Raw genomic sequence first — 288358 nt, forward strand, 5'->3', positions numbered from 1 at the left:
TTATTTCAATAATTATATCATGAACTGGTTAAAATTCTATTACGTGGTTGCTAATCAAAAGCTTCATCTTTAGAATGAATAACACTCTGAATATATAAGCCTTCAAATATGGAGGCTGTGAAATTTTAACTGTTATTTATAATTGTATAAATAAGTTTAGCGCAACACACTCAATGCTTACCGTAATAAAAATCTCGTGAGAGTTCAATAGAAAAAAATTCATTCTAAAATATTGTACAAATTATTGTCATCTCAGATCTCTTGATTTAATATTTAAAAAAGTCTAAATAGCTACAAATACAAAGTGTATTTTTGTCTGATCCAAATACTTATACTTTCTAAACTATTTGTCAGATTGTCTCATGATAAATCTAATTCCTTTCAGAGTAAAATAAAATAAGTCAGGAACAATATTTTACTTGACAGAATAAATAATATTTAGTTCCTCCCATTTCTCCTCTAAAAAAGGATGAAGCATATATAAATTCGGTAGTTTTCAACCAATATTTGTTCTGACACAACAAATCTTTATGTGAATTGAAAATTTTGCATAATAATTTTTCTGATGAAAAATTTTTTGCTATAATTGCAGGATTATTACGGAAATAAGAGTTGTGAATTCACGTTGGGTAATTCATGGATTTGCATTTAATTCACAATGGGTCCTATCACCTTAATGGATTTCTATCCTCCGGTTATTATTTCTGGCCAGAAGTATCTTGACACCCACTTAATACATTAATTGGTTGTACTTTTCATAGTTTGTCCCATAGCTCATTGCTTTTGTTGGTATCTTACAATGGGTCCTATCACCTTAGCTGATTTCTGTCTTCCAGTTATTATTTCTGGCAAGAAGTATCTTGACACCCACTTAATACATTAATTGGTTGTACTTTTCATAGTTTGTCCCATAGCTCATTGCTTTTGTTGGTATCTTACAATGGGTCCTATCACCTTAGCGGATTTCTGTCTCCCAGTTATTATTTCTGGCAAGAAGTATCTTGACACCCACTTAATACATTAATTGGTTGTACTTTTTATAGTTTGTCCCATAGCTCATTGCTTTTGTTGGTATCTTACAATGGGTCCTATCACCTTAGCTGATTTCTGTCTTCCAGTTATTATTTCTGGCAAGAAGTATCTTGACACCCACTTAATACATTAATTGGTTGTACTTTTCATAGTTTGTCCCATAGCTCATTGCTTTTGTTGGTATCTTACAATGGGTCCTATCACCTTAGCTGATTTCTGTCTTCCAGTTATTATTTCTGGCAAGAAGTATCTTGACACCCACTTAATACATTAATTGGTTGTACTTTTCATAGTTTGTCCCATAGCTCATTGCTTTTGTTGGTATCTTACAATGGGTCCTATCACCTTAGCTGATTTCTGTCTTCCAGTTATTATTTCTGGCAAGAAGTATCTTGACACCCACTTAATACATTAATTGGTTGTACTTTTCATAGTTTGTCCCATAGCTCATTGCTTTTGTTGGTATCTTACAATGGGTCCTTATCTTACAATGGGTCCTATCACCTTAGCGGATTTCTGTCTCCCAGTTATTATTTCTGGTCCGAAGTATCTGGACACCAACCTAATACATTAATTGGTTGCACTCTTCATTGTTTGCCCTATGACTCTTTAATTTTGTTGATATCTTTGTGACTCAACATATTTAACGTGCATCCGTCATTATTTACTACGCGAGGAGTCATCAGACCGACGGGGATCGAACCCATGAACTCTTGGACATTTGGCCGAGTGCCTTACCAACCAGGCTATCCCAGCCTGCAGCCATGGTTTGGCGAAATAGGTGTTAACTGGAGTGGCCTTTTTTAGAGAGCCCCAATTTAACTCATATATGGCACCTTTCGGATTAAATCGAATGCATATTTCGTGTTCATCTAAATTGACCATCACCAAAGTCAGTGCTGACTTCAGCTGTGATAGATGTTTGGAAGTTAGTAAAATTTTTTATTTTCGATACTGCCTCCGAACTGCATAACGCTGGAACAAAGTAATAGTTTACACCCCCCCCCCTCATTGAAAACATGCAAACTTCGAAAAAAAATAAAATCGGTGCTGCCCTTCTCGAGTTATTAGCCAACATACATTCAAACAGACTTTAGGTTTATATACAGATATATATGCCACAGGATTATTCGTGTCCATGCCACCAGGTGTATCTGGTATTTTGGCCATATAGCACCTTCTTCCAATCTGAAATGAAAGCGAGAGATAATAGGTACAGATCGTTCAACATTATTTTTTAATCAAGATTTTTTAGAAATCTATGTTTTTTGACACTTTGATAATTCTGAAACTGTAATTCGAAACAGCATGATTTTATTGCAGGATAACGAACCTCCTCAATTTCTCTTTATCACCATGGAAAGACCCAAAAAAGCATTACTTTCTGATTTTGCTGGACAGTCTTTTATTTCAGCATCTCTGAACTTTGACATACGTTAAGAATCTTGTGTTCAGTGAAAAACATACTGTTATTAACCATCTAAAAGTCAAATCTTAGCCACAACTGAAATTTATCTCTAGTTCATCACTTTGATATCTTTCAATCGACTAGTAGTGTGCTGTGCGCAAAATAAAAAAAAACGGACCGCAATATGGAAAAAAATGGTGAAATGGTGGTGGTCAAAAATTTCTTGATGAAAAATCAAATTTAAGCATTTAAAATTCAATTTCCCATAAACTATTCAACCGATTTCGCTCAAATTTTGTATTTCACTAACTGAATAAGTATTTAATATTCATAAAATCTTTTATCCAAATCTTAAATACTGATTAAAACTTTAACAACTACAATTACAATATAATTGTAACAGAAATTATAAAATGTTAAAAAGACAATGTATGTTGACAATCATTTCTATTATTTTATTACATTTCATTTTTTTTTCTTTTCAGGGAATTTTTTCTTCCTTCACCTTTATAAAAGAAGTGTAAACTGCATATTATAAATATAATTCAGTTTGAAAAGTTTTATATCTAAGGTGGAGGAAACGTTTACGATATTTAAGAGCCCTTATTTTAACGTATGTAGTGCTCCATTTGCTTTATTTGAATATTTACATTGCTTAAAATGAAATCCAAAAATACAATCTGATATCGATAATTCAAGATCCAGGTGTTAAGAAGTGGAAATTTTAAATTAATTTAATCAATTGAATTGATTTTGAATTTCTAAATTGTACTTTGAACAATTGAAATCCAATTATTTTATCGACTTCCTGAAAGAAGAAATGTAATATTGGACTTCGAAATATGTCATTGGAAAACCTTTTCGGATATTTTGTATTTTCTATGATATTTTTCCCTTTGGACTAATGGATTTCCTGACAACACTTCATAAACGAGAAAACCAATAAATGTTTTCCGATGCGCCATTGGATTTTTTATTTCTGCAATGTCTCAGCCTTATAGCGTCGCATTTCCATTTCCTGCTTTTAAGGGAGGAAAAAAAGCTGTAGGCATATGTAATAATACTAAATAGGATAAAGATAAATTAATATTTCAGTAAATATTCATTTATATGAAGTAGTACTAAATAACGTTGGAAAAATAATTTTGTTTGATGTAGTATGTATTTTAGCATGTCAAAATAATACAATTTTTGCCAATTTGAAAACTAGTGAGACACTTAAAGTGAAATTTTCTTTAAATTTCTGAAACTCAACTTAAATATAATGCTAAAATATACGATTGTCAATTAGTTATATGTAGCGCAGAAGAAAGTAAACCCATAAATGAGATAAGATATTTTGTGAATAATTTTACTCAATTATTTTTTTATTATTTTTCAATTATCTCTCTATACTAAGGAAAAAAACAGGACTTGCACTGTTTTCGGTATTCAATTTAACATTGCATTTTGTTTTGGTATATTTAGAAACTTGAAATTGTTAAAGTGTATAGAAATAATTTTAAGAATTACGATAAAATAAAAAGAATTGAGTTTAGTTAATTTTTTCGTGAATTATCAATGGAATACCTGCGAGTGACGTACAGTAAGTATTTCGATCCTCATTGATTGTTGAAACGTGGCATTTATTTGCGTTAGCAACTATTCCATCCATTCTATTTCGAGAAATCAAAGCCCGTCAGGTTTCAATTCTCTTAGATGACGCATTCTATATTTTTACACAAAGATTATTTCTCAAATTATTTTCTTACATATTTCGTACTTAACGACAGGCGTGAAGCAATATGGAATATAAACAAATTAATTATGCATCGAAGTTGCCAGATAGACAAAACAAAAATAAATCACTGTTGTTTATTTCAATTATATTTCAACAAATTCTGTGCACGACACGGTGCAGTATTTAAATAACTTCACTTTAATCAATATTCCAACGTATGAGGAGCAACTTAGCTCAATTTAAACACGCCATTTTGGTTAGAAATAATTAGTATAAGCTGACTTCATTGGTCACAAGTGTAGATATCTGTGATATTCTTCTTCTTGAAGTGCTAGTACACAGTTGTTAAATTTGTTGGGGAAAAGAAAACGCGGCAAATACCACAGGAAGGCAACTACAGAATTGAAGTTTGGCTTGTTAGAGGGCCCGTGTTTGTTAATTAAGTTAACATTAGCTTTTTCTCAAAATTTCAATTTGCAATTTGGAGGATTCTTATTTTATTTGATTTTTCTTATTTATTTTTTGTTTTAAGTTATATTTTGTATTTCTAACCAAACCCTATAAGAAATATAGGTCTGAAATGAAGATAAATGGAAAAATGTGCAAAAAGTTAAATACATAATTTTAAAAAAAGACATATGATTTGATTTTCGGTCCGAGAACAATTCGATGGTTTCCTCGACAACTGTTAAACGTGTAGTAAAAAAAACATGTTGGCTTAAATACTTCCCACTGAAATACAAACACAAAGATTGAAATTTGTTATGCTAAAAGGACCACTTTAAATTCAAATTTAAGAAGACGTTTTTTTTTTTTTTTTTTTTTTTTTCCCATCGAAATTCCAATTATTTTAAAAGTTATTCGCGATCGCAACGAACTATAGGGGGCGTTGTTGTAGGAGACTAATACCTGCGATTTCTATATGAACAGTCATTCAGTTACTCTAGAGACGTCGTTAATGTAGCACGTAGCATTGCAACGTTCCTTCTTTATTGTGGCTAATTAAATTTAAAAAAGAAAAATGTTTGATATTCTTTCTTATGCAAACGAAAACAAAATGGTATCTCTTTTTTTTTTATTAGAGAAGGAATATCCAAAACACATCGGAAAAATATTCGTACATTAACAGAAAAAAATATGTATATTCTTATAAGAGTTAAAACCTAATGCCCGAGAAATAGTTGTACTAAATTTAATGATATAACATGAAAGGCCCATTTAAACTTTACATTCCATAGTTTTAAGAATCATATTACTTCAAAAATTAAAATGAACAAAAAGTATACATAAGCCTCATAATTTTATGAAATTTAATTTTGTAAACAAAGTTTTTTGACAACAATTTTTATCAAAAAATTTCAAGTTTCAATAAAAATCACTATTTAGAAACTAAGAAACATAAAATAAAGAATGCTGACGAAACAAAAAAAAAAAACAATTCTTTTTTGTCGCCATTTTCAGTGCTACGAAAATTCGTCTTTGGGATTTGCCAAAAACAAAACAAGATGCAATTTTATTTTTTTAGGAGGGAAATATTTTACCGAAAAAACGAAAATGTACCAATTCCCACAACATAAAACTTCATCTTGGTAAACGTACGTTTTGGAAATGTTATTTCATTTGGAATCTTATTTAACAGAGTTCATATGGCGATATGATTGTTTTGAATCTATGCTAAACTCTATATCGGCTCATTTTCCACCGAAATCCAATTGACTATTTTGATTTTAAATAAAGTGTTTTATTTTATGAATTGTCGCAAAAATTTTAAGTGTAGATTGGCGGCACTTAAAAACCGCCAAATCTGTAGCGGCGGTGGCGTTAATACGTAAGTACAGAATTTTTATTCCATACTTTTCTGAATCATATTACTTCAAACATTGGAATATACAAGAAGTATACATAAACACATAATGTTATACCATTTAATTTTTCAAAAAAAGTATTTTGAGAACAATTTTTATCAAAAAATTATAAACTAAAAAACGGAAAATAAAGAATTCTTAGGATAAAAAAACGATTTTAAGAATTCTTTACATTGAAATAAAAACTTTCATATTGTTTCTTTTTTTATTATTCTTATAGTTCTTAATCAGACGTAAAAAACCATTCTGTAGAGAACCATCATCAAATAAAAAAAAAAATTTGCAAGCAAATTTTTTATTGTAAAAATCATTGCACTTACCTGATTTATAATTCCCGGAGAATTCCAAAAAGATAAGTTCCTTGTTTGAAAACTTTATTCTCAAATAATAGATACATAGTTTATCCCTTCATTACTTTTAGATAACATACTACACAGCAAAATTTTATAATTGATATGAATTTAAATATGTAGCTAAAAACAGAATAGCTGAATTCTAGTTGAACTTATTCTTTCAAAACTAAAAAGTACTTACCAAGAAAACGATTAAAATGAATTAAGAATCAGCACAAATGGCACTATTTCAAGTAACTTGGATAATTTTTTATTGTTGTTTTCCGAATTATATGGATACAGAAATATATACTATTCTATAACGAAGAAGAATATGTTATAACTATTACAATTCTGTATGTTCTGAATTCATATTTATTCACTGGAATGACGAAAGCAATGTTGACATCACTTTAATTCGTAATGAATTGAAGACAGAAGAAACGCATTTTACCTTAATACACACATCTGTAACAGTATCCGAAATAGGAAGTCATCAGTTGCAAGTTTGTTGATAATAGAAATTAAAAATTATTGAGGAATTTTTCTTCAAATGTTTGGCGTGTTCTGTTCCTGAAAGATTTACTAATATTCTGGAGATTTTTCTCAAGTTCTTCGGCCTTTTCCTTAGGGAAATTTTGTTTCTTATTTGCTGCTAAAAATGGCGTCTGATTCTGTCAATGACTTCGATGGAACTAAATGAAAACGTGATAAATTAATGTCTGATATTTACAGGCTCCCGCTAGACGGCGTACTCGAGAGTTGCGATCGCGAATTGTAATTTTGATTGCTTTTGTGTGATTTTGTTTTCTTGAATTGTTTGCTTTTATATTTATCGAATGTTATCAAACAATATATCTTTCTCGAGATCATTTTAGTAGCTCGTGATTCGCTCCATGTCAAAAATAATTTAAAAAAATTTAAGAAATAAAATGAAGTGATCAGCTGTTGCTAACGCAAATCAACGAATTTATATAGATTTTTTAGAAATATAAATGCCTCAAGAGAGGCAATATATTGTTAACAAGTATTATTTTGGATTTATTTATTTATTATTTTTGATTTACTGCTTCTTATAGCGTCATTTATTCTACAATCCAGAGTTCAAATATAGATACTTTTTTTTTAAATAGCACAGTTGATTTTTTTCCAACTCCAAGTAATCGCTCATTTTGTTACTATTAAAGTATTAACAAAATGTCCTAACGTCAAATTATAAAAATTATTTATTTTCTTAAAAAATATAATATTTTAGCCTTGTTCATTTTTTTAAAAAAAATATTTATACTTGGTAATCTAATAGCCATACATTTTTGTTGCTAAGATGCACTCTCAAACTGGTTGTTAAATGTACTTCTATAATAACTTCATTGCCATTTAGAAATGGTTAAGATTTATTGAAATAAATTATTAATTGCTTTTAATTTATAATTTAAGCACTTTCCTAAATTTTGACAGTGAAAAGACAACTCTAATATGATTCCAAAATTTTAAGTTTAGTTACGCATTTCAAAATAAGGGTATGACTGATAGTTTCAGAATACTTTACATGTAGTGAACAAGCTGATCTGTCTCCAGTTTAAAATTAAATTCTCTTTGACAATTTGGATCAATTTAAAACAAAATGCTACAAATAAAAAACAATTTCTAAAATTTAGCACAGATTTTAAAGTTCTTATTATTGAAAAATTCTTAAGAAAAGTTATTGTTCTATCTACTGGTCATAATAAACAAAAATATCGGGTATAATTAGCATATCGACCTATAGAGCAAAATTATTGTTCTTATTTAGTATTGGAATTGTATTTCTTAAGCGGTCAGAAAAATTACAGAGCTGGAAAGTAAATTTTACCGAATATAATTATTTTTATGTCATGCTCAAAAGTATCATGATAAAATTACCAAATTATTGGCCATTTACTATATTTTAACTGTACGAAACCGTTTTTTATAGTTAATTGTACTTAATTCGTTACCAAAGCTCTTCAGTAAAAATTTTCGATCTTTTTTTGTGTTCCCATAACGTCAGCAGCACGTTTAATTTCTCTATATCCTGGTAGTTTTGACCATACATTTTTTCTCAGAGTAAAATGTCCAAAATCCCAAAATGAATTTTTGCTGCTTTATCAACAATAGCTCTTTCAGTAATTTTTTCTCCTTCCTCACTAACTGTAAAATGTAAATTGTAACTTTCTTCATCTCCAAAAAAAGGTCAAAAACATCAGTTGGTTAATTTTCAAATTTTTCACTAAAAATAATGTAATTATTATCTGTATCACATTCATTTTCTCATAAGGCCTTTAACATTTATTGGCAGTAATTGCCACTTCCCAACAAATTTTAGAGAAATATTAAAAAAAAAATAAACACCACTTCTTGTGCCTACAAAAATATAATTTCTTGCATTAACAATTAAGATGCATAAAAACTTTAATAAAAATAATCTATAATACGTTAATATTAGATATTAGCATATTTTAAATATATAACCAAATAAAATATTGTTTATAACAAGCTTAGAAGCTAATTTAAAAAGAAAAAATCAATGAATGATATTTAATTAATATATCACAATATAAATCTTACATGGTGCTATATTACGGCCACTCTTAATATAATTTTTTTTTAAAAAAATCAATGTAAAATATGAAATAAATACGAAAATAGAAATTTTATATATCACAAAATATTTTACATGCAAGACAAAACAAACCCGCATGTGGATTCTGATCAATCAATAATGATGTCATTAAGAACAAATCCAAGTTTAAAATCATTTAACAATCTGTATAATTGAGTTTAGAGTTTAACGAGTGTTTCTAACAAAAAACAAATGCATTCCTGTACAAAATTAAGTTAATTAAATTTGCTAATGAAGTTTAAGAAAATGTAATTCATTTATATATTTTAAGAACTGAATCAGCTGATTAATAGTTTTTATTTTTAGACTCGTAATTACATACCCGGTGGATCGTTAAAAAAATAGAGATATGCTGTTTTGGCACTAAGTAAAGTGCCTTTTAATGAAAACTTTGTCAATTGTAGTAACTGGTTTAGGAAAACCTCTTTCACAAACCTGATTTGAACAATTCTAAAGCGGAGCTTCGAATACCAAAATAACACACAGTTACGTAGAGCGTTCCCTGCCTCCCACTCAAAAAACTAAATAAATTATATTTTCATGCGGGGAGTATTGTAGCGACATCTTATAATGCGAGAAAAGATGGCAACTTAGTTTGGAAAAAGAGCGTAGTTTTATGCTGATGAGAAATGAGGGGTACTGCTTAATCTCTTGACGCATACTCATTTCAAATACCATAAATATTTCAACAAAAATTTTCGTTTAATTTTATCTACTTATCCACATTGTTACAGAAACACATGGATTTTATTGATATACAATGGAAGACCTTCTTTCCTGAAAGTAAACAAAAAAATTCCCTTTTCTAAACTAAGAAATATGCTGGAATATTTTAACTCCAAAATCACCGTTGAGAACCTTTTCTTGCCCTTCATAAATATTTTATAGATAGAAAACATTTGTCGATAGTAGAGCAAAACCAATCTCCTTGTTCAAATTCCTAAAAACAATCATTTGCATGCAACTCGTCTGTAGGGAAATGTGCCTGAAAATATTTTCACATTCTTTATTTTTCTCCTGAATACGGAAACAGAAGATTGAGGAAAACAAACGCTCATAAACAAAAACAATATTGTGAAAAAAAATTTAATCAAGGAATATTTCGAAGAAATATTGTTTCTACCACTTCCAGAAAATATTTTAATCGGCCTGAAGGAAAGACAGACGTATATAATTCTGACTTTTTTTTCCCCTTTTGCTCACCACAAAAAGCTGTGATGAAATGTCTCGGAATATAATGTTAATCAACCTTAAAATGTGTATGAGTCAACACTTCTTATATAATCAGCATGAAATAGAGTGCCCATATACATTTTAAAACCGTCATTGAACAGCCGACCCAATTTTGGGTTTACGACTATCAATGTTCAACTCTGTAGCGTTGTTATTTCTAACCCAACATAGAAGACAAGGAACTCCAGGATCGAGTATTAGGATAAATTTGCCTTCGTGGAGGACTTAAAGATGACATTTGGGACGTTGCTGCCATGTGCACGTGTCGTATAAGTGGGGCCACAGGAACACTGGTCCAAGGAAAAAAGGTAAAGAGTCATGGATTCTTCACAGCTAGTCATTTATTTGTCACCATTCAACAAAAACATCTTCATTGGAAAAAGGAGCACTGGATTACCTCGTGTTTTTCCTATCCGAGAACACGTGTCTCCTTCTCTGCATGCTCGGCTGGTTATATCTCAAAAATAAATATATATAAAATTTGTTATATCCTAATTACTAGATTCGCATAAAATGAGCGACCTTAGTAATTTGCAGACAATCATAAAATTCAGAAAAACGACACGCAGAGAAGGAAAGAGAATCTTACAAAATTTCTCGATCACCAACACAGAGCGTAAACACACTTCAAATGCTTGAATGATAGCGTCCATCCGGGGAACCGGCTTGGCGCAACTCCCGGTTGTAGTTAAGATAAACTAGGTGCAAGGCACCGTTAAAATTAATGCTTTTAAATTTAGAGATCAGCCAGACTGTATCAAATTTGGGTGGATTGTGATAGCATCATCACAACTTTAACTCATGATCTGTCTACCGCTGAGGATATTTTATGTCAGCATTGTGGTCGGTGCGAGTCGGGAGCGAAAATCGTATCGACCTGCCATTCAGATGTTTAAAACCCGGGAAACATCATTGGAATTCGAACGCTTTATCCCCTAAACCAACAGGGTTCTATATTGTTTATTGATGCCTCGTCCCGCCCTATTCAGGGCACACGAAAGTAGAACAAACATTCTACAGACAAAACATACATAAAACACAAAAAATTACTTTAGCAGCAAGTATAAATGACATATAAAGAAAAAATTAAAGTATGAAAATATTTACAACATTAAATACAAAGGCATAGTGAAATGCCTCAAACAAATGCATATTTTAGAATTTTGAAAGTATAAATGCACAAGTCAGCATTGCGACATCGAGATATGCATAAGAATTTTGATACACTTGTTAAGTACAAGAAAGTAAATGTAGATTAGTAACTGGAAAACATAAGTAGATTATTTTGACAGCTGTCGAAAGTGTAAGGCTCTCCAGGAGGCTGGATAGCAGAATTTTGAAAGGACATATTAAATAAATAAAAAAAAAATAAAAAATAAGAGTCAGCTACAACAGGGTTCTATATATCTTATCTAATCATAGGCAACTTAAATCAAAACACTAAAATGGAAAAGATATCACTAAAATGTTGCTTATTCACACAATTCGTGCACTCCGCTTTATATCTAGAACAAATGTTTGTCTTTACAAAATGTATTATGTTTTCAGTTGCTTATTAAGGATAATTGTATTTTGATATTTAAATCTTAGTAAATTGTGTTCAAATTTTTTTTTCAATATTTAATTTTTACCGACTACAATTCCGATTAATATTAGTCAAATTAGTTCTATTTTTCTATCATGGCTATGACTATATTTGATTTGCATGCTAGCTTCATTTTAGCGAGTGTCTTCACCCTTACGGTTCTCTATTTAAATCGTATAGTCGAAAATATTTTACTGACCCTTAAATGCATTCTATCTTATCGTTATTATAATTTTATAGTATTACTCTGCTTCAAAAACGGGGAGACGCATCTTCGTTACATTTTAAACGGAAAGATAACATTATTAATGCTTCACTACACCAAACACCCAGAAAGTATCTCCGGTGTTGTAGCACTTCAGTAGTTGCTCCTGAATTTTTTACAGTGTTCAAATAAAGTTACCCATCTATGGCCACTATGTCAAATGACAATTGCTCTTTTTGAAAACAAAAATATATTGAGATGATTCAGAGATATTTAGTTTGACTATATGCATGTAAAAAAAAAACTACCTTTTTAATTATTACAATTTGTTTCCGAAAAAGAAACTTTGCTTACAAACGGTAGGTAAACATAAGAACATGATGATTCTTGACCGAAGATAAAAAAAAATCTCCCACGATGTTCAACGTCAGATGTTTAGAAAATGCCTAAAGTACTTCCTGTAAAAAAGAAGTCTAGCAGTGATAAGGGGGACCTAGGGGGACCAAAAAATCCTCTTACAAAGACAAGACCGTCATAGTCCGAGCTAGTTCTTAAAGTCTCTAATTAACTTTAGAAGAACTCTATCCTTCTGAAAGCATATGTCTTGGATGCAGTGGTCATGGTACGCATCTGAATTGGAAATCGGAAATCGTTGTCAAGAATACTGAAATAGCGTTCAGGATTCAAACGTTGAAGAGTGAAGGAACTGAAAAGCTCTCTTTATCATGTGAAACTCTATGTAGACTAAAAACAAGTATCGTGTAGAATGGAGATGAATAAAACAGTCCTTCCGATTCCACAAGTTGATTTTAGAATCTTCCAAAAAGTATAGCAATTTCTAGCACTCAAATACAGCACAAATGTTAGTGTAACACGCGAAACACAGGCTTCACAATCTCAGATGGGTCAATGAACACATCAGATGCTAGCAGATCAGAACAATATTGAAATCACAAATAGACTAATGCTCTACAACTCTTCTCTACGAAGCACACGCCTATTTATATAGGCTTGGCGACGAAGCCTCGGAATTTTCGACATAATTCTTGACGATTCTCGCATTCTCCGCTATGATTACGAGGCTTTTCTTTATAAATCTTCTAATTAAACTGCTTGAATTGGGTCCGTCAGAGATATTTAGCCTAATAACAAAATAATATTTTCAAAAAAAATTATACACGTTTTTACAAATTCGTAACTATCTCTCTCTGTATATATATATATATATATATATATATATATATATATATATATATATATATATATATATATATATATATATATATATATACATATATATATATATATATATATATATATATATATATATATATATATATATATATATATATATATATATATATATATATATATATATATATATATATATATATATATATATATATATATATATGTTAAACGATTTTAGTTATGGCTCGAAAGTTGCGTGAGCAAGTAATACAGCACGCAAGGGAAGTAATGGAGCATTTGGATTAGTATTAATTTCTATCTTCTCTCACAACACAGAAGGAAATTAATTTTAATACTTCTGCGTACTATTGTGAAATATCCCAAACTCATACTTATAGCTGACTGAGTGTTTTAACTGCTCCCGGATATATTTTAAATTATTACTAAAATTCGATACATAAAGAGCTTTGATAGTATAGTGGAAATCTCTTGAATATAGTTAAATTTGAAGGAAAAAATTTTCCGTGCGTGCAAATCCGTCGACAACTCGTCTGTGAAGAAATTTAGCATATATATCGCCTAAAATTAATTAAAGTGTTAAGATTAGAAAAACTTTTGAGGAACTAAAATATGTGGATGCAGTTGTGCTCGGTTTTCTGCCTAGTTTCCATAAAAGCTTATTTGTTGAACAGGATAGTTTTGGAAGGGTACCAAGATGGTTCCAGAGGTGGCTAGTTCAATTTATAATCCATCAGACACATCATCAAGGTAATTAACATAGATTTCTTTTTCAAATGTCATCATATGTGGCACTAAAAATATCAATTGTGAACTTACATCTATATATATGAACATGTAAGAGACAAATATTAAGTTCACTCCTAAGAATACAAGTTAATTATACTTACACTTTGTCTTGATTTTTAACTTTGCGATTTGATATACTTGAAATTCTACTTTTTTAAAAAATGCGAACCTGCTCGTCGCTGGGCGATGCTAGTACTTCAAATATTTTAAATGCACAAAAATTATTTATTAACTGTGTATTGTCGGTTGCGACTGAGTGTAAAAATATGTAATCGGTCATACAGAGTAGATTTAATTTAAGTATAACGTCTAAATAGATCAGAATTCATTAGGATTAACTACATTTGGTTCTCGGTTTGGCTGTATTGCCCGGTATACCCTACACAGATGTTTCTTAAGGTCCAGTGCAATTTTCCGGTATACATTTGCCCGGTATACCCTACACTGATGTTTTTGCAAGGTGCAGTGCCACTGCCCTGTATGCATTTAACCGGTACTCCGAACACTGAAGCTTCTATTAATCTGTCCTCAGCAGATATAAAAATATAAAATAAATGTAATAATATCAACGGATATATAAATATTAAGTCGGATAGAACAAATATTTCGGACATTCACCAAAGTGACTATGTGATTGTGGACATTCACCGGAGAAAGTCGACTCGACTTTTCTTGACGAAAGTCGACTTTTCTTGATTTCGGTCATTCGCGGTAACAGTAACATAACCAATTTCAAAAGGAGAATTCTAGAAAAATTATCTATCTCTAATTTCGCCTCAACCTTTCGGAGTAGTAGAATATGTTTTTAACGAATATCTCCCCTACATACTACCATAGGCTTAAGACTTTGAAAACAAAAATTACCTAGCCGTTGTATATTTCAAGATGATGATTTTAAAAGATTTTTTTTTAAAAAAAAGAACACGTGTAATCCTACATATACAGTACACAAATAAAGCACTAAAAAGATTCTCTGAACGTCACATACAAAATTGGCCAAAACTGAAATCGTTATAATATACGCCGAAGAGTCATTATGACCACACTCCATCTATAACAATGGGCTCGCCCAGGTTTTCATAACAATGTTTTCACGGGGCATATTAGGATCTATAATCCTCATAGAATAATCCCGGATGTCTGTAATCTACTTGAACATAGTCAGGGGTTTGTCCAGGCCGAATTTACTACCGTTTAGCGGTACCTTCACAAATTCAATTTTAGGTAAAACGGTAGTTTCACAAATTCAACTTTAGGAAAAACGGTAGTTTCACAAAATACTTTTTCTTGACATTTTATTTTTGTATCCCTTAAGAAACGATAAATCTATATTTTAACCATGTTTTTGTATTGATTTTTTAATATAATTTTTAATTTTTCACACATTATGTCTAAATTTTCACAAAATAGGTACCTTTCACAAGAACCTTGACAGACCCCTGATAGTTGCAGACCAGGTTCACCCATTCATGGCAACAGTTTTTCCTGTGGTGGATGATGTTTACCAACAGGATAATGCGCCATGTCATAAGGGTCGAATCGTCATGAATTAGTTTGAAGAGCATTCCAATGACTTTCAAGTCATGCCTTGGCTCCCAAATACATTAGAGCATTTGTGGTTCTACTTGGAAGACCAAATTCGTGCTCTCACACTACCCCTTCGCAATATGAGGGAATTGCAGGACCAGTTGGTGAGCGCTTGGTACCAGATACCTCAGACTACCAATCAGCACCTTGTGGAATCAATGCCACGGCGGGTGCTTGTATTTTTGAGGGCTAAAGGTGGTCCTATACATGTTATTAGCCTTGTGGTCATAATGTAATGGCTCTTCGATGTACTTATATACCTTGAAATGAATAACACTTAGACTCTAAATGGTCCTTAATTTTATTATAGCCCTTAACTAATTTTCCTATTAAAAAATTTCGATACAAATGACTTTTTATTTATATTTATAAACAAAAAAGATGCTTAAGAATATTCCCTCGAAAAATTGCAGCTCTTATTTTTTCGAATTTTATAGATTTCTCGCTTTCTGATGAAAAAAAAAAAGCGTTGAGTAGACGTCAATACAAACTTGAAGTAAACAACATTTTTAGCTCAGACTATCCTCCCATACCTTAAGAGTAATATTTATTTTGTTTATTTCGATATTTCTAACGGGAAAGTGGGGGGGGGGCAGCAAAAACCTATAACGGTAGAAGGAAATTGATGAAACCGGCTCGGATATTTCGATATACAGATTTTGTTGCAACGATTTTTTTTGTTGATTCCTTCCAGATTTACCGGCAGCGACGTTTCACATTTTTTCTATCAGTGACATTCCAAAAATAGCAATTTGGTTTTTTATTCAGTGAGTCAAAATAACGTGCGTAATATCTTTTGTTTGAAAAATATTTTCCATGTAGTTACAAATAATGTGAATTTTTAAGTGCGTAAACTATTTATTAGATAATTATAAATGCTGCACTGGAAGAAGTTTATAAGTAAACTCTTTTTACGTTTATAATGAAATTGAAGAAGTTATTAAAAATAGTAAATTATGCAAAATATTCTAATTTGAAAATGGCTGATTTAAAAAAAAAATGTGAGATGTCAAAAATATATATGTCCTTGGTTCTGCGGATTTTCACTCTCTATTTAGTAACATTCTAAATTACACAAAAAAAAAATCAAATAAGTAATTTTTTTTTATATAAAAATAAACGTTGTCTCAAAAGGAAATTTAAATTTAATAGTAATTTTTATTTAAAGTAATGAATTTATAGGGCTTCTCTAAAAGAAAAACAAATACATGAATATCTCTTGCACAGTTAATTTTAAAAATATATAATTTAAAAAAAAGACGTGAGAGTCAGCAAAGATGTCCATTGTGCTGCGCATTATTTTAGCAGACCTTGTTGCAAAATCTAACTTAATTTAACTTAACTTAATTTAACTTAATTTAACTTAACTTAATTTAATATACTAAAAACAAATTAGATTTAAAAATTCCGAATATTGAAAATTCAGTGATTTTGAGATATAAAATTTAAAATTAAAAATTTTTATTGTTTTTTGAAACATTTTAAATCGTAACATTAATAAATGTAACTTCAAATGACGATATTTAAACGGATGCATGTAAATTATCAAATCAAACATTTCAAAATTATTATTTTGCATCTTAAAACATGCAATTTGAAATTTTATTCAAGTGCAATCTTTTGGAAGAATCTTTTTCAGTTCTTGAAGAAACTTTTTAACATTATTCTTTATCGAAATCTTCATGATAAAATATAGTATTTTATGCATTTGCCAATCATTCTGTTGTTCTCTGTATTCTGTGAAATAAAATAAAAATTATACACTAATTATTTTTCAAAGGCTTCAAGCTTTATCTTGTGTAACAAATCAGAAATTTGATACTCTTTTTAACCTTGAGAAAAAGGATCTACCTCAATATACTAAAATAACAATTACTTGCGTTTTTCAAAGCAAATTTATAAAAAAATAATAAAAAAGTATTTTTTTCGTGGCTTTTATTTTAATTACTTCCAAACAATTTCTGCACTATTCCTTTTTAGTGAGGGAAATAATAAGGGATCACGATAATTTATAGATTTTATTATTTTCATACATTTTAATTTTGGTTTCAAATAGTGAAAAAAAAAAGTATAGAATAGCAGCTAAAAATCTGTGTAAGTCTTATAACAAGCTGTTCGAAGAAACTTTCAATAATCATTTCTTTAATGCACGCCAAAACTATAAATCCTGAAAAAAAAAAAAACTGCGTATGTAAAACTAAAAGAAAATAAATATGAAAATGAGAACATACATATTTACTCTGAGAAAAAAAATATGGTCAATGATAAAATTTGCCATGCTTCTGGAACTTTGAGAAGATCCTAAAGCTTGGTAATTTAGACCGATGCGCTTTGGTAATAATTTGTAAAATTAGTAATGAAATATGTTCTTATATTATGAGCTAAAATTTGTTAATTTTATCATGATACCTTAGAGCATGGCATAAAATGTACTTATTCGGTTGAATTTACTATTCAGTTTTCTTTTATTTTTTTTACTATATATATGTTAAGAATAACTATAATTTTGAAAGTTTTTTCCTTGTAAACTGTTAACTCATTATCGGAAAAACAACCAAATGATAAAATACCATGTGTTTTAGCTATTTTTTTATTTTGCAGGAAATGTTATTAGAGTGTGTAGGACTCGTAGTGTAATAAAAATTTTTTTAAAAAATGTATCCTCGTAGTACGAAAATAAAATGTTTTTTTCATTTTATGCTCACCACCACACTTATTTTTCCAAATAAACTTATCCAATAACATAAATCACAGTTTTTGTAGGGTAGTTTCACCACAATTTTCTTTTCTCAGACAAGACATATTACTTTCTTATTAATTTTTCTTTATAAATAAGTATTAATAAAAGGAAAAATGTCTGAATTCAATTTTGCAATTGTTCTTGTTTTTAATTACAAAACAACACATACCACTTAAAATGCCAAAAAAATATTAAGCAAATTATCTATTCGTTAAACTACTATGTTATTCCATCCTGTTCTTGATAAATGTAGTTCTTACTATAGTTTTCCTAGTAATATTGGCATAAGAATACAAATCGATTCTATTTTCAGAAATTCAGTTTTCATATAAATGTTTTTACAGAAAATTTGAAAACCGTTTCATGCTGTATTATTGTTTTCTTTTTATAAATTGACGTTATTAATTTCTCATAATTTTTTGCTTCCAACAGAAGAGTATTCACTTGCTCAGCTATTTACTAGCCAAGGCAAGAATTTAACTCTTTCTTGGCGATGTTTACAAACATTAACGGTTACACTTCGATTTTCTTTTTCAAGCAGTGAGGATGTGCACTGTTTGAAATCCAGCTTCAGTCGATTGCACACTAATTCACATATTCTAAACTCATCGTTTTCTTTAAGAAAAAAGTGCCAAAGATGAGTACATTGTGTACATAACAATAAAGTGCCATTTTATTGTGTCTGGATCAACAGAAATTACAACTTTAAATAAGATTTCAAATCTATTGCGACCCTCTTAACTTTTTAATTATTTTATATTTCAATATCTAATTCGCATATGCTTAACTTCATCAGAACACAAAAAAAGAAAAAAAAATGGAACCATACTGATTTTTGCTTCTGTTGTATTGCAAAACGAAAATTAAAGTAATTTTTTTTAAAAAAAATTAATAATTCTCAAAAATGTCTTTTCCACTTTATCAAGAGCAAATCTTTCTTTCTCTTAAAGGCTTTCAGATATGTATGGAATATTTCATGGAAGTATATAATATTTCTTTCAGTAGGATAACTACTCTATTTAAACATCAACCATGGTTTGACAAAATGTGTGTTCAATATTTTCTTGATTGGTCTTTCAGAGGCTTGATTTAAATCCCGAAGGAAAGAAACCATTCCGACGAGATGAAATGCGTATTTAATCGATCATACTTACTGATACCATTCTCTTCAGATGTGATTGACGCATGGAGCACAACTCTTAGGGACACCAATCGAAAATCGGCGGTAAATTTCTCCAGACATTCTTCTTCTAGCATCTTTGCAAAATATTGACCAAATTCGTATTAATATGAGCTAATGGAAACTTTTGATCTGATCCTGTTGATAATATCAACTTTACCCAGTTGTTTAACTTTACACAGGGCTCTAGAATAGAATTCAGAACTGTCCCTGTATAGGCTACGAGACGAGTCGTAAATACGCGTTATTTTCTTTCATGCGAGTTATTTAGTAATTTATGCATCGCAGTTTTGATATAAGATTAAAATGAATTACAAAAACCATGAACGCACGATTGCATGAGGATATATGGAAACACGTTTAGTAAAATAAAATTTTCAAGGGTTTATCTGTTATTGCAAAAAAGAATGATAACGATTTACTAGAATGTGCAGCTTAAAGTTAAGAGAACATAGTCTTTTTTCCAAATATATTTATTTGATACACATAAAAAAGAAAAGAACATATTATTATATGTTTATATATATATATATCACATCCTAACTTAAAGATAAACTTTGGCAGGGGATAATGTGAGCAAATTTTTATAAACATTCATATAACTGTTTCTCGCAATGGTAATGTACAAAGTGATGTCAATGATATATCTTCTTCATTAAGAGGTGACAGGCTTTGTCATCGAATTGGCTTGTGACCACTACCTGCTTTATAGCGCCATCTGTCAGAACTGTTTGAGTCTACGTTTCCACAGTTTTCTTGAGTGTCAGCTATCTGCTGATTGTTCTCTGAACCTATTTTGAAATTGAAAAAAATATTATGTTTTATCTTTATTTTAAGCAATATATATATATATATATATATATATATATATATATATATATATATATATATATATATATATATATAAGGGAAATATCTAGGACATGCAAAAAATGGAAACGTGGCGTAAAGAACCAATAGTTTTCTTCTCTTTATTTTTTTCCCGACACGTTCAAAAAGTTATGTCGAAAAGCAGTGCAAGAGGGATGTCTAGTACTTAAACTGTACTAAGCATCCTTCTTTCGCTAGTTAAAATTTACTTCATTTCAGGCGTTGATAACAGAAAGGAATATTGGTTATGCTTATTTCAGACGGTGAGTTTTAAATTATCATGACTGGCTTAAAACAGCCCAAACCTGGTTCTAAAATCCTCTCGCAATAGAATTTTTTTCTATTAAAGTAAATGCAAGAAATAACATTGCGAGACTTTAAACTCGTGATTTTCATATAAAACTTTTGAATAAGTACATTTCATGTAAATATATCTCTTCAAATGTAAATAGTCCTATGGGTGAGTCAGACATTAAACTCCAGCACCGTATTTTAAGATTCGCTCGCAAACTTTTCTGACTTTAATTGCGGCCAGACAGACTGATAACAGGAACTGATTTTTAGTTTAATTACTTAATAGAATTAAGTTCAACTTTTCATTTTTCTTGCTGATTCATCATGTAAACCAATTACTTCAGGCATTTCCCCTCATGAGGCAATATCAAATTTTCTACAGGGGATAAGCACCCAGGTGCAGATACCCCGAAAAACAATGCAGTTCCAGTTCCAAGTTCACTTTTATCTTCCTAACATTGACTCTTTTGTAGAGTTTACTGAAATGACAAGAACCTTTTTTTTAAAACAATGAAATTAAAATATTCTATAATAGAATATTTCCTATGATTTAAAATTAATAAACTTATGACTCAATATTTTTTTCTCTTTTGTGACGTAATGTACCTGATAACAGCTTTTACGAAAAAGGTAAAGGGGTAAAGACTTAAAACACGTTTTTGCATTTATTTAAAAATCTGAACAGAATTACAAAAATTGATTTATATTTTGTTAGCGAAGTTCTTTATCAATGTGCCGTAAATAGTTTGAAATAAAAGACAAGTTTGAAAAAAATTCCGAGCTACGGGTTGTTACTAAAATGTGAGACCATTTTTAAGATCAATAAATAATAAGGGATTGCTTTATTCAGCTTAGAGAAAAACGATACTTTTTTAAGAAATTCAAGGCAAAAGATGGCGCTGCTAACTTAAGAAATGAAATAATAAAACAAAATTCTTGCTGTAAGTTAGATCCTCTATGACTAAAATATTGGTAAGCTTGCTTGCTAATCTTGCACACAAATTGTACCAGAAGGTTTACACAAATGATGAATATTTTTGAAACCATTGTTTTACAGTTTTGTTTATTTTTTCATTTGGCAGCAACATCTGTTAAAATGGATTGCAAGTAATTTCAAATTTTAGCTGGATGGTAAAAAATTATTTCCTGAGAACAACATAGAAAATTATGCAATTCTATCCTCTTCCGTTTTCGTTTCATTTATTTTATTAAGCTTCTATCTTCTGTCGTTCTTTAGATGATTTAAGCATTTTCAACATTTTAATAAAATAAACTGTTTATTCCTTTGATTTCAAAAACGGATAAAATATTTTGTTTTTCATCAGCACATTTCTTATATCTTTTTAGTTTAATTTTTTTATGTTGAATTTAAAAATTAACCTTACTTTAATTTAATTTAATTTAACCCTTTCGCTACCACCAGGACATACATGTCCGTAGGCAGTTTCAAATAACCCTATGGGCTAAATATGCTTTGTATTATTATGAATGCATGTCCCACTGGTATTCCTTGATATCACTGACAATTCAGTAATTTTTTTCCCTTTTTTGGAATTTTATCGATATTTGCATTGTAACTGATATATTAATTTACTTATTTCATTTTTTTATCAGAAAGAAAAATTGGTAGTGAAAGGGTTAAAAGATTTAGTTTTCATTGAATATAGTTAAGAGGATACCATTAAAAGAGTTACTTTATTATTTGGACTTACTTCCTCAATATTTGAACTTACTCGAATTCACATTCCCATTTTTACAATATTTGAATTTAACTATTCAAATTTTGTCGTGGAGGTTGTTAATTGAAAAATGTAATATTATAAAGACAAATTAGGGGTATTTTTCATTCACTCGATATTTAGATTACTTATCATGTTTCGAGACAGGTTGACTTACTAATTGCGTAACTAGTTATGTTACTAATTGAATTAATCCACTAAAGTTAATAGCAGAACAATCTGTCATTTTCTACGTTAACGAGCCAAAAATAATCAGACTATATTCGCAGCAAATGTTTTCTGGAAACTTATTTAACTTCGGTTGAGAAACATAGTTTAGTCAAGCAATAACTTCTACTAGAGGTGAGTTAATGATTAGTTTTGGTTTTACTGGAATACAGCTACACTATAAAAAATAGTTCCATAAAATTGAGCAAAAATGCGTCCAAATAACTTTAAAACAAACAATACTCGAATTTGAAAACTCCGTGTATTCAAAATTGAAAAATCATATAGTCATTTTTGTGCAAATAGCAAAGTCACAGAAATGACATAAGGCAAGAAATGTTCGCTAGAAACCCGCAAGATTCGAACCAAGGACCATAATTATACTATAAACACCATAATAATTGAACTATAAGCATCATGAGTGTACAAACTAGTCTAAGGAGAGTAAGAAAGCTTTATGTGTTCCACTGCTTTAAAAAAAATTTAAAGTTCAACGAAATGTGCAAAAATTATCGATCTCTTGTTAAGGCTATTAGGAACAACCTTTTACTAAAATTTTGCAACCTTGGTATCATTGGAATTAGAAATAAGTACGTAAAAATGAGTAATTGAGGTTGCAACTATATAAAGCTTTCTACTTCTCCACGAAGTGAGTTGCACAACTATCATGGCTAGAGCATCCTACTACGAACTAGGAGGTGCTCGGTTCGAATCCTGTCAGCAGACATCTAACCCAAATTTCTCCCGGCACATCACTTTTAAGATTAGACATATTGCTTAAAACTGGGTACATGCTATTTCAATTTTGAATACATGATGTTTTGTTGAAATTAGACTATTATTGATGTCGGAGCTATTATGTGACATTTTTGCATAATTTTGAGAAACCCTGTTTTACACTGTAGATGACACAAAAATGATTTAATCAATTCATTAATTTATTGGTAAATACATACGTGATACATTAAATCTGATATTTTACTTCCGTGTATTTTTTTTTATATTTGTTAATAAATAAAAATCTGTAGAAAATTCGAAATTACATTAACTGAAGTAGCTACATTTAAAAAAAATTATAAATACGAATTTTCGGATTTAAAATTTATATATATCATTGTGGTGCCTAATAAGAAATTAATCAAACTGAATAGTTGAAGTAACCCAAATTCTGTTATATTTATCCCTTCAAAAATATATAAAATAAATAAATAAAATAAATAAATGTATAAGAAATGTTTTAAGATTAATGAAAGTATAACAAGACTATTGTAAACATTTAAAATTTTAATGATACCAAGCATTTAGGAGCCTATAGGGTTATACTTATATTATTTTACCTGATTTATATGCATTAGATGTATATATTGGACGTGTTGGACACCTCTTTATCGTAGCGAAAAGTCCATCCCCAGTTCCCTAAAAAAAGTTATATTACAGATAATTTATTAAAGTAATTAAAGAACAACTATCAGGAATAATAATATTAAAAAATCACTATTTTAAGACCTAATTACTTTAAACTGAAAATAAAAGAGACAATTTGATGTACCAAAAATTTTAACACTTAAAAATTATCATTTGTTTCATTTCATTTAATAAACTAATTTGAAAAGTAGAAAAAAACTATTCCCGAAAAAATTTAATTCGAAATAATATTAACTATGATAGTAAAGCTTTCAAATCAAATTCTTTATGCGTTTTTTCTTAATAAAAATTAATGCAGGCTTTTTAGAAATTATACGAAATGTTTTACCTGAATGCAAAAATCTCATGATATGCACATAAAAAGAATCAAACAATAATTAATAATCTGCTAATGTCTAATTTAGGGAAAACTTGCAGGTAACATGACTGAAAGTCATTTTTTTACAAGTCACTTACTCTACTTTCGAAATTTTTTGATTGTAATTCCATATTTATTTTAACTAGGCCTAACAAGTTTTTGCTTTTTACTTACTTGCTTGGGTGGTAGCAAATCATTGCAGTAAGGTTCTGCATAATCCCCTTTATTCACTGAAAGCAAAACTTCGAATTAGAAAAATACAAGAAAACATTGAATTTTCTTACTTTGAATTAAAAAACACACAAATATTTACAATAATTCGAATATTAATATTTGTTTAATGCATTCAATTGATGTCTAAAACAAAGATCTGCCAGAATTTTTCTAAGGAACACAAATTGACTTCAATCTATTTTTTTCATGTGTTTTTTTGAAATTTGAGTAGGAAATTCCTTTTACTCTACTTTTTTCTTAGTCGTAATTTCACAATCGTCAATTTTATTTTTTTAATGTCATATAACGTGTTTAACATTGAATTGAAATAATTCCACCTTCCTTTTACAACATAACCTCTTTTAAACTCATTGCTTATATATATATATATATATATATATATATATATATATATATATATAAATAAACTAAAAAGTCTACTAAAAAGGTTACACTGCTCTTTTACAGCCTTCTTTAAGAACTATTATCTGTCGGTGACTGATGTGCCCTTCCTTATTTCACTTTCAAGGTTTTGTGGCTGCCGATAGAAAAAAAAATTACATCGTTAAATTGTGATCAAAATAAAATTTCGGAATTTTTTTCTGCTCAATTTTCTCACAACTTTCAATGAGAAAATGAATTTCTAGTTCTTTAACGTTCGATTGCTTCCAGAAAGATTCCAAACTTTATTTTTGTAGATCATTGGTTTCATCCTTAAATTTAAGTGTTTCTCTGGTCTGGTCAGCAAGCCTGTTGACCAGAGAAGCAATCAAATAGTGCTTCCAAACTTAGCTCATTGTCAATATTAATAACCTTAATTATATATAAAAAAATAATTACTGGAAAACGCGCTAAGATTTTTATAATACATGATTCTATTTTTGAGTCATGGAGCAACTGAAAATGTCTGAGCATTAGCAAATGTATTTAAGCCAGTTTCACTTTAACAAAAAATAAAACGTTTTAATTTATTTTTGTGTAAATGACGAATATCATATTTTTCTAAAAACGAAAATTACAGTTTTCTTCAAGGTTACTGATAAACACTTAACAATTAACGTTTAAAGAATAAAAATTTGCCTAGTTATTAGTAATAATTGAACAATCCTATAGCTTTATAAAAAAATGATTTTCATTAAAAGTACAAACCTACCTGCGGGGCAAGAATAATGCGATGGTTTTGACGATTTGGTGGGTGCCTCTTTCCCAAGATCAGTCATCATTAGCGAATCACTGCAGGGTTTTCTCATTTCGTAATCTGTAAGAACGAAGCATTAGTGTTAATGCTATAAACATTGAAAATGCTAACCTTATATCTTCGCTTGAAAAATTAAATTAGAAATTCGCAATTTTTAGAAACAATTATAAAATAGAGAGTATTCAATGCCTCAATTTAACTTCAAAATATCAAGGCATAAATTTTGTTTTTTTCTTATAGGGTTTCGTACCTGACTGCAAAACCAGTGGCTGCGGGTTTGAATCCCTCTCAGGGTGCGGATGTTTCCCTTTGTGTGTAGTCCGCTGTAGTGTGTGATGTGTGGATGTGGTCAACACTATGAATATACATCTGTGGCAGTGCAGCGTGAGTAATGTTGCTCACCTCCGTTACTTTGGTCACATGATGCTCACAAGGCAACGCAAAATGAGCAAGACTTCCGGCACCTTCCTCGGCAAGAACGATAAGTTCAGTGCATGCCGTTCAAAAAATCTTAGAGGGTATCCAAAAAAAGACTCCACTTTTTTTTCCTTCATTTTTTTTAACTTTAAAGTGTAATAGCATATCATTTTATCTGACAGCTTTCATTATATTGGAAGCTATTTTTCGTGCAAAAGATGGTTGAATTGCTTTTCACCATTGATGTTGGTCTTTGAAGACAAAATTAACCTATTTAAATTTAAAATTTTCGGTTCCTCCAGTTATGATACCTTTTCTATACAGAGTACAAATGCCTCAAAATCAACTTCTGTATATTTTAGGACCTCGTGTGAAAGAAAAGGATGCGTCAAGATAATTTTTCTTAACCTGAAATTCCTTCTTATTAATATGCAAATTATTTTAAACAGAGAAACAAAATACAGATTCCGGTAGACCCGAAATATCCTTTTTCATGTGATCGAAATCATTATGTAAAAAAAACATTTAATGACATTTGCAATAATAAAATTTTAAAAAAAAGTGAGAATTTAGTTGCGAACACTTAACTTTTACTAAAACAGTTAAATAAATCAAATTCTTTAGGGAATTCAATTTCCTTGCTTCATGCAAAAATTAAGTTTCAAAAATCGTTGTTAAATTTTTCAAAACTTTTTATCGATAAATTATAAAACTAAATAAATATATAATAATTTAATCATTAACCAAAATGAGGTATCATGACAACATATGATATAAAACGTCAAGCATATTCGAGCTTACACTAGTGTTTTTTAAACTGTCTAATTTTGGAATTTACAGAAATAATTTCTATTTAACAATACAATAATTTCCAAGGTAATATAATTTCAATAGAAGCAATTGCAATTTGAAAAAGTGACCAAGTTTCTATTTCTTATTAATAATTGGAGGCTGAAAATGTGTATGAATGATGTCCGTTTCTCACTTCTCTGTATTTATACCAGATGTAAATAAAAAAATGTCTTCTGTTTCATCATTTTTCGCATAATTTTGCCCTATAAAAAAAGGAGAAAATGTATTCCACTCAAACTTCTTTGTCGCAATGGAATAATAAATTTTAACTCTTTATTTTATAACCATCGATTAACAGCTGACAAAATTTTGGGTTTACGACTGTTAGTGAGCAACTCCTTGTAATTTTGAACCCATTCCATGTAATTGAGAACTTCTGGATCAAGTATTGGGACAAATTTTCCTTCTGGGAGGACTTTTGGATAGAACCAACCTGCATCTGCGTTACATTTAGAACAAAACCATGAAGGCCTTCTACGGTCAGTCTGATGGCAATGGGACTCTAATCCATGATACGTCCGCCACTGAGGATATTTTAAAAAAGCACTGTAGTCGGTGCGAGCTGAGTGTGGGATTCGTATAGATCAGCCATCTCCGGGATTCGAAACGGGTTGACTTTATTGTAAGGCGAACGTTCTATCCCCTTAGTCATCGCAGCTCAAAATTCATTATAAACATAAATTTGTTGTAACTTCAATATTGGGATTTTGGCGGTGACTTTGAAACTTGGCATGATAACGGACGTCTCATAATAAGTCGCAATCGTATTATTGAGGTTTTACTGTCCTTAATCAAACTAAACGCATAAAAAATATTTAAAATAAAATGTTTTAAATTATGCGCTCTAGTGTAAAATGACAATTAGGAAATATATACTAGAGAAATTAGTATTAGCACGCCCTGGAAACTAAATGTGATTAGTATTTGTCCTGGTAATACTTTGTTTCATAGCGATTTGGGTGATATTGTATTCCCATAGGTCTCATTGACAAAACGACGTTCCATTAGTGTCTCGTTAATCTGTATTGCTTTTGACGTTGATAAATGCTCGAATCAAAGATCGATGTTGGAAGATTGTGTACTGATTCGAACAGATGAGATCTATTCGTAGGTCTCTCACCATCTCATACTGAATTTTAACAGATCACTTGAATTTTAAGTCCCTGAATCTTTAGTTTGAATGCAAAGGATTTTTTTTCAAATAATTTTCTTATTCCCATTCACTTGGAGACAAAATGTGTGGTAAAAACTACCAAAATATGGTAAAATGTACCGTGTTTCTGGCTCTACGGGAATTTGAAAATGCTTGGTAATTTTGAATGAAGCACTTTCTAAATGATTTTGGTAAAATTGGAAAAAATGTTGTTTTATAATGTGTGATAAAATTTAGTAAATGTGGTAAAATTATGTGATTTTTTTTTCATGATACTTTAAAGCACGGTATAAAATCATTTATACATTTAGATTTACTTTTCAGTTTCATACCTTATATTAAATGAGTGGTAATAGGAACGATAATAAGTTCATATCTATCTATCTATCTATATATATATATATATATATATATATATATATATATATATATATATATATATATATATATTGTATATATATTGTATATATATATTTTACGGTAAAAAGTAACTGTATTTTTTGCCATAATTTGTATCGGAAGTTATTTCAGCGTACTCTGGAGCTTGTTTATTGGGACAGATCAATAATAGTAAACTGGCTGATATTTTCATAATCTCTTACGCTCATAACTAAAAAAAAACATTTAAATGAGACTTATTGAAATTTTGCCCACTTCCAGAGAATTGTATCAGAAATATTCAGGTATTAAAATGCTATTCATGGGGTAATTAGTTTTTTAGTTGTTTTCAAATTTTAAATTTTTTAAGCTCTACATAATTTAGTTTTGTGAAAAAACTCGTAAACTCGTAATTTCGTAAAAAAAAAGGGGGGGGGGTAAATGTTTTGCAGCTACGTACTCATGTTTTTTTTTTGAGTGAGAAAATTCTCACTTTGTTTAAATTAAATATGTTGAAATACTCTTCTTATTTTTTTAACGTAACTAGGTTACCTCACACATACTAAAGGATAATCGATCTTACCTGGACTTATGGGTTACCTACCAAAATACTTTATGGATTACTCTGGCTCCTCTCTCTATATATGCTACAATTAGGCTAACACGGGATTATTAAATACGGACTTAAATGGGATCAAGTTATGAAAAGAAAAAAATACAAAATACTTTACGTAAGTTTTTTATTTTTTTGAATTACAGAGCAACAAAAAACGAGAGGAACCGAAAGGCTCTTTCGATCTCTCTAATGTTAAGAAATTTTTCCTTTTTATACATCAAATAATCAATTAGCTTTACTTCTTTTAATTGACTAATACGTTTAATTAGCTCTACCAATAAATGAGAGTAAAATATATAATAGTACCTCTTCTATCTTGAGAGTGCTTTCGAATGCAGACAGCAACAATAAAAACCACCATGATGAGCACAAGAGACGACACAACAACAGGAATGACCAGTGCTACGTTTTTGTAAAAAGGAATATCAGTTTCACGTTTGCCAAATACTGGTATAGAGTTTGAATCTGAAACAGTTCCATAATTATCGAGCTTCTACCACCATACAATATAAATATTTTTTTCTATGCTATTGTTGACTTATAGAACACATTTTAATTAATAGCTTCGATGTTTAAAATTTAATAACGAACTTTTATCTAACAATAAAGTTTAGCAAATACGCAAAATAGGTGTTACAAGTTGATGTTTAAGCAAGAAAAGTAATTTTTTTTCAAAACCTGAAGGAAAATGACACTAAAATTCTAGAAGCCAGTTTAATTGCTAAGTGAAATTTGTAGTCATTTCTCCAAATTGCCGTTCACCTTCTATGAAATGTTTTATGCAATCAATTAGGTTTTGTGGTTTTTAATATCACTTTTGTTTGCATGATTTTGAGGTTTCGACTGCAGCTTCTTCCTAAATCATTCATTTGTGGGCTCCAATGGCATTGATTTAATTTTTTAACAAAAAATAAGTAAAAGAAAAAATAAATTAAAAACAAAAACATGCGGAATCTTTTACGTTTGCAGGCCCATCTGGATGAGATATCATTTTATTTCATAACAGTCATTGAACAGCAGACCCAAATTTTTGTTTTATGGATACTAATGGTCAACTCCATGGCCTTATAATATTTACCCCCAATCTAGAAGACAAGGAAGCTCTTAAATCAAGTATTAGGAGGATTTCACCATCGTGGAGGACTTTTTGATAGAACTTACCCCACATTTTCGTTACATGGTGTGGAAAACAACAAAACCCTCAGACAGTTAAACAGACGGCAAGGGAACTTTAACCTACGATCCGTCTACCCCTGAGTATAGGTTACGTCAGCAATGAGGTGGGTGCGAACCGGGTGCAGAATTCGTATCGACCGACCAATCACTTGAATTCGAAAATGGTTCACCTCATTGGAAAACGAACGCCCTATATCTGGATGAGATAGAGTATTTAAAAACCAGTTTGATTGACAAATGAATTTCGAAGTATTTTCCCTAAATCGAATATTATTTTCAAAGAATTATGTTCTGCAGTTAGATGAATTATGGCATTTTTAATATCTAATTTTTTTTTGTATGACTTGTCACGCTTTGATAACGGTTTCTTTGTTAAACTTTCATATGATGTGCAGCTTTTTTAGCCAAAAACTTTAAAAAAAAGCTTAATAGACAATGACTTCAAAAATATCTGCATAAGCGAAAGAAAAAAATTTAAAGATTCACGTTTACAGCATTTAAAACTTAAGAATGTGCAGATTATCCTAACACTTGAATAAGGTAAGGAAAATCAAAGGTTTTTTTCCCTTTAAAGCATGCAACCAATGAGTACTCTACACTATTGCAATTTAAAATAGATACAACACTTTCAATGTATTCCTGTTCCATTATACATTTGAAAGTGCATCATCTTAGAAGTAAATATGAAAAGATATGTGAGGGTTGTACAATTTGCATTTATCGACTAAAAAGGTAATAAAACTTTGAATGTTCTGAAGATTACTACTTTACATCCATAGCAAATAAAATAAAGTCTCCTTAAAAGCATTTATCCCAAGAAAAAATAATAATAGTATTTTTCAGATATTACAGCATTTTAAATTCTTTTCACAAATAAATACACTTTCTAAAACGTTTGAATAAATGTGTATGGTAAATATTAAATTCTTCAGACCGCTATAGAGACGCGTTTGAGTTTGTTTTCATTTTAGTCAGCATTTGTATGCTTTTTCCTGTTTCTGTTTATTACCAACAAAACGGAAATGTGATTTTTATTAGCGCATAAAAATAAATTATGTTTTAAAATTCTGATACAAAAAATAAGTAAGATAGAAAAAATGCGAAGTTCCACTTTTCCGTTTTCTTTTCTTTTTTTTCACGATAAGGAATATTAAATATTATTCAGTAAAAAGTATTAGCTATCGATTAACGTTAGTGAATTTCAGCTGTAATTAAAATAATTTAAAATTAATGAAGCAAATAAAAATCAATTACAGTTTGATTTAAATATCCCAAATATTCTTTTCTTCTAAATCATAATGATTTTTGTATTCTTTAAAGCTAATCTTATAATAAACTAAAAAAACGACTCTTATCCAGAATGATAATTATTATTACTTTCGTAATATGAAGTTTGATGAGTTCGTAAATTCGACAATAAAGGCAATTATTCAGAGTATGATATAATGAGGCACTAACACTTTTGTTTAAGAAAATACAGTTACAGTTATATTTATATAGATTAAGTTGTAAATGCTATTTGGTAACTTTTTTTACTCCGACATTTTTCATTGTTCTAAAAAAGTAAGGATGTAATTGACAATGATAAATGAATTTTCTTTATTTTTTCGATATTAAAATTTAACTCTTTAATGCATAGATACAAAATATGGTCTTAATATGTGGTAGTGCATATCATTATATTATGCTTATATTTGTTTATGAGATTCGCTACTTTATCTCCAATAAAACACTGAACTTTGATTTGCACTGAAAATCCAAGTATAATTCAAATGTAATGCTAATATTATGTATTATTTTATTATTATATTATGAAAAACATAATTATTTTGTTTGTGTAGAATAATTCCCAATAATAAATCACTTATGTAGCAAATTTTCTTTCTGCTTTCAAAGGGAACTGTCTATCTTAAAAAAGCTGGACACAAATAGTAATAAAGGTTTCATAAAAAGATAAAATATTTCTCTTAAATTATGAATTTATAATACTACGTAATTAAATTTATTAAATAAAATAAAGGTGTTTAATCAGATTTTAATTCCACTTATATATTTTACATCAAAAAATATAATCCATTTCTTAAAGTGTCCTTCTCATACAAATGAGGTATTATTAAAATTTAAAATAAATAAATAAACTGCGTGTAATATAAAATACATTTGCTGAGTGATAAAACGTTCAATAAATCAGTTTATATCAGTTTATACGATGATGAAATGTGTTAGTTTTACGATTATCATATATTAAAACGTCACTATTTATAACAAACTCAACAAATGTCACAAACAGTCGTATAATTCGAGGAATCATTCACGCACTAGTGGAAGATTCGAACAAATTATCGAAACAATCCCCAGAGCGTTAATCTTCTACTCATTTAACATTCATTTTATTTCCCCGCATTTGTCGTGTAGCAATCAAACACTCTATCTTTGGTATTACCTGCTTGAGATGCATGGAGTGTTCGAAAACTGTACTCTGCTTGCGTGAGGCCAGCGTCGCTGTGGGCAATGACCATAATGACGTAATCTCTCTCCGGTGCCAGATGTCGTAGTGCGTAATTATCTCTTGACATTTCTAATTTTTCGCTCACCGTCGTCCACTGATTCTGATACTTGGGTTTGTACTGGACGACGAAATGTTTGATGGGACAGCCATTGCTCTGCCAGGCACTTAGATTCAAGGACGCAGAAGTGGCGTTCACGCTCAGAAAGGAAGACGCTTGGGGTGAGACTGGCGCTACAAAAATTTACAAAGATAAAAAATTTATTAATGTATGATTATTTTACGTATTACTATAATTTACACAATTCACTCTACAAGTTCCTGGTACTATCAAGCAAAATTAAAAGTTCAATATTATATTCTGATTATTCTAATTTCATATTATTCTAATATCAAATTAACTGTAAATATTATTCTAATAACAAATTAAACTGTGATTATTATTCTAATTTCATACTTTGGCTTAGTTTCTGGAAAATTTATATTAATTTCAAATTCATTATAAACTGTTTCCAAAGTATTACTTAAACCTAAGGAAATCTTATTGTTGAACGAGCACTCTTCTTAAAATTTTATTTTAATTTTGCTCTTTGTTTAGAAATGGTAAGATAGATAGTTGAACTTGAACAAAAATATGGTTCAATTGCAGCAAAATCTCACAGAATTCCTTTGCCATATAGGGATAACGCATATCAACTCATCAATGTCGAACCTAGCCCGAAGTTACGGAAAACCGGTGGATAATGAATTTTCAAGACTATCTATAAGCAAGAACGTCTAAAAAAATAGTAAAAACAAGTTACCATAAATTGAAGATTGATGAGCAAAATGTTAACTAAATAAAGTCTACGATTTCAATTTTACGAGACATTTTCTATACATGACTTCGTAGTTCCATGCAGTACATTAAATACGAGCCCAAAACAAAGGAGTAGGGAAACTAATTTACACCATTACACACTATATATATATATATATATATATATATATATATATATATATATATATATATATATATATATATATATATATATATATATATATATATATATATATATATATATCAAAAGAATGTTTGATTACAATGAATCCGAATGGTGAAACGTACATTTATGAGGAAATGGAAATATAGTGCAACATAAAGAAATAAATTTATTTAATTTACTGAAATTCACGAATAATAAAAAATGTAAATGAAACATTTATTCAGTGATATTTTATGTTTTTGACAGTTTTTTTAAAAAAAAGTATTACCTAAGCATTATAAAACATTCCATTTCACCTGAGGCTATAGTCGTGCATACACTAGAAAAGTTTATTTTTGCGACAGTAAAAATGTCTTTTTTTCACTTTTCATGAAAAATGAGCCACACATATAAAAATATTATTACTTCTCTTTTCAAAATATATGATTTCAATGCTTGTCTAATATTTTTTCAAATGCATGTCATTTTTTTTTAAAAAAAAGATAGAGAAAGAAGAAAAAAAATGCATGCATCAGTTTTTTTTTCTTCCTTCTATCTAGTTAAGAAAATATAAGACAATTCTTTGAAACAAACTTAGCTATGGTATGCTTAATTTCTGCTTTCTGAACAACCGGAAACTTTTTTTTAGTCTACTAAATGGTTTGCTTTTTATTTAACAATTTTCTTTGAGCATGCTTGGATTAGTTTTTACTGCGATAACCTGTCGAGAGATGTAATCATCTTGAATTTTTGAAAATGAAGCATAAGTTATCCGAAACAATTGAAATCGTCGTTGATATCTGTAAACCGTAAGAAAAATCCACCAAACAGATGAAAAAAATGGGTAAAACAATAGTTTTCTTTTACGTACTTGACATACAAAGACCAAATTTTACATTTTTATTATTTTTCAATTTTTTATTAACCTCAATTATTTTATAGTATAAACCTTCTGCGGTTTACAGACTGATTTAATAAAACCGCATACACATACAAAAAAATATGTTTTAAGAATAAGTGGAACTTAAAACTCATTTTTTGTTACTCGAATTCCTGGAAAAGTATAAATTTGTTCCTACAGTGTAGAAAGTTATTTTCTCTATCCCTCATCCTCGGTAACACTTTCATAGCTGTAGTTCCCAGCCTTTTTGCCCAACCCTCTGCCTTAAAAGTTCACCCACTATGTTGAAATTGAAGCAAAACTCAAATTTCTTTAAAACGTTAAATGTGTGAACAAATTACTTTACGTAAAAAAATAATTATTATTGCAGTTAATAATAATAATCACAATAATGACATATTTATGTATGTAATAACAAATAAAGAAAAATAAAAATAAAATGAAATATCAATAATAAAACAAGACTAATAAATTAAAAAAACAGATAAAAAATAAAATATAAAAAACACAAATCTTAAATATTTCATAAATTAGAATGTATTAAAAGAACTAAATTCGTCAAAGAAGGGTACCTCAGAAAATAAGGAGGTATCATCTTGTAAAAATGTTATAAAGAAAAGAAAAATAAGGACTGGAATGCACTGAAATGGTGACAAATTAGTCATTTTATACGCTGCAACAGCACATAAAGTCTTGCGTAGAGGACGGATATTTCTGGAAGACGAGTTGTCTCGTCCGTCACAATGAAATAGTTAAAAGACAGAAGAACAAAGACAAGTAATGAGTAAGAAGAACCCTCTTCCAAAGAAAGCCATGGACAAAAAATTCACTTAACTCCTTTATCAAATGTGCCATAAGTTATAAAAAATGGTCAAATGTATGGCTAAATAAATATAAAATTGACTTGTTACAAAAGAAAAGATAATTTTTTTATTGTAGTGTTGGCGTTGATCTAAAAAGGCGCTGATCTAGGAAGGAACTGATAGGAAATATAGTTCATATAGGGAATGAAAGTACAAATACTAAGTCGAAGTAGTTTAATTGGATATAACAATTCTTTATTTTTACGCAACTTTATAGAACATCCAAAAAGAAATGCACGGTAGACTGGAGTCGATACAGAAATATCATCCGGATGTAAATTTTCATGGCTATTTACAGACGAACTAATTATATAGTGCTTTTTAGCAATGAAAAAAAGGCTTAGAAACCTGCAGCATTTTTCAAAAAGTAAGGAAGGATCCACCTAATTGGTTGAACGGACGATTATTCCTGAAATTCCGGATAAATTCTGCATAAGACAGCCAACATGACAAGAAATAAGTTGCCATCGGAAAATTCTAGACGATTATATCAAAAAAAAAAAAAAAAAAAAAAAAAAAAACATTAAATTGGGTGAAAATTTTTTTAGTACAAGAAAGCAGCAGAAGGTTTTTTAAAATGCATGTTTCTCTTCTTCTATACGTTAGGAATAGTTAAAGATAAGGCAAAGTATTTTTAAGTGTTTACTTCACAAGGATCATCATCGTAATGAATTTTTCCATTGGGTCAAATCTTATATAAAGGAAGTTTCTTTCTGATCGCTAGCTTTCAGAACGGCTGAATATATATGAAGCAAAAATATTTAATTTGGTGATCTTAGGCTCCATTCGCACAGAAACTCAGCTAAATTTTCTTTCAACTCCACAACTTTACTTTTGCCGCGAGTAGATCAAATAAAGCAGCTTGCAGTTGTGCTCGAATTCTTGAAATTCCGAAGTGGAGCAAGAATAAAAGAACGAGAGAATAGATACAAATTGAAATGCGTTAATCCGTGTTGCTCGATCACATTATGAGAAAATGGCGATGGATTTTTGTGAAGAATACAATTTTGCAAAAAAGTACGATTCTCAATTATTGGGTAATTCAGTTAATTGATGTCAGGATGATAAACACTTGCAAAAGCAACTGATATTTTCTTTCCGCCAAGCGAAAAAAATAATGCATATCTTCCAAAAATGTATCAGCTTGCCCTTTAAAGAAATCTGTTTTTTTTTTTGTGTTTTTGTCCTTTTCTTTCATTAGTCATCTATTTTTTTAAATTTTTTATTTATTTTTATTTTATTTACAATTATTTTATTTATAATTAAAACAACTCGTAAACAAATTATCTTTCGTGTTATAATAAGCAAGATAAAGGAAATGAAACACTTCAATAATTTTCATCTAGTGATCAGATTTTCATGAAATATTAATATCTTCCTAGAAACTTACCTTAATTTGCCAATAATTTATGCAGATGGTATTATATAACAAAATCCATCAGAAAGAACTACTTTCAAAATTAGAATTTCAAAACAGCGCTCTTTAAATATTTACATCTTTCTAAACTAAGTAATAAAAATAACAATTACTCGGATATGTAATAAGAATAACGCATACGAAGGAGAGAAGAACTTTTAAGCAATAAAAATCAGAAAAATTGGTCATCTTAAAATTTTGCTTTGTAAAGAATTATTTGACATATTGAGTTAAATTTTTAGATTTCGGATTTTACATTATTAACTTGAAATGGGGTAAAAAAAGTCTGCTCCTCGGAAATAAAAAAAATTTCAGTATTAAATCAAATTATAAAATTTTTTAAATTATTATAAAAAAAATTACTTGAAATTATTAGATAAACGAGTTTTACAAACGTGTTTTTTTAATTTTCTTTACCGATTCCAGGAATTTGAAGAAAAAAAGAACGCAAAATGCTAAGTAGATATTAAAGACACACTTTCGACCGCTTTTATTGGTATCATAAAACTACATCCTTTAAGTTAGAGAGAGTCAAAATTCAAATCATTAGAGAATAAATATTATTTATTCGGAGAAAATATATTTTTTTGCTTCATTTTGTAGCTCCAATTAATTTTCATATTTCATATTAGAGCTCATAATATTTGTACGCTTAATTTTGAATATTCGTACATAATAATACAAATATTAGATGAAAAGTTATATTGATTTTCCTTTTTTTTCTTGCACTGTTCGTAAAATGCATTAATATGTGTAAAAACACTAATGTCAAAAGTAAATCCAATGTATACAACGAATATTCATCAGCTTACCTGCACCTTTAGTTCGGGATGTAACTTCTTTGCTGGGCTCCCCTGTACCTAAACTATTCGAGGCGGTCATGTATAAATGGTACTTCGTTCCACATTTCAAGTTACTTAAAACGAATTGATCATCATCCCTGCTTAATTTCTCTTGTTTCCTATTGCTATCATCAGTTCTGTAGTGTAGGGTATATTCTAAAAAATAATCAAGCTATTAACAATCCATATAAAGTTCAATTACTAAAAGATTATGCAATTAAAAATAAGATCCTCTCCATCTTTTTACACGTACTAATTTAATACTCTTTGTACAAATACTGACTTGCTTTTTGTTTCTTTTTTTATTTCTTGGTGCAGTCAAGGGTATTGTTATTTGCGGTAATTTACCATAAACAGCAGAAACTGCTCCTGCTCTGGCAGAGCGATAATGCCTCCCGATGAAGCCGCCATGTATGTCAGTCCCTCTACTTTAATTTCTGTTTCAGTGTTTTTCCTTTTTGATTTTTAGAATACTATTTCCTGTAACAAACTTCTCGACTTTTTTCTGTAGAGATATTCCCAAGGTGATATTTAGTATGTTATTCTCCGTTACTGCTTTTTGGATTTTTCCTTTTCTGGTAATCGTTTCAGTTTCATGTGAGGTACAATTTACAATTGCGATTACTCGCATTATTATTTTATAAAAGATCTCTAGATATTCTATATATTATCTCGATATACCTTGTAAAAGAATTCTAGAGCAGCGCCAACGATTCTGCATTTTCTAGCTTCTGCGTATGGAATTGTTCTAGATAATTTATATCATTATTCAAATTTTTATTGATATTATAAAGTTATAAGACATTATAAGTCTTTTTTTATAATCAATAACAAATTAATTATTTTGTTTCTTTATAATATGATTCTAGAAGAATGTCATATGCTTTATAAGAGGTTTCTTGAATATATTCTAGGCGGGATTTCAAGAAATGTACTTAAGACTGAATGTTACCAGATATTTTGCATGGTATAATTTTACAAAATTTATACCATTATTCAAATAGCTAGTTAAGTAAATCTTTACAATTAATAACTACTTAATAACTTGTATTGTTACTTCGTAAAATAATTCAAGTATAATACAATATATTGCAGATAGAAATATTCTTGAATATTACTGTGATTCCAGATTTCTTTAAATTATTCAACATAGTTAATACCATAATTCGGTTTCTTATTTATGTATATTAACTATTAACTAAATGCTTTTTACGATCGATAACTAGTTAATTACTCATACCGTAGCAGCATTAGGAATAAAGTTTCAGCATTAAATCTGTAGTGGTATGTTTAGTTTTATCGCTTGTCGTCACATTCCTAAATGATATAACTCCGATGTCGATACTTTCAAGAATAAATAATTGTTACTGTCCCGAAATGTCCCTCGTGCTTTATCTTAGTTTCACGTATTGACGAGTCCCACCCAAGGGAACTTCTTTGGAAGGAGAATAAATAGAATTACAACTTTCTGATCGTTAACAATAAAGAGCTTTGCATTAGATACGATTCAATGGGGACTATTTCTACAACAAAACTCTCTCAACATTTACTCATTTCTTCATGTGAAGTATTCACGTCCTATCACGTTGCATTTAATTTTGTAAGTACCCCGAACTCTAAAATTCAAATGTTACTTGAAGAGTATTAAAGTACGAGTACCTCATTAGTATATCAGATTAACTAAATATGAATATTGCAGTATCGCTTACCGCATAAGTATTATGTATATAACATTTTAATGCATAAATTAGGAATGATTTGCAACATTAATACTGTATTATTTTAAAATTTAACTTAAGAATTTTTTAATAAGGCAGTATTGAAAGTTTAATTATAAGTTGTTTTAATTAATTGGAACTGATTTGCCTTTGATATAATTCATTTACTGTTTCTTTCATGTAATTTATGTGATCAATCTTTAGTAATTATTTTCAATTATTACTTCTTAATTACTGTACAGGTATTTTGTTTAATTATACAATGTTTATTAATTATTTTAATTCATAATACTATTACAAATTTTAAGAATTGATGCTTACTAAAATTAATTACAACTTCGTCTATATAATTTAGTTGTCCAATTTTATTCCACACACTTTCATTCCATTTTATAAATTGTAAATCTTAAAGTTAAGTTTTTTATTCATCTTTTCCTTCCGTTTCTACATATATATAGTTCATGGAATTTCTATATTTATATTTTAGAACCGGAGTTGAACAACCAACCCAATTCTGAGTTTATAATTATCGATGTTCAGCTCCGTAACCTTGTAATTTTGAACGCCATCCAGAAAACAAGGGAACTCCAGGATCAAGTATTGGGGCAAACAAGCTTTCATGGATGACTTCTTGATGCAATTAATCCAAATTTGCGTTACATGTAGAGAAAAATTGCGAAAAACACCCACGAGTAGCTCAGCAGCAAAAGGATTCTAACCCATGAGTCTGCCACTGAGGATAATTTGCGTCAGCACTGTGGTCGATGTGAGCCGGCAGCAAAATTCGTATCACCGAACCATCTTTGGGATTCAAACCTGAGTCACCTCATTTAAAGAGTAACGAACTATCCCTTAAGCCACCTTGACTCACGTTAATAGAATTAGTCTTAAGTGTGTGAAAGTCAGTGCTCACATTGTTATTCACTGTATGCAAAATTCTTTTTATGAAGTCTTTTGTTAAAAATGCTAAGACCCTTTTCATATCATGTAGGCCCTGGCCCACTGAAAGAGTTTGTATCTTACCCTTATTTGTGGCAATTTTGAACGTATTGGTTTTGCCAGGGGAGAATTTTCTTTGATTCTAATGATGACTGTTCCAAACCAACCACAAAGGCGAAGTTTGTTTGATATGAAATTTGTATCTCATACTTAAAACTTAGCCTCTGCAGTTGTAGTTGCAGTGTCTAATTTTATCTGTTGTTACAGTTTTTTTGGCAAAACATTATATATTACATTATATGTTTTGGCCACACATTACTATGTTTTCATTTTGAAAAGAAAGGAAAGAAAAAAAGGAAACTAAATTGCGATTTTCTTGATTGTTTCAGAATTCTATATGTATATCAATAAAAAGAAATAAATAATGTCAACCAAATGTTCATTTTTTAATGCCTGCCCTTCTAGTTTTATTGATGTAATAAAGGTGGCTGAGCTCTAATAATTTTTTTTTTGTTTGCAATTATAAGCTTTTTTTTCGAAAGTGGCATCTTCAAATCTGAAATTTTTCTGTAATCAATATTCATTATTAACAGCTACATACATTTAAAAGTTAAGGAACGTAACATTGATTTCGTTAACTTGTTCAAGCATTTTATGGGTTATAACTTAAGTCTAATTTTTTTCCATCTTGATACATATCTCATTAACTTTTAAAATATGCTTGTTTTCATAAAAAAATTTTTGTAACAAATCGCTTATTGTCAAATATAAGAATTAATACCTTATTTGTTATTGTTCTTTCAGATTTCGTATAAACATAAAATAAAACATAATTTATTTTGTAAAATTCGCATTAACCAGTTGTACTAAGCTTATAACTCATAGCATGAAACAGTTCACAATGAAATTTCTGGCCGGGATAGCCTGGAAGGTAGGGCGCTGGGCCCATGTCCGAGAGTTCGTGGGTTCGAACTCCGCCGGCCGAAGACTCCCCGTTTAGTTGGTTACTGATGCACGCTAAAGTTCTGTCGAGTCGCAAAGTCCTCCATGTTCCCATAACAAATTAAAACCCCTGGGGGTACTGGATTGGAAACCGATCGTTCTCTGATTCAGGTCAAAATTACGATCGGTGGATGAATGAATGGGTCCGCCTTATAAACAGGTGTGACTTTTGATGTGGCAGAAGTCGAATTCTTGGCCATAGATGGCGCCACTGAGAAACAAGAATCACACACTCTACCTTAAATTTGCTCGGTTTCACCAAGCGGGCTTGCCCGTGTGGCAAGTGGCATTAGCACCAACCAACCATAAAATTTCTTTATGGGCAAACATTGGCGTATTACTTCTAAACGTTTGAAATTTTTCTATCTGATTTTCTATGCACTTCCGTCATATGAAATAGCACGTTTTAGTGAATATTGTGCAATTTTTGATTTATCTGGTAAATATTTTTTATCAATTTACATACCAACTTATCTATTGTTATTTTTAGCCAGTCTCTATAATACATAAAAAATACCCCAAAATGTTGTTATCAAGAAAACCGCAGTTTTGTGAAGATAAAAAAAATATATTTGCAATATTTCTTTTTAATATTTTGGTTTATGCAACTTCTGGATATATATACAATTTTGCAATATTTCGCAGCGTACACAATATAAAACTAATAAAATTGTTTAGCGGCTACATCGTGCAAAATTTATTTTTCCGACGTTTCCTTTGGAATAAAGTCGCATTTTTAAGTTGGTAAATGAATAAAAAGCAAATATTCTTATTAAAGAAATTTTGTTTTGCCACAATATTTTTTTATGTTATTGATAATATTGTGGTTACTATTGATTGAAAAAAATAAGTGTTACCTGTTATGGCTGACTTGTCTTTGATATCTTTTTCCCATTTAATTTCAATGGATGTCTTTGTTGATCCAATAACTGTAACTGCAGGGGAAGTTGGTGGAGCTGAAAAGAAATCAACATTGAAATAGTCATTAGTTCTAAAATTTCCATAAAATTCATACAGAAGTGTTTGATTTCTCTCCAATTAAATGAATTAGAAAAAACAATCTTTATTATTATTGCTGTGCACAGTTATGATTCATCCCTGAGATAAATTGTAGTTTTAAAACAATCAAGTTCATAAAATAAATAGATAAAAAACTGATATTCAACGTCTGATATCTAAATGGTTTTACAGTTTTATGAAAGCAATATTTTTGGGTGCCCTTATTTTTTTTGCTCTACTTCAATTTTCCAATTTTCTGATTTATTTTTTTTCATTTTGCAGGAATCACTTTTAGATGGAAATTTTACCGAATTTTAAAAAAAAAAGAAAAAAAACTTATTAGAATTACTTTTTAGAATCATTAGATTCCCTTTTTATAAGCATTATGTCACCAAACGTCACTACAATTGTTTTTATAAGTTTATAAGCTTACAGGACCTAAAGTGAACTGTTTTCAGATATTAAATTTTATGGAAAATTATGGCTCATAGGATAGAGCACTCACTTCCCAATGAGGTGATCCAGGTTTGAATCCCAGCGATGGTTGGTCGATATGAATTCTGCCCCCTGCTCTCACAGACCACAGTACTGACTTAAAATATACCCAGCAGTAGAAAAATTTGTCAGAGTCTCCTTGCCTTGAGCTAACTAATCATTTTTCCCTCCATGTAACACAAATACATGATTGATCCATTGAAAAGTCCTTCACGAAAGCAGGTTTCTCATAAGGCTTTATCCAGGAGTTCCTTTGTCTTCCTAGTCCGGTTCAAACTTACAAGGCTGTGGAATTGAATATCGGTAGTCGAAAACTCAGAATTAGGTAGATTTTCCAACACCGGTAATAAATATAAATATCTTTATACACAATTTACTTCGTATTAAGAAAAAAAAATACGTAAACGTTACACATTAGCGAGAGGAATGGAAAATTGTTTTAATTAAAAATATTTTTACATTGTATTTTAAATTAGCAAAAGCTTGTGTATTTTTAATTACCTGTTTCCAGGGTCTTGCCAACGATTTTAGCTGACTTTGGTCCTGTACCTGCAGAATTAAAGGCTTTCATCACGATATCATACTTGGTAAATGGTTGCAGTCCAGTGATGTAGGTGGATTGAGTTTGATCATCGTCAGTTGTTCTCTCTACCTGCTTAAATGTGTAGGATTCAGGTGACCCTGAAATTCTATAGCCGATGTAATAGCCTCGTATGTATCCATGTGACGACTCTTCAGGGGGTGGCTGTAAAAGTTTTGGAATGTATATCAATATGCTGCTCAGCTCAGTTTTAATAATTGTGTAATTAATTATTAAAAAAACTACTCGATATTGTATTTGTTAATTTTTAATTATAATATAAAAATAAGAAGTTTCTTTTGTTAATTTTCATTTATCGTTTTAAACTAATTCTAGCATTAATATGTAATTCTTTCTTTACGCAATTCCCCTTAATTCAATTTCAATTTCATATGATTGAATTTCCAATTGGCTATGTTGGCTGCTCCCTGCTATTTTTGTTGGCCGCAGTTAGAAGACGCCAGAGGGAGACTGCTCTTGGGTGTCTTCTAACTACAACGATTGCCCCCTCATCAAACGATAGTGTACCCGATTTCCTTTTGTCGCAATATGCTAATGGTAATATAATTTCCTCGTGCTCTTTTATCAATATTTTTTATCTTGTTTCGAGTTGTCTCTTCTCTGGATCATTCAGTACTTCACTCTCTTCTGCAACAATTCCATCCTTAAATCAATATTAACCTGCTATTTGACCATGAAGAATTTCAAGGGGTGTTTTTCCGAGAGTTTTGACCACTGTGTTGTTGAAATCTCTTTCTACTTTCTTAATCACGTTGTCGCAATCCTTTTGCTCGGTTTTCTTTGATCGATGTTACAATGCGGACAATATCGTTATATTTGTTCTTTCAACCATTCCATTTGTTTGTGGATGGGAAGTAGAACTCAATATGTGTAAGATGACATTTTCATTTCATTGCGAAACCTCTAAAAATCACGTGAAGTGAAACAGAAACCCCTATCTGATAAAAAGTGATTCGGTAATCTAAAATCCGTAACGAAATTCTTCACTGATTTCAAAACATTCTCTGACGAGGTGTTTTTCACGGTATCGGGGCGTACAAATCTTGTCATCTTATCAATAATGATAAGTAAGTCTTCATTCATTTTGGAATTGTTTACAAAGGTACCTAAATGATCAAGATGTACTGTCGCAAATGGCATTTTTTTCTGAAGAAAAAGCGGAAGACCTTTTTTCTTCCCACTTGGAACTTTATTGACCAAAAATTCGAAGCACGTCGATATATGGCCGTGAAAATATCTCTTCATAGCAGGAAACCAATACAGCTCCTTGATTTTAGACATAGCCTTGTCTACAGCAAAGTGTCCCAGAAGGTCGTGAAACAGTACAACTGTGCTTTTTCTCATACCTTTTTTCATGACGAATAAAAGCTTTTCGTTAGTGACGCGAAACAGTCTGTTTTCTTTCAAAACATAATTCTGGATCTTTTGGTAAAACCATCTAAATATGTTCAAATTTGTCGTGTTTCTGTTTGTATAGGAAGATGCAAGAGCTCGGTTATTTTTACAGACCAGCCTTGGTAATGATTCGGGTAAAATTAATAGTAGAATATGGTTTTATAATATGTGATAAATTTTGTTAAATGGGGTAAAATTTGGTTATTTTATTATGATACATTAGAGCATGGGATAAAAACCATTTGTTCGGTTAGTTCGGTTATGTTTTCCTTCTTCTGTCCTGTTTCCTACATATTTCTTGATAATTCTAATTAATTCCTTCTAAGTATAATCTGTATGCTGTATCATAAGTAGTTGTTCTTCAATGTTAGCCAAACTTCTAACTTATTTTTTACCATAGAACCTAGCATTTTTGGAATTGATACTGAAAGTTAGTATAAAACATTTCAGCATGTGAAAATCCGATTCCACTGTAAAAATCAACTAAAAATTCTATAGAAAAAAAAAACATATTTTTCTCAGAAAAATACTCTTAACAATAAATATAATTTTTTTCATCATTACCCAAGTGCTACATAAATTGCTCCTTTTTATTAATAAATTTTTTTACAGATTTTCGCTGTACATTTAAGAGATCAAAGTTGTTTCTAACAAAACAATTTTCATCCGTTTTTCACCCTTGTAACAAGTGGATTAAAACTGTAGATTCAAATTCAAGTTTTTGCTTTACAGTTTAGCTTAGCGTAAAATTGCTTTATCCGTCTTGCAATTCATTTTCCGATTATTTACTATACTTGCTCTTTTTCTGAATTCATGTTTCTGAACTTCATATAAGTAAAAATACGGTAAGACTCCATTACCGACTGGATACTCTACCTGATTACTACCTGTCTTTAGATACAATTCTTTGATTAGTTAATTTGCCAGACAATTTTATAAAGGGGTGTCAATAAAGTTTATATGTTTTAATACTTAAATATGATTTAAATAAGTAAGGTTTTTAACATAAAAATATATTAAGATTCCTGCTTATAACCAAACACTAGAGTTGCCGTGGTTCAGATGGCAGTGCACTTGCCTCCAAATTAGGTGATCTGATTCAAATCCTGTTGTTGTCTGGTCATGCGAATTTTTTTTCCGGCATCGCATCTACCACTATATTGCCGTGGTTATTCCATAGAGAGTTTTGGCACAATAACAGAGTTCTTATGTTAAAATAAACAAGTTTGATGGAATAACAGTACTTATCTGCATAAAAAAACGCCCGTTTGCAAATAACAGTATATTTTTGTGTGAAATAAACGGTTTTATATTTGCACAGCTGGTAGTTTTTTTTCTGTAAATTTAGCATATTTTTTTACAGCTTTTAAGATTCGGTTTGTATAATTATCTTTGAAGATACATAGCAAATGTAACTTAAATCTTTCCATTGTTTTAACAATAGAAACGGTGGAACAAACGAATAACTACTAGCAACTATTGTATATAATATACTTTTCAATGATCAGTGAAAAAAGAAATTTAGCAAACTTAACGTTAATAATGAATGTAAACTAAGTTTATTCTTTATGTATTTTCCTTCTCCGAAGAAAATTTTATTATTTTTTTCTCTAGAGATGATGCTTGACAGGTAATTTCATAGATCTTATTCATAGATTTCTTAAGAATATAAATATAAATTGATATATGAATACTTAGTTCCTTCGAACTGAAAGATAAGAAAACAACAAGAATTGTTTCAATTTACCTTTCAACATATATCTTACATCTAATTCATAGTAGAAAAAGAAATGTATTGAATCTCAAGTGAATTGTTTTATGCTTGAAAACATTTTAAATATTCATTGAAAGCATCGAATAAACATATTTAATTCTCAACATTAATAGAATTGTATTTAGAATTATTTCGTCGAATTTTGAGTAAGCAACAATTGTTTTTAATATCCAAGAAAATCTTCTACAAACACTTTGAATTATTTTACTTAGGTCCATTTATTGAAAGACTAAATTAATCCGCCATTTTGGAGCTAACTATTCTTAATGGCCTCTTCCATTTGGTGAGTGCTTGTAAAAATCGCCATTTTCTCCAAATTCTTGTAACTCTAAATTGATCTGTAATATATATTCTACAGATTTAACTTATATGCCTAACAATAATACAAGGATAATTAAAATGCTTACAAACAATAAAAAAATGATGAATAAAAATTAGAAATCAATTAATGAGGAATCTAAATGAAAAAATGTCTGAAAATTTAAAATTGGCTTGTTGAAACAAATGGTTGACATATTTTTGGATTTTGAAATGCTTAATTTCATTATAGATAACAGTTATATTACCTGTTATTTCAAAATGTCACACAAACCTTGTTTTTAGAAATAATAGATCGCAATATCTGCATCGCTTGTCGCTTTTGTAATTTGCGCTAATTTCTTTCTAAGTTTGGAAATAATGATTATTTCAATAGTTTAAGTCATACAGAGCAGTTTGAAGATGATTAACTTTACCGCTTGTTTGCAACAAAGTAAACTTGGGAAATTTTAAACCATTTTTTTTTGACATAAACTTGGATGAGATTGTTCTATTTTTTTTATTTCTGTTAATTAGCAGCTAATATTAAGCATTTTATGAATAATGTAGTTTTTACTTTTGTAAGTGCTTAGTTTGCAGCAGTGCTTAATTATTATAATTTTTATTTAATCTTGATAATTGCTGTCTTTGAGACTATTGTTTTTACTTCTTCAAGATGCAAATTTGTAAGTGTGCATAGAAAAGTTTTATTTAATATTCAGTTACTTTCACTGCTTTAGCACAAATATATACAAAATATTCCTTGCATTTTAATTGGAGGGTATTTTGCTCTATTTACCTAATAATATATGATTCTTTATTAAAATATTTTGTTTAAAAAAACATTACGTTTATATTTGTTCTGTCAGTCATTTGTATTATTATTTGTCAATAAGTTCTTTTATAGTCAGAAAAATGCTATTAACTGTTTATTCTTAGTGATAATATGCATTCTAAAGCCATCCTTAAATGTATGCTAAATTTCAGTGCACTTTGATTTTTAGAGAAAATTTCAAGAATGATATTGGAGAATGGAGAAACTTTCCCCCAAAATGGCGGAGGAAGAAGTATGGAATTTTGATATTTCTAGGTTTTGTTTATCAAAATATTACTTCAATATGGAGCATCTCAAATTTCGACACATATCAAACGATATAAGCTATAACAACAATGGGGTGTAGTTTGTTCATTCATGCTTGGGCTTTTGAAATGCAATAATCTTTTTAATTACGTAACATATTCTTAAGTGGCTCAAATGAGACCTTTGATTTCTCCATCGGTGGAAAATGAACTTAGATTATTGTTTGAAGTTGAACAATGAGCGAGTATAGTTACGTCGTGTTGAGAAATAGGATTGCATAAACGAGTTGCAATTTAATTATCTCTAATAATTTCGTACTTTGAAGAAGCTCTATTTTCATGATTTTTTATTATCATTTTCACTAAACTTTACTGTTAATTTATTACTTTTAAGAATTTAAATATTCCTGAAAGAAAAATCAATATTAGGGATATAGTACGTATTTTTCTTTCAAAGGTTTAACAGAACGAAAAAAAAAAAGGAATTCTATTAAATCTAGTTTTTTTAATGGAATTCCTTTTTTTTTCTATGACAAATAACGAGCCGTGGTGGATCAGGGGATGAGGTGAAGCGAGTTCGAATCCCAGCGATGGCTGTTCGATACGAATTCCGCACCAAGCTCACACCGCCCGCAGTGATGACGTTAAATATCCTCAGTGATCAACGGATCATGGATTGAAGTCCCCTTGCTCTCAGACTTACAAAGAGGTTTTGGTGATTTTCCTTTCCATGTAACTCAAACACGGGTTAGCCTTACAAAAAATCCTCCACGAAGGCAAATTTTCCCCAATGCGTAAGCCAGGAGTTTCCTTGTTTTCCGGATCGGGATCGAAATTACAAAGCTATGGAGATAACATTATTAGTCGTAACCAAAAATTGGGCAGGATGTTCAATGGTGGGTACATTATATTATTACGACAAGAGAAAGATCACTACACCATTTCCGTTGAAAAATCAGTTTATCAAAATTTTCACTTCCTTATTAATGATATTATGGATGTGACAAGTCAAAAAATCAATTAAAAACGTATAGAGATAGCAATGCATGGTTTTCTGCGTTCTGCTTAACAAATGAGAGATTTGTTCTCACGGCAATTTTAAAATTATTTTCGAAATTTGTAAATGAAAAAGCAAATAAACATCGTTTTCAAAGTTATTACAGTTTGCAGTGACACAGTGAATTAATATAAACGAGATTAAGTGCTGCCCTATAAATATTCCAGTTAGAATGGTTTGAAATACAGAAAAAAAAATCAATTGTTTGATAGTTTTTTCATTCAGCAGCATCACATGCTGGTAAATTTTTAGTTTACACTCTTTAACTTATTAAAGGTCTAAGAAAATATTCTTTATTAAATACAAAAAAAAAAAAAAACATGTTAATTATAAGACTTTTTAGAAGGAGTTTAAGAGTAGTATAGGAAGAATTTCTTGCGCATTTCCGATCGATTCTTCGAAGAATCGGTGTAATCCAAAATAAGAATCAGTGCTATTAAAAACAATATTATTTTGCACAATAACTTAAATATGTCTTATAAAGGTAATCTTTGGAAATTAAAAGCTGAAAACATTTACCTTCCATGAGACTTTCATTGATTGAGCTCCCGTAGAATGAACTTGCACTTCTCTTGGTGTTCCAGACGGTGCTAAATTAGCGTAAAATATTATGAGTAAAGTCTAATAAATTTAAAAGCATATAAAATTAAATTTATGTATAGAATATAGTCTAATTTATCTAAAATAATACATTTGTGCTTTTAATAAAGGTTACAATTAGAAAATATAAATCATTTGATCAAACATACAGCATAATACAAAATACGTGTATCTAAATATTGAACTAATTTTTTGTAAAAATTTTATTTTTAAAGTTGTTTAAATAAGTATGCTAAATGCTATTTCATGATTTTGCACCAAAATAAATTTGATTTTTTTACTGATCTTTGACTAAATTATCTTTTGCAGAACTTTTCAAAATCTAATTCGAAACAAACGATACAAAGTTTTTATCAACGAAAGTTAGATGTTTTTAATAGTTTAAGTTAAGCTTTATAGTTGACCTTTATATTTATGTTAGTTAGTTAACTTTTATATTCATGATCATCATTTTGTATGAAAGTATTTCAATTTGGATGTAAGGTCGGATGAGTTTTTTTTCATTCATTTATAATGTTATACTAAATTTACAACTTGTAAATATGTAGAAGCGTTATGTTCAACATCTTAACTTAATGTTAAGCATTTTCATTAGGTTAAACGGAAAGTCTTTCACTTTAGTACATCCCCCTTAGCAGATAAAAAAAAAAATGCAGATTTAAAGCACTTATCTGTCCCATTTTGAATTTTTTACATTTTCTTTTAGGCAAATTTATTTTAATAGTTAAAAAAATCTTTCTGTGGATTTTTTTCGTAAATTACTTAATAAGTAAATTGCTTCAATATAAAGTTATAAATTAATTGTTTTGAAAATGTTTTGTAATAAATTGTGTTTCATATTGGGCACAAACATCGTATAGACACATGATTTTTTTTAGCACTAAACTACTAAAAAAAATTGCAAAATTTAAAAGTTGTCAAAGCATGGAACTTGCCTTCTTCAGCAGTAGTAACATTAATGGTGTCACTAGGGTCACTTTGTCCCAACGCATTCTGAGCCACTATTCTTATGAAATACAGCGTGACTGGGGAAAGGGCCCTTAAGGTGGCACTTGTATCTGAACCAGATACTATAAGTTGTGATGTTTGTCCATTCCAACTGCTGTCTAGGTAGAAGAAACAAAATACAAGGGCAATACATTAGACTCACATAAATTGATTTAGTTACATTTTTTAAAGATTAAAAAAAATCAATTAATCTAAAAGTACATTCGAGATCCAGGGTGAAGAAAATTTTAAATATTTCAGTATGTTTCTCCATATATATACGTTAAATCTGTCGAGTCGCGAAAGTTCTCCATGTTCCCAGAACATATCAATACCTCTGGGGATACTGGATTGGAGATCGATCGTTCTCTGATCCAGGTCAAAATTACGATCTGTGGATGAGGAATCGATGTATGAATGGGTCCGCTCTGTAAACGGGTGAGACGTTTGGAGTGGCAGAAGTCGAATTCGTGGCCATAGATGGCGCCACTGGAAAGCAAGAACAATCGCACCCCTCTGCCTAAATAGGCATACGTCAACATCATATATATACAACAATAGGCATATATATATATATATATATATATATATATATATATATATATATATATATATATATATATATATATATATATATATATATATATATATATATATATATATATATATATATATATATATATATATATATAATATATAAATAATGTTGTAAGCGCATTTTTATGAGAAATATGTTGAATATAAAAAAAGGAAAATGCAAAATGCGTGTATTTTTGTTCAAAATTAAAATTGAATATTTCATGTTCATCGGGATAGATTACTTAATTTTAAAGAACTAATTTGTTTCATTTTTAAATGGAAGCATAACCTCTTATCTATCAAATAAAAATGAATAAAATTGAAATTCTGAAGCTCACAAAATATGAACCGATTTTTTCTCCGTCCACATAAAGTGCCATTAAAGTCCTACTTAACTAAGTGAAAACAGTGGAATGGTATGAACAATCTTGCAAAGGTTAATATAGGTTGCAGGTAGTTACCCTTACTGTAAGTTGCAGTTACGGCTTATGTATGTTTTATGAAGCAAAAACAGTCAACCGAGACGATTCTATTTCCAAAAAGGGGAGATACGTTGAAATGTGATCTTTCTGAAGCCGTTCTGCTCAATCTTAAGTGCGTTTAGACGTGACGCACTTAATTGAGAACAACCCGTTTTCTTTTCGTTTATCTCAAAGTTATTTTGATGACTTTGAAGCAGGCCCGAAGCATGCGCAAAGGAGCAGAAGATCTTCGGATAAAAGAAATGGAAGATCCATACACAAAATGCAGTTAAGTTTGCAAGCTTATTTTTGACACAGGTTGCTTATGAGTTATGCGTACGCAAAATTTAAAAAAAAAATAATTGATATTTATTAAATACATTTCTTTTTCATTTCTTCTTCATGTGCAAACATTTGTACATCTCAACAACTTTTAAACGTAAGTTGTTTACATATTTAATGTGTAATCTGGAATAATAGTGAAATTTTTTTCTACGTAAAAATAGTAGCATTGACGGATATTTAGAGAAAAAAAACTAATCAAACTATAGTTAAAAACATGTTATCACTGTTAATAATTGTTAAATATATGCTATTTATATACTTTATTTCTAAACTATATTAACTATTAGTATTATATTAACTATTGGTTAATATATATTAACTATTGGTTAATATATATTAACCATTAACAAAAGTGAGAAAATGAATATTTTTTTCACTGCATACATATTTTGTCGAAAGGAACGTATTATAGATATATAATTCTAAAAACTTCAGTGTAAAAAGTATAAACTGTGTAAAAAGTATATCCATGACAAAAAAGATGCATGCAGCAATTCGTAATTTATTAATAAAACTTCCTTTCGAACTTTTTTAATTATTATTATTTTTATGTATAACTTATTAATATATAACTTATTTTCGAATTTAACACATTTTTGATGGAATTAGTTAAAATTATGCACCTTCTCCATATTAAAATTTTTTAAAATGAGAGTTTTGAAGGCTTTATGTGTATTTTTAAATCATGAATTGTAATTTGAAATGAGTTAAGAGAAACATATACTTACCAGAAATTTGCTGATACTGAACAATACTTCCGGTAATATGACTGTTACCGTTATGAGTTACCTCCCACTGAAGGGTTACAGATCTGCTGGTGATGTTTAGTATTGTGATATTGTTAGGAGAATCAGGCCGACCTTTTGAAGCAAGAGATACATTGTTAGAAATACAAAATTTTGTGGATAGTATATATTATATAATTCTTTAAAAAAACAAGAAAAAACAATTGAGAAAATTACAGAGTATCAAATATTTTGTAATAAGGAGATTCCTGACAATTGTTTATCTCTTTAAAATAGTTTTCAAAAAGAAATTATCTCTATAAAGGGAACATTACTGCATTACAAAACGAGAAATGTCGGGTCAAAATGGCGTACTACATGGTGAGAAAAAAATTACCTTAAAAACCTCTTGATTTTATCGTAGGATTTTCCCCTTTAGCGATGTAATCTGAAATCGAATCTGAAATCTGAAAGATTGGCTTTAACTACGTCAATAAATTAGTTCAGACGATTATCTAAGTTCAAATAGTGCCCGAGAAATAAAACTTCAATTTAAGATTTGTCTTATTTCGTCCTGGTAGATAAGGTGACATTTTTTCATATACTTTCTGTACTATTTAGTTTTAAAATGTGAAATGTGTTAAAATATGTGTATTTAGAAAAATATGCGTATTTTCTACTCATTCTACTTATATAATTCCTATGATATATTTTCATTAGCATATGTTTCATTATTTCTCTTCCAATATTCTACTGATTTTATTTTTTTTCAATTTCCTATAAAATAATTGCATGATGACCTGAGTCAACATGCAATGTCTTATAGAATTTTAATGTATTGTTAAATGTTATATTGTTCTAAAACAAGACACTAGCTTTCCAACAATAAAAAAATTTTATAGCGCAAATGACATTATAAACGAATTTTAATATAACTTTTTTAATACGTACATTAAAGACTGCTATTTAAAATTCAGCTGTTAAACCTTTATGAAATGCCTCATAAATATTGCACGAGTACTTCAGATGATTTTAAGTGCTAGTATTTAAAAAAATGCAATGCACTATATTAAATGGATATCATGATATATTGAAGAAAGAAACTGAACGAACATCGAACAATAATAGACTAAATGATAAATATACTGAGACTAAGCTTTCTATCGTTAAATTTTATGTTGAATGTTTCCAATTAACATATATGTTGACGTAGTACTGGTTCGCTATCTTTTGCTCAGCCAAACTTTTCCACTTTGTACTATATATACTGCTAAACAATGTTTTGTAATTGTTTCTCCATCATGCGAGAGTAAATATGTCATACATATGAGACATAACAATACGATGCCTAAAATTTACCTTAAATATTACAATTAATGCGCAACTATGTCGAAGCTATATATATATATATATATATATATATATATATATATATATATATATATATATATATATATATACAGAATATTTGCAGAATATTTGCATCTAACTAATTTAAAAATAAGTTTTTCAATTATTGCTGATTAAATTTAACTGGCTCTCACATGACTTACCCTGAACTATGTATTGGATGGTCGCTTCATCGGAGCCAATGTCACTGACAGCAGAACAGCTGTATGACCCTGAATCATTTCTGTGAGTTTTCAATATCTGAAGTTCAGACATGGTCTGTCGAGAGTCAGCAATGTCTCGAATAGAAAATCTGTAATTAAAAATATTACATACTGTAACACTTATTGAAAAAGTGATACTGCCTTTTTTTACAACTGTTAACAACAGTTAACAAACATTTCTATACTTACATTCGCCAAGCATTCCCTACTTTATATGTTTCTTTTGTTCCTAAGAGGGGCATTGCAGGGTAATAATGCATGATGTACACGGGAAATTACTTGGGTAATGTACAAGTGAATTGTAAAGAAAGTTCTGGTATATATATATATATATATATATATATATATATATATATATATATATATATATATATATATATATATATATATATATATATATATATATATATATATATATATATATATATATATATATATATATATATATATATATATATATATATATATATATATATATATATATAACCACTTTGTGTATTGAGCTACAATTTGTTACATCACAAAGGTCACATTGGTTAGACTGCCTCCTTCGACTGCCATTTCTCAGAAAGCGTACCATAGAAGAGCAATTATATTTTATTTTATAGTGCTCTGTTCTGGACCAATGTTTCTTCTTTCTTATTATTCAATATTATATATATATATATATATATATAGAAGAGAAATGTACTCTGATAAAACGACATATGAAATAGACAGTTAGTGCTTTACACTATTCCCAAACATATTTCAACGATTTTATTTAATACCAAGCTTGAAGTACATATATAAAACAAGTTTTTTAAAACAAATGAAAAAAAAATCTTTAGGAAGAAAAACCGGAGACATATTTTATACTATTTTTTTTCTATAGATTCTGCAAGATTTTGTAACATTTCATGTTTATTAATTTAACGGCAACAAAATGAATACTCTTTTTGAACATTATTTGACCGCAAATTAATTTAACACGCGTACGTCATATATTTTCGAATTAATGTCTATAAATTTGATAAGAAATCTAAAAATAATTACTTGTAGCTTAAAGGATAATTTTAAATAAATTATGAATGAAGAAGAGAGGACAGTTGACACGAAATGCTTTATTTACAATTTAATCTATATTTTAAAACACAGATTCAATATCTGTCTTTACACTTTTAATTGAAAAAGCCACCAAAAAGAAAGAAGCCGCTTTAAGCATGTTTTCAATTTGAGTATTTCTAGAACAATGTAAAGCTTAAATTATTTACTCTAAAACTAACAATGAACTAACTTAAAAAAACTGAAATAAAAGAGTCCCCCTAACTTAAATGTTAAAACTCTCTTGTCAGATAGCAAACATTCTCATTTCATTTTGTTCCATTACTACACAAATTCATTGCTAAATTATTCGTACAAAAATAAAATTTTAAGCGTGAAAAAATCAATATTTTAAAAATTTGTAATAAATAAAATTTTAATACGCTTAGTGCATAGATGCATAAAAAATAGAATTTATATCTTTTTATTGTATTATATGATTGAAACAAATGGGAAATAATATTTTAATAAGAAAATACCTTTTGTTTATATATTTTTTCATTACTATAATTTTACATATCTGATCTGTTTTTTGTCGTAGAATTTTTTTATCTTATGAAAGAATAGAATTTGATACTGTCAGAACATTTGGAAAAAAAATGTAACTATCTTAATTGTGCTGCATAATTTTTCCCAAACAACAATTTAGAGATTTTTGTTTTAAATTTTAATGAGACGTCTATCTGTATATGAAAACAGGGATATATTATGAAATAAGAATTTTTTTTTAATGTTTTGCTATTTTTTTTAAAAACATTTGAGATTATGATTAATTATAAATCATTAATTTATTTATTTTTAAATATAAATGTAGTTACATACATGCACCACTTTTTTTAAAATTAAGAATTCTTTATTCGTTTTATTTTTTTTTATATCGTGCAAGATATTTATTTACTTATGCGTGCAGATTTTTCACCAGAGGTTTTAAATGATTCATGCATTTTAATACGTAACATTTAAAAAATTCACGAGGATTTTTTTTTATTTGCAGAGTACATAATTCTTGCAATCGAAACGAAGCATAACATCTTATTTATTCAACTCAAACAGCCCTATAAACACATCAAGATTTTTTAAATGAGGAACTTTGTGTGTTAACTAAATGAAAGATAAGGAATTTACAAAATCAATTTCTTTCTATATTAAAGTTATACTTTTATAAAATCAGAATAGTATGATAGATGCATTTTCTCACCACTTTCAATTTGTTTCATCAAACAGTTATACTTCGTTAGTTATAGTTTTATAAATTGCATTGTATTAAATAACGATTCGGCTTCAGCCTATACTCTTTAAGACGACAGCAGAAAAGGCAGACGGTTTTCATGGCCCACAGTTCATGACGTCATAGCTACTGCGCTAATCATATGTTAAGCCTTCTTTCCTGAGGTGTTGACGAAGCCCTCTCTTCATTGGTTTTTTTCCATCTGTTTTTTGAATTTATCAACCAACATGACGACCCAAATGATTCATTAATTCTCATTATTCATTATTCTCATTATTCATTATTCTCATTATTCATTATTCTCATTAATATTTAAAATTAGCGAACTTGTTGATATGTATTCTCTCCCCGGTTTTATAAAGAGGAAATCCTTAACATATTCATTCCTCTTGCTTATTCACAATTAAAATCTAAGTAACCACTTATTGCTGAAATCCAAGAGTAGTTTTTCAATAAACAAAATTTAAGTCCCTTGTCATTATTAAATATTGATAACAATTAATATTGATAATAACAAGAAATTTTATTTTTTAAATTTCTCTTATTTATCGAGTATTAAAATTTCATTTTGTGTTCACTACATACACTTATGGAATAACAATTCCATTGTACCATACCTATTGTATCCACTACATACAAATGTGAAATACTAATTTCACTTCACCTTACCTATTTATTTGTTGGTAATTTTTAATTTCTGGTGGTTAAGACTTACCAATTCAACTTTTAAAAATTTTATGACATATTGTGTAGCAATAAAGAATGCATTCAATCAACTTATTCATTCACTATTAGAATCAAATGAATCGTTCACTGCGAATTTTACTCAAACATAACTACTATTGAAATTTCAACTTCAATGGTACAAACTAATTTTTTCGTTAACAATTTTTAAATGAGTCTTTGTAAGAGCTTGTGAACATATGTACTTTTTAATTAATGGAATTTTTATTTTTTTATTTTTTATAAATACCTCTTCAAAATGTTTAAAGAACTCACGATAATCTAATTCTTAACGGTAAAACGGTCAGTGGAAGGTCAAAGATGGTTAATTCATTCAACATGCAAGGATAATGGCTGATAAGCCTCTGAGCAAATTTTTGTTCTGTGATCGAAATTAAATTTTAAATATTTATGTAGGAAAACGCTGTAGATAGGTTAGTATCCAATTAGTAGATTCGTTGGAACGATACTGACGAACTTTTTTTTCTGATATAAAATATTAATTGGAAGAATTTTAAACATATTAAATGAGAGATTATACTTTTTCGTTAATTGGAGAAAAACTCAAGTTGCTGAAAAGAAAAACTAATCATGTGAATAGAAAAAAAAATTTCAAAAATGCTTTTTAATTAAAGTGTATTTAGAACACATGTTTAAATTTAAAGTATAAAATAAAAAGTTAATAACTCGTTTTGACTAAAAATGTTATTTCCTACGATCTAAAAACGTACCAAAATGAAAGAAACTATTCAAAATGTAATAAGTAAATGAATAAATAAAAAATCCACAGAAGTACGATACTCATGAAAAAAAAACCTGTAGTTTAATTTGAATAGTATGAATATTTAAAAGTTTTCTTTTTTGAAGTAGGAGTTATTTGTTTTCATTGATCAAATTTCAAATTAACGAATTTGCAATGAAAAAAAATATTAATTATTGCTTTAACAAGTTGTTATCATTATTTTGCATATTTTTGCGATTCTTCAATTAAAGTTTTACGCTCACAAACTCCAGGAAAAAAGTAATTCTTATTTTTTAAATTTTTTATCGCTATTTAAAGAACATGAAATATTAATTTGCATCTTTTTGTGTTTTATTTATTTATTAAATGTGATATTTAAGCATATTTCATTGCCGCAGACCAAATTAATTTCTTTCTCGCAATGGGAAGATATACATAAAGCATTGAATAAAAAAACAGGATTTTCTTTTTCACTTTCGAAACCCTAAAAATTATTACGATCCACAAACTTTTCTCTTTTGTTTAATTTATTCAAAAGAACTGAATCACTTGAAACAGAGTTTTAATTGAAAGCTACAACTCCAGCATATCTTTTCATAAAAAGATAGTTTAGTATTTTAAGTCGTTAAGAGATATACTATTTAAAGTAAAATAGAATAATAACTTATACAAAGATTGTGCCAGAGGAAAAATTCAAATAAATGTACACGTTAAACACCGCTATATAAACCACACCGAATAAATTCAATTTTTTGAGCAATTCGAGTTTCAATGTAATTTAAATTTTTAAAAGAAATCTTCTTTATTTAAAAGATATATGGTCTTAGATATGATACTTAGAGTCTTATATGAGACTAGGTGCCTTATGGGGCTATATATGACAAATTATTGCAATCTACTTCAATAATATTAATTTATCAAGTTAGAAATCTCCGAAATTATTTTTATCACAAAATAGAGTAAATAATTATATTTAAAATGAATTTTGAATATATTTAAACCATAAAATGAATAAATCATGAACTACCTTACCTATTTTATTTCACTTTTTCTTATTAACTTTTATGAATGAAAATAAATCGAACATTTTTAATAGAAAATTGTTTTACTCTTCAAATCACATGTAAGTGTTTTTTTGCGAAGTTTAATTCTTGACTGTTTACCTACTTGGGTTTTTTAAGTGATTCATACTATCGACAAGTATATTTGAATTTATTAATTCATGGGAAGTATTTCTAAGGAATTGAGCAATTTTTCTGATTTGAGCAAACATATCACAATATCTCGAAAAACTGCGATATTTTGCCATTTATCTCGCAATGAACTCTCCAGGATGATATTACAGCCATGCTTAAAATTTTAGCAAGAAATGACCACCATCATTGTTTTACACTTTAGTTTATTACAGCCATGCTTAAAATTTTAGCAAGAAATGACCACCATCATTGTTTTACACTTTAGTTTATTACAGCCATGCTTAAAATTTTAGCAAGAAATGACCACCATCATTGTTTTACACTTTAGTTTAGATCTATAAAAACTTAAAACTCGATTAAGAAAATCAACAACTCCCATGTTTTTGTTACAGGAAGCAACTACTTCTGGCAGAGGAGAGTCGATTTTCTTTTTAGTTTCTTGGTACCAACGTTTTGTTTGTACCATAGCTCCAAAATTTGAAGATAAGCTGACAATTTTATTGCATTTCATTCTACAACACTAATGTCCTTTGTCACGAGGCTGTCAGATGTCCATCTTTCCGTTTTCACTAAATGTTAGACAAAACTCCTTTTCCGCATTTCCTAAAGCAATAATAGAGCGGTTTAAAAATCGTTAACATACACTTTATGCTTTCTTCAGTTCTCTACACATTCTATCAAATCCAAGACAACACTTGTTTCATGAGAAGTTTGTCGTCTGCTGTTGACTCCGTTCCCAGATAAACTTCTAAATTAATAGAATAACCTCGTGAAGAAGCAAGAGCCCACTATTTATACCTGAATATTATGGGCTTTCCCTGCATTTGGCGGAATTCCTGCTTATATAAGGCCTTATTTTTGAATCAATGCTAAAGATTCAGAAAATATGCCAATCTGCTGTAATTTCGGACAAAACATTTCCGTAAAACATCTCACTTTTTCTAGATTGTCAGAAGTATTAATTAAATTATTATCACAGAAATGGAGATATTTTCTTATATTTCTAAATTTCAGCCTACAAATGGAATTTTGAATGGACGGTAGATTTAAATGCTCTGAATTGCTTCAATGTAAAGTGTTCTTGAAGTAAAGAGTGGAAGCCACAGAATAATAAAATTCCTATGAACACTTTTAAAGACTTTTCTTAAAATGAGAATGTTTTGTTATGATTTTGAGTTGCACAACTTAAAATTTCTGGATTGATAATATCCATGATATCAGAAACAAGATACATTTTGACGAACTCGTAAGTTGTTTTATCTACAAATTCACTATGTATTTATTCTAAAACGGTAACTTTTTGTAGTACATTGGACATAATTCATCAGCTTTTACAAAATTATACAATCCTTTTTAAGTTTTTTTTCGTGTTTTTGTCCTATAGTTTTATTTGAATCGTTTTTTTTTTCATTTTTGTTTGTTTATCTCCAAGCAAATAATCTTCATCATTTGAAAAATTAAGGCAGTTTAAAATATAACTTTCGTCTTGGAAATATTAATTTCACTTCGTTTTAAACTTAGTTCTATTTCTCCTCAGATATCGAGCGGAACTATTTGATTAAAATAATCTTCATTAAAATCTTCTTCGTAGGCTATCTTACTAGGATCTGGTGACAAACAAGTAATGGTGCACTCATCGGCTGACAACCCATTCGAATCTAAAGTTTCCATATTATCCAATCATTCTGGTACAGCCTAAGCGATATTTTTGTTTTAAAATAAAAGTAATATGGTTTCTTTACTGAGATGGAGCCTTACTCACTAAGAGATTTGGTTAGAATTTTTCACAACATCGTTTAGAACATTCTACAGATAAAAGTGGAATGTGGGGAGAAGGCAAACAATGTCTATATAACACCTGCAACTGGATCTTCAACCACAAAAGAGATGCACTCCATAATAAGAGGACAACAGACATCAACAGAAGCACTTTTATTAACATGAAAATGATTAGAATTTTTCTTCTACTTGTCAGAATAAGCTTATTCTACTGTTTCGCATTTTGGAAACATTTTAAACAAACTGTTCAACCCATTTAAAATATATTCTTGTTTTCTTGTTTTCCATGATGTAAAACAGAATTATTGTTTTTCATATGCAATATATTTTTAAAACTCTATCATTTCAGTAAATAATTTTTTTACTGAATTTTTTTCAATTTAAGTAAAAATAGTAGGTTTTACTAGGTCTAAGCAGGTAATAGTAGGTCTAAGCAATTTTAAACTAAATCTAACACGAATAGGTATTTTCAAAATCCAATCCAATGAAAAAAATAAATATGTGCTTCACTAGTAATTTTCTTAATTACTTGTGAAGAAAATAAATTTTTAATTAAACGTTCAAAAATGGGAGACTTGGCACTTAATGGGCCACATTGCATTCTAAACAAATTGTCCAAAGAAATTAAAGCTGTATGATATTAATTAATTGAAAAACTTCAATGACTTCTAAAATATGCAGATAGAAATTAAAGTCGGCACGTTTTCAAGCATTCAAAAGTAGGCGCCCGTTCTCAAGACTTGCCTGGCGTGAATGAGAGAAAACAAAAGTTATTTGAAACATAAAACGTAAAGTTGCAAACGAATAAAGATTAAAAACAAAACAGAACTAAAGATTAAAAACAAAACTAGAAAAATATGTTTTCATTCACTGTCGGCTACTGCGGTATTTAATAGATGTGTTTCTCTAATTTATTTTCCCATTTTTCGTTTACAGCTTTATATTTCAAATCATTCACGTCTGGCAAGTCTTGAAAAGAGGGGATTAATCTTGAACGCTTGAAAAGTGGACTATCATTTCCATCAGTATATTTTTGAAACCATTGAAAATTAAAATCAGGTAATAAATAAAATTTTGCTTGCTTTCAATTCATTACCTACATTGTTTTTGGAATGAATTAGAGCAGTGATTCTCAACCTGTGGGGCGAGCCCCCCTAGGGGGGCGCGAGTACACAAGAGGGGTGGCGCGAGAATGTTCAAGATAAAATATTATTTAAAAAAAATTTATTAAGTGGATGAAATTAAAGCGCATATACTTATAGAAAACAAAATACATTTCGACTTATTTAACAACTTTTTAAAGTAAAAAATCATATTAAATCAAAACTTAGGTGGGGAATCAAAGGTGGCTTTGATTTGAGGATTTTTCCTAATTTTCTGGTTAAGTCTGTGTGGCTGAAATTTTCGTTGTAGCATCTTACTCTTACCTCTAACACATATCACGTATACTTTTAATTGTAAAATAAAATTCCATTTATTTTATAGTATAACTTCGAAATTGTAGCTTCTGCGCCTATGGTTTCCCACAGGTTCCAAAGGTAGGCCATAAATTGAAAACACTTTTTCACTTACTCAAATTGTCTTTAGAAAGGACACTTGGACTGGCAAACGTCTTTTAAAAAGGCACCTTAAGTGCCTCGCTAGTAGGGCCAAGTTTTTCGACTTTAAAAAAGGTATTTGTTTTTAGAGTGCATATTTAATTTATCTATCATTTACATTGATAGTTCCTGTGTGACGTCACTAGCGATTCTTTTGAGTTAACTCATTAGAATAAAACAAGATATACTGAGTTAGTTCGTTCGAAAGGGTTAACTAACCATAACTAACGAATTAAGATTTAAAGAAACATACTAGAGTTAACTAACCCATAACTAGTGCAAAAAATACCCAAATTCGCAAGAAAATACCAGAATTTGCCACAAAAATGCTTATAACTACCATGAAAATACTGAAAAATACCTGAAAAATTACTTTAAGGTAAACAAAATAAAAAAATTTGAAACAAAATATCGCAAACTCTACTAAAGTGCAGAAAACGACAAAATATTATAAAAATTTAAAAAAATACCTAAGTTCCACTTTGGTTAAAATGAAATAAGTCACTTGGTATTCAATTAAATCATTCCTTTTTGAGAAATAATGTACTTCGCTCTGATTTATAATTAATTCTTTTATAGATTTTACGTTTGCTTCCGAATGTGGCCCACGTGTCTCCAAAGTGGCACAGGTATCGGGCCACCTTGGAAACATGCATATGGTCACCATTTACACGACTTAAGACTATTAATCTGATAGATTAGTTCAAATTAAAGTAATGTGGTTAAAGAAAAAGAAATAAACTTTCAGAAAACATATCATAACTCAAAGTTCTAAGAACTTAAACGCATATAAATTACAATATCTTCTTATCCGGAAATTAGAATGACAACTGCAAAAAATTAAATCGTTTCATACAATGGAGGCTATTGAAGGAGGCTTCCAATTCAGCCACGTGCACATCAGATACAAGATTTACAATGCAGCAGGGCCATCTTGTGATTCAAAATAAAAATAATTCTATTTTTGGGGGTAGGGCTACGTTAGGAGCACTGGCCACCTTAGGCTCACCCACCTTACTTAATCAAAGCATACTAAATTAAAAACAAATTTAATAATTATTAGTGACTTCCTTAAGCGAGTCTTGCAGAGCAAAACTTTTCGAGGTAAGGTTTAATATTAGAAATAGCCACTCTCAGTTCTGTTTCTATATTTAGCCAAGATCTATATTTTGTCTTCAAAGAATTTTCAGCAGAAAATCTAGGATGTTGAAAATGGTAATAGAATACGAGATGCCCTTGTTTTTAGTGCAGAAAAATCATCCTTAACTTCTGCCCAGAATTCAAACAGAGATATATTACTAAATTGTCTTATGGTTTCGCCAGTTGTCGTGAAATCTATGAATTTTTCTTCCTCATCAATTGAGAGTCCTTCGGGAGTCTTATGAAATGAATCTCTAACCCACTCGTAACTTGCTATCAGCTGGTCGTCAGCAAAAAATACTTTTTAAAATTCTTTGCCAACATGGCTAAATGATTTTCATTGGTTACAAAAACAGCTTTTATATGTTCGTCTTTAGCCTTATAAGTTTTCGTACAATCATCCACATTTGCAAACATTGTTAGGTTTTTTTTTGCTTTAAATTTCTGCCTCATAATTCCAATTTTATACAAAAAGCATTAACTTTATCACTCGTATACAACATATGTGTATTTGTTCCTTGGAGTTCCAGTTGAAGATTCGAGTTATTTAGTTTCTCGAATATGACGACCAAGTAGCTCTATTTCATCACAAATAAACAATAGCGAAAAATCTCGGCTTCCGGTCGGTTGTCTTCTAGGAAAATGGCCATTTCTTCTCCTAATTCATTACACGTTGCAAAAATTTCTAACGTGATAATCATCTTGCCTCGCAATTAAATAGTAAAACTGAATGTACTGAACCCATGTCTTTACAAAATGCGGAAAAGTTCCTCGGTCTCAGGGGTCTCATTCTTAAATAATTTACTACAGTTACAACCGCAGTTAACACAATATTTAAACCAGGACTCATTTATTTCGAAGCCAAAGCATCTCTGTGGATCATGCAATGTGTCCAGACACATTGAGGTCATTTTTGTTTTACAAGTGCTAGTATACTTTGGAATCTTCAGGACAGTGAACGAGCACCACCGGTTCATATTCCGACGCAATTTTTGCATTCTATGTTTGCCTTATTCATGAAATCATTTAAAATAGCAAATAATGCGAGCGCTGTTGTTTTGAGTTGTTCTACTACTGACATATTAACACAAAATAGAACTTAGGCAATTAAATGAGCAACATTATTAATATATGTTGCTGTATCTACTGCCTGTTATCAAGCTGTATTGAAAACAATTTGTCAAGCTACTTCGAGAAATGCTGACACTATACATCTTCAGCTATATCACCAATTCTCATAGCAACAGTATCATTTGAAAGAAGTATGGACTGCAATTGTTTCGAAAAATTATCTCCAAACTTAGTTTTTACAATCTCAATTGCTGCTGGCTTTTATTTTACTTTTGTTTCGGCAGTCAGTTAAAAATAATTTAAAGACGGAATTCAAAATACTCAATATGCATTATTGTTGTATGCATTTTACGGTAAGTGTGGGGCGTGAGGAAAATTATGATTGAAAACTGGGCCGCGAATACTGAAAGGTTGAGAACCGCTGAATTAGAGTTTAGAATAGATGACGTGAGTGAATCAAAATTTAATTTGTTATGAACTTCATTCCCTCTAGAAATTTAAACTCAGATCCTGTTTGAAGGGAATAATCCTAGGAAACTGAAGAGAGAATTTACTGTCGATTTTTCGTTTAATTCATAAATTAAAAAATATGTATATGGAAATGTCGAAATGTTATCAAGCGTTCAAATATATGAGCCTATTCTTTCATAGTTTTGCGCTGCCTATGGTTCATAAACCTGCACAAATTCATTCTAAGTTCTTGCAGTATTTTCGTTATCAGTGATTCATAAACATCGACATTGACATACATGTTCAGAAAGGAGGTGTAGAGGACCATAAGATTAAGAGTAAATCACTTATCATTCACACAGTTATGACCTGCTTATAAACTGGAAATTTTCAAATCTGATTTCCAATCGCTTAGTAAAAAATACAATACAGGAAAGTAAATTTTGCCGCATAAATGGTTCTTATACCATGCTCACGATGAAACTTGAAAAATTTTTACACATTTACCGAAATTTACTACAGATTATAAAATCCAACCTTATAATTAATTTTATCAAAATCACTGCCAAAGCACATCAGTTAAATTTACTATTATTTTTGGGGTTTCCTTTGATCCAGAAATTTTTTTAAAATTTATTTCAGTAGTTTTAATCATACTTTTTTTTTCTCAATTCTTAATACTAAATAAACCAAAGATTTTTTCGTCAATTGACCTTGACAATGAAACAACGTGATGATTAAAGTTAGAATTTAAGCATCATAGTCAAGTGAGAATGGACGCTTACTAAAAATAAACCTACTTTGATGCTACGAGCGTCCGCTTCAGAATTTTCAGAGAACTTAATTACCCACCTTCGCATTATGAATGATGGTTATGAACCACTCTGCATTTTCTAATAAAGCATGTAATAATCAGCTTTGTAAAAATTTTATTATTATATTGACCTTGACCTTATATTGATTATTATATTGATCAATTGACCTTGACAATGAAACAACGTGATGATTAAAGTTAGAATTTAAGTATCATAGTCAAGTGAGTATGGACGCTTACTAAAAATAAACCTACTTTGATGCTACGAGCGTCCCCTTCAGAATTTTCAGAGAACTTAATTACCCACCTTCGCATTATGAATGATGGTTATGAACCACTCTGCATTTTCTAATAAAGCATGTAATAATCAGATTTGTAAAAATTTTATTATTATATTGACCTTGACCTTATATTGATTATTATATTGATCAATTGACCTTGACAATGAAACAACCTGATGATTAAAGTTAGAATTTAAGTATCATAGTCAAGTGAGAATGGACGCTTACTAAAAATAAACCTACTTTAATGCTACGAGCGTCCCCTTCAGAATTTTCAGAGAACTTAATTACCCACCTTCGCATTATGAATGATGGTTATGAACCACTCTGCATTTTCTAATAAAGCATGTAATAATCAGCTTTGTAAAAATTTTATTATTATATTGACCTTGACCTTATATTGATTATTATATTGATCAATTGACCTTGACAATGAAACAACGTGATGATTAAAGTTAGAATTTAAGTATCATAGTCAAGTGAGTATGGACACTTACTAAAAATAAACCTACTTTGATGCTACGAGCGTCCCCTTCAGAATTTTCAGAGAACTTAATTACCCACCTTCGCATTATGAATGATGGTTATGAACCACTCTGCATTTTCTAATAAAGCATGTAATAATCAGCTTTGTAAAAATTTTATTATTATATTGACCTTGACCTTATATTGATTATTATATTGATCAATTGACCTTGACAATGAAACAACCTGATGATTAAAGTTAGAATTTAAGTATCATAGTCAAGTGAGAATGGACGCTTACTAAAAATAAACCTACTTTAATGCTACGAGCGTCCCCTTCAGAATTTTCAGAGAACTTAATTACCCACCTTCGCATTATGAATGATGGTTATGAACCACTCTGCATTTTCTAATAAAGCATGTAATAATCAGCTTTGTAAAAATTTTATTATTATATTGACCTTGACCTTATATTGATTATTATATTGATCAATTGACCTTGACAATGAAACAACGTGATGATTAAAGTTAGAATTTAAGTATCATAGTCAAGTGAGAATGGACGCTTACTAAAAATAAACCTACTTCGATGCTACGAGCGTCCCCTTCAGAATTTTCAGAGAACTTAAATACCCACCTTCGCATTATGAATGCTGGTTATGAACCACTCTGCATTTTCTAATAAAGCATGTAATAATCAGCTTTGTAAAAATTTTATTATTATTATATTTATTATTATTAAAAAAATGAAAATTCAATGGAAAATAATTCCGTTTTATATATACTTGCAAAGCATAATGTAAAAAGTATTTACAAATAAGCGAGAATTAAATATTATTTTTTTCATATTACACTTTACTCTCATATTCTATTTGATAGTATAACTAGTTTCTAAAACTATGATGAAAATTTATTTGGGGCTAGTTATTTGTTGAAGTGAATCTTATTTTCTTCTTTTAGAATTTATAGTGGAAAAGTCAATTTCTCTGAAAATGAATTTTGCTATTTCCGGATAAATGTGTAGGTGTTCTCATGGGAAAATAAGCACCAGGTTTATTCGGCCGTATAATAAAAGAGCAAAAAGTTATTTTCATTCAACTGCAACAAAAATAATTTTATAAATTCGATTTATCTTAATAATACAATTTATAACTATTTTCATGGCAATATATATATATATATATATATATATATATATATATATATATATATATATATATATATATATATATATATATATATATATATATATATATATATATATATATATATATATATATATATATATATATATATATATATATATATATATATATATATATATATATATATATATATATATATATATATATATATATATATATATATATATATATATATATATATATATATATATATATATATATATATATTTACAATTATATATATATCTATACATAATTTTACACAGAAATTAAATTAAGAATACCTCCTAAGATTGCCCTTTTAATTAATGATACTAATATTGTGACAATGGTGCCTATTTTAGTGATAAACTAAAGGTTATCTAATTTTATCATGCTTAAATTTATCTTCAAAAACAGAAAATGCATTTGTACTCAACATTATTGGGATTACTTGAGAAAATATATGATATTAATGGAATTTTTTATTTGCTAGAAAGACCTTATCCGTTCCTTACTTGTTTTCAAGCAAGGGTGTTCTTTGGATGATTCAACCTTTTCCGACAAATATTTTTATATTACTTTTTTCGTTTGATAAAATGTTGCAAATCTAAGAAAATATGAATTTTATGCTCTAAAATTAAATAATTAACTGTTGTTTTGAATTAGTTTCATGCTTTGTAATAGCTTAAGTTAAATATTTTTTTTTATGTTCTCGATCCGCATTTAATTTATTATTTACAGATTGAGATACACTCTAGGATATTTTTCATTTTATTTTAAGCCCGGCTTTAAACAGCCGACAAAATTGTGAGCATCTCATATTAAATACAATTAATTAAAGAACGCTAGTTTTAAAACTTATTCGTAAATTTAATTTTGAGAGACGATGATTGCCACAATATATTTTTTGATTCCTTTGTTATTTGTAAAGTTATTTGTTCTTACATTCATTGATGCATTGAATGATACTACATTGGTAACTGTTAGATTAATCAGATCAAATTTATTTACTTTAAATATTTGAAAAAAGTTTGATAAATAACTATGTCAAAATATGATAAATAAAAAATAAAAATACCAGAAGCATTTTGCCAGTGTCATTAATTCAACTAAAATTACCAATTAAATGCTTTTCCATTTTTTAAATTTATTTTATATATCTGAAACATGTATTGTCACAATAAAAATTTTGATGCTTTTGTTACTTGAAAAATTATTTGGTTTTACTTAAATTAACGCAATGAATGGTATTACGTTGGTTACGTAAAACTAATAAACTAAGTTTAATCAGATCAAATTTATTTATTTTATATATTTGAAACAATTAATTGAAACGATATATATTTTGGTGCCTTTGTCCTTTAAGTTATTTGGTTTTACATTCATTAAAGCAATGAATGATATTACGTTGGTTACAGTAAAACTAGTAAACAGAATTTTATCAGATCAAATTTATTCACTTTAAATATTTGAAACAAGTTTGATAAATAACTATTGCAAAATATTAAAAATAAAAATGCCAGGAGAATTTTAAATGTCAATAATTCAAGTAAAATTACCAATTAAATACTTTTGCTTATTTTGCTGTCTTAAGTTTTCTATAAAATTTTTTAAATATGGATGTGTCTTACTGTTTTCTAGGGAATGAATGTTTGAATATTTTAACAATGATTGAAATATTTTCACCATGACTTTTTATATTGTTTTCTAACCCTGGATAAGAAAACTCATAAGCAAAAGAATTGTAGCTTATCATTGTTTTGCAATAAATGCTTCAAATGTATTATTTTCTAAGTGATTCTGTGCATTGAAATTTTCATAGTTGCATTTTATTAGATTGGAAATAAAACGAATTTTCATTTTTCTTTTTTAAAAGAGCTTCACTGTCATTCTAAAAATTTTCTTTTCAAAAGTTTATATGTGGTCTAAAAAAAATCACTTTTTTCGTGTAGGAGAAAAAGAAACTTTAACAAATCGAACTGTAAATTGTGCAAGAAGGACAAAATTTAAAGTGATCTGTTATTATTAACAAACAAACTATGCTATTTTTTGTTTAAGTTTAAACTATTAGTTTTGCGCAGATTAAGTAATAATTTAGAGCTTCTTAGTTTTAATAATGCTCTTTATTTCAACTGAAAATTTCAGTTTAAACCTAGAATATTATGCCTTATTTTATTCTAATAACTTGACGTTGTTCCTTTGATGAGCTTGTGTAACAATAAAGTACCTAAAATTGAGTCCCCAAACATTGAAATTTTGAATCGCGAATTATAATGTTATCTACATTTAGATCTTCATTTTAAAAAAGTAACACGACTCATACAAAACCCAAGTAAAAGCATAATATTTCGATTTGTGAAGCTACTTGAAAAGAATAGAGAAATTTATTCAAATAGTTGGTGACCACAACAAACCAAACAGGTGGTGTTTAATGTTAGCATTGTTAAATGTTTCAAACAGACGATGACGTCTCCTAGCTACATTATAGCTCAAAATCATACACTATAGCTAAAGGTAAAAAAATTAAAATTGACATACCTTCCACGTTTACTGATATCTATGAGAGATTTATCTTTTTGCCAAGTGATCACTATCGGAGCATGGCCTGATGCTATGCATCGAAGTGTGGTGTTAGATTCTTCGGTAACAGTTTTTGTCTGGAATGGTTCTTTAAAGGTAGGAGGAACTGGAAAAATTTTTGAAAAATCAAGTTTTTCTAGCAAACTGAAATTATAGTTACCCTTACAAAAATGCAAGGTATTTTTGAGGTTTATATGAGGTTGTTTTGGGGTGTCAAGGTTGATTTGAGGTGTATTCGAAATTGATTTCAGAAACAACGTGAAAACATCCACCTCCCAAGGTGTAAAGCTGTTTTATTCACACTTGAGGTTGATTTAAGGTTGGTGGAACTCTACTTTAGAGCAACCAGCTAGAGCAACCAGCTTTTTGAGGTGTATGGATGATTTTTTCTACACTTCAAGCAAATACATAGATATGAGGTATGAATAATTTCAGCCGACCTAAACTAACATTATTTCTGAGTTATATCTGAGGTTAATTTTGTGAGGTGTAAATGAGGTTGAAATTGAGTTTATTACTTAGGTTAGTTTTGGTGCAAAACATAACCTCTTTTTCGACAAAAGGTTTATTTTTTAAAACTGTGAACCGCAAAATAACCTCAAAAATACCTTATTTTGGTAAGGGTAGTTTATGAACTATATACGTTTTATTCACACTTGAGGTTGTTTTGAGGTTGATTGAAATCTACTTTAGAGCAAGCAGCTTAGGGAGATTGTTTTTGAGGTGTACGGATGATTTTTTCTGCACTTCAAGCAAATACGTATATCTAGGAGGTATGAATAATTTCACCCGATCTAAACTAACATTATTTCTGAGTTATATCTGAGGTTAATTTCGTGAGGTGTAAATGAGGTTGAAATTGAGTTTATTAATGAGGTTATTTTGGTGCAAAACATAATCTCATTTTCTATTTAAGGTGTATTTCTTACAACTGTGAACCGCAAAATAACCTCAAAAACACTTTATTTTTTGGTAGTTTATAAACTACATATAGTTAGTTGTTGAAAAATAATCATATTTTAAATTGCTTCAGACAATGGAAAATTCCTAACCTAGGACAGTAAGTGTGATGATTTTACTCAATCCAGCTGCTATGCCGTTACTTGCTTGGCATAAATAGGATCCACCATCATTTTCTTCCACGTCAGATAGCACAAGCGTTCCATTGTTAAATCGATGTGCTCTTGGGTTAGAATGGACATAGGTAAAATCTCCCGTACTGCTATCTGTAAATAGAACAGGATTTAAATCACGAGGATCTAATTAAAAATTGAATTTCATTATTGATATGCTCCCATATTTTCATATCATTGTAGTCGTTATTTTATTATTTTATTTACATTTCTTTAGTTGTAAAATAAACATTTTCGAAATGAAACTCTATCTATGAAAGTGAAGCAGAAAGTTTGCCAATATGAAGTTGCAGGGGAATGAATAAACACTATAGGAACTTTTTTTCAAGCAAAGTTTCTTATATTGCAACGTAACTAGCATATTGTAACAAAGCAGAGCTCAGAGCAGATTTTCTTTAAATGTCTCAAGTTATTGCTAGATATCTTCATCGAGATAAGCACAATCTATATTTTTTCTCTTCTGATTTTTCTTTTTAAAGGAGATATTTTTAAAAATTCCTTATTTAATAATTTTTGGATTTGTGTAATAAGTTTTGAAATAAATTATAGAACTCACGCCGTATTTTCAGTTAGTTGTGATTCTACAATGTGACGGTAAATCAATGAATTTGATACTCTCCAAAAGAGCAGAACTGAATTAACATTCGCTTTATAACTTTTGTGCAAAAATCAATCCTCTTTTCGATTCATACAATGATAAATCATATAATTAATAATTTAAGAACATTAATAATAATTAAATGAGTTATTTAAAAACTTGTCATACATTTTAAAACATTGCTGTTAATTACTCAAAATTCAATATTAGAAAGCCTTCACAGGGTCAAATAGAACAATAACGTGTATGTAATTCGAACAGAGGACAAATGGTCCGATTATATATATTAAAAAACACTTAATACCAAAAACTTTTTTAACTGTTGTAGGACATAGATGTAGGACTATATCATATCCATGAATAATAATGGATAATTTATAATTAAAAGCAATTATGCCTAGGACTTCCTGATGCGACATGATCTTCTGGACTTGGTCTAGAGCTCTAGACCAAGGGGATAAGCAACGACAACAACATAATTAAAAGCAATCAGCATTTCTTTCACTCCGCTAAAACGCAGCTATAAAAAGGGTTTTGCCGCTAGTTATATTTCTTGATAATTTTAATTTCAGCTTTACTTCAAAAAAGATGAAAAGATAGATTTTGAAGTTAAATTGTTGGACTTTAGTAGTCATTTTAAGAATGTCTAGGATTCTGCCTCGTAGATTAAAGAGCTAGTATTGACCATGAAAATTGTTTACGCTAATCAACCCGGGCAATCCAAATCACGGATAGATATGTATTTAATGTCTCGAAACGAGTCCCTCTCCGTCTCTCAATATAAAATACACATCAGTTACTTTGGGGATATTAGGGAAACAATACCTTCATATAATATTTTAATTGTATTGAAATGAAATTTTACGTTTTAATAGTCAAAGGAAATTTTTTAATTTGCTTTATGAGTTTATTCGTCAAACTACACAGCAATGAATATTTGGTTTGGCATGTATACTCATCAAACGGGCTTAACTGGTTAAAAGATATTTTTCAAAACTATTCTTTTACACTCTTAGAAATTAAACTGTTGATACATGGAATAAAATCATGCAGCAAGAGAAATGTAAATAAACACGAAAGATTGAAAACATGTACTTGTATTTCTTTGAGTGCAATCATTAGGCAATATTTAACTTACATAATTCAGCTCTTACAGTCACAAAAACAACTGTTTTAAAACCTTCTTTACCGCATGTTATACAAACTACTTTTTCCTTAATTAAAAAATGTATTTAACAACTAAAAACGAGTTGAGATTCTGGAAAAATATCCTTTGTAAAATGTAGAAATAACCAAAAAACAGCGCTAAATCGATTGAAAAAGTTACAAATAAGTAAGGGTTTTTATAGTTTATTTCGCAAAACTTTTATTTTATTTATCAATTGATAAAAGAGTACATTAATATTTTTTTCATTCATTTAATGTAATTGCTTTATACCGACATGAACAAGCAGAAAAAATAAAAAGTAATATAAATAAATAAATTTTAACTGTTATTGGAAATTAGAACTAATGTAGAAAAGAAGGTTTTGGAAATTAAATATTTTGAAAAGCAAGTCGTTATTGAAATTACAAGGAAAAGTTTAAAAAAAAAAAAAAAAACTTGAGCTTAATCCAGTTTTTAAACGAAGAAAATATTACTAAATTTTGCAAAGTGATATTAAGTTTAAAAAGTTCAGTGGATTACAGTCTCGGCTTTTGCGTTTTGTACCTTAATTATCTATCTGTTATTGGGAAACGAAAAGTTTTTTTTTTTTTTTTAAATAAATATATCTGCATATAATTGTATTAGCGTTCACAAGAATGTCTTCATCATTTTCTGCTATCGAAGAGTTTTGAATCTCATACTTGAAGAGATTACTTTCGTGTATCTAATTTGGATTGTGTATCTAATTTAATTAGTTTCAAATTAGAAGTGCGCTCGCCGTTTCAAACACTTTTTCAGTCCATCCCTTCTGCAAATTCGGATAATAATTGAAAAATGAAATTAAGAAAATATTTAAACACATTTTAGATTTGCATAATTAGAATTAGCGCTCTTGAAATGTTTCAATGCGGTGGAATTTAAAAAAATAGTTTGAAGTAAAACAGGTACTCAAAAGAAAAGTTACCTTTTAATTAGGATGACACAAGATAACTCATTAGGATAATTTTTGTTTTTAAATCAATCAGTTTCTCAAAATAAATTGTATTTTTCGCTGCATAACTACACTTAATTCTAAATTTTTGTTGAAACCTTCCATTTGCAATGGAATAAGTATGCTTAGAAAATTGTATTTAATGTCAAAATAATATGAACGTTATGCAATATTTGAATTTTTAAACACTCAATTACTTTAAATTCAACTTCAGACATAACATTCTTTTAGATAAACGCTGTCACAAATATTTTTTAAGCTTGTATTTGTCCAAGTAAAGTACAAATTTTTTAAAAAAAATGCATCTCGTACTTAGAATTTTAGTGCAATCTTTATGAAAACGCTGGTTTATATTTTTCTTCTTCAGAATTAGTTGCAGTATAAAATTATAAACACGAAAAAATTAAAAATTAAAATTCCTTTGAAAACGAAATCTATTGAAACATGTAAAAAAATTTAAACACACAGCTTAAAATATGATTCAAAGCAAAACAAATTTGAAAGCATATATTTTTATGCATATGTTAATAACGTTTATTACTTAAAAGGTATATTTAAAATAGGACTTAATGTGGATATATCTAGTTATAAATTTTAATGGGTATGTAAATTAGTAAATAGCATTAAATATGTGATTCAGTAAATGAATCTTTTATTAAGAGGGTTTTTTTTAAAAACTGTTTGTTAGCTTTAAATAAACATACAGTGCGATGGAAAAAAGAAATTGTGGCATAGGTTTTATGAATTATTTAAGAGAATGTTGAATCTTTAGATTTTCAATTATATTAAAAATTAGAAACAACGTTTTTTTTTAAAAAAGTTTTTTTTTCCTTAAAGATTGTAGTGGAATATTTGTAAATTTAAAACAATATGAAAAATGGTGCAATGGCAAATAAAAATATTTTGAAAAATAATCGCTTACTTTTTTTTCAATGCGCCTCAATGCTTTATAAGATGTCAAAAAATATGTTTCAGCATACATTACAATATATGATCTTGGTTTATGTTGTATATAATTACTCGGAAAAAAATGCATTGATAGAAAAAAACATTTTTTACCTGTTTGAAGTAATTTCTTCCAAATAATACTGGGAGTAGGGAATCCGACAGCTGCGCAATCTATCCATATTCGCTGACCGAGAACGACTGATACATTTCTTGGTTCAACTGTCCATTGCGGAGGAACTGTAATTATAAAATAAAACAAATGAAACAAGGCGAAATTTGAAAAATATTTTAAATTAGGACAATACTAACATGAATTACATATTATTATGAAATGCATTAGATGTAATCTAAAATTCTTAAAATTACATAAGAAGATATGAGAAATGAAAATAAGAGAAAATGAAATAAAAGAAAATGAAAATAAGAGAATTGCTAAGGAGCTAAGAGCTCTCTAAAATACGAAGGAAAGCTCTTTCCGAATAGAGCTCTCTAGAATGCTCTCTAAAACAAGAAGGAAAGCTCTCTCCGAGTAGAGCTCTCTAAGAGAAGAAGGACAGCACTCTCCGAGTAGAGCTCTCTAAGAGAAGAAGGAAAGCTCTCTCCGAGTAGACCTCTCTATGAGAAGAAGGAAAGCTCTCTCCGAATAGAGCTCTCTAAAGACATCTCTAAGAGAATGCTAAAAAGGAGTTTTAATCAACCTTTAGCATTAAAATGGGGTTAATTTGAAATCATATTGTAAAAAATACTTGATAAAACTGCTGTTAGAACTACTTGCATCCTTAGTATAGGTATATTTTACAACAAAATGTTTTTTTCAGCATAAAATTTAAAGGGTAATTTTTACAGTGATATTTATTTAAGTTCAGCGATTCAGTAAATAATACTGTAAATAATATAGTGAATCAGACTTTTGTTCTGTAAAAGTTTAATGTAGAAATGTTTTTATGGTAAAAAATACTGGCACCCTTAGTATAGAAACATTTTACCGTAAAATCTATTTTAATGTAAAAGTTATAATGTAAATTATGCAGTAATATTTATTTAATTACCGTGATTCAGTAAACAATACTGTGAAAATTACGGTACATCAGACGTTTGTTCTGTAAAATTTTACAGTGAAAATAGTTTTTACGGTAAAAAACACTGCCACCCAGAGTCCCGGTAGTATTATTGCTTTGGAAAAATTGAAATTAAAAGTACTTTCTATGGGCTCTCAAATAAAAAACCCTTCAACAATTTTCTCCACTTGATAAGCTCCATACATTAAATACATTTCATTTAAACCAAATGTAAGGATGAAAAGCTTCCCATGAATCAAAGTAGGTACGCTATGTGTCTCAGATGAAACAATGACACCATATATTTTGAGAAGGACTAAAAATTCAGAAAAATCATTTGTTAATATCAAGCTTGATGCTCTGTTTTCTATTTTAACTTTCAAAAAGATGAACATTTGAACATAGATCAGTTACAAACATTAGTTTCATATAATGATAATGTTTTAGATAATTTTGGGCTACTTTAAATATCTGTAATGTGATACAAATCAATTTTTACATTTATTGATTTTTTTATTGCTATTATGATATCAAAAATTAATATTCTGTTTAGTTTTCTGTCCTCAATAATGTGAATACCAATATGCAGTCAATAATGCTCCATCTTAGAAATATTAGTAGATCATATTTTAAGTTAAATACTTTAAAGAATAAGTAGAATGAATAATGTGATGCGAATCAAGCATCAAACTGAAAAATTTAATTGATTTAATTTAAATGGTCATATGTAAATTTTATTGATTTAATAATTGTAAATTTTATTCGTCACAATACAAAAATTACATAAATGAATTTTCCAGAAATAAATAAATTTTTCAATAAAAATAATGATTTAGCATTGCATTTTTTCATTAAAAAATGATCAAACTTCCCTTAGGAGTTTCCATGTCTTCTGGATTGTGTTTAAAATTACAAGGCTAAGGAGTTGATAATTAATGGTTGTGAATGCAAAAAAATTGACGACGGTTATATTAGAAAAATAAAATCATGAAATGGTTTAAAGAATAATTAACAAACAATAAGTTTTGCCCATCTGATTAATGAATTCTCATCACTGAAAATGTTACTGTTGAGAACATCACGGTATATATATAAAAAAAGAGTTCAAAGACATGGTTTTAAATAAAAGCTAAAGAAATTATATTTTTTCGCCGAGGTGTGCGCGTGTTTTTGCTCAATCTGTTAAAAAAATAGATATATTGGTTCCACTAATATTTATAGTTTTCAACTTTGTAGAAATAACTTCAGCATTTCAGGGTCAATCAAAAGAAATCGTAAATATAAAGTTTGCTTGCTACCTGAAAGACAGTTAACATGTATTGTTTTGAGAAAAAGAAAAAAAAAATGCAAATTAATAAATTTTCCACCAGATGCCAGCACCATACATATAAAATTATTTTTGCCTACATGAAAATTGCAATGCTTTTTTTTTAAATTTTATTTATGTTATTTTATTTTTATTTTTAATTTATTTTATGATTATATTTTTCCATATACACTATCTTGAACGAATCGTTAAATTGTCATCAGCCATTTATATGACTTACTTACCATTCACAATAAGTTGCATTGTTCTGTTGGTTGAGGAAGCGACATTTGTGGCAACGCATGTATACTGCCCTCTGTCACTTGAAACAACTTTTTTGAAAGTCACAATCGACGTATCCTCGAAAGTTTGCACCGTGGTGTCACCATGCGCAAGAAACGTCTGACCATTTTTTAACCAATGAAATCTCATGGGTGGGTCACCCTGGATAACAACGCACATCAATTTGTTTCTCGTTTCTTCATCTGCGGTGATACTTTCTCGAAAATAGTGAGGATCTATTACAGGGGGAACTGGAAAGAAATGTTTTTTTCATGAGAAACATCGTTCATAATGAAATGACATAGAAATGTATGAAGGCCATGAGGGATAGAGAGATCTTATTAAAGAATAAGATCTAAAGAAAATTTTATAATTATCTATTTTGTAATAGGTGTGCAATACACAGATATTATTTTCTTATGAGTTTGAACTTATTGGCACTTCCGCACAAGCTTTTTTAATCAATTGATATGGTATGGTTATAATTATTTTGTGATTTTCCTAAAATTAAGAATTCTGTTTCAAAATTTTTAGAAGGAGCAAATCTTTATAGCAAATAAATGAAATTTATGTGAATTGAGAGATTTAAAATATGATTCATGATCCTTTTGTGAATTCTAATAACTATTTTTTAATTGGGACTTGTGTGCAATTATTTTGAGAACTTTAATTATGCATTTTATAATAGGAAAGTTTATTTTTTGTTAAATTTCGTTACAGTACAGTAGTGACAATTTCAATAAAAAAATATAACTTCGCTGAATAAAACCAGAATATACGATACCTAAACCATTAATTTGACAAATTTTCCGTTCATATGGATGGAGAGATAAATGCTTAACGGAAATTCAGGTTTTCAAAATTATAGTCCGTACTACAACATATTTAGTAAAAAAATACAAAGCTGAAAAGTAAATTTAACTGATTAAATTGTTTTTCTTGGCATGCTCTAAGATATCATGATAAAGTTGTCGAATTTTACCACATTTACCAAATTTTATCACGTATTATAATGCCATTTTCATTTGTAAATTTTTCCAAAATCGTTATTAATGAGCTTCGATAAGAACAACCGAGCTTTTGGAACTCTCATTGAGCCGGAAACTTGGTACATTTTAACTTAAGGCAGTTTTAACCATATTTATCTTTTCTCAGTGTTTAACATTCAGTACATTCATGACTCATTAATAAATATGAATTCTACATAAAAATTATCACATATTAGAATAGCTAGTTAAATTGATACTGGTGGGTCAGAGAATAGATCATTCGACTTCCAAGAAGATGAACTGGGCTAGAATCCCAGGGCTGACAGATCGATACGAATTCCGCATCCGGTTTGAGCCGACAACAGTCTGTTGTAAAATATCCTAAGTGGTAGAAATATCCAAAGTAGTTCCTTTGACGTCAGGCTAGCCGTTGGAGGTTTCCGTGGTTTTCTTCTCCCAGTAACTCAAGCGTGGCTTAGCTCCATCAAAAAGATCTCCAGGAAACAAAATTTTTCCCTATACTTGATCCAGGATTTTCATTGTCTTCTGGATTGGGCTCAAAATTACAATGCTACAGAGTTAAACATCAGTAGTCGTAAACCAAAAAAATTGAGTCGGCTGCTCAACGACTGTTATAAAATAAAATAAGATAGTAAAAAAGAAAAAAAAATGCTTGTTTTCATTTTTCATATTTAAAGGGGTTCCAAACAAACCCTACTGCGTAGAATTAAGCAAACTATTTCTCAACAAGCTTTGCTATATCAGCTGTAAATAATATGTCGAAGCTATATATATATATATATATATATATATATATATATATACATATATATATATATATATATATATATACATTGAAATTGACAGTGAAAAAAAAACACAATTAGGTCCTCTGGTTCTCTGCTGTGAAAAAGAAGAAATACTTTTCACAAAACCCAATAAAATAATTTTAGAAAATTTCCAGATTAAAAAAATTTTTGCATTATGAAATTAAGAGCAGGAATGGCATGTAACTACCATCACTTTTACTATCAATTAGGTGCATACCAAGTACTGATGTTTGCCTTCCAACTACAAAATTATTTTGAAAATCCTGCATAACTATTAAATTACTTTTAATAAACTATACTATAGCCTAAAAATTACAACTTTAAATCTGTAAACTCTAAAGGTACTGATGAAGGATTTCAAAAGTCCAAATCTACTTATTTTATTGTTCTAATCTACTAAATTGTTTTTTACCGAAATATGTGTAGAATATGTATAGTTAAGGGATCTATTTTAAAATTGCAGATGGAAATAAATTATAGATTGAAAAAGGTGGGAAAAATCCTGATATAATTAAATTTTATTAGAGAGGATAAGTATGCAAAACTTAAAATATTTCTTTTTAATCAATATTCGTCAAACACACCCCAAAGACCGACTTTTTATAGATACTTTAGAAAAAAATTGTACACGTCACACTAATTTTAAAAAAAAATGGAGAAAAAGAAATAACTTAGAAAAGAGATGAGAAAACTTCACTACTGCGCAGTAATAAATAAAAATACTTGCATATTAGCTTTTTCAGATAAATCGAAAACGTAATAAAATCGAGAACTGCAAACAAGATATTTTAAGTTGTAAAATTTTGTAAAAATTAAAACAAACCTAGTGTAAAAAATCATTAAAAAGTGTAGAGTGACTTCAAAAAATCATAGAAATGAATAAAAAAAACTGCAAAGTAAGCATTGGCTAAAAACCACTCAGCACAAATTCTGTCTTCAGTAAAAAAAAGTAAACGACATCTCAGGAAACAGGTAAATTGGGTATTACTTTTTTTTTCCCTCCTCATGTTATAGAGTTCAAAATTATCTGAACAAAATTACAACGAGGTTCTACATTTTTCAAAAATAAAGTAAAAGAAAATTCCCATGCTTGAGTGACATAGTTTGTCAAAAAAATGTTGCCAAGGGAGTAAAAAAATATAATCACAGACTGGAAAGAACATATATTGATCTAGAAGGAAGACTACGTTTTTTTCTTTAGAAATTTCAATCATTTTTGATATATTTTTTTGAAATAATTATTTTTTCTGCAGACTTTTTTTCCTCCTAGTTTCCCGAAGATTTACTTTTTTTAAGAATATGTAACAAGTTTTTAAATTTTCTTTTTTCATGTAACAGGGAGGAATTTATATACAAATAATTTTAAAAGCATGTACTTAATCCATGAATATATATGATTAATTTTTACTTTAGTTCATTGTAATTTAAATTTACTTAGTAAAACAAAAATTAAATATTTCATAAAACCATATAAGTAAAGATTGTAAGAGAATGGAAATTTTTACAAATATTTGTTTTGTTGGATAGTTGCTTTAATTACTCATATTTTTATAGCAATTTAGCTTTCTGGCTTTTTTTTTAAGTAAAATTTAACATTATTTAATAATTAATTATATCATTTATTAAATAGGAATAATTAAGAAAGTATTATAAGTTTCAGACAACTTAAAAAAAATATTACCAACAACTGAAACGTATGTAGAACCAGACGCCATTTGACCTTCTGTATTTTTCACAGTACAGCTGTACTCTCCTCTATCAGCTGAACGTTGCACATTTTGTATTGTCAAAGTACCACCGTGGTTTATTTTCTGCCTATGGCTTAAAGGCAGAAGAACTCCATCTGAAATAGATATGTATCATAAATTGTTTTGTTTTAGTAACTGAAAGAATAGCTAATTGCTATTAGCTCACCGAATTCAGATAAAATGAACAAATATTGTACAATAAATATTATGCAAATAATATTTTCAATATATATATAACAAAAAATAAAAATAAATCAAGGATATGACTTAGATGAACAAATTAATTTATATACAAAACTGCATTTAATTCAACAACAAAAAGCTGCGTGATTTTTTTATTCTTCCCATTTCTGCAATTACAATAATATTTTTTTTTTGTTAACGATTTTTAAGAATTGCCTTCCTTTATTCGTATTTAACTTTAGTTACAAAAACTAACTTTATAATATTTTAATGAAGGCCATAAATTGATACATTAAGCATTAAAATAAAAAATGCATTAAAATAAATTGATACATTTAAAAAAAATCTATTAACAACTATTGTGAAGTTGATCACAAATTACGAAATGAGGACACAATAGCCTAGTATGATTTGTGGCATTCATTAACACAAAAACAGGCTAACTTTTTTTTAAAATAAAATAAAAATAAATTGTGGAATTTCATCAAACAAATAATATTACTCTGCTTAAAATATAGTCTCCTAGCATTGTCCTATATTCCTCATGTTATATAGAGTTACAGGAAAAAAATAAAAAACAATTCTGCAATTTTATACTTTAATATTTTCAAGCATTTAAGAAAGATTACAATACGATTATCAGGCTATAAACAAAGAACATGCTTTCCCAATACTACTACTATGTAAAGTAGAACAGCAGCTTGTAATGACTCACATAGGACATGCTATGTTTCGGCGCTATGGAAAAAACCTTCTTTAATGCTGAAATAAATATATATAAATATTAATACTATATGTTCACTGCGCTCAAAAACGGACCACCATTAATAACTTTCGATCCAACGATCGGATCTTCGCGTTCCAGGACTCAATCTCAATAGTTCGAGAGCGTGATCTCAAATATGCTAATTAATTAGTGCAGACAGATAAAAATCACGACGAAATCAGATAAAAAAACGTACTTTTTCTGAATAAACATGGCTTCATTTCGACGGATAGGTTTCTCTAATCCCCAAAATATAGGGTTAGCCGCAATCTGAGAAATATGGTTACCTTAGTTTGGTCAGAAGAGTGTTCCAAAGTTTAAAACCCCTAATATAAATTTTACTTTTTGGGTATTTCGTCATATCAAGAGAACTTTTTAAGCGAATTAAAATTACAAAGCTTGTTTAGCCAAAGATAATTCTATTCGAAAATCAACGTTTAGTAAATATGTATTATGTGTTATTATTTTATTTAATAATAATATGAAAAAATTGAATTGTAAGATATAAAATTTTTTGCATCGATTTAAAAAAAAATATTTTAAAAAATTTACATGACAAAATACAAAATTTGAGCAAAATCGGTTGAATGGTTCGAAAGAAATTGAATTTCCAATAAGTCAGGTGTTTAAAATTCGGTTTTTCAGGAAGTATTTAACTGAGTTTGCTCAAATTTTATATTTTGCCATGTAAAATTATATTCTTTAAAATGATGAAAAAAATTGTATACTGCACAGTTCAAAATTTCATTCAACCTTCATTTAATAAAATAATAAGTATTTAATGAAAGTTATTTTTTTTTTGTCTGGAATTATCTTGGGGCAAACGAATTTCATAAAGAATGTGTTTTTTAAAGAATATATTTTTACAAGACGAATTATAAAATTTGAGTAAAATCGGCCGAATAGTTCCTAAGAAAATTAATTTAAAAAATATGACGTTTTCAAAATTTAATTTCTCAGACACTGTCGAAAGACTTTGCTCTAATTTTGTATTTTACCATTTAAAATTACATTCCTTGAAATAACGCGAAGGAATGTATACCTTATAATTTAAAATTTTTTCGACTATTATTAAATAAAATAATAAAAACTAATTAATATAGACAAAAAGTCTGGATAAACAAATTTCATAATTGCGTGCAAAAAATTTTCAATTTGCTTATGAAAGTTTTCGAGATATTGCGAGATACGCAAAAAGTATAATTAACATTAAAGGGCCATCACTTTGGATCGCTCTCCTAGCCAAAGTATTGGGCCAAAGAATTGCGACAATCCCATTTATTTTGGGGGTCAGAAATCCGAATTCGAAAAAAAGGTATGTTTATTCAGAGAAAGTGCCATTTTGTGTCTGATTTCGCAACTTAAAATATCGTCTGAACTTATTAATTAGCATATTTGAGGCTACCCTTTTGAGCCATTACGATTGAGTCCCTTAAACCGGAAAATCCCTAGTGTCCAAGAACGCTTGCTTTGTTAATCTTTTCTTTTACGTACTATACAAACTTTATTGATTCCGCAATATTGGTTGTTTTCCTTATGTGTGTCTCGTGAATATCTTATTTATACTCTTGACGGTGTGAATATTTGAATGTCAAAAATGAACCTTATGAAAGAAAAATGAAGCCGAACTCATATGACATTTAGAACAATTTTTAATTACTAAGTGTGTTCCCTAATGATTTAGCCGAATCCTGTAAAACTTTTGAGGAATTTAACTAAACTATTAATATTAGGACTCGCAAATTAATATTTAAATGGGAAAAATGTTCATTAAATATGACTAACTTTTCTTGAATTAGAAAAGGGTAACAGCAAAAGAGGGATAAAAATCATAAAAACTAGTTATTTTGGGAAGGAGAGACATGAATGAATTTTTCTATGAACTCTTTTTGTGATTCATTTTTCTATTGAACGAGTATTAGATGGTTTCATCCTATTACTTGCATTTATTGCAATAATAACTTTTAACAATACAAAAAAAAATTTCATTCAAAGATTATTGTAAAATTTTTTGATTGTTAAGTGTTATTTCATGTTTCAGAAAGATTTGAAAATGAATATTAGAATTGCCTCAAAAAAATACTCGGTAAAATTTATTTTTATGGGATATTTTTAACGGTTAAAAAAAAGCAAAATGTTTAAAATGTAGAACATTTTAAATGCATATTACTTATAAAGAAAATATTGTATTGTCAGCTTCTCTAAACATTTTTCCAATTTGTGTGTTATGTATCATAGTTTGATTGAATTACTGAATTTTAGATGAAATTACAGAAAGTGAAACAGCCTCATAAGAAATAAGAAATAGTGAATTTTAAAAATTGGAGCAAAACATTATTTAGATAAGTTTTTTTCTACGCATCGAAAAAGTTTTTTTCTACGCAAACAAAGGCATTCAAAAGTTGATCTATTCCCTTTCAACATGCAAAGATGGAAACATTTCTACAAGTTTTGAGGAAAAATACATTAAAGAAGTGCTAAGCTATTAATCATGTCATGATTTAAAAAAGTTTGCATTTGATCTTAATTTTTTTCACGGAATCGAAAAGATAGTACTTATTACATAGAGGTGGAGAGATTTTTGATTACTTCCAAAAAAACTAAAATAATAAAAAAATAATATCCGCTTGTATGTAAATACTTTTAAGCGCTTTTTATTTTTTTTAACTATTTCAACAATTCGTTAATATGGAGGTATTTTTAAAATAGCTGTTATTTAGTGAAAATTTTTGAACCTTGAAGTGTAATTACCTAACAATAGTAACAAGGAGCTAATTATAGTTAAAAAGTTCACTTTTAAGTAAAAGCATGATTTATAATGGCTTTTAAAAGTGTTACCGAAAATAAGGAATCGTTTTTTTATCTACCACTTCTTTCTATAATCCCTGTAGTAAATATAGTGACAATCTTTTCTTATTTACCTAGATTTCACTGGTCTTATGTGTTTGACCCAGTTTTTATTGACCTAGAATTTGAAACGATCTTTGAATAATTTTATGGCAACAATTTTCTGAAAATAGGCGGAGAAAGCGACAGTGAATAAATTTAGTGATCTTCTTAGTTATTTAGTTAATATGGAAACTAGATATATACATAGTACGTTAGGAAATTAGATAATTACATATTGATTCAAATACATCATTGATTCAAATACATCATTGTTATTTAAATAAATTATATGTAGTTATACATATATTTAGTTTAGGTAGTTAAGGAACTTGTAAGTAATATTATGTGCTAGTTAGTCTTTTCAGCTGATAATTCACTTAGTGTACTAGTAATTAATTTAATAAGAAATCCTTGCTTAGTTTATTACATGAAGAAAAATATTTCTAGTTAAATTACAGTTCTTTATGGTATTGACATTTTTGGTAAAATAATAACATTTTTGATATTAAAACCAAAATACCCAGAATTTGAACCATTGATTTGAAAATTGTTTAGTTCGTTATGATTACGGATATATTAGAAATCCTATTTTACAAAATAATGGTTCTTATTACCACATATTTAATTAAAATACAAAACTGAAAATTTTATTTAATCAAATAAAGGGTTTTTATATCATGTTCCACTGTATTGTATTAAAATTTCCAATAAGTTCTTCAGAAATGTCCCTTATTTTAACATTTCTTTGATAATTTTAACATTTTGATGTCCATGCTTTTTACCAGATAGAATATTAAAAGAATTTATATACTTTTATTGTGTGCTTCAAATGGTGTTTTGTTCCTTAATAACTGAGGTGTAGGTTAATTAGGAATTTCACATTAGGTTGTTTAGTTATAACAGTTAGTCGTAACAGTAAAGACAATGGTTTAATTTAGTCCATTCCAGGCATATATTTTCCATATATTTACAAATACATATTTTTTATAGTTTTAAAGGTTGGTAGATGTTATCTTTCAACTGAAGTAAAATTAACGAAAACAATTAATTGACAAAAACCAAAGTTAACAAGTGTTAATTGAAGAAGGTAGGAGTCATCAAACTAAAACTTTTTGCATCATCTCTAATTATACCTGTTAAAACTACTAACATTTTGGTTGAAATCATTAACGCTTACAAGATTTACTACCAAACAGCATGGTGATAAAAAATATTTTGTTAATTTTACCAAAAGTCTTTGCCAAAGCAATTTACTAAAAATTACCGTCTTTTTTTATATATCCTTATAGCCAGTAGCATGGTAAATTTTACAATATTTTTATACTTTTTTACAGTACTATTTTCTTATTTTTATTCATTAAGTGATCTAACTGGTTAGATACTCAGTAAATAAGTGAAGTCAGAATTTTATTTCTTTCTAATGTTTATCCTACAATTCAGAACAGTAAACAAAACCTATTTTCCTCATTATTTCAAAAATTTTTATTTGATGTCCCGTTAAACTAATTATCCCTGATAAAGTTATTATACAAACTCTTTTATTCATTTTCATCAAAGAAACCTTCTTTTATGTAAATCTAAAATCCTTTTATTCAATAATAGCGAATTAATGCGGTTTATCTGTGACAAAATATTTCCTCTTTCTCAACACATTTCTTTTTGTGCTTATATTATCGTGCCTCGACATTTTATAGTAACAGGGTTTATTATCGCAATTCATTTTGGGATTTACAGCGTCACAAAAATATGCTGTTGTTTCCAAATATGATATTAAAAGCAACGAAGATCATTTAAATGTCATGAAAATGTTTTAAGTTGTAATACATTTGATAAATAATGTGTCAAAAACAGGCACGTCAAATATTCTTTTCAAAAAAGATTCACGATCGTCAGGTTTTGTTTTCTAAATAACAAAAATTCCTGAAGATCGATTTTTTGTTTGTTTGTAAGCTTATATCTTTCAGTGAATAAAAAAAAAAATTTTCCTCTGCAGATTTTTTAAAGCTTTTCACTTTGAATATTTGCAGGATTCCCTAAATAATAACAAAATGGAAGTGTTTCCCAACATAGATACAATTATTATTATTATTATTATTATGTGTATATATATATATATATATATATATATATATATATATATATATATATATATATATATATATATATATATATATATATATATATATATATATATATATATATATATATGTTACTCTTAAATATAAAACTAAAAAAATACAGATATTTTATTTCCCTATTTTATGAATGTCTCTTTCAACAAATTAATTGTATCCCTATGAGTAATAGTTTTAGTACAAATGTTAGCAATATTTGTCTTTTTCGCTAAGAAAATAAATTTATTTAAATCAACAAATAATTTTTAAGCCTAATCTTCCTACAAATTTCACATTTCTCTGATTCTCCTAACAGAAGAAATTATTTTAATTTTACACTTAAAAAGTTATAAGTGTTAGCCAATAAGGTATTTTTCTATATTACCAATCAGTCTTAAGTTTTGCAGAAATAATTCCAATTATAAAGTGTTTTTTAAAAGAGACTGATAAATTTAAAATAGATCTACTTAATATCCATTTGCTTTATTCATTTCTTCGGTTTCATTTGTTAAAAAATGTAAAAAACATCGAATGCTGATGTATTTTCCCTGATCAAAGTATTAGTACTAAACAATTTTTAAGGTTGAAACTAATTATGATTAGCGATTTTTGATGCCACTGTAAAGATTAGTTTAAATGTATGACCTTTTAAGAAGAATTAATTAATTTATTTATTAAACTTTTAAATTGTAGCCATTATAAAATTATTTTAATTTTAGTAGTCCAGTGTAATAAAAAGTTTTTTATTTTTTTATTTTCTTTGTTTATTTATAATTTTTTTGTTTAGTAAGTATGTATGTGGCTTCGACCTATAAACGGGCACCCTCCAAAAAAGCTGGTAATACGTGTAGATTTTACTATTATGAAAGAATTTACTAATGATGTTTAAATTCTATAAATGGATTTCTATCCATTTAGGAGGGCTCTAACATTAACAGTCAACCTACGAAAGAAGAAAAAAAAGTAAAATGGTTTATATCTAGTTTGCGTTTATATGTAAAGTCCTACAAATATTACTAATATATATATTTATAAAGATTTTACTATTTTAGCTCAATTCCTTATTGAATTTTAGAAACTTTTTTTCCTATAATGGGTTTTGTTACTCAAACTTTCCAATTATTAATGTTCTTAAAGTGTTTCTTTCACAGATGATTGCGCAGAACTTTATTCTGATATTTTTATCAATTATTTTTTACAAGAAAAATTAACGCACTTTAATTGTGCTTTTCTTAATTAACTATTTTTATTATAACTATAATATTAGTCAATCTAATTTTGAGCTTAACTATTTTTATAGCAATTTTTTTTATTTCATTTTGATATTTTATTTTCAGCTTTTCGTTTTTTTAATTTTAAATTCATCTAAAATTGCATTATGTTTATATTTCTCTTCGCTCCTTTGAGACAAACATGTATTAAAAAAAGTAAGACTTAAATATATAATTGTAAAAATTGTAATAAATTTATATAATAACTGTAGAAATATATTTTTTAATGTATTGTAATTGTAATCAATCAAAAAATCACTAATATACATTAGTTATAGAAAGTTCCAAAGCATGTTTTTTAAACAATGTTCGTATATAAAAGGTTTAGAGTGTTGCAATGCACACTATAATAAAAAAAATTTTGTGTAGAAAAATAGATTAAAAGCTTTTCTTTAACGAGATGCCCATTTTCGAAAGCAATAAAATTTTCGTACAATCAGCTTTCCAAGATGGTTTGTCTGTTTAGTTTGTCTCCACTTCCTTTTATTTTAGACGATCATAAATCAAAATCCATTGAAAAGAAGTTTATTCATGGTAAATACGTTTTTGCGACTGAATTTGTAACTTAAAATATCGTCGCACAGATATTTTTGCAACACATTTATAATGTTAGCTTTTCGATCGATTAAAATTGAAAGTCAGTACATCTATAAATTTGATTGTTAGATCAAAAGTTTAAGAGTTAGATCGAAAGTTATACAAGGTTCTCACATTTTGTTCTCCCTTGTCAGTTTGATAATTAACTTTTATAAATAATACAAAAATCGTAAAATTTTGTAATACGGAGTAAAATTACATTTCTTTTAACTTTACAGGAATAATCCCCTTAACAGACTCCATTTAGAGAAAAAAAAAACAGCTCCCGGATATATAGACGGCTCAATAAGTCCTCCTCTACAGTTAAAAGAAAACTAGAAGTGAGTGAACAAACTATACACAGTACATGAATATTCATCAAAAAATATTTTGCAAAATCTTGGTATTTATATGAATTTAAATATTTCCATTCATGCCCTGTTGGACTATCTTTGGAAGAATATCCTCTAGGCAGAAATGAAGGACTTTAAAAATTCGATTGATTTGATCGGTGGATTTTTTGTAAGTATAAAAAAATGAAAAAATAACATGTATGAAGATTTTACCTATAAGTATAAAAACTACATTTGTTATGAGAGATTAAAATTTGAATGGGTCAAAATTGTAGGATGGTGCAATTCACATCTAACTGTGTTAAATTAGAAAATGGTTAAATTACCTTTAACAAATGAATGATAAATGAATATAAAAACGAGATTCAAATTTTGCAAAAATTTGTTATTATCGTAATAAATTTTGAATTTACTTTAATTGATATTTTTTTTAATTTTACTTGCTGTATTTCAACAGATACGTAATATAACTTTCAAAAAAGATATAGCCATTTTCATCCTAAATAATATATTCATATGTATTTGGTAAACTTACTTTTGTATGCTTAGCAGGCGATTACTTTAAGTAGTAATTGCGTTAGTTTTTTAATGGTTTACAGCCTAAATTTCCCTAAAAAATTTAACGCATGTTTTATTTCCCGCAAATCGAATCAAACCATTATTCACATATTATTTATTTATTTATTGCTATTTATTTATTTTTGCTAAAAATACCCCGTTAGGTATGACAGATTCTAAGCCCAATCTATTCCTTTCGAAAGTATATTAATTTTTCTGTTCTCCTAAGAATTTTGTACAACAGCAAGAGCTAAACTCTAAAATTCTATTCCAAGTTCATTTACTTCCTAAGTATTTACTTACTCTTAAACCATTTGATGCTCTTGATGGGATATCCTCCGTAAGGGCAACGAATCGTCAGGTCTTCTCCCGAAACAGCAGTTACGTTTCTCATTGTTCTGACGAAAGGCGGTCCGTAAATGTTAAGTCGGGCTGCATGAAAGGTGCTGCCGACATCATTTTCGCCTTGACACCTATATTCACCGCTGTCTTCGACTCGAGCTTCCGTGATGTTCAGCACACCAGTCACGTGACCGAGGTCACCCATTCGATCCACGGCTGTCACACGGGGACCTTGATCTATGGCAATGTCGTCTAGATGCCATGTGATGCGGGGCAGAGGATTACCGGTTGTAACACACTTGAGGGAAATTGAGTCACCGGAATGGGCTGTATGTTCTGGAAATGCTGATATCAAGGTCGGAGGCACATCTGTAATAAATGAATTCACATTAATGTATTAATTCAACCATTCGAAGATTCAATATCCATTAGAATTTTAGTCTATTTCACATTAATACAGAATTTAAATCCCTCTATATCGAAAAATCGTGAGTGTTGCCATCACTGTTTTCGGTGTTCAATTTAGTTAACAGTTTTCTTTGCTGTGATAAAATTATAAGACTTAGAAACTAGAACTAAGAATAGTGAGTAGGAAAATGTATATATACCACGATGAATTTCTGACAATTAGATCGGTAATTATTAACTGTTTAACTTGGAATTAAGAAATTTCCATGCGGGCAGTGCAACTAAAAATGCAACTATAGAGTTAATTTTGATGAGCTAAGAGGGCCATTTTTTTGATGATCTAAGTACGAGAATTTTTCAAATTTCATTCCAATGTTACCCGTTTTTCATAAGTTTGTTTCGGATTTTTTTTAGTTTTAAATAAAGAAAACATTCCTATTGTAGTAGAAAATTTTATTTACCTTTCCTGAAATTTAAATTAACACACGCGTTTAGCAATGAAAGATAGTTCTGAGGCTATGAGACACTGCTTATAACATTTATATAGATGAAATTCGTATTTTATTTTATTAAAAAAAATTTAAATACCATTCCTCCCCTTTGTGTTACAAAGATAACGACCCAAAAAGAATATATTTTAGTGGAAAAGGAGAGAGCTTAAAAAGAGAAATGTTAATAGGTGCTGAATTCGTTTTGAGGTCTGTTCTAACCGATTTTTATTAAAGATCAGTTATATATGTGCAAAAATAAGAATACAGAATCTGCAGAGGTAATGTAACAGCTTTCGCATCCACAATTATGGGTTCTCGTTAAAATTGCCCATTTCGGAAAACATGCGAGTGAGGATAGTATTTGAGTGCATAAACGTTGCCTAAATAATTAACTATCCCCATATATGGTACATACTACACAGGTTTAGAATCAGAAAAATATTTTTTGAGTACAATGTGCCGGAAAGAAAAGAAACCCTAAATAACTTTTGATCTAATGACCAGATCTTCACGTTCCAGGACACAATTTAATGGTACCAGGGGTTGACTTCAAATGTACTAATTAATGAGAACACACAATATTTTAAGTTACGAAATCAGACACACAAACGTACTTTTCTCTGAATAAACATAACTTTTTACCGACGGATTCAGATTTCTGACCCCCGAAATATTGAGGGTAACCGCAATCTCGGAAATATGCTACCCATAGTTTGATAAGAAGAGCAATCCAAAGTTTGGACAAATGTTAATTCTACTTTTTGAGAATTTCACCATATCACTGGAATTTTTGAAGCGAATTCCAAATTCTTGATTCACAACTATCTAATTCGTTTGCTCAAAGATGCAAAAAAAATTTTTTTATTAAATATTTATTAATTTTATTATTTTTTTTATTAATTGTCTAAAAAATTTTTAAGCGTAAGGTCTACAATTTTTTACGTCTATTTAAAACATGTAATTTTCTATGGCAAAATGCAAATATTGAAAATTATCAGATGAACAGTTACTGAAAAATTGATTTCAGCAAGTTCTATATTTTTCTCATGATTTTAATGGTAAATAGGAAATATTATTAATACATCTACCTGTATCATGTTTCATCATTAAGGCAAAAAGTCATATGAGTTCGAATAAAATTTATATTATTTATATTATGCACATAAATCTAAGTTCATTTTTCTTGGAAATATTTTTTACCATCATTTGAAAGATTACACTTCTGAACTATCTGATGATCAGTATGATCTTTAATCATATGCTATATTTTTTTTTATGGTGAATTCTCTCAATCAGAAAAATAGAGCACTGGTTTTATTATATCGTTGTCATGGTATGAGAAAGAAAACAAATGCATAATAAAGATTAAACCTGCATTACTGTAAATATATTGGTTCTGGGCTAATAAGAGTTGAATTGTTCAACTTCAAAATATATCCTCGCATGAAGTTACTTATCAAATTTAGACTGAAAAAATATAATTTAACCAATATGACTGAATGAAAAATACGCAACAGAAAAAAACTAAATTTTTTCAACACTTGAAAGATAAAAATAGAACTTGATTTTTCACAACGAGAATTCATGATTTTTAAAATCATAAAATTTCCTTTAATATATTTTTTCTTGTTTTCTATGTCTAAACTAAAACGTGAATATATATATATATATATATATATATATATATATATATATATATATATATATATATATATATATATATATATATATATATATATATATATATATACAGAGAGAGAAAGAGAGAGAGAAAGAAATTTTTTAGAAAATTGAAAACAAATTTTCAAACAATTATAAAATTTGTACATTTAAAGATATTTCCATGCAAAATATAACTATTTGTATGGATTATTTTTTTTAAAATTATCTTACTTAATAATTGTCAAAAAAAATTTATTATAAGGTATACCTTTTTCACATCATTTAAAGGAATGTAATTTTAAATGGCAAATTACAAAATTATGCGCGAAATTGGTCAAATAGTTTCTGAGAAATTAAATTTTGAAAAAGTCTTATTCTTAAAACTCATTTTCTCTGGAACTATTCGTCCGATTTTGATCAAAATTTATATTTTGCCTAGTAAAAATAAATTTTATGAGATTATGTAAAACAATTATACCTTACATTTCAATATTATTTCGACTATTATAAAATAAGCTAACAAACAATAGTAAATGCTCACAGGAAGTTGTTTTTGCATGGGAATATCGTTGGCTAAATAAATTTTATAGTTGAATGTTTTATTTAAAATTCGCGATCTATCCGATGTATAATTTCTCGAAATATAGCGAAATACGTAAAAAGTAAAATTAACATTTTGGGTTCCTAACTTTGGACCACTCTCCTGACCAAACTATTGGGACCATATTTTCCAGATTGCAGCTAACCCTAGGGTTTAGAAATCCAAATTCGTCGGAAAAAAATGTTTATTCAGAGAAAGTACGTTTTTGTGTCCGATTTCATAACTTAGTATATCGTCTGCTCTCCAAATAATTAATGTATTTGATGTCTGCCTTTCGAATCTTTAAGATTGAGCCCTAGAGTGTGATGATCTTATCATTAAATCAAAGTTATTCAAGGTGGTCCGTTTATTTATTTATTTTTTTTGCGCAATGTACATTACTGTAAAATCCTTATTTTTCAACCATCATGTAGCAACAATGGGTTTAAAACTGTAGGAAACAGAGCTTTGAAATCCTGTCAAAGCATCTCAGCGATTAGAAATCAGGTAAAAAAGAATTTGCCACTAACTCATTGACGCTTAGAGTTCCTTCCCATTTCTTTATTGACAACGTTTACATTAATGTAGAAAACTTTTTCCTTATAATATATTGTAAAAAAATAAACAGTGTATGGTGAATACACTCACTATTAAACTGCCTAGCTTCACTATTTAACTTCAGGTTAAGTATTACCGAGTTGTCCTGTCTTGAAAATAAATAGCTTGTGCGCATAATACTCGCTGGCCTACAGTAGACTGTTTTTTTTAAACTTTTTTATATGGTATGCTTATAAAAATTCATTTATACAAAATAGTGTCTTTAAATCAAATTACTTATTCTTGGAAAACCTTATTTTTTATTTAAATTTAAAAAAAACTTTTTTGGTGTACAAATCAAAAACTTAAGAAGGACGTATTTGAATGAAAGTCATAGTTTGCAGTTAATTATGGATAAAATGGGAATTAGTGATAAGCTGCGTTTAAACCAAATGTTATTGAATGATTTAGCTGATTTTCAACATATTTTCACGAAAGTAACAGAAGCAAAAGTTTGAAGAGCTCCAAATACGTCCATGTGATGACAAATGATTGACGAACGACTTTTCTTATGTCACAAAAGAGCGGAGTTGAGTTGTATAGAAACTTTCTGGTTATTCATCAATGTCATCTAAAACGCTCCTAAACGTTCATGTCCATATATATATATATATATATATATATATATATATATATATATATATATATATATATATATATATATATAAACAAAAATTGCTAAAAAAATAACACAAATGTCTTTTTTCGGGTATTCAATTTCTAAAATAGAAAAATCAATAAGTCATTTTCTAACGTGAATTTTTTCTATGGATAGAAGAAATTTAAACAAAAGTGTTTAGAATTTTAAGATTTGAGATTTTTTGCGTTTAGAAGGGTACTTATCGAATTTAAACTGCTTTCAAAGTATTAGAACATTTGCCACCGATAAATATCTTTATCAAAATAAATCCATCTAACTGTAATAGTAAAATAATGAAAGATTATTGATTTCATTAAAAGTATAAATTTTTTTGGAGTGTAAAAAAAATCTTTTTTGGTCGAAATTTACTCTTTCCTTTTTAATTCCTGTCTCGATAATTTTTTGTCGATTAGCAGAAATTCTATTTCGATAATGCTGAAATCACCTAATTTTGGTGCACCTTTATGGAAAAAAAAATTATTTTTTTAATTATTTTTCTTTTTATTGATTGTATACAGTCTTCTACACAATTTAACCAAAATTTTTGTAATTTTGAGTTTTCATTATTTTTTAAGCTAATATAATCTAAATTTATAAAGGATTTTCCTGCAAATTTCGAAAATTCCACTTTACTTACAACCACAAAGCAGGAGTTTATGAATACAAACAATGCTTCCTTGATTAAAATGTTTAACTATTTATAGATAATTGGTCTGTAAAATTTAATTTCATTAGGATGAGTAGTTTCTGAGAAAAGGTACATTTCATGTCAAAAATCATAGTTTTGAGAAAAATAACATTAAGTGTAAAGTAATGATATTTTACTCATAACAACTATTTTTCATGTTTTTTTAATAATAAAGAATAAATGTACTCTTAATAATGTATCTCTGTTTTTTAAACACTCTAGATTTTGTAGTTGTTTTTTTAAGAAGAATTCAATTATATGGTTTTAACCTTTTGCTTACGGCTGGTACAACATGTGGACCACAGGTGATGGTACAATATGGAGCACCGTAAGCAAAGGGTTAAGTGAGAATATCATGAATAGTCGTTGTAGTTCATATTTAAGCGTTTCGCTTCACTTTGAAATGTATCCTCACAAAAACATTTCTAATCTTTTGATTTCTTTTAAACAATTATTTTATACCAAAACTTAAGAAATTTTAAACGCATTCTATTGATTTTGAAGCTTACGTAATTTTAAAAAATAACAAGCTATGTACAATAATATATACAAACTTTTGTTCAAAAAGCAATTATTTTTTACAACATTGTTACATTTATTACATTTATTATTCTTGGAATACTAATTAATATTATTACAATACTAATTATTTCAATTATTACAGTACTACGAGAAGTTATTATTCTGAAAGGATTCATTCTTATTCTCAAAGGATCATTGAAATTACTATCCAGTTTGAATTTTGAAGGCTATCTGCGTTAAGTCTCTAGGTGACTGTTATCCATGAAATTTATGTTCCTGTTGCATTATACAGGTTAGGAGACAGTTGTGCTGCCGACCTATCCTTTCTGGCTAGAAACATCGTCTAGAGAATGACAAATGACTATACTAACGATAGATACCCAAACAAATGCATAGAAAAAAACTAGTATTGGGCTAAGCTACATTGTTTTAAAACGTCCTTAAGCTATCAGCTATGCTGAATTAATAAGGTGCCTCTACATAAAAGAGTTCATGTTGTCACTGCCTTACCACGCCACTGGCCACTGAGTCTCAAAGGTATTCACGAGGAGCCTAGCTACCATCTGATACCCAATTTTTTGTATAGGCCTTAATTGTTTTCTTTATATATATTATAAACTAGGCATTCCGCCCTTTAAATGTTTTCAACAGTGCAGCTCATTTGCTGAAATAAAGATGGATTTCTCTACATAGTATTCAACAAAAGGGTAACAGTTTATAACGAAAAATTCCTTCAATTTGTGATAGATTTTCATGCTTTAGTTGTATAAAGATGAATTAAAGCTAAACCGAAAACTACTTTTAATCATTTGTAAGTTTTTATATATATCGACGCGTTATAACAATATAAAAACATGATATTACATCTAAAATTTACGTTCTTATAATTTTTCATTTTTATTTTCATTTTTTTCCCAAAAATTTGCACCGTAGATTGAATCATAGCACGAATTTATCTCAATATTTAGTAGTTCTTTTTAAAGATTAATATTACTTTAAAAAATAAATTAATTTACTAGTAACCATTTTCATCAACAATCAAGTGTTTTCCCATTACTTCTATAAAAAAAAAACGAGTTCTGAATTTGTTTTATAACCTTTGCTTTAATCGCCATTTTGCTCAAGTCATCGATTTCACTGCTCAACTTGCGATGTTTGATAAATAAATTTAATAATAAATTTCTCTTCAAAGAACCGAAGACGTGAGGATAAAAGTAATAAGAAAGCTGTAGAAGTACTCAATTTTCTAAGAAACTCGAAAAGCTTCTCAAATATTTCTGAAGGAAAATTTATAATTTTAGAAGCTTAAATTATTTTAATACTCTCTTGAAAGTACGATAACGAAACGAACTAAAAGAGTCTTTGAAAAAAGTATTTGTCTTTAAAATTAAATTTACTAACATAGCATTATTTTTATTATAAATTGTGAGAAACATAGCTTGGGTATATAGTTATTCCAAAATTAAAATTGGCAAGTTCATGCATAAATATATAAACCTTGCATTAGCTCAGTCGAACAAATATGTTGGCTGCTCGAAGGCTGGTGTAATATTTGTATTGAAAGAGGCTTAGTTATTCAGAAAATAATTCATTTAATGAGAACGTTTGTTAAATAATTTGTTTTCAGCTTAAAGATATAATTTAAAATATTGAGTAAAATCATAATTAATTACAGCATCATTAATAAATAATTTTGAGTAAAAGCATAATTAATTCATTGTAAAGCGGGACGTTTTTTCTTTCTTTTTTTGGAATTATAATTCCATTAAACTTCTTTTAAGTTAATTTAAAATTTCATAAAATATTACATTTCAACTCCGCTGTATTCTGAATAAGCAGTGAATCGATTCTGAAACGTTCCTTTATCAACTTTATTTTACGCTACATTGGGGTAACTAAAATATATTTCATTTCATAAACGTCTTTCACGGGCCGACAATTTTTAAGTTTACGGCTACTAATATTCAACTGAGAAGCCTTTTAATTTTGAACCAAATACAGAAGACAAGAGATCTCAGGGGTTAAGTATTGGGAGAAATTCGCATTCGTGGAAGATTTTCTGATGAAACTATCCCGCAATTTCGTTGCATGGAGAGGAAAACCACGAAATCCTTACATGGTCGGCCTGACGACAAGGAGCTTCTAACCCATGATCTGCCTACCACTGAGGATATTTTATGTCAGCAAGCATATTTTATGGGTCGGTGATGGACGAGTGCGGAATTCGTATCGACCAGCCATCGCTGAGAATCGAACCTGGATCACCTCAGTGAATGGCAAAAGCTCTATCCCCTGAGCCACTACAGCTCTTACAAAAATAATACTAATAATAAAATAAAAAGATTTATACGAAAATATTTCATCAATTGTTGTTAGTTTTTTAATTAACTGAAAGATTCAGCCCCCTCCTAGTTTAGTGGAATTTATTTATTTATTTTGTTACATGCAGCAAACAAAATGCTGGTAAAATTATCGTACTGTATGGTTAAGAAATTTTTATTAAAAAAAGCGAAAAACGAAAAACATAATTCCTATTAGACAAACATATGAGGTATTTTAACCATTGAATTGGTAATTTTTCCATTCCTATGGAATCAGTTTCCCGGAAGTTCTGGTGTACAAAGTTATAGTTTTTATTACAACACAATTAGTAAATAATACAGAACTGAAAAGTAAATTTAATAGTGTTAATGGGTTTTGAGTCAAACTCTAAGATATCACAATAAAATCAAAAGTTCCACATTTACCAAATTTTTTCATATAATACCATAATTTATTGCTAATTTTACCGAAAATATTACCAAAGCGCTGCAGTAAAAATTACCGAGTTTTTTTATCTTCCCAAAGAGTCAGAAACTAGGTAAATTTTACCATATTCAGGTACTTTTGATTCCAATTTTCCTCAGTGTACTTTGAATTAAAGTTAAGCAGGCACATGTAAAATGAGGATTTGGAAAGGAATAGAACGTTTATAAAACAATGGTTAAATACTCATTATTGGAAGGAGGAAAAAAAAAGGTAGGGGAAAAATTGTAAAAAAAAGCTCTTAAAATTATTAGAACTTTCATATATATTTTGCTGACAAGCTTAGAAGTAAGGGATTTTTGAACTAATTGCCTAATGTTAAATTATTTTTAATCCATATTATTCCATATATATTTTTTACGCACCATATAGTTTCATTTTATTTTATATCCGTCATAGAACAGTCGACCCTATTTTGGATTTACGACTACCAATTTTCAACTCCGTAGCCTTGTAATTCTGAACCAATCCAGAAGACAAGGAAACTTCTGGGTCAGTACCCTCAGAGATATTGATTTGTTATGGGAACATGGGGGACTTTGCGACTCGACAGATTTAACGTGCATCTTTCACCATTTACTACACGGGGAGTCTTCAGAAGGCGGGGATCGAATCAGCGAGCTCTTTGACATAGGCCCAGTGCCCTACTAACCAGGCTATCCCAGCCTACGCCATATAGTTTATATTTTTTTTGAGCAAAACACAGCCTATGTACGAGGATAGATACTTTAGTAAGGGGCGTTTTGTTGCGTACTATAATAGGTGACGCGTGAGCCGCAAGAGTGCTTGTGTCGTGTCTCCCCATTCCCAGTGAACAACTGTGCTGAGTTGCAGCTGTGCAGGTAAACTGTACGGCCAGTTCTGCGTCTTTAAAATGTTCAAATTTGGCAAATCGTTCATCACGTAGGAGTTCCATTGAGTGATGCATCTTTCGTCTGCCTCATTCTCTGGCAGATTTGGGAAGTATTAAAACTCCCTGCCATGCTGGCAGTGAATTTCGCTACTCTATGACAATGACTCTTTCCGCAACTCAGATCCCGGTTTTATTGGACTATTATTTCTCAACTCTTTTGGTTGGGAAGTTATGGACCACCCGTCCCTACAGCCAAAACCTTGCTGTCAGTGATTTTCATCTTTTCCGGTATTTCAAACATCATTTCGATGACGAATACATGAAAACGGCCGTAACCTTTTGGTTAACGGGGCAGGCAGCAAATTTGTATAAAAAGTGCGCTCTAAACCTAGTTGTAAGGTATGATAAAGGTTTACTCAAACTTGGCAACTATGCTGAAAGAGAAACGTAATAATAATCTGAAAATAAAAATGCTCTTCTTGAAAATTTTCCTTCATTTGGCCCTCGGCCCTCACCAGAAAAACGATTCTAGTATCATATATATATATATATATATATATATATATATATATATTTAATTTTCTTCGTTAATTATTACTTTTGTTTATTTTTAGCTCATCATTTTGTCATTCAAATTAGAGGTTATAAATTAGATTTTATGATACCGATTTAATTTTAAAAAGGACAAAAAAAAAATTTCAAATTACAAACAGAACTACCTTGATTCTTCTCATTATTTTCTTTAATTTATTTTAATAAACTATGCAATTACATAAACACTCCAATAAATAATAAAATTCAACGGTATAATTTAGCTGAAGAAATCACAGATTCCAATATAAAAAAGAATAATTGGACTGTTAACCAATTCGTTTGCCCGAAGGCATTTACCCATCAATTGCTAATGAGCACAAATGGTTTCACATGACAGGAAGAAAACAAATCATTTTTATTTCTTCCAACGCATGTATTTCACTATTTAACGAAATCGAATACAATTAGACAACAGAACAATTGTTTCTGGTAATCAATTTTGAAAAGATTGCTTTCCCTAATATCGTTTTATTGGAAGGAACAGTGTGACGGAAGCGATTTTCGAATAAATTCCCAGATAAATCAACCCTTAAATATTTGAGTTTCGCTATTAAATATACTTTTTTGGTATATTTTTTTATTGTAATTTGTAATGCATATATGTTCATAATTTATGATATATTGCAATATGAACTTGAAGAGGTAGAATTGTCGTCGTGAAAAATTGTGTGTGATATTAGTTACGTTCATTTGAATAAAGTGTGTATTAATACGATTATGTGTTTAGATTTAAGCACTTTAAAAATCTCATTGTTTTTTATTAACGATATATGCAGAATTTAATAATTATTACAAACGTGTACAGGGTTATGGAAAACTCATATATGTGAAATCATCTACGTATATACAAAGTGCATATTTATGTCGGATTTAACTGCATTTGTAAGTATGTTAGTTTATATAAATGTGCACGTATGTTAGTACACATGAAATGCGAATGACCAGGGTTTGATCCTTAATCATCTTGCCAGTCTTGCCCCAGCCAGTCTTGGAAATAAATTAAGCCTGTCAGTAATTCTGATGACATTCTAAAATTGTGGATCTTCAACCCCTATGACCCTCGTGGTTCACAATGGGAAAAAATAGACTTTATATATATATATATATATATATATATATATATATATATATATATATATATATATATATATATATATATATATATATATATATATATATATATATATATATATATATATATATATATATATATATATATATATATATATATATATATATATAAAATGAGCAATGAATATATGAAATGATATATATATAATATATATATATATATATATATATATATATATATATATATATATATATGATGTTGCTTTGATTTCGGATCTCACATTGAATACCAAGACTGTCGCTGATAATACCTTAATGTAACTACGAGTCAATATTTAAAAAGCAAGTACTGAATTCAGAATATTTCTTGACATTTTATAAATCGGTAAAACTTTTAAAACAACCTGTAACTAAAAAATTAAAAAAATACAAATCAGTCATACTTGATGATTCCATTTGCAGTTGAAAATTTACACAGACAGAAAAAAATATTTCAGATGTATACCGGATGATCGCTCACAAATGAAAGTGCATCCTTTATGAAAAATTTGTTCTCTTTCATTTTCTCTCAAACTGATTTTATTTTTAGGAGATATAATTGGGAATGGTGAGTTTTATTCGCGTGTTGGATATTATCTATCTAGTACGATATTATTTAGTCATTGAACACTCTTTGTTTACTCTTCGTTCTTCACAGAATCTACTCTTGGTTTTGGTCAAAATTATCTCGGGAATTCCTCACTTTGCTTGTCTTATTGCCTTCCAATTAAGTTAAAACAAATTTAACTTATTTAATTAAATAAGATTAATTTAATTAACAAATTAGTTATAATTATTTTACATTTCAGCTGCGGAACTAGTTCAAGCGTTCCATTACATTAATCTCATTTTAAAACAATATTTCTTTCTATTAAAATTTAACTTCGTCTTTGCTCACATACGTACATTTACTTGGTCTCGTTTTATTATCTATTCATGGCCTAAACTTTGTATGAATTTCAATTGTTAAGTAAATTTTTAGTAAAATAATACAACAATTTATTTATATAACTGTTTGAACTTATGATTAAGTATTATAATTTCAAACCGTTAAATTAGTAAATTTTAAAATTTAATTGCAGATCGATATCATTGACAAGTCCCTATAACCATAGCTGAAGTAAAACCTGGTAGGTAAAGTTTTTATATTTCATGATATATAGTACTCGTGAAAACCTAAATAAGAGATTTATTTTGATTTTACATCACTGCAAAATCTTAAGCATACCTCTAATTTTATTTGCCTATCAAAAAGAAAGCAATGTTTAATATTATTTATATTATTAAATCCATAGTTGAATTAGATAGAGTGAAATGCTCATATCATTGAAATTATGAATAAAAAAGAAAGAAATGGACTAATCGCGTGATTTGTAACTTGGCCATAAAAGCCACACCCATTGTGTGAATGTCGATTTAGACACAAAATGTGAATTGTAACTTTAATAATAGTTCCAACTAAAGTAGCTCGGAAACATTTTAATACCGTGCTATAGTGGATTTGGCGAAAAACATGCTGCTTTAGGATCATTTAATGATAAACACGTAATTATATTTCAACATGCGCTTTACAGGTAGTTACCTAATAGTTGGAACAAATTTTATCTTAATTTTTATCCCTACTCGCAACACCTTTCTTATCAGTATAACAGTAATAAGATAGAACCAAAATTTTGACTGGAAATTTTTTCCTGTTGATAAAATGAATATCTTTTAATGAAACAATATATTCGGTATGCAAAGATGTGTTTGAACATAATTTAATAATACGTTTGTACATATTATATATGTTTGTACTTTTTAGCACAAACAGCAAAAAATTTCCTTAGGTATATGTTGGGTCATATGTTTGAACAATTTTGATTTTGAATGTATTAACATAATGAGATAATTTATTTGTCTGTAGTATTTGCCTGTTTTTTTAAAAATAGTTATAGAAGAAATGATTTACAATACCTACAATTTACAGGTATTATACATCTTTAATGCCTGCGTTTTAACCCACTGACGGTTCTGCACGTAAAAAGTCGCATTTTAACCTGCAGTCTTCTCTGCATAGCAAAACCGGTTTTCACATGTTAACTGATAGGGGAACTGTGTGTAGGGGAGAAACATTCTCCCAATTTTGCCCATTTCCTTAACCGCCAGTGGGTTTGTACTTTTATAAATATGTTCGCCAAATACCCTCATTGAGCTATTTTTATGTTTTGAGAAATGCTATACGCTTAATCGAAATGTATTATTACAGCAAAGTAATTGATTTTTCTGGCGTTATCTGATGTTGAATCGTGAGTATATAAAATATTAAAAAAATATTATTTCTAATGTTGTACAGATTGTTCCAAAGCTTGAACGGCAAATTCAGAGGGTGATGAAATCATCATAAGGACAGAAACTTAGCCATAAAACTCTAGGTCATAAACTGCATTGAGGAACTGAAAATAGCAATAATAGTTGAGACGAAAGATGGGAATCAGTTGAGGACTGCCCTATCGAAATTAAGCGCTTTAAAGGTCTTCGCTTTGAAGCATTGTGGACATTCATACCTTAATCACTTCGATATATCTTACCCCAAAATTTGGATTGGCCACGTAGAACCTGTTGCATGACCTCTATGTTCAACCCTCGATGTGGTTTGCTACCATGTTCTATGGCAAGCTTTCATCCTCTTGATTACTTTTATCATCTTTCTGATGCCATTGATCACTTTTTTTTTTAAATCTCTATTTGAACACCCGGTATATGAAAAGTTCATCCAAACATGGCCAAATCATGCACGTGGACAACATCTGAGCTGTAACCACTTTCTCCAAATTTCCTCACCACAAAGAAGAAGAGGATTTTCAAACACGGCAGATTAAACGTGCTCATTACAATACATGTCCCTTGTTCTGTCGGCTACCCCTGACCTCTACACCAGTGGAGTGAACTATATTTTTATCGACTGCACCACTAGAACGCCCTTTGCATTTGAAAATAGTATGGTATATTCCTTTTAAAATACTTTCGCTAATGAGTGTCAAACAGGCAATCACTTAACGTTTATGCATACGAGATGTTTATAAGAATGATTAATTACACACATGTGTCTCATTACTGCCATACTAAAGAGGTGTTATAATCCTACTATACCTTATCATGAAAAAGATCTTGAGATAATATATTATGGCAAAAAAGTAGGATTTACTTTTGAATTTTAAGACCTACCTGAAATTTTAAGCTCTGATGTTCCTTGAGCGCCATCTAGGTCATTGTAAACAAAACACTGATACATCCCTCTGTCATCTCTTCTAACTGACGTTATGAGAAGCACATCCCTGGAGAGTAGCCTGACTCTGTTTGAGGAAACGAGTTGCCTTTGGTCCTTCTTCCAAGTGATCGTATGCACAGGATATCCTGTCGTATTGCAATTAAAGGTGGCCTCCTGTCCAATATTTAGCACCTGTCTTGGAGGTCTCATGGTGACAATGAGGGGAGCTAAAAAAAAGTATTTAGTCACTGAGACATAACAAAACTATGGTATTTTAAAACTATGCGATAACAAAACTATGCGAAATTTCTTGAAACAAAGCATAAAATATCTATACACATTATAGAAAATAAAAGTATACTCTGTCTATAGTAAGAACTTCTCGCACCAATCTACTAGAGCACTGTTATTAACTGAGAGGTAGAACTATATCACCTAATGGTTCGGGAAAACACTAGGGAAAAGTTTCGAATGGGGTCAGTGGGAAAAATATAGAAAGCTTCCTTCTCTAAATATGTGCTTCTTTTTGAATCCATAGCAGCAGTCAAACCTAAACTCCGTATCATATGAATTTCCTTAGATAATCATACTATAGCAATAACTTTTTTTTCAATCAATGTCTTCAAACATGACTGGTAGTATTGTTTTATGCCATACTTGGTAAACTAATTTAAGTAATTCCTTAGCTAAAATATCGATTTGCTAGCCGTAAATGTTCAAAGTGAAAAATAAAGCAAGAAAAAAAATAGGAATGAAGCACAAATAAAGGTATAAGTTGAGTTAAACGTAGGGTTTGATAAATAAAAAGATACCATTCTGTGATAAACAAACTGCTTTAAAACAAATCAGGAGTAAAATTTGTATTTCTGATGAAATATGTGCGAGCAGTAAGATGTTTATTAAAAAACATGAGATTGATGAAACGTTGAAAGACAAAACAAGAGCATTCAAATGCTAATAAAATAAGCGAAAATTGCAAATACAAAAAAAAACAAAAAATAAACAGTTACTTAAAATTAAAGTACCGTCTACGCAGAGACACACAAAAATGTTAAGATGATAGATTTCGCCTAAAAAATTTTCAAATGATAAAAGAAGTACTGCCTAAAATTTAAGACTGTGTTGGTTAGAAAATGGCAAATAATTAAAGTATGATGAATAGAGACTAAAACTTTAGAATTACTGAAAACGGGAGGTTATCTAAATGGCAAATAAATATGAGTCAATCAAAAGTGCTCAACTAGGTGATGGGTCTGCATGCATAGATGCAATGCAGGAGAAGGGCTATAATCTGATTAAAAGAGTGTAATTTGTTATTCATTTGAACTGTTGTTGTAATAAAGAAATAATTTAATCAAGAATACGCGATTTCATGCCTGGAAATGATACAGATAGAGGTAGTACAGGCAGATAAAGCTGTGGAATCGGCTAAATCATTGTTAGAGTTCCCTACACAGAGTCCCAGTAAACAAAATATCAAACATATTCTTATAGAGATAAATTAGTTATGCCTGTTGAAATTTAAAATAGGACCAGAATCACAATCAAAATCACCAAACTGGCTCAAAATGTTCTTACTGTGTTAGAAAATGCAATATTTTTGGGTAGGCTATGTTGAAGTTAGCCGTAAAGCTGAGAGAAAAGCAATGATTTCAGCAGTAAAAAGTAAATAAAAGTACAGGATTGGACATATTCTAGTTTAAGTAAAAGCAAGAGTCTTAGCCAATGCCATTCTGCACAGGCATTTTGTGTTTACACAAAGTGCCAGTAGAAATGTAACAAAACCAGCACATTTTTTGGCAAAAAAATGGTTTAATCATTAGAGTAAGGATGACATGAATGTACTAGATGATAAAAGAATGGCAGTGTGAGGGTGGGTGGTGTAAATTCTAGATTGTAAGACATATTAATTAAATTATAATGGATCTCCAAACAATGAGAAATGTTATTGGCTCAGGGGACAGAGCGCTCTCTCCCCAAAGAGGCACACTGAGCTCGAATTCTAGTGATGACTGGTCGATACGAATTCCACACCCGGCTTTTACCGACCACAGTGCTGACGTAAAATATCCTCAGTGGTAGACGGATCATAGGTCAGATTCCCCTTGCCGTCTGCCTGACCATGGAAGTTTTCGTGCATTTCCCACCAGGTAACGTAAAAGTTGGTTAGTTCCATCAAAAAGTCCTCCATTAACACAAATTTCTCCCAATTCTTGATCAATGAGTCTTCTGGATTAGGTTCAAAATTACAAAGCGACGGAGATGAACATTAGTAGTCGTAAACTCACTAAATTGAGTCGGCTGTTCAACGGCGGTTATAAGATAAAATAAAATGTTTGCAAACATTGGTAAAGATTTCCAAAGCTAAGAAAAATATACTTTATTTCCAAACAATTGGAAATTTGGTTTATATTATACATTTTGAATATTGTAGATTCTACTCAACCTCCTCTCACCTGTTTTTTATCCCCTTTTATATTTCCTTTCAAACTTGTTCTTCTTCTTAAAGTTAAATTTTCTTTCTCATTGCAACGTGTTGTTTTATGTAATTTTCCTTTATCAATTTCTATTTAGATTTTTTGAAAGTTTAATGCTTATAGAACCGAAACTATTAGAATGTATATTTACATATCTTTAACTGTGTCTTTTCTCGTTTTTTTTATTTATTTATACTTAGCGCGTATTGTTCCCCATCCATGTTTGATTTTAAATGATTACTTAAAATTTTTTAACATTAAATGCTTTAGAAAATGTTTTACGTTCTTTAGTTGGAGCTGTGGTTTCAATATTAAAATTTGACATTTATACTAAACTCGAGCATTATCTTCTTAGCCTGATTAAATGATCGATATTTTTGTTTATATTGATGAAAAAGATAAGAACACTAATGTAAGTCAAAAAAACTCTTTTAATGGAATTTGTATTTCAAGTTTTTTAAAAGCCCATAAAAATGCAAATAGATTATATTTAACTAAATTAATATTTCCTCTGCAACATGCACAGATAGACAAATTGTAAATAAAATTTCTAACCTTTATGCAGTTTTCCAAACAAAGAACATGACAGAATTGATTTACCTACACGAAGAATGTCGAGACGTTGTTTCCGTCTGAGGGCTAATGGATAGTTCACATTGCATCACAATTTTTGCTGTTTACTACATATATTCTGCTTATGACTTTACTATTGTTAAATTGAAGTCTAATGGGTTTCCTGCATTTCTTCTGTGTTCTTTTCCAGATTTGTTTTACCGTGATGTGAGAGACATTATACAGGTTATTCTTATATTGTATTTTCCAACATTTAGGAGTGTGATTGTTAGATTAGAATAATATTTCGACAGATTTATTATTTTAATTTACTTTCATTCGAAAAATATTTTATTTTCAATTAATCGGGGCGTACAAAATCTATCACAAAAATGTACAGTATTGGTGCAGCTGTAATCGGTGTCAAATTAACTCATAAAATACTTTGTACCTATATAAGAGTACATTTGTTATCTATTAAAGCTGCACCAATCACCATGAGGCCAGTAGTGCCTACAAATTTGGTATCATTTGCGCCCATTATATACTGCTCAACCCAATACAGAAGACAAATGAACTCCTGGATCAAGTATTTTATTTTATTTTATATCCGCCGTTGAACAGCCGACCCAATTTTTGGGTTTACGACTACTAATGTGTAACTCCGTAACCTTGTAATTTTGAAGCAATAAAGAAGACAAGGAATCTTCTGGATCAGTACCCCCAGGGGTATTAATTTGTTATGGGAACATGTAAGACTTTGAGACTCGACAGATTCAGCATGTGTCAGTCACCATTTACTACAAAGGGGTTCTTCGTCCGGAGGGGATCGAACCCAAGAACTCTTGGACATGGACCATGGACATGGATTTGCCTTCGTGGACATGGATTCTTGGACATGGATTTGCCTTCGTGGAGGATTTTTTTAGGAAATTAACCTGCATTTTGATGGAATTAACCACGAAAAGCTCTTCCACGGTTAGCCTGACAACAAGGGAACTCTAACCCCATGATCCGTCTACCACTGAGAATATTTTACGTCAGCACTGTGGAAGGTGCAAGCCGGATGAGGAATTCGTATAGACCAGCCATCGCTGGTTTTTGAACCCGGTTCACTTAATTGGAAGACGAAGGCTCTATCCCCTGAGCCATCACGGCCCAATTAATAATCATTGACTTTAATATTAGTTTGTGAATTTCTTAAGCTCCCTTACACGAACTAGTTACATTTCCTTAAAAAATTTGCTTTTTAGAGCACTGCTTATTTTTTACTTCATTTATTAACTATTAAGAAAATTATATCTAATTGACGTTAATAACATTATTTGTATTTTTTTCTGTTTATCCTTAAAGAATTAGTTCCAACTCTCCATTATCTTTGCTTATTAGTACAAAACTTTTTTTTTCTTTCATTTACCATTGATTTAAAATTATTAAATTTTTTTAATAACACATTTTAAAAGCTTAATTATAAGCAAAATAATCACGCTTTTTCAAATAACCTCAGCAATACTAATTTGGTGACGTCATACTACACGATCACGTTGAACATTCAAATAGCTTGGCATAACAAATTAAAAGTAATAAAATATAACAGAAAGCGCAATGAACATCCTTCTTGTTTAGAGTTATAATCATTCAAATATCATCGATGCTATGGAAAGTATTTGAGAAAACTGAATGATCTATGATTTATTTTAAGGTAGTGGTCTAGTTGTAAGGTGTCTAATGGTAGTGGTTGTAAGCACTGCAGCTATGTATCTAAGAATAACATTGTTCTTCCTTTTTGCTATTGGAGATACACATCATTCCTCTTGAGGTGTGATGTTCCAACAAAAACTTCCGGCATGCTATCACAAAGCAATTAGACCTTCAGTGGTGTTTTTAAATCGTGAGATGACACTTTATGACACTCCTGTTGCTGCGTCACAGAGGTGAGAACTCGAATGATATATTGCTAACATTTTGCACTCACTTATTGCAACACCACATTGAACACTCAGAAATAATTTCAATAACCTATGGTGCAATTTCGATCAAATGCCTAACAGATTGTATTTTTGAATGAATGAAGAGATACTGCTCTTCCATGGCCTCTACTCTTGAATCTACTGTTATTGGTCGTCTATCAAGATATCAAGAATGCTACTTTTCTTAAAGCAGTTGTTCCTTAGCAATTGCCATGGAGTACATTTACAAAACTGCATGAACTAAAATCAGTTATAATAAATTTCCCATTCATAGATGCAAAAATACAATTTTTCCTGCCTTAGTATATAACATTTTATAACTTAAAACTAATAATTTTATAAATATTTTACCTGTTACGACAAGAACACTTTCAATTCGTCTTTCACCGATACTGTTTCGTACTATACACTGATATTTTCCACCATCGGTATCTTGAACTTTCTTTATGTTAAGTGTTCCTTGATTTACCCAGATTCGAACATCTTCCTCGAGGGGTTTCAGAACACCAGAAGTGTCTTTCATCCATCTATTCGAAAATAAAATTTTATTATTAAGGAAATGATTGGAATATTTTTTTTTAAAAAATTGTTGAAAAAATATCTTTCAAAAGAATGTGCACCTTATATATTAGCATATAGACGCACAATTTTCAGGTTTATTGCAGAAATGAAGAAATTTGAAAGTAAATGTAAGTTGGTGCAGTAAATAAGTTAGGCAAAAAAGCTATTTTTTAAACTATTTGGAGCATTCCTAAATTAGTATCTTATTAAGACAATGCTGGGATGAGTACATTTCCTCACGTTGTCGTTTTAACTTCCTATATTCAGAAGTGAAAACTCTATTGTTTAACATACTGCAATGACATCCCAGAGCCAGAATATTTATTACAATGCCAGAATATTAAGAAAGTTTAGAATAATAACGCATAAATAAGAAACAAAAATTTCGTTTAAACTAATGTAATAACGATTGGAAGCCAATAAAAATGAAATATTGCATAACAGTTTTAGATAATAACAGTTTTAGAAAAACTAAAAAAAAAAATAGCTTTAGACATAGTTTGAGTTACACATAATAGACAAAGTTTGATTTTGTTCTTCATCTTATGACATATTGGTTTTAACTGTTAATCGACCATAAGCCAAAGCACAAGTATTTGCCTCAGTTCTGTTCAACATCAAAACACAGACCACTTGGCACACTTTAATATACATATGTAGAATTTTCCTCCTCAAACAAGAAGAATCAGATTTCGTAACTCAATAGAACCGATTGAACAAATTTTCTGGAAATGGAATATTGAAGCAAATATTTACAAATACAACGAAACCGTTAAGGAGCACCACTTATAATGGGATGTCTATTGAGGCAAGCCTAGAAAAATATGGCTTACATTAGACTCAAAGAAATTTCCGTATCATTTGGAGATTTTGCCATTTATTTGTATTCCCTTATTTGAAATCCCGCAGTAAACTGATCGTAAAGATACGGCTCTCAGTAGAACACCGAAGTCAAGCATCACTGGTTGCGATCATTAAATGGGTGGGTGACCACTTTGATCAGCCTGGGTAGGGACTGAGGGCTCACGGTATCGGTCCCCATTAAACTGTTCTACAGAAAAGTGCAGGACTTCATGTCGCCGGGAAACCAAAGCAGGGGAGCCATCCTCTCTGCAGAGGATCAAAATTGCAATGGTATGTCTTCGGATTATCCTCAGGGATGTTTCCCAGACCACTGTAAATAGCTCATTGTGCAACTCAAGGGCGATGTAAATAAAGTACCAACCTACTTACCCTTATTCGAGAAAAATCCCTGTGTTCGTAATTGTAACGATCTTTAGCAAAATTAAGGGAATTGATCGATATTTTTTGATTAATTATAATTTTTTAGAGTTTTCTAACTTAATTTCGAAGTGTATTCCATTTTTCATAGTACTTGAAGTACTGAGGAAATTAGGGTAATCTAACATAAGGGTTTGATCCCAACCGATGACAAAGAATATTTATCTCACAATCCCCCTAGAAACCACTTATAGCGAACACGTAATTCCTTCCATTCTCGATAAATAGCATCACGATACTAATTCGGCTAGTTCCATGGCTCACCTTAATTCGTCAAATAAATCGTATGAGTGTTAAACAGCGTCAATGTCCGAATTGAAGTAAATTTTTACGAGCATAACGTTAGTTTATGGTCAGTTACCATAAATTTCTCAAGTAATAATTTACGAGCAGACGCGTATTCTTATGGTCACCTTATGACTGTCACTGACCATGTTTAGAATGCAGTAGAAAGAAAGAACTAATTGAACTATTATTGTTGAACAATAAACCTTGAACTAATGAATAGCAATCTGCCATTTCCAGGAAATAGTGTTCAACAATTATTTTATTACGTAATTTATAGAGTTGTATTGAAATGTGGCATCATAATAAACGTGATCTAAATGAGAAAGAAAGGTGCATTACTTATGTTTTTATGCATATAATAAAAATGCAATGCCAACAAAAATAATTTTCCGTAGTGAGTTCTTGAACTAAGTTGTAATTACATACATTATTATTATTATTTTTAATTGTATGCTTCTTATCATTTATTTTATTTAAATTGCCTTTCTCATTGAAACTGTTTTACCTATATGTTGGGGGTGGGTTTCCTTGTGCAACGCAAGGCAGCTGAGCAAATGATCCTTCTTCTGTCCTGACCTGTGATTGGCTGAATGTTACTCTCGGAAGGGTTGAGGCATGTGGTTCTGAAATAAAAAAGTACAATTTGTATTCACAATCTGAGTTTTTGAATCAAAGTCTTATTTTTGAACACACAGGTTTATTATCAGTCTCAAATTGCCTTTAAAACAAATCGACGTATGAAAAAAAATTATTTAAACTTGTAACCTAATACAAAACAGGGAATCCTTTATAAAAATTTGTGCATGATTTTATAAAATTATCCATGAATTATATGCTTAAGATATGTGTATAATATAAAAGCATATGTACAATATAAACGCAAAGGCATATGGAATATCACATAAAATAGTATTTTAGTGGAGGTATTTGAATAAAGTTTTCTTTTACAGCGGGTATTGTATGAATTAAAATTCAATTCTCCGACACATAATTTCTTTTTTCTTGAAAAAAAATCATTTTGACATAAAAAAATCTTCATTTTTTATATATATATTCATTCTAATCTGCAATATGAAATCATTATAAGACATGGTGAGTGATTTAGGACGATTTCCTACTTGTAATACATTTATATGCTTAGATAAGTGAATAATTCAAAGTACATTTTGTATGAAACATACATTTTAAAGGATGAATTGCAATTAATTTTATTTTGTGTTTTCCACAAATAAAACAAATCAGCTCAATGATATACGATGATCCATGTCTTGAAGTTCTTCATTTTAACATATAAATTTCAATTTTTGAACACATTAAATTTTACTCAAGACAAGGATTAAAACACATTAAAATTTACGTAAGGCGTAAGGTAAAAATATTTAAATTTGAGTATTGTGCTAGAAATCAAATTTACAAAGGTGATTGAAAATTTGTGAATCATCGGATTTCAAACCGTAAAATATGAAGACAGAAATATTTCTTTTATTACGCTAAACATATTTATTCATTTGTTTTACGCATCCATTTTAGAAAATTTTATCAGGGAAATGCATGCTTAATTTTAACTCATTTACTCTTTTTCTAAAAATAAAAGAAACAGGCTTTTCCTAATGAATTTCATGTTGGCGAATATCTTCTTATTATCAAAGTAGTTAGACAAATTTTTCTAAGTTTCGAAATAATTTTTCATTCTTCTCTGTAATGAGAGGTTTGTGCAGTATGTGATTAAGGGAGGTCATTTACAGACACACTACAGAGGATTAGTTACATACTTGGTCATTAACGCGCAAGAGGTGGGGCCACGTGCCCCCGCCCTCTTTCCTCGTCATTAGTAATTTTATCCCCCATTTAGCTGCTAGGAGAAAATTCCGGTGTTGAGTTAATGCTGGGGTTCTGCTCATTTGCTTCCATTTTAGCTGATTTGGTGCTTATGCTTGCGGATAATGGTTTTAAAATAGGGTGATTTCTTTTATTGAAAAAATAATAGTGAAAAATAAAGTAAGTTTATGAACATAAATATTGCTAAAATGGAACTGGATAACTCCTAATATATAAGACAGAGTGATTTTTTAGTGGAAAAATAATAATAAAAAATTAAATAAGTATAAATGTTTTAAAATGGAACTGGATAATTCCAGATATCTAAGATAGAGGGATTTCTTTATTAAAGAAAATAATTGGGAAAAATCAATTAAAGTTATTGAAAAAATAATTGCGAGTAACCTCATTGAGATGAACATAAATATTGCTTAAATGAAGTTGTATGTAACCGAATGTAAGAAAATAATATTTTTTATTCATAAATATGTTTTATTCATAAGTATTTTTTATTCATAAATGTTTTCTAATCATAAATATTTCTGTTTCTAACCATTAAAATAAATAGGGCCTTATTTCTCCAGTCTCTTTGATTTTGCAATGGATTAAAATCATTGTGAAATATATCATTGTTTAAAGTCATGTTATTTAAAAATAATTGTGTTTTTAATTATAATTAATAATTCAATTATACTTAAATATGAGCATTAATCAATCTCTAATTTAATCTGTTCTACTTTTATAAAGGAAACACGTGTTATTGCATTAATCTTTTTCTTGATCAACAAACAAACGATTTTATTTTTCTTCCAAATAGATTTAATTACCTTAATTGTAGGTCTATCCTTGGATTATTGGTAGTGCAATATCGGTTTTTAAATCTTGGAAGCATATAGATTTATTATATATTGATGGTAATCCCTGTGTATTTCTAGCCACTGTATTGAAATATAAATTATGTCAGTAAAATATTAGAAAAGGTTCATTGTACAAATCGATAAAATACAAGATTTGTTACAAATTAATGTAAATGCCTTATAATTTGTCTATAACCCCTTTTTAAAAGTATAAATATACTTTAAAAATATTTTTTTTAAAAAAAAGGTGTGAACAAGAACATGGAACTCATTGAAAAGAATTCTCGATAACTATTTAAAGAATGTATTAAAAGCAATCGGTTATTTTATTATTAAATTTGATAGTTAATATCATAGATAGTTAATATCATAAAGCTTTTAATGTAAGAGCTACTCTCAATTTTTAAAACATGTGAATTACAGAGATACTTTATCCGTTATTTATTTAGGAACATTAATATTATAAAAAAGTGATATTTTTACCATGCATTACTAATTCCGAAACTTGAAATACGTTTCTAAGCAAAATAGCCGCACTTTATATTAAAACAAGTAGTGACATTTACAATATTCTTACAACAATATTTATTTTAAAATTGCTTAAAACAATGTAGATATAGACATTATTTAATAAATTCCATCTTCTGCATATACATTTATTCAATTGTACTATTTGTAAATATTTGTTTTCGATATCTTCATGCTTTCATTACCTTTTCCTTGAAATATTCCATTTCCACCAAAGTGAGATTTGATATTCTTGGCCACGTTACTCCCAGAAAAATAAAACAACAGGAGAAGTTCACCAGAGTGAAAACATCGGAAAACGGATAAGGAATGCAGATTCTGTTTTGTTTACTATTTTGTTCGAAAAATTTACATGCATGCCTCTTTGCGTGGGCCGTTTTTTGAATGTAATCAAAAGTCATTGTCCCAAATCCTTACAGAGCAGTTGATATTTTTTGTTTCATTTCTTTCATGAGGATGTTATTTCATGGTTCAGCAATCACAAGCTTGAGGGAAGAAATATTTTGGAAGAAATGCGTTGGGTGCCAAATAAAAAAGAAAAAAAAATGCTTTTCTTGCAGATTGTATTCAAGTAAAATAGATCACTTTTAATTAATTAAAAAAATATGGCAGTAGTTTTACTAGATGCTAAAATATTTTATTAATAATTTATCTGAAAAATGAAATGTACATAAATTTATAAGAACACGTATAATGCCTAATTAAGATAATGAATAATTTATGCGTTAGATAATATGTAACATATAAATAAGATTATATACAAAGTATAGGGTATTCTAAAAAAAATTGACAGAAAAGAAATAAACTGGTCACAAATTCGTCTAAAAAGGGAATAAATTTTTCCTTTATCATTCTTTTTCGATTTAAAGAGAAAAATATCTTGATAGATCGTGTTAAAGGTTGTTAGCTTGTAAATGGAAGGAAAAAAAAAACTGTAAATTAATTTTATGTTGCAATCTAACATGCTGTTGTGCGTCTACCACTACAAAATTACAACTACAATTCACTAGTATATAAGACATGTTAACTCGACTCTATGTTGGGGTACCTTTTCATCGATGAAGGTTGACATTGTCGATACTAACTCTCCCCACAATGCAATAGTCGTATTCTTTTCTTTTCTTTTTTTTTTTTTTTTTGAATGGCAGGCACTGAACTTTATTCGTTTCGCCTTAGAAGATGCCAGAGGTGTTACTCATTTCGCGTTACCCAGTGGGCACCTGTGAACCAAAGTCACGGAGGCGAGTAACATTGCCCACGCCACACTGCCACAAACCCGTTCATAGGGTCATATTCACACATCACACACAACAAAGGACAACACAAGAGAGAAAAACATCCATGCCCAGAGCGGGATTCGAACCCGCAGCCATTGACTTCGCAGTCAGGCGCGTTAACAGCTTGGCCACCTGGCCGGCGCAATTGTCGTAATGTAACTAGCTGTAATGTGATTATATTTTTTAACTTATAGATATATTGTCCCCAAACTTATCTGCTTAAAAAATTAACAAAACAATGAACTCTGAAAGGAATGATTATTTACTATCGTATTATTTTGCTACTACATCGCATTTACTATAGCTCTTTTTTCACCTCAGCCTTTTTATTGTTATAAATTTATGTAAAACCTTTAGTCTTACCTACGTTAATCTGCTTAAAAGAGATAAAATATAATATTTAAAATAGAGATTATACGTAGTTTACAAATTGGAACTTGCGTTACCAGGGTTTTTAGCAATGATCATCATTAATATATAATTCTTTATTTTTTTACAAAGTAAGATGAAAAAATAGCTATACGTAAGCGAGATCACAGATTAATATTTAGTAAGATAAGAGCAGGGATATTTCAAACATTTGAACAATTGTTATTAAATAGGGAAGAACACAGAAGAAATTAAAAATAAATTAAAACCAGTTAATTGCTTACTGTGTGTTTAATTCATTCACTTTCCACCAGAAGTCCGCGTTTACGAATTATATCCAAATAAACTAGTTTTTAAGGATTTTGGTGCTTTTTTTGTTACTATAAAACACAATAGTGATTCTTCAATGATTGTAAGTGTTGAAGACATACTCACATAAAATTAACTTTCAGGAATTTAAATTTTTCTTGTTATTATTAGTCTTAATTGTAAGTGACCAGTGCTAGAAAGGGTTTGGAAATTTTTTTGCTTTTCTTGTGTATATATATTAATTGAGAAGATCTTCGTTTCTCACCTTCAATCGAAATATAAGTTCTTTTTCTCATTGGAAATAATTTCTCCACCCTCAAGAAATGTCACTAGTCTTGTGTGTTGGAAACATTTTTTTATGATGCGATGCATATAGTTTCATGTCATGTCATTAGTTACAGTCTCAAACATTCATGCAATATTTGAATACAAATTTAAATTTTAAATTTTTCACACTCAAAATGTATTGTTAAAAAAATAGTTAAGTTATAAATCTTAACATTATTTTTCTCTTAAAAAAATATTTAAATGCGATTATTCCTTACATTTTTTGTTTGTTAAAATCTTAATTGATATTAATTATTAAAGATTAAATAATTTGAAATGTTTTGAAATGTTTTTAACGATAAAAACGCTAGAAAATTAACGTTACCTTAACTAGTCAAAATAGTTTTGCATGTTCCAGAGGTAAACATTGCAGTTATATTTTACATTTTGGAATAAATTTAGGCTTTATAATAAATATATCATTATAATCCAATAATAGTACATAAATAAAACGAAATTAAAAGCTTGACAAAATGAGCACAAATTAAAATTATTAGCTTATAGTTAAAACACAAACACAATTCAAACATTCCTATCATCATAATATTTTGAAGCTTCTTTATAACATTATTTTATTTATTTACCTTTTAAATTTAATAAAACATGTATATGTATTGTACGCATTTTTCCAAAAATGATTTATAAGCTATAAGAACGGTAAAAAATTAATTGTCATAGCTATTTAAATATTTATTCTATATAAAGACTGAAGCATAGTATTTAATGGATTTACTTAAGGATCTAAATTATACCAACAATTTACAAATTGTTTGTTTACATTGTACCTTTTTTTATATTTATATCTGAAGAAAAAGTTTTGCTGTTTTTCCTTTTCTTTCAAATGACAAAAAGTATTAAATCATAAATCATAAACTCTTAGATACTGCAATCACCTTTAGTTGAAATTTTATTTTACAATATACGCGCTTGAAATAAAATACAAAGAATGTACTTTAAAGTGTGTAATATAAAATAAATGTTACTTTACAAAATAATTAAAAAAAATCTGAAACGACATCTGCGAACTTCTCATACATTCATTTTAATTGTTATCGTTAATAATAATGTGCATTCTAATGTAAATTTAAGTGTTTATTTGAATTTATTCATTAAAGAGAAACAAAGTTAGTTAAATACTTCATTATTTTAAACTAGCAACAATTATTTTCTTATACAAAATGCTAAAAACATAACAATTAAAACGAAAAGTGTATTTAAAATATTTATAAATTTGTCAATGAGGGATAATCAATTAAATATGAATTGGCTGAATAACGTGTATTTTAAACATTCTAACTATTAAGAAATATTCTTTAAAATATCCTTTAACTATTTAAAAAAGTAAATAAAATATATTTTAAATAAACTTTTGAATAAACTAAGACAGTTTAATAAGAACTAACGACTATATAATGGATATAATTACAATTCAAAAGAATATTTATTCACATACAATTAAATTTTATTTGTATTACATAAAATATATATGTCTTAAAAATTATGAAACGTAATACTTAAATCGCAAATTTTGCATTTATCTATAACGCTCAATGTAACCTGAATAAAGAAAATACAAACGTGTTAAAAAATTATGCTAATATTTTTTTAAAAAAAGGCAAGCAAAAAAGAACATGTGAAAATTTGTTTTGTTTGGCGAATCATATTATAGTGTCCACTTATAGCCCCGTTTTTAACGAAATATTCCGTATTATTTAACAGGTATAGTATATACTGAAATTTCTTATTATTTTGTTGTTGAACCTTAATTTTAAATTGCAGTTACAATAATTGGAGCAGTTGGTAAGTTAAACTATAGTTGCAAATAAATTTTTTACGCAATCTACCCTCACTAACGTAAGAGAGATTGCGTACATCTAAAAATGCGATTCATAGAGTCATTGATTACATTTAAATCATTTACGTTAACAATTGCACCTAAATAAACCTATTTTAAGTTTATCTTATTTCATTTTTTATTTTCTTATTTATTTTTAAAGCAAATGTCATAATAATATAAGTGAATATTTCAACTTGAGACTTATGAACAAGAAAAACAAACAAAAAATCTAACTGTAGAAAGGAATAATGAAAATCAACGAAAGCAATTTTCGAACATCAACGAAGATTCATTTTTTTCTGATCCAAAAACTATCAAATATCTCCTATCATAATTCTTTCTAGCAAATGAAAGAAGTCGCATATTTCTTTGCTTTTTTTAACCATCAAAAACTACGATTAATGTTTAATTTTAAAATATTTTGTACTACTGATTATACTACTGATATTCTATGGAAATTTTATTGAAATATCTATGTATATTTGAACTTTTGCTTTGGATCAACAAAATAAAATAGCTCTGCTTTTTCCTTGTCACTGGCAATAATCAGCTTACTCTTAAAAGTACACACTGTAATATTGTTGTTATACATTAATTTATGAAAATCACAGTAAATATGCAATCACAGTAAACACGATGCCTTCTTTGCAGCTGATCTACATTGCCAAAACGATACTTCAGCTTCTCATTATGAGAAAATGACTCCCAAGTGACTTTGAGTTCTAGAAACTGATACAGTCTGAGTTTATCGTCTAATATAGCACAATAGAAATCTTATTAAATGTTATAGTATAAAAGCCAGAAGCCACTAACACGTTTGAAGTTCGATTTCCATGTGCGCATAATAGTAGTTATCGATTAAGTGACTTATAAACCAGAATATATGGATGAAAATATAATTTCATTTTTTATTACCAAGAGGGAAATATTTTTTTTATATTTTGGAACAGATAATTTTACTATCTCATGAATAGCTTTTAAAACATTCGTATTACGTTTTACTTCATTTGACTCAAACCTATCAGCAGCGATTCAGCATTATAGAGATACTTATTCTGAAACTTTTTCTTTAACTTCTTTATCGCTTGTAGCAAGCAAGCTCAACATCAAAATGCAATGAATAACAAATAAAATGCATAACGACACTTCTAAAAAGTGACTTTTTTATATGTATGAACTCACGGCTTTTTCAGACACAAAAAGGTGCTCTTAAATCAGACAGTGAAGAATTGCACGGCATATACAAATATGTGTCGAATTTCATATCTTCCTTAAGATTTCATAGGGGGCGAAGAGATTCAGAAGCGACATTGATACATTTGAGGTGCTTACGTAGGTAGTCATGGCCATACATAAGAGGTGATATTGCAACAGATTTTTTTATAAGTCATTCGGGTAATTTATTTCATCCATTATTTATTTATATTTCAGTTCCTAAAAAAAGGAGTACCTGAGGACTTTCTTAACCTTTAGTAATGGAATTATAAGTTAGTCTAAGTTGTTAGCAATTTCTTTCTTCGTCTGGAAAATGAAAGCAGAACTACCATGATCTTCATAGTGTTCAGGAGTTACTTTTTCGCCATTACTTGAGATTCAATTTAAAAGCAGAAAGCAGTGATTGGCAATCGAAGAAATAAAATCGCACTACATGTCAGCAGGCTGGAAGGTGTCTCTGGAATCCTATGAGGAAACAGCCTTTAAAAAATGCTTCAAACGACTCTGTAACTGTGACAGGAAGCGGTATCAGTTTAACAGTTAACTTTGTCATTAGTTAACTTTATCATTATAAGCAGTTAACTTTATCATTAGTTAACTTTATCATTATAAGCAGTTAACTTTATCATTATAAGCAATTACAAATAGGCCAGTGGTTGCGTATAAGGAAAATAAGCTACCATGAACACCAGCACATTCTGTAGTGGAATCATCCAATCTGGAGTCATGGATATACACTATCTTTGATTCTTCTTTCATGCAACAAGAATTTATAGAAATTTTAATAAATTAGAATTTATAGAAATTTTAAAATGACTTAAAACAATTTGCAAAGAAGTTTCATTATGTAAACTGTAAAAAAAAAATGTTGTGTATTTTAAAGCTGAAAATTAAGGTAACTACTTTACACCACAGGTAACTTTTGGTAATACGGTTTTTCACTATATCAGTGATATTTCTTGTAACAGTGAAACATCAATAATGTTCTTTGACACTGCTAGGTTTTACTAAATCAATGACATTCCTTGGTGCTGTGAAACACCAAGAATCTTCTTTTACACTGCTAGGTTTCACTAAATCAATTATATATCTTGGTGTACAGGACACTAAGAATGTCCCATTACATTACTATGTGTAAAGTAGCTTTCACTAATTTTGGTATTCAGTAGCACTAAAACTTATAACTACAATAAGATATGATGCGTGCAAGAATCATTTGAATTAGTTTAATGATACAATATAAAGTAAGAATCACTAGTTTTGGAAACATATATACATTAGTCATACATAAGCGTAGCTCAGATAGGATATTAAGTCAAACCTAATTAGACGGATAGAAGACAGAGAGTAGCGGATAGGATGAACAACAGCGTGTGAAAGAAATTCTCCCCATTTCATACTTCATATATCATATATATATAATCATACTTCATACATATCATATATATATAATCATACTTCATACATATCATGTATATATAATCATACTATATATATTTCATACTTATTATATCATACTTCATATATGTATACTGTCTCTTAGAGATATCGAAAACTATCCCAGAATAAGTGTTTTCGTTACTGAAAATAATTCATGAATGGTGTGAATGTGCGTGAGTATGGTGTAAGCATTCTCTCATATAAGCTGTAAAATATTCAGGACCAAATTATGGTACAAAGTTCCGGCATTTTCGGTGCATCTTCCACAAAATTCACTTTACTGAGAAATCACTTTTTACCCTTAAATTCTTATTGCCATGAAGATATTTTACCTTAGAGTTTACAATAATATTTATTTGATTATAGTGATTGAGAGATTTTACTGTAAGTATTTTTGGTGAAGTAACATATTTCGGAATAAATGGATTTTACAGTACAAGGTACCGGTACCCTGAGTGTCAGTATTTTTAATGTGAGATGACTTGGATTTTTTTATCGAAAGCATGTTAAGTTTTAACTTTGTTCTTTAAAGTGTATCTGATCACTCGATTTGACGCTGAAATAAAGTATTTCTTGACAAAATGTTTTGAGTTTTTTCAAAACCGAAAAAAATAAAATTATTTCATTAACGTTTTGAGTTCCAAAAAGGTTTAGATTCATTAAAAAATATTGCTATATTTATAGCAGTCAAATAATTGTAATTATTTTAATTATTGTTTTTTTTCTCAGTAGAATATATAAGTTAACAATCTTTTTAAAAAAATGAAATATTTTTAAAGCATTTATGATGCCATAGTCGGGTAGGACGAATCCAGTTACCTAAAAAGCAAAACGAATTGCCTCTGACATTCAATAACCTGCTGACGTCAATAATATTCTTCAATTACAACGGGTCGTATAATGCTGTAGTTATGGAGCCTGACAGAAAATGCTGACACAAACAAGCATTGGGATACACACACTGTGATATAAGAAATAATTCCGAGTTATTATGTTTTATCGGATTAATAGAAAAGCTCCGTCCAACGAACGTAAATAACAGAATCTAAGATAGCGAAGAGAGAGAGAGAGAAAATCTTGTGAAAGGAGATAAAAGACCAAAGGTTCACAAAGCACGCAATACAGGAGGCATAAAAAGCAAAAATTACTTTATTGATTTTCATTTACTTGTGTCCGCTGTACGTGAAAAGAAATACTCAATTGCATTTACTGTCAAACAAATCCCAGCATCCAAAATCTAATTTCATTTATATTTTATTTTTATTAAAAGAATGCAATGGAAGTCTTTTAAAAATGTTAGGTTGTGAAAACTGCTTTATTGCTGTTTTATGATACATTCATAATTTTTATAGCTTTTAAAAATAAATCATTTGCTAAACTTAAAAAAAAATGACGTTTTTTAAGTTTGAAACTAATATAAAGCGAAATCTGAAGAGTCTGCTGAAATAAAAATTTATTGGATTTTCAGTTAGCTTCGCCTGTTTCTTTTAAGCATTGTTACTCAAGATTAATAGAGCAAATAAAATAGTGAATTTATGTAAAAATTTTCGATAAAAATTATTTTAGTTAAAACTAAAAAAATAATAATGATCATGATAGAAAATATGAAAGACGGTTTAATGAGATGTTGGCAATATCATTTGAGAATTTTAAGTATGTAATTTCAGTACATCACGTCAGCCTTCATAAATAGCGTTTTGCCATGGTACCTAGCCCCATTTTTAAGAGCTTTATATTTTACGTAAGATTGGCCTCCATCAGACGACGCGGTCAGCACCTAAGCTAGCACTTCTCTGTAGTTGACTGCTAAGATGGAACTCAAGAACTTCAGATCTAACGGAAGAGTGGTGCTACTTATGATTCGTTATGTTAACTTCAGTTTCTGAACATTTTCATTTCAAATTTTAGGTTGTTGATGATTCTTAAATCCCACCAAATCAAAGGATTATACTATATTCAGACTGCGATGAAAATTTAAATATTTATTTTATTCTCACAGGTTGCTTTTTGTTCTCAAGAAAGATTGGGGACCACGATCCACATCTCCACTCTGTTTATACACTATATTTCAATACAAGTTCATTATTATAAGATTTCACCTCTTAAATTACCCCACAGAAGAGGATTTGTATTCATTTAATGACATAGAAATAACAAAAACTATTCAATCACACCATGAAATATGATTCAATAGAGGATACCACACCAACCAACCATTATAAGATTTTATCCATTTATATTTACCCACATGAGCATTTCGTCACTTTAAATATTTCTTTTATTCTCACTGGTTGCTTTTTGTTTTCAAGAAAGATTGGGGACCACGATCCTCATCTCCACTCTGTTTATACACTATATTTCAATACAAGTTCATTATTATAAGATTTCACCTCTTAAATTACCCCACAGAAGAGGATTTGTATTCATTTAATGACATAGAAATAACAAAAACTATTCAATCACACCATGAAATATGATTCAATAGAGGATACCACACCAACCAACCATTATAAGATTTTATCCATTTATATTTACCCACATGAGCATTTTGTCACTTGAAATATTTATTTTATTCTCACAGGTTGCTTTTTGTTTTCAAGAAATATTGGGGACCACGATCCTCATCTCCACTCTGTTTATACACTATATTTCAATACAAGTTCATTATTATAAGATTTCACCTCTTAAACTACCCCACAGAAGAGGATTTGTATTCATTTAATGACATAGAAATAACAAAAACTATTCAAGCACACCATGAAATATGATTCAATAGAGGATACCACACCAACCAACCATCATAAGATTTTATCCATTTATATTTACCCACATGAGCATTTTGTCACTTTAAATATTTATTTTATTCTCACAGGTTGCTTTTTGTTTTCAAGAAAGATTGGGGACCACGATCCTCATCTCCGCTCTGTTTATACACTATATTTCAATACAAGTTCAATATTATAAGATTTCACCTCTTAAAATACCCCACAGAAGATTTGTATTCATTTAATGACATAGAAATAACAAAAACTATTCAAGCACACCATGAAATATAATTCAATAGAGGATACCACACCAACCAACCATTATAAGATTTTATCCATTTATATTTACCCACATGAGCATTTTGTCACTTTAAATATTTATTTTATTCTCACAGGTTGCTTTTTGTTTTCAAGAAAGATTGGGGACCACGATCCTCATCTCCGCTCTGTTTATACACTATATTTCAATACAAGTTCATTATTATAAGATTTCACCTCTTAAAATACCCCACAGAAGAGGATTTGTATTCATTTAATGACATAGAAATAACAAAAACTATTCAAGCACACCATGAAATATAATTCAATAGAGGATACCACACCAACCAACCATTATAAGATTTCATCCATTTATATTTACCCACATGAGCATTTTGTCACTTTAAATATTTATTTTATTCTCACAGGTTGCTTTTCGTTTTCAAGAAATATTGGGGACCACGATCCTCATCTCCACTCTGTTTATACACTATATTTCAATACAAGTTCATTATTACAAGATTTTATCCATTTATATTTACCCACATGAGCATTTTGTCACTTTCTGGATAATGCGTGATCCACAATCTCGAGGCTTATTTTTAACTTTACTCTATGCACTTAGTTCTTCACAACGAAGTTAAACTTACATTCCATCGTTTGAGTTTGACGCTATACAGTCGTTTCTGTATCTTGCGCCATAAAAAATTTCTGTATCCTATTGATGCATTGTGCAATGTTGACGAAATAACGATTAAAATATCCACCACTTTAAGCTTAAAAGATCCGAAAGTATAACTTATTTTGTTACTGTAATACATCTATTCTATTAGAAAAAAGAATTCTTTGCCCTTAGATACTGTGTATTTACCTACATTATACAGACTTAAACTCACAATACTTTTTTAATAAAATTCTATACTAGTTTTTTTCGTTTGAAAACCTTCAAGTATCTTATAATATTTTTCATAGCTCACAGCTATTATTCTTAAATCATTCTACAAAAAATGTGCTATTTTTGACATAAAACACATAAGTTCTAGGCACGTATTGATTAGTTATACCCATGGGTCATGTGCCAAAAAAGTAATTTTTTATTCTATCAACCACTGAAGAAAAAAAAATTATATTAACCTTTTCACTTTAACGTTGCGCTTCTATACATCATAAAATAAGATTAACGGCCTTCCTTGATGCAAAGAAGTAAGTTGAAGCACTTATCGATGATAATCGATGCAGAAAAAGATATTGTACAACACAAGGAATGATGAATGGTTTTGATTGTGTATCAGTACGATAAGAAAACTGATACAAAACTTCAGGTAATGTATCGAAACTAAAAATAATAATTTTAGATTGTTTAAAAAAGAAATGAAATTTTATCAGGTAAAATGATGAGATGGAATGCTTACAAATTTACAAGAGTATTAACAGTCTCAAATAAATAAAAAAAAATTTTAAAAACTTTAAACTAGTACTGCTTTTAATTTGATCATATTTAAAAATAAAATAGTGATTTAGCTTTTCTAGCCTGGAACAGGGTAATTTTTGCAATATTTTGGAAGTTTTGCAAAGTGAGAGTGTTCAGAAATGCAAAAACATTAAAATTAGAATTACATGGAGGGATATAATCTAGTAAAAATCACAGTATTGTTTGGTAATAACATTCCTGATTAAAAAAATGAAAAAAGTAATATGTTAAATAAAACGAAAATAAACGACATATAAACCACTCATTTAGAAAATTTTCAAATTATATTATAACGCGTTTGCCGGAAATACTAGTTTTCAAAATTATAGCATTTATTACTGCACTTTCAGTAAGAAATACAAAACGGAAAAGTAAATCTAACCAAATGAATGAAGCTCTAATGTCATGTTCTTAATTATCATGATCAAATTACCAAAATTTATCACATTTACCAAATTTTATCATGTATTATTAGATTAGATCTTTTTTGTTAATTTTAACAAAATTATTATTGAAGTACGTCGGCAAAAGTTACATAGCTTATAGCCATTCCCATGGAGCAGGGAACACGGTAATTTTTACAATATTTTGGAAGCTTTGAACATACTTTTTTTCTACAGTCTAAATATCTGCGAAATAATTATTATGAATTAGCTTAAATTTTTTTGCATCTATACTGTAACAAATTCCGGAATAAATTACGATAAAAAGTTCTGGCACCATGATTGCAACATCTGTAAAAATCATTTTCACCTATAAGTTTTATACCGTCATTTTTACAGTTATAATTATCTACTTAATTACAGAGATTCAGTAATTTTACGGTAGATATGACTGTTAAAATTACTGTACATAAATTTTTTTTTTGTTCCTTAAAATGTTTAGTGAACATGAAATTTTACAGTAAAAATTATTGGTACCCTGAGTTACATATTGTAACTCAGTTACTTTTAACCATAATTTGATGCGGAATATTTTACATTGTGTAGTTTATTTTTTTCAGTGCAAATTTTTATTATGTATAGTACAGGAGAGATAGCATATTTACAGTCATATGCTATTATTTTACTGTGAAAAGCTCTTTCACTCTCTACCCAGGAGATGGTGAGTTATCGGCTATGAATATATTTCTCTTTAGTTCTGTGTAGTAATTTAGAAGATATGGGAACTCCTTGATCTTAACATTATAATGATCGTCGTTAACAGCCGATCCAATTTTTTTGGCTTTACGATTATCAACTCAATAGCTTTTATCAACTCAATAGCCTTGTAATTTTGAACCCAACCAGGAAAACAAGGGAACTCCTTAATCAAGTTATAGGGAAATTTGCCTTCGTGGACGACTTTTTCATGGAACTAACCCACATTTGCGTTACAGGGACAGGACAACCATGAAATCTTCCCTCGGTTAGCCTAACAGCAATGGGCTCTTACCCATGATCCGTCTACCATTGACGATGTTCTACGTTAGCCCTGTGGTCGGTACAAGCCGGATGCAGAATTCGGATCGACCAGCCATTGCTGGAATTCGAGCTTGGCGCACCATATTGGACAAAGCAAACGCTCAAGGCAAACCCTCTATTCCCAGAGCCATATTGAACAGACATCGCTGGGATTCGAATCCGGTCAACCTCATATGAAGACTAACACTCTATCTGTCGAATCACCGCAGCTCTGATCTTAACATTTTATTTTATAACCGTCGTTGAACAGCCGACCCAATTTCATGTGTTTACGACTACTAACGTTCAACTCCGTAGCCTTGTAATTTTGAACCAATCCAGAAGACAAGGAAACTCCTGGATCAGTACCCCCAGAGGTATTGATTTGTTATGGGAACATGGAGGACTTTGAGACTCGACAGATTTAACGTGCATCAGTCACCATTTACTACACGGGGAGTCTTCGGCCGGCGAGGATCGAACCCACGACCTCTTGGATATGGGCCCAGCGCCCTACCGACCAGGCTATCCCGGCCTCTGATCTTAACATTGACTGATCTTAACATTGACTGAAATAAACCCACGAAAATATCTTTTAGTAATCCCGAATTCTAACCTCTCGCTCATACTATTAGGTGTATTTTACGTAAACGCTCATGTTGGCATGAGTCGCGATTTGTATAACGTTAACGTACCATTGGTTCAAACCTTATTAAAAAGTGACAGATCAACATCCATAGATTTTTTAACCAGATAAATTAAGTTATTCAACCATCTGTATTAAATGTTCTAACCAGCAATATTAAGGTAATTCATCACCATCAAACTAGTTTAACTAGTTTAGCAGTAAGAGATTTGTAACATTAATTAATTACGTAAGAGATTTATAAAAAACTAAAATTCTTTAAAGCTTTAACTAGTTTGGCAGTAAGAGCTTTATAATATTAATTAACTATACAAAATATGCATTAAAGGCTAGTTTACTTTTTCTCAAATTTTAATTTTAAATAAATTAATTCCTATTAGAAATTCTAGCAAATCACTCATTAAAACGACAATTGCAATATGAATCGTTGAACGTTTAGTATTGCCTATTTTTAATTTAATAATTTTTCAAAGAACTCATGCTAAACTACTCTGTAGTGACTGTTAAAACTATTTTGTCAATTATATAATTGTACAAAATTAATGTTTACGTATGATTTAGAAAGAAATTGTAAAACATGGGTCGTATTTATCCACGAAGAAAATATATAAACTATCCGTAATTAAGTTAAAATATGAATGCGAATACAGTTTTAATAAAAGCATTAGTAATAATTATTCCATTCTAACGATCTATTTTTTAAATGTATATAAATGAAGATATTGTTAACTAATTCCCATCGGGAAACAAATGAAAATAAATCGAGCCTAATTATTATAAAAGAAAGAGACTCGTTAGCTTCCAGATCACGTTCTCATAACATAATCTTCTTCAATATTGCATTTCAGTTAAGGCAACAATATGATAACTCGGCGTGCTTCATAAATTTATGATATGCTTTGTTAACAATTAGTTTAACAAAGGCACGTTCTCTACTTACGAAAGGGAATACCGAAATGAACCACGTGAGGGCAGTTTTTAGCAAAGCAATTTTGTTAGAGGAATAAAAGAAAAAAAGCTGCCGATGCTACTGATATAATAGTGAATCGATTTCTAAGATATGCACGTTCTGCTTTAAGTAACAGGGTGAATAATATTTAACACATGCCTCTATATTGTTATCTTTACAAAACAGTGTATAATGGAAAGTACAGTACAAATCTTTATATTTCGAATATAAATTATGGTATTTGAAAACAATTCATTAATGATGAAGACGTTTCCTTTACTTTATTCTAAGTGTAGAATTTGTTTTCTATATTAGTTTATGTTAAATCGTTATTTCATTTAAAAACACTATGTTAGATTTTTTTTTAGATCAAATCTGAATTTTTATGCAAAACCCAATTTTTAAAACTTTGTTTTTTAATTGTTATCCTGACAAAAATTTTTAGAAATACTTTTGTTTTTAAATTTTGTAAATTTTTCTTTAATATTAATAAAAGCTATATTTTTTCAACATTCTGAAAAATAATGTTATTTGTTTAGATCTAGACTCAATTTTTCACCAGAACTTGCATTCTTTTTATACAGACGGAAGTTTTTTGATATACTTTAAAACTTAGAAATTGTATATTTAGGTGTGAGGAAGCCTTAAATTATGAAGCAATTATATGTTTAAAAACCAAAGTATTATTTTAATAACAAAATATAAACAGTGAGTAAAGACTTTAAAAATTAAATATTTATGAGATTTTTTTAAGCAAGCTTTATAACTTTCGGTACATAATTACTTATTGCATAGAAATATAAATTTAAAAGCTTCTAGAATTTTCTGAAAGCATTTGCTTTTTAAAAAAAGAGTAATTCTTAAATAATAAAAATGCTGAATATATTTTTTATTTAGGCAGTTGGAATAAGAAACGAGGTTTCATGCTTTGAAAAAAGTAATGCTCATTTTTTTTTCTTCAAAATAATACGAAGTATTTCTAAGTCGTGATCAATGGTTTTGGTGACTGTGGTTTCATTACTTTTATAAAATAATAATTCAGATAAAATTTAATTTTTTTCACGCAGCTGAGTTGCTTATTCTATTTTTTATATATTTCGTGAAAGAATTTTACAAATACAAATGTCATTAAAATGATAGTTTATTCATATAAAATTGAGATCGGGAAGAAGTAAATGACTTTTTAACTTAAGAATATTGTAGTAAATGATAAAATTCATCCAATACTTAATTTGCAGTTGGAAAGTCACTGAAACGAAAATCACCTTTCACTTTATACCTGTCAGACATGGAAATTGTGTTTATTTAAAGAAACTTTCAAAGCGCTGGCTTTGCTTTCTTGTTGATTAGCATACTAAGCACGTTTAGAGATAAAATTTCACATTATTTACTATATTTCAAATCAAGAAAATCTGTAATAAAGAGTTTGACCAAATATTTCTGCACGTATGCAATACTCAATTAATAAAAATAATCTTTTTTAATTTATTGATATTTTGTTTTACTTTTATTATGACATCAACCAAATAAAAGCATTTCATTTAAAATTTTATTTCATAACTGTTGTTGAACAGCCGACCCAATTTTTAGGTTTGCGACTACTAATGTTCAACTCCGTAGCCTTGTATTTTGAACCCAATCCAGAAGACAAAGGAACTCCTGGATCAAGTATTGAGATGAATTAGCCTACGTGGATGAATTTTCGATGGAAATAACTCGCAATTTGCGTTAGGAGAGGAAAACCACGAAGATCTCCCACAGTTAGCCTGACGGCAAGGGGACTCTAACCCTTGATGCACGATCTCACCCACTGAGGATATTTTCCGTCAACACTGTTGTCAGTGCAAACCGGTTGCGGAATTCGTATCGATCAACTGTCACTGGGATTCGAACCCGAATCACCTCATTGGAAGGCGAACGCTCTACCCCCTGAGCTATCACGGCTCAATTTTATCGCAGTATATTATTTATTCTTTTTTTATCAATAAAATGTACGATTTATTTCCTCTAAAACTATTTTATGTCTATTGAATGAATAGAGTAAGCTTAGGGTTGCAAAATTTGCATTGAAACGGACCTTTATTGATTAATTCCGATATTCAATCTTCTTGATACAATTGAAAAATAACGTTATTGAAAATGAACAAACTATCAATATATTACTTTTTCATGAGAAATGAATATTTTCTTACTACTTTTTATATCATATTTTTCTTGCCATTGCGAGGAAATCCAATCCCGATTTTCATGCGCATAACATAATCAAATGAGACATATATTTATTGGAAGCGTTGTCTCACATTTTTAAGCTTTTCGGTTGAGATATTTATTCAGAGGGATACGAAATGAAATGCGATCCGAGCATTGAAGAGGGATTTTATAATCCCGCATATTGAGTATTCGAATCCAATAAATGGTTTCTATCGATCGAATTTCTCGGAAATGGTACTTCATAAACTTGCAGTCGGTGAAGACGAAATTTTAAATGGTATTTGAAAAGAATAACCTGAAATATATTTCAAGTTCAGATTTTTCTGCTCGCCATGGTTTTCAAGAGTTCAGGTTGCATATTAATAACAGCGATTGAGTCTAGAAAATAAAGTATTTCATTGTGATTTAAAACGATCTAAGTTCGTACTTTTTTTATTATATAATCAAAATATCCCTTACGACAATCTAATATCTTTGGGTGGAGCTTTGTGGAAAATTTCACATAATTGTTTGTTTTTTTCGTTCACGAACAATTACTCTAAAACATTTTGAGGCTTATAATGACTACATACTTCACAAAGAAAAGAAATACACACATTATACTTTTTCGTTTAAATATATATCTAGACAGTGAAACCTCTCGGGAGCGACCACTTTCTGTTTCACTGTAAAATGATCGTTAATGGAGGCTGGTCGTTCTTACTGGTTTTACCCCAAATTGACATCGAAATTAGGTGTTTTTCCGCGAATCGAATTTAATTTTACTCAGTGTCATTTTCTTTTTGCGGAAAAGGCACTTGTTGGCGTCGTAAAAACCAGATCGATGAATGAAATTTAGAGTAAAAAAATTATGCCTACTGATATAATTAAGTGTAAAAAGAAATTTACAAAATATGAATAATATAACTTTTGATATTTTATATAAATGAAAAATTATGCTTTAAATTTAAATTTGCAATTTATTTTATATCATAAAAAACAGTTAGCTTTAAAAGATAGTTATAGTATATATACATAGCTTTTCTCTGAACTATCGTTTTTTTTTTCTGAATCTACTTGTTTTGTACAAGTGCATCTGATTCTACTTGTTTTGTTAATATTTCTTTTATTTTGATATTTTTCCGTGATTCCTTATTTGATCTTTACGGCATTTGGTGGGGAGGTTTACCCGGTCTCAGGGAGAAGTTTTGATGGTCTCTCCTAAAATTTTTCTATATTTTTCTATATATATATATATATATATATATATATATATATATATATATATATATATATATATATATATATATATATATATATATATATATATATATATATATATATATATATATATATATATATATATATATATATATATACTACTTAAAATTACTACACCAGGAAGGAATGCAATTAAAGGAATGATATTTATTGCAGGATATTTAGATATATATATCCTGAATAAATCAGTACTCAGAGCAGCTGCCCCTGGCAGCAATAACAAACAGTTATTCTCCTGGACATCGGGTCAAGCAGAGATTGGCAAGCATGTACGGGTACAGCATTCCATGCAGTTTCAACATGATGTCACAATTCATCGATCGTAGTGATTAAAGAAAGATGACGTGGCAATCGTTTGACAAACATTGTCCAGGCGTTTTCAACTTTTGAGAGATCAAGAGAGCGTGCTTGCCTGGGCAACAGGCGAACATTTTCCGTGTCAAAGAAGGTCAGAACAGTATGGCCGTAATGCGGTTGTGCATTGTCCAGCTGAAGCGTATATATATATATATATATATATATATATATATATATATATATATATATATATATATATATATATATATATATATATATATATATATATATATATATATATATATATATATATATATATATATATATATATATATATATATATATATATATATATATATATATATATATATATATATATATATATATATATATATATATATATATATATATATAAATAATATATAAACAAAAGGAAAAGCTTTATATATTTATTTTTTATTTGTTTTCGTTTAAAGGAGAAAAAAAAATTGTCCTAGGTACTGTCGTATTGAAATTAATTGAGGACATATTTTCTCATTTAATTCACTTTCATTTAAGGGATTTTGTTTTGATAATGATTCTCTTAGAAATAGAGAAAAAATAATTTTCAAACCGAGTCATATATGCTTAACGCTTCGCCATTTGGCATTATTAAGCATTTGGCATTTTTAAGCATTTTGAAACAACCTCAAAACATTTTCCCTCAAGCTTCATATTTAATTATTATATGTTGCTTTTACCTTCGTTCGAAAAAAAAGTGCTTTGCCGAAATTTTCGCATTTTACAAATTGTCTACTGAAATAAAATTAGAAAAAATTATGATCACCCAAATGCCTGATCACTGCCAGCATCTTCATCGCAGTACGAACATACCACTGCAGGTTCAACATTTCGTTCGTTCGTAATCGCATAGTACTTAAGAAGAGCACTGAACGATCGTTTTGAAGTACATTTTATCAGTGGTTATGGCTAGAGGATCACTAAACTTTAAATCGATAGGTAGCAGCCAGAATGTATGAGCTGAAAAAAGAGAATTGCCGAAACTCCCAGCATAAGATAAAATTTGCCATGTTTCTGGCTCTACGGGAACATCAAAAGCTCAGAAATTTTTCGAATGCCTTTTGGTAATGATTTTGGTTAAATTAACTACAAAATATGGTTCTTTTAATCATTACTGAACTTGGTAAATGTTAAAAAAGGATGGTAATTTTTTTTTACTTTGAGCATGGCTTAAAAATTTAGTCGATTAAATTTACTTTCCAGTTTTGTAATTTTAACTAAATGTGTGCTAATAAGTATATTTTAGAAAACAAGAACTTCCGGTAAACCGTTACACACATGCGCAGGAAATTACCAATAAATTGTTCAAATGCAGTATATTTTGTTTTTAGTAACCTGAATTATACTCGTAGTTTCGTTAAGAGTACTGACATTTACTATTAAGCGTGGAGAAATGTTTTTTTCTCTCTGAGTAGCATGTAAATGTAGTCGGTGCTCATTGATGATCAGATTGCCGTACAATCAAACTGATGATGACGAAATTGTAGAAACATAATCGGCTGGATCCTCTGTCCCACAAAATTGCTTTAGAAATTCCTTACTTATTTTAGAATATCGTGTTTTATATTGAGCTGCTATATGCCAAGTTAGTAATGCTTAGGTTATACCTCTTTTGGCACTCTCTACTTTTAGACAGAATGCTGATTCTAAGCAATCAAAATTTATTTTTATTAAAGTATTTAAATGAAGTATTCAAAGTATTTTATCTAGCAACATACATACATGGCAATACTTTTACTTTGCTACTTGTAACGCTTGCACGTCGTTATTTGTTAGATTTAGTACTATTACTTGTTTTTGTATTACCGTTTTTTGAAAAAGTACAAGTATTTGTGACGAGAATGTCGAAAAAAATTGATACTTTTTCTCTGAAATATTTACAAAAAAATTTAGCTTTAAAAACATTTTCTTTCCGCAGTATTTGACATTTATTTATTCTTTAATTTTTAAATTTACTGCATTATGTATTCTTTAACAGCTAACTTATTTCTCCAAGCATCTTTAAGCGTTGCAATTTCCCGAAAAGGTGATATATTTTTAGGAATTTTATGGATTTAAAGAATTTTACCTGTATATGAATACAATTTATTTTTTCCTACTTCTTTAAACAAAAACTGTAATTTTATCGAATTTGTTCAACAAATTAATTCGTTACTAAAATTTCTGAAACTAAGAACAAAATTTCGAAAGATTTAATTATTTTAAAAAATGAGCATAATTTAAAATTCCTTTTTATATGCAAACATTGCATTTTGATTTCTCGTTTGGTACCTTTCAACATTTAATATTTGCATAGAATTTTGTAATACTTTCTTGTATTTTAAAAATTTATACTTTTAAATTAAAATCAAATGCATTTTAAATATTTCTTTTTTTGCTTTTTTAATAAAATTTTAATTTGAGTAATTTAAGTAATTTCATTTTGTAACGAAATTTACGATTACTTTGAATTTTGAATTTCCTCTGAATGCACTTTAAAATAGCTAAGTTTTTTGTTTTGTACCAGTACTTTAATTTTACTTTTTTCTTCGATTCTTTTCAAAATCAAAACTTTTTGCTCGTTACTCTGGCTTAAAGTACTTGTACCTTTACTCGTTACTTTCTGCAAGTAACGTTTCCACGTATGATTCAAATGATGTATTCAATGTATTTTATTTAGTAAGATTCAAGTGAAATATTCAAGTATTCAAATGAAAAATACATGAGAAAAGTATAAATTTTATAGAAATAGTACAAATGTTGATAGGTATCCAATATAGCATATCAGAAAATTTTCATCTCATTTGTTGAGGTGAAAGCAAGAAATTATATTTGTGCTTGCTGCATAAGTACACGTTGCACATTTGTCAGGCCGAAAGTGCACTTCTGACACTTGATCAAGAAGCAAACAGTCAAACCTTTAATTTATTTAAAAGGTCTGATTTTTATTTAATTTAATAGGTATTAATTATTTTATTTAATATGTCTTAATAGGTTGTTTAATAGGTAATGTTTCATAAATGATTCACTGTTTACTTAAGGTACATTTCTACAATTTAACATTTTTTTTTCGGGTCCAAAATGCGTAAAACAATAATTAAAATAATAATTAAAGCAATAATTAAAACAATAGTTAAAATATGTGGCTGGGTGGAGCAGTTGGTTTGTCGTCAGCCTTCTGAGCCCAAGTCTGCGGGTTCGATCCCCGGCCCAGACACCGGATTTTCGGGTTGCAGAAAATCCTCAGCGGCACGTCGTATGATTATGCGGCATGTATAAGATCCCTGGAGTGCCTTATTGGCTCTTGGCATTTCTGGCAAAATTAAATTCCCAGTGCACTTTAGCATCCAAATAGAGTCTCGGTGCTGCCATCTAGTGTGGCAGAAACTAGACGTCCAAATTAGCATGACCAACGGTATCTCACCCATTGTGGTGGTCCTGATAGAGTGGATACCACCTCTGGAGAACGCACTAGGTTTGCTCATCGGCAAGGCCGATTGTGCAGCTCATTGGCAATAAATAAATAATTAAAATATCAGTTCTTTATAAGTCAATAAATAGTAACGTTTCAAGGGAAAAATGCGATTTAAAACATTTATTTTAGTCTTTTTACAATTTTTTTCTGTTTCTCATTCTTTTTTTTTAAAGTGAATAAATGTTTCATGTGTATTCCCTCTTTCCCGAAAGCATTTTTAAAACAAATGCAATGTTTTGAAATTGCAATCTCAGCTTAAATTTTAATATACGTTTTATTTCATTAAGGCATAAATATTACTTAAAATATAATGCCTACCATTTCATTCACAGTTCTTGATGAATTAGAAACTCTGATTTCTCTCTATCGACAGATTAGATGCTAATATATTTTCAATTAATGTATTCATAGTTTAAATAACATATGTATTGGTATTTTTGAAACATCTTTCGTACTATTTTAACAATTGCTAAAAATCGCACTTTGAGAAAGGGAAAACAATATTTATTTTAGTTATTTTTATCTTGGAATTGTTTTATCATTTATTAATAAAACAAAATAGATTTAGGATTATGAACTTGCATTGATTCTAATTTTAGTTTCTGAACCAGACACTCAAAAAAAAGGAAAGTATTTATTATAACAATCTGTGAATACTTTCTCTCATTTTTCAGGAGGATAAAACCTTTTCACAACGAAAGAACTTTCCTTTATACCGATTCAATTTCTTTGTTCTCGATTTATTTGACAAAAAAAAAAAGCGTTAAACCAAAATTACCTGTAACAACAATTTTTCCAGCGCTAACACTCATAACCATCTCTCCAGTCAAGCGGTGACGAGTCTGACAGTGAAATGTCCTGTAAGTGTCTTTTTCCAACACACCATGAATAAGAAGTTCTCCGGAATTGAGCACAGTGTAAGAACTGCCTAAAGGATAAAATGAATAAAATATTTTTCATTTTGAAATGATAAATTTATCAATTTGAAAACGGTTACTTTTTATATTCTCGGGGAGATCCGTGACCTTACATATTTTTAGAATTCTTATAAAAAATAATATTTAAGAAAAGAAGATAAACAAAGAGAGAAATGCTCAAAACTGTCAGAATATGGTAAAATGTACCATATTTCTGATTTATGGCAGCACCAAAACCTTTGGTCATTCTTGCCGATGAACTCTGGTAAGGGTTTTGGTAAAATTGACAGTAAAATATGGTTTTTTAATGTATGATAAAATTAGGTAATTTTATCATGACATCTTAGAGTATAGCATAAGAAACATATGCTTAGTTAAATTTAGTTTTCAAGTTTTTTTTACCGCATTTTTTACTCTATGTGCGATAATACGAACTATATTTTTAAGTTTTATTAACCAGAAAATATGTTTTTGTCCTTTTTAGCCAGAACGTACATTGCCATACAGAATGGTAATTTTGCATCCATTTTATTTCTCCGTTCAGTCATGATAATAAGTATCTTAAAAAGAGCAAAAATTTCTTTTTTTAAAATGTTAACCAATCGCAAGTAAGGAAAGAGTGTTACATTGAAGAGCGTTACATGAACATAAGCAAGGAGAGAAAAAAATATGCTCGAAACTATCAGAATATGATAAAATGTACCATATTTCTGGTTTATGGTAACTCCAAAAACTTTGGTCATTCTTACCGATGGAATTTGGTAATGATTTTGGTAAAATTTACTGTAAAATATGGTTTTATAATGTATGATATAATCTGGTAATTTTATCATGACAGCTTAGAGCATGGCATAAGAACCATTTGCTTAGTTAATTTTTTTCATATATTTCTTTTTTCTTTAATTATTTCTCTACGTGTGATAATACAAACTATAATTTTAAGTTTTATTAACCAGAAAATATGTTTTTGTTTTTTTTAACCAGAAAGTACATTGCCATAAGGAATGGTAATTTTGCCTCCATTTTATTTCTCCGCTTAGTCATGATAACAAGTATCTTAGAAAGAGCAAAAAATGTTTTTTTTAATATTTTAACCAATCACAAGTAAGGAAGGAATGTTACATTGAAGAGTGAGTGCATTGAAGTGTGTCATAGGAGTGAGTACATTGGAAATATCTATTTCTCGTTCATTTTGTAAGAGAGGCCTAAAGAAAAAGGATAAACAATAAATCAATTCTTATTGACACACATTTTGTAAAAAATACAAACTGAAAAGTAAGCTTAACCAAATAAATAGTGTTAAGCCATGTTCCAAGGAATGATGAAAGCACCAAATTTTAGCTCAGATTATAAAACCATATTTTATTGTTCTTTATTTTCGTATAACAACAAGGTAGGTTATATCGCGAGAGAAAACAGAGAGAAGTTGAAGGAAAATTTATATAAATTCCTTCAAATTTTAACAACCGATTAAAGTGCATCGACGTGCACTTTCGCGCAGTGCAATTTGTCAGATTCCGAGAGCGTTTTTTTCTTCCTGAATTTCAGTTATATATTAATTTGCAACCTCCGATGTTGTTAGATTTTCTTGCTTTTATTTCTGATTAGCAATTCTCAAGTTTGATAAAAATATATTAAGGGTGATATTTATTGGACATTAATTTGGTACTTTTTTTTCTTCTGCACCTATTTATTTCCTACCACCTTCAATTTTCTACAAACCATTTCATTGATATTAAATGCAGAAAAAAATGTTTCATAAATGCTTGAAAAATAAGAAAAAATGTTTAAAATTACATAAGATAACAGTTACGTTCCAAGAAAAACCATATCTTAGTTCTTAAAATACGTGTTCTTAAATTTTATTGTGATTCAACTCAGAATATTTTGATAATGTACTACTGTTATGAAAAATAAACTATTGGTTAATTCGCATAAAAATATTATGCACCTCCTTTATTCATTGAATTAGATATAACATTAAAAATTGGCAATTATCTTCATGTTTTTAAACTTAAATTATTAGAACAAATCGCTCAAATTATTAAAGAGTTAGAATTTTCAGCTTTTTCTTAGTGAAATTTCGAAAATTTTTGGTGGTCAAGACGTTCGAATATCTTAAGTCGTTAATAGATCCCCTCATATAAGACTATTATCATTATCAAAATCGTGTTTCAGTAAACTTCCAATAAACTAAAATTTGAAATTACAATAATCTTTTATGTGTGTGAAATTTTTATACAGGTGTAAGATATATAATTATAACTTCTATATCATCAGCTTAATTTATAAGAAATAAATTTTAGTTTCCGTGTTAGATTTGGAAAAAAATTACAGGAAACATCAAATAGCACCTGAATAGAAAATCTACTTTTGGAAATTAGATTTATTAAAATACGATTTGCAAAAAGTGGTCGATTCCAACTGCACAAAGTAACAATCAGACAAATCTGAAACCTAACCGTAAAATCGTGTATCAAAACTGAAAAAAGGCTATTTTATAGTAGTTTATGTTACTGCATCTTGGATAAAAGTAATTCCAAAAGAATCGATGCGTCTTACATATTTTTTTTAAAGTTATATTTTCTAAAAAGAAATTTAAATAGAACATTCGAACAAAATGTGATAGATAGCTTTAAAATGAACTTGTAATTTGTGCTATTTTTGTAACATATAATGCTCTGAATGTTGTCTCCCACCCAGATTAACAAAAAATAAGTAAATAAATAAATAATCAATAAAAACGTTGTAAGAATACATGAATAGGAAGAATTAAGATCTTTGACAACTGTGTAAGGGAAAATAGAATTATTTTTACAAAAAATCTACTTTATGTCTACTTGACAAATTAATTCCGGAAAATTTAAATACAATTTGAAGCATTTGTTCACTAAGAATAAAGCATGGTAAAAGAAAACAGAATAAAGTTTAATGTGTTTATGGCTCAATGGTATTAGTTATATACGTTCAGTTATATATGTCAATCATAAAAAGTTATGATTGAATTTACCAAATAGCCAGAATGAACTAAACTTAGAATAATTGATAATGAATTAGCATTATTACTACTCATATTGAGGGTGTTACCAAAATAGGATTCAGCAATATTTAGAGATTTTTTTAGGTGAAAAAAGTATGGCTAAGCTATTAAAATTTAAACATAATGTTTTGGCACTCATTTACTGTGTAATTGTTATTAACTTCTTGCCAAAATATAAAAATATAAAAAAATTCACAAATAGAGAGGGCATTATTAGAGAATGCATAACTCTTATTTATTATTAATATTGCTGAAGTCCTTTTAAAAAACTAGATTCATAAACATTGCAAGATATTATTTAGTATGAAATACATGGTTAAATACATGAGATACATGGTTTACATACTGTACATTTTTCTTACCGAAATTATTTCTTTTTACCATATATTTCATTAATAGGATTTCGTTCTCCGTGTTTTTTGAGTGTTTATCGGAGAAATAATTTTATATACGTTCAGTTTTATTTGTCAACAATAAATAGTAAAGATTGAATTTACCAAATAGGCGGAATAAACTAAATTTAGAAAAATTGATTATGAATTAACATTATTCTCATACTTAAGGTGTTGCCAAAATATGATTCAGCAATATTTAGAATTTTTTTTTTTGGTGAAAAAAAATGGCTATACTATTAAAATGAAAACATAATATTTTGGCATTTATTTACTGTGTAAATGTTCTTAACTTCTCTTCCAAATACAAAAATATAAAAAAAAATTCATAAATAGAGAGGGCATTATTAGAGAATGCCTAACTTTTATTAATTATTAATATTGTTAAAGTCCTTTTGAAAAGCAAAATTTATGAACATTGCAAGATATTATTTAGTATGTGATACATGGTTAAAATTTAAAGCAAAATATTATACAGCCTACTTTATTGAATGGAATTTATTAACCTATCTCCTTAAAGTAGGAGTCTAAATAACGCACCAATACTTTAAAAACAAATATTACTATCACTGTTCTCAATCATTGATGCTTAAATCCAAAATTATTTTATGAAAGGGGCAGTGCTAAAATTTTAAAACGAGACATTTCGTCACGTATTTCGTCACGTATAGAATTCTTATTAACAAACTTATTAAATATACAGACTTTTATTAATGTTATTTAATATCCTTTAAAAAATAGTTGTTGACTATATGTATTAAAAGAAACACAGTTTAAATATTTAATAATAACATGCCCCGAATTTCTTGTGTGAAATTTATTAAACCTCTCTTCTTTGTGCGGAAAGTCTAAATAATGCATTAACTAAATTAGAAGAGGGTTTGGCAGTGCTTGGATCACGGAAATGCTGTGCAAAGACACAGCAGTTCACTTTCTGAAGAGGATGTAATTCTGAATCTATCGGTCGAACCTCCCCAGGGTCCGTGGCTGAGAGGGACGAAGCTAATGTTTAATGGAATTGCAGAGTATCTTGGCAGCCTTGTAAAGCAGGGGCGCTTCTCGGAGAAATTTGTTGCAGCAGAAGAGAGTTTTCTCTGAAAGATTCGGAAAAGAGCTTCTCGAATGAAATTTTTGATTGTCTTTCTACTAAGATTGAGAGTGCCTCGTTTATTAATGACTCTGTCTCTTAGAACAAAACAGTCTTCAGATCCTTGGATCTGTAGATTCAACGGGGGTTATGTTATGTTTAGAGCCAAATTTCTTTTTGTGTTACTGAATAAAAATATTAGATAAATTAAAAATATTAGATGAATAAGATGAAATTAGAAATACGTAAAATGCATATTAAAATACATAAAAATGTATCATTTCCATTATATACACTAAATTGAACGCAAATCTTTAATAAATTTTTATTATTATTTTTTTTTGCTGAGATTGAGAGTATCTTGTTTATTAATGACTCTGTCTTGCAGAACAAAAGCGTCTCCAGAGCCGTAGATCTGCAGATTCTATACTGTTTATATCATATTTAGTACTAAATTTCTTTTTGTGTTACTGAATAAAGATGCACAAAGTTTATTCAATATTTCAATCTCTGTTGAGGATGGATTAGGAGAAACATCAGTGCTCGGAGTACAGGTTAAATACATACCGGGTAGTGGCACCGAACCTTAAAAAACATTGATGTAGGGCACACTAGGTAATTGTATACCGGGTAGTGGCACTAAACTAGACCTAGTGTATATTTCGGATGTTTTACAAAGCAACAATGCGATTGTCAATTTTCACTGGTGGAGGTCAACAACCAAAAATTTTGGTCATTTTTCTTAACTCCGCGTAAGTATCACCTGTATCATTACAGCGCCTTTTTCTATTTACTGAAACTTCTGTTAAAGCAAATTTAATGCACATATTTTCTAATATCCTACCTCTCATATCGTTTCTTTTCAGAACTTGCTTGTCATCCCTTATCCATGAATCAACAGACACATATTCTCGAACAAATGTTGGGAGATGGCAACGGAGCACAGCTGTATTACCTCTTACAACAAAATCATCATATACTTGAGGATCAAACCTTTGCTTGATAACTGAAAAAAAAACTCTTTTTAGAAAGGACAATTTAAAATTACATGTATACACAATGACAATTTGAATAACTTTTGATGCAATTATATTTATTTACGAATTGAACAATGGGCAATTGGCGAAGCATCCCTAAAGATGATCCGAAAACATACTATCACAATTTTGATTCTCTGCAGAGTAGATGGCAGCCCCTCCAGTAGCCTGATGGAAGTTGAGCACTTAATGGTAGAATAGTTTAACGAGGGCCAATACCTCACACCCTTGGTCACATTGCAGGCTGATAAAAGTTTCCCTCACATTAACAGCAATGATGGTGGACTTCGGTGATCTACTGAGAATCGTGCCTTAATGATCAGTCCACTACGAGACTAAATAAGCTTTGAACTAAATATTAAGACAGTTATAAGTCACCGATTTCAAAGTTAAGAAAAATGCCGTTTTGCCAGTGAAGCCAAGAATTTAAAGATTATATTTTAAAATTCTTTTTTTTTAAAAAATTCCTTTAAAATTTTGACAAAGCGTTTCAATAAATATCGATTACTACCGGCAAAATCAGCAATCACCAAAACGCAAAATTTTCTGAAATATCAGATTTTCTGTAACACTTAGGCAAAATGAAAGAGGAACCAAAACTCATTAATTTAACAGGCACAAAGGCAGTGTGTTTTGAAACACGAAATAAAGAGGCAGAGACGTGTGAAGTAAGGTTTTTTTTAATTTTTTTCTTTCTATTTTGTACTGGACAGTTTTTCAACTTACTTTGGAGGTCTGTTTGGAGATGGTCACTTGGTTTCACTTCAAATAATAATTTCAATTTCTCTCACTTAAATGTAATCATAGTATTTTTTTTAAATGCAAATTGATTACAATATTTGCATGAATTAAATTATGTCAAACAAAAATTAAAATCGAAAGTTTCTTCTTCTGAAATATCAAGATAATCATTTAGTATTAGTAAAATAGCCAAATAACTTAAAAACAATCTTTGTAAATTTGAAATAGATCTTACGTGTTTTTATTGCCATGTCTTTTTATGGCGTTCGTCGTCTTTTTTTATGATTAACATTTATCGCCAACATGTTTGCAAACAACATTTGTTAAAAAAAGTAGATAATGTTTAAATTATGCGAAAAACACATTGTTGTCAATACATTGATGTCAATGCTTGCATCAAAAAAGTTCTTTTGCGACGTTAACAATCACAGACGTCACTAACTTAATAAATCGACCAATTTTCCCCTGAGTCAATATTCCATTTACTCTGTTAACAATAAATTAATTTTTATAAATTATAGGCAATTTAAGTGCTTTACATTTCCAGATGTGCAATATTTTTAACAACATTTTTTGAATTATGATATTAAACTATTAAATCATAGATAAATGCTTTTAACCTTTATGTTTGACTCGGAATTTAAAAATATATATATATATATATATATGTAAATAGAGAAATAGTATAACCAATTATTAAAAAAAATGTGTTTTTTTTTACAATAATACTGTTAACGTGTATAAGGAGGTGCCGGATGACCTGGTTAGTTCCAAAGTCCTCCATTAAAAATCGGTACCTTTGGTAGTGCTAAATTGGAGACTGGTCGTTCTCTGGTTCAGGTCAAAATTGCGATCTGTGGGTGAATAAATAGTCGGTGAACAACTGTACGAACTTGTCCGCCCAGTAAAAAAATGGGCTTTGGCATGTGTGTGTAACTAAAGCCGTATTCTTGGCCCTAGATAGCTCCATTGAAAAACAGGAAATGCACCTTCTGCCTCAAATTCACTTGGTTATACCAATCAGGTTTTACTGGTATTGGCAAGCGTCGTTAGAAACAAAGACAACAACTTCTATAAAATACTGTCAAATTATTTATCAAGCATAGCAAACTAAAAATAAATTTGAAAGTTACTTTATTTACAGTGACTACGTGAAGCTATTAATATTGTAATGTTTCAATCTATGTCTAAAACATTTTAATATTTTAAATATTCTCAAAAATGTGTTTATTTAATAATATACTTTGTAGAATAAATCAGACATGCAAAACTTTCAAAATATTTTTCTTAAGATTTTAAAGAATAAAATCGAATTTTTTTCATGAACTTTCAAGTTTATACTATCATTGAGATGTCTTATTAAAATTTAATGAAATTCAAAAAAAGTATTCCATGTAGACATTTCTTTACAAAACATTTCAATTTGCATATCTGAAGCAAAACAAATAAGCAATAAATAGTTTAAGAACGCCAATAAATATTACCGTACATTTTCATCAAAAAGGAATGTTAAAAAGAAAACAGATTGTATTTGCATTTATTTTTCTGAAATCATCACAGTTTGTTTTATAAATACTTGTTGTAAATGATTTCTAGTATGAATTTTATCTCTCCTATATTTCTTTTTCCCTAAGATGTCTAAAAATTTATGAGATTCTTCTAGCATCGACAGAAGTTTTTATTTGTATTTTTTTTGTTTGTTATTCTTTCCATACCTACGAACCATATGCATTATTTATTTATACTCTCGAACAACAGCGTCAACTATTCCTTCGAAAGAATATTTTCTTACTCTAAATATCGCAAACCAAAGCCTACGTGTATATCTTTTCAGATGCTTTAGTATTTTCATTAAGAAAATTGAATGTATAACTGCTTTAGATCTTAATAGACAAATTCATGGAAATAATAAAAAATACGTTTAACTAAATTGATAAAAGAAAATGTAAACGTAGTTTCAATTTTAATAAAATGATAGACTGTATATCGCTTGTTAAAAATGTTAATTAAAAATAAATGTAGTAAAAATGAGATTAACTGTAGAAAAGACAAGTATTTTTAACAGACGACCTACAAATTGGCATCTTCGCAATTATATTTTCTATCTTATGGCGAACTCTTGAACGAAGGATTTCCCTAGGAGGACATTGGGTGTTGGCCATTAGAAACACATATACACCGAAGAGCCATTACATTATGACCACCATGCTAATAACATGTAGGACCATCTTCAGCCCTCAAAACTACTAGCACCCATCATGGCATTGATTCCACAAGGTGCTGATATGTAGTCAGAGGTATCTGGTACCAAGCGGTCACCAACTAGTTCTGCAATTCCCTCACATTGCGAGTGGGTAGCGTGGCAGCATGAATTTGGCTTTCCCAGTAGGACCACAAATGCTCTATTGGATTAAGGTCAGGTGAATTTGGAAGACAGGACATGACTTGAAAGTCACTGGAATGTTCCTCCAACCAATCCATGACGGTTCAACCCTTATGACCCGGTGCATTATCCTGTTGCTAAACACCATCCCCCGCAGGAAAAACTGTTGCAATGAATGGGTGAACCTGATCTGCAACTATGTTAAAATAGTTTACAGACGTCAGGGATTGTTCTATGACGATTATGGGTCCTAATGTGCCCCATGAAAACATTGTTCCTGGGCGAGAAACCATAAAAACCTGGGCGTGCCCACTGTTATAGATGGAGGGCTCTTCGGTGTATATCTGCAATTATATCATGAAAAATTACTCAATTCCGGCTTGTCCAGCTTCTTATCAAAAGATTCTGAAAGGGAATTCGTGGCAAGATTTTTTTTGCGTAATCGAACGGCATCTAAAAAGGGGAATTTAAACAACATAATTTGTTTAGACAGACGATGCCACACAGACTCCAAGGAAATTTAGTATTTTCTTAATGAGTATATTCCCAGCTATTATTATTTATTAACTTCAAAAAATAATCTTTCAGTCAAAATTTTGGTTTTGCATGCTCTTTTGAAATAATGATTTGTGTTGAAATTAATAAGAGAATTTGTTTTAAAAAATGTAAGACGCATGAATGCAGAATCTTATCTCATATGAATTTTAAAATGCAATGCAGATATACGTTATAATAATAATAAAAATAAATAATTATGTTTGTTTTAAACTCTTAAATAAAAAGTGTAATAATAGCAGTACAGATGATGATGATGATTACTGACGGGCATTTTTGGAGCTCTCTGGAGTATTTAACCTATAGCTCGATTTTGTAGTGTTAAGTAACAGTACATGAAATACCTTTAAATTAGGGATACAAAAACAATACCTTTATAACTGTTGTTAATTTAAAGTTAATGACAACTAAAACAATATGGAAATGAAAGAGGTAAAATTGAATCCTACCACGTGATTTTCCGGCCAATGAAAATGCTCCGACAATAATGGAAAACAGCATCCTTAGATTTTTATATATGGTTAGATACATAATTATAACGAAAAGTATAATGTATTTCTTCAAAAATACTTTTTGCAAAAATAGTCAAAATTTATCAAAGTTACACTCTTCCTTATTCTTAAGCTTAACTCCACTTTTTCAATTAAACTTAAATTTACCAACGATATCGGTTTTATTGCATTAAATGTATAGAATAATAGTACATAAGGGGAAATAGGAAATTCTGCGCAAAACGCAGACGACATAACACAATCAAGAGGAGATATATGGTATTTTCCTCAATTATTATTTAAATATGGTTAATTTCTTACAGATCCTCTGTAATTTTAAATTTTCAATAGTTCTCTCTCTCTCTCTCTCTGGTATGCCTGTTCAGGCAGAGGGGTGCGATTAATCTTGCTTTCCAGCGGTGCCATATCTGGACAAGAATTCAAATTCTTCCACACCCATACGTCATACCCTTTTATAGGGTGAACCCATTCATACATCCATTCTTTCATCCACAGATCGTAATTTTGACATGAATCAGAGAACGATCGATCTCCAATCCAGTACCCCCAGGGGTATTGGTTTTTTTTTATGGGAACATGGAGGACTTCACCATTTACTGCACTGAGAGACTTCGGCCGGTTGGGTTCGAACCAACGAACTCTCGGACATGGGCCCTGCGTCCTACTGACCACACTATCCAGGCACATTCTCAATAGTTGATTTTAAATTAAAACTACAGCAACCAACATTTTTACTTGCATAGAATTATTATTGCGGTTATATAGTAATGCTTTGCTTATCCTTTCTACAATTTCGAAAGGGAAGTGCACGTTAGAGCTTTGAAATTGGTGGGAGCTGTTTGCGTTTTTGCCATAATATAGTCACGAATGTTGCCCATAAAGCGTGAGCAGTTTTCCAAGATACAAAGAAAAAACATCTGCTAGACATTTCTTTCCTGACAAAGAACCTGGTTCATTATTTTCATAACGACATGTTCACTAAGGAGCGGACATCTGTAACTATCTTTATCATTTACTAATTGCAGGGAGCCAATGTTCAACTCCGTAGCTTTGTAATTTTGAGCCCTACCAAGAAAACAAGGAAACTCCTGGGTCAGTACCGCCAATGGCATGATTTGTTATGGGAACACGGAGAACTTTGTGACCCGACGTCCCGACAAATTTAACGTGCATCTGCCATCATTTACTACATGTAATTGGCTGACGGGCATAAGACCTTTGGCCTTTTGAACATGGGCCCAGTGCCCTACCAACCAGGCCATCCTGGTCCTTGCTCGGAGAAATTGTAAATTTGTCGTTCCTAATCCAATTCCCGAACTCCGATCTTGAAGTGATCTCTAAGAATATGAGTTAAAAGTTTTGGGGTCCGGCGAGTAATAGCGAATAGGAAGAGAATCTTTATATTGTATAAAAAATCATTCTCAAAATGTCGATGTACTGAGGCATGTGAACCAATAAAAATTTGTAATAGAGAAGAAATGTTAATTTGCTTTTTCAAAGAAATGTTTTTATTTCTTTATTGCGGTCATTTTGACCACGATAATCGTTTTAGACAATTGTACTTCATTTTATATACTAAATTAAATTGCACTTAACTAAAATTACACTACACTATATACTAAATTAAAATACACTAAATTGAATATTCATTTTGTTCAGTAAATAATAAAATTTATTACTTATGCTTTTGAAAGATCTCTTAAAGAAAGGAAATTGCACTAAAGTCAAGTAAGCTGGTATAATTATTTTAGGAGCTAGCGATACTCAAAGTTTATTTGCGATTAAAATGATCACTAATGCCGAGATAGTATTAAGTTAATTTAGAAACTTTGTTTCTTTTAAGCTTAAATAATTTTTTATGAAAGTGTTTAAATGCATTATGTATAGAGATATAAATAACAGAATAAAACAAATTTGGATAATCCTTTTTAATGCTCGTAGCAATTGCAATGTATTAGTGCACCAGTTGACCAGAACCTTAAAAGCAAGCCAATGTGATTTTTTTGCATGGTAATTTACAGAGTAGTATTGCAACGGGCATCGGTTATCTTTTTACAATTTCTGAAAAATTGCATCATTATTTTAAGTTAAAATTTGGTTATATACATGATATCTATTTAAAAGATAAATAATTCTAAGATACGTATAAATAAAAAAGAGTAATATCAACATATTTAAATACTTTTTATCTATCTTTAAAATTGAAAAAAAAATTAAATTTTAATTTCATACGTATGCTCAAATTAAAAAAAATAAACTTTTAGTTTCATGATCACATATACAGTTTTTCCTCATGAATTGATTAAAATGATTGCATTGATTAAAGTACTTCATTAGTTTTACAACTGCGCAACTAATGTTTTATTTTAGAGATAAAAATCAATCAACATACCGTGTCACCACGTCCGGCACCGGCACCGAAAACAAAAGTTTCTCAAAGTTTAAAGTGTTCTATTTCATTAGAGCAGTTGTAATTACAGGAGAAATTAAATCTATGTTTAATTCATGATTCGTAAGGAAAATTGGTTCTTTGAAAGAAGAGGAACGATTTTTTCCATGTTTGTCATGTCCGAGAATAGCCACTAATGAATTTCATAGCGTGCTCATAGACATGCGAATTAATTCTAGTAATGGAGATATTTTTCTAAAGAATATTTTAGTGTAAATGTATATACAAAATGTTGGCATTCAATTTTATTTTTTTAAAGCAGACATTTGATTTCTTATTCTTACGTGAGAATGTCTATACCATTTTGTTATTATTGAAGAAAAGAAAATTAATACCATAAATATATTCTGAATTTGCTAAAAAATTAAGCTTTTATCGCAATTTGAAGGCAAAAATTTACTTGATTTACTATATACTTTTCTCCAAACACTCTCTTAAAAACAAAGTTCGTCGATGCTTATCCTATGAGGTTTGACGAAGTCATACTAGATTTCAGGCACGAAATATATATGATCGATAAGGTGCATATTTTCGATAAGATCCATATGATTGATAAGTTTCATATTTTCAAACAGCTCCATCTGATCAATAAGATCCATGTGGTTAAGATCCATATGGTTGATACGATCTATAAAGTCTTTAAAAACCTTATGGACAAAAAGATCCATATGTGCGATAAAATCCTGATCCACATGATTAAAAGTTTCACATGGTCAATTAAATCGGTATGGTCAAGAAGAAAAATATGATCGTTGAAAACCCTAAGGTCTGTAAGATCCGCATGAATAATAAGATCAATATAATTGATAAATTTCTTATGGCCAATAAGATCGATATAATTGATAAGATCCATATGGTTGATATGTTTTATACAGTCAATTAAAATGGTATGGTCAATAAGATAAATATGATCAATATGAGTGATATGCTTAATTTGGCCGATCAGATCCACGTGATCGATACGATTCATAAGGTTGGTAAGATCCATGTGCTTGATAATATTGTTTTTTGCACTAAATTCAAACAGATGCATTTTTAATAAAATTTTACTTTTTATCAATGATGCAATCCCCTTTGTTATAAACAGACATTTAACCAATAACTAGAGAGTGTCTGCTCTGGATTAATCAAAATAAATCTGTTTCTGAACAAAATATCTAGGGATGGTGTTTTTTTTACATGATACAAATTATAATTTATTTTTCGACTTTTTAAATACCGTAGCAATTGGAATAAATAAAAATTAGATTACACAGCATTGCAGAACGTAAAATGGGTGAGTTAATATCCTCCACACCAATTTATTACATTTTTCTTCGATACAAGTCGAAAAGATCAACGTTCTAGGTTAGAACTTAAACCATCTTAGACAGTTACGAATATCTAATTAACATCGTGAATGATTCTCATAGCAACTGTTGTGTTATTACCCTTAGGGAGGCCAAAAAACATACAAGGTTGTCTATCTACTTTAATTGTGGTTGATTGGACATTTCCACATAAACTGTTTACTTATTTAGTAACAATTACTTATTTCCAATTAAACGAAACGTTCTAAACTTAAGATGTTTTTGGCACGACTTTGAAACTTACAAAAAGCTAAAAAATGCTTAATAGAAGTCGTCCTTCACAGCGATATACATCCCTATCCCTTCAATATACTGAAAACAAAAAAAACGCTAATAACCGGAATGAAATTTGAAAAAAGAATCGACATTAAGATTTCTATCAGTTTATGTTCAGTTAAATCTAATTCGTCTTAATATTATTTTTTTGCTACAGCTATGTTTAATTTGCAAACTAATTTTATTTTAAGATTTTTTATGTGCATTTATCCCAAATTGCATGATATTACTTAAAATTGTAAAGTAAAATATATTTTGAAGTCTGTTCCTCATTTTTAATGGTTATAATATATTTCAGTGACACCGAACACATAATTCATGACCAAAAGAGGTGGTGATGTTTAATGAATAACAAAATAAGTGGCTAAAAGTTATATAAAGAAATGTACCCGGCATTTAATTATACCAGGGACTATCTTTGGTGACCGATGACACGAATAAGTATCGCTGGTGTTTTACTAAACACATTCCGGTGTGAAGCAGTGGTATTTTAGTGTTACGATACACTATTTTTTAAAAAAAAAATACACAGACGGTTAGCACTCTCGAAAATAAAACTTTCATTTTTGACGATTCAGTAATCCTTGAACTGTATTTCACCAATTTTGAGGATCATTTTGTCACAAAATCACACGATTTGTGACGAAACGTTAACTCTCAAACGTATATTTGCTTGCATACAAATATATGTTTGCTCGCAAATTTTTTCCTCTACTCGAAACGATATCAGAGGGCATTGTGGGAGATTGTTAACCAGAACGACGAAATTAGAATGAAGACTAAAACAAGAAAATAAAGTGTCTTCCTGTATTGAGGTTAAGGAATCGCCCTTGTATGAGGGAGATCCTGAGTTCAGCTCACCTTCGGGAGTGTGTAAATTATAATTCTGTTCTTTCTTGTGTTGTTGAGGTGACACTGATCCCAGCTAGATGGGGATAGACGACAAAGTGATTGTTAAATACATTAGGCAAAATACGAGTTATTTATTTTTAATTTTTTATTCTTTTTTGAAAAGAATGGAATGATAAAATGATTTTTTACAATTATGTTATAATTCGTAAACTTGAAGAAGTGACGATACTTATTTCGTCATTTTGACGAAATATTCGCTCGGAGAATATATCAGGAAGCGGTTTCGCCAAGATCGAAGAAAGTTTCGTTATATTTGAGTATCCATTATTTATAGTGAACTTTGATTTATCCGACGTTTATACAACAATTGTTCCGAAAATAATCCTTCAAACACATTTAAAACGCTGAATAAACAACGGAAGAAGTTTTCCGAAATTGTTGATATCCTATTTTAAGTGTCTAAGCCAACCAATAAAAAAACAGGAAAATATTGATAAAAGAAAGATATGAAGCGAACATCACATAAATTTCTTTTTATGAGATATCTATGTTTGTAAGATATCTATGTCTGTGAGTGCATACAAGAAAAGGGTGGCTTTGTGAATCCTTTTTGTTGATTTTCAACATCGAGAATTTCTATTTTTCAATTTTATTTTTTCTTATTTTCCCGGCTCCCCAGGCAGCGGCCTCTATTTTTTTTTCTTTCTCTTTCATAAGCTTAAGCTTCAAAAATTTTGCAATAGGTTCAAAGTTTTTCAGGTCCCGGTATAGTCTCGGCGAGGACTTAAAATAAAATATGTTTTTCGAAACCTACTTTTTCTTTAAACTAAATCGGACTAGTTTTCAATATGTTTAGAGGACGGAAACGATAGCGCTAAGCAAACGGCAAAAGACCCGGATCTGTAGTTTATATTTTCATTTCACAGACTGAGTACATCCATTGGGGACTATTCCAGAAGAATGCGACTTGTTCTTTTCTTTCGAAAATATTAATATTTTTGAAATAAAACTGAACTTTTATGTTTTCTCATTTCCATAAAGTCTGTATCTTCCAGCAACTACTACATATTGAAATAGATCTCTTATAAGACGTCGTATTGTGTTAGAAAAGCATACGTAACTGATTTAAGAATAGTCTTCATTCCATGAATTATACATAAAACTTTAAAACATAAAAGATAACATGAAACTAAACAAAGATTTTTAAGAAGTATATGTTATTCTTCCTATGGTAAAAGAATATTTCACTCATTGAAGGTATTGTTTACAATAATATTAGCTGCGTGACGACATAATAGATATAGATATTGCACATTTCCTAGCTTTTAAAATTTCTTCAATTTCTTAAATTAATTTTTTTAGCCACTTTTAACCAAATTTAATTAAATTAGATCTATCATTCAATTTTATTGCACTTTATAAAATGCTAATATAATTATTTTCTTATTTTCTTAACAATCAATGCAACAGCTAACTTTTTATTTCAATACGAATGTAACACTAATAAATTCCTTGTCGCGACAAAATCAAAAACGGAATTTATTTATAACTCTTTATTCTTCATTTCACACCACAAAACCGTGTCAGTTGTATGGTTATATTAACTCTCACAGTCTTTTGGCGATCAGCCATAGCCAAATTATTTTCAAAATTAATATAGATTACGGGGGGCTGGCTTTGTCTTTGACCATTTTTTCTTTCGATAAATCGCCAGCCATGGATCTCTTCCCATGCTCTTAACCATCCGTTGGGAACCCTTACTTTTAATTTTTATTTCTTGGCGTATGGAATGGGGCATGGGTCCTCGGACAGGACGATAATTAACGGGTTTTCTTGAAAAAAGAAATTTATATTTCTTTTTTCTTCTTCTTAAAGTCTAAATAATAAAAATATTAATAATGGACAAATAAAAGTAATTACAATACGTAACAAAATACGAGCAAATACGAACAATACGAACAAATAATAATTTTGTTAAAAAACATAGTTTTATTTAATTATCTTCCTCCCTTAAGTTTTTGGCCGTTTGGGGGGGCTTTAATAGGCTTAAAATTTCAGTCGGGGAAAACATAATGAAAATGTTTACTTACATTATTTATGAAAGAAATGTTATTTTAGCGAATCTGACATCCTAGCATTCTAGTGAGTCGGAAAATTTTAAAAATTTTAATTGACGATGAAACACTTACGACGATGTAAATGAGATGTGGAATATGGTGAATGCCATATTCTACTACTAAAGCCTGTATTGTCATCTAGCATGTAGATTCTAATAAAATTTAAACACTTTCTAGCCAGTCGAAAGGTGTCTGCAACTTTAACGGACAATGCATTTAATTAGTTGATTATCTATATAAACATATCGATAACATAGAAAATTTATAAGAAATAGAAAGCTTTATTCTTTTACAACTTAAAGTCTTCTATGATATTTGAACAATACTCTTGATTGTACTGGTTAGTAAAAAACAGCACTCTAATTTATTGACAGTGAATTTCATTGCTACTCTTTTATCACTATCAATTTTAGCAGTTTTGCTTAACTTCATACGACACATTAAACAATCTACTTTTTTTTTTAACTGTTATTAAAGTCACCATTTTGAATTATTTGCAGATTATTAGACTGGCACTTTTTAACATGAAATAAGTCAATATTTCGGTATTTTTACATATTTTATACTTCTTGTCCTCATTTAATCACATGAATAATAAAAAAATATTTATTAATATTAAAATTTAAATAATTATGAGGTATACTTTATAATATCTTTCAAGTAGCGTTTTAAGCTTTCTGGTTTTTTTAAAACAGAAGGCATCGAGGAAACTCTACAAGAATCCTTTTTTCTGCAACAAAGCACAATATGTTTCCTTATAGATTAGACATTTAAATGCATTTCTATCAAATATTTAAAAGTATTTAAAAGCAAATTTTAGTTTATTAGCATGTTTCAGCATAAGTAAAGTAATCTCTTAACGATTTCAATGAAAACCTAACAAAATAATAGTAAAAAATCGTGAAAAATAGGTAGTAAAACTTTTGTAAAATATGCCAGAAAATCTTCTGAAAATCAATTATCAGGGACTTCATGCAAAATTATAATGAAATTAAAACTGAGTTTTTTTAATATGAAGCGAAATTTACAGGAGTAATTTTAAGAAAATAAAGTAAGAAGACACTCTAGATTATATTTTATCTTTATTTTCCTGGAACTATCAAATATATTGTTTTTATTACTGTATTTTTAAAGACCTGGTGTTTCCATTTAGTGCACTTTTAAAATTATTTAAGAAAAAACTCAATTAAAGAGCCACGCAATCTTCTGCACTCAGTCTTTATATTTCGTCTTTTAGGTGTCTTTACATTCAATTCTTCTAAAAGTTTCGCATTTCTCCTCCCAAAATTCACAATGAAAAGCTATAATAAATGCGTTACTAATCTTAGCCGAATAGTAAACGTTTGACTACAGATTTGTGGTAGATATTTACTAACTCTGTGGTTTATTATTATTATCATTATTTCGTCAGTGGATTTTCATTTTCCTAATTTATAATTTCTTGTTTCGTTTTCTTCCTGAACTCCTTATACTATTAAAATAAACAGTCTAAATTTGATATAGAAAAATAAAAAAATTGATTACTAGAAACCATTCTGAAATTATTTCTATATAAATTGAGTTATCCTACATAATTAATTAATGTAATCTTATATATTTTAAAAATAATATCACATAGAGTTCTTGTTAAAATTCGATCAAAAGATATGGCATTTGTGATTAAATATTAATATTTAAATCAGAAAAAGGGAAAAAAATTCAAAATCTGACAAATATTAGTGGATATCAATCACTTTTTACCTTTTTATAATCTTTAGTTACAGTAACTATTAATTATTTTCAATTATTATAAATCGCTTGAATATTGAATAATAATTATTAATTTACCATAAGTAAGTATTTAAAAACCAGCTAATATTTTGAAAATATTTAAAAAAATATGTTTCCCAAAATATTTTCTTAATTTTTTTTAAACATTTTTAACCCTTTTTTTTTGGTTTTTTAACATAACCTACTTATTTTGGTTTTATTTTAAAAGGGAAACTTAACTGGTGGCAAAACATTTTAAATGAATTATACATTTTATTGAGAAAGCGCATATGATTAGAATTAGTTCCTAAATTTTAATGGCTACTATTCATCAACTGTTTATTTTAATGATTCAATAATACTTCTTTCAGAAAATAAAATAAAAATTGTTGATGCATTAATTATTACTAAAAATGCACCCAAACAATTGTTGAGAGAACGACTCAAATAAAAACATCAATACTTTCTCTTTCCAAAACCATCCAAGTAAATGTTCTATTCATTTCTATTGTCACGCATACTTGCATGATAAAATGTTAGTTACTTCAACAAAAAAAAACGTCAGCGAATGTGATTTGAATTACAAATTTCTATCGGAAAAGACACAGTTTTTCTGGGTCGCAGAAATAATTGAAGCTTCTTCCATGCAACGGGTAAATATTGTTTGTGTAAAGCAGATACATTGCATTTGGGTTAAAACAAAGCATCAATTAACCACATCTATCACCCGAATGTTTGAGGAATACATATCTTCCCTCATTTATGATTTGAAGTTCGCGTGACTTGCAGTCGAACTAAATTCGTGGATTCCCAGTACTCGTAGACTGGTTAGGTACATCTGGAAATATCTTTACTTCAACTAAGCTTTTATGTTTCTTTCTTTGCCGTTTGTTCTGCTTTCCTTTCATTTTCTATCATTTCTAGAGGCGTCAGAATTAACTCTTCTTTGTGGAATAGTTCACTAAGATAAATTCAAATATATTTGCCCATAACTATAAATTGTTTTAAATTTATTTGATATTTGCAACTTTTGAAATAAATGTAGTGTTCTAATAACGAAAGTTAGTTCCCTTTTAAAATAATAACCGTTACTTTTGAAAGTTAGCTCTTTACAAAATAACAGCAGTTATCTTTGTAAGTTATTTTCCACTTTTTGAATAACAAGGTTTTCTTCTGAAAATTTTGTTTTACTGATAGCTATGAGAGATGTTAGTAATTGATTTATCGATGTTTTGCTGTCACTTTCACGTCATGTGTATATACTTTAGCCCGCCTATGCTAATGTGTAACTAATAATGGAACTTCAATATTTTAAAACATGCTGTGTTCTAATGCGTATTGTTTTTACTCGTTCATTTTATTATTTTCGTGACTTACGGTCGTTTCAAAATTACAATCTGTAATGTAATATCACATTGCATTGTTATATTATCATAATGTTAGTAAAAAATATTTTTTAAAAAATATATAAAAACTTTTATAGATTGTAGTTTTAACAATATTTTTAAATTAAGAAATCATTTGCTTTGGAAAACTTTTAAATTTCTATAGGGTTGAATTGATCCCGTGTGGCAGTTTTAGGTAGGAAATAATTATTCATCTGGTATATTTTTCCGCTCATATTGTAAGGGTTTACCAGAAATTCTGTTTTTAAAATTACAGTTACTATTATGACTCCCCGTGTAGTAAATGGTGACTGATACACGTTAAATTTTTCAAGTTTCAAAGTTCTCCCCGTTCGCATAAAAAATTAGACCTCTGGGGCCACTGATCCAGGAGTTTCCTTGTCTTCTGGATTGATTCAAATTAGTAGGCTGCGGAGTTGAACATTAGTAGTCGTAAACACCAAATTGGGTCAGCTGTTCAACGACGGTTATATATATATATATATATATATATATATATATATATATATATATATATATATATATATATATATATATATATATATATATATATATATATATATATATATATATTATTATTATTATTATTATTATTATGATACAGATTGAAAAAAATACAGAACTGAAAAGCATATTTAAAAGAATGGATGGTTCTGATGTCATGTTCTAAGGTTTTTATGCCATGCTCATGATAAAATTATGAAATTTTATCTCATTTTATGAAACCATATTGCAAATTATGGTATATTGTACAATATTTTATTGCTAATTCTACTTAATTCATTATTAAAGCACTGTGGAAAAATTACCTATATTTTTGGTACTTTCATGGAGCCAGAAACAATTTAAATTTAACCATATTCTCGTAGTATTGGCGACGCTTTTTTCTCAGTGTATAAGAAAAGTATATGACATATTAAACTTTCCAATAAATAAGTATTTGTTTCTCTTATAACCAAGTCTTATACACACAATGACTCTGGGAAAAAGTGCAAAATAAAATAAAAATAATTTCTCTTTATACTCACTTTTCCTTCACGGAAACAAAGGACAATTTCTTTTTTCCTTTAAGGAAAAAAAAACAACTGAAATATCGTAGAAATGCTGCATTAACGCTTATAGGGCTGACAAGGAATATCATTTAAATATGCATAAATTCCTCAAAACAGCTTTATGTTACATAAAGTTCAAAAGAAATAGTTAATCGCTTAGTTACTTAAAAGCTTGTCCTAGCAGCTGTAAAGAACGTATTCACAATAAATCATGAATAGAAATATTTAGAAAGAAAAGTTTATGACTAGTAAAAGAACAAAAACTAGGAACGTTGTGAAAAAAAATTTCCTTGTAGCCTTTAGTTAAGTGCAAAAAAGGCCGACCGCTTCAAAGAGGTTACTTATGTAAAGGAAATCAATGAATGCAAGAAAAATTGATTGGAATTTTAGCTTTTTCATTTTGTTTTATTTTCCAAATGCCTGTCAATAGTTTCTGCCTCTACATTCTTTGTCTGGGGAACTTACTATTTAAAGTCTATAAAATAAAACAAAACTTTCAAGAAAAATATATTTTTTTCAATAAATACGTTTAAGAACAATGTTAAATTATTTATTTGAAGTTCGATTTAGCATTTTCAAAATTAAAATAATAAGTAGTATATTGTTCTTCTTTTTTCTAATTACAATATGGTGTTCAAATTTTATTCATATTTATGTATTTATTGTTATGAATAAGAAATATATATCAATGTATAATAAAGCATTTTGTACTTAAAAAAACACGCCGATACATATGTGTATATATATATATATATATATATATATATATATATATATATATATATATATATATATATATATATATATATATATATATATATATATATATATATATATATATATATATATATATATATATATATATATATATATATATATATATATATACATACATATACAGTGTTACTAAATCATAGCGATGTTGATACGAGTACATTAAGTTCAGAATCGTCATGACTAGGAAGTTAAAACCATATTCAGGTTTTTAGAAGATTCACTGTTTTAATGGCATTCACCGCAACAGTGCGAGAATACGAAGCATTTGTTGACTAAACGGCACTAGGCTCTGAGTTACATACGAGAATGAGTAGGGGAGAGTGGGGTCAATTGTAACATTTTTTACTTAACTATTTTTAACTAACAAAAAATCCAATATATTATTAGTATTAATTGACAGACGAGTAAAGTAGACTATCCTCTACTAGAAAAAAAAATAAATACCTAATTTTAAATGTTAGTATATTAGTTATTAACAATTTTTGACAGTCGAGCACTTGTTACAATTGTCCCCACTTACGGGGTCAATTGTAACAGTTCATAAATTCAACTAAAACATAGTTAATTATACATATTATCATAGTTGTGATATATTTCTTTATTGATCAAAATAGTAGTAATATTTTAGGAGTAAAAATAATAATGAGCAGAGACCTAAAGGGTTAAGCTTTTAACTTTAAGGGGTTAAAAATTTTAATTTATGCTGTGAAAGTTGACAAATAAAATAATGCTCATGCAACATAATATAAATGATATAGGAAACTATTGGTGGTTCTTAAAGACTTAAGTAATGGTTTTTAAGCATAAGTTTATTTATTTTCAGCTGTTACAATCGTCCCTTTACTTATTGTTACAATTGTCCCCAAGACGCCATTTCAGCTTCATTTGTTAAAAACAACGCTAGTTAATTAACAAAACTAATCTTTTTTTATTGAAATGTTAATTAAGGTGTCCACTTACATATTCGGTTACTAATTTTTATTTGTTTAAACAAAATTACTTTGTTACTATATAATATTCTAATACCAAAAAAAGTACTTGCGTGGCATGAAAATATCTTTTGTGATCTAACTCTTTCAAAAGTACATAAAAATGATTGCCATCAGGGGTGTACATGTAGATTTATTAAATACACTTTGTGCGCCACCTAGGAACCAAATCTAGAACCCGACACTCGAAATTTTTGCTCTGTTACAATCGTACCCTGTTACAATTGACCCCACTCTCCCCTACTACTTTGCCTCGATAAAGAAAGAATTGCGAGCGAGCTTGGGCTCGGTTCAAGCAAGCAGGACTCGTCAATAGACGACCTGTCCGAGACCAGGGACTGATAGCAAAAAATCCGGTTGACACAAATTGACCCATGGAACCATCTTTAAACTTGAAGGCAACCGATATACTTTTGTTACAAAATTTCTAAATATCACTACAGAAGTAATATCAAAATTTCTCCTAAATCCACCATCATCAAAATTGAAAAAAATTAGTGTTCTAAGTTAGAAAAAAAATGCAAATTTAAAGTTTCAAAAGCTTCGCATGACTGGAGGATCCATCAGGCGCCAAGAATTCATCTCCATAGTTGATGCTATTTCAACCACCCGACTGCTATTAATTGAACCTCCTAACTCTATTTAATTGAACTGAGCATTGCTATAGCTGCTTTTATTATAATAATAAGATGTCAGTGCAACCTAAACTAAATTAGCTTTTTGAAAAATATTTTCTGGTAGTATTTTTTTTTAAATGTTTGATATGTGTTCAGTCCTTAATTTAAATTATAAATTTAAACTTTTCAGTTCAAGAAAACTTTTAAATCACATTTTTTGCAGAATTTTAAAACACACTTAGGAATAACGACCAGCATTAAAAGCAATGATTCATCGATAAATGCTCAATAATTTGAACGCTCCTAGAAAAAATAAAATCTTTCATTTCTGAATAACGCAGTTGGAAATAAATTTTCCTCTAGAGCAATAGCACTCCGACAAATAGCACAGATAAAAAAAAATCTTTGAAAGTTAATTGTGAAATATTTAGCTAACGGTAACAATTTCTATAGAAGTAAGTAAATTTATCTCAACCAGATACTGTCAGTAAGAACTGCCAGTTTCCTTTTGTCATATAGACAATTATCGATTAAATATGATTTTTTTCAAAAAATGAAATTGATAAGTTTCCCTAAGAAGACATCACTTTAGTGACTTTTACCTGAGTGACGTTTGTATTATCCAAATTATTAATTTCCTTGAAGCAACAAACTTTGAAACGATAAGTTTATCTCATAAGAAGACATCAATGAATACGTATAAATTTTTTAAGATGTAAACTGCTGATTATTAATTCAATAGTAGGTAAGGTATTGAAAGTCGTGAAATTAATGGTATGTCCGTTAATAAATTTTACATGGCCTAATTTTTTAAATATTATTTAAATTGTAACATAATTTTTGTAACTAATATTAGTTTATCTTACGAAATTGCACTAGTAAATATGCAAATAATTTTTTCAGGATCTAAATTGTTAGTTATTAATTTAATAGCAATTAAATATTTTAAATTCAGATGCTTCCCTTAGAAAACGCATACTTGTGAATAACTTATATATGGTCGAAAATGAAAATTTACTAATTTTAAATGGCAACTACACTTGTGAATTTAGTAATTTTTTCGAAGTAGGCAGTATCGGTAATGAGATAAATACCGTTTGTAAGGTCCAGTTTAATATTTTATTTGCAAAATAATTTTGGAAATGCATAAGTTTTGCATATAAGATGACACTTGCAAGTACGGAGATACTTTTTTCCCTGTCTTTTATTTAATGGCAACTGAATTTTTGGCATTTATGTTTTCCTGAGAGACAGAGCATTGATAAGTACGTGAATAACATTTGCATGGGATAAATTTCTGATCAAAAATTTTATGATAATAACTTAATTTAAAAAAGAAATAGATTTTCTTTGAAATGTCGACATGGTTAAGTATTTAAATAACTTTTACATGATCTAAAAGTTCATCAACAGAAAAAATTCCATATAAAAAATCTAGGAAAATAATCTTCAAATGGAGGAACACTCTGAGCATATATTTTTTTGTTATGCACGGCCGAACGCCGTACAGTATAAAAAATTTTCTTTAAAAGGTAAATGTTAAAACACGTTAATAGTAATAAAAAAAGAAGGAAAAAAAACTTTTGTCAATTTAGTTGAAATCCTTTAACAGTAAAAAAATGTTCTTTAAAAGAAACTAAAATGATTGCTGAGTCCAAAAACTCTGCAGAAGTCTAAGAAGAAAAAACTACATCTCCATTTAAAATTCTCGCAGTTACTATTTTTTTTTTCTTTTCTATCTTTAAAGAAGCTTTATTAACAAGGCAGATAAAAAATGTATTAAACTCTTTCGTCTCCTCAAATTTAAATTTTTAAGCAGGATGCAAGGTTTAAGGCAAAATTTAATCAACTTCGGCAGTAAAATAAGGACTTTTTTGTATTTTATTTCATTCCAACAAAGCGCGTGTTTCTAGATTAACCTTTGCTTTTCCCACTACCCTAGACAAGTCTTCTGCATTTTACGATGCAAAATACGCTTTTCTTTACGGTCTGCACGTAAAAAAATCTTAGGCCTTACATTTTACAAGCACAGAAAAAAACCTTTTAAGATTGTTCTAGAATGTACCAAACTAAATTTCATTTGCTTATAATAGCCAGCACGAAAAAGAGAAATTAAACAACATTTTGCCTATAATAGGAATTTTTAAAAAAAAAAAATTAAGCATCATAACGTCTTTTAACGGCAATTTACATTATAAAACTTTATAAAACTGATTTAGCAAAAAAATAGTTACTAGGCGAATTAGTATTAGACTACTTAAAACACGTTTTTAAGATTGTTCCTCAATTTACCAAACTTAAATTCATTTGCTTACTATAACCAACAGGAAAAAAAGAAATTAAACAACATTTTTCTTCTAATAAGAATTATTTTTATAAAAGGAAACTATTATAATGTATTTTAACTGTTATAATGCATGATACTTTAAAAATTTATGAAAGTGATTATAGTAAAAACTGGCTACTTAGACCAATCAGTGAAATTGAACGAAAAAGTGGAAATTGAACAACATTTCTCTTCTAATATAAATTATTCTTCAAAAAAAAAACTATTTAAACATCATAATATATTTTAATGGCAATTGACACTATGAAACTTTATAAAAGAGAATACAGTTAAAACTAGTTACTTAGACTAATCAGTATTAGACTGGAAAAAAATAAATTTTAAGATTGTTCTTGAATGTACCAAACTAAATTTAGTAAGCTTATAACGTCAAAACGAAAAAAAAAAAAAAATAAATTACATTTCGTTTAAAAAAGAATTATTTTTTAAATACTCTAACTTATTGTTGTTGTTGATTCTAATGTCACTTGCCAACATCACCAAGCCTGCTCGTTTAAACTGAGCGAATTTAAGGCAAAGGGTGCGTTTCTTGTTTTCAGTGGCGCCATCTATAGCCAAGAATACGACTTCAGTTACATACGTCACATTTGTAGGCCTGATCCATTCATACATCAATTCATTTATCCATAGATCGTAACTTTGACCTGGACCAGAGAACCATCAATCTCCAATGCAGCAGCTCCCGTGGTATGATTTGTAATGGGAACATGGAACACATTGTAACCCGACAGATGTAAGTGCACCAGTCACCATTAACTACACAGAGAGTCTACGGCAGGCGGATATCGAACTCACAACCACTTGCACACGGGCCAAACACTCTACCAGCCAAACACTCTACCAGCCAGGCTATCCCTGCCTGTACTTTAATATCTTAATATATTTTAACTGCTATTTGCATTTTAATACTTTATAAAAAACGTGATAATAGCAAAAACTCGCCACTTAAACTGATTGGTATTAGACTAACAAAAGGAGCAGACAAAGAAAATTGGGGAAACAAAAAAAAACCTTTTAAGATTTTACTTGAATGTACAGAACTAAATTTAATAAACTTATAATAGCCAAAATGAGAAGGTGAAATTAATCAACATTTTGTCTATTATTAGAGCATTTTTGTTTTCTTTGAAATGTATAAACATCATGATGGCTTTTAAAAGCTATTACACAATTTAAAACTTTATAAAAAAAGCAATTATAGTTAAAACTAGTTATTTAGACCTCCAAATTTGCTTTTTTTATTTAATTTTTAAAACCATAATTGACCAGCAAGAATTCAGAACAGATAATTAGAGTTCTACGTATGCAATATTTCAAAAGGAAAAAAATAAGTAAAAAGTTGCTATTTAGAGAATAATAAGCTGAACATTGTTTATCAATATATTTAGTTCATTTTTTAATTCTTAAAACTTAGTTTGTAGTCTAAAAAATTGCAACAGCATGACTTTTTCCTCATCATAGCAATCGGAAATATTTAAGAAGTAGTCATGTTAAACGATATTGTTTCGAAGCTTTCTTACATGTGTAAGTATTAGTTTAAGCTTTCATATGAATCGTGTCATATGAGTCATTAGCTATCTTACGAGATTATGATAATTATGTACCGGAATGTTTCCTTGGAAACTGTAATAGCCAGACTGTAGAAAAGCCCGTCAAGTACCAATTCACTTACGTGACACATTCTATATTCTTACACAAAAATTCCTTCACAGAGATTTCAATTATTTTCACTATATATTTCTTACTTAACACAAAGACAGGCATGAAGTCATGTAGAACATAAACAAACTATTTATGCTTATGCATTCGAAGTTGCTAGGTAGAAAAAATATTTCATGGTTTTAATAAAGTGCATAAACTAATAATAAATCTAAGTAATGTGCGATACGGCATTGTATTTAATTAACTTCACGTTAATCATCATTCTAACTTAATTGGAAAATCTAAGCTCAATTTTAACATGGAATTTTACTCATATACGACCAGCTAGGTGCTGATATCACAGGTCACGTGTGTGGGTATTCATAATCTTCTTCTTGTAAGTACAAGTACCCGATTGTGAACTCGAGTAATAGCTTGAGTATGTTACGTCAGATCACCTGTGTTTGAAATTGAGCTCTATACGCAAATACGCTAAAAAAATTTAACAGAAATAAATGAAATTGGGTATTTATTGAATTATTAGATGAAATTTCTGATTTATCAATGAATTTACTATAATTTTCTTCAGAGACTTAATTTCTTTATCTCAGAAATATAAAATGTTTTCCAATGCTATAATTTATATAAGTAGAAACTAATTTTATAATTTTTGCGTAATATTCAGCCTGAAACAAAAGATTAATATTTATGTAAATTCTAAATGTTATGCACTGTTAGAAATTGCCCGAAAAAAATGGTTAAAAAGTAATTTATTTAATAGTTATTTTAACATATTTTAACAAAACTGCCAAACAACCAAAAATAAGAGGGTATTGAAGGTGGAAAAAAAAGGTGATTGAAGTGAGAAAAAGCGTTTATTAATTGTCTTCAACTAACATGATTAAACAACAAGAAATATTTTATCGCACCTACTAGACCCATCTAACGAAACCATATAGTTCCTTTCGGCCGGGTTCATATTAAAGCCGAGAGGACTAATCATCTTCAACTCATGAAGAGTTTTCATATTCAGCACTCCCCAATTTGTGATCTTGGACTATGATTCTCTCGAAGAAAGATAATTCGTCACTCTTGTTACTTCATAAATGGCAGCACCTTAAAGCTGCTTAATGCAAAAATAACTGGTTCCCCTTCCTCTTACGGTAGTGAAACAACCAGATAAACTAACACATTACGTGGTTCATGAGTCATTTCATTTCAACTCAATCAAAACCTAACTCCATCGCAATGCCCATTACCTAGCGAAAAGCCTAGCTCCAATGTGAATTCAAATTTATTTTTTACGCTTTTGAAATCATGCTAGTTTTAAATAGTTAAAAACCACATAGTTTCGTATTCATGGTTTTTTTACCATACAAGATGTAAACGGTTTCAAAACCGTAATGGTATAAGATGCTCTTTACCGTATTTTTAAGGGTGGACAGAATGCTGCGCCGGTTATTTTACCTTAATTTTAGAATGAAAATTCTAATGGTGTATCAGGAAGACATCGTACAATATGCGTGCCTTATTGCTTTGTCAATCGAAAGTGTGATGTGTTTTATATTTTCTTTACATAGATTTTGGCGTTTTCTTTGCAGAAAGGTAATAGATATTGATATATATGAATATATTTTTATCACAGAAATGTTATTTCATTTGATGTGTGAGTAATATTCTTGTATTTATTTTAAAACTTTTTTTTGAAAAATAAATAGAGAGAGAGTAATATGTTTGACATTTTCGTTATAAATAAGTAATAGGAATTAGTGTATATTGTTATGCATAGAAATATTTCTGTAAGATAAATATTATTTTACATGATGAGGGGTAATTTTTTTCATTTATCTGAGTACTATATTCAAAAGAATTTAGAAATCTTAGAATATTAGATACTTTCGTCAAAGAAAAAATGAAAATTAGTGAATATTAGAATATGCCAAAATAATTTTTTAAGCTCATTGTCATTTTATTTGATGTTTGGGTAATATTCGGGCATTTATGAGTACTATTTTTAAAAGTATGTAGAAGGTGTAATATATTAGACGTTTCTGCTACAAAAAAAAAAGAAATTAGTGAATATTATAATATTTTAAGAATATTTATGTGGCATAAATGTAATTTTATGTGAATTCTGGTAAATATTCTTGTATTCATCATAATACTATTTGTTGAAATTAAATAGAGATATTAATGTATAGATTACAGAAAAGTAATGGGAATTAGTGAATATTATTTTATGTGAAAGGAGTTCTCTTTTTTTTATCCAAGAGTGTTCGGATATGATTTGGTAGAATCCCATTTAGGGAGAGCTATTAGTTCAACTACTTCGTACTTAACGACAATAGTTGTTAGAGCTTTCCCCAGATGATAATCGACAGAAATTACGGGATGACCGACATTTTTCTCTTTAAGACAATTTATTTCTTAGTAATGCTACATCTGGAAAATATCATTCAAAACATTTATTAACATTAAATGTTTTCAAATGTTAAAAAAAGATATTGTAAGTAACGAAGATTACTTCGTAATGTTTTTGTAAATATTTCTAAAATTTGACAATATTTGAACACTAATCACACTTTTAAACGTTATTCACATCTAAAACACATTTAGAAGTGTTGTGTTGTTGTTTCTAATGCCACTTTTTTATATCCGTCATTGAACAGCAGACCCAATTTTGGGCTTGCGACTGCTAATGTTCAGCTTCGTAGCCTTGTAATTTTGAACCAATCCTGAAGACAAGGAAACTCCTGGATCAGTACCCCCAGAGTTTTGATTTGTCATGGGAACATAGAGGGTTTCGTGACTCGACAGATTTAACGTGAAATCAGTTACCATTTACTACACGGGGACTGTTCGGCAGGTGGAGATCGACACGACGAACTCTTGGACTTGTGTCCAGTGCCCTACCAACCAAGCTATCCTGGCCTTTCTAATACTACTTGTCAATATCAGCAAGCCTGATCAGAGAAATCAATCGAATTTAAGTGTGTTTCTTGCTTTTCAGTGGCGCCATCTATGGTTAAGAATACTGTTAGAGTAAAAATAAAATACTAATTTGGTGCAAATAACGTAAAATTATTTAATATAGTTAAAATGGATGATAGATGGGTTGAAATACTTTGTATAAATACTTGTATTTGGATATAATCATGATTAAATTTAGTTAAATGATTCATTTATGTAATTTAAAGCCGAAAATTGTACAATGGGGTAATTATTTTAAGGGGGATGTGATCGTTAAGGAAAGTAGTTGTACAATGCAATCGTGGTATAACAATAATCCAATAGGTTTAAAGGGTCACTAAGCGTGAGGTTTGAACAAATTGGATAAAATTGGTATCGCCAAATTTGGAAAAAGGGCGAAACTAAAATACTTAAAGATTAAAGATTAATAAGATTAAGTCATGTTATATCCAAACATAAATATATGATTTAATACAGCAAGCTGATGTTTCCAAAATTGTCAAATATGCATGCCCGAAACAATAAATGAAAGGTACTCACCACACATACAGGAAAAATTGATGGGTTTAAACATGGGGAAAAACGATAAATTGAAGATTTAAACATGAGCAACAGAATATATTTTTATTATTTTTTTAAATCACGCAATCGCACATAAAACAAATAGTTGAATATGAATTTAGAGATATTATTTCACTAATGACAAGGTTTTTGGGGAGGAATGAGTGACAAAGAGTAAATTAGAAAAAGGTAATATAAAGGTTCACAAGCAAAGGTGAATTTGAAGAGTGATAAGAAAAGTACGAAATCATTTAACTTACAGAAATTACTGATTTACGTAGAAAATTTAAATATACGAAAGTGTTGATATGAAGAACATTAAATTACTGAAAATTATAAAGGTTTTAAAGATTCTGCATTGATATTTCAGGTAAAAAAAATTGGGATGTTGGAAAAAGAATTTATTTCCTCGATACGGACCGAAGTCCACATCTCGGAGAAAAAAAAGATAATTAGCCAGAAGGAAGTACAAAAAAAAAGAATGTATTAAAATCGACTTAAAAATTCCTTAGCTGGTGTAGGACTAGAAAAGTTACAGCAAATTAAATTTAAAAAGGAGGAGAGTTTCAAAACCAAAAGGAAAGAGATTGGTTAAGTTGGCCCCCCTAAAAAAATGAAAGGAGGGACCAGAGGGGTTGACTGTCGACACAGGAAGGGCGATGACCGATTCGACCATGGGAAAGGTCAACCAGAAAGTTAAAATAAATATAAATGCTACATTGAAAAAAAAAAGAATAAAGTTTTAATAAAATTAAGGATTCGATCTTATTAAGACCTAATTGTCACTTTACATTAAGTGTAAATGTGACAAATACTTCAGCCACACACACGCCACAGCCCGTTTATAGTGTGGATCCCTTTATAACTTCATTCATTCATTCATGCTCAGGTCATAATATTGACCTGAACCAGAGAACGATCAATCATCAATTCAGAACCCGAAGAGATATTGATTTGCTATGTTAACATGGATGACACGGGGAGCCCTCGGCCTGTGGGGATCGAACTCCTGACATCTTGGACATGGGCCCAACGCCCTACCAACTACGCTGTACCTGCCTACAAGGAATTTCCCATATATTTATAATTATTAAATAAACTGTTATCCTATAAAAATTATAAGCAAAAACTATTGTCTAATTATCATTTAATGCTTGTGTACTATTCAACATCGATAAAATCTGGACGTTTATTATAATTCTAAATGTCATATCTGGAGTTCATTATCCAAATGCATTTAAGAATAACAAATGATTTTCCGATGCGATTAAAATTCATCACAAGTGAGAACTATTGTTTGGGGACATTTTTGTGTATTGTTTAACATTAACTATATTGGAATATTCATATAAATTTTAAATATATCTCTAGAGTCCATTATTCAATACATTTAAATAATTAACTATCTTCCAATGCTGCAAAACACATAAACAGTAAACACTATTTTATTTTTTTTGCTACTATTCACCTTCAAAAAAAATCTGAATATATTAAAAATTTCTAAATGTTATACCGAGAAGATAAATAAACAAAATGGTAAAAAATATTGAATGTGTTAGAATTTTATAAAAATGCGTTGTAAGTAACATATATGATTTTTAGTATTTCGTTTTTTAACGTAACGGTTATGTTTTTCAATTGTTGAGTGTAAACAAAAGGTAAGAAATAAATCTAAATTTAAAATGTTAATTTTGAACAATATCATATATGAAAATAAAAAGAATAAAAACGATAAAAATATTCCAGTTATTTTCAAATAAAAATTAAATTTTCCTTCAGTTTTACATGTATATTCAATATTGGAAAAAAAACAGTGCATTTATCGAAGTTTATAAAAATATGAGTTTGTATAACTAAAACATATTTTAATAAAAATGCAGAAATATACACGCAATATTTAATTTCTCCGAATTAAATATTGAATTAATTTGCAAAAAGGTACTATAATTGAATATTTTGCATCCGCAAATGCCATGCTTCGAAGCTAACCCATTATAAATTCTATAGAAAAATTATAGAAGAACTAGTGGGCTGTGCCCCCTGCTCTCTAACGCTCGCCAAACCCCGAAAATTGCTACGCAATCTTATATGGTTTGCTTCGCAAACCAAGCTCGCTTCGCTCGCTACTAACTTAGGTACATTGCAAATGCACAAAATTCTAAGAATTCAAAACAATCATTCAAATACATATAAAAACTTTTTTTTTAAAAAAAAATTAAATCTTTTTAGTAAATACTAAGTCATTAAAATAAATTTGAATTCAAATAAATGACATGTAATTCGTTAAACTTATTAGAAATGTGCTATAGTACAAAATCTTAAGATAAAATTTCTGAAACTGATATCTCTTTAAAAAGGTTAACATTTTGGCTATAATTAAGTCTATTAAAAATTTAAACAAGAGAAATTGCAATGGAAAAACCCTGCATAAACAAAACATTGAATTTCGGAAGAAATCTCGTTTGGTGAGAATGCTCTCTCTTGTCAAAAAATACAAAATAAACTGACCTCAAATAAAACTCCAAGGACTTCGAATCAAATAATTAAGGAAACTACTATCACGTTTAATATAAAAGGAATATTTATTAACTAAACAATAAAATTACAGCATCGCAGTTCCAAAAAACAAATCTCACACTCACTCAAAAAAACAATTTACCTTCTAATTAGTCACCATAGCAACCACAAAACTCTTCTCGTTACCATCTATAAACTGATATATAATAAATAAATTATTTAACAAAAAATACGATGCGCATAAGCACATAATATTTTACACCCTGGTTATTTCAGTATCCGTTTTTAGAAGCGCTATATGTTGAGCCACCCAACCTAGATTTGGCATGTGACATTTTTAGCGGCAATTATTGGTTGATTTTCTAGCGTTGCCATTCGGAGAGTTGTAATGAGGCTTTTTTTTTTATCGCCGTGTAAGAGAAATATATATATATAGATAATATGTTAAGTAGGAACAAATGTACATTGTTAGACTTTCCATACTAAAATTATCGTATAATAACCGGCAGCAGTCTGCTCATTCAATTAAACCTAAAGTTTACGGTAAAAAAATGTTTTTTATTCCTTTAAGATTTTGAAACCGTTTACAACTAGTATGGTTAAAAAATGCTGGTTAAAATATATGGTAAAAATTTTCAAGTAATTCAAATCGGAATTATTTTTACAAGTTGCGAAATTGGAAATAATAATTAGAATAAAAAACAACACTTTAAAATGTCTCCAAAACACCATTGAAGTTTTAAAATCGCTCTTTCAGTTTTTCTTGAGAAAATTTAACAAAAATATCAAAAACTGAAAGTGTCTCTTCCATTGTTGTAAGAGAGTGTATTTTTTCTAACACTCAAAGCTTTACCAATCTGAAATCCCATTCTAATGTTATTTGTAGTAGCGTTTTGTATACAGTTACTTTTTTATATAAATTATGTAAAATCAATGATGATTGAAGCCAAAAAAAAAGTTCTGTACCAACAGAACTTTCACAGGAAGGGCACAGGAAGGGAAAAAATACTTGGCTATATTGAATTTGATGATTTTGAACTAATCATGCAATTTACTCATGTAATCTAATCATGTAGCTTAATCAATCTTTTATTTTTTTACTTATTATTATTTTATTTGTTTTACTTATTTTTTTACTTATATTCAGCACAGAGTTAACATTTCTATATTTAATTCTACAGAACATTATTTTTTAGTTGTCTTTGATTGTTTCTTATTTTGAAAACATTCATTTTTATGTTTTTGAATTTATAACTTTTTTAAGCTAATCCTCATTTTAAATATGGGAAACTTCGCCCCTGCTCGTTCCGTTCGTCTGACCTCATCATTCAACATTGGTTATTTCTTCTTAATCGTCAATATTTTTCATAAAAAAACTCAAAATATTATGGTTTCAAAATGTACAATTATTGCAGCTTTCAATAAGAATTTTTTGTTAATGTGATAAAAGTAAGGAAGTAGATGTATTTCATCTGCACTTAAAACAAGTAATAAAAACGACGAAACATGTTATCAACAAAACATGAAAAATGTTACAACGAAACATAAACAACGAAAAATGTTATTTCAGCTACTTTTTATTAAATAATTGCAATTTTCTCTCCCATATCAAACTAAAATTAACTCATTAAATTTAATTCATGAATTAATATTTCAAAAAACTTGATTAAAACCAAGTGTTATCCAATACAAGTGTAAAAAAATGTATTTGAACTTGAATGGATGAATAAAAATTATTTTATTAACGATATATAAGCATATATAAAGAGATATATAAGCATATTTAAACATATATAAAGAGAGTGTAAACAAATGGTAAGAATTCAAAAAAGGAGGGGCATCAATGTTGTTGTAGTTGTTGTAGTTCATTTACGTCGCACTAGAGCTGCACAATGGGCTATTGGCGACGGTCTGGGAAACATCCCTGAGGATGATCCGAAGACATGCCACCACAATTTTGATCCTCTGCAGAGGGGAGGGCTCCCCCACTTCGATAACCCGACGACCTACATGCGAATTTGAGCACTTTACGATAGCACAGTTTAACGAGGATCAATACCGCACCCCTTCGCAGACTGATCCAAGTTGTCACCCACCCGCACACTGATCGCAACCAGTGATGCCTGACTTCGGTGATCTGCTGGGAACCGTGTCTTAACGATCAGTCCACTGCGGGACAGAAAAATATTTGCAAATAAGCGTTAATTGCAATAACTTTCAACTTTCAGACAAATTAGAATTTTAAAATAAGGAAAAAAAGGCAAACTTATTGTTAAGTTCATGCGGACCTTTCAGTATGCCAAATTTCAACACTGTCGTTGCATTCTTGCGGCCTACAGAGCTGTTCGTATGGTACGTTTTCCATTAAATTTACGAAGTTATAATGCTCGAACAAATTATTGAATGTTATTTTTTTATTTCATTGCATGCCCTGTACAATTTATTACATACTTTAGTAATTTCAACATTCAAAGTATTATAGTTTTTTTGCCGCAAAACAAAACGTAACGTTAAATTACACCCCAAGCAGCGACAGCTCTTATGATTTCTCAATAGAGAAATCTAATACTGCTCATAGAAAACGCCAAAAATGTGAAGATAAAATTTTTTTTTAAAAAATCTATTTCTTTGAAAAAGTGAACTTGGCTGACTCAAAGACCGTACGTCAACGTTTACTCGGAAAATTAGAAAGGCAACGAATATAAAGTAAACTTGATGGTAGAGTTCAAGGATATGTGATGCTTCGTACTTACCTCCTCTAACATGCACTTCGCGACTCAGTATTGTTCCAGCAGGATTCGAAGCAAGGCATTGGTAGACTGCATCATGGACATCTTGTCTGTATTCCGATCTGGGAAAAGGAGGAAACACAAGTGTTCCATCGGATCTCGTGTGGCGCAATCCCGGAATATCTCGAGCTGAGCCACCTTCTCGAGTCAACCAATTCAGGCGGGGTGTCGGATATCCATCTGCACTACATCTCAATTCCGTGCCACTGTTGTTGGAAAATTCGACACGTGATGGTGGTTCCATACGGAATATTGGCCCTCTTGCATCTTTTCTATTTGGATCACAATCACCTGAAAATACACAAAGTAAGAACAATATAAGAATAAAATATAACCTGCCTGCTTTCACGGGAAACACAAAATCTGAAAAAAGCAGGAATAAGTTATTTAAAATGCCTGCTTTTATTTTACTCAAAATAAAATATTTCAAGTGTCTTTGTTTATGTTTAAACCGGTTATTTTATGTTTTTGTCAAAAATAATATCACTCATTCCTTTTAACACCTGTTTTTTTTCTTTTTTTTTAAAATTTATGATACGTTTTATATTGTAATAATTCTAATAAGACGTTTTCAATCTGTATTCAATTATTTAATGTACCGCTACATGGTGGTTCATTGGGTAAGGAAATGAACTGTCAGTATGAAGGACTCGTGTTCGCTCCTAGTAGCGAAATGAAGTCTACGCAGTTTCAGATAGACTGATACCAGCTTGTGTGGGAAGTAGAGGCTGCCTGTGCACTGTACTGTTTACACTACTTAATCATCCATTGGTTATGCAATTTTGTAGTCTTTATCACCATGACCCCCTTACTCATGGTGGGCAGTTGTAAGATTAATTTACCTTATTTATTTTATGTACCACGGCTTGGGTCAGGGTTCGATTTTCTGTGCCAAACGCTAGGTCCAATCGTGTGCTAGTGGTTTCTAAAACACTCTAATATATTATCCTAGACTTTGGGTGATTGGGAAGCGTGGTAAGGAAGTCGGGGGATTATTCTCACATTTTGCCACCGATCTAAATTGTACCTATATCAGCCCTCTACTTTAAAAATAAATAAGTTTTTATTTGAAAAAAAAAGGGAATTTTGGATTGTTTAGATTCTACTCTTTGCCCATACGGAAACATCCACTTGCCACAGATTTTCGTTCTGTTTGCGGCCATGGAAACAACAAAAAATACATTTCAAAGGGAAAAAAAACTTCTGATCCTGCTCTTGTTAACCCAAGTCAAAACATGCACCTAAATTTTTATACCACTTTCACACCAGTAAATAGTTTAACCACGTTGCCATAATCATCAATGTCACTCTAGACAACTACCGAGAGAGAATCTTTTACTCTAAAGTATAATAATGTTTTAAGTATAATAATGCTTAATGATAAAGTATAATAATGTTTAATGATAAAGTATAATAATGTTTAGAGTATAATAATGTATAATAATGTAAAAAAAAATAAAGAGTGCAGAAGGTAAAAAAGAATAATAAAAACAAATTGCTGAAAACGATATTTAAATAATTAAAAAGGATTTTTCCATGTAGTTACAGAATAACTATGAATAAATCGAATTATAAATATAGTTAAATAGCTGTTAGATTTAAAAGATACATTCAAATATATTTAATAAAATATTCACTGCCAGAAAGAAATCTCGAAAATATGTTGCCTGAAAGAAACTATATATTCAGGGAATTTTAAATGTAAATCCTCCAGCTTTCTTATAGTCCTCTAATTTTTTTATTTCGTCTTTTTGTTTTTATTTTCTTCTTTGCAATTTGAATGATAAGAGAGAAATTGATTCCTTGGAAATCAACTGTCTAAGTGTCCTCAAAGAAATCCTCACAGCACTTCGAAAGAGAATGGAAAAATCTTTAAAAATGTTGACAGATCAAACACAAATGTGTTACATTTCATTTATTTTCGTAAACAGATACTATCTTTTTCAATCTCAGAATATAATGAATTTATTTGTTTTCTTTTTATTTCTAACAGAAAATTTGGTTAAGAAATTGTCTTTTTCAGTGAATATTCAAAGAAGATTCATAAACTACCCAAGGAAAAATTCTGGACTAAATTACAGCAAAATGAAGGCAGTTTGAGAGCATCATCAGTAAAATCGTAACTTTTACAGTGATATTTCTTTAATTAAAGTAATTCAGGTATTTCATTGTAATTACTGCTGTGAAAACACTGCATATTAGATTTTCCACTGATAAAAATACTGCATATTAGATTCCGCATCATGTTCCGGTAAAAATGTATTTTACGGTGAAAGTAACGTCACCCTGAGTACTGGCACTTTTCACCGTAATTTGATATAGAATTTTTAACAGAGTAAACCAATCAGATATATTCCTTATTGTTTGGATTTGCTTCACTGTCCTTCGTGCTTTTATTTTGCATGTATTTCAAGTGGTACAGTAAAAGAAAGAAAAATAATAAATTTAATTATTTTTTGTGGAACTTAACTAAGCTGAAATATTTGTATATTCACAGATTTAAACATCTAAAATGTATTTTTTTTCACCTGTTTTTTATCCAATCAGTTGTTTTTAAATGATTATGGGGAGATTAGAATATATATTTGAATAAGAATATCTATCAAACAAATAAGTTCAATAGCATTTTTTTGGAAAAAAACGATAAAAATAAATTGTATTTAATGTAAAAACTAATGTGTTTTCTTATAAAATTTATGTTTTATAATAATAATGTTATTTCGGAATTCTTTTTTCTTATCCATGAATTCAGATCAAAATCCAAGAAAAAATTAAAACGTGTCTTTTCATGTCTTGAAATAAAATATTTAAAGCTACTTTGTTAACTTCTTTATTCTCTAAATGCACGAAAAGAAGAAAGATGGTTAAAAAAAAAAGAAAAGAAAACATAATTCCGGGAATGAAAACAAGTACTAAGTATTTAAATCATTTGCTTGTTAACTTTTCTGTTCATATGGTAATGATTTACCGAAAATTCCGGTATTCGAAATAACAGTTTATGTAACCAATCAGTAAGTAGTAATTCGAAACTGAGAAGTAAATTTAGCTGAATAAGTAATTCGAAAGTTCTTCAGAATTTTCATTCATTTTACCGTTTATTTGTAAAGTTTGACTTTTTGATGTTTATGCCTTTTACCAATAATTACTATTAATAGGCTGTTTATGCTTCTATAGTTTATTTGGTTACCAGAACAGCGAAACCGACTGAAAGACCAGAATCACTGCCAGAAAAACAAACACAACGTAAGGTTGCGATGCCGAGGGCTATTGTACTTCAGTCAAACACTCCTAACTCCGAACTTAACACCTTCCGTTCGCTTGCTGCTGACCGAGGATTTAACCCTTCTATAATGATTCGGCTCGTGCTAAACACGCAAAACCCAAACTCCTACGTTCTTCTAAATCTTACAGAAAACTAAATTCTTACGGAGTTTATCTCCCGTTTCTAATAAAATTGCTAATATACTCTCCCGTTTTGGTGTTAAGGTCATTTTAGAGCGTTAAGGTCATTTTAGAGCAGTTAACAAAACAAAGTCTCTTAAAGACCTTAATTGCTTTGGTAATTGCTGGGGAATTTTCCACTTTTCTAGTCAGAACGAACAAAATCGGACAAACTGGAAGCTCTCTAAAAATGAAACTTAATGAACACGATATATCCGTTATCAGGAATACGAAAAGTCATCGATTGCTGCACATTTCTTGAATCTTCCGTATAAATTCATTTTCAACGATGCCAAAATTATTTCCCCCTCTCCAGTCACATCAGCTCATCTTGATGCCCTGCAATCTTTTTTTTGTTCCCATGGATGCTGATTCCCTTGTTAACCCCTTAACGATTAGTTAATTTTCAAGGAAAACTGATGATAAAAGTACCTATTTTGCTAAATACCCGCATTTGATTAGTCTGCTGACATCTAGTTTAAAATAAACTAACTATCTACAATTAACTTAAAAATTTCCTGGTACTGCCACCTGGTGTGTAAAATGAGAAATAAAATGTTTTCCGGGCAAAAGAAATGAAATCGTTTCATTCTTATTGGCGCGTTACTATTAAACACTCCAGCCCGGAAATTTGTCGGGAGTGAGAAATAGAGGGCGAAACTTCACCCCGTCATTTTCACGGGAGTGAGAAGGTTAATGACCTTTTTTCTTCACCACTCGTCCATAGCTCGTGGAAATGCATTTTCCAGTGGAAATGTATTTTTCCATGGAAATTCAATGCGCTGATTCGTTATTCTATAAGCCACTGCAGTTTTTCTAGTTTTTTTTTCTCATTTTTATTTTTTCATTTTTCATTAGCAATTTTATTTGTGTATATTTTGAATCACTTTTGTTTCTTCTCATTCCCGCCTGGCAAGTCTTAAAAGTGCACGCTTACTTTTTAAGCTCTTGAATCACTTCAACTGTTATTTCCTCTTTATATATATTTTTTAAAGTGAATGAAATTTATCGTGTTTTTTGAGCCCCCAGAGAGAAACAAAACAAAAACACTCTAAATTTTCCAGTTTTTTTGGGAACTAAAACAAAATGCAGGAAAAAGAATTTTAATTAATTAGACTGTATTTTACACAAGCTCATAGCCTTGATAATCTTACAAATGACCATTTCATTAGTGATATTCCTAGAAATAGAATGCTGCTTTAATTTAATTCTCAGATGGCATAAAAAGTTTTGCTGGAAATTAAGTTATAATTGCCGCAGTAATTACAGTTGGGAGTCATAATTACTACCTTAACAAAACAAACGCAGATACTAATTTATTTAAATACTCATTTTTGCCATATATGATCATTTTGATTAAATATATGCCGCCGGAAATGAAAAAAAGTCTAAAAAGCGAAAAACTTGAACAGCTATATTTATAATGAATTTATTTTTTTTAGTATTGAAGCAAATACAAACTCGACTAAAATAAAAAGAAAAATTGATTGCCTCGAAGACATTTCTAATTATATGAAAAAGAAAAGTAGTTTATTTGGTTTCTGTCCTTTAATTTTGTGATTTTCGGTGTTCCGAATGGGATTAATGCATTTAAAAGGAATTGCAAAGATTTTGAAAGAAGAAAAATGCCTTTCAATAATTAGACTTCTTGAAATATTTTTTGTAAGAAATTAAATATGATTAAAAGCTTTCTTCAACTTTACAATTGATTTATAAGCTTATTTTTCTTTTCTTTTTTTTAAAAAAAAAGATAATTTTTTTATGTTTTAAAGTGTTTTGAGTTTTCAATCTTGCAACGTAAATAATAATAAAAAAGAATTTCAGGATCCTCAAAATCTGAAATTTTATTGAAAAGAAATATAAATCAGAAATAATAGTAGAAAGAAATTGATAGTATTTACGAGATACAATAACATTGTTTGCGTATAATACAAAAGTCTCAAATTTTAATCTTTCAATTTCATTTAATTTTTTTTTACAATTAAACTAACAATCTACATGCTCTAAATTAAACATAAATTTTAAAGCTGGAACAATATGCATATTTGGATTGGATATTTGGATCTGTAAAAATCCAATCTGGAACAATATGCGTAATCGCATATCTTCAAAAAACCTAATTTCAAATCCGAAAATCTCATCTACATGAAATAAAATTTAAACACTATGATATTCATCTAAAATGAAACCTGTTAAGTTGACAACTTGTTTAAATATATCCCATTCACATTTTCTAAAATAGTTGATACGATTCACATTGTCTAAGCCAGTTTATTCTAGTCACATTTGTTGGGTCAGTTGAACACATTCACATTGATCACATTGCTTTTTATAATCCTAATAACCAAGAAGCAAATTGATAAAAAGAACAAAATTCCTCTTTATAATTTCACGTCTTGTCTAGTGGACCATCAAACCGGTGTCCCTGAAGTGGACACTTGTTCAGATTTTACAATATTTAGATTTTGAATTCACGTTAAAAAATACACGTGCCATAATCGTTCATAATTGCTGAAATATTGTTCTAATAAGGAGGAAATTTGAACCTTATTGCAAGGTAATTTTATACGATTCTCTGATTCAAAATGAGCAAAAACATGGTTTAGTTTATAACTTTTCAATTTTGCACCATAATATTAAACCTAATTATGGTTCACTGTTTCTACGGTTTTTCTGCGGGAATAAATTTTTTTCTAAGGAAAATGGCTAAATTAAACGTCGGTTTTTCAAAAAAGTTCCTTAATTTTAATTTTATTTTCTCACTAAAATTATTACATTCCAATGGTAGTTAGGGAAAAAATATTTTCCATGGTGTTTTAGCCCTTTATCAAAGATACTTCTTTATGTGAGCTTTTTTTTTATCGAAATAAACGGTATTACTTTTTAAAAAAATACCTGCTATGATTTTTTTACAAATAAATTATAACTAAATTATGATAATTTAAAATTAGTTATATTTAATTATATTGCATATAATTACTATAAATTAATTATAGCTGTTATTATTTATTGAACCCAATGATAGGTCAATATTAAAATGGTTTTTCCAAGAGAATAAATATTTTCTGAGAAAAAAAGCGAGAATAAATGCTGAGTATTCCCCCTCCCCCAAATTGTTAATTTAATATTTTTCCATCGTTTTTTGTTTCTCATTTTAGATACTACTTTAGCTGAGTTCATCTAATCTTTTCGATTAAACTCATATTAATATCGATCTATGAATTTTTATTCTGGCTTACTAGTGAATATATTAGTAAGGACAAACAATAGGAAACTACAATTTTTCGTTGAATCGCTTTTGTTAGGATTAAGACTTTCTTTATGTTTCACAGATTTTTTTTTTACTTATTTATAAAGAATAAAAAGAAGAAAACATGTGGACAAAGTAAGAAAAGACCGAGAAAGAAAGCAGTTTTGAAACTAGAACAAACATCGATTTAAGATCTTAATCTTCTTTTTGTTTCCACCCAATAACTCCTTTCCTATATTTTTTCTATGCGCAAAACTACAAAGCTTCAGCACTCAGCGTTCGTAAAAGGAAATTGATGAAACTTGTAAGGAATTGAAGATCCATATTCTGTTACATTGGTTAGTTTCACAAACGGAAGTTTTTTTGATGGTTTTCTTTTGTGTAGACGACACTTTGTGAAAAACAAAAAACTTTTTTTCGTGAATTCCATGTCCTAGATTGGATTTTTACAGATGTCTTATAAAGCTGAGGGTGTCCAGTTGAACAAGGAGATTTTCTTTCAAAGTTATTTTCTTTAAAGGAAACGAAATCCAAACGGCTTGTATTCTGCCAAAGTTTATTGACCAAATAGTTTAAGATATAAAGTTCCTTCGTGAATAATGCAATAGACTACAAAATTAGAGGGGAATTACTTTATTTTCAACTTGGAACTTTTGTACAAGTGTTTTATTCTCTGAAAATTTTTTTTAAAATGTGTTTGTTCAAAAATTAAATATATTTTTTCAATCTCTAAATATTTCTTTGAAATTTAGAGAAGAGTTTAACCTTTACAGAGAAAAAAAAATTCAAAGCCATCGGAATATGGGGAAGTTGACCATGTTTCTAGCTCTATGGGAATGCCTAAAAGTTCGGTAATATATGGGCAGATCTCTAAAACCTTTAGCTTTTGAGAATAAAATAAAATAATAAAAAATAATAGGCACACTATTTTTACACCTCTAGAAATGTTTTAAAATGTATAAAATATCAGAAAATAATCGTGAACATGGAAAATTTTGATGCCTTTATAAGAATAAAAAAAAATTTAAAATTTTTGAACTAATTTTTCTAGGTTTATAATCACAAACTGTCATTCGATGAGGTTACAGTTACGATGTCAAGACCGTAATCAGACGATGTCAAGACCGTGTCAAACCGTAACCTCAGGATTAATTAATTGATTTAACTGGATTAAATTGGATTAATTTAACGTATCAGAACGTAGTTTTTCCCCAATGTTTTACTAATTGAAGATATTTTTTGACAGAAAATAATTAAAGTAAGGCTTTTTATACATTTTGTAATAATTTAACTTAATATTAAAATTTTTCATTTCATTTATGATACTAATAATTTTTGATGAAGAATAAAGGGTAAATATGGATGAAATTATTAAAAACAAAAAATTGCTCAAAAAAAAAGAAAAATAGGTTCAATAAGTTTATATGTTTATGAAATAAAGGATACTTTCGTCGTTTTCAAGATTTTTAATGAAATGTATGTAAACCTAGAAAAATTAGTTCAAAAATTTTATTTTTTTGTTTATACTTACATGGGCATCAAAATTTTCGATGTTCACGATTATTTTTCGATATTTTATACATTTTCAAACAATTCTGGAGGTGTAAAAATTGTGTGTCTATTATTTTAATTACTTTTTTTTTATTAACAAAAGTTGAAGGTCTTACAGATCTGCCATTTTAGAGACCAAAGCACTTTGATAATGACTTTGAGACAATAAACAATAAAATATAGTCTAATAAATGTGAATGAAATATGTGTTACAACTTGGTAAAAGTTGTAAAATTTAGCAATATTATCATAATACTAAACTGCATGTCATAAAAACCAAGACAAAATGCCCATATTTACTCCTTTTCTAGGTTCAATTCCTGAACTTAGGTACAAATCTGAAACCACAAGTAATTCAATTTTTTTCCACGCAAGCTTCGTGGTGTTTCTATTAATTTCCTCAAAAATTATAATTATGATTTGTAGATTTTTATTCTTTCCTCATTAAATTTATCTGCAAGTAAAATGTAATTCAGTTGAATCTCATTTACAAATGAATGAGTCTGTAAATAGTACAAAGAAACGACGGGCGGAAGGATAATTTATACACTTGAGAATCGAAAAAGCATTATTTGATTTCCAATTAGAGACGCAATTAATCTTTAAAACACCAATTCAAAAGTCATTTACTCTAATGTAATGGAGGGATTCAATTTTTTTTAACTGCAAAAATACAATGGTGCGACATCTAGACTGAAGGCGGAAAGTGGTAAATTACTTGAATGTTTATCATTTAAATGTGCTATTTAAGATCCGTTTTAACGATGTACTTCACACATACCCGAAATATATCTTTAAGTGAGAGCGTTTAAACAGATAACTGAAGTTGCATAAATTAGTACTTCAATAAAGTGACTGTAAATTTTTAAAAGGAAGTGAATAACATCAAACGGGACTCCTTTTTAAGTCTTTTAATGCGGAGATTAGATTTTTGCTTAGAGTTGTGAGACTTAATTTATACCATTGCTTTTTAATTTGTTATAATTCAGGTTCTTATGATATGAAATTAAAAAGGATTTAGTATTGGCAAAAATGCATTATCGTCGGATAGCCATAATTTGTCCCGGATAGCCTGGTTGGCAGGGCTCTGGACTCACGTTTGGGAAAACGAGAATTCGAATCCTGCTGGTCGAAGATGTAAATGGTGACTGGTACACGTTTAAAATTGTCGGGTCTCAAAGTCCACCATGTTCGCTTATTCAATCAATGACTCTGGGGGTACTGAATTAGGGATTGATCGTTCTGGTCAAAATTACGATCTGTGGACGAATGAGTGGATGTATTAATGGGTCCGCCCTATAAGCGATTGTAACGTATGGGTGTGGCAGCAGTCGAGTTCTTGGCCATAGATGGCGTAACTGGAAAACAAGAAAAACCACTCCCCCTTCTGCCTCAATGGCCAACGACAACAATTACAACAGCAATCATTGAGAATTTAATAAATTCATTATTTTTTTCTCCATTATTTATCGTATCACATTCAAAAATTCGAAAAAAAATGTTTTTGAATTAGAATATATGCTCATTTTCTATTTCATCTAATGCGTAAAAAAAGGTTAAAAAAATCTATTGTAAGATATACACCTTTCTACAACAATTCAATCTGAATTATTTTGAATGATAAAATGCGAAGTATAGAGAAATCAGAAATAGAAAGAAAAAAACAAACGTGTTCTTTGATATGGTGAAATGCACAACAATTATGAAGCTCCGACTTTTGACCGCTCATCTATATACTACTTGGACCATCTGTTTCAGATTATGGTTACCCGCTATCTTTTCAGGGTCACGAATCTAAATCCGTCACAAAAGGATGAATTTAGAGAAAATATAATACTATATATGATATCTTAACTTAAAATATCGTCTGCACTAAATTATTAGCATATTTAGGGTTAGAACTTCTAGTTATTAGGATTGAGTAATAAGACACGAAAATCTAATCATTGGATAATATTTGTTTAAGTTAATTATTTTTTTATTTTGTACATGTACAATGGATGCAATAATTTAATGTATTCAACATTGCGGAAATCAGAACTTTTTAAAAATATTTTAATACTATTATGAAATTCCTATTCAAATAATAACTCGTAATTTGTCAAAGAAATTTTTAAAAAATTTAAGCACTTTCATGTTTTATACATACCCCATATAATAATATGTCAACGTGACTGGATGAAAAATGACATAATGACTGGATGATAAATGACATATGATGCAGGGAAAAAAAAGAAAAAGACAATTACATTATTTATAAAACTGAAATTCCTTATCTATCAAAAAATAGCTCAAAACTACAAATCACTATTTTTATGTAATCATCACTTTTAAAAAATACATTTTAAACTATATTTAGCTGTCATGGGTGATTTTTTTCAAAATATTGATCTCTAACTCAATCTATCGTTCTTTAACTTTATTTGAATATATTTAAATTGCAAATCGTCAATTGAAATATGATATGTCTCTTTCAATCATTGTAAGACTGAAATGTGATTCAATTATCATAAGATTAAATTATGATTCAATTTTCAGAATAAAACATTTACACACTTTCTTTTCCTTTAAACTAAAAACTCTCAGGATATTTTACTGCTTTTCAATTACACGCAAAAAATGTAACAATTTAGAATATATCCAGGAAATGAAACTTTCGATCGTTAGATATATATGTAAAAATTGAAGAAATTTTTTTTTCAAATTTTTAATCATAGTCGAAACTTCTAAACTCAATTTAGATGGACACCAATTATCATCAAGTGATTAATAGAATGAAAAATGTCGTGAAAGAGTTTTAATCAAAAAGGAATTGAAAACAATGACTGCTGAAAAAATTTAAAAATGATTAGTTTTAGAAATGAACCATGTTAGGCTAAATCCAACTAAACAGATAAAAGGCAAAACAAGGAAACAAAAAATATTGCTTTGCGTTAAATCATGATATATTTGCAAATAGTAAGTGTTTTTCAAAATTGAAAAAAATGTTCTTTATTGATATGGACTGTAATAATGAAAGACCACTAAAACTATAGAAGGCTAAATGAAATTGCATTATGAAGATAACATCCTGTCTGAAATTGAAGTTGAAATTTTAATATAAATAATGACTAACAACGAAAATAAAAACGTAGCGTAATTAAAATAATACAATATTTTTCCAAGAACATTTTTAGAAATAAAATTAAATTTCAAATGGTTATTGTTTTTAAGATTACCGAAAATTATACGTAAACAATATTTTTAAAACTCGCTGATAAAAATAAACTTTTGGATTATTTTTAATCTGAAATTGAAATCTATTATAAAGCTTTTGGTCTCATTTTCAATCAAAGAAAAGTTTAAGAAAAAACCAACCTAAAACAATACAAATGTTTTAATAAGAAAATGTTTAGATTTAAAAAAATTAAATTCTCAGGGTTTTTTAGATTGCAAAAAAATATTCACTATATTGAAATATTCTGTGACAGTAAAAACTAACTAAAAGGATACAGGAGATGATATCCTATATTAACTTAAAATTAAAGTTGAAGAATCTGGTAAGAATTTAAATCGACAAAAAAATTAAAAATTAATTTATTTAAAAAAATAAATTAATTTTTTTCTAAGATTACCGTTGATTTAAAATTTAATTGCACAGGATCAGCGTTTTCAAGATCGAAAAAAAAATAGTTACTGATAAAAATAGACTATCTTAAGGAAAAGTGGCTGATTGATGAAGGAAAAAATGAAAAAAATAGCATTAGTTTTTGCATTTTAATTCGGAATTAGAATGTTTTTGATCAAAGTTTAGACCAACGTCGAATGTCTAAAGACATATTTATAAATCATTTTTAAAGAAATTCATCGAAAATTTGAAAATGAAATAAAATTGCAAGCAGCTATTCAGTACAGTTTGCAAACAGTGATTATTTCTTAGTGGCTCGATAAATAAACCTCAAGTATGCGAATTAATTAGTACAGACGATATATTTAGTTTGGAAATCAAACACGAAAACGTACTTTCTCTGAATAAAATACCTATTTTTGGATGGATTTAGATTTTTGACTCTCAAAATATAGGGGGTAGTAGCAGTCTGGTCCTAATAGTTAGGTTAGGAGAGGACTAAAATTTTGATCCCTTAATATTAATTTTACTTTTTACGTGTTTCGCTTTATCTCGAAATTTTTTCAAGCGAATCGAAAAATGTTTGCACACAATTATAGAATTCGTTGTCCAAAGATAGTTACATGCAAAAAATAACCTTCATTAAATATTTATATATTTTTTTACTAATTTTTTTTTGATAATGGTCGAAAATTTTTTGAGTTGTAAGGTATACAATATTTTGCATCATTTTGAAGAAGGTAATTTGACATGGCGGAATGCAAAATTTGAGCAAAGTCGGTCACATGGAATCTGAGTAATTAAATTTTAAAAAAGTCAAATCAAAGAAAGTTAAAAAAGTTAATCAAAGAAAGTACGTTTTTGTGCCTGATTTCGTAATTTAAATTATCGTCTGCAATTATTCATTAGCATTTGAGGTCACCCCGCGAGCTCTTAAGAACGACTCCTAGAACGTGAAGAACCGATTATAAGATCAAATATAATTCTAGGTGTTCCGTTTTTTTAATTTATTTATTCATTTTTGCGAATTGTACATCAAAATTGGGTAGTTTTCACATCATCGTGACGTTCTTCTGCATGCACCTACCCCTTGAAATTGACTGTGATCTCGCAGTTCTAAAGAAATGATAGAAAACTAAATGAAATTAAATCTAATATGTAACCTCTAATCTGAAATTTAAATATAAGATAGATCTTTTGATAGAATTTTCGACCAAATAGAAATGCAGAAACAAAAAAATATTTCTTTACTTAAAAAATTATGCATAAAAATTTCGAATATTTGCAAAACTGCAAGTATGATTAGTAATAGAACTAAACTGTAGTAGTTCAAATTCAAAGTAACTATAGAAGATAAAATGATATTCATCGGATAGATAACATCTAATCTAAAATTGAAATCTAGTATATATCTAAATTAGGAGTAACGGCAATCGTAAAAATAAATAAAAAAGAATATTGCAAATTTATAAATTAAAAATAAAAACTGCCCAGTTTCAGTTCTCACAAAACTACAAATATGATAAGTAATCTAACTAAACTGTAGTAGTTCGAATTCAAAGTAACGGTAAAAGATTAATTCATCGAATAGATAACATCTAATCTAAAATTGAAATCTTATTTTGATCTTTTGATCTAAAATGGGAGCAACAACAAGTGTAACAAAAAATAAGTTAAAAAAAGTATAGACAATTTATAAATTAAAAATAAAAACAGTAAATTGTCAGTATTTACAAAACTACAAAAATGAAGATTAATAGAAATGGACGGCGATAGTTCACACTCAACGTAACGATATGAGACTAAATGGAAAAACCATTCGAGCTTTTTATCTCTTACGCCAGCAAAACATCTAATTTTCTTCCTTTGAAAGTTGAAACAAATGCAACGCCTAAAAATAACACAGAGGAAAGGAAATTTTGAGGATACAAAAGACCTCATCAACGAAAGACGCAATAAGAAAACGCAGAAGATAACCTTTACATGGTTCCTGTGTACTACAATTTTAAGGGAAATAGGAACCGATAAAGGAAATGGAGCAAAACGTTGAAGAAACGTATCTCGTCGAGGCTAACAAAATGTGATATTCGAAAGCACTAGACATTTTTACAACGTACAATAAATGATAGAAGGTTATCCATATTACAGAGGATCTCATAAAAAACACGTACACAAAGGAAATTTTAGACAGTGATGAAGAAATTAGATAAAAAAAGAATAATAAAAATACACTATGTGAAAAACGTGATCTGACGTCAGATATTAGTTGATTTACTGTATAGTGCCGTTACTGAGTCTCGTGGATGCTGAAGTTAAATTTTTAGAAATGGTTTATGATTTTATGTTAGCTTATTTTGTGTCTCACGAACTCCAAATTTAGATATCTAAGACATATGTACGGAAAATATGTTGGCTCATTTAAATTTTAATCTAGACTTTGAATCTATTTGTTCAGTTAGTGTATTGGGTTGATTCTCATAGATGCAAAAAAAATGTAAACTTTTAGAAATGGTTTAAGATTCCATTATAGCTAATTTAGAATTGCAGCTTAATTTGAGCTTCGTAAACTCGAAATTTAATTACATAAGATACAGTATAGAAAGAGCGTTGAATTATTTATATTTTAAACTTATTTCGAATCGTTTTGTTCCGTTATTGTATTGGACTGAATCTCATAGATGCAAAAGTTAAAACTTTTAGAAATGGTTTATGATTTTATGTTAGCTTATTTTGTGCCTCACGAACTCCAAATTTAAATATCTATGACATATGTACAGAAAATATGTTTATTCATTTAAATTTTAATCTAGACTTTGAATCTCTTTGTTCAGTTAGTGTATTGGGTTGAATCTCATACATGCAAAAGTTGAAACTTTTAGAAATGGTTTATGATTTTATGTTCCCTTATTTAGTTCCCTCTTTGAGTTGCGTAAACTCCAAATTTAAATATATATGGAGATAATGTTGGCTCATTCAAATTTTAATCTAGACTCTGAACCTCTTAGCTCAGTTAGTGTATTGGGCTGAGACTCATAGATACAAAAGTTAAAGCATTTAGAAACGGTTTATTATATTAAGTTATTTAGAGTTGCAGTTTATTTTGAGTCTTGTAAATTTAAAATTTAAGTATCTAAGACAAAGCATTAAAATAGTATTTGCTCATCCTAAATTTTAACTTGATTTGAATCTCATAAACTTTGAATTTCTTCAGTTGATTTAATGTATCGGGCTGATCCTGAATCTCATATAGATGCAAAAGTTGAAACTTTTAGAATGGGTGTATAATATTAGGTTAGGTTATTTAGAGCTGTATCTTTATTTTGAGATCCTTAAACTTCAGATTTAAATATCTAAGAAGCCCTGTAGTAAGAATGTTAGCTGATCTAAATTTTGAGATTTATTGACATTGAAACTCTTAGCTATCTAGAGTATGTGAAGAATACTAAGTCTTGTCGATGAAAAAGTTTAAACATTTAGAAATGGTCCATGAACTTATTTTAGGCTCTTATTAACAGTTCTAGCTTAGTTCTAGTTTTAGTCTAAATTCTAGTTCATAAATTATTTACCTGGGATTTGCTTATAAGCAAAAGTATCTAATACAATTTTTGTACTGGGTTAAAAATACATTAAAGGATCAATACATCAGTATCAATCAGCACTGCGAATGAAACTAACGTACAAAACTGAAATGAATATACGGATATAATTTACAATGTTAACATATTACTTAATTGATTTTTATTTATTATTATTTGCTGCTTTGCCGGTGACTTTATGTACTTAGATTAAGACAAAAACGAAAGTTTTATAAGTCCAAGAAAACGAAGAAAAACGAAAGAAGTTTATAAAAATGAAGTTTTATGAGACCATTCCATCAAAATAAGGATTAATTATATTCTGTATCATTTGGCATGATGCGAATGCTCAAAATGTTTCTTAATCAAAACTTATTCCGATACTTTCTCTTTCTGAGTAAGGTGTAAAGAATTATTATCAGAGTACTTAGATAAGGTACCTAGGCATCAATATTAAAAGCATTTATTAATGTGTTCGGTATCAACTAAAACAGCCCCTGTTATCATAAAACCAGTAATACCTATTACCAAAATTATATGAGAAAGCATCTTCGACGTCAGTAACAGAATGGCATTTCTTGCGTTTACGCGAAACCAATATGTATACGCTTTACTCCTTTAATTTTGCTTTTTAGTAAAAAAATTGCTTTCTTATATTTTTATTTCAATTACTGTTGATTTTAAACCTCATTATTTTCTTAAAAAACAGATTTCAAAAAAACTATAAACAAAATGAATTTGTGATTTCAGATAAAAATAATTACAAAATCGGTGATGTATCCTGCAGATGCTACAAATATTAAATAATGTGCAATTCTAACATTTTTAAAAAATTGAAACGGACCTAGATAACAGACTTCATTGATTTTCGAATACCAGCGATGGCTGGTTGATATGAATTCCGCACCCGGCTCGCAACGACTACAGTGCTGACGTAAAATATCTTCAGTAGTGTAGACGGGTCACGGGTTCGAGTGACTTGAACGATAAGCAAACCATTGGAGATTTCGTGGTTTTCCATTCTTTGTAATGTGTAAATGAATTAGTTTCACCATAAAAAGTCCTCCACAAAAGCAAATTTCTCCCAATACTTGCTATAGAAATTCCCTTGTCTTCTGGATTAGGTCCAAAATACAAGCCTATGGAGTTGAACATTGGTAACCGCAAACTTACGTTTGGGTCAGAAATATATAATTGTCAGTTTAATATATAAAAATAGTCAATGCTTAACTAATAAAGAAAATCATTTTTCAAACATTTAATTTGGAAAGAAAACTAACTTTTTAGTGACTAAAAATATTTTGTGCGAAAGTTGTCCTAAAATTGGATGATAGTCCATTTGGTTCAGAGGCAATAATTCAGAAAAACACACACGGATTCCAACTCTGTTATTTAATATTTTAAATAAACTCAACTCAATTTGGAGCAAATCTTGAATTTCCCAAACGCTAAAGTTAAATTTGTATCGATGTTTTAAATTAACACATTAGTAAATTCATTGAGGTGAATTTTGAATGCCATGGGCCCCAAAATATAAATATCGTAGTATATGTTAAACATATGACAAGACATCATATGAAATCGAATAGATTAAGCTTGTGCACAAAACTATTTTTTAGTTAAACTGATTTAAAATCTACCAATTATACAAACTAGGTACATACTATTTATAATTATCCCGCAGATAGACATATCTGATTCAGAAACAACCGACGATGTGAGAAGTTAAAAAAAAATGAAGGATATAAGTATACGGTTTGCAAGAGTCTCTGAAAACCGTACATCTATTCTCCGGAAATTAGTTTTATAAACACCACGTTTTAATATTAGTAAAATAGTTAGTCAACAGAAGCACTGCCTTCTGCAAAATTTTTCTTCTACTTTTCCTAGATACACTTTCTTTCCTCCGCAAGATTTCGTTCATTAGAACAGAAATTTTACCACCGGTATCTATTAGCTTTACCTGTATCACCATGTTGTTTGAAATGATGATTCTATTGAAAACATTGTTTAAAAGTTTTTTGCTAAACCATTGGCAGTTTCGTTGCTAATTTTTAAAACTTTCGATAATAAATTTCTTATAAAATCAAACAATCCTATAGCTTTTCTTTTTTCTTTAAATCGCTCGTTTTCGGACACCTTATATAAAAAAATATAGCATTGGATAATCGCATGTTAAAATAATTTTGTTCGCTTTCGCTTCATGTAATGAGATATTTACCAACCAAGCAGCTTATTATGTGTCAACGGTAAATAAATTACATGCCACACACTTATTGGCTCCGAAATTTCTTATTTCTTAGCACAAACTGAAGCGTATTTCTTCGACACTATGAAACCTCAAGCATCGTATTAGTGATCTTTAAGCATTTTTTCCATCTGTTGGACGATATAAAAAGATGAATTTAATCCTTGTTTCTTGAAAACCAAATTTTTGAAAAGCCATTTTCATAAGCACAATCTAAAATATTTCTTATATTGTTATCATCATCATCCTAGAACTGGAACTCTGACCATTTTTAAAATTGTGAGCCATTATTTTCTATTGGTTGCTTTTTTCGGTGATTGGTAATTTCAAGTAATTTTAAGTCCTCATTGATTTTCTCCTTCCATCTAGTTCTTTCTTTAGATATTGAAACACTGTTTTGTTTGTAAAATAATCTTTAACGCTTTTTCATGAGTCCATTCCCAGGATGCGCCAAAAGGCAGCATTCAAAAGGCAACACCCATTTTTCACGTCACAAAAAGTTCAATGTATGAGAAAATCTTAAACAATGTTCTAGATATGTGGCGTAACGCAAATAATGTACACGTTGTACATGACACATAAAAAGCAGTTGTATGTGCTGCCAAAAAATATTACGCAAAATTACTGCGGAAATGTGCATATGATAGAGTCAAGACAACTATCACTGAAAGACGATTGTCGGGTATTCAGCATAGAAAACTTATAAAAAGAGGAGTGGAAATATTGGTTCCTAAATAGGGATCACGTGCATACCGACAAAATGACGCTCCCAATGCAAGTTCGTAGGAAAATTGCAAAAATCTTTTATCAAAATGGGATAAACGAAGAAACTTTGCGCGTTCCTCGTTGAAACCATCACAAAATTCATGGCCCATATTCTCTGCAAGCTCTGCGTGATTTAATAAATAAATTCAAATAAAAGGGCTGTCCCTGCAACTGACAAACATTCTCAAGTTCCTCCTGTTCTTAAAGAACGCTCTGATGGAAGTGCATCAAATTGTGACTTAAGAACACAAACAAACAAACTGAAAGAGGTACCACTCGCGTTTTGGATATACCGAAATCATGGATATACCTACGTTCTCCACACATTCCACGTTTATAACTCCGTATTATTCCGTACCAATACCAGAGTGTCCAGATTATTGCACACTCTTCTGAATAACAATCTATATTTAAAACTTCATCTCTAACGATTTAGCAGACCACCGCTAGAAATCTATAAGTAGACCAAATTTCTTACGACCAACCAGTACATTTAAATAACAAATAGGCCAAATAGTTCTCTAGAAATTCGACCGATTTAGTTCCAAATTCGTATTTCGTAATTATGAGAAAATCTGATCATTAGATCAATGTTGAATTTTGTGTAATTTACGCCAAACATGAAACAGTCAAAATTTAATTTTTTATAGAAGCGATTTTTTTACCTTAATTAGCATTACGAAAAAAATTATCTGACCAAGAAAGAAGAACACACATTTGAAATTAGTACTTCTACTAAAGGAAAGTATAAAAATTGCTTTAAGTGTGGTGTGTGGGTTACAACTACGCTTGAATATCCTAGATCACAACTAGTAGAACGATATCTGAAATATTTTCAAGACATGAATTTTTTATATCTTCCTAGAAAAGAAGAAGAAAAGTATAGTTTGGGAAGTTTCTTGCAATAAGAGAACTTGTTTAATCTTCAAAATATAAAATATGTTTCTTTCCTGTTTTCTCAAGTTATCTAAAACATTTTCTTTTTTTCTGAAAATGCTTAATCTTTTAGGAACGACAGGAATCTCATTTTCTGTGCAAGCATGCTATTTGCTTTTACGTATTCTTTTTAAAAATATTGTGATACACTATAAAGTTTTCTAGCTCTCAAAATATCAGTTTCATGACACTTTATTTTGTGTACAGGAAGTTTTTGGATATATATATATATATATATATATATATATATATATATATATATATATATATATTATTAAAAATTTTACGTAAAAATAATAAATACGTATCAAAAATTATATTTGCAAGGGATTATGCTTTGTGTTAAAGAGTTCTAAAAAAACGTGCGTGCAAATATATTTCGTTTCGCTTACGCTGTTAGAATTTTAAATCTAAAATTTCGGTAAAATCTTTCAGCAGTCTGTCTACTCAATTAACCATAAAGTTTACGGTAAAGAACATTATTTACCTTCATGACTTTGAAACCGCGTACAACTAGTATGGTTAAAAAAAACCATGAATAAACGAATTACATGATTCTTTTACCATTTACAGATAGCGTGGTTTCAAAACAATGAAAATCAAATGTTCCGTACATTATATTGTTCAGTACATTTTGTTGCTAACCGTATTAAGTGAATGCAGTAAATAAACGGTTTTTCTCAATGTTAACAGTTTGAATACCATTGTATTTAAGTTCATTTGATTACTTTGTTGGAATATTGTAAAATAACAATGTAATAAATTGTTATTTAACTATATTTCCGAAAATTCTAAGAGTGTTTGATGTTTTCTAGATACAGTGAAATATGGAAAAAGTGAAATTAACAATCAGAGATCCAAGCACTTGATCGCCCTCCCGCCTATGCAGACAGAATGTTGCTATCCTCCTTATTTTGAAAGTCAAGATTTTAAATCAGTTGAATAAAGCAGATGGTTATTCAGAGAACGCACATTTTCCGCGCATGCTTTTGTAACTTAAATAATCGTATGGACAAATTAATTACCATTTACAGTCAAATTCCGTTTTAAGGAATTGTAAGGGACCGAAGCAATATCTACGCAATAACGAAAATTCAATTACAGTATTAAAATTTTAACATTAATGAAAAATTTTTTGTCACATTGGAAATTTTCGTCTAAATAAGTTAATAAATACTTTACACTTTTGAGATATTTGTTCTCTATATTTGAAAAAATATCAATGAAAATTTTTAAAAAGCTCACAAAATCTATTAAATTAAAACGAACTATTAATTTATTAATACATACTTATTACTTGCGTACGTATCCCGTTTTTTTTCCTATGTGAATAACATAGAACCAGTAGACTTTACATTATCTATTACGCATGTAAATACAAATTGGAAATTTTTTTTTGTATCGATAAATATTTTTTATACAGCTTCCTAATTGGACCAGGCTTATGAAGCATTAAGTACAGAAACAACGCTATACTCTGCGCATACTTTGTAAGTTTGAAGTGAGTTTTTTTTTTTCCTTCTGTCATACGAGCAACATCATATTTTCTGAATGCTACATATGCACTGGCATCATCGTCTGATGTAAGTAAATTGTCATAATTGACTTCGTTTGGCATGCATGTATGAGCACGTTTGGCATGCATTGAGATCTGGGACCATTGAGTAAATCATCTGCGATCATATTGGGTACTTTTACAGAAAGGTAATAGTTACATGATCATGAAAGAAATAGAGAAATGCTGCTTATTTCCGCCTTTGTTAAATCGGATAATCAATTTCGTAATTCGTAATCAATTTCTGTATTTGTAAGTAGTATCCGTAGTATCCGAAAATTTATTATGGGATCCGGTTAATACTCGCTAATTTGAAAGTTTTGCCATTACGGATTTCGCTCAAACGGTAATTTAATTGTATTAGCACCATAAGAAGGAGAACGAATCATTTATCCGATCATTCGAACAGAAGTTATTCTTATTAATGTTTCGTTAAATTAAATAACTGTACAATCAATTTTATAAAAAAATAATAATATAAACTTGAAAACACTTTTGCGGATAAGCAGACTTATCTATATTGTCGCAAAAAAGGCTTTCGAATGTAATCTGAAAACCTTTATTTTTAAATTTTTTTAACTCACGAATCATGCTGAAGTGTACAGAAAACAATTCCGGGGCTCTAAAAGCACGAGTTAAACTTACTTTGTTAGTCTATACTTTGTCCCCTTAATTGAAAAAAGAAGTCAAGCAATATTTATGAGTGAGGCATTACAACACAATCAATTTTTAAAACATCAAGAATTCCAAAAAATATAAACAAATATTGCATGATTGTTCAGCGTTTTTAAGTATTTTTCAATTTTTTATTTAATGCTTATTCAAAAGGATACGTGAAAGTTTTCACAATTTGAATTGCAGTTATATTTAGGAAAATGTAACATTCTTTCTAAAGATTGCGTGATAGCTTAGACTTTTTTTTTAGTGATAAACACATTGTTTGTTGCAGCAAAGACTCAAAATAAATTGCTCCTAAATTCAAACCAAAGACATTTCTTTACTCTAATTGAAAGCACGCAAATCCATCTAGGACCATTTTAAAACTGGATAAAGATAGAAAAAATCTCAAAATATCAAGGAAATATAATTAATACTGTTTGCATAAAATGTTTTTGATCGGTCTGGGAAAACACTTCATTATCGCAATACTTCTATTTCCATAAAATCACGCAATGTTTTCAATCTTTTGTGTCTATAAAAAATTTTAGACACATTTCTTTGTAAATATACTTCAATATGTAAAACTTTTATTTTGATATTTTCTTCATCAGTGCATTTCATACAAAAAATATTGTTTGGAAATGTAAATGATTTCATTCTAAGTCCACACTCTAAGAAATTTCCATAAAATTCGGAAAGGTAATGGTAATATTCACAGCTAATTTCTTTGAGAAAAAAGCCTAGTACCTGTAATGGCATCAAAATTAGTAGAGTTTATCAATTTATACGTTTAATATACACTCTAGAACAAAGAAATCTTCGCGCCAAGAAGGAGTTGTTCGATTGAAACGAAAATTGGTGGATAGGAAGACAATGTACAGAATAGTAAATGATTAAAATTCCAGAACTATTGAATAATTTATTGCAGAGTTACAGGAACAAGTTCAATAAGGTGTTGACCCGCCTATAGCCTGGATACAAGCTGCCACACGGTGTGGCATAGACCAATAAAGCTCCCGGATGGTCTCTTACTGTATTTCCTGCCATAATTCGATCCAATTGTCAAACGAGGTCATCAACATTCCGTGCCAGATGCAATCGCCTTCCCATCATATCCCAGACCTCGATGGGGGAGAGATCTGGTGATCTGGCACGAAAAGTAAGAGTTTGACAAGCTTGCAGACAGTTCATAGGAATACGTGCAGTATGTGGTCTGGCATTGTCCTGCTGAAAAACCAGCCCAGGGTGCTGCGAAAGGAACGGTAGCAAAACAGGTCTTAGGAAGTCGTCGACGTACCGCTGTGCAGTAAGTGTATCTCTAATGACGACCAAAGGGGTCCGGCTGTCAAAGGAAATGGCACCCCAGACCATAATGCCTTGTTGAGGGCCGGTGTGGCGTGCAATAGTGAAGGCAGGATCCCCCCTCTGCCAACACGTCTTCGATGATCGTCAGGACGCAGTTGGAAGCGGGATTCGTCGCTAAACACTATATGTCCCTAGTCGTATCAGCCTGATCAAGCGTCGATTTTGCGCGTCTTAGTGCATTCTTGGTGCGTCGATTTTTTTGTTATAGAGTGTATTTCGTTTCGGTGATGTATACCCATTTCCACGGTGGTTACAGCCCCATTATGGTGTTTATACCCATTACACGGTGGTCTTAGTGATGTTCACGAAAAGGAACACAAATCTCTCTCTTCTCGTCTGAGTACTCAGGGCTAAAGAGATTAGAAGGGCTAGTTCACTCCGCTCTTAGAGCTGAAGCTACAATTTCCCTCCTCATGACGTCACTGTGTCCACAGATCTCGGAGAATGCAAGCAAAGATATTATGATAACTTTGAAACTTTCTCTTTGTAAAAATAAGTTCGACTTTTTCTGGTTATTAGCTTTCAAACTTTATGTAATTAACACATTATTTCCGTTCATAAACATAGTTCAAAAAAACTTTCTTGGCCATTATATTAAAAAAAAAATACCATTTTAAATTTTTAAAAATGTTTTACTAGTTGGCGAAAATGACAATATAAATACTTTATTTTAAAAAGTTCAGTTTTAGCTTTAATTATTAAGAAAAATGAAATCATATATCGACCCTCTTTTAATCTACATATTCTTTTATAAGAATAAGTTGAGTTAAATTTAGAATCCCTGATTTTAAAATATGCCGTTAATAGCAATTTGTTCATATTTTATCATTAGGAAACATCAACCTTAAACGCTAATTACTGAAGCAAAATAATAATTTAGGTTCATAATGACATTAGAAATTTTACAATTGTTTATAGATATTTAAATTTACGATGATATAATTCATAGATATTTAAATTTAAGAGAATATAATTTTTAAAAAAAATCATAAATATTTAGAGTAACTACATTAAAAAATATGTTTTGAAATTAGGAGAATATCAACTATATACTATATATTTCATTTGTAGTTTTCATTTAAATTTTAATTTTCTTTGACTTTATTCATTTTTTAATTTTTTTCACCTGCCTTTCTTTTTGAAGTAGCGAGGTGGTTTCCATTTAGATAATGAATTTTTATAAAAGTTCTTAACGACAAAATAAACGTATTGGTGTTTTATATTAATTGTGTCATTTCGGAATCCGTTTTTTACATAGTTGTTCATTTACTTTAGAGAACACGCGGAAAATTATATTTTTTCCTTTTGTTTTTCTATCAAAATTTTTTCAAGTTGCAATCGCGCAAACTGGCATTTCGATAATAGTTTTAAATTCTTGTAAATTCACTGCAAAAACTGAGGAAAGTCATTATAGAAAATAACAAATGTCTTAGAATATCTCGCAAAAGGAAATGCTCCAATATTAGTAAGAGCTAGTAAGGCCGAACATTCCGTTCTTGAAGTAAAAGTGCGAGCTTTGCGCCAAAGTTACGTCACAAGAGAAAATCGGAGGAATGGCGCGGCGAGAGCTACTTCAAAGGAGTGAACCAGCCCTTCTATTCTCTTTAGCCCTGCTGAATACTACACTATTTTTCCCCATTCCATGGTTCGTCTTGATTCAACAACAACAAAAAAAAAAAGGATTTTTGTTTCAAACAGCCTCAAGGCCCAAAATGGAGATAACTTAAACGAGCTCTTTTGTAATGACCATAAGGACATAAATTCATTATTACGGCTGGAGACGGGAACGTTTTTTGTTTTCTGCAGATCATATATATATATATATATATATATATATATATATATATATATATATATATATATATATATATATATATATATATATATATATATATATATATATATATATATATATATATATATATATATATATAGATATAGATATATATATATATATATAGATATAGATATATATATATATATATAGATATATATATATATATATAGATATAGATATATATATATATATATACATATATATATATATATATATATATATATATATATATAGATATATATATATAGATATATATCAGTTCAGTTTAAATGAATTATTAATAAGAAGCGAGAAGATATTTTAAAAAAGTATTTAAGTATTTCAATAAACAATAATAAACAACGACAAATATTTTAAAGCGAAGCGTTCTACTTTTGTATCAAATTTGTTGCCACCTCTTTTTAATATAAATGTTCTGTGCACTGTGATGAAAATCAAACTTATGCGAACCATACATTACACTATTGCGTATTCTATCAGAGAACGTAAAGCAAAAATGAAGACACAAATAAAAGCCTAGACCATCAAGTAAAGCAAAAAAGTGATACTGATAATTAATTTAATTACAACAATTTAAAGTTTATAACCTAATCATCGGACTCCAGGCTTGACGGAACCATATGTCAAAGTTAGAAAATGAATTTTATGAAAAATGTAGTGCTTTGAATGAAAAATTATGTGTTAATTATTTAAGAAACTCGGAATAAGTCTAAATTTGAATTTATGAAAATTATCCAAACTTTATTCGTAAAACCTGATTTCTCAATCAGCATAACGCAAAAACAAACAATAATTAGATTTTCAAATAATTTCCGAATCTTGATTTGTAACAATACTATTAAGTTTGCGATCTTAAATCTAGATTCAAAAAAGGATAGCGTCGCCACTATTTGTATTACTTCCCTAATTAAGACTCTGTTACAAATTTCGAAGAATATTTTACAGAAATATCTGGAGAGTTCGTGTTTTAAATCATTTATTACTACCTACACCGATAATGCAGCAGCACCAAGAAACTCTCTCTGCAGAATCAATCGAGATCAAATTTGCTTAAAGATAAATTCTTTTCCACTTTACTTATTTTAATGAATGAATAGTCGAGATTTCGAATAGAACCAAATTAGAATTCGAAATTTAAACGAGGCCAATACGTTCCGAAACGCTATGCATACGTGTAATTTAATAAAAATTTATCGAGGAGCGAAACGAAGTTCTGGTGCTGGGGCTTCATTTCATTAGATTCGAAGGTTCTAATTCGTTAAGAGTTATTCAGAAATGCAGGGTACACTTTTGTATTTTCTTCGATTGCTTCTCTGTACGGGTTTCATCAGAAAATTTAAGTTAATTTAGGCTCTTGTTTAAGATATTGGCAAGAAAAAAAAATACCCGTTCTCCTTTTTTGTTAAAATTTATGAAAAAAAGATAAATAATATTAAAAAAGAACTAGATAAAGCAATGCATACAAAATACCGCCAAACAATAAATTAGATTACGACAATGTTTGATGTTGGAAAAGAAAAAACTCTCTAAAAGTTTAATCAGCAAAAAATAAATCAATAATATTTTTTATAAATGTCAGTATTTTTAAAGATTTATGCTCACGCTAGTTGAATAAATATCTGTAGCATATACACTAGTAAAACATTATTTGAATACTATTTATCAACGTTTGAATTTATTTTACATAAAAATACTTACAATGATTTTAAAAATTATTAGATAATTTACTACCTTGTAGTTTGATTTTGTAACTATTAATTTAAATAAGAACATCCATTTTTCCGCTCCTTTTTTTTAAATAAGTTTTAGTTTTATTTTATTAATTTAATTGTTTTAGGTAAATTTGAATGCATGATAAAAATGACGAATAATCTATAAAATTCGTTTCAAAAGATTTTACAGTTAAAAGAAAAGACTATAAATAATAAACGAAGGCATTCATTGATTTTACTTTTATCTATGACTATTAAACGAACGTTATTTGAATTTAAAGATTTTCCTTAAGTTAAATACATGATTGAAATGATGGGGTATGAATTAAGAGATGAAATAGTTTTAAAACTATTAATGGTGAAAAGTAGAGAAAATAGACTCTTAAGAAATGAAAGGAAAAACTTTTAACTGAAGAAATCAAGTAATTGGTTTCATAGGCGTTGAGTCATAATCTTTTGAAGCATTTTGAATTGTGCGTGTTGCTGTGTAAGTTTTTATTCTCGGGTTAAAATTTTAATTCAAGGCAGGTTTGGCAATGCATTTCAGATACAAAGTTCTTATAAACCGCATGGAGGGTTACTCCTTATGAGCCTGACTTTTACGTCCTCCGAGGCTTTTTTTACACGCTTGTAATGCAGCGTATCCAGTAAGGTGAACTTTTTTCTCAGCATAGAAGAAGGCCTAGAGAAAAATGTTTTTGGAATTTTCTCCATGTAAATTTGTTTATTTGTAAATTCAAGCCAATCTGTATGTTTATAAACCAAAGTTTGAGTAAACTCATAATTTATATATGCTGCATTATGCTCTCGTTATCTTACTGCCTTATGGTAAGAGCCCGTCCTCCAACAATTAGTGGCTCAAATAAATTTTGATTTTGATGAATTTATAAGGTTAACTTGAAGACAAATAGTTTTATTTCCATTATACAAGTCAGATTGACAAGAAAAATAAATACGGATGGATCCAAGAAGGGTGATAGAATGGGAGCTGCAATCGTACACTATGAAGATGACATAATCACATCATTCCTGTAACACTATATTTCAGGCGGACGCAGTAGTATTAAAGTATGCCATCATTCACGCCATAAAACTACAAATCACGAGCCAAAATACAATCTGGTCAGGCAGCCTTTGAACAGTAATAGTACTTAAGAATTATAATACCACTCACCAGATGATACAGGGCATCTATAATCTACTTGGTAATACTAATGGCTTCCAAATATCATGGATTTAAAGTCCATTATAACAACGATGGAAATGAGCAAGCCGATAAATTAATTAACGAAGTAATTAATGAGGGTCAATTTTTCTACATCAAAGTACCACAAACATTCATAAAAATTGAAGCTAAAACACAAATTGCGAAGGATAGGCAATACTACAGGCATCATCACAAAATGAAATCAGGAATATTAAACAGATATATTTTACCAGATGGCTGTCTTTTATAACCTGTAGAATGAAATAGGTAGCTAATCCTCTTCTTTACAGAACATGAGCCCTTTAGAGCTTATCTAAAACGCTTCTGCCTGACAACACATCGTCGCTTTGAAACTAAACCGTTGTAACTCAAAAAAGTCGAAAAATGAGATTTTTGGGTCATTTTGTGTAAAAAAAGTCACCCTTTTAGAAAAACAACCTGTTATCTTTATAGTTCCACAAAGTTAATTTAGAGAGCAGATAAATCGTCATCACATTGCCGCGATTAGCATTAGCGCGGAAAGTTTGAAATCGCTCTCCTGAAAAACTTGCTTTTTTGAGTTACCACGGTTTAGTTTCAAAACGACGACATGTGCCTGTGGAGGAATAGGAACAGTGTGGCACTATGTAAGATAATGTCCGCTTGCCACACCCTACCACTTTAAGCAACCAAAACGAGAAGTCTTCATAGCATGGTAGAGATCTAGCTATAAGAATTCTAAGTTTGAACAAAATTCAACCAACCTGATTAATTTTCTAGAAGAATACGTGGAAATCCTGAAGTAATTTTCATGAAAAAATGACCAATTATGCAATGGTTAAGCCCAACCACTACAAAACTTGACCAATTAGATCTGGATACTTTCTAATTAAAATGCCCGAACTAATGGAAAAATCTTTTCTTTTTCACCAATTTTTGTGTTTTTTTTTCTTTTGTCTTTTGTAGTTATTTTTCTCTTTTTCCTATTTGTCTTATCTTCCAATCTTAACCATTGACCAATAAAAATGCTTATGGGGACATAAGAGCGGGATTAATTGTTGGTGTGTCTCTGAATTTATGACGTGATAATTAGTTTCACACATACAAAATGGCAATTATATTTTATCCATGTGCATATTATTTACTCAAAATTTATGATATCAAGAGATTAAAGAAAAAAAAAAGGAATATCAATTTAAAATGTTATATTTTTCTTAAAACCTTTACCGAGTAACACTCAAGTTTAAAAATACTTAACTACATTATTTAAAATTGAAAGTTTTAACAAAAAAATTACATCTTAGACTTCCGATAAAAAAATTTCGTGAACGCTTAAAGGAATATTTTAAATCTGTTTTACTTCGTTTTTAATGTGAAATAATATAAAAATTCCTGGAAACAAGCTGGCATTTTACCGAATTAAAAACAAATTAAATTCCAATTATTTGTTAATTACTCTTAAAACTATTTAGTTAAAAAAGCAAAGATTTTGAAAAAAAAAATTAAACCAATTCATTTAACTTTCTTTTGTAATAACGATCGTCAAACGATTTGTATGTCTTTTTGAATAAAATATGTCTACTATAAATCATGAACTGAATTTTAACATAACATAATTTTTTTTTCCCTTTTTAACATCTATACCTTACATTTTCCAAAGTAAAAATACACAAAAAACAAATTACAAAACTGATTGTTTAAAGTTTTAGAAACGTTTTCAATTATCAAAACGTAAAATATATTTAATTTACAAAATAAATTTATTTTAACATACTTTTAATAATTCAATTTTTTTTCCGATCAACTTTTTTTAGACTCATTCGTTATCTTAGTTACATAAACTCCTGCATTATCTTAGTTACCTTAAATCGCGCATTATCTCAAGATATTTCATAGTTATGTGTTCAAGTTGAATTAAGTACATATCCTTACTGATCTTATAAAAAAGCAGCATATGACATTTTTTTTATATGAAATTAAATATTTCGTTTGATTTCATAGAAATCCGCAACATTTCAGTAAAGTTAATAAAAGTATTAGAGATTTAAAATAAGACTAGTATACGTTTTCCGAGTAATTAATTCTGTAGAGTTTTTGAATTGTATAAACGATTTAAATGACACAACTTCCTATAATTGTAATATAATTTCCATTCTTAACAATATATATATATATATATATATATATATATATATGCAAATTTACAATTATTACTTCACCATAGATTAAAAGTAACAAAAATATTAAAATATATTTCGAACGTAAGTTATTAAAAAGACAACTTAAAACAAGACAAAAAAACATGTTAGAAGATTTCTTTGTATTTGAAACAAAATAATCGCATAAAATAACGAAATACTTTTAAAAATATTTAAATAAAAAGAGATGTTAGTGAGATAAATTTATTCTATATGAGTTTCAAAAGAAAAAATAGAATAAAAAAATGCTTTATTCTCTGCAATGCTTCGAATAAAAGTACAGCTTTAAGAACAAAATAAGATAAAAAAAGGAACAATTCCTTATCCCTTTCATAATTAAACAACTGGAAAGTAGTGGTAGTTTATTTCTTATACGCTTACTAACAAAAGAATTCTTCTTCAGAAAACTCAGAAAGCAAAGAAAATAATATTTTTTTCGCAGGATAAAAAGAAAAGCAATTCTGTAGTAAAATCTGGACTGTAATAAATTGCAAACCCAAAGTCTTCAGTAAATTACTGTCACGACCGCAAACGAAACAACCACAAACAAATGTTTTTCTTTTCTTTTCTTTGTTCAGCAAGAAAACAAATAAAGATAAATAGAAGAGTTGATGAAACAAGTTGCAGGGAAGCTTCTTTTTGCCATAGTTTTTATTGACGCAGAAATACACGTTATATTGTGTTATATTCAGAAAATGAATGAAAATTAAATTGAACACCCAAAAGTTTTAATGAACTTTCTGAGCATTATGATCGAAAAGGGACAATGTAAGGCAAACGGTTATAATTAATGGAAATGTTTCAAAGAAATTTCTTTGAAAAAAGTAATAGATGAATATATTGCTATAAAAAATACAAGTAGGAAATAAAAAAATGCAAAGCATTAAATTGAAAAACTATTCAAAAACATTTATTACGCTGATTTTTCTATTATTCTGAGTATATTTGAGTATCAACTTAAGGTTTTCATAAAAAAAGAAAAAAATTACTCGTGTGAGACAGAAAATGACAAAACATGCGACGATACATTTTACATGTCTTCACTACAAAACTCGATTTTTCCGGAGAAAAAACAATACTCGTGTCTCAAACCACAGTATTTTGCTATAATTTTAGCGAGTTGTTAAAATTAAGCTTTTTTTTAATTTCAAGTTCGAGGATAATTTTTAGATAGAGTAAAATATAATTGATACCCTTTTTTTCCAACTAAAGTTATTTCAATTAAGATTTTTGCTTAGCAGAATTACATTTGCTAATTGTTAAATTTCATTAAATATTTCCGCATACATAGTATGAGCACTTAAAATCATAATAAATAATTTTGAGAAATCGCATGACTTTGAAACTTTCAAAGTTTTAAAATTTTTCTTTAAGTATTTCTTGAGAAATACAAAAAAAATTAGTTAGTATAAATTTGTCAAATAATTTTGTCCACTCCCTGTAGGAAATGATAATCAAAAGTTTTGTGAAATTGAAAATTGTTATTTCCTTACTGGTTATTACTGGTTATAAGGATTTAAATAAATAGTATGTTTCCAATAAAGATACATTTTACTAGGAAATTTATTGCTGCATTTATTGGATTGATTGCTGAATGAAATCAATGAGACAGAAAAGTGTAATTTTTCTGAATTAATTTGTTTTTTAACAGAATGTTTCCCATTATAGTGTGGTTAAGTGATAAAAACTTTTTGTCAAGTTGATAATCTTTACATTAGTTGAAAAAAATAGTTGGTGTACAATACTTCATTTAGATAAAAGTTTATTAAGCTTTAGGTAGTGGCGATGCAATATTATTTAAAAAAATAAGTATTTCATAAGTATTGCACAAATACACAAGCGTAAGTGAAACTTCAATTGTACTGTAATATACTATTGCAGTTTTAGGACATCCAGTTTAATATTGAAATTTAATCTTTAAAATAACGAAAAAATAGTAAAAATAGAAGTTTGCGTTACATGGAGATGAAAGCCACGAAACCCCCCATGGTTTGTCTAACGGCAATGAGGCTGTAGCCCTTTATCCGTATACCACTGAGGATATTTTAAGTCAGCATTGTGATCGATGCGAGCCGGTTACATAATTCAAATCGATCAAGAATTCAGGTCACCTCATTGGGAGACAAGATCTCTAGTCCCTGAGCCACCATGACTCTCAACTCAGACATTTTATTTCATAGCTGGTATTGAATAGCAGACCCAATTCTTAGTTTACGACTACCGATGTTCATCTCCATAACTTAATTGTAATTTTTAGCACAATTCAGAAGACAAGGGAACTTCTCTGTCAAGTATTGGGAAAATTTTCCTTCGTAGAGGATTTTTTTTTGATGTAACTAGCCCGCATTTGCGTAACATGGTGAGGAAGACCACGAAGACCTCTCATGGTAAACCTGAAGGCAATGGGACTCTAACCCATGATTCGTCTACAACTGAGGATATTTTACTTCAGCCCCGTGGTCGTTGCCAGCCGGTATCTTTATTTGAATCGAGCAAAGATTTCAACCAGGGTCGCCTCATTGGGATACGAGTGCTCTATCTCCTGAGCCACTACAGCTCTCAATTCAGACATAGTCTCTTCATTAATTGTGGCCTAGCCGTATGGAGGATAAGTGCTGGGACAACCTCCTTATATCTAACAGCACTCATACTTTGATTAAGTATCAATCATTATTTTCGATTATATTATCAAATCTTGACAAAATCATTAACACCGCAAGATGAAGTTCGTCTTCAATATTATTTAGATGGGATCGAAAATTTGTTTTTATGGTAGTTGAAGATCACAATATTGTCTTACAGAACTGTATTGTTGAAAAAAGAACAAATAAAAAAGCTTATGGCAGTAGTACAGAGAGTAAAAAATTTCTTTTTTGACTTCAAGGTAGAAAAAAAATATTATAGGGACGTATTCAAAGCAATTTACAATCCCGAATTATTTTATACCTCATCATTTGATAAAGTATTGAATTAAGTTAAATATGCTTGGAAATTGCTAATATCTTTGGCGACCCCGATTGGGATCGAGGTCCATACTTCTATGATTTTGAGAATCAAACTTTATCAAATGAATTTGGAGCTAAAGTAATGTGTGCTTGCAAGATTATTTTTGAGTCAAGAAACTCTGAACTAAAAAAATATATCGTTCTATTAAAATGTAAGAAGCAAACTGAATAACTTTATTTTTTCAGAACTTCAGAAAAATTTCTGTTTTCATTTAAGTGAGACAATTTTAATACATTTCCCTTTACTTTTGCTGAATTATTTAATCAAATGATGCAACTTACATTTGCGATATTTTTATGTTATATTCTGAGCAGTATATGAAAATATGCATCTCAAAACATCAACAAATCAAAAATAAAACAACAGCAACACACACTCAGTAGTATTAGTTTTATCATCAAAAACTTTCTTCATTTTTGAAAAACAGAATGACAGAAGGAGAAATAAGAGGTGCAAAAAAATATAGAATTTCAAAACGCAGTGGTACTGTGTTTATTCTGACTTTGTTTATGCTTCACTTATGCTGCTTTGGTTTATTATCTGAGTTCTTAATTCGTACTGAAGTAGTGAACTTATGCCAAACTTTTAGACCAATTAAGCGAAAGTTGAAATGTGAGACATTTAATAAAATGTAAACAAAGACCAGTTTGCAAGTAAAACAACATGCCTCAAATTCATTCACAATTCATGTTTTGCTTGATATATATATATATATATATATATATATATATATATATATATATATATATATATATATATATATATATATATATATATGATATATATATATATATATATATATATATATATATATATATATATCAAGCAAAACATGAATTGTGATGATGTGCATGATGTCCTTAAATATTAACCCATGGAATTCAAACTCGCTCATGTATTATATTATAATACACTATACAATCATACCAAAGGAATTTATTTTAGACCACAATGTTGCATAATATGTACATACATATAATCTACATACATATAGTTGCATAATATGCATATACTTCTAATGGTGTTTTAAAGCGTTAATAGTGGGGCAAATAAACCTTAGCAATAGTGGTATATGCGTACTTGCTTTAGAATTTTAACTATTACCCGTTAGCATTTCTTTCCCCACATCGCATTTCAAACAAGTTTTGCTCAAGTTGCATAATTCCTTCGTGTGGCGTGCAATTTTCAAAAACATTAGAATTTATATATTTTTTAAAATTGATTAATTTTTTTAAAATTGATTAAAACACTTAAGATGTCTTCATTGAACGTTTAAGGAGATGTCAACAAAAAGTTCCATATCCACGTAAGAATAAAATATCATATTTTAAATCAAAATTAGTTAAATTTGATTAACTATGACTGCATGTAGATGAGCAAATTAATAATTTATATAATAATAAATGGAACCCCCTTGCGTTGTGCTTTCATCATGACGTTTCACTCACATTGCACAACTAGCATGCATAGCTCCTGCATCACTAATTAAAAGTCAACCATTTTCCGCGAAAGCAGGATCAACAGGTAGTATAATTAATTAAAATTCTCTATTCCCTTTCCTGCAAAATACTTATAATTTCAAAAATGTTTTCACAAAATAGGTAATCAATGTTGAAAGAAAAGAAAACACTAGGAAGAAAATATCCAAAATATTGATTTGAGATTGAAATGATATAAATATAATTTCATGCTTTTAGTATCAAAATGAAAGACTTAAAATCTTTTGTTTTTCAAAGAAAATCAAGTTATGTAAATGATTCTTGTTTAACAACAAGCTATATTAGTTGGAAGAAAACATATAAATTTCTTGATCTTTAATTAATTTTGGAAATATAGATATAAAATTATCAACGTCCTTAATAATTCCTTTTTAAACATATTTTTGTATTTTCGACAAATTGTTATGTGCTACTAAATAACTTACGATGTTTGAAACTATATGGCTTGAGATATCACAATACAAATTAAGTGTAAAGCGCAATAAAATATGCAAATTTACTTCATTTATTTTTTCATTTTTAACTGAATACTTAATTAAACCGTATCTCTGCTTTTTACCTCATAATTGATTCCGCGTGGAATTTGGATTTAGGCATTAAAATTTATGTAGTTTGATATTAAATAATGAATATGTATCTTTTAATTGAAATGTTTTAAGCCAATTAAATTTTAGAGTAAAAAAATATTAATTATCATTAAAAATATCTTAGAATAAAAGCATTTAATAGTTCTTAATTGATGTCATATAAAAAGGACTCACACGATATTAATAATAAGAAATTTTACTCAGATTTTTTTGTAACTAAACATTTGAGACAGTATTTACCAGATTGGGAATAATTAATGGCATGTGCTCGAACCGTTCTGATTTCATGTTAGCACGTTGGAATTCGATTATTAGATCAAAAGCTATTCAATTGCCCTAGTTTTTTTGCATTTATTTATTTTGCGCACTTTATCCGCCACAGTAAATTAATAATAAAGCTATTTATTATTTATTCCTTTCGTGACATTAAGAAATAAGAAATAGGTTGCAGGTAAGATACAGATACATTTTATTTAAATACGCGTTAAAAAAACCTACTTATTGTGATTTTTTTGTCTACTTACTGAGTCTTTTTACATTTATTTATTTCGTTGGGCACTCTACTTACCCCAATAAACTTAAAATTTACGTGGTATATTATTATTGTTTTGTGACATTAAGGAATAAAAGATATGATTTAGATAAATGCAGCTAAATTTTATTTAAATGCTCGTTAAAAAATTCTACTAATTTATATTTTTTACATTTATTTATTTTGTGCACTCTACCGCAATAAAATAAAAAATTAAGCTGTATATTGTTATTTTTGGGACATTAAGATATAAAAGATAGGTTTCAGGTAAGACACAGATAAATTTTATTTAAATGCGTGTTAAAAAATATATTTATTTTATGATAATTATGTGTCTTTTATATTTTTATAAACTAATTAAACTCAATCTGTTTCGCTGTACCAGCTGTTTCTGAAATGATTTGAAATTAAATAAAATTTTACACTATTTACGAATATTTATTACGCAAAAACATATAACATGTATACGATTCATTTTTCCTTCATAGGTGATTTATTTAAATAATTAATAGAAATAAAAATATTAATACATTAATAATGAAATATTAATTCATTAAAACAATCCATTTAATGTCAATTGATTAAGGTATTTAAAAAAAGACATTAATTTTTTTGTAATGATTTATCTGTCTTTAAACGTTTTTTTTATATTGCCAATTATTTTGCGACTTTTTTCCCTGTCTGTAAAAAATAGATACCAAGTATATATCGAAATTAAATTTAAAGAAAAATATATGGTATACTTTGGTTTGGCTTATAGATACTTTGAATGAATTAAAGAGACATTTTTATGAATCAGTTTTGCTCTTTGAGCTTAATTAATTTCCGAAATCTTTTTGGTGATGCCTAACCAAAGGATAATTTTCTTTATTATAGATTGTGTGAATTCAAGTTTTACCCACCATTTTGTTCATGCAATAGTAAAACAATTTTATACTTTATATTTATATTTTGTGGGCTTTACAGTCCCCTGCCAAATTATTGGACGCTCACGAGGGCTTTCACTTCAGCTTTTTTACATTGATTATTTATACACTGCACAAAAAATAAACAAATAACTGCATAGTAAAAAACTGCGAAGAAAAGAAAATCAGCGCATAAAACCACAGAAACACGTCTACAACTAGCACACGCGAGAACGCAACTGAAATAGGTCTGCACTTTTTTTACATTCGTGTATCAATTGGTTAATATTGTAATGCAATACGTTAAAAATTAATACAAATAGGAAGTATATAAAAAATTTCCTGAATAAAAGTCCATTACATATCTAAATATAAAAGTATTGCATATTAACTGGTGCAAGACATGTAATTATTAAAAAAACTAATTCCGACTAATAATACCTCCAGGGACTATATATCTTCACTTAGTATAAATTGTCTAATTTGCCGAACATCAAAAATTTGTTTAAATAGTTCTAAGTTAATCGTCATCATATTAAACGTCAAATTCGAGGTATTAACGACCATATCTCAATTAACAAATTGTATTTTTTTGATTGCTATCGATGAATCTATTTCTGCAAATTCAAGCAAATCATATACCTAAATTTTTAAACTTAACGACTTATATTCTAAAGTTAAGGCGAAATAAAATCTTTTTAAATATTCTCGTCATGACACAGTTGTCCCCAAATCAACGTCGAACCATAACGAACGTTTAACATTGATTCGTAATTTGGTACGATTTATCTGAATCCTCAATTAGGTTTTTCCATTCAAATTGCACCACTGCTCCAGACAAAAGAGTGATAATGTTTAACAGAGAAAAAATTGCACGATCAAATTAAAAATTTCCCATATATTAAAGCTTATTTAAGTTGCTATCAGATAAATAGATATTTTGGTACAACACACGCTCCAAAAGTTCTAAAATTGTATTGTTTTTTTAGATATACTAGGTTGAATAATCCTCATATTGAGCTAAATATATGGTCTAAACGAATCTGAATTACTGCGTAACTTTATTAAAAACTAACTATAAGCTTTTAAAACTATCAAAATTAAAAAATTTTGCTGTTGTCCAAAACAATTTATTTTGTTTGTACGCTTGAGTTATGTTGTGTTCATTTATATTTCAGAATAATTTTGGCTGCATTCACTATAGGTGTTTTCCGTTCAGCTTCCACTAGAATAACAAACAACTCAATTTAAGAGGAAATAAATTGCATGATGGTAGGTTTAAATTTTATACCTTATTGAGAATGCCTTAAAATTATTCGATATTTTGAATCAACATGGTTCACAATTTCTAAAAATGTATTGTATATTCAAATATATTATGTTGCATCAACTACAGTATTGAGCTACACAATTCTTAGATCAATGGTCGAAAAAGACTTGAATTACAGTGTTCAAAACTAATATTAAAGATTTAAACTACCAAAAACTTAGATAATTTATTTTTAAAAAGATATATTTTGTTTGTTTGAGATATATTACGTTATTTCATGTTTTAAATTATCATAATACGTTTTGAAATAATTATGCATTCCGTAAATGCGTTATTAAATTAGTATCCATTCTATAAACAAGTTATTAAATTATTACAAATATACTGATTGAACTTCATATATATATATGATCATTTAAATAAATTAAAATGTTTTTTTTAATCTTATGAATTAGTAGTTTAATATTCTTTCAATGTGGAGAAATATTTTGTCTCACCCTGCAAATAGACTGCATATAAACAATTAAATTTTTAAGTCAATCCCAATGAATTCAATTACCTGTTAAAAATATCTTAATCGAATAACTCTTTTGGCATGCTATAATTGCTTTGGTAGAAACAAGTGAAAATTTATTCGAATTTACGATTTCTTTGTCTAAAAAGCGATTTAAATTAGTTCAAGAAGTTTATTCTATTTTTAATTTTATAAAAATAATTATCGTTTACTCATTTTTCTGGAAATAATCTCTCTTACCTGGACTGGCCAGAATGTAAAAAAGTCCCAGTAGGATAAACATGCTTCCATTAAATTTCACCATATCATCCATAACAGAATTTAAACTTTTTCTAATAAAATTAAAACACAATAAATATCTACTAAAATCCAAATCTCATAGGCGTATCACAACAACAAATTGTTTTAAAAGTTTGATGCAGCGCATAACTTGTTGATTTTTCACAACTGGACACTTTTTCCAAAGTTATCGAAATTGGCAATCGTAAATTCACGCTAAAGCCCCCATTTCTTAAAGCAATGGCACATACAAAAAACAAACGTTTATCCCAATTTTTATTCTGTTATATTTCTAACTTGCGATATTTGCATGAATGCACGTGACAGTTAGGGATATTCGCATTGATTTAGCCACGTTGTTGATGCATTAGGCAGTATCGAACTAAGCACCCTCTCTCTTAGAACTTTCCTCCCACTCTAGAATAAATAGCCGTCCCACTCTTTGACACCGGATTTGAAAGAGGGCGCCGTAGATGCTGAGTCTCTCTCTGCCCCATTCTTCATTTAACGGCTGGCGGTGAAACTCAGAGGATTTGTTGAAATATTCAAGAAATGCAAAGAATAAGAGTGTAACTGAAAATTCATTGAATTCGAAATGCTACAGTCAAGTTTTGTATAATTTTATCAAAGAAGAGCCATTCTTGAATTTGTTTTTTGGGCTTCTTTTTTTATCTGTAAATAATAGGAAAGAATGCAATTCGGGAGTTTTGTTGTGTTTGCAGAAAGAAAAAAATATCATTTAGGGGGGGGGGGCACAGTATCTCAAGGACATTTTATTCTCTAATAAAAGTGATATTTAATTTTTTAATTAAGGCAAGTAATTTTTGGTCACCATATCATCATACTTAATTTACAATCAATAATTAATTCACTAATACAAAAAGAAATATTACTTTAAAGCGGCTTAAAAATTTCTCAATCTTTGAGCCTTAAGACTTTTTTTATGTTTGCATATTTAAAAAAACGAAAACAAGAACAAAATTTCATATCTATGAATGATTTCAATGATATCGACTAGAATTCCATGCATTCATTTGATTACAGATTAAATAAAATGTTTTCAAGAGTCAGGTGTGTGCAAATTCAAATAACAATTTTTTAACAACAAATATTGGGCACACAGATGTACTCAGCTATGAAATTTTAAATAATTTGTCGAATGCTTCTTTAATAGATACTTTTATTCATTATACCACGCTGATTATATAGAAAATAACTACTCAAAGGGAGTATATTCTTAGAAAAAATCCTTAGAAGCACAAATGTATTTCAAAAACCAAAATCAAAACATCCATGCCAAAACACACGTCAAGATAATGTTTTTTGTTAAAAGAGTTCGCTACATTTTTCTTTGCCTAAATTTACTCGTAAATTTATTGACGACACAGATAGAGAAATCGAATTTTTTTAGTGCTTGGAATCGTTAGAAGTCTATAAAAGAAAAAATTATTTGAGCGATTGATGAGACAAATTTTAAGTATTGCATACCTTAAGATAGCTTAATTTTCAAATGCTGAACTATTTATAAGATAAGCAGTAGTAATTTTAACAATTTCTTAATTCTTGAATATGATAAAGTGTCAGTTAATAATGAAATTATAGAATATTCATTTCGTTGACAAAATTTACACTTAACATTAATATATTCTTCTTTCATTAAATAAAATGAAAATCATTGTTTAAAACGTGTGTAAAATACAATTTAGTATAAATATAATACAATATAGTGAGATTCACACGGCTATATTTTGTGACATGCATAGGTGAATCAGGTTCCAAGGAAATGGCTATAAGTATATTCAGTACAATAATATTATGATTGCGAGTATTTCGACAGTATCGCAATCATTAACGATAAAAATTCCTAAATATCATGATCATTGTTTAAAAATATATTTATGGAATAAGATTGCATCTCAAAAAATTTAAATCACGTTGTTGCATTCAACAAACTACGATAGCATCACGTATCAAAAAGATAGTATCATTAATATGTAATACAACAATAATTATGAGTACAATAATATTATTAGTATTGATTATTTTCAATTTAAATATAGGTCACAAAACTTTTAGTCGGTGTAAAAAAATGCAAATTTTAATTATTTAGAGTATTAATTGTTGTTAAATATCGATAATTTTGATAATACATAGATGTCATGCTGAAATATGCTTAACATATTTCCTAACATTCAAAAACCAAATTATTATCTCATTTAATCCTTTATTCCTTAAATAAAATTCCTTAGTATAACCTGCAATCTTTTTATACTGCAACCTTGAATTGAGTGCATAATAAAATTTATTTTTAAAGATTCCCTCTACATGTGCTTAACACATAAGAATAGCATTAGCAAACCCTTATATGTTTGCTAAGGTTTTGAATTCATTAAAATTCGCTAATATGTCTCATACATAATTTTCGCCAAGGAAAGTGAAGGAATCTATGTATTTGCTATGAATTTATTAAATTTAATATCAAGTTTCTTTTTATTATCCTTACGCATTCATTAAGTTCGTTATGTTCGTACGTTTCGTTAAATTTCACTTAAGGCAGACTATTCTTTTTTTTAAAATTCTTTATCTGTTTAATTCCCATAAATTGTTAATATATTTCAATAAATTTTGTGTTTTTGAATTAATATTGTACGAACACTAAACTAGCTGTTCTTTTCAACAATCTTAGAAGTGAATGTGATTCCAAAAATGACAAATTGGGAAAAAAAAGTTAATAAAATGATTTATTTAGGTTAAATATCCCTAAATGCAGACTATTAAATTTTTAAGTTCCTCTTCAGTTAAATTTAGATAAAGTATTAATATATTTCAATAAATTTTATATATTTTTTTTAAATAATACTATATGAACTCTAAACTAACTGTGATTTTTAATATCATTTGAAGTAAGTAAATTGAAAAAATAATAAATTGGAAAACTAAGTAAATTATATGATTTATTTTTGTTAAATGTAAATATAGACATATTATTCGTTTTATCATATTTTATCAATTAAATTCACATAAAGGGCGAATTTATATCATTATTTACCAATATATACCATTTTTTGAAGTAATGCCATATAAACATTTAAATAACCATTCTCTTTAACATTATTAAAAGTAAATGTGATTGCAAAAGTGATAAATTGGATAAAAAAGTGAATAAGAAGATTTATTTTTGTTAAATGTAAAAAAAGACCGACTGTTCTTTTTCTTGCATTTTATCAGTTAAATTCACATAAATTATAAACATATTTCAATATATACATTTTTTAAAAATATTACCATATAAGCATTAAAATAAACGTACTCTTTAACATTCTTTAAGGATAATGTAATTACAAAAATGATAGATTGAAAAACAAAGTAAATAAGGTGATTTATTTTCGTTAAATATCTCTAAAGACAAACCATTCGTTTTCTCGTCTTAGATCAGTTAAATTCACATTTGAATTCCCAAAGTCATTCAGCGGGACAAAACTTTATATCGGCAGTTCCTTAACTTAGTGCATCAAATCAATATCCTTTTACTTTAACCCGTATAATCGGTTCTTTATAAAGAATCAATATTCCATTAGAGTTTTAAAGGCATTCATGGAACGTTATGTCCAATTATGGGATCCCATAGCTTTCAGTATTCAATGTATAAAATTTTTTGGTAACTTTCAATAAAAGGTTAACTTTTGAACTATTTATTTATACTTACTATGTGGTTACTTTTATTTAACTTTGAAACGGTTTTTAAATTAAAAGTTTATTGATGTTGTTTATAAAAAACTTTAAAGTAAGACTTAATATTTATTGTTTTATGTATTCTAGTGAAATGGAAATAAAAAGGGGACGCTAAAGTCACCCCACCTTCATTGATTACAACTCTCAGCTTTTTCGTAGTAATAAAGATTTGATTAAGGCAATTCTGAAAGTTATTTACGCTTCCTTCTCGCTCCCGTGAAAATGACGGGGTGAGGTTTCGCCCTCCATTTCTCTCTCCCGTCATATTTCCGGGCTGGAGTGTTCAGTAGTAACGCGCCAATAAGAATAAAACTAAATTATTTCTTTTCCCGGAAAAAATTTTATTTCTCATTTTACACACCAGATGGCAGTACCAGGATACTTTTAAGGTAATTGTGGATTGTTAGTTTATTTTAAACTAGATGCAAGCACAAGATGTTTGGATGTCGGAAAAAAATAGGCACTTTTATGACCGTTTTCTTGAAAATTAACCGATCGTTAAGGAGTTAATTAAAGTGTTTTTATTTTTATCTTAGATATTTCTATAATAATAAAATGAACAGCTTATCTGTGTTTCTCCCTTATCAATACAAAACAGTTGTCTTAGTTTTACGTTCTTAAACTTATGCAGAGTCTTGAAAAGGATCATTTTATAGCCCCTTATCTAATGATGGTGTCGCAGTTTTCTATTGTTGTCGATGCATTTTTATAGGGGAGAAAATCACATGGTAGGATCCACTTTCCCCACGTTAATTTTCATATTGGTTTGGTTGTCATCAACATAAAATTCATATAAGCCATTAAGGTATTGTTTTCCTATAAATATTTTTGTATCCTTGATTTAAAGGTATTAACCTGTACCGTAATTATTACGCTTTTGATTTTATAAATTAAGAGTTTAAGAGGAATGTTTATTCGTATTATTATATGGTAATTCTGCGTTATATTCAAATCGGTTATTTAATTAATTCTTAAAATAAAGACATTTAAATCGGTGTCTGATCCTACTAACCATCTTACAATTATTATTTTTGGTGCAAATTACACCAATATACTATTTTGAATTATGCTTAAAGTGATTCGTTAAATGATTTAGAGCTTAACTCTTAGCTTCATGCACAACGTGATGACTTAGACTGAATTTAAAACACATCCGTCCGTTCGGAAAGCAAAAATAATAAACTACAGTTGCGAACTAACCAAATTTATTGTACTGATATACCTTTAATTTTAAAAGTTATTTAAAAAAATAATTACTCATAAATTACTAATAAATTTTCACTTATAGATCTTAATAGTATCTTAAGGAGAATATTTGTACGTTGGAAATGGCAGCACAAGTTCTCGTTTTAGTTGAATAATCTCAACAGTTTTATGCCAAAAAGCAGCAATTATTGCGAAGCAATATTCTTCGAGGCTGGTGAGTGTCAGCGAGGACGGGTCTTAGCCCCCTAGTCTTAAAAATCGTTCGAACATTTCAATTAGTAAGTTCAAGGAAGACGTTTGAAATTTTCTTTCTTTTTTTGTCTTCTTAGGTTTAAAAAAAGGTATTTTTCCCAATTAAAAGGCAAGCATTTTGCCATTAAAAACATAAAAATCAATGATTTTTGCAAGCGTTCAACTTTTAAATTAATAATTAAGTTTATTATTCGTCCTCTAATAATTAACTAATTTTTATTCATTACATTAGTTAAGCTCAATGACGAGCGTGGATGGCATGTGCGGGCCACATTACAAACTTTATAACTTCCAAATAGCAAAATACTATCAAACATGAAATTCAATCACTCTTATGATTATGCATAATTACTTATATTTCAATATTTCTTTCATAATTAGTTTTTTTCGAAATCATTGGAGAATTATATCCATGAAATATATAAAAAAAATAATTTGCAACATCATTTGCAAGAGTTATGTTTTCTCATTTTCTTTTTCTTAAATTAACTTACTTGTAGTTTTTTTATTTATTTTAATTAGTGTATTTTCTATATAATCAAATATAAAATATTTTCCATTTTATAATTTTTATTATTTAAATTTCTGTTTAAAAGTATAAAAGAAATCAAATTATAAATTTTGAACTCTTTTTTTTAAAAAATAATTAATAGCAAAAACTACCAAAATGAAATAAAACTATAAGTATTTTTAATTAAAATAAACTTGAAACAAAAAAATTATAATGAAGTATGCATTTCGAATATTTAAATACTTAAAAATTTAATTAACTACAATTTCTTTAAGTTATTTTGAAAATTTAAAACATAAATTTACTTCAATTTCGAAAAAAAAGTCAGATAAATTTTTAAATTTCAGTATTAATTTTTTAAGTACCACAACTTAAAATATTCAAGACAATGCAATATTTGTTTAAAAATGCTAAATAAAAATATGATCAGGATAAAAATTATCAAAGATAAATTTGTTATGAAAATAATTTCAACAGCGTAAATATTTGAAACTTTTATTAACATATTTATAACAATACATGCGTTCGCTTTTAAGGAATAAAATATTAAAGTTTATTAATATAATTAAATGTTTTCCTGAAAAATATTTTTTAACTGAAAATAATTTCCTAAACTATAAACAAGTCGAAAAATTGTCGTTTTTTCAGTATTACAGCTATTTCATATAAAAAAGTAGAACCGAACACATAACATCGAAACACAATTTTGTTTTTACGTACAGACCTACAAATAACATTAACGTACACAGCGGGGAAACAGCTCGTTTTATGTTCACTAGGTATATCTCGAACATAAATATTTTCTTTTCGACAAGCTGGTGCATTTCTTCTTTTTCTCGACCGAAATATATTTTCTTCTCAGGAGACTTTCAGAAAATAAAAGCACTTGGCTTCATGCTTGTGCCAAAAGAGTTGCACTCACTTTCCAATAGGCGGACGAAATAGCTGAAAATGGCGCAAGAATTTGCTACTTTATATTTTATTTAAAGAAAGTGATACCTACTTTCCATTTGAAATACTACCAGAGAATTCACTATCTCTGTCACTTGGAGAGATATTTATCTTCTTTTAAAAGAAAATAAAGAAAAGTGCCAAGGACTGAGTGTTTGGAATGTTGAAACAATTTAAACTCGAATTCAGTCTGGTTGAGTGTGATATTTTGAACATTTGTCTAAATTGAGTTTCAGCTACCTCTGAATACTCTGACTTATAACTTTGGTTGAATATAGAAAAAATAAGGTTTAAATTGTCGAAATCTATTCATTTTTCATGCACTCTCGGTAGAAATTGGATAAATTTCGCTAAAATATTCATCGGTAATTCAAAAGCAATCATATTTATTATATTCTAAGAAATATCCGTAAAATTTGGAGATTTGGCCGTTAATTTATGTGACTATTTACCTTCGTTGACATAGAAGCCCAGTACCCACTCTTGTTATTGACTTCAAGAAAATTATTAGAGTTGACTTTTAAATTATAGGATAATTATATAAAGCTTCTTAACTCATTACAGGGAAGTATACCCCTTTCCGTGGCAGTTACAGCAGTTTATTGCGTACTCAAAGAACCTGCTTTGAAGCTCAGAGATTCCCCAAAGATCAGTTTGCTCACACTCCCTTTGCATTAGGAATTTGAAATGATGACCACCAAGAATGAGCACGTAACTCCCTCACGTCTTGACAAATGCCAGAAGTACATGGTTTCGTGTCGTTCCATGCTTCGCTTTGAGTAAAACAACGAATCGCCAGACTCTCAAACAAAGTCAAAGACTGAGCTGAAGAAACTTTTTTACAGGCGTAACATTGATTTTTGTTCAGAAGCCAAATATTTAACGAGTAAAATTACTGTCTATCAGGCCCGTATTTTTATAGTCATATTACCTTTACGGATAAAAATTTAATTCCACGGTTGGTATCTGGAATGTTATTTTCTGGTCACTGACCTATCAACAAACTGTAAATCACTACACTAGTTGATAAAAGCAAATTAAAGTTTAAGTTGGACATTTATTACCGAATCTAAATATACTTATTTAAATAACGATTAAAAATAGATAAATAAGGATGTGATATTAAGAATTTATTTACTTTGATTATTTTGTTATTTTATATTATATGAATCAAATATGAAGGTAATGAAAGATTAAAAGATGACTAAAAAGGCAATGAAACTGAACCATAATCTTGCAATTTGAAGAAAAGATGTATTGAAGCTGAAAAATTCCACATATAAGATGAACAAGCGGGTTTGAAAGACAGTAGGACTAGCCAGGATCCAATTTGGATGGTTGAAAGGTATGCTTAAATGGGTAACCTGACATGGTGGGCGAATTTCGAAAGATATAAAGCACACTGGGAGTGTACTTAGCATTTCAGTGAAATCTATTGTATGCTGAACATCAATTTAACCGGTATAGAGTTATTGCTTCAGTCTCTGTTGTTGTTTCTTATTCCACTAGTTCCAGTCTTTTTGCTAGATCAAGTCCAGAAGACCGTTCAACCACAAAAAGTCATTATTAACATCAGAGTAATTTTAACGACATCACACTTCTCCAGCAGCTCTAAACAGGAGAGAAAATGATCTGGAGTATATTGGTGTAAATTACTCTTGAGGAACACTGGAAACTATTTTTGCCCTTCCACGTATAAAAGTTCGCGAGTTTGTCTACTGATAAATTTAGTAATTGTAGTCTGTATTTTTCTAACGCCGTTTAGCTCTCAGGCAGCCACAGGATGTTTTTGTTATTGCATCGGTGTGATATCCTGCAGACGACATCTTAATGATTTCTACACAAGTCAAATCAGTGGTCAGTTGGAGGAAAATTGAAGTGAAATTAAAGGAAGCTGTGAAGTATGGGATTACTAACCACATCATTTCCGGAACTTTAAGAGAATTTCAAACTTAATAATGATCGTTATGTGGGCGGACGATCTGGATATCGTCATAGAGAAGAGAAGAAGCAGTTAACTTATTAATTCACTAGGAATATGGAACAGTTTTCAATGCAAACAATACAGTAGTTTAACAAGGTCAATAAGCTGAAAAATGGTGGTTTGTTTGCAAAATTACAAGTGTGTTCTATAACTAAGTGTATACTTCATCCTTTACGGGTATCGATTGTGATACCGATTCGACTGCCTCCATCTAGGATTGTTAGCTTTTGTATTGAGATTCTCTTCCTTTTACGTGCTATTTAAAGGAATTCTTCTATATCAGCAAAAATACTACTCCTTAACGTACAGGACAGACTCATAAATATTAGAAATTGAAAATATTTAACGCATTTATTGGCCGATAAGATCACAAGATCAAAATCTAATTGAACATGTCTTATGGAATACGCAAAAAGAAAGCTTGCCATCATACCAGAAATGGGTATCAGCAACAATTCAAGTGCTGTAGTTGGTACTTCAACAAGAATGGACGGTCCTAACTTATTAAGGAGATCGTTGACCAGCATGAAATCTCATGAGAAGATGGTGTAGATACGGCATAGCTTTGTTTTATAGTGTATGATCACCTAATTGAAGTTTGGATATCTTTGCCAGTCACTCGCTATTCTGACCAATAGTGCTCGAAACTAAAGTTTCAATGTATATTTTCTTACATTTTTTAATGTTCATAATTGTTAGGTTCGGAAATGCTTTTACGTTTTGGAATTTTCTGGTATTATTCGTGTTGGCTAAGAACGCGTTTGTATGAATTTACATTAGAAGTGAATCATTTCTCCTGGTTTTCCGCATTTCTATCAGAAAATAAGCACATATAGAAAAAATCAGAAATAAATTAGCCACTTATAAGGAAAATAAAAACATTTAAATAATTAAAATATTTACGTTTTCATCAAAATGTTAAAAAAAGACAGGAGTTGGATCAAAAAATGAATAAAAAATATTTTCTGGACAAAAACTGGAAAGAAAAATTTTTACCAGCTATTTATCATTTATTTCGTTTTAGCAAGTTATTTATTTTTTTGATAAAATAATTGTGTTAATTAAGAAAATTTTCATAGTACAATGATTTTCTATATAGTTAGATAATAGTTTTTATTATATAGCGGTTTACTTTATAGTAAAATAATTTATCAATAGTAAAATGCATTCTCCGTTATAAAATTATTGTTATTTTACTAAAGAAATGTCTTTAAAGAAAACAAAACTACCATCGGAGTTATTAGTACTGTATTTTCATCAGTATCCATAAAACGATAATTTGTTGTTACCCCTTACAAAAATTCATGCTGAACTGATTTTAGTTGCACGCTTATTTAGATACAAATAAATATAATTTCGATATAAATTAAGAGAAAGTAACGATTTTCTATACATATACTTTCATGCATATAGTGCATTTCTTTAGTACGTTTATTTAGTACATTTCATGCATATAGTGCATATTAAATGTTTAATCCCGTAATTTTTATTGTAATCTAGATTATTAAAAGAGTTTCAATGCATTCCTAGTAAACAAGAATCAGTAAACTCGTTAGCAAACAAGCGCAGAATTATGGCTAGATGATCGAGTAAACAAATACATCAAAAATATATTTTCCCTACAGATGTTCGAAATCTTTTCATTGCATAAAGAATTAAAAAATAAACTCGTTTTGAGTGTGCAAATAGTTCTAGAATTCTTTGATACTTCTGATATAAACAAATAAATAAGATAACTCTTTTCGAACACAGATAATACTCGGGAGAATACTTTGTTAGCAACAACAGGCAGCTTTTCTTTGAAATCTCTTGCCGGTAATTAATTGTTTGCTCTTGTATCACACAAAACTTCTTTTGGTGTTCATTATTCCTCAACCTGAAATGGAATAAAGAAAATGAACAAGTGGGATAAGAAAAGTGATTTTTCAAGAGTAAATTTGCATGAAAATCTGAATAATGCATCAAAAACATCAGAAAAAGAAGTTTTGATCAAAAGATTCCAATAGATTTTGGTTCTCCTAAATTTTCCATTTGAATAAATATCCACGCAGATCAAAGGCGATACTGCCAACTCACGAAATCGGATAGAATGGGAAGTCTATGAGGGATTATGAGATCAAATTCTGTTGGGAGTATTAAATCTAAAATATTTCATTGGGGTTAGGATTGTCTGTTGAGTCTGTTGAGTTGCATATGTTTTGGAATTAGGGACAGAACATGTTAAGGAAAAACTTCAGCTTGCGTGTCAAAAATATATAGCTGCCATGCAAAACATTTCTTATAAATAAACTTTAATAACTTTGTGTTATATTGATTTAATTTTAAGGGAAATTGTCTGTTAAAAAACCACATGAATATATATATATATATATATATATATATATATATATATATATATATATATATATATATATATATATATATATATATATATATATATATATATATATATATATATATATATATATATATATATATATATATATATATATAGATAGATAGATAGATAGATAGATAGATAGATAGATAGATAGATAGATAGATAGATACATTATAAATTTACCTTAATTGATTTGTTTGCTGTAATTCTATCATTCTTTGAATTTCTTCGAGTAAAAAATGACAGCATAGGTGACCCTTTATTATTTATTTTTAATATTTTTTACGAAATTTAGTTCATGCTTCAACCCTCTTAAAGGTCATAATTATTAAATTTTAGAACAAATTGAATTGCATGGTTTTCATTTAGCATTTTAAGAAATTTATTTCTATTAACTCCACATTCATGTGTATTTTTCTATTTTAAAACATAAATAATTGTCTGCTATGGACAAATCAAATGTGGTCCTTAACTTCATCAACGTGCCTTAAAAATATATCCCATTTCTCTCGATTTACGCCTCTGCTTCGTATTTTATAATCTTGAAATTTAGTTACGAAAATATTTTTTAAAGCATTTTTCAAAATCTTCGCAAATACATGGCATCTGTTCTGTCGTCTCTCTTTGCATTTTAATTGTATTTTATTCAATGATTCGTTTATTTTTTTTAAAACTTTTGTGATTTTTTTTCTTTGATAAAATTTCATTTGAGGATCACTTTCTTCTGGTGTTGTTAATACTATTGTGTTGATATAATTTTCTTTAGCTGTATTAATACAACATTAGAAAACCCTCTCGTAATAATCGCGTGAGCTTTTGGTGAGATAATATTATCTATTACACTATTTGAATAAATTTTTAATTACGATAATGAAATCTTTCAAAATAAATTTGAAGAATAAAAATTAAAAAAAAACTTGCCATTATTATGTATTGCTTTGGGCTACAAAATTCCACAAAACAATTCCACATTTTTTCATAAAAAGCTATGATACAGAATGCTTTGAAAATACAAATAATCAGCTTCAATTTTGAAAATTAGATGAATCTGCTTATCGTTTTTACTCCACTCTTTCGAGAACAGAAACGCATGTTTTTTTCTTAAAAAAACATAAAATAGCAATCGTTAGCATAAAATGTAACCTTAAAATGCTAATTCTGCGATTTCTTCCATGTACATGCCATTTGCAGAATTTTTTCTTCACTTAATAACTTAGCCTGAGGCAACAACTTTGTACATCTTAGATGATTTCAAAATGATAAAGCACACATTAGCATTTTTTGAATAAAAACTCTACATTTTTGTGGTCTGTATTTTCAATAAAGACTATCGTGCCATTTCCAGTTTCACCAGCATTCTTTTCCAAATGTCTTTTCTTTTAAAGTACGAGTAACTTATCTGCAGTTATTTAGCGAACAGTATATTGTCATTTAGGGCCCGATTATAATCTTTTTGAAGTACTTCGGAGTAAAAGTTTTTACTTCGAACACTCTGAATATGCGAACGGGGATGCCCTGGAGCTGAATATGAAACTAACTAAAATAGAATGATTTTGAAATGTTAGTTTTTGTTACATAATATAGACGCTACTGTAAATATAAAAGTGCTCATTAATAAGATTATATAATCAGTTATTTATGAACAGAATCTGGAAAAATATGTCTTTACGCAAATGTGTTTTTTTCCTGTTTTTATAAAAATTAAATGTTTAGTGACAACCGCAATTACCTTATTGTTAAGGGAGTTTTCTGCTTCTTAAGTGTTAAATTTTATACGATTAATCCAATATAGTATGAAAGCTAAAAATAGACATCTAACTATAAATGAATAACGTGTTAAGATCAATGCTTCAATTAGAAATTAGAAAAAAAAAATATTTTAAATTGAGTGAATTTGCTTGGAACTATTTATTACTCCATTAAAATTATTAATTTTAATATTCAACTAGTTTCGACATATTTTTTTGAATATAAATTTAAAATTTTAAAACAAAAGCTAGTTTAGTTGCTTTATTATAAGTAAAAATTTATTAGACTAGTTGGGAAATATGTTATTTGTATTATTATTTAAATGCCCATTTTTAGGTAAAAATAAATTTTATATTTAAAAGTCCATCGAATATGTTTTGAACTATTAGCTTCCAAGAAAGTGTATAGACTACTAAGTTAGGGATCAATATAGTTAAATAAGTAAATTTTAAAAACTTGTTAGCACTTGTCTTTTCGGAAAAACATGCGAAAAAATTAAATTTTGCTTTTTTACTTTTAGTCTGTATTTTAAAACATACGTAATATTATCATAAACACTCCTGAAAGATTGTAGACAATTATTTTAAAAACAACATGCAATATCATGTTTAAGGTTGGGGAAAATGTGAAAAATCTGATATTGAGATAAAAATATTTAAAGACTTAAAATCATTAGTCTATCCTCTGTTATCACTTTGCACAAATACTACTATAACTTTGTAAACATTTGCAATACAGAATTATTTTATAAAGCTGAGAGTAAAAAGATTCTGAATTTATAATAAACTCAATTTCGAAATTTTGTCCAAAATCGTATTTTTACACCAGTCAGATACCTACAGTTTAGTTAACGTTTTATAAAGTACACATGAACTATTATGCAGAATCTGCATTATGACATAGTGCCAGAAATAAAAAATTAAAAATTAATTCAGAAATATTCGCAACAAATGACCTAATTATTTTTTAAAAAAAAACATAAATATTTTAATTTTCAACATAATTATGTTAACATATTTTAAAATAATGTATGCTATCACATCTGTGTTCCCTTCGAATTTTCATATTTTGCCGGTTTTATTCTATATTTAATGTATTGTTTTTACTTTATTAATGTGTATTTAATTACAATAGTGCTGACATTTTGTTCATTATCATTTTCGAAAATATCGGACTCTATTTTTTCAGTACATTTTTTTTGTATTGGCTATGTTTATATATTAATGTAAAGCAGTATACATTATCAGACAATGCACTATGACTTACGCTGATAGATGATTGTTTGAGTTGAAAAAGAAATTATATATTTTCATAATTATAATGTTTTCCTTAACTTAATTTTATTTGTTAGTATTTATCTATTAATTTATAAACAAATAATATTCCTACGCAAAAATTTGCATGTTAATATTTTTTTTCCTTCTTTTAAACGTGCGATATTTAATTTTCAGAGCTTTATGTATTTTCTGTTTATTTCATTATATTCTATTGCTGACTCTTTTTACCTTGCTTTACCATTTGTCGTGTTTAAATCATGTATTGAACTGTTTTTAAATTTAATAATAAAAATGCAATAACACCATTTAATAAAATTTTAGAAAATATGAAAGGATAATAAGCAAATAAACACAAAAATAATATTTATGACGGTTATTTTTTTAAAAATTTGTTTACTATTTATGAGACAAAATAATCTAATCATCTAATCTCAACTGCCAAAATAGAAGAAAGAAAAATAAGAGTTATATGTTTTGCACTTTGTTTTTCACATAAAATTTTTATTATTTTTATTAACTGAAAAGAAATATGTATGATAAGAAGATACTGAGAATTCAGTTTAAAAAAATAAGGCATATATTAGTATAATAAATTAATAATATAATTTTTTGCTAGCTTATTTTTAAGCCACAATCGATTCCACATTCCATTATAATTATTTAAGTTTATTATTGCGCAGTTAGCGTAAATTTTTCTAATCATGACATCTCTTATAGAGGAAAAAAATAAATCACAATACATTTTCCGTTAAATTTGGTCATTTCGTAAAAAAAATTATCATACTAATGTCTAAGTATTATATTTATAAGCAAGATTATTAAGTTTTCATAAAATCTGCAATAGTCGAATTGAGAAAATAACGCAAGATTCTAATTTGCTTTCATGCAGTATTTTATGACACAATACACGCAAAATTCTCATTAAAGCTGTTGATCGCAAAAACAATATAATGAATCACAAATGGTGAAAACAATAACTTTATTCGAGAGTATGAAAATACAGAAACTATTTCATTTTTAAACGTTAGCACGATCTCTTTCAATAAATGAATCTTTTGAGGTAATACTTACTGTAAAATATGACATAATATGTAACATGACATTCGCTCTTCAGTAGGGTTCAATTCTCTCAACCAATTTGGTACTTTTGTGAGGGACGGGATTCATGCTTGCGTTTGAAAACGGTTTGAAACGGTTCGTTTTTCAATTTGTGTGTAATGCTTTAGGTATTCCCGTCTACGTTCTTTGGCGTTGGCCTTTTCAGCCTCGGTAAGTTTAGGCCTTGGCATCATTTTTTTTTTTTTGCTTCAACTCTAACTTTAGGGACCGTGTCAATCAGTTTGGACCCTCTTTATTTGTGATATTCACCTGAATTAGTACTGAAAACGATCCAGTTTGAACTGTAGGTTAGAATTTTTGATTCTTAAATAAAACACTAAAACAAAAATATCGTTCAAATGATGAAATTCTCTTTTATTCAGAACTCAGGAAGCATTTATGGGATCTCTCTTTTCACATATATCAAAAATAAACTCGCCAACTTAAAGCATAACAAAATCCAAAGTGAAAAAAAGAACTCTAAGAAAATATCAAACAACAGCGGTCGCCATAGCAACGCATGTAATGATGACGCGTGCGCACTGTTTACTATTACTCCTGATTATTGTAGTTGAAAAGTGTGAGGACGCCATCAAATCCTAACCAAGACCCATTTTGAAAATGGGTAATAAAATATTTAATAGTGGTATAGATTTATCCAAGAGCACTTATCAGGACTTAAATTTTGAATCGGCAACTAAATTCCAGCCGTTTTTTTTTCAATTATTTTTTTACTGTACCATTACTCATCTCATTATCTTAATTAATATTTTTGACCTAATGACTTCCAGAATCAATGTTTTTTTGTTGTTAATTTAGGTAAATTTTCTGATCAGGAAAATGGAATGTCAAGTTTAAAAAATGAGGTTTTCGAAACTTCCTTCTTTTTGCTTTAAAATCAAGTTCTAATACCCAAACTCTGCTGGTGACATCTGCGATACGTACAGAGAGGTTGATAAGATTATAGAACTGCTCGTGATAGGTAAGCCCAGTTTAGATAATGACATTTTGAAGTGAAAGAGGCACCTCGCTCTGGCTATCCAAAAAAGTATGAAAAAAAAGGATGAAACGAAATTTTGAAAAATAATTTGCGTCAAACGACCCGCAAACAATTAAATAATTGAAAGCTTTTGAAAAATATTTAAAACAATATTTTATTCATTGAAAATGGCGGACTTTCAACCTATAGCTATAACTCTTTTTCTTTTGACCAATTAGATATCAGCACATATGGAAAATTCAGGTATAACAGTTATTTATTATTTGGAAACTTTTTTCTATTGGAAAAAAATGGTCTTCGACAATAATATTCCAAAGGACGTTTTGTTTAACGGAATGACATTGTTAAAATATACTACTGCGTTTTTTTAACAGTTTAATGCTATTAGGAAATATCCTTCATTAAAAGTTGTCCAATTATTTTACAATTATTTCTTACAGCATACAGTAAAGTGTTTAAAGATTAAAATGAAACAATTTATACGATAATGTGTGTGATATTATCGTATTCCTCGCGACTTATGAAACTTGCATTAAAATTGCACGATATAATAGCTTAATGCTGCATAATTTCTAACGGTTTAGTTCAAGAAGTCTATGTGTGAATAATGAAGAATAAATTTCCTCAACTCCGACAAAAAACTAATATTTCCCTACTATATTTAAATTTTTAACTATATTATTTTAAGCATAATACCCACAAAAATTTATGGATAAACAAGAAAATTAATCAAATTTTAAAATAAAAGTGTTTTAGAAAGTGCTGATGCGACCAAACTCCAGTATCTGAACTCAAATGCATTCAGAGATAAGGCAATAAAAAACATTTGTATCTATCTTGATTTCTCCCTTTTTAGTTCAATGGTGTAATGAAAGGGTTTTTTAAAGTCTAGTAGTTAATCAGCGAAATGTGCTGCATAATATCTAACAATTTATTTCAAGTCTATGTGAGAATAATGGAGAATACATTTCTTCAAATCCAACAAAAAACTAATATTTTCCTACCATATTTACATTTTTAACTATATTATTTTAAACATAATGACCACAAATATTTAAAGATAAACACAAAAATTAATCAAATTTTGAAATAAAAGGGTTTTTGAAAATGCTAATGCAGACCAAACTCAAGTATCTGAAAGCAAATGCTTCATTTAAAACAATCAGGGATTAAGTACTAAAAAAAAGACTTGTATTTATCTTGATTTTTTCCCTTTTTAGTTCAATGGGGCGATGAAAGGCTTCTTTAAAGTCTAGCAGTTAATCAAATCTATTGTTAGGAGGGAAAATACAAAGAAAATAATGTAAACAAGGGGTAAAAGATAGATAAATCCCTATTGATCTGGAATGCTTTGTGCCAAGCTTTTCAATGAACAGCTTGCCTCCAATGCAAATAAAAAAATTCTTTCTTCGTTTATATTCATTGCGTGTGTTCTTTGTTGAAAGATTAAATAAAGAGGAAAATTTCATGTTCCATAAAGCTACATACGGTTCATTTTATTCGATAATTCGTTCCAAATACCATTGTAAGTAGATATCCAATTTAAAGCTCAATTTTTCAGTACCCATTGAGCCTTATGGGTTTTATTTAATATTTCTTAATGTACTGAATGTTGACTCTCTTATCTTTGAAAATAACAATAAATAATTTATTTAAAAATTTTGTTGCTCCTGTTATTGACTGATGAACATCATTATACGTAAATTTTTTTTATCTATGCATCGAGGGTTCCTTTAGAAAAAAATAGTTAAAAATTTGATTTATATCAAACATATATTGATTTTGCTTAAAATATTGAAATGAAAAATTGTTGAATAATGGTGATTTTCAAGCTGGGAGAACTGTTGCTTGCGAAATTTTGAAATATTCTATTTCTTAATATATTTTTTTTCTTAATGTATTCTATTTCTTAATGTATTCTATTTCTCAATATATTCTATTTCTAAATATCTAATTCTTAAGATTCACTCATTTGCATTTTTCTTATGCCTAAATATTGTTAACAGCAGCTAAATCATTGCTAATAGTAAAATAGTGCATTTTAATAAATAGCATTTTTCGGATTTCCTTGCAAAAATAAAACCAAAATTTGATTCATAGATAGGGTAGGAAATTTGTCTTTGTAGGAATTGACACGGGCATTTCTGCGTATTTTTAGTCTGTTGTTTTCAAAACTCATGCCTTTTGCAATGTATTTAAATTTTCGTAAAATTTTTAAAACTGTGAAATTTCAGAATTTTTTCTTAATTTTTTACTTTTAATTTAGCAGCAAATAGTACTTTTATGAGCTTTTAAAAATGTCAATGCATAAATAATTAAATTTATAAGGGAATGGATATATGCCAAAAATGAAAAGAAAATAGTTTAAAGATGATCTAAATCTTGTCATTTTGATTTCATATTCTTTCGATGATAAATTTATTAGGGTGATATGTCTCCTTGAAGTACAATAGTAGTACAAAGGTGGAAAAATGATTTGTTAGCTTCCTTATCTAGAACTTTTATTTAAATGAGTGAATGGCACAAGCCATTGTAATATCCGATTAAATTTATTAATCCTTTGTGTTGCAAAGTGCTTAAAAGGGCTGACAATCAAATATTTGATATATATAAAATAAAATATTTTGTGTATACCAAAATTCGGTTATTTTCACTCAAAATAATAATATTGAGTAAAATTAAAGAAAAATTTTCTGGACTTTTAATGTGCTTTTGTTTCTTTATTTATACCATGACCATGGTTTTCCACGCATTTACTGTGTATTTATTTTTCTGTTCCTGTAGTTTTTCGTAAATTTTGACTGTTTTCTTAAACAATAAACTTACAATTCTACTTATAGACCATTCACTAATTTCTAATTCTATATTCACACACGCAGACCAATTCATTTATATACTTACTCATTTATGTACTTACTCATTTATATACTTAAATTCTATTCATAAACCATTTATAAACTAAAAATTCTATTCATAGACCATTCACAAGCTAAGAATTCTATTCATCGATCATTTTAGAAAATTTCACGGAATTTTCACTATTCTGTTGTTTCCAAAATTAATTTATATATTTTGAATATTTTTCAAATAACGCCACAATTTTTGAATTATTAAAAGATGGTTAAAGTGAGAAAATATGAAGTTTAATTGGAAGAGTAGAAGAAAATAGGAAGTTATCAGTTGACTACGATAACAGTAAATGGTGGTGAGCACTCTGAAAATTTGGTATAAAATGTTAAAAGTGAAAAGCAAAGATCCTCAGAATCTTAACGCTACGCTATTTCAGCTTCAGAGCTCATGCTTGAAAATTTCCAAGCAAATCACAGATTTACTAAATGATTAAGGACATAGTTAGTGGTATCGATTATGTTACACAAATTCTATGCTAAATCTTTCTGTTAACTTGCACAGCTCTCCTTTGTTGAACTTTGCGATAGTCATGTACACCTAATTTTAGATGAACTTCGCTGATTTAAGGAAAATACATTTGTAGAGTAAAAAAAAAATTCGTTTTTATCATAGTTTTTTTCGTAATCTTACGTTTGAACTCGCGAAAACATCGTCGAATATGTATAAGTTGAAGCACATTTAAACACGGTGAGGAAAAACCTAGTCATGAGGATACATTTCGCACACATTTTATTTACGTTTTTGAAATATAACAGTTTCCTAACTCTCAGGCCGCGCAACATTTTCAACTTTTGTTTGATACATGTTAACATTTAATATTTTCTGTTAAACTAATACAGTGTTTCACATTGAAGTTCCTTGAATATTGCGCAGATCTTAATAAAATAAATTTAAAAAAAAAAGCGAAACAATACTAAAAGCAGCTATTTTTTTATCATTTCTGTATGTTATAGCTGGAACTGTTCAGACAATATTCTTTAAAAGACACTATTTCACCATTATAAGGGGGTTAATTTCGTGATTATGAGTAAAAATACATCAGCTAACTAAACCTTTCTTAAGTTATTCTTATAACAATCTAGACGAATATCTAGACGATTTAATTTAATTATTTGTAAAGTCACGAGGATCTCCCCAACGCATTGCTATCTATCCTCAATAAGTAAGAGGATTTTCTTTCTAGAAGGATTTTAGACTTCCGTTGTAGGAATGTCCTGTTTTTTCCTGATCCTGCTAGTGATAAATAATTGTATAACTATTTACAATTTCAAAAAAACGCAATTTTCCTATAAATATGATGCTGGTCACACAATGGTTCAAAACAAATTTAGACCATTTGCTCTATTGTTTCACTCAACCTTAATTTTTTATTTCAACTCAATTAAAAAATAAAAGAAACATAGATTTTGCACATTGTATACAAAAGAGTTAATTAATATTTCAAAAATAATTAATTGCGTAACACATACTCTTCTTACACTTTTTGAATACATTTTAATGATGAAAAGAAAATCGAATTACACATCAAGAACTAAAAGTTGACTAATGAAGAGGATTGTCGTTTTAAAATGTTAGTTCGGTATATTTATTAATTTATGTAAGTTTAATTTAAATGGTATTCTCATTTGAATTGATCAGTAGCGCAACTTTGCATCTAATTTAAATAACACCTCACTCTTTTTACTTGTTACAGATTAACTACTTCAAATGATCAATTCTAACGAATAATTATATTTTTTTGTAATCTAATATTCCTATTTTTTAGCTAATATTACTCTTTGAATTCAAAATTTAATGCACCAAGACCAAACCATATACAGAACAAAAAACACTATTTGGCATCATTGTAACAAAACTAATTTTCAAGGTAAATAGCAACCTCTTGAGCATTTTGTTGTGTGAAATCAATTAATTAACGTATAACTTCCTCTATTTTTTTCATTGAATATTCATTTTGCTATTTTTTACACTGTTCAAAATAGATAGAAGAAGTTTCCTTTTGCTTTTTCAATTTCTAAATAATGAAAATTAATTTGCCATTCAATAAATAATTGGTATTTTAACACTACGTTTTCTTAATTCCTACTGCTAGAAATATATATATAGAAATATATTTTTATTATATTAAAATAATGTTTATTTTTACTGCTCTTTCTTACTGGCTGGGTAATGAAGAAAATAAAAATAAAATTTAAAAAAAAAATTGCATAAAAATTTCATTTCTTAGACAATCTAATTTCTACGATCTTTAATCTAAAAACGAGAAAGCTAAATAGATTAAACACAAATACCAGTAATCTGCTTTAAACTTCCCACTTCTAAAATCACACTAATTACATTATTAGTCTCTTTTTCAGATAATGCTTTGTTCCTAAAAGATGAAAGAATTTACTTAAACGGTTAAAGCCATTCATAAATTCTTGTTACGTTCATTATTAATCGAAAAGTAAAGAATGAAAATAACTTTTTTAACGAGATTTGGAAACGCCCAGCATGTTAAGTGTCAACAACACCCACGTATGCAATTAATAATTAACGTGTTTCAATAACTTCACTCTTTGTTTGTTAAAACAGAGAATATCAGAGCTATGTTTATGCAAAAGTTTAATTAAAAGTATTTTATACAAAATATAACTACGAATACTCATTATTCTCTTTTCTTTTTTACAATATTTGATAGTATGCACTTTAAATATTTCGTATACATAGAAGTAGATTAAAAAAATAAATGTATTAAAAATAAACATATTTAAAAACAAATAAATTTAAAGTAGTTAAAAAATTATTGTTGAAAGTTTACGGGGTTATATTCCACGCAATAACTCTGCGAAGATAAAGCATATTAAAATAATGATATATTTAACCAGAATAAATTTTCTATTGAATAACTTAGCACCAAAACACATTTTATTGCTATTCTAAATATACTATCTGGAATTTATCGTTTTATTTTTCCTTTAACTTTTTTTTCTGTTACTACTTTTTTAGAATTCTTTACTTCTTTATTAATTCATCCATGAAGATTCAATTATGATGGGGTGTAATAATTCAATTATAATAGTGATAAACAATTATAATTGGTGTCAAATATTCTGCTTTTCTAAAGAAGTTTTTATTCCAAATAAAATGAACCTTATTGATGAAAATATATTCATTTTACAAATTAAGGGATAGATGAATTGAAGTGTCATTCAGAATTAAAGTTTAAACAGAAAAAATATAGACCTAACGCAATTTTTTAAAATTTTTAAAATATTGTTACACACAAGAACTATATTTCATAAAAAACAATTTAGGACTAATGCAAAGTGCAGTTGAAAATGTTCGAACTTAAATCAATAATTTAGATTTAATATATTAGAGAAGCTATCCTTATACTCTTAGACTAACTCTTAACCAACAAATTTTGCCACTCTTTTACTTGATAAGCTAGTACAAAATTCATGATAAGCAATAATGGAAAACAAAGAATATTTTGTGTAAATTAAAAATATTATACTATCCTCTTTCAAACAACGCATGCGTATCTTCTTTAATGCCGCAAATATTTATATCTTGTAATTTTAAACCCATTTTTAAGACACAGGTTAATTTCTAGACTAAGTTTTGTGAAACACTAAACTTTGTGTGTATTTTTTTAAAATTATTGTTTTTACTTGAAACTTAACTACAATTGTGAAGAGAATAAAGGAGAATCCTGAAAAGAGCCGCATTATTAGCCCGATGACATTGGAACAATCTAGGATTCGGGAGCCACAATCAGTTTCTTACGATTGAGGACAGCTGAGGGAAGTATACGCCTTGAAACTTGGAAAATGAAACCAATAATATATAAGGCTTATGATATTTGAAGCTATTTGGAGTTTTAGTTTTTTGTTTGGTCTTTTCTGAAAATAATGTTACAACTTAAAATGCGTATTTTGCAACACAATAAGAAATTAAACTGTTTATGTTGATAAATGAAGTCATCATTTGAGGCATTTTAATTAGCCATCTGTTTCATTTTAAATGCAACAAACATGAATTATGAGTTATGAGTGTGTTTTAGTATATATTTTTATTTATTTATTTATTTATTTTTTTGAGAAACAGAATAGGCATTTTTAAAACAAACACTTAAATGCACTCTTTTCTAAAAATGGATGTCAAATAATTACTCAAAAGCTGAATTCGTAAATTGAATTTGCATTTAAAATGTGAAAAAATGGCTTTTCAAGGGCATAATTACCAATAATTTTCCTTCAACTTTTGTAAAGCATATAAATTATGGCTCTGAAAATAACTCTTTTGTTCGAAAATAATAACCTTAAATATACCTAAAATTGAAGTGTGTAGGGAACTTCAGGAAGACGTTGGTTGTCAGTTTAAAAACTGAACAGCTTTTAAACTAAAATCTGTGAAAGCTTATTTGGGTATTTATTTGTAAGCTAACCACGGCTAAGAGTGTACTTATTTCTCAGGTATTTATTGAGAAATAATTTCTTTCTTAATCCTCATCTTTTTCTTTAAGGTTACTTTATTACCATACTGGCTAATCTTAAATTTTCCAATGATGCATTTCTGTTATCAGCATGCTAAAAGTCACAATACCATAGTAAAAGAAGAAAAAAAAATTGTCAACTTGACTCCATTTTGCGGAATCGGCGAGTGATTAGAGCAATGCTGACGAAGCTAACGAAGCCACGGAGTAGCTGTTTTTTTTATATCCAATTGCTTATATGCCGTCATTTTGGAGTCCTTCTTTCTCTCTTTTTTCGTTGTGCATTTGAAGACAGCATCGATTCCTACTGCAAAAATTCTGAAAGGGGGAGAATTGTTGCTCCAGCCAACAGTGTGTAACACAGTTCTGAATTTGTAAAGTTTGATCATCAGAACATTAGAAGTTGCCATTTACATTTAAAACAATTTTAAAGTCACTGACTCTTTGTGATAATTATTTTGCATATTGTACAGATAAAATTATAGCCCCCAAAACAAAATAGATATGAAATTTAGTATGTATATTATTGAATTGATTATTTAAATTTAGTAAGTTTAGTAAGAAATTTAGTAACAGTTGTTTGATCTAAATATTTACTCACGTTGTAGAATAAATATTTTAAAACGAAATTAATTGAAGTATTTAATTGATATTTTGTATTATAAAAATAGTATTAGTTTTTGCAGCAAATAGAAGAGTAAGAAAACTTAGGAAACGATTTAAAAAATATAGTTTAATCGTATACAATATTGCACATTATCTATTTACACTTACGTTATTAGTAACATTGTAGAATATAGGAGAATAATTGGGTATTCTGACTTGATTGAGGATCATTATTCAAGCAAATCTTGAATTTCGGACTGATAAGGACTTTAAAGTACATATATAAGCATTAATGGTTCATTAGCTGTGAAATTGGTATGACAGGGGGACAAATTATTGATTATAATAGGTTCCACGACATTTTACTGGAAGAACTTAGAGCAGCACACAGCATTACAAATTGCATTGCATTATAAAGTATTTTCAAATAGTTAAAGATGGATGTAAATTAATAAATAATCAATTATTAAAATATGCACAACTAATCAATTGAATTATAATAATCTTATTCTGGTAAGATAAAATAACCTTTGTTAACGGATAAAAAGTCACGCATCAATCTATAAAGTAGTTAAATGAAAATAAACACATACAATTGTGCTTATTTTTATAAACTTATTCAAATATTGAAAGTTTGACTCTCCCTTTTAAGGGATCTCAAGAGTTTTTTCAGATCAAAATGTGAATTTTTTGAAAGAAAAAAATCTAGATTGTTATTAAATTTATTTTGATTAATTTGACACCAATATTTTTCGTACCCAAAATTTTTTTAGGAGTTATAATTTTTTTTTTCTGAAGCATTACTTCTTAAAATTTAAAATCATTCTTTTCCAAATCGCAATTTTTGAGCATCGCAAACTATTTTCAGTTTTATAGCAGTTAAAATCGTATAATTTGATACACACTTAAATTATGATAGAATTGTTTGACTAATGTAAAATTCAGAAATCAAGTTATGTTTTGATCAAATTTCTTTAAAAAAATTGAGGTTTGAAAAGGAAAAAAATAGACATTTTCTTAATGCATCTATAAGGTTAATTTTGTCATAAGAGCATACTTAGCTTTGCTGTTAAAAATAGTTTAAATTATTTTTACTCATTTTATGTCTTAAAGTGTGTGTGAAATGGTGTTCAATTAGGAAAATATAATCGAAGTTTTTAAAATGTTCGAAATCAGATATTTTTTAAATGTTCAAAATATAGTATAGATCTAATTTTGAACATAAAGCTAGCTTGTGGATATTTATACATATTGTAGTATTAATAATTATACTACTATTTTTAGATTTACTTTTCCTGGTTTTACTGCTCTGCCCTGTTATATAAAAAAAAACCTAATTGTATAGTCACTTTTCATGAGTTTCAGGCTGCCTTTTTCTGCCCTGGTTGCCAATTTGGAATTGCCTCTTTTTTGAAGAAATAAGCAGCATTTTTATACCACATTTTCGGTAATAAATTTAGCCAATGAGAAGGTAAAGGAGTTTGAATAGCTTTTGGTCGGAAAACGAGACAGCTGTAAAAATAACTTAAAAAAATACTATTAAAGGAATTAACTAATTTTTTATTAAAAGACATACACGTGTAGGATTTTGTGTTCCTTACAAATTATGAATTATTATAAATCCCTTTTCAAGTTCAGAAACGAATTAAAGAAACTAAGGCAAGACATTACAAGGATGCATCTATTGCAAAGTAGAAGAAGCGGGTTCGATTCCCACTGTATTTTGACTTGACAAGGACATATAACCCGAGTTACGTAAGGAGAACACAACCTGCGTGTGTGTGCTTCGCGAAACAATAAATAAATAAATACATGCTGGGGTACGATGTGATTCGAACCAGCTACCTTTACGCTTTTATCTTAGAGTGCTGGTGCAGCCTTGATGCATAACAGTTAAAATACTGATATAATTTATCATTTCTTCGGGCATTTGCGCAATAACAAGTGAATGTCTTTAATAGATTTAAATGTTAGTGGATTTAACTTATTGCTTAATTATAGGGAAAAAAAACTATTAAACGACGAGAAACAATGTTAACAAGTGTTTGCCAAATAAAATATATGTTATCAAAATTAACATTTTGCTTCGTCTTACACTATACTGTTAAAATTGCTGAATTTTGATTAAAGTTGCTAAATTTGATCATATTCACTACCAAAAAGGGTGGCAATAAAAAGCATATTTTATTATTAATTTGACCAGAAAGCGCTTTGGTAAAAATTGCTTTGCTTTTTGGTATTCTCATAGAGCCAAAAACATTATAAATTTTAGTATATTCTGGAAGCTTTCATCATAATTTTCTTCTCAGTGTAAGTCATGCGTAAAAATAGATTCAATGAATTGTGACTCCAACGTTTTCTTTAATATGATAGTTAAATGGAAATTTTGTTAAATGTTGCTCTAAAAAATTCTTATTCACTTATTATATCGTGTTCTCAAAGCATAAACTAATATTTTTCTTTTTTCTGACAATTCTTTTGTTGTTGAAAAAAATTGAGCGTGTATTAACTTCAGAAACGAAATAAGATGCTATAATGGTAAAAGTAAAATGTAATTATATTTATAAGTATTATTTCTTTATATTATGTCTATTCATCTTGTATGCCGAAAAAGTGATTGAATACAATTATTAATAATACATTCATATTCTTGCTTTTTTATGTATGGAACTTAGAAATCATAAATTTTATATATTTATTTGAATACATCGAATAAAGTTATAGCAATATGCTTTGTTATAGAATCAATTTCGAAGAAAACTTAATAGAATTTACAAAAATACATATGTCGCCATATTTTTAAGTTTTATTGTATCATTTCATTCAATATCATTAGATCTTTTGTTCCTTAATTTAATAAGGACTCCCACGAGTTCCTTTGATAAAATATTTTATTTTCGAATCACATTTAATCCTACTTAGAGTCCTTTGGTAAGAATAAAGAAATCATGCACAGTAAATTGAAAAGTTGATCTTTGCAAAATGAAACTTAATTTAAATAATTATTTATAACATTTATCGAGTTTTAATTCTATTAGAGGATATCATGAAGTTTTTTTTTACAAGAATATACCTGCAGAAGTATCAATGTGTATTATGTTAAGTTTTCATTTAAACTAATCGGTCATACAAGTTAACAATTTAATTTTTGAATATAATTTATAACGATGTAGCAGGATTACAGTGATGAACATATTATTTAATATTTCATATACTTACTAAGCAACTTGTATTGTTGTGTTCTAAATGTTTACTTGTTAGCTAAATATAGTTAGAGACAAAGAATTCGTCTAAAACATTACGCAGTTTCCTAAATTGTACCTGGGGTGCATAACTAAATCGTAGCGTTATGATTTAGCAGTATCGTATCAACTTTAACTACTGTAACAAGTCGAGTTAAAACTATTTAAACTGTATTTCTCCCAAACTGACTAAAAGTGGCCGAGTTAATTAATTTACTAAATTAATTTTCACCCAATACCTTTCTCATCTCGTGACTTGTGAATGTCGCTAATAATAAGACATCAATGAGAACAATGTTTAAAATATAAGACTGCAGCGCGAAAAAGTAAAAATGGTTTAACTACTCTGGTGCATAAATCTTTAATTAAACTGACTTTTTTTAAAGCAAAAAACCTCAATCCATGCATGAATCAATCTGAAAGAAACGGAAATATTTCAGCATCTTTAATGAAGATTTAATATCCTTATAATTAGATTTATGTACATAATTCCTTAGAAGGAAGCACTTAGAGATAACTTATCAAGGATAAGCCTACTGGTTAATATATTAGTGATCTAGTAATTATTTCTTAGCGTTGCGTTAAAACTTCTTCAAACGAATTTCTCCATTTCGAAAACTGAAAAGATAATATTTGTTGCAGATCCCGAAACGATGCAGTTTTAAAAGCAGAGTGCATAAAAGTCACGTTTGAAGCGTGTAGTTTTTAATAAAACTTTTTATAATCTTTTGATATTGTTACTATATTTATAACAGTATAAAAAATTTATAGCAGATTTCTTATTATGTTACTAAGAGATTGTTTTCATTTACACACGATTGCCTGTGGATACATTTAATCATGAATTGTCATACTTTTTTGGGGTGGTACGATTTAAGAAGCAAGTGGCATGAATTAGACAACCTATTTTATAAATTGTACCTCTTGCAGACCTTGCAAAAACAATTAATTTTCAGCTCGTAATGAGCAAATTTTATTTCCGTAATATTATATAAGTAGCTGAATAACTATTCTTTATTATTTTATAATTTTATGTGAACAACCGACCCAATTTTATGGGTTTACGACTACTAGTGCTCAACTTCGTAGCCTCGTAATTTTGAACCCAATCCAGAAGACAAGGGAAAACCTGGATCGCGTTATCTGAGAAATTTGCCTTCGTGGAGAACTGTTTGATGGAGCTAACCAGTATTAGCGTTACATGGAGTACCAAGAGAACCACCCACGGTTAGTCTGACGGCAAGGGGACTTTAATCCGTGATCCGTCTACCACTGAGGATATTTCACGTCAGCACTGTGGTTGGTGCAAGCCGGATGCGGAATTCGTATCAACTGGGATTCGAACCCGGTTCGCCTCATTGAAAGGCGAACGCTCTATCCCCTGAGCTATAGCTGCTATATTCTGTATTATTAAAATATTTTAAATGTTCTTGTCAGTGAATACAAATTTGAAGAACAGGTACAAATTTAAATGCAAAAAGTGGCTTTAGGCAACTCGCCTTCACATGAAAATGTTTGACGCAAGATAATGTAAAGAAATATTTTCGCTGAACACATCAGTTTACTATTTGGCCTTTTATTAAGCAAGTTTTTGATATTTTTTTCCTTAATCGTAAATGCCGAATCATATAATTCAAAGAATTTTATGTAGTAATTTTAAATATCATAGAATTAGAATCTGGAAGAATGTTTTGTGGAAATATTGCTTTTTAAGGTAAAAAATATCAAGAATTTCTTACATTATATTCTAATTGGTATTCAATTTGAAGGTAATAAGTTCTTTGATAAAATACATAAACAAAAATGAGAAATATTTAAGTCTCTGTAAAATAACTCCTTTTGTACCCGAGTATAAAATCCACCAAACACTTGTCGTGTTGCAATAATATCTCTGAGATACTAGATTTAATTTAAATTCCGCTACTCTTTTTTTAAAAAAATAATCCTAGACAGTAAAAAGTCAATTCTAAACATTAATTGTCCAATTAAATTGTAAGTTGATTTTCCGCTTTATTTAAACGAAAAGTAGATAAAATTTCGCATGAATTTTGTATGCTTTCATCACTTCTATTGTTGCACAAATAGTTGTTGAAAGGCTGTCTAAATTGCCCTATTTTCTACTTTACGCTACCTATTAGTAAGCTGTAAGTAAAGATAGATCCTTCAATTGCGTGCCTTTTATTCGATATTTATATTTCATGGGTGACTACAAAAAAATAGGTGTCAATTTGATACTAAGAAATGTATTAGTCATCACCTTGATGAAATTGTTAATCAAATCAATAAGTGACACGTGTTTCCAATATTTCTGTAAATACTAGCAAATTATTAATGAGTGAGTACCTCAATATGTGTCGAAATAAATATTTTAAAAGCTCACTAAACAAGCAGTCACGTATTTTACACCTATATGAAGTTTTACCAAAAATTGTTCCTACGCTATCAGTATCTGATTATTATGTGTTTAAGGGTATTAAAACTTAACAAACGTAGGATGAAGCTAAGGATTGATTAAGAAATATGCAAAATAATAGCCTAGGGTAAATTTTCCACTTCCGGGTCTAAAATTACAAGAGGGGGTTGAAGGAAGGGGGAGGGATAACCGAATGCTGATTTTCGCTATTTCTACAAGTTTAAAAATACAAAAGTTTACAAAGAAGGGTAGGGATAGTTAAAAACTGGTTTTCATGGCATCAACAAGTTTAAAAATGAAACTGTGGTAAAAAAAGGGGTAAGACATAACAGAAAAATTGTTAAAAAGGAGGAGACGGAGTAAACAAAATCCGATTTTTTGTTGTTTCAAACTTAAAAATACTAAAAGAGAATATAAAGAGGGAAAGGAATAACTAAAAACCTGTTTTCAATTTATCAACAAGTTTCCTACGAGTTATTCCTACAGGCTTAGTAAAACAGAGGGGGAGGAAATATTAAAAACCGGTTTTCATCGCATCAACAATCTTAATAATACGAAAGGTGGTAAAAAAGGGGAAAAAATAACAAAAAAATCTCTTTGAAAGAAGGAAAAAGAATAATGCTCGTTGGGAGATTAATCAAAAAAATTTTTTCCAATGCCCAACTGGAGAATAACCTTTCGTCATACAGGTATCTGAAGAGCAGATTTGTAGGCCACTTTTTACGGGGCATCATATTAGGTGGGCCAACGTTACTCCCACAGTAAGGACATATTGTACTCTCTTAAAATGAACGAGTGAAAATAACTCAACTTGAGTGCTATTTAACTCTTTCATCTAGATAAAACCGGCCTTCTCATCTTGAGTTAAAATCACTCAAGTGAAAGAGTTATGTGGAAATAGCTGAATTTGGGTTAAAAAAATTTCACTCAAACTTCAGTTATTTTCACTCGAGTTTGAGTGATTTTCAGTATTAACTGAGTGGATCGTTTTTGCTCAAACTTGAGTGATTTTAGCTCGTGTTTGAGCGATTTGCAGTATTTCAATTTGTAAATTGCAGTCAAAATTTTTATTGTTAATATACAAAATGTTTGTATTTAGTGGTGCCATCTATCGTAAGCGATAGAAAATACTATAGTTTTAGTTCAAAAAAATTCCTTTTGAAAGAAAGCCTCAGATAGGAATTTTTTTATCATTACGTTTGTTGAATTTACGTATCGAATTAGATAGTATTGTACTTGTGAAAGTTTTCGCTGCGAGCATATCGACACTGTGTATCCTGGAGATCCTCTGTCGTGTGATTGACCGGTTAACCCTCTCGGCTACAGTCCCGTGTCAAGACGGCTACAAAGAACTAATTGCTTTCAGTCTTGAGTCTTGTTAGCGAGGATAAAGTTTTTATTTGTTAAATCAAATAAGGTGAAAACACAGTTAAATTTTTTTTCTCCAGAGTTAACAGTTTGAATAGCAGCATTTTATGGTTATCCAATTGTTTTGATTGTATACGGTAAAACAACAATTAAATGAATTATTGCTTAAGAGTTTTTTTTATGAAAATTTCAAACTACTGAAGATTTAAGTTTTTTTTTTCTTTCCCCTAAGTTTCGTCATTTTTCTTTTAAGTTTAATTTTTAAAAGTAAGGAGCTCTAAACGAATTTTCAAAGTAAGCAGTTTTATAAACATTATGCTCATTTAGGTTCAATTGAAAATACTATGAGTTATTTTTTTTCGAACAAACTTATTCGTTTAATTTATAAAACTTTATTTTCAAGCAATAAAAAAGGTATATTGTTTTAAATTGCCTAAATTTTTTTAAGACAAATTTCTGAAACTAAGTGAAATTAATAAATTTTTGAAGAAGACGTTTGAAGCTAAAAATTCTGGATTAAATACTTTTTTTCAAACTTAATTTTGCAAATTCTTTTGATATAAATTTGTTTAAAATCCAAACTATAAAACTTGTTTTAATTAGAAAAAAATAAGTATAATTTTTTTTCTGCAATAATCCTAGCTTAGTATGAATTCGAATAAAAGAAAATAACTAATTAACATTAACTACTTGACTTTACTTTAATATTGTTTTTACCATAAACTTTGCTCAAACATAGTTTTCTTAAGTCAAAAAGAAATAAATAATAAAAATTAATAAAAACGATATTTTTAATAAAATTACTAAAATACAGAAATATTTAAATACCTAATTTTAGGCATATTTTAAACTAATTAAATTGTATCGCTTCTGTATTATAAATAATTACAATTAAATCAAGTATGTATTTTATGAATTTTAACTATTATGAATATAGATAGTACCGTTATTTCCGTTATCAATATATATGCTTAGAATTTTTACCTAATTGTAAGAAATTAATATAAAATCAAAAAGAAAAAAAAAGAAAAAACATTATAAAAATTTTATATACCAGCCAGGAAAACAAGATTGAAAACATAAAACTCTTTCAATTTTACAACAATGCAAAGTAACTGCAGTTTTTCTGCTGATTCCTCAGAAAGTATACTTCTGAAACAATGACTACATAATTACTTCAAATTTACTGCAGAATGACCACGGATTTAAAGTTTCAGTATTTTGTAAATTTATGATTTTAAAGTGACATCACTTAAACTACAGTAATTTTGTAGACAATAGCTGAAAGTTTTTTTCGAAATAAATTACTGAGAAATTACTTCGCATTAGCTGCAAAATAATTGCGGTGTTTTTACAGTTAAGATTGCACTACAGAAAATTTGCAGTTAACTCTAGAAAAACTACGAAATTACTTCAGTTCTGTAGAAAAACTACAGTTTATTTTCAGCTGGGATATAGGTATGTAAATTCAAATTGAACTATATCTCACATTATTTTTAATTTTGCTCCTATTTTTTTACTAATAATCTATAACTATTGTAAAATTCTAATTTATTTGCATTTTCGAATACTTTAATTAGCATTGTACTTTTAATTAAATATTAATTCTGCATTTTCAATTTTTGCCTCGAAAATTGAACTTGAAGAAAAGTGGTAAGAACTTTTATGCTAGCAACAATGGAAAAATAGTTTGTATAATGTGATAAATACTTTATGAAATACGAAGATAGTATTAATTCTGAATTCCAATTAAATAAAAGCTAAAAACAGGAAAAAAAACAGAAAAATTCAAAACACTGCTTAATTGTTTTAAATATAATATTTTACACTTTTTCTTTGAATGATATATTTATAATAAAATGCATTGAACATCTGAAGATTCTGATTTGAATGAATGGATATTGCAAAGGTGAACTTTCATAAAATAAAGACAGTCAACTTTATTAATAGAAAGCAATTTAAATAACAGCAATTATAGACTGTATGAACAATAATTTCGTAAATATCTTTTGTAAAAGAAGTATAGAATGATATGAAATAAATTATCCAGAAATTCTTTGTACCAAAATTATACATCAAAAAAACTAAAACATGGATATTAATTTATTATATTAAAATAAAATGTTAAAACTTTAATATGAAATCTGAAAAAATTCTAAAACTCTTATCAGATATAATATATTCCCACATGCTTTGACAAAGATTCTATCATGGAATCAGATTTTTTTTATATTCCATAATCATCCACATTTAACACATTCAATTTTAATAAATTTTTTTGACAAATAATTTAAATGAATAGCATTTTAATAAAAAACGCTGAAAAACAGCTAATTTAAATGGAATGTGTATAAAACACATTCAAAATAAAAGTATTTTCAAAATAAAAGCAACAAGGTGAAGTATACTACTATAAAACAGCGTCTTCTTCAGAAATACCGTTGTGAACTAAAAGTTGTTTTAATTCTTCTTAATTCAAAATATTAAATGACATATTCTCCAAAAAAAAAATTTAGCGTAAAATAAAAGCGAAGACATAATCTATTTAGATCGCAGAACATAAAAATTTTATTTAGATTTATTATCGTTTGCTTTTTAAAATAAAACGATAGAAATTGCAGCTTATAGCTCGCACACAATTAAATAATAAATAAATCACTCAAGTTTGAGCTAAAAGCACTCAAATATTGCTTAATAAATACCACTCAATTTGAGTAAACGCTAAGCAGGAATTTCGCTCAAATAAGAATGTATTTTACTAAAGTTGAGTTAAAAAAGTTAAACTCTTTTTTGGGAAATAACTCTTTCATTTTAAAAGAGCGCAGAGAACGAAAGAACATACAGCCCCGGATTCAAATCCAGAAACTTTCTGAAGCAAGGCCGGTTCCTTGACCCCTACATTGGCTGGTAGGCATGAAAACAAAATAGTTTGTGTAAAATAATAATAATAATGTTTTATGCTTCCATAAATTTGTTTAAAAGAACACCGATTAGGTTGTTGTTGTCATCCACCATTAAGGCAGAGGGGGCCCACTTGTTCTTGTTTTCCAGAGGAGCAATCTATTGCCGAGAATTCGACTTTTGTCGACTTTCGACTTTTCACCCATTTTATAGGTTGAACCCATTCACACATCTGTTCATTCACAGATCGTAACGAGAGAGCGTTCAATCCCCTATTCAGTACCCCCAACGGTTTAATTTGTTATGGGAACATGGATGAATTTGTGAATAGCCAAATTTACCGAGCTCTAGTCACCATTTACCACAGGGGGGTCTGTGGTTGACTTGATTTGATCTTTTATTTTCACAAACGTGAGTCCAGCACCCTGCAACCAGACTATCCCGGCCAAGCACCGATCAGGAGTTTGCTTAAATAAATATTTCAGCATTTTGGCACTTTTTACTCACCCTGCATCGCCATTTTTGCTTCTAATCTAACCTGAAAGAAGACTTAGTATTCTGTCTTCACTTTTATTGTTAATTCAAAAGAATTGCAAGCATTCTAAAAATGTTGTTTCATTGAATAAAGGTTAAGAATCTTTGAAACAGCTAAATGCGGTACCAAAAAAAAAAAAAAAAACGAATAAATAAACGTTTTTGCCATGTAGATTACATAATATTTCAAAAACATTGTAAAAGCTCTTGCTAGGTTTTATCTAATGCATAACTCAGAAATTTTCTTTCTACGCACTTTTCTTGAATGTTTTATGAATTTTAAGGATATTTTTTCATTATTTCTAATGAATACATTTTTAAGAAACAATAAAAAATTCTTTGTTTTCTTTAAAAAAAGAAAAATATCGTTCATGAAAATGAAAACTCCATTTCTTTAAGTGCCACATAAATTTTTATTTGGCAATAAAAACTACAAACGGTGGGATGAATGAAAATTGCTTTACGTGCAATTTCTGTAATGATCCTACATCTAACGTGTCAGCAGCACCACCCTAGTTATTTATTGCAATACAATTTCAGAGCCACGTTTCTTGAAGATCAAAAAATAGCAACATTTTCCCACCATATTTTTTACGGTAAATATTGCGAACTTCTGAGATACTTTCTGAGAGGTAGTTTTTTGCTCCAAATTCTTGCAGTAATTCGATTGATAATTGATTCAATTAAAAGTTAAGAAAATAATCATATTGGTGTATATAAGTTTTTGGAGTTTAAGCCTTTCTTTTAAGGAAGAATTAAATAAAAACAATTATAGGCTTCTTACTGAAATGTTTGATTTTATTAAAGAAACCAACAATAATTTAAAAAGCTGAAATTGTTTATAAATTTCTAATAATAAAAAAAATTGTGTTTTTTTTTTCGATTTTAATAGGATCCGGAACTCGTTGTTGTAGTTGTAGTTAATTTACGTCGCACTAGAGCAACACGATGGGCTATTGGCGACGGTCTGGGAAGCACCCATGAGGATGATCCGAAGACATGTCATCACAATTTTGATCCTCTGCAGAAGGGATTGCACCCCCGCTTCGGTAGCCCGACGACCTGCACGCGAAGTCGAGCACTTTACGGTAGAGCAGTTTAACGAGGACCAACCACCCACACACTGACCGTAGCCAGTGATGCTTGACTTCGGTGATCTGCTGGGAACCGTGTCTTAACCATCACTCCACTGCGGGACTCCTGAACTCAGACAATGAGTAGTAGCAGGCGTACTAGCAGACGTAAATAAATCAATTTTCCTACAACATTATATCATTAATAATTTTTTAAATCGAAAAATTGTTTAAAAAAATAGCAAAAAGTACTTTAATTGTAAAACTTTCATACAAATCAGAATTTTATTTAAGGAAAAAGATACATGAAAGAGATAAATAAAAATAAATAAAAATGAAGTGATGAATAAAAATAGCTTTTTAAAGCAGCAAAAAATTTTAATTTGGTGGTTTAATTTCTTCAGAGTAGGCTGCAGTGTTACAGCATTGTTTTTAATTCACGTTTAAAGTGTTATAACTCATGAAAAAACTTGAAATTTATTATGCGTCTCTCACTTTTATCTGGTTTCTTTCGTAATCTCGATTTTGTTTTCTTGCTTTTTTTTCAAGGTGGTGATAAGCAATGTCAAACTCTGTTTTCGGCTCGCACTGACCATCTTACTCTAGTCAAACATCTTCAGTGGTGGATGAACCAGGAATTAAATTCCTCTAACTGTCAAGATAATCGTGGATGATTTTGGTTGTTTTCCTCTCCATGTAAAGTAAGTGTGGTTTAGCATATCAAACATTCCTCAACGAATACTAAATTACCTCTAAGCTTGACCCAGGAGTTTCTTTGTCTTCTGGATTGAGTTCAAAATTCAGTTTCGGATGAACCAGGAATTAAATTCCTCTAACTGTCAAGCTAATCGTGGATGATTTTGGTTGTTTTCCTCTCCATGTAAAGTAAATGTGGTTTAGCATATCAAACATTCCTCAACGAATACTAAATTACCTCTAAGCTAGACCCAGGAGTTTCTTTGTCTTCTGGATTGAGTTCAAAATTACAAGGCTTCAGAATAGAACATTGACAGTCATAAACCCAAAAATGGGTCTTTTGTATATAATTTTCGAATAAAATATATAATTTTGCAATGAAAGAATTCAATTGAGTGCATTACTGTTCTTGCATTCGTAAAAATTGAAATCGATTCCTTTTTTGTACAATGCACAGCTACTGCACTTTGTTCAATTTCTAAAATCGTTACTCTGGTGCATGCAAAAAGAGATTGGAACATATTCTACAAACACCTTCTCCCAGATGAACCATTTGTTTATCTGATCCACACTTGATTACTTTTTGTTTTGAATCAATCTTCATTCTACTTCCCCCTTTCCCAAATTTTCTTTTTCTTTATTTCCTTTTCTTTTCATTGAACAATGTTCCTATCTCACTGAAATGAAATTTAGATTGCAGTGTCATATTGACAAGTGTAGACGATAAAAAATAAAAAGTGAGAAAACAAAAAGACGGCAGACACGATTTTTCTATTTTATATTTTTCGACATTGTGTAACTTTTAAAAAGAAAATGTCGCTTTTCTTTTTTTCTAATATTGAAAAATATCTTAGTTTTTATATCTGTACCTAATTCCATGATAAATAAAATGAACTTTCAGCTACTCAGAGGTTGTTAAATCAAAATAATTTAATTTTTTAATTAATACATTTAGTAAAATTGAAATTACACTAATCATTTTTAAGAAAATTAAGATAAAATGTCTGAAAATATATCTTTAGAATACCTATCTACCACTCAATGAAGATCTTCTCTTTTCTTATAAATTTCTTTCAGTTTCTTCCTAATTTCTTACTGTTTATCTGTTTTGAGTAGACTACTTTTTTTTGTTTTTTTTTAATCTGTTGACGTAAAAAAAAGACACCAGTGCAGTATGTTGTAATTCCTGTGATTGATTTTTCTTTGAACTGCATGGTTAGTTCTTTTGACTATAGATTTCCAGTATCTAGTCTATTTTCCAATATTTGATCAGCTATTTTGAGGAAGATATCAGTTCAATATGTTGCAATTTCTGTTATTATATATTCTTCTTTCTCCATTGCTAGCCCATTTACAATTGATAATCTATTGTCTAATTTTCAGACTGTTGATAGAAGTAAGACATCAGTTTAATACGTTCGAATTTCTGTGACTGACTTTTTTTTACTATATGGCCAGCATATTATATCCTATTTTCCTATCTTTGATTTGTTGATATAAATAAGATATCTGTTCAATATGCTGTAAATACTATTCTATTTGTTCCATGGCCAGCCCATTTCCAGTAGATAATCTATTGGCCACTCTTTGGCTGGTGTTGATGTTAAGAAGATATGAGTTCAGTATGTTGTAATCCTGTGTTTTCCTGTTCTTTTGGCTACATGGCTCGATTGTTTCCAGTTTATAAATTGCTATCTTTGGCCAAGTGATGTAAAGATGATACCAATTCAATATACGGTAATTAATTTTAGCAACATGCAATTCATTTAGCTGCATGGCTAACCTATTTTCAGTTTATGTATCTTTATCCCCTCTTTGGACAGTAGATGTAAAATGGATACTAGTTTAATGCATTATGATTCCTGTGATTGTCTGCCTTTTTGGCTACATTCTATTTTGCATGGCTGGCCCATTTGATTTCAGCAATCTTTCAGCGTTATCAAAAATCTGTTGTTTTACCCATGATACTTACTTGATGCCGTTTCATGTTATGTCAAGTACACGTAGTTTTTTTTTCTTATATGAGTTGTTCCAGAACATTATTAAAACAACCTTTTTCAGAAGCTTGCTATTTTGTCTTAAATGTAATTTTAGTTGCGTTACAAAACCATTTACACAGTTATTAGTGATATTTTTAATGCGGAAAATAGCTCTACGTCTTTTTCAAGAAAATTGACAAAAGTTAATATATTAAATCAGAAGCCTTAAAAGTTATTGATTTGTACAAAGCTATAAATTATAATGTTGTACGAACAATTTGTAGAAAGATGATAAGCAAATGATGTACAAAAAATTGGTATACTTGGGTGATAATTATCATGAACAAATGATTAAAGAAGTTCTTAAGAAAAAAGTGACATAAATTTCTGTCATTTTTTTTAAATGGAAGTTTTGTCATTTATTTCAAACCAGGTAAATCAAAGGTAAATCAACTCTGACAATTTTCTTTCACCTAACGGACTGCTCAACTTTCCACCGACGCTAGAAAAGAAAAAGATTAATTTGTACTGCAGATATGAATAAGTGGGACTGCGCGGTTTATATTTTTGTACATCTATCATACTTTTTCTTTATTAAATTTTTTTTTTTTAGTTTTGTAAAATAATATCATGCGTGAAATGAATAAATGGTTTCTGCGTTCTTATCTTTTTCCTAGCTTTATTGCAACAAAAATTATTGTATAAAAATCTAATTACGCAATTTGTGTGTTTTTTTTTTTTAAAAAATTCATAATTTTATATATTGTGCATGTTTGGAAATATGAAATTTGCACAACTTTTGAAAACCTTTTATCTTAAATTTTAGCTAGATTATTCGTAGAAAGGTGTTTTAAACTCTTTTTTTTAACTTTTACATGTTTCTTTCAGTCTAATGAAAAATTCTTATACAAACGGAAAAATGTGCCATAATACGCTTATATATATATATATATATATATATATATATATAATATATTTTTTGACTTGTTTTTCTAATTTCTACCCTGCAAAAAATGACCAATAGAAATCAATAAAAAAAATGTATTGATCTGTACGGGGAAATGGAACACTGATATCAATAGAGTAGATCAGTATAATGGACTGGTCATGATATATTGATATCAGTAGAGTAGGTCAATACAATGTATTGGTCTATATCAGTAGAATGGACTGATATCAGTAGAGTGTACTGGTCTGTACGGGGAAATGGAACATTGATGTCAGTAGAGTGTACTGATCTGTACGGGGAAATGGAACATTGATATCAGTAGAGTGTACTGGTCTGTACGGGGAAATGGAACATTGATATCAGTAGAGTGTACTGGTCTGTACGGGGAAATGGAACATTGATATCAGTAGAGTGTACTGTTCTGTACGGGGAAATGGAACATTGATATCAGTAGAATGGACTGGTGTCTACGGGGAAATGGAACACTGATATCAGTAGAATGGACTGATCCCTACGGGGAAATGGAACATTGATATCAGTCGAATTTACTGGTCTGTGCAAGGAAATGAGACATCATGGTCCCATCAGAAAAATAGACTGGTCTAAGTTAGGGAAAACAATATTAATGAAAGCATATTAGATAGGTTTAAACAAGAAAATGCAACATTGTTTATCTTTTTTAAAATGCAAGATTTAGCTGAATTGGTCAAATGCTCTGTATGCACCATAGTAAATTTTCTACTAGCTGCAGCCAGTGGAAAATTTAATATAAATTAATAAAATATGACAGGACAGTATAAAAAAATACTTATTTAAAGCATCTAAAAATGCTTTGAATATTTAAACACTGCTTAAGTGGAAGGATAAAAGAATTATATTCTAAAAAAACATACTTCTTTATACCTACACTATGCTAGTTTTAAAGTTAACTTTAATTTCCTTTTCATATTTCCAATTTAATTTAAAATATAATTTATTACTAAATTATATTTTATTGCTTAATATAACTATAAAAATAAACTTAAAATGTGAGTTCAAGAGGGTACCTTATCGGAAAAAATTCCTGGTATAAAAAAAATCATGCCGGCGTATGAAACACCGGTTCTGGTATGATACTGGATCGGGAATTATACCAGACCCAGCGTTTCATCAGCCAGTATCATACCGAAGCTGGTGTTTCACAAGTTAGCAGGATACTGGCTCCGGTATAATACCTAAATTGTAGTTTCATTATCTAGTATCATGCTAGAGCCAGCATATACTGGTACTAGTGTACTGTGCTCAGCATACTGGAATAGTGTTTTAAAAACCGGTTTATTCTTAAAACAAGCGTATCAAACTGTGTGTTACTACAGTTTGATACAGGATTGTTAGTGAACAGCTCTGAGCGGGAAAATAAAACATTGATACACAATTGGGTAAATAAGTTAAGTCACCTGATCTATACAAAGAAATAAAATACTGACATCAGTTAACACTTTATCAAAAACTATAGTTTGCATTATGTTTATAAAAACAAATTAACTTTTTTTTAAGCTTCTTTATAGTTAATTAAATTTTTTTAAACAATAAATTAAAATGTTAGAAAATTATTGTCAATAATTTTTGAATCTACAATACTACACAAAAAAATGTCTTGGAGATGGATGGATGGATTAGAAATGTTACTTTATAGATAGCCAAAAACCTGACTAAAATAAACAAGTCAATTTATTGTCATTTCAAGACCCCCCTCCCCCCCCATTGTGTTTGACATAGCATTCTAAGAGTAAAAAGTTTCAATATTTAAGAAAGAAAAAAATGACAGAACAATCTTAAAGTATACCATAGGCTTTAAATCCTTATACACACAAATGATATACCATTTATTTGATTTTTATCTATGGATAGCTTGTGCTAAGCATTTGTCATCTTACCAAATATGCTAAACTTGAAATTTGGCAAAACAAAAATGTTATTTTGGGGAAAGTATTGGCGAATGCTGTTTTTGAACAAAAAGAAAAATGTATCCATTCATTGTTCATTTACTCCTCCCCAACAGCAAAATGATTCTTAATTTGTAGTTGCATTTTTATAAAATAATTCAATTTATAATAAATATGCATTTTCCTACAGAAAAAATCAATCATAAAAAAATTTTTAAGATTTACCTTTGGCTTAGAATTTTAAAAACTGGCTAATAATTTTAAATCCTTAGCATGGGTTATGTATATATAGATAGTAATATCATAATTAAAGGTCAGTAATTAAAAAGAGCAGGTAAACAAATAAAACACAACAACAGCAGCAAAATTATAATGGAAAATCATACTTAATACAATGGGAAATTAAACAGTAAGAATAACCTAATCCAAATTTGCAAAAAATTATAGTTTAAAATTAAATAAAATTAGCATTATTAAGAGAAAATAATAAAACGTCATAGTAAAAGATAATAATATACAGATAAATTTGCTATACAGAGTGAAGAGTATATTAGGACTTGTGTAATGTAGGTATTTATAAAAAAAGTTCACATGTTTCGCACAGAACTTTTAAATTAAAACATATTTCAAATTTTGAAAAAACCGAATCACACACTCTTTTTCAATTTTCACTACTTAACATAGTCAAAATAATTCAGAGCAATAGTAACGCATTGCAGAGGAGGCCTAACCAAATCTTTTTCGCAGCATCCACGTCTGGCTCATTCATTTTTTAGTCTATCACTCTTACAATGGTCGAGAAGATATCATCAAATGGTGGAGAGTAAAAACGAGTGGAGGAAATTAACAGCAGTATTTGTGAAGTGATCAGCTTTATCATATCCAGAAATGTCGCAATGGCTCAAGGAATAGAAAGTTTGCACTGACCACAGTGCCGACGTAAAATATCCTTAGTGGTAGACGGATCATGACGCCAGACTAACCGTGACATGTTTGCCTGGTTTTCTTCTCCATGTACCCCAAATACAAGTCTTGTCATGCATTCCATTCAGCTAGAAAATTTTAAACAGAACTTATCAATGTAAAAGTATTTTATTTGAATAAGTTGTTAAAAGTTTTCATCACAATGTACACAAATACATTCATGAAGATTTTATTACATTAAGAATAGGTTTAGCCAAAATAATTTTTAATTTTAATATTATTGATAATTTAATATTATTGAACTAATTTAACACGTTGAATGCCATAGGGGTCACCAGTGACTGGCACTGAGTTTGTTTGTAGCGCCCCAGGGGTCACCAATGAACGGCGAAGCCTAGATTATTAGAAACGCATAATTAGAATAAATTTTTAATGCTCCTAATTTTTTTATATTATTATCATTACTAAGAAGAAGGTTAGGAGAAATTAGGTTGGAAGAAATTAATGCAAAATTAGCGTGGCATTCAACATGTTAAAGAAAAGAAAAAAAAGTTAAATCCAGCTAAGATTAAATTCATAAGAAAGTGTAAGGATTGTTTTTAACCCATAACAAAAATGGAGTAAACAAAGAAAATTTAAATGCAAATAGAAAAGTAATTATTTATAAAAATAAATACTTCTAAAAATAATTATTGTTTATAAAAATATTTAATAATTGAAAATTTTTTTTGCATTTGCTTGAACACAGTCAAGACAGAGTAGCAAAAAAATATTTAATTATATCATTTAGTTATTAATTATACTAATAATATAAATTTAGATTACCCAAACATTAAATTGCCTTTCAGAGAGCAAAAAAAAAAAATTTCACTGTATATAAAGTTTTTAGACATATCTTTACCTTAAAATCAATATATATTTTTTTTAAATATTGTTATCAAGCTTCGCTTCATATTTTTTGGCTACAGTTCAGGAAAAGCATTAAAAATAACAAAAGAATTTGTGATTAACACTTAAAATATAATGCAAAGTTTAAAAATATTATACACAACTAAATAAATAATTAATTTGTTACTAACGATGATATTAATGGGAATTTATGTAAATAACATGTGAACAATGTGCTTCTATTAAAGTCTCATAAAGAAACCCAGAAAAAATACTTTCTTCTCATGCAATGGATGGAATCTGTATATGATATACGAGTATATCGTAACCCTACCTATGCATGCACATGCAGTAATAATTCAAGAATAATATACATGTATAGATAGCTTAAAATATCAATAAAACTCAAGCATACGTTTTAATATTTCTGTAACTAACAAAGATGTAAATAAAAGTAAGAAATAAAGAAAAAATTACACTTACTAAAATATTTCTCCCCATAATATGCTTCATTCTTTCCATGACGCTCTATTGTAAACATTGAACGTAAGTCGAAGTAATGTGATTGGCTGTAACTTCAGACTGAGAAACGGAATGAACTGGGGAAAAAGTTGAAAAGGAACTTTCTCAAAATTGGGAGTGTAGGCAGATTGATATGATTTAACGAACGATTAAAACAGATTTAACGAACGATTAAAAGTCGATTCTCGTATTTTGCATGCTCCCCTTTCGTTTCTGAATTAATAACTCCTTTTTGCTTTTATAGATTCAATTGGATTGAATTAACTATGTTTCTACAAAACAAATTTACTTATTTAATTCAAAAAAGTTTATTTTGTTTTATGATCTAAATTTATTTAAAACAAATTTCAAAAAGGGACTGAAATTTATAAATTTATGATGGCGAGGTTAATGTTTGAAGGTAAAAGGTTTGAGATTTTACATGAATTTTTAATTTATGTAAATGTATTTCTTTTGCTATGAAGTTGTTTGAAACCTAAAATAATTAATTTATTTTGCGAATAGTTCTAGTTTAGTATAAATTCAATAATAATAATAAATCAATAAAAATTAATAACAACTTATAATAAAATTTAAAGTGATACAATTAATAATATTTTTTTTTGCCATCATGACTTTGATTAAAATAAATTTTGTAAATTACAAAGTAAATAAGTAAGTAAATGATAAACTAATAAAAACAAGTTTTATTATTAAATTACTTTTATTATAAAATTACTTTCATTTGAATGACTTTAAGCAGATTTTAAAGTTATTAAAATGTGTAAAAGTTTTACTCAAAAACTTCCTTTCTTCCAAAATTATAAATTGATTTTAATAATTTTAAATATGTATTCTTTAATTAGTGCACATAGAAAGTGTACGTTTTCACTACCCTTAATATATATGTTAAGAATCCTTATAAAAATCTAAAAAATTAATTATCGGAAATCAGTATATAATCAAGAAAAAAAAATTATAAAATAATGAAGAATTATTAACTAAGTAATCTAATTTTAAAGAGTCGTAACCTGTTAGATTTCTGGAAAAATATGTATTGTAAGCAAACGTATGTAAAGTAATTCTATAGGCACCTGTTGATGTATTAATGAAAACAAATATCGACTAATAAAATACCTATTGATCAATAATTGCTAAGTTTTACTGGTGTCAATAAAAATCTGTAGATATCAGTTCATACATTGATAAAACAAGTAGAATACCTAACTGATCAACATCTATTGATACAAGTACCCTACTGATGTCAGTAGTCATCAGTTGAAGTGTGAAATACAGACAAGTATATACCAATAGAGTACCTACTGATCAATATCCATTGATACCAATACACTGCTGATATCAGTTGAAATGTCAATGGGAACAAGTACAGACCAATAGAATTCTATTGATCAATATCTATTGATACCAGTACACTACTGATATCAGTTGAAATGTCAATAGGAACAAGTACAGACCAATAGAATACCCTATTGTTCAACATCTATTGATGCCAATACACTACTGATATCAGTTGACATCAGTTGAAATATCAATAGAAACAAGTACAGACCAATAGAATTCTATTGATATCAATAAATGTTTTTATTGATTTCTATTGATCATTTTTTGTAGGGTAGTGCTTGAGACGTTGATCTTTGAGACTTTTGTTAAAGGTTTATACCGAAATAGCAATTTAATGTTTGGTAAGAAATGTACTTAGTCTATTGTATTGATAAATTTTGCTTTTTCTTTATTAATACAATATTAGAAAGCACTCTGTTTTGCGGATATAATCGTTTGAGCTGATGACAAGATTATATATTTTCTTTATTTTATTCCAGCTTTTTAAATTTAATTGTTTTTTTAAGAATTTGCCATGCTTGCACGGTATTTTGAACTTTTTCGTGAGTGTTGCAATTCAGCCGTGATTAAAAGGAAAGAAAATAACCACGTTGCTTTCTTGCATGCTCTATTGCTGGTATGGAAATTTTTAAAGTAATTTTCCGTGTCCATATCCCTTCATCATCATCACGAACATCAGTTTTTTCTTCCTTTTTTATAAAGAGTGATCAGCCTGATCAAAGTGCTTACATTTTTTCAAGATCAAGCTTCTAATTAATACTAAGAGAGAGAGAGAGAGAAAGACAGAGCAATTCGACTTTTTTTCCAAACAATATGATTTACTTGTTTATTTCTTTGCTTCGTTGTACTTGTGTTTAATTAATTTGCTGTTTCAAAAATCATTAATAATTAGGAAAACTGCAGAAGAATTTCACTCATAGAAATGTGTTTTAAAAACTAAAAATAAACTATTTTAAAAATTAACATAAAATTAATTGAACTGACAAATTCAAAATTTAGCGTCAGATGCAAAGCAATGAAAATCTTAAAGGAAACCAGAATCGTTAAGGTGTCTTATAAAACTAAATAATTCTAAGTCAACTTTTTCTTCCCCTGACCAGACATAAGTTTTTCAATCTATTAAAAATACCTCTTTTTTTTCAATGTTAGCTTTCGAGTTTAGGCTCTATCCTGGCGAGTAAATTAATTTGTTGCAATGATAAGTAGGAATATGCTTAACAAACTATGAGCTTGTTAAGCATAGGATTCACTTAGTATTCCAGCTCGACAAATAGATAAGACTGAATTTAAGATTCTTCGTGTTAAGGGGGACAGATATTTTTAACTTACTAGATGTTATGCTAATACTAATCTGATATATAAAATTTTCATTTTCTTAAATATTAGTTCAAAACCAAGCCTAATATCTGTACTTAACACCCTGATATACGGTGCAAATGGAACAATGTTAACAATAAAAAAAGTGGGAAATTGAACAATGTCTTAAAATTTGAACTATATCATTGTGCAGAAAACACCAGCAATTTTCTAAGTGTCTGTTGATACAATTACAAACACATGACTTTTAAGGGTTTGTGAAAGTTTTCTATTACGTAACCAATTTGTCTGAAATTACCAATATTTCTTTCCTTAAAAATGCGAATGAAGCTAACATTTCTTTCCTTAAAAATGCGAAGGAGGTGCTTTCTTTTTAAAACTCTGTTAGAAACAATGTGTTCGAGTATATCTTCATCAGCGATAATTCTATACCACAACTTTAATTAATCACTGAACAATTTATCTTTACAAGTTGATTTTAAGTGATTTTTATTGTACGCAAAGCTTTGTTTCCTTATTTCAGCCTTGTGATCAGTGACGGAGATTTATTTAAAAGTTCGGGAAAAGGGCATAGAGTGGTAAATGTTGTAGCGAAAACCATTAATTCTGGGCAACAAAAGACAAACTGTTGAGTTACACTCTCTGAAAAGACATTGTAACATTTTAGTGGAACTTGAGTGAAATTTCATTTCATTATTTTTCATTAAGGTTAGAGAAATGCGACACAAGTGCGTGACATTTTGTGCAGAGTTTTTTTTTTCTTTTTTTTCTCTGATTTATACCTGAAAGTTGATTTAGAAAACAATAAGATCTCTTTCTTATAAGAAAAACTTAAAATTGTATATTTGAATGCTGTATTTCTTAATCTTTTAGGTTCAAATATTCGATAATTCAAAATTCATTCAAAAATTCAATTAAAAAAATCCTATATGCATACAGGTATTGATACTGTCCCTGAATTAACAGAGTATTGCATTCGAAAAATAACACTTTTACCCAAAAAATGTTAAAAATGGATTTATTTTTGCATAAGGTAATATGTAAATAATACATGTATTGACGAATAATTAGTATTATTGATTTACTATATTGATTTAATATACAATATGTTGCGCTGCCAAAATTGCAATTAACAATTTCAGAAACTCCTTTTTTTAACTTTTTTATTAAAAAAATGATCCATTAGTACATGGATAGATCTTTAATTAGAATTATAATGACACATTCCGCTTATAAATATTGCACTTAAGTCATTCAAATGAAATTACTGTGGTTAATATGGAGAGAAATTCGTTTGCCATTGATGTTAGGAACAAAATTTTACTCTGAGTTAAAGCGAAAAATAGATTTTATTTTTTTATGGTCTCAAAATAATTTTTAATAGAAATAGTACGTAGAGTAATACAGATACATTTGAAGAAAGATTTTTTCAGATTTTTTTTTTTACATTTAATATAGTAGCAAAACTTTTGCAATTATGCTTGATTCATATATTAAAATATTTGATTTATTACTGTTTTAACTACTATTACCTTTAAATTTTTTAAACATACATAATGAAGACCGAATAGTTAGCGTACTGTGTTTTAAGTGACGCTGAAAAGTGAATTATGCATTTGCCTACAATATCACTTAAATGCATCATTATCACTAAGAAAAGGCCGCTTTTGAGGGTCTCAAAAGTCGGCAAGTATAAATGACTGTACCGATAAAAATTATATTCTTAAAATTATTCAAAACCTTAATAACTGAGCCGCGATGGCTCAGGTGATAGACCATTCACCTTCCAATGAGGTGAATCGGGTTCAAATACCTGTAATGACTGGTCGATACGAATTCTGTATCTGGCTTGTCCCGACCACTGTGCCGACATCAAACATACTCAGTGGTAGACGAATCATGGGTTAGAGTCCCTTTGCCGTCAGCCCAACAGCGGGAGGTTCTCGTGGTCTTCCTCACCATGCACCGAAAATGTTGTGTAGTTCCATCAAAAGATTCCTCCACGAAGGCAAAATTTCGCCCAATGCTTGATCTAGGAGTTCCCTTGTTTCTTGGATACGGCCATAACAAAGCTACGGAGCTGAACATTGGTAAATTTAAACCCAAAAATTGACTCGGCTGTTCAACGACTTTTATTAAATATAAAATAAAACCTTAATAACTGATGCAACTCAAATATGACCCAATTCTTTTAACGAGCCTGGTATGAAATCCGAGTTCTTTCAGCTCCAGGTAGACGACGTGAACAATGCCTGAACTGTACCCTTCTCTTCAAACTTGCTCACCACAACGGGTGACAGCCACGACAGATTTACGAATACACGCTGGCTGCTTTGTTGGCTACCAGAGTCGACTTTACGACCTCCAGCACTCCATTATTGAAACCTTCTCGACTACATGAAATCCATCTACTCTCACTCATCATCGATAACCCATCATTAATAATTCATCATCATCTACAAATGCATCATCTTTCACGTTTTTCTATTAATTTTCTAAAACAAGAGTAATTTTATTTATTATATTCAACTGCATTCTAACATATTAAACATTTAATCTTGTTATAAAAATTTATAAAATGTAGTAAAAAATCAGACAATCGGAACAGTATTTTTATTTACGCGTATAATGAATGTAGCTATCGTTGGCTTATTTTAAACCATAGTGATTAAGTAAAAAAAAGAAAAAGAGAGAATTTGGGTCAAAGAATTTTTTCTGCGACAATAGAAAAACTTACACGTATAAAACACACATATCTAAACTACGTTTTCATTCCATTACCAAAGTTGTGAAACAAACTTTAAGTAAAATTACATCAAAGTGCTGTTTCTTTTAAATTTAATTTGTTTAAAAAGTTTCCATAGTTTTGTTTCTAAACTCTTCATGTTTTTAATTAACTAAAAAAGATAGAATTTTTCCTGTGTTTAACATCTTCATGACATTAGAGATGCGCAAAAAAATATTTTCCCATGATACGAAAAAAAACTAATTTTTCCTCAGGTTCTAGGTTACCACCTTTATATATTCTGTAAAATTCCGTTAATAATATCTGTTCAGAAAGGTATAAAGATTCCACCGCTTTCATCAGAACTAAATTAAATTTCTCCAGATCCACTGAAAGACACCGGACGTTCTTATGCAACTCTATTTTCTAAGTTTAATTGAAAATTTAATGTGGATGTAAATCTCATCTACGTGTCTTAAAACATGACAGAAGGGTTATAAATTCTTCTTCCTTTCCTGTGAGACTATGGTGAAGTGAAGACTGACTCAAAATCTAATCCCAGTTCGTGTTCTTACAGTTCACGCTGACACGCATTGAAAGCTGAGAATGCTTTCTAAGCCTTTTAGACTGCGGACCTCCAGTTTATGAGTTGTTATTAAACAAATCCTCCGTCGTTAAAGCAAATCCATATAAATGGAGTGCAATGTCATGCAAGGTTACTTGATTTTGACTTGAGAATGAAGTAAAGGATAAAATATTTTGAACTGTGCCTGCATGCCAACTGCGTCTTACGTTTGGAGTATTTCATAGATATACTTTCATTTATTGATTATTCGTGCATTCATTTCATAGTTATGTTTTCCATGATCAATTTTTAGAAATATATTTTCATTGGAAGATTTCGAAGATGGAAGTTCAAGGATTTATTTCATGGAATACTTTTAATAAATGTACATTTTTCTGGGTGGTTTTCATAACTATATTTTTGTGCATATATTTCTATAAATATATATTCAAAGATATATGTTTAATATATATAAAGTATTCAGTTAAATTTTAGATGTATTAAGATTTCAGATACATTTAGATCCATCTAGATGATTCGATATATCTTTTGAGATTTTAGTAGGGAAAATACAAACTCAAAGCCTAATTCAAGTTCGTATTCTTTCAGTTAAAGATTGATAAGCTTTGAAAGTTGTGAATGATATTAGAGCCTTCTAAACTAATTATCTCCAGTTTATGAGTTGCTATTAAACAACTATGACGTCCTTAAAAGAAATCCATATAAATGAAGTTTAATGTGTTCAATTTAACATAATATAGGCTTAATAAAAAAGTCTAAATCATTAAATTCTGGGAAAGGCGACTTAATTATCTGCGCAATATTTCTAAGTTATTGACAGATTTCATGAACTAAGAAATATCAAAGAAACTTTAAGCTTAATTTATTAAAAAAATGTCTTAAGTAGCACAGACTAAAAAATGGTGTTAACGCTTCAGAAAAGTCTTTACGTTTCAGAAAATCTTTAAAAAAAATGTTTTTCGACTTCCTAAAAAAAATGTCAATTCAATATGCTGTTACTGAATAGTATAGCCACTAGTCTCCAAAAATCAACAATTAAAATTTTATTTTTTGGTTTTAGCTTGAAAATTAACTTTTGATACAAAATTTTACTGAAATGGTGATTAATTACCCTTCTCTCTACTGCATTTTTTTTATTTCTAGTGAACGGATATATGAACAAAAGGACAAAGAAATATTGATCAAAGAAATTGACAACAATAATATCTAAAAGTTAATGAGATAACAGAAGATAATCGCCCCAAAAGTTCTCTCACTTTCCAATATCTTGATGAGACTATATGGCCACGGTTGTTGTTGTTGTCAGTTTTTGTCTCACAAGAACTGTATTGGCGAAGGTCTGGAAACATCCCTGGGGATGATCCGAAGACATGTATTTAAAAGTTTGATTCTCTTTAGAGGGGGTGGCCCCCCTACTTCGGTAACTCAGCCACCTGCACGTAAAATCGAGCACTTCACGATGGCAAAGTTTAGTGAGGACCTATACCGCACACTATCGGTCCCTATACAATCTGATCAAAAAGGTCTCCCACCCGCTCCCTGACAACAGAAAGTGATGCTTGACTTCGCTGTTCTACTGAGATCTTAGCGATCAGTCCATTGCGGGACCCGTATCGTCAATCGTCATTGGTAACTTCTCAAGAATGCATGTTGTTGACCATTGGCTCGTTTTTCTTGTCGCACCCAAGGTAGGTAACCGCTGAATGCCAATGCGATGGAGATGGCCAGCAAAGTAATCATGCCCGGTAAATAAACGAAAAGCTGCCACTGTATTCCATCTAGGTTTGTCAGGCACATCTAAAATACAATTATTTCTTTCATATCTGGTTTTCGATTTTTGCTTAGATTTTATACTGGTACGTCGACTGTACAATTTGCTTAATGATTAGTTTAGAGATGAGAAAGAAGGTTTCTCGTTTTGTACTGTGTATATACATAGAACCCATTTTCACTAAATGTTTGTCAACTAATCACCACATAATTTGCAAAATATCATGCTTTTGATGAGACTTCCAACAAACTTAGCAGATGTGCTACTGTAAAATTAATTTACGACAAAGCACTGCACGAAAGGATGATTAATGCATTTTTTTGCACTGTAAGTTTTTGAGTACACTTTTTTCTACCGTAAAATTAATTACTGAAAAGTATTACTCAAATGATGATTAAGTAAACTTCTTCTACTATAAGCTTTTTTTTTTTGCTGTAGTTGAATATATGAGACGGACCACAAACTTAGTAGATGTTCTACTGTGAAATGAATTTTCTCCGAAGCACTACAGAATAGATGATTAATATTTTTTTATACTGTTATTCTTTACTTTAATTACAATTTTTTCTGCCTTAAAATTAATTAGTGGAAAATATTACTCAAATGATGATTTAGTACACTTCTTCAACCAAAAGCTTTTTTCTGTTGCTGATATTGAATTTATATACAAAGTTATGCGAAATTGAGTACCAGTACTGTTAATCGTACTTTCGTGAACTTTTTAATGTTGTTGAAGTGATGGAATAGATAGTGTTTATTTTGCATTTATATTTATAATTTTTAAGTCACTTTAATCATATCAAATTATTTAATAAATATAATATGTTAAGGAAGCAAAATTATTTGTCACACAGTATTTGTAAACAATATACAAATTACTATATTTATAAATGCTGGACTAACAACTTAAAGATAGTTTACCTGAAGAATAATTTATATGAGAAAATTCATTTTATCTTATGGAGATTAAATGAGCGTAGTTCTATTTATTTATCATTAACAATTTTGTTTCATTTTATTCATTAAAATATAATCTATGGAATTTATTTATCAGATTATAAGTTTTAAGGTAATAACTTTTCTTCAATATTTTTTAAGTTAAATTTTTTCGTAATGTTACCCGAAAAATATTTTAAAAATTTAATTATTTTATAACTCTCCGCAGATAAATACGGAGAGAGCTAAGACCTTGTCTAGGTCAAAATAGGCATTTAAAGGTTAAAATAGTTAATATTTCTATTTAAACCAGTTGTTTATCAAAAGTAAAATACACATTGGTCTGGAAATCGTAAACTTTATATTATTTTCGGAAAGGTATTGTAATTCAAAGTACGGGATTTCTATCTGTAATCTTGTTTATCGAAAAGAAATAGAAATATTTCCGTCTTTTCTTCTTCTTTTTTTTAAAAAAATAAATGCAGCTTTACTACTTCCTCAACGAAAATTTCTGAAGTTCCTAAAGTTACAAGATTAAGTTCAATATTCACTGAGAGTATAAATTCCAACAACTGGAAAATAGACATTCCTCGCTGTATTGGCTGAAACTAATCCTTTCCATGAAGAAAAGATAGATTGAAAAGAGTACAAAACCTTAAAAGAAACAGCAGTTTTGGGTTTATTCCAAGAAAATTCTCGAGCAGAGATATGTCACGCTCAATAAAAAGAATTTGTAAGAGTTCTAGAAAGATTTGCCTGCAATCAGAAATGTGATCTAGAAAAATTGCTCCCTTGTGTTTTTTACTGGCATGAAAATAAAAATGAAATGCAATGTTTTGAGAAACAAACTTATAGAAATACCGTTCAAATAAATTTATGCTCCGTTTTGTCATGCGGACAGTTTTGTTGGGTTATTCAATAGCTGTTTTGAGCACTAATCGTTTTGTCGATTCAGAACATTTCCTTTCTGAGAGGTAGTAGAAAGATAATTGAAAATTTAGTTATGAGATTAATTTTTTAGTTTGCAATTATGCATAACTGAGTGGTGAAATTACGTTTCGTTAAATAAGTGCCCTCCTCTGTTTGACTAAATTTTTTTTCTCTCTTTCACATTTTAAAAATAAAAAAAAGTATTTTAACCGGAGGGAGAACTTATAGAAAAACCGTTAAAAAAAGATTATTGTTTTTTTCGTTTTGCCAGTTTTATTTTATTATTCAATTGACGTTTACTACGTTAATCGCTTGTTCCAAACGTTTCCTTCTCTAAAACGTTAATCTAAAATAAAGTTTTTTTTTTCAATTTTCAAATGCATAGAATTTATTACAATAATTTAATTACTTGATTTGTCATTACTTTAAAAGTTGCCCTCTCCCAATTTACTGATATGAAAATACAGAATACTCAGTTTTGAGAGAACTTATAGAAACACCTTTTAACTTTTTATTTATTTTTTTATTCTTAGATGATAGTTTTACTTAGTTTTTTAAAACGTTTTTATGATAAATATTCCACTTTACTGACACAGAAATAGAGAATACAGTTTTGAGAGAACTTACAGAAACACTATTCAACTTTATATTTTTTTTGTTGTTATTTTGAGATCATGGTACTTTTTCAATTCGCGGTTTGGATGAAAATTCTATTGTTAGTTCAGTTCAGCTTCTTTCAAATCATCATTTTATTAGAATATGCCATCAAATCATCATCTTATTAGAATGAATTTTCATCGATAAAATTATTATTGAGTATATTACTTGATTAAAAACTTCATTTTCTTCAAAAATATACAAATAGAAAATAAATGTCGACATATTCCAAGTTCTCAAAAACAGGTCACTATTTCAGGACTTGCCAAGCATGATTGTGTAGTATTATTCTTAATCAATAATGAATCAATTATAAATTATTTCTTCTTTGTTGGATGGCAATAGTCTGGATGAAAAATAGAACAGCTATGGTGAATAAATATTTGCTAACCTTATGAATAAGTCTCTCTGATGTTAAGGTGATAAAACAACACTTTAATTGAAAAGAGACAGAAGCGATTTGAGAAAGAAAATGAAGGTTACAAAGAAAAAAAGGAAAAATTAAAGGTGAGAAACATAGTTTAAAAAGAAAACCACAGAGAGAAAAAAGATGAAAAAATAACAAGAAAAACCACTGAGGGATGATTCATGGTAAGATGCATTTTCATGCTATATGTAGAGGTTGTGAGGGGCTAACATCATTAACAAGTGAATCAGCATTCATATGAATAACACTGCATTCTACGGAATCAAGATGAGCTGATGTGACTGGGGTGGAAATAATTTTCGCATTGTCGAAGCTGAATTTACGAACAAGATTTCAACAATTTGCAGAGGTTGATGATTTCTCGCATTCTTGACAACAGTACCTGTAGTGTCCTTTTAGTGCAAATTTTAAAGCACGTCTTGTCGTCTTGAAAATGAATGTCTGATGTAACAAAGTATGCATAAATGAACATTCACATGGAATGTGGTAACTGCCACATTATTTATTAAAGCTAATAGGATTATTTAAGACACTTAAATTTGTTTTTGTTAACATGGCCAAAAATGACTCTAAAACCAAAGCTGGAGAGGATATTAGCAATTTTATCTCAAACAGGAGGGAAAAAAATTGTAACAACAGAAGTATACCCCTCTCTGTGTAGTTAGTTCATAAGGCGTGCGTGTGGGGGGAAATTCTGCCTTCTTTAATTTATTTTTACGCCAGTTTTTTATCAGAATAAATTTAATAACTTAATTAGATTAAAAGAACATGCGCTTTTCATAATTCTTGATTTTAATAGGAAGTAATTATTTCATTCAGAAATTAATTTTCTGATATGGAATTTTAACACTTTCAAAAAGTCAAAGGTTCATCAAATTTTAGTTTAAGCCATTTTTTTATTAACCAAAAAAAATTACTATTATCAGTGCTGGAAAAAGACTTATCAGTGTATATTTCATGCAGCATGTTCTTTTTTCTGAATTGCTCAGAAGAAATCAGGCGAGTTAAATATTTTTCACGAAGTTAAATTTATTCTCCCATTTCTTAGCATTGCATGTAACTTCACAGCATAAATTTAAATTCTCAACTACGTTTGCAAATTTAAAATTAAAATTTAAGAAAATACATAAATATAATTAACTCCCATGTTTAAAGAACTCTTATAGTATTAAAAGAAACATTTATTCCTTGCAGAAGTTCCAAAAAACAACACTGTTTCGACCACAGTTGTCCAGAGATACATACCAGATTGGCTGTTTAGAATCCACGACTTTTGCTGGAACTAAATACATAGATTGCATAAAATAACACTAACTCATAAATCATTTATTAACGAATTAAGTTTAAGGATTCTGTGATTTTCAAATACAAATGCTACAAATCCTGGTAAAAAACGCTGAAAATTTAAAAAGTAATTCGCTGTGAAAAATAGATGCTAAAATAGATGCTGTGAAAAATAGATGCTAAAATAGATGCTGTGAAAAATAGATGCTAAAATAGATGCTGTGAAAAATAGATGCTAAAATTTCATCAAACTTACTTCGTATATGCCGGCTTCTTATAAATCTTCCTAGCATATATTCCAAGGGAATATTTGATCAAAGTGACGTAATAACTATCATCACTTTTTGACGGAAATTAATTTTATCAAAAGTGAATAAATATATATATTCCATTATTTTAATACATCATGATGTCAAACTGGTGTTGATCACTACTTGGGGGAGGGGGGGATTATGTGTACCGTCACTCCAGCAACAAAAGGATGACACATAGGGATTTGAACCCAGGATCTTCCTGGTATGAGGGCTGACTTCTTGAACTTCTGTCGGCATATTTCATCATTCCAGTTGGATCGTACAATCTTCATTCTAGTTAACTATCTCCCTTATTGCACTGCGATGAGGTTTCAAGTTGAGGAACAAGTTCATCATGTATTTATGACTTCATGTTTCGTCAAAAATCACGTGATTTCATGATTAAATGATTCTAAAAATTAACGAAATACAGTTCAAGGATTGCTGAATCTTCACAAGTGAGAATTTTATTTCTGAAAATGTACTGAATCTTGAAAAATAAAATATTTCGTTAAACATTTACTTTGCAAATGAATTGTAAACAATGAAACCTTAAAAAAATTGCAATTTTGGGAAAAATTAAATTTTTTTTTAAATTTTCCCACACACATTATTGCCTTCTTTTTATTATTAACTATAGAAACTTTTTTTCAACTTTTTTTACAAACTTTTATTTTATACCACAAAAATTTTCACTTTAACTCACGCTTATACATAGTAAACACAATTTTGTTGCTATTTACATGAGAAAACAATGTATGTAATAGATATGCTTTGCATATTTTACACTCAAGAAAATATTGTACTTATTTATTTTTGAATATTTTGTTAAGTTCTCTTAATTTGCTTGATACTAAAGATCAATTTACGTATTAATTACATCAGAGTTCACAAAATAAATAAATTAGTTTTAGTCCATTTATTTTAATTCTTTAAAAACTGCAATATAAAAATTAGATGATACAGTAATTGATAATTTCATATTTACTTAAACAATGAGTAAGATTCCTCCTATACATAAAAATCTATTTTTATGGGCCTATTTAAAATGGTGAAAGAATATTTATCATCCTAAAATCTGCTGTCACTTTTTAAAACGAGTTCATTAACATTTTATTCTTACCTCGTTCGTATTTTACTCTCAATAGCATTTAATGGAAAATTTGTAAAATACTTAATAAATCAAATAAATTACCTCGCGTCTGCATGTAATGTCGATAATTCAATATTCCCTAATTTTCGGACGAAAAACTAGGAAAAACAGTTTTTCTTTTTCTCTTCCAGGTAGAATTTTAGGTAAATCAGCAAACGACCGTCGTTTTTAAATTTCCATAAGTTAATTTATTTTTCGAGAATCGCGGCGAAGTGTGCATTGATGGAAATAATGAACATTAAAGTTAAAAGGATCCAAGTGCTTTCATAAGAAAATTTATTGCATCTATAAAGTTTTAAGAAAATGAGTAACTAACTATTTGCATTTTTGGGTTTTCGAACGTTAATGGTAATATTTTTCGACTCAAGGTAATCGACTGAGACTCAAATTAATGACGCAATCTAAGTGTCATTATTTATGCAATTTTATGCAGAAAGTTGCATGCCTTTAGTGCTAACATTCTGGAATAAAACTCCCTTCTGTCATTAAAAGCATGGCGTTCTCCAGTTTATCATCGTAAATGGTTAAAAATAAAATTAGCAGTTACTATTTCTGCAAAAAGTATTTCGAAGAAATCTTAGAACTTTTTAGGACTGAAAAAGGCTCGATCGTACTAATTTGAAGAAAATTTCACGAAACCTCGGCATAAAAAAATGTGGATAATAATTGAATCTGGTTTCAAAACAGAAATAGTTTAGTGTTTTAATTTTAGTTTCAACAGTTCCTTTTCCTTTTATAATCTTTACCTTTGTTCTTTGAAAGTTAAACGTTTTGGTAGAGTCATATTTATTTTTTAATTATGTTGCTTTTATTTTATAATATAACCGTGGTTGAAAAACCGACCAAATGTTTGGGCTTGCAACGACTAATGCTCCATAACCTTGTAGTTTTGCCGTAGCCAGAAGACAACGGAACTCCTGGATCAAGTATTAGGAGAAAGTTGCCTTCGTGGAGGACATTTTGGTGGCTTACACGAAGTAGAATGGAAAGAACAGTTGCTAACGTAAGGAAATGCTACGCTTCAAAATCAAATCTTGACCGACATACACAACGTTATTTGCAGGTATCTCATTACTGACTGCTTTTTTTTTATTTGATGTTATTGGACTGCTTTTTTACTCATGCTTTTCTTAGCCAGTTTTTTATTACTCTTACATCTCTTTATTTGTGAATATGATGTCGTAGTTGATGTGGTCAAAAAATTTGAGCATATTAGAATCCTATAAAAACATTCATTTCCACAATGGGTAATAAGGACATTTGAAGGAGAAAGTTATCTAAAAACTGTTTATTGGTGAAGGAAGGGTTGAGTTGATTCCTGAAAAGAGATTATTATATTTTCGCAAAACTTAAAAAATGAGCTCTTCATTTTAGTTGTTTTAATTTATTTTTTCCTCGTACCGATTTCAGTCACTAGTCGCAGATCATCTCAACATTTAAGAGCGATTTTAGTGGTTTCCGTCTTTTCTATATCTTTTTTGTATGAATTTTCCGACATATATTACAATTTTTGTTTTAAAAATTACGAAACAAAAACACGTAATTGAAACTGAGATTTTTAATACATCATTACCCATAGGAAAAATGGTTTGGATTTGATGGCCTCCTCACTTTTCAACTACAATAATTAAGGGTAAAAGTAAGCATGATAAAATGTATGGATATAATGTATGGATCATGTTAAGATAGGGGACCAGAGAGATCCCACATATACTTCTTGAGCTTTGAATTAAAAAGTATTTCATCATTTGAACGATATTTATGTTTTTATTGTTTTAATTAAGAATCAGAAACTCTAACCTAATTCAACCTGGATCATTTTCAATACTAATTCAGGTGAATATCACAAATAAAGAGGGTCCAAACTGATTGATACGATCCCAAAAGTTAGAGTTGAGGCAAGAAAAAAACAATGCCAAAACCTAAACTTACCGAGGCTGAAAAAGCCAAAACCAAAGAACGTAGACGGGAATACATTAAGCGTTACACACAAACGGAAAAACGAAAGGATTCCGTCTGCAAGCGCAAGCCTGAAGCCCATTCCTGATTAAATTACAGAGGGTTTGAGAGAATTGAACCCTACCGAAGAGCGAATGGTGGCTCTCCGAACCCCTTTTATGCAAATACCAGAACTGGGTGTTGATCATTAGTTAGGGATAAAAGGATCCATTGTTGAAATGCACAAGACCGTAGACTGTCTTCCGCCCTATATAAATGATTTATTCACTGTTCATGTAAAATTTAAAAAAAACTAACTTTCAAATCATATTCCGTGTATGAACTTGTGAATCCGAAACGGGTGAATGATGCAGCTTACAATCTCCTTCAAACACCATTACATCAATCCGAAAATGTTAATATCAATCTCAATTAGCAGTTCAATGTCTATTTAGTCATCAAAATTATTTACACAGAGTGTGTCTGAACTGCATTCAAATATGTCTGCGAAACTGTGTACCGAGCAGTTCAGGATTAACAGTTACAGGTGTCCAAGATAAAGACACAATAAAATTGCCTTTCCAAATACAATTAGACAACAACCATTATGCCAATGGGTAACCTGTGATATCCTTGCGGCGATCATATTTTTTTTAAATTTAATTTTTCAAGTTTTAATTTGAAAATTTAACAAATAATTTTATTTATTTATTTTAAAATCTATTTATTTTTTGTTTTGTTTTTTCCTTTTGAAATTTATTTTTTTTATTTTTTAAATGGTATTTCAAATTTCTAAATTTTTCCCATGATATTTCAATCGGGTTTTTTCTCAAGTCTTGTCACTTGTGATGGACTGGGCATACATACAAAAACACATACATACATACAAAACGGGATAGCTCTGCTAATATTGCACTTAGTTGGGCACCCGATGGAAAACGTAAAAGACAAAGGTCGAGGCTTAGGGGAGTGTCGGGTACCCCCACCCACTGTCAATTTCATATGTATAGAATATTTTTTCAAGTCAATGGGCCATCGGACATTAGATGTTATATTAAAAAAAGATTATTTTCAAAGTTTCAAGTATTTATGCAGCTAGTAACATGGTAAACAGTAGTTTTGAAAATATGTTGAATACAGTAGTCATGAAGTTAAGAAAAATCGGTTAAATTTTGTGATAAAAATGATAAATGAGGTTTATCTATTGTCAATACATTGGTCATTTTCATTTACACCTGAAAAAGCAGTAAAAACACATAATTTTTGTAACTGCCGGGCTAGCCGACACATTTTGAAAAGAGCTGAAAAACATGTTTTTTTTAATTTCTATTTTTTTAAGTTGAACTATTCTTTTTTTGGTTTATTCTTTTTGTATTATTTTATAGATGATAAAACAATAGAAACATACAAAAATATTGCTTATTACTCAATATTATACAGAAATATAAGCAATACTCCTTAAGTGGGAGGGCTACCCGACTCTCCCCTACTTGGCAAAGGTACATTCTCCAAAATCAGAGCGAAGCATAGCTAAATGAAAGAGATAATACAGGAAGACTGGTTCAAAACAGGGGATTCTGGAGAATGAGATTCGATGCCTTACGTACCAGCTGGCGTGCAGAGGATAAGTAGAACGATCTCTAATTTTCAAAAACTGGTTTTCAAATTATAGGATTAAATAACCAGTATATGATTTACGGTATCAGTCATTTAGAGATTAGAGGGAGTCACGATTTCTGTAACGCGCTAAAAATTTGCTTCCCCTCATTAAAAATGAAATTTTGAATTCATAATAATTCCATAACGAAATTTAATTCATCTATTGTTTATGCCTGAATATTTTTAATATCGACATTGCATGGCTTTCTGAGCAGATTCCAAATATATATACCTTTCCATCAGTTGAATAGTTGTAGTTTTAACTATAACACGTGGAGTAGGCTTTTCGATTAAACAGGCTCATTAAAATTTCTTCTCAGATTTAGAGAGGCTCTAATGACCACCCAATTGGCCGTCAAATCATTGCGGAATCGATTAGGACAATTCAAGACTTGAATTCTAATTGAATAGACAGAATTTAAATAAATATTCAAGAAATGAGCCGCATGAAGGACAAATTGATGTTCATTGTATGTGAGATTCAGTCTTTGTAAATAGCTAATTTCAACACTTTTAATTAATGATGAAACTTACGCGATTTCATGAAAAGATAATATGGACTTAATTTACTAGTGAATAGATAGAATGAAAGGAAGAAGGAGCTCAGAATGATAGCAAATATATAAATCGGTTACATTTTAAATCATTTTATTGGCTAGTTCTGCCTTTAAAGGAATCAGTTAATAATTTAATACGCATACAGGAAAATCACTAAGCCATTGGATCAGCGAATTGGCAATAAATTGCTGTTGTGAATTTAAAAAAAACATATCGAAATAAAATTTAAATTTTTTCTTCAAAAATAAGTCAAGTTTCTTACATTAATTTATTAACTATAGATTGTTTGTACTTAAATTCAAACGAAATTCAATTTTTTACATAAAATTCTTGTAGCAAACTTCAATACGTCACTGTTAGAAATTTCTTGGAAAAAAAGATTAAGTAACAGATTATTTTACCATATTCAATCAAAACATTCGTAGAAAGATAAGGAAGATGACATTCAAACAACTGTGAGAAAAATCTGCTTTCACTTAATAAAGTTTAACATCCAGAATTTTATTGCACTTGGCTGCTCACTTACAGTTGGGTGCATATTATACTCGAGGTGGCTAATGTCAATCTCCTGACCGACAGAATGGAGGATGGAGTCCCAGGGCTGACACCACAATATTTCTTCCATTCATTTCAACACAGTGCTAGTTTGCATTATACTGCAAAGCCCAATTTGTAACACTGGTTTATTAAAATACGATGCTATTATTTACGCACAGATAACAGCACCATATTCAGTTATTTCTTTTTTTTTAGATTTTGAAACCATGCTAGTTGTAAATGGTTAAAAAAAACATAAAAAATCTAAATATTTGTGATGATATTTTTTAACAATAGTTGTAAATGGTTTCAAAGCCGTAAAGGTTAAAAATTCTCTTTACCGCAAATATTACGGTTAATTGGATACACAGACTGCTGCCGTTTATTTTACCGTAAGTTTAGCATGAAAATTCTAACAGTGCTAAGAAATCCAAGAAATGCTTGAGTATTGCTTATAAGAACTGTAGTACATGGTGACTATAAATTACACTTAATGCTATCGAAAAATCTTAAAAAGGAATAAGTTCTACACTTAATAAAATTTTTTGATGAGCCATCATAAGAAAAAAGCTAAATCTCAATGTCCCAAACGCTAGCTAGAAAATTTATACAGTTCTATTGCAAATAGATTTTTAGAGAATATTCTAGATTAAGGAAGCTTTTACAATTGATTGCACGAAGTTCATTTGCGTACCTTTTTCATGAAATTTTAAATGAGCTGAACAAATTTTTATTTTCATTTTTTGAATAAATCTTTAAATTTCTGCAATTATTTAAATGTTCAATTAAATAAAGACGTACATGAACATACCCACAAGAAGATCAAACATAGATACTATAATTTTGTTATAAGTACCTTATAAGGAAAAATTCAAATACATTATAGTATAGGGCAAAATTAATGGCGCTAGCAGCCACAGGGTGACTAAATATAACGAATGGCAACTAAAAACTTGTCTGCCAGTTGCCACCCGATCTCTTCGATTTATTCTCGAAACTTCATCGCACGTGTATTTTATTATTGTGTTTTTTTAATAAATATGGAATTATTAAAAATATTTTACAATATTCTGTAGATTATTTTATTTTATGCAATTCATTTTAGAAATAAACAGTTTAATGTTTATCATACTTTGAGAAATTATTTAAAAAGCCATATATAATATTTCCAGCAACGACTTTTTTTAACGTTTAAGTTTTTTGATTTTTGAAAAAGTGGTTACACAGTTCAAAAAGTGACCGTTTCTAAAAATCCTACAGATAGCCTCTGTCCAGTAGCTGAAAGGAGCAATAAATACTGCATCTCAAAGTACAAAACTCATTTGATTGAGTTTTTCCTTAGTTCACACACTAATTATACACACACTGATTATGCACATACACTAGTCTAGTTAGTCTAGTAAGAAATATATAGTGGAAGAATTAAATTTTTTAAAGAATCTAAGTGTAAGATTATAAAGTGTGTCATATAATAGAATTGAAACTTAACGGGCTTGGCTTACTCGAAACAGAATGGAAAGAACAACGTGAACAAAAGTCACGTTTCAACAACCAATCAGGATCGAAATGCACACCCTACGTCACTTGCAGGTAGCCCATTCTTGATTTTGCCTGAAATTACGCATAAAAAGGAATTTACGATTAAAGACCATGCAATAAACTGGAAACACATTTCTTTATAAAATAAAACGGTAAGCAAGATGGTCATTGGTATTATTTTGTAAATACTTAAACAAAAGTTAAAACATAATTTTCTACAGTTTAACTAATGGCAATGGCTAATGGTAAAAAAAAATTTTTTTAAAGACCTTTTCCGAACGGTCTATTATTTATGAAAAAAAAATTCTGATTAGAGACTTTCCACCAACTTTCAAATTTTCAATAATGTTCTGGTATTATGAGAGATACACATCAGCACACGCAAGCTCTCATTTTTATCAATTAACTTAAATTCTAGTCAATGACCTTCCGCGATAGTTTGTAAAAGCCATATTTATGCAGGAAACAGCAGATTCGGGCAACATACATTATATGAGTATTTCCTTCAATCACATATATATGTATTCTATTTAGTTTAACTTATGTAATTATGAGTTGTGCGGTTCGCACTTGTCTAAATATCGACAAATTTTAGTTAGTTTACATTTTGATACCAGCACTAAATGACAATTGGATTATATCATTGTTATTCGATGAAAAGGAGTTACATTAAAACTACCGGCCTCATGATAGTTATTGCAATGGTCATAATTTCGTTCCTTAAGTTTTATTTGATTCGGATAGATAAAGTGATTTATATAATGTTTCCGTAGTTCATAATAGAGTTATTTACATGACAAATTTCATTACACATCCTTTATTCAAAATTCGTTTCGTTTAAATTTCATTGAGCATTTATACCACAATACAGCCAATTTAGGAATGTTATATCGTTAGCATTAGACTTCAAATATGAAATTATAATATTTGTTTAAATGTATTTAGCAAACGACATAAAATATTCCTCGATTTTTAAATAAGTTTAGTCAATCTATATTGTAAAGTTTTGTGAAACTGTTTTAGTGACAAACATACATAAGCTATTTTTAAAAGCATTACAAATATAGTAAAAGTCTGTTATCGCAATAATTCTCAATATGAAACAGAATTATTGCGAGTGTAAGCTTATCGTTTTTAGTAAATACGCACATTTAATGTTAAATAGATGTAAGAAATGCTGAAGGATAAAATGCAGTGCATTTGCTAAGATGAAATGCTAAAGATAAAATGCAGTGCATTTGCTAAGATAAAATGCTAAAGACAAAATGCTGTGCATTTGCTAAGATAAAATGCAGTGTATTTGATGTCATTGATAACACTGAATATTACTATCAATATTAAATAGTCAAGAAGGGGAATAAAAGGGAGTGGTAAATATTAGTCAACATACGGCGTCTTCTTTGAAGTGTGCGTTAGGTGTTCTAAGAATATCAGAGGAATATTCCTTGTGTAAGACGCATAATATCTTGCAAGATGGTTGTCCATTCTGTCAATTTATAAGAATAAAGAGGATTTTATTTTATTTTATATCCGTCGTTGAACAACCGAACCAACTTTGAGTTGATGACTTCCAATGTTCAACTCCGAAGCCTTGCAATTTTGAAAAAAATCTAGGAGACAAGGAAACTCCTGAATTAAATATTAGGAGAAATTTGCCTTTGTGGAGGACTTTTTGATGGAACTAAAACGTATTTGCGTTACATGGAGAAGAAAACCACGAGAACCTCCCACGATTAGCCTTACCGCAAGGGGATACTAACCCATGATCCATCTACCACAGAAAATATTTAGCGTCAGCATTGCTGTTGGTGTGAGCTTTGCGCTCAATTTGTCGGGGATCCGAACCTAATTCCTGGATTTCTAATGGAAGCATGGGATTCACCTAATTGAGAGGCTGGTGCTCTATTCCCTGAATCACTATTTCTGCATCTTTAAAATTAGGATTTTGAAGGTGACTTGGAACATAGTTGCAATAATGTTACTAAACCTTACTCGTTACATCGATTTCGAGTAGCCACTTAGATAAATTTCAAGATAACAGAAAAATTTATATCATGTTTTGGTATCATTATGACACGTCTTTATAATACTAATACATGAATGAATCAATTTTACATAATGCGCTGACCAAAAATAACGAATTTTTTCGCAGAGATTATGTCTTGCAATGATGTAAAGAGATCCATTCTCTAGACGTATCACCATAAAATACAGCGGAAATAATGAAACCAGTAGAGTAAAGTGTAAAAAATTTACTTAAATGCAAGGTAGTGTAAAATAAAATATGTGTGGAGTATTTTGCATTTTGGCAAATGCGTTTAAAAATGGGCAATTAATTCATAATAATGAAAACTCTAAAAAAATCAAATTATTGTCATACGTTGCCAGTTTCATTGATTGAAAAATGATTTTTTTCAATTTATTTTCATTATCTTCAATTAATATCGTGATATTTTAGGATTTTAAACTCTGAATACTGTATAAAATATAATTACAAATGAGTCTCTAATTTTTAATTAACTCAATTACTATTTTTTAATGTGTTTGATTCATTACAATGTCATTACTTAATTTGAAATAGTGATTAATATGAGTTAATGCATCTATGACAAAAGTTAATTAAAACCAATTTTTATATTTTAATCAAGATCACTAATAATAAAATTCTGCTAATTAATCATATACATCCTTTGGATTAACGATTCTCATGCATATTCATAAACCAGTTTTACTGAGATTATTACTCAGATATTCTTTCTATCTTATCTTAATTACTCTCTCTACGAAGTAATTATAAAACCTCATAAAACAAGCATCTGTCGTACCATTAAACACAAAATTTAATCTCTACCATTCGATTGTAAGAGTTCATATAGTAGCTTAAATTAGTTTTAAAAGCGCTATCAATGCAATCAGTTAATTTAGTGCAGACTCGTAAAAGACCAGCCTTCGCTTTTGAAAACATCGTCAAACATTTTATGTTAAAGGTTTTCTCTCCTGCATTACTGTGAAGCAGGGCAAACATTTTAATTAATTTATGACCAGCCATTTAGGTAGTTTCTCTTCAAACAGGATCTCCTCTCTCACTCTCTCTGTCTGAATATTTCGCTAGAAAAGTTAATTCATTAAAACATGCAATAAAGCGAGAATGATAAGAGAGGAAATGAGGCTGGGTCTTTTGTCACCCAAAATATCCAACCCCAGCGTTATTTATGTGTCTGATTCGTAAGGGAAACCAGCAAATTTAGGATATTATCAGTATCAGAATCGTAATTACAGAACTCAGTTAACGCAGAAAATGGAGAAAACTGTTTCGAATTCGTGTGCTGAGAATGCTTGTTTCTTGGTCTGTAATTATCCACTTCAGAATATGTTATTTTGGTACTTATCATCATAAAAGTTTTCTAAAATGCTAATAAGACCGTGAGGGTTAACTGAAAGTGATAACATTGTTCCAAAAAAAGTATAAATTGATAAATGGGCGTTGATGAAAAATGCTACCCATGATTTTATCTAATATCTAAAAATTAAATGTTAAAAAAAAGGTGGTGACATTTATCGAATCTTATTTTAAATTTAGGAGAAACGAAACGACTCAGACAAAATTTATTAGTATTTAAATATTTAACAAGACATGTGATCAGCATTGCGCATTGGCCATCTTTATTTCTCTGGATATCTGGTAGCCATCATACTGGAGCTGGACAGGGTTCACGATGACAATGAAAATAGATTCCTGATCAGACAATGCAGAGCTTTAAATGAGTCCCTCAGAAGCCAATGCGGTTAAGTTCAAAACACAACAATTGAGAAAATTAATGTTTTTTGATACATTACTTTTTAAAATTCCTGGTTTATTAATTTAATTAGAAAAGTGTATAAACTCTTTTTTCGAGGTGTAAACTCTGCAAAAAAACAAGATATGTACAGGATGTGTAAATAAAAACGTAAGTATTTATTGAAATAATGACAGCATCTTAAAAATTTTAGGACTTATACCTTTTGGCAGTTGAAAAAGATAGTAAATTTATGTCTTCTAGTATAAACGAACTTCGATTTTTCTCAATCATCACTAGATACAGTGACTAATAGAAAATAAACTGTCGGATTATTTCAAAAATTGTTTTTTACTTCAAAACTAAAGTGGCACTTTTCTTTGTTTTAGGAAATGAAAAAAAAATTTTAAAAAATCAAAAATACCACATTTTAAAAAAATACTACGTAAAATACCATACTCCTTTTTTTGGTGAAAAAATACAACCGTAGTTTTAAAAATACTGCGTCTGGCAACCCTGGTTACTATGAATTTCTTGTTTTTCAGTGTCACCAACAAATATCAAAAGAAGAAGAATAATTTAATTTTTATTTCAAAGTTTATGTAAAAAAATATTGATAAAAGGTGGACTTATTCACAATGGCTTCTGAAATTATTATATAATAAATTCAGAAGCTATTAAAAAAATTGCTGTCTAACCTAGAAAAAAGTAACCAACGAGTAAATCCTTTAATAACTAAGAAGATTATTATTTATTTCATCAAAAGTTCCAAAAATAAGAAAATATCAAAAAATGAACTTAACCGCATTGGCTTCTGAGCGACTCAATACTGATCTAAGGAGCCATAATGAACAGTGGACATTTTGAATTGAAGGTAGTACTAAGATTTTAATTACTGCAGGGGATGAAATTTCAAGCCTTATACTTATCTAAATAGCACCTACAGTTTTTGCAATTTATTTTATTTAAGAGCCGGTGTAAAATGAAGAGGCATTTTTCATATTTTTTTACTGCCAAAATGTATACGTTTTTTTTTAAATACTAGGGGGTTAAATCCCTGTTCGCCGATGCTAAGTTTTAAGCTAAATTATTGAGCTAAAAATATACGTGATAAGCAGAACACTTGTGGCTCCACTTCCCAAATCCAAGTGAACATAACATGAATCGTTTATCTAAGTAATTATTTTCTTAAATAACATTTAAAATTAAAAGTACAATGTTATAGCAAATTTTATAAGTTCACAACTGTAATTTATAATTTTTGCATTGATCCCTTTGAGCATAAAGCTGAAAGTAAAGTTCTAAAACCTTTAACGAATATTTTTAATCATAATTCGTTGTAGTATATTAATATAATTTGCCAAAAAATAATAATTTTAAGGCGGTAAATAAGATCAGACAGCGATTTAAATAACGTCATCTTAAAATTTAACGTAGAATTACATTATTCAATTTATAGTAACATTAATAAAACAATCTGCCTAAACTCTTAATTTAAAATTAACGAGTGCAATTTTTTAAGCTACAAATTGAACCTCACAACTCGAAATTGCCTTGTAGCAAAAAATAAACAATAAGTATTAAGTATAATGTTAAAGGATTGCAATAAATGCTGAAATTACAGATCTGCAAAAATATATTTTTGTATTCCTTTCAAATATGCCACTTGATTACACAAAAAGTTAAAATTAAAATATTTAATTCTTAATTCCCAGAGGATACTAAAGTATTACTGAAAAAATTATTATTTCTTTGCTTAAATGGCATTTTTTACTGTTTGACGTCAGCAGCAGATGTTCCTATAATACTCTAGAAATCCCTTGGCATTAATTTGCGATTTGTAACTATTTACAAATTTGAAATGTTCTTAAGGCATTCTCTTTAATATAAATGCTTCCAAATGGCAGCAACTTTTCCCAAGACAAAAGCAATTTTTGGCATGTAATGCTTTATTTCAAATGCTTCTGGCGTTGTATTGCTTGTCATTATATTCAAGCACAGCAATGTCTAAAAATCAAACGTAATCCAAAAATGCTACGTTATGAAACTGCAGCAAGAAAATAAATGTTCCTCCTCACCTTTATGATGGCAATTCAATCCTTCATTAGCGGAGCAATCCCCAATCTTAAGTAACCGATTCTCGGATTTTTATTGCCCTTAATCAAATGTTGCTAGGCAACCAAGAAAATAATGCTTTCAATATAATAATGCAAGAGGTAAAACGTATTTGATAGCAAACTAATACATTTATCTGGACTTGAGTACAGGACGCCAAGTGAGCGAAATTACTTCACGTCTCATATTGCTAAAATCATTTTCAACGTGCTTCATAAAAGATTGATTTCAAGGAACCTAAAATAAGCATCGCCAAGTCACGTTTACCGCAGGAAATATATCTATTTTTTTTTTCTTTTGCTGGATATTTCCTGCCACGGATATCCGGGGATATTTTCCGCTTTTGTTTCACTTGTAAGCAATTTTTTAAGCAGTAATTCTGTACAGTGAAAATCGGTAAGGCTTTCTTAAAATTAGGTTCCCACTATTCACATATTTGATACTTGCATTATTAAAAGTAAGTTTTGATGCCTTGAACATTAAATATAAAGTCAATGTTCCTCACAAAATGATTTGATTGTTATGTAATGAAGTTTGCAACAAATATAATAAAGTTGCATGCATATAAAATTATGCATGCATTTGAAACATTGCTTTTTCCAATTGCAATGGTTTCTTATAAGTATTATTCTTGATAATGTGCTGTGTATAAAAAGAGGTAACGATAGTCAAGATAACAATGTTTCCGACATGGTTAGTCGCGTTGCACCTATAAGGTGTTTTTGATTTGTTTAAAGTCAAGTGAAATTTATTCTAGTTTAAATAGTTAATTGTTACCTATTTAAGATTCTTTAGATAGATAAAGTATGAAAAAACTTTTTTAATTACTAAAATATATGAAAAAACTGTATCACAAATAATTGCATAACATAAAGAAAAACAAAGAAAAGTGAAATTGCAAAATAACATTGAGAGTCTTGCATATCGAAACAACAAATTACATATCACATGTTAGTATAAAAATATTATCTTAGAGGCTGTCTGATGCAGAACTACCTTCATGTGCACAAGAATTTTTGCAAGAGGTCTTCACAAATTGTTGTTACATTACTCAAACATAAGTGTTTTCCGCAAGTAGCACAAGTATACTTAGTATTTTTTCGTTGTTAATTTATACTTTGTATTTTTTCGTTGCTTATTTTTTTGACATGACACGCACAATTTTCTTTTCTTGGCTTGATTTTCTGACAGTGAATTTTCTGATGCTTGAGAAGTTTGCTTCTGTCAATCGAAAGCGAAGTACTGAAGATAAATTTTTCTTGCTCCTGCGACGGATGATTTCATCCATCACAAGTTGTTTAGCCAATTGACGCAAGAAGGTTCTGCGGTTTATCACTTCGTAACCATTTTTTGCGTATGTAACTTGACCATTTATACCTGCTGCGTTGAGTAGGGCAGAAAATAAGATAAAATATAGATATTTGATTCATAAAAATATTATATCCATAATACTTGGGTCAATGGTCACGTTGCACCTGTGGGGTGATTTGAGCCGCTGCAACTCTCCATCGACATGTTCGAAGGTCGGGAGTACAGGGTCCTTTGAGTAATCCAAAGATAGGAAGATAACATTAGGCTCGTCCCCCGAAAAAAATCTATGGCAAAGTAGGTGGAAGTGCAGTAAAGATGCACCTGTGAGGTGCGCACGTCTAACGGAAGGTTAAAAGGTTAATATACAAGATTTATTTATGATGTGTTCCTTAAAGTCGATGTTTAAGTGCAAAATATCTATTTATTTTATTCGCTATCTGATTATATTTATGATATATCGCACGTTATTTCAATGTTTACTTTATAGTTATTAAAGATTTGCCTTAAAAATAATTGAGTAAAAGGAAATGAAATTTCTTATCTTCATAGAATTACAAATATTTTTATTGATGTGTGAAGAATGGCATATTTTATTTTTAGGTGTCAATCATATTTCACGTTGAAAAGATAACTAAAAATTTTAAAAAGATAATCTAAATTTTTATATACAATATAATATCTTTAATAGTATTTTAGTTTATAATATCGGAATCTCTGAAACCATTAAATACGTTATTTGACAAATTAATACAAGATTTATTCAGTTAATTTAGAAATACTATTCTAAGGGAAAACGAATAATATTTTAAGATATGTGTGTTAGCAAGACAGCACTTCATCAGGGGAAGCACTGCCTGCCAACGCACGGAGGCTTTCTGAATAATAACCAAATCAAATTAAAATATAAATTTCAAAATCATTAAGAAAACTTCAGAAATAAACTTAAACTGTACAAAATCATTTAGAAAAACTTCAGAATAAGGAAAATTAGATAAATTTATGTAATGTAAACATTTTTGAAAATTATCTTTTTAATGATATTTGCTTTTATAGTCAAATTCAAGGCATCTAAATAGGAAATTGTTATTGAAGTGTATTTGCTAATATTTTCTTACATTTTTATGAACAAAAGTTTTTACAACATAATTTATTAATTGGGTTTAGATTTATTGATGATTTAATTATTTTTGATTACAAGGATTTTGATTTAATTAAAGATATTTATCCCAAGGAACTTAATTTAATAAGGACAAATTCAGTTGAAAATGGCCCTTATTTTTCAGACTTTGATATTAAACTTCATAGCCAAAAATGTTCATAGGATTATACTATAAAAGAAGAAATTTTTTAATGTTATTAGATTAACACATTTTATTTCCAACCAATACTTTAAGATTTTTAAGAATATTTTGATAGGTCAAATTATTGGGTCTAAATTTATTTGTAATAATAAAACAGATTTTCTTACAGCTATCGGGAATTTCAGGATTACATTAGAGAACAATAATTTATCTTTCAACTACTGTAATTATGATACTTTAATTCAAAATATTTTGAAGACGCTCAAATAATTCGATCGATATTGAATCCCGTTTAAATAGGCCTATGCGGTAATACTTAGGATTTTTTGTTCCAGATATTAAGCACTTGATGGCAGTACTTTTTTAGACATTTTTACTGACTGAAAGTTTTTTTTTTTTACTTTATTTTTCAAGATTTTCAAACAGGGGACGGCGCTTGATTTATTTTTTTTCTTAATGATTTTGAAATTTATAGTTTATTTTGATTTGGTTATTCTAACTGCAAATAACTTTATTTATTTCTCTCATATGCGGGTGTTTCATTATTCAGACTTAATTTGTATATTTCTAAATTTTGTTTGTTTGCAATTAATTTTTCATTGCATCAAAATTTCAATTTTTCTAATTGCTTTTTCTTATTTGTTTATCTATTATGGGGATTCGGGGGACTGTCAGTTTCTGGTATAACCACTGACGACAGAAAGGTTCAGTGTGTTGGCAGGCAGTATGTCCTCTGATGAAGTGCTGTCTTGCTAACTCACAGATCTTAAAACATTCTTCGTTTTCTGCTAGAATAGTATTTCTGACTTCCTAAATTAAAATAAAATTTGGTTTTAGCTACTTTTAACGCTATTCCATTTTGATTTATTATTTTAAATGTTACTTACTTATTTTGTCTTTTTCTGAATTTGTGCAAATCAGCTACATTCTTTGATTGGATTTATTCAGTGAAATAATGTGTTCTTCAATGCCAATGATTAAGTACAAAATATTTCTTCATTTTATTCACTCTCTGACTATCTTAATGATATAACACACGTTATTTCGAAGTTTATTTATTACCTATTGAAGGGCATTTCTTTATGAACTTGTTATTCTATAAAGAATTACAAATTCATTTTCTTGTTACTGAGTAAAGAATGGCATACAAACTAAGGTAATCAACGTTAAAGAGCACAAAAATACTATTAAAAGCAAACAGCTGTTTCGGATGTTCAAAGGGCAACCTTCATCAGTGCAACAATAATGAACTGTTGCACTGATGAAGGTTGCCCTTTGAGCATCCGAAACAGCTGTCTGCTTTTAATAATATTTTTGTGCTCTTTAACGTTGCTTACCTTAGTTTGTATTTTAGCACAAAGGTCGCCCACTTGTGTATTTAACGAATGGCATGTTATATTTTTAGGTGTCAACCGTGCAGGATTTTTTCACATATTTACTTATTATACATATTTACACATTTTGAAAACACTTCAACGTGAATCTGAATAAATACTATGCATATTATTATTTACGTTTGTACAAACAAAAAGATGCATAATTGACAAATATTTCAATGAAAATTGCTTTGATAGTCGGTTTATAATCAATAAAAAATACTTTATTATTTTGAATTATTTTTAAACCAGTATTATCTCTAATTTTGCGAATATTCTATTATACACAATAACGATTTCAGCCTTTTGAGGTGTGATAGGGATTCTCAATAAGTTGAAAAACCATTTTGTCAATAAACTGCTGCAAAAACTATTAAATTCTTTTTAAAGAAGCATAATGAATTCAAACCACGCAACAGACCGAGTAGAAAGCCAGATACCTTCTTCCGCCACTAATGTGAGGGGTGTTAATAATAATACTAATATAATATAGTTTCAACAAACTAAATCTACACAATCCTTTTACTCAGAAGAGATTAAGTAAAAAAGTATTTTGCATTAGAACAAAATTATATCTACTAAATGGATATTTGTTATGCCAAACGCATACATCGTCACAAGAAATGTATCCTTTATGTTTGCATGCAAATGTTCGTGACAAATTGGCGGAAGAATATATTCTGAAAGAGATGGAAGAAATAAGCAGCCTCCGCTCGACATTTATTGAACGTATTGCCCTCTAAAGTGCTAGTGTCAAGAAAATGGATTAGTAATAACATAGGAGATGTTTTTATTTTTTTCAAAAATTATGGATTAAATGCCAAAAGAAAAAATAGTTTTCAGTAAATAAATTTTCCAAATTTATTTTTTGTCAGTTTAAAATATTATTCATGTTCCTGTGCTAAATTTTCTTCAATATTTATAGCATGCTGTGAATTATAAAATCAAATTTATTTTTTACTTTTACGATTACTGTAAAGTATCGTTTGATTTAAATCATATTAAATTTCATTGATTTTCAAGATATTTCTTTTGTTAAGTTATGAAACATCATTTATGTATACATATATTTAACTAAATTTCAGTGGGAATTCATGATGTAACGTTATCCATCTTTGCTGAGTGGCAGGCAGTTTTTAAAAGACCACTTTATATTGCAATATGCCAATAATAATTCCTTTCAATGAGTTAGTAACGTTAAAATTCTTTATTTAATGTTTAATGGTGTTAAATTTATATAATAACCAGAACACTTTACGATCAATAAATAATAATTTGTAAAATTTTTTGAAATTGTGAAATGATTGTTAAAAATATCATGTTCTTTGATAATGACTACGGAACATACATGTATAAAAAAATTTTTTAATTATTGAAGCTGTATGGAGAAAATGTTTCTGGTAAAATTACCATACTGCATAATAATGACATTTCTTACTAAAGAACATAATTCTGGTTAATGAAACCAAGATATATGGTATTTATACCATTCAGTTGGTAATTTTTCCGTTCATATGATAATGGTTCACCAGAAATTATGGCTCTTAAAATTATTATCCTTATTACTGCACATTTAGTAAAAAGATACAAAACTGAAAAGTAAGTTTAACCGAATAAATGTTTTTAATGCCATGCTCTAAGGTATCATGATTAAAATAACGCATTAAATTTTTTTTATAACTAACGATAATACAATATTTTGTTGTTCATTTTACTAAAATTGTTAAAAAGTATTTCGGTGAAACTTTAACGAGGTTTTTGATGTATCCATACAGCCAGAAACAGGGTAAATTTTACCATATTCTGGTAGTTTTGACCATAGTTATTTTTTAATGCAGAATATCGCTTTGTATTATATAGTTACATACACAAAGAACTTTTTTACTCAGTAAAAAGACATTTAAATTTCTATAAATATTTAAAAATTTATTTTTAACTACACGCAATTGAAACTACTTAATACTTATACTTACTTAAGTATTAGTTGAGACTTTGATTTGAAATTCCTTTATTCAGGGTTTATTATTTTTCTATTTTTAATTCAATCTTATAAAAATTATAATGGTTAAAGCTTAAAATAATGGAATTTTTTATGTTAAATCTTTATATTAATAATCATTATTTTTAATAATTATCACAGTGGCTTAGGAAAATAGGTTTTACATTGCAGACTAGTGTGTGAACTTGAAAATATAGTTCCAACAATGAACAAAACCTGGAACCTTTAGCGTGAATTTTGTTAATTATGAACTGCACAATCTTTGAGGTTGCTTCTTAAATAGTTATTTCTCAGAAAGAAAGTCGGATTTTGTTTTCCGTAATTACATTTTATTTATCGTGCAAAAAATTTGTATAATTGAATTTGGACATTAATACTAGATCTTTTCCATAAAAAAATAAAAGAAAACTAAATCTATAAATATATTTTTCGTCTACAAGTGCTTTTGAAGGCTAAAATTTTTTTCTGCTTAGGGCATTCAAGATATATATCAAAATAAGTAAAAAGTACCAGTAATATTAAACGCTCAAGTCTTCGAATCTCCTCCTGACCAAACTATTGAATATACTATTGACTATT

The 288358-nt window shown here is 29.1% G+C and overlaps 1 protein-coding gene and 1 long non-coding RNA gene across 3 annotated transcripts; both read right to left on the reverse strand.

Moving 5' to 3' along the window:
- Positions 1-19983: 19983 nt before the first annotated feature.
- Positions 19984-213120, reverse strand: LOC107440526 (cell adhesion molecule Dscam1). 2 transcript variants are annotated; one of them, XM_087159008.1, is made up of 26 exons: positions 212662-213120; positions 174187-174513; positions 143381-143542; positions 137879-138028; positions 112816-112933; positions 110532-110707; positions 105139-105408; positions 90943-91350; positions 81863-82024; positions 78326-78613; positions 75828-75953; positions 71952-72125; positions 70858-71005; positions 54524-54672; positions 52974-53105; positions 50809-50979; positions 49793-49863; positions 43571-43814; positions 42433-42531; positions 37887-38072; positions 32866-33162; positions 29553-29648; positions 25786-25890; positions 24594-24649; positions 23974-24052; positions 19984-20317 (listed from the first exon to the last, which is right to left on the reverse strand). In XM_087159008.1, exons 1-26 carry the CDS (start codon positions 212732-212734, stop codon positions 20202-20204), a joined length of 4383 nt encoding a protein of 1460 aa, XP_087015134.1. In that variant the 5' UTR covers positions 212735-213120; the 3' UTR covers positions 19984-20201. The 2 variants fall into 2 exon arrangements, with proteins under 2 accessions (XP_087015134.1, XP_087015133.1); XM_087159007.1 differs by having other exon boundaries at positions 29553-29711.
- Positions 213121-254668: 41548 nt separating this feature from the next.
- On the reverse strand, positions 254669-256626 carry LOC147813490 (uncharacterized). The gene is made up of 2 exons (XR_015432473.1): positions 256212-256626; positions 254669-254968 (listed from the first exon to the last, which is right to left on the reverse strand). It is a non-coding gene; the product is annotated as an uncharacterized LOC147813490 (long non-coding RNA).
- Positions 256627-288358: the final 31732 nt, after the last annotated feature.

This window comes from Parasteatoda tepidariorum, chromosome 3 (assembly GCF_982258835.1).
Source record: "Parasteatoda tepidariorum strain Cologne lab strain chromosome 3, Ptep-v5.0, whole genome shotgun sequence".
NCBI classification, from domain to species: Eukaryota; Metazoa; Arthropoda; class Arachnida; order Araneae; family Theridiidae; genus Parasteatoda; species Parasteatoda tepidariorum.

Coding starts and splice junctions, on each gene's coding strand:
- LOC107440526 (XM_087159007.1), bottom strand. CDS start 212,734: ATGGATGATATGGTGAAATTTAATGGAAGCATGTTTATCCTACTGGGA. Junction 24,053..24,593: donor ATTTGCTACCACCCAAGCAA/GTAAGTAAAAAG, acceptor AACTTTTTTTAG/GGAACTGGGGATGGACTTTT. Junction 20,318..23,973: donor ATCTAATGCATATAAATCAG/GTAAAATAATAT, acceptor ATTTCAAAATAG/GTTCAGAGAACAATCAGCAG.